This window comes from Aythya marila (genome assembly GCF_965140915.1).
Source record: "Aythya marila genome assembly, chromosome: 21".
NCBI lineage: Eukaryota > Metazoa > Chordata > Aves > Anseriformes > Anatidae > Aythya > Aythya marila.
The window spans coordinates 7,182,802-7,427,166 of NC_139062.1; the positions used below are offsets into that span (position 1 = coordinate 7,182,802).

The following is a 244,365-nucleotide window of genomic DNA, read 5'->3' on the forward strand; positions in this document are numbered from 1 at the left end:
GTGATGGATTTGCATCGCTTAGAGGCATGCTAGCTCCTGGCACGGTCCTGCGCATTCATGATTTCAATTTCCTCCCGTAACCGGCTTAGATTTCCAAAGCAAATCATTTGCAACTACAAAGCTGCTCCATTTTGACAATTTCAGAACATAAAAATCTATTGCAATCACTCGAAAACGTCTTCAAAGTAACTCTGCTGTCAGTCAATCACCCTTCCCTACCTGTACAAAGGCACTCGCAGAAAAATCTTTCCAACACACTGACAAGGTTTAAGCTGCTCTCCTTCCTCCCAAATCAAAAGATTGTTTTCAAAAATTTAACAGCTTCCAAACATGTCTGAGGCTTTTTGTCATCGGATCGTTCTGCTCCGTGACCACAAAGACTTGGAGAAAGATCCATTATGGCTTAGGAATGCCCCAAACCCCAGCTTTTCCCTCCTGATTGAGTGCAGCAGCATCCCTGCTCTCTGACAGGGGACAGCTGGTCCTCAGGCGCCGTGCATGCAGACAGACATTATGGAGCAGGCTTGGGGCTACAAACAGGCTGGAAATCCCTGCAAACCCATTCAGGACCAAACCTTCTGGCCTTTTTGCCCCCAGAACCCCCTCTTGGCTTTCTCCTGGCAATGCCTGCAAGCCCCCACCTCGCCGCTGACTCTGCATCCTCCTGAACACATCGATGCAGCCCAGCACACTTTCAGCACAATGACTCCGGCACCGCAATAAGACTTTAATGAATTTTTTAAGGGGTTATTTAGGCGTAAAAAGGGTTGTGAGTAGAGCCGGTAACAATCTATTGAATCTGTGTTTGTTTGTGTTTTTTTTTTTTTTTGTATGAAAAATTGTTTTAAGCTAAAATGTGCATGGAGTTGGGAACTCTCCACGCTTGTAATTCTTTACTTTAATGCGCTGTTTGACAGCTCTCGTGATTACGATGTTTTTAAGGCTTCAGCTCCCGGCATCTCATCATCCCGCCAGCATCTCAGGCTTTGGGAAGAGAGATGCAAGTTTCTCCCCCTTGTGATTGCAGAGAAAACCTTGGGAATTCAACCACAACGCACCCGAGCTGGAAGATAAACGGGGAGACCCTCTGCGTGCAGCTGTTCTTCCTTGTTATCTCCCAGCCCAGCTAATTCCCACCAAGCCGCCGCTAACCCACTTACCGCATGAAGCGGCGCATCCAAAGGGACCGTTTATTTCTCCCCCCCCCAAGCAAGCTGGGCAAAGAAGCCCTTCTCCACTCCCAGCTGGCACGGATCCTGCACCCAGAGGGTGCCCCCAGGCTGGCTCTGCTTTGGGAAGAGATCTTTAAGGAGCGTTTGTTACGGTTGCACATATTCACATTCAATGGGGAACCCAAAACCCAGGAGCAATACGGGGTCAGGTGGCTAAATGGGCAAAGAAGGCAAGTCTGTCCCACCAGCCATCCCTGAGATCCCCCCCGAGGCAACCAAAATAGCAGCAGGTAATGCAGGTGGGGAAGGGGAAGCAGCCTGGTCTCTCTCTCTCTACCTTCCCGAGCTCCCAGACCCCGATGTCCCCACCCAGACAGACAGACAGCCCAGCCACCAGCTCCAGCCCCGGTGCTAATATCACCGCCACAGCCACATTTACAGCCGCAGCAGGGAGAGAGCTCCTCGCCCAAATGCAGCCATCGGGAGGGAGCAGCACAAAAACTCAAAATGCAGAGGGCAAAAGGGAAAGAGAAGAGCTGAAGGAGGCTGGGAACACCCCATAAACAACACAGATCCCAAACTGCACCTAAATTAAGGGCAGAGCATCATTCTGCATTCATTCTGCATTCATGCCACATGCTTGCTTTTCCTTCAGTGCCAGGGAGATGGACCAGAATGGGCACACCCGTATTTTCCCAGACCCCATAGGAGAAAGCCATGGTGGAGGCTGCTCTCCCCACGCTGCAGCAGCACCAGCTCTGACAGCTGCAATTCCCATTCCCCCCGGCCCTGCGTGCAGACCTCCAGATAAAGGCACGCTCATATTTAAAAGACACTTTTGCCTTGTCTGCACTTTCCTGGCTGATAACAAAAGTGTATTTACACTGCTGGATTTTAATTTAATGAAATAATGCTTTATTTCCCTCTTTAAAAGCCTGGTTCTTGCATTTATTTCCTGCCATCACCCAGTTAGCACTTGAAGTGAGCAATTCAGTCCAGGAACTGAGGAGCATTGGTATAAAACACTTAAACTGCAAAAGGGGAGAAAGCAGGCAAGGCAGGGCACTGAAAATCCTAGGGTGCAAGTGCTTATAGAGATGTTTGCGGTCAAGGGTGAGATGAGAACAGCTGCCTATAAATTAACTCCACCCGTGCCTACGTACCTGTGCCCGTGCTGATCTAGCAGCACAGTACGTGGTGTATGGGAGAGATGAAGGGGAAGAGAAGAAGAGGAAAGCACAGAGGGGATCAATGGGCACAGGCAGTATAAATGGGGTGGAAAGGGCAGCTGGCCTCACAGTTCTGCTGTCCTGCTCCGTCAGTGCCAGGATGCGAAGCAGGAGAGGAAAAATAACTCGATAATGCAGATTTGCAAAGGGAGATACAAATGGTACTGAAGAAGGACAGTTATCTTCTCTGGAAAAATAGCTTTAGCTTTTTTCTCAAAGCATTACCCTTAAGCCAGACCATGTAGTTTGGGTAAGTTTGACACCTGCCTGCATTAAGTCCCCAGTACACCCAGTTCCCCAGCACCATGCTGTTTAGGAAAAAAAAAAAAAACAAAAAAAAAAAAACACCACTAATTGGGCACTTCATGTCATAATGGCTCCATCAGCTTACAGAGATCTCAGGACTCCCCCATTTGCTGCTCTTCCCTCCCCACTTGCAGAAGCCCTGCGACTTTCCTTCTGCACACCCACACCACTACGTTTCTTTCCTCATGAGCATTAGGGAAACAAATTAAGCTTGAAGCAATAGCTCCAAATGGCACGGCTGGTTCCTGGCTGTCTATTCCCCAGGGTGTTTTCCAGTCCAGGAGCAATAGCTTGCATTGCCAGCAGGCAGAGAAGAAGGAACCTAAATTTGCAGAAAATGCACCATTTTCCTCCCTCGCAGCCCAATATTCAAGCCTTTAAGTTACAAATCAGAGGCTGGTGAAGGGTGCACCAGTATCTGCATGCAAACACAAGGAGCCCTGATGCGTGGTGAGACAACGCCCTGCGCCTGCTGTACTTTACATGTTGGTTTGGTAAAAGCCCCAACAAGCAAATTATTGGTAAAAGAGACCTCTAGGCAAAGCAAATCCCCCTGTCGCAGAGCAGACCTGCTTCTTTGAGCGAGTTTTCAAAAGCAAGAGGCTTGCAGATGAAACACCCGCTGCAATCAATGAGCTGAGCTCCATCCCACCGGGCCCTGCTTAAGCACTGCTTAGCAAAGCCATCTCTTTGTTTCCCTGTCCTGACGTGAATTTCATAGAAAAAAAAAATAAAAAAAATCAGTTTTGCACCACGTTTTGCACCTTGCCTGGCAACTGGGTTATGAAAATGGGTCAAAAAGGGTGCTCTTCCGCTCCCCTCCCACCCCACCCCCAATTGCTGCAGGTTTTTTTGCACGCGTGGCAGCTCTGGGCTGGTGCAAGGCACCACAAGCAGGGCATTGAGAGCTGGTGCTCACCTGTTGGAGCCCTGAGAGCACAGCAAGGCTGCAGGATGAGGCCAAGGGGCACTGAGCACCACCGGACCCGATGCTTCCTTAAACATTCAGGTCAAGAGTGAAGGCCAAGTGGCATTCCCCACCTCACAGCCCAGTGCCCCAAGTACAGCGCCTGCCCATGAAACTGCTCAACGGGCCAGGCAGGAGGGTGAAGTAGAGCAGAGCCCCAAAAGCAGGATATTAGTACTATAGGGAAACCCAAAAAGCAGGTCTGGGGGTTCAGGGCTTGACTCTGGACCCAGGCTTCAATCACGGTGCAACAGCTCACGCTAGATGGGATGTGGGAACGACCCACAGCCACCACAGACCCTATTTCAAGCTTGTTCCCCTAAAATCCAATACACAAGACTCACATTCATGAGAAACATGCCCCCAGGTGACAGCCAGGCATATGGCACTGCCACAAAACCTAACAGGGAACGTGTCCTCCCACCCCACCTGGCCCTGGCCCCTACTGTGCCCCATCCACCAGGCACCACAGGCCTGGATTCAAGTGGCTCTGAAAAGCTGGGGAGCAGGGTGGGAGGTGCAGAGCAGCTCCAGCAGGCGGCCTGAACCCCCTAGGACTGACCGCTGCCAAGTCCCATAGGAAGAGAACAACCCCAGAGCTGTGGATGGTGGCTGGGGTCGCAAAATACAGAGTACAGTGACCAAAAATTGCCAGCAACAACCCCGTTTGCATCATTGCCAGGAACTGCAGGGGAAAAGCCCTCACCCTAGGACACGGAGCAGCCACGGGGATTGCTTTAGGGCTGTGAAGAACAGGGTCAACCCCACCCCAGGCTCAGGTTGTGAAGCCTGAAGTGCTGATTCGTACTGTCCTTTCCCTGCTTTTAATGCTTCAGTGCTAAAAACAACCCCACCAGCAGCAGCTGTAGGGACTGGAAGGCAGCAGGACGTACAGGCAATGCAAAAACCATCCCAGAGAGGTAAGGGTCAGAGCACACCCTCCTTCCTCGTGTTCACCTTCTCCAAAGGCCCTGCAGAGCACAGGCCCCTCTCTCAAATTCACCTGTGACAAAAAACTGTACAAAAAAAAATCCCACTCCCAAAATTCTCCAAAAGACCCCAGGCCTAAATAGTATTAATTTTTTTGAGGAACATACCAGGAATCCGTGTCCTTCGGAGGTTCCCATGGGTGAAGGCCTCAGCTTCCCCTCTCCAAAATGCAGCACGCCAGGACTTTGTCTCCTCTAGGGCACAGGGTAAAGCAGGTTGGGACTATGCTCTACCTCTTCTCTCTCCCAAAGCAGCACACACGATGAATTTGGGGGCAAAAAGCCCCAAAGAACCAGCAGCAAGAGCCTCTGCCACCTGCCCAGCCCCAGGGAGCCGCAGGTGATGGCCACAGCTGGGGGGCAGCAAGCTGCAGCCCCTACCCCAGGCTGCCCGTAGAACCAGGGGATGGTGCAAAAACAAGGAGGAAAAGACAAAAAAAAAAAAAAAAAAAAAAAAAAAAAAAAAAAAAAAAACACCAGGAGGAAAATAGGAAGACCAAGGGGAAGGTGCAAAGCTCAGCTGCTTCGCAGCAGGACCCGCGCCCTACTTTTTGCTGATGCCCCATGGAGGATTTCTGGCTCTTGCAGAGCTCAAACCCAGCACCTGAACCTGCCCCACATGGGGCTCAGCTCCTCCAGCGGGGTGCAGGGATCAGGGAGGTCATCATTCAGCAGCTCTTTTCCCCAATATTGCAGCTGCCAGGTCAAGGAGAGCACAGCACACAAATTCGGGGTGCCCAGCACAGCAAAGGGACAAACCCAGCATAAATGGGGATAAATCAAGGAACTGTGTAGAGAGACTAACAGGCAGCATGCTTCCCCCCGCCTCCCCCAGTCTCAGCACTATAAAGGGGAGCAGGAAATTTAAGGAATTTTCTTGAATAAAATAAAATAAAATAAAATAAAATAAAATAAAATAAAATAAAATAAAATAAAATAAAATAAAATAAAATAAAATAAAATAAAATAAAATAAAATAAAATAAATAAAATAAAATATATTTTTCTCCCTCTCTGCTGCATTGCAACCCCCCCACCCCCCCTTTGCAAAATAAAAAATACCATATTGCTATGTTTTGCTGAAATAAAGCCAACATTTGCCAAACAAGCACGCCCGGCACTTTATTAACAGAGATTTTTTTTTTTCATTTCCCCAGGCTGGCTCTGACTCGTGTCACCGCCTCAGTGACACCGACGTAAATAGGAGCACGATGCTCGCCTTGTTCAACAGAAGGAAACAAATAGGTCAGGCTGTAAAACAAGGGCAGCCTTGCTCTTGGGCATGAGGATGTGCTCCTGTTCCTGCTCAGGAGAGCGGCTTCATTTTTGGGCAGCTGTAATTCAGCAAGTGGAGCAGCAGAGAGGGGACAATGGCCAGATCCAGCAGCAATTTATGTATTTAGTCCTTGCTAATTGCAGCAGCGGCATTAGCATCACCACGGAGGTGCTTAAGTGCTTTGCTGGATCACTTTATGAGTTCAATGAGTGAAATTTTCAGCATTTATGTGCCTTTTGGGAAGGCACTTTTTTTTTTTTTTCTTTCCCCTTGTCTGCGTAATGGGAACATTACAGATGGGGCAAATCCAGGAGCAACTTCAAGCATGTCATTCACCAGGAAAGCCCTTGAAGTAAATACATTCAGGGCAGTGGGTAAGCCCAGCAGCACGAGCAGTTCTGAGCAAGGCACCAAATTAACCAAAAACAGGCTGGTTTGGGGGCTGCAACACCCCCAGGCTACTGAATATACCCCAACAAAAGTGCTTATTTCATCTGCAGCAGCATCCCATCCTATCGACAGTTGCACTGCTACATCTCAGGGGATTATAGTCTTAAAGAGAAAGAAATCTCATTTTTTTGCTGCTTGCAGCTTTTATTTTTCACTCCTGGACCCTGTTGCAAATTTATTCAGAAAAAGGAAAAAAAAAAAAAAAAAAAACAGCACACAGGAGCTGTTCCCAAAGAGAAACTTTAACTGAGGCCAGGAGCCTTGGGGTCATTTGAGGCTGCACAAAACAGCAGACATTGATGGTGGAGTGGGCTGGGAAGAGCTAGAGCATCACGTTATGGGATGGAAATTGCAAACCCCGGGGGCCCACAAAGGGTTAAGCAACCTCCGCTGCCCTACATGAGCCACGGAAGGGAGAAAAATAAAATAAAATAAAGCCATTACATCCCATCCACGCCCAGCCAGCCCATCGGGTAAATGGGGGAAAATTGCAAGAAGGCACGTAATGACAGCGAGTTATTTCCAAGCGATGATGGAGGATAACTGTCATTACGGCCAAGAGCGGGGAAGGTCAAATGGGTTTATCCCAGTGCATGCGTGTGCTGTGCAAGGAGGTACAGCAAAGGCAGATTTCCCCCTGAACAACCCAAGCAGGACATAAATTGGGGTTTTAATTGAGTTAGTGCGTGTAACAGGAAGCAAAGCCTCTGCAAGGGTGCAGGAGCCAGTGCAAAGCAGGGGCCAGGGGGTGCAATGTGGTCATGTTTCTGCACCGGGAAAATGTTTTTGTGGGGAGTTTTGAGCCTCCCCAAATACCCCCAGGGCATTCTGGTGAAGAGCAGTTGTCCAAAGCAAGGCTGGTCTGGGAAAATCCAAGCCCGTGTTACATGTGGGGTCAAACTGCCCAAATTAGGGGTGTTTGGGGATACAAATGTGTTCCCACGGTCTGCTGCTCTGCTCCTGTTTCTGCTCTCTTCACTTCAGCTCACGCCGTGCCTCCAGCAGCTCGGTTAAAATCATTTATTAAAAAAAAAATCCCCTTTCCCATGAAACTCAGCAGAGATACCTGCTTTTAATGTTTTCTTGGTGAAAGAGCTGAAAAAAAAGCACCCTTCTCCAAGTCCACACCAGCAGGACACTGGAATGACATGGGAATATGACTGGGATGAGCAGGGAAAGAGCTAAGACAAGAAATCTGGGAGCACCAAACCCATCCTAGCTCCTGCCAGTGACATGTTATTCAACTCCCATTAGGGACACTAATTTTTATGGTGGAGCAGACTCATCTCCCTGCTATAGGAATAATTTAATTAACTTGGAGAAATGTAATTAATTCTAATTGTTCGCGATAATTCATTGTTTAATATGATATTAATAATTATTAAAAAAATCCTAATGCCCAGTAACTGTCCTATAATGTGGTAATTAAACTCTCATATAAGAAGTGCTTAATTTAAAGCGTTTGGAAATTGTTTCTGGTCTCCAGAGCCCGAATCGGCGACCCAGGAAGAGGCGAGAGGGGAGGTGGAGCTGCAACCCCAAACCCAAAATCCATCTGCAGGCTTTCATTTGGGTGGAGATGCTGTTTTCCTTGGGTTTTGCCCTCCTGAAATCACCTGCAGAGGTCCATCTCTGCTCTCCATTTGTGGGGTGCACCCTGAGGATGCTGTATTGCCCTCCCCTTGCATCCCCACCCAGCGCCCTGTGCACCAGGTCTGGCTACCCCAAATATGTGGGGAAAAAGGAGGAAAAAAGGCAAAAAGATCCGGGTGCATTGTAGGGATGCAAAGCCTGCTTTGGGGTTTTCTCCTCTTGCAAAGCATCAGGGTGGAGGCATAACAAGCTCAGAGCATCACCACAGTGGGGACAGGTCTGGACCTGATGGATAAGCAGGAGGACAGAGTTTTCTGCAGCCACACTGAACGTTTTAGGGCAAAAGAATTCATTTATCTTGGCTGTGTCCTCTGTAACTGTCCTAAGTACTTAAATATACAATTTCCATCAAGGAATTACATGCTGCTGGCAGCATTTTAAAGAAGAGAAAGGACCCCCCACAGGACTGTTTGCTTTCCTTGAGTGGCATCATCTTCAGCGAAGGATCTGTCCTCTAATTGCACCATCTGTGCTTTGGGAGGATGTGATTCCATCCCTTGTTTTGCTAATTTTTTTTCCTCCCCTCTCCTCTCCTTCTCTTTTTTCCTTCCCTGGAGAAATTGCAGGGGAGTTTTATTGTTTTCTTCTTTTTTTCTCCCCCAACCCAAGCCTTCCCTGAACCTGGCACTGCAAGAGCACTGAAGCCTCCCACTGAAGGCTGAGCACCCTTTCTGTGTCTCACCCCTGTGGTCTGAGATCGAGGATGCTGCCAAGCACTCCATGCTCTGCTCAGTTTAGTACATGCCTGTGCACTGGTGCAACACAGTATGGATTATTTCCACATGCATTTTGCTAAATGCAAAAGCAATTGCCAGCCTGGGGTGCAAAAATCGCTTCCTGACCCCATCAGGGTGCAGCCCATGCTGGGGTAGGCGGGGAAGCCACCATCTCACCTAAGTACAGGACTTGAGCACTAAGGCCCTCTAGCCACAAGGCTCGGTGCTCCCAGTTTGGGGCAGTTTTGCAGGAAATGGGTAATGGAGCATGCTGGTGGCAAAGCAGCACCCAACTGGGTGCAGGATCCCATTGCACCATGCATGTCCCCAGGTGCATCCCCACACTGCACGCAGGATGGCACAGCAGGAAGACCTTGGCCATTAAACAGGCAAGAACACAATGGGGCCAAGCTGCAGTGCCAAAATCGGGTTAAAAGCGGCAGATTTGGGGAAGGGGGTTGCACCTGATTCTGGCTGGAAGCACATTTGCTTGCAGAGCACTCGTGCAGTCAGTCCCCTGATGAGTTACAGTCACACCATCAATGCCAGCACTATTAACTGCTGCTGCAGACTGTTCAAACAAGAGCAGAGATGCTAATGGGGATGAATTTTCAAGCCTGGAGCAAGATGTATCAGCCTTTCCCAGTGCTTAAATAAACAAGTGGGTGACCTGGCCCCAGCTGCTGACAGTAACAGCAAAAAGAGAAGCATTTCTTCCATGCAGTTCAATTCATTTTGTGCACCTCATAAAATCACCAGGGTTTCCTCTGTTTTGCTCTAAAGGCTGAACATTGCTTTGTAAAAGCTCCAGGTAGGAGTGAAAGTATCGCTCCACACACCATAAATCCCTGCTCCACTCCCCACCCAGGGAAAGCCTGGCCGCACAAGGCAGGAGCCGAGAAGAGGAAAAGCGAAGTCTTAAGGAGATGATAACCTGGTGATTTGAAGAGGGAGAAATCAGGAGGCTTTGCTGTACTCACCGCTCCCCAAACCAACAATTATGTCCTTGCTGGAAGTGACAAAAACCATCCCTCCATCTTCCTGTACCAGGTGGCAAAACTGCATTTCCAACACAGCCCTTGCACAGTGTAGGGGTAGGGTCCCCAAAGCCCCCTTTTTTTTTAACCATTAAGGCATTGATCTCCACCTATCCCTTGCAAAAAAAAAAAAAAACAGCTTTGTTGCTCTCTCGGGGGGCAAAGACACACGTCTCAAGTCGCAGTGCGAGCGCAAAGCCTTTGCTAAAAATACCTCGGCGGAGCCGAGCTCGCCACCGCCCGCTTTGATGAGGCAGGAGACAGCAGCTCCCTGCGCCATCGGGAGCCATCATTAGCAGCTTGCATCTGCCTGGCTGGCAGCAAACGGCTCCTTTTCCATGCGGACGTGTAAAAAAATAAAAAAAATAAAAAATAAAAAATAAAATAAAAACCGCTTCATTTGTTTTATTTGCCAGCCCAGCAGCTCTTGCAGCAGCCTGGGATTTGCTGCACAACACCTGTTTGCTCCCTTCCCACCTCCTTCACAGGTGGGTTTTTCAGTGCTTGGGTTAAAAATGATGTGCAGGAAAAGAGAGAGCTGCCCTGATGCTGGGGATGGAGCTAAAAGGGAGGGAAGGAACAGGAAACAAGGCCCTCGGGCCAAATGTGGTGGAGCAAAGCAGGAGCTGGGCAACTCCACAAGGTGCAGGAGGCTCCGGGATGCCAGCCAGGTCTCATTGCTGGGTGCATGGAGGGACAGCACCAGGTCCGATGGACTTGCTGGGGAACCCCCTGTGCCCGGACCTGCCTTTGGTGTTTCCCCAAGCAACCCACCATCCGCCACACACAGCACGAGCTGTTTGCCCTCCCCCGGGAGCATCTGGGCAGAGCAGATCCCTGCAGGTGGCTGTCTCTCCCACGAGCCAGCATCAGACACTTCACCTTGAAGGGGGTTTGCATCAATCTCAGCTCAGCCTTTGCAGGCTCTGAAGGCAGCAGTGGATGGGAAGGAGTGACTACGTGGTGTCTCGCACATCGCAGCACCCTCCCTTTCTGCCGTGTTTGCCCATAGCCCAACATCTTCTCCACGCACGTTTTTCACTCCAAATCACTCTCAACCCTATAAAACCCTACAGAGCCACAAGAGCTGGGACTCCAACAAGCCTCCAAATTAATTAACGGGGTTTGTTTTGCTTTGGGAACAGGAGGACGGAGTGGAGAGACCAGCTGTTGGCCAGGCACCAGGTTTCCAAAGGGGACGTGGAGCCTTAATTACTCCTTTCCCTTAACCTCGTTGCACCTTGAGGTATTTTAACATCACTTTTGCTGGCACTGGGGATTGATCGATTGTCCCTCCCTTGGCATGCAGACGGCCTGATTAATGTAAAACTAACCAGTCGCTCCCAACTCTGGGGAATTAATCACTTAAATGTGGGAATTACTCAATAAACCGTTCAAACACGCAATAAACCAAGCCATTAAAAATTAATCGCTTGACATCCCTGCCATGTAAACAGAGCTAATAAGATTCGGGCAGGGAGCGGAGAAGGGGAAAGCGTCCCGCCAGCGCCCTGGGAGCAGACAGGGTGGCTGTGGAAAAAGCAGCCACAGCTCAGCTCGTGCCTTTTCTCTTGGATGCCCTCCAGCTTTGCAAGCTCTACCTGCGAGGAACCGGCGCCATCTCACATCCGCAGGAGCTGTGTTTAATTAGCGAGGCACGGTCGGGGAGATGAGCCGTGCTGTGCTGGAGCAAGGGCTCATCTCCCATCCCATCTCCTCGCAGCAGCAGTCCCGCCAGCTTGCGATGCCTGCGTGCATTGCCCAGCTCTTGCTCTTTTGTCCCCCTGCCTTACACATGCCTGTTTTTTTTTTTCCCGTTTTTGTTTTGTTTTGTTTTGTTTTGTTGTTTTTTCCCCCCCAGGTAATGGCATTGAGAATGGCATTTTCTTCCAGCTACTTCTGCAGGCTCAACCTAGGCAAGGACTGGCAGCTCCACGCTGGTGAACCGGCTTCATCTCCCCCAGGAGAACGGAAAGGGGGTTTATTTTAAATCCCTTTCCTCCCATAATACATCTGACACTAATCAGGGTTCCAACCCCATGGGAATCAATGATTAATGATGTTAAATATAGCAGGAGATTGCGAGGGTAAAATTAGGCACCATGCATAAAACATCACAGCTCCTTGTTAGATAGTCAAATTAGACTAATGGTTTGATGTTCACATGGGCTCTGGCCCTGTAATTACGGACGGACTGGCTAACCTCCTCCCCAGCTGTATGCAGCTTTGATGCTGGCAACAAGAGGAGAAATGTCCCAGGCTCGAGCCCTGACGAGAAGCCAGCGATCACCACTGCCATCAGTGCCCTGAGGTGTGCAAGGACAGGGCGGAAAGCAGGGCTCCTCTGCACTGCAAGTACCAAGGTTCGGAGGGGACAAATGTGCTACGTGGCCCTGCAGCACAGTGAGGCATTTGGGAACAGCACCGCTATGGGTCGGCTTCTCCACCCCTCCAGCATCCCTCCGGCAGCATGGCAATTTACAAAATTGCCTCACGACTCCATCTACCAGCCGCACAGGTTTGCGCCACCGTCGCCCCCAAAGCACCAGCCCCAATTACCCCCTGAGCGCTAATTAGACTGCAGACAGAACTATTAAGGAGCACAAAGACAAAGAGAGAGGGGACAGGAAAGCAAAGCAGTCAAAATACATAACCAGTTCCTCCAAAAGCATCGCGGAGAGCACATATCTGGTTGTAATTAATCTCATTATCTGGGAAAGAAAGAGACGTGGAGTGGTTGCGTGCCTTGAAAGGGTTGTCAAAATTCGAGGGCGGGAGGGATAAGCCTTCGGGAGAGTTTCAGCTCGGGTAGCCACCAGCCTTAAAGCCAGTTTAAAGGCAGATCAGAGTGACAGGGAAATAAAGATGGGAGTAAACTGGCCCGGAGGAAGCAATTTAAATAACATTTGCTTAAGGAACGAGACAAAAATAGCCCGGGAAGGACGAAGCAGCTGCCCGTCATGAAGACACACTGCCCTGCCACGGCATGCCTGTGCCTCCTGCACGAGCAGCGAGCAGCCAGGCAGGGGCTGGAGCATCCCTGCACACCCTGCAGCCCCCAGGGCCTCATCCTGCCACCAGCCCTGCCCCTCCGTGCTTCCCCTTGCCCCACGGACCTGTTGCTTCATTTCAGCCCCAGATTTCCAGCATGAGAGGGAGGAGATCTCGAGGAGTTGCAGGTGGAGGATTTCTTCATTCCAGGCCATCCTGCAGAGCTGCAGTGCTTGGACTGCATCCACAGCACCCAGACAGCAAGGTATTTGGGAGCAGGATGGTGTTTCTTGGCAAGCCAGAAGGGATTCAGCTAGATCCATGCACCCTACAGCCCGGAGCTGGGCTTCCATACAGTGTCTACCCACCAAAAACAATGTTATGCCAAAAAAAAGCCCTCATAAACCATTAAACAGCCATAGGGTATCCATAGGGTAACAGGAGGTGCTGAATGCAGCTTCACTCTTGGACACTGGTGCTCTGCAAGACTTCAATTTTCCTTCCCAACAACACATTTTGTGGGGGGAAAGGGAGAAAAAAACGCTCTCAGAGGTGATGCCCCTCACCCATGCTGTGCAGCAGAATTGTTGCAAGGTGAAGGTGGGTGAATCCCAAATCCATGGGCACCCTGGCCCCAAAAAGGCTTTGGATGGGAGGAATGGCTTGCCCGGCATCATTGCCACACCAGGGACCATCAGGACAGCTTTTGGGGGGGCTCCCATTGCATGCACAGCCCACGTCCCCCACCTTGGGGTGAGAAAGCTCTCAGCAAGTTGCAGCTGTCTGTTCCATGCCATTGCAGAGATTGTCAATTGTTTGGAGAAGAACAGATTACAGCCTGTCAGGGAACCTGAAACCGAGCCAGGCAGGGAGTGTTGCTGTGTTAAGCCCCCGAAAACCAGTCAGCAGATTAAAAATAATAAAATGCTTTCCCTCCATTGGCTGCAGACATGGGGATACATTTACAGTTGGAAATGCCCCATGCCCCACGCAGGAAGCTATAGGGGAGCCAGGCTGAGGTATCGCCGTGCAGACACCACAGCCCCCAGCCCCACAGGCTGAGATTTTGGGGCTGTTCGCTATGCTTTGGGCCGGCTGGCAGCATGGGGCAGACCTCCCTCATTGAAATAACCCCCTAGTTTGGCAGCAGGGCTGGAGGGGGAAGGTTAGCCAGCACATCAAATCACTCCAACACAGCTGAGTCACTGTTTGGGGCCATTGAGCCTCCCCCCCACCAAGGTAACCAAACCAACCAAAATCCCTTTTTTTTTTTTTTTTTTTTTTGGATTCAGGAACAAAATTAATAGAAAGCAGGAGGAAATAGGAGGGGTGCAGCCCAGATCTGCTTTGCCCCCAAATCACAGCGATGCTGGCATGGGCAGCGCATCACCACCAGCCAGAGCAAAGGACCTGGCTGCTTATGAGCAAGGATTCCCCCACAGCAGGCTGGGGTCAGGATTTTACCTCTCAAGCTCCAGAATCCTTGCTGAGGAGGTGCCTGCACCCAGCTCAGACCCTGCACCCCCAGCTCCTCATCCCCGTCCCCCCCAGGGGAGTTTATTTTTCCCACCACTCTCAAGCATTCCCGCAGCTCTGGCCGGGGTGCAGAGGCTGCCTGCATCCAAACCTGGCCAGCACAGCCCTTGGCACGGAGCAGGGCTTGGGGGAATGCCTCACACCAGCTCCCCCAAAATAGCTGCATGCACATCTGTAAGCAGTTTATCAGGGATAAAAATCACAAAAGCATCGCCCTCAGCCCCCTGTTACCCCAGATTTCCATCCCTTGGGGGTGACCCAGCTTTGCTCGCGGCTGTGCGTCCCGGTGGGGTGCAGCTCTGCAAGGGTTTGGGGTCCAGAGCCAGCAGACCCCGCAAGCCCCCCTGAGCTTTGCTGCAGATGACAACAGCTTTGCCGAGGCGGGTTGGGAAGGATGCGGCCACTTGACAGATTCGGGTTTGTCAGAGGGGGGGTTTCAGGCTAACAACCTGAAAATTGTCGTTTTGACAAGGACTTCAAAAAGCTCCGGCACAAAGAGCGTTTAAGCCTTGTTTCCATGAGAGGCTGCTGCAAGAGCACTTTTTCCCTTGCCGCCCGCAATCCTATTAGGACGGCTCGCATCCAGCGTGCTGCCCTGAGCTGGCAGCGGGGATCTGACCACAAACCACATCCTGGTGTGCGTCTCTCTCCCCCTGCCATGCACCGCTGTCCCCATCCCATCCAGCTCACCCTCCCCAACCTCAAGCATCTCCCTCCTTACTCCCTGCAGCCCCCCAAGCTTCGCAGCCCTCCCGCCCAGCACTGCAGTGCAGAAGCAAACCCACTGCTGCACCCGTGGTCCTGAGCTGCCAGGAACGGCCACATCCAGCCCGAGGAGGAGCAGCAACCAACTGACTCTTATTAAGAGTCCAATAATGTCCAGGAGATTGCAGCTTTGATAAGCACTCTGCTGTGCGGCTGGGGTCAACTGCATTAGGAAAATGTAATTAGGCTAATAAATTCTTGACGGCTTTTCCCTCCTCTCCAGGGGTACGAGGAGCTCACCAAGCCTCATTAACTGGGGAAGCTGATGGAGCCGTGTTTGGGGGGTATGGCTGCAAGCTCAGCAAGCAGGGAGTAGACCCTGGACTCTTCAGACCAGTTCTCCAGCCTTACTGGTCCCAGTCACTGCCATCCACGAGCACAATGACCCATGTGGGGTTAATCCTGCGCAAGGTGCTCTAGGTGATCCTGCTCTGCTAGGGGGTTGGACTAGGTGATCTTCAGAGGTCCCTTCCAACCTCATCCATTCTGTGATTCTGTTAAAGCTACCGGGCACAGGCTGCAACCAGCAGTGCCCCATGCCCCCAGCCATCTCTCCCCCTCTTTTAGCAAGAGTGCCAGCAGCTTGGGCCACCCAAGCAATAGAGGGGGTCGCCTAGAGCCACCCCGAAGGCTCTGCTCCAGCTGGTACCTCCCTCCACGTCTCCCAGCCCCGTGATGCCAAACCACAGCAGCTACTTCTCAGCTCACCCAACTTCTCCTCTTGGCAACTTTTGCTGGCACAGCCCTCGCACCAGGAATAGCAATGCGTGCGGAGGTCCAGCTCCCACAAACAATGTCGCCTGATTAAGACATCTGCCTAATATCCTGCCCCAGGAAGGGGAAACTCCAGCTCCCATAGCAGTGTCTCACATCCAACACTCCCTTCCCTGCTCCCTGCATGCCCACCAGCCCTGCCAGCACCGTGGAGGGTGACCAAAAGGTGTTTGCATTGCAGATGCATCCTTCAAAAAAGCAGCCAGAAGCAGGACAGCCCTTGGACAGCATCCCTGTATCACTGCTGAAAAAGCACGAGCTGCATACAGTCACGCTTCAGCTATGGCACGATTCTCCACCCCCTGCCTGCAAAGGTAACAGAGCAACTGCTTCATAGAGACATCATGAATCAGCCTTTAATATAGTGCACGTTGCATTATTTTTAGCCAGGACACTATTGTATTATGCTAGAGCGCAGGAATCAGACCATGAAATTGGCTGGATGCAGACTAGTCTTGTTTGTCAGCGTGAACGGGCAAACAAGCAGCTGAGCAGTGCCAGGGTGAAATGTTGAAAGCATTTAAGTGCAATTTTATGGCACCCGATACCAGCAAGCGGGGCATTGGAAAGGACGCAGCGTGGCTATCACATAACGCGCTAGACAGTGGGTCCTGATAGCCCTGCTCAAGTCAGGGGCGAGGGTTGCCCCAAAATTAACCCGCCGACCCAACACCAGAGCCTGGCGTGGTGCCCACGGCCATCCTGCGCTAAACAGTGGCTACAGGCAAGGCTGCGGAGCTGAATGCAGGAGGTCAGCCCCTGTCTCAGCAAGCCAGCACGTTGTGAGCAAGCACCAGAGCGAGGAAACCTCATTCCAGGCTAACTCACGCCAGAAGGGCCCTCGGGGTGGATTTGCATCCCTTTGGGTTGCAGCCACTCCTGTCCGCGCCAGCACAATTACCGGTTGCTTGATGCCAACGGTGCTGTGGGGGGTACCCCAAGCCGTGCTGGGGCCAGCGGCAATGCTAAAACATGGGGAAATGTCCCCGGTGAGCCCCAGAGAGCATCCCGGAGGCTGCCAGCACCTCCCCTCTACGGCTTCCGAGGAAAGGAATTGGAACCCGAAACGTTGCTGGAGGGCGTGGAGCCAGGAGGAAAAACAAACCCATCCAAGAGAGCTGAAGAGGGCAATCACGGCTCTTCTTGCAGCCCAAATTGTTAGTTTAGCAAATCACCGTTGAACAGCCTGTGTTTTGACATTTCTCAAGTGTTTTGCTTCCTTTCCTCCCAAATCAAGGTGACGGTTTCCAAGACCAAGCCCTTGGCTTTGAGAAGCGGCTGGTCAGCGCAACGTGGGGCTCCCCAAAACGCCTGGATGGGGACGACCCCATCACCCCTGCACCTCCCTCCCTCCCTCAGAGCCCGGTACGGGGCTGCAAAACCAGAGTGGCCAGAGAGCCAGGGGGACAAACCCCCAGTGAACGTGGTGGGACCTCATTCCCCCCTCCCCTCCACACCCATCACCCTGTGTCACTGCAGGAGGACCGACCGAAATCAGGGCAGCTGCGGGGTGTTGGCAGCAGTACGGTGTCTCCACAAATTAACGTCGGGCAACAGGAGCGGAGCTGGCAGCCGGGCTCGTGCTGAGGATGCTCCTTCAATGCCGCGTTCACGGCAGAAGTCAACTGGAAGCAGAGGTCAGGTCTGTCCCGCTGCTTCGGGGTTAATCGCTTGGTTAAGGCTCGGGTACCGTGCTTGCTAGCATTGCATTTGGCAGAGGCAATTAGCCAGTATTTATATCACCCGCAGCGGAGCATGCCCTGAAAAAAAGTGGGGGAAAAAAAAAAAAAGAAAGCAGGATTTAGTGCCCGGAGCCCTGATCTTGTGGTGGATCTGCCAGTGCTTACGGAGCTTCACTTGGAAAGGCTGCAGCTGAGCTGATTGAGGCCGACTGAACCTGAACTCAGCCTCAGCTGCCTTCACAGGAGCTTATTTCCACTGCTTTGCTCCTCTCTGCCGCTGTATTTGATGTCTCGCACTCACCAGGTCCCTGGGGGCAGAGCTGAGAGGAGAAGCTTGCGAACTAACACAGATTTGGGGAGGTTTTTTATCATCGCTCCCAGGACCGACTGCTCTCTGTGCCTGAGCCACGTAGCAAGGCTTTGATAGCGAAAGCTGCAGCCCGGCGGGCCGCTAGCTTCCCTGCCTGCTCTGTAAGGCAAAGATGCCACAGGGGATAGTTTGCATCAGAAATTCGTCTGCGGCTCGTCGGGGGAAGCTGAGCCAAAGCATTTGCTGCCGGCGATGCCTGCGGCTGGCTTTGGTGGCTATCAGCACTAGGAGGGCACGCTCACCCTGTGCAAGCTGCTCTTCGCCTTGCTTTATCCCTAACGGCAGGCACAGATGCCAGCAAGGGCTGCAAAGGCGTGGAGGAAAGGTGGATGGTGTCCATCTGCAAAGCAACTTTTAGCAACACCCACCCAGCCTTTGGTCCAGCTAATGGTGACCCCATGCCCCTTGCAGCCCCAAATTGCCCCTTGCAGCCCCACCATCGCCCGATCCTCACAGCTTCACGTAGGCCCAGGCACACCCCAGTGATGCGTGTCCATGCACCCTCCTTCACCCACCAGAGGTAAATTATTGGAAAAAAAAATAAGATTGCCTTGGAAATGTCAGGGGCATGGTGATGGGAAGCAATGTCAAGAGCTGTTTGTGTGTCACAACCGTGCTAAAGCTCCGATAAATCCCGTGCAGGGGATGCTATGAGCAGGGCTGACAGCTCGCAGGGAGATGCGAGGCAGGTAGGCGGATGTTTTCTAAACTTTGCCAGTGGAAGACTCAAGGCTTGTTATCCCTTTTTGCTCTTCCCCATCACTCCTTGCTGGTGTTGCTGCCAGGTGGAGGCATGCTGCTCCATCTGGGGGTTAAAACCCCAAGCGTCCCCAGATCCCAGCTGGGACTGAGCCCAAAGCACCATTCTCAGCTCCAGCAAGAGCAATGAACATAGCTGAAGGAAACAAGGCATTTGGGGAAGGACCCTGCTCCTTTGGGAAAGCCAAGTCTGGCTTGAAGAAGAGGGTAAAACTGAGTTTCAAGGCAATCTGAGCACTTTGAGTGGGGTCTGAGGGCGATCTCAGCCGAGCTGCATGCTTAACTGGCAGCCCAAAACCATGCAGACCCAACTCTGAGGCTGCAATGTGGTTTTGCAAGCACCTGCACCCCCTGTGCACACAGCCTATGTCACCTCCACGTTGCAAAAACACCCCCCAAGCCAGGGTCCCCCCAAATAACCCACCCCTTAGCTGTTACCCTTGCCATATCCCCAGCTCCGGCTGCAACTCCCTGCCTCACTGCTGCAGCATCTTTGCCCTTCAGCAATTGCAAAGGTAAAAGAAGAGAGGTGTGGAGCTGGAAATCGCTTCCCTTCGCTGCTACAGCTCAAGCAATAAGAAGCACCCTCATCTCTGCAAGCACCCGTGGGGCATGCAGTGGGCGAGCTGCCACCCAGCTCCTTTGCTCTGGAGGCGAGGTGCAGAGGGGCTGCGATGGCTGGAGCTGCCCCAGGCCATGCAGCGGTCACCAAGCCCAGCCCTGCCTTCTACAAACCTGGGATGCTCCTGAGGATGCAGCTGGCCCCCGTCTCGTTAAGCATTCAACAGCATTTGGATTATTACCTGCTGTTCGGTTGGGTTTAATCTTTCAAAATTGCCAAGAAAATTCACTTGTAGGAATTAAGAGGGCACGAATATTGCCTGTTAGCTGCAGGAGGCAGCTCCATCCCGCTGCTCTCTATCGGTCCCCCCTGCCGCTTTGTTTAGCTGAAGCTTTTTGTGCAAACACGGCCATTTTTACAAGCGATGCTCCTGGGCTGACCCCCTGCAGCAGCGCAACCTGGGCACGGCTTGAATGCTGCAGCGCTTGCAATGCAGCCGGCCGCACGTGCTGGGGAAAACCAGCCAGAAATGCAGCTGCGGCTTGAAACATCCCGGCCCTGTTGTTGCAAGGCAGAAAGCCCCCCTGCAGTACAGCTGGTTGAAGCACGCAGGCATCCACCTGCAATGAGCTTTGCACGTTGGCACCCATCCCTCTGCGTGCAGGCGCTGCCTCCTCCCTTGACGAGGTTTGGGCTGCCCACCCCAAAGCCTCCAGCTACCCTTTTGGGGCATCCTGCTTTGCTGCCAGCTCGTTTGGAGCAAGCACCAGGTGGAAAAAACCCGTTGAAGCAGTAAGGCATAGCTCTGCATCCCATCTCTTTCCAGCAGCAGCCATTTCCCTGCTGATCCCAGCCGTGCCTGCCTTCAAAGAGCAGCAGAAGCAGAGTGGTTAACCCCCTGCTTTGCATGGCCAACCTTGCTAGCCTCAATCAGGGCAGATAAGCAAAAAGGCTGGGCGAAGGACACCAGCTCCTTGACTTCTCTGGAAGGGAAGCAGATTTAGGGGACAGAGCACAGCACACCAGCAGGTTTGCAAGTCTCCAAGCACAGCTGGGCTCCCAAAAATCTGGTGCGTGTGCTGCACCACCTGCAGTAAAACTGCATCCTGAGGGACCCTGAAAGTGCAGCAGCACCCAAGCACCAACCTCAAAACCTCCTCCAGCAATGAACTCAGCCAGGAGAGCCATTCCCTAGCACAAATTTTCCTGTGGGATGCTGCTCCCAGGGGGTTGGGCAGGCTAATAAGGAAGTCTGTAACCTTATTTAAAAGTCACTTTTGCTCATAATGGAAGGCACTTACCCCCTCGGATACATCATTCGCCTCGCATCAGTTTTATTGCTGGTAATAACTCCCAGAAAGTCCTCAACAGATGGAAATTTTATTTGGCTAATCATTGCCGTCTGAGTTACTGTGGGAAGGTGCTGGCAGAAGTTTGCAGGGGAAGGGGGGGGCAGAAATAGGGGTCAGGGATGGGGCTGTGACCATGGGGCCACCCCAAAGATTTGCAGGGCAGCCCCAGCCACCCCAGGCAGGCAAATCATTGATGCTGCATCTTTCCCAACCTGGCCTAGGAATTTTACATGACTGCAAGTTTTGCAGGAGGTTTTTATTTTGAAGGGGGCATTGTAAAGCCCCCAGTGTCCTCCTGCAGCTGACCCCATGTGTTTGCAACCATAGCACATACAGGACCATGACCATCTCCAGCCCTGATGCCCCAGGGGGTGAGTCAAAGCAGGATTGGGCCATGTGGAGGCCAGAGACAAGCAAATATTTGCTCTTCTTGCACCTGGCAATAGCTTGGCACCAGCTCCCCCTTAGCAGGGTTGTCACTAGCTGCCTGATCCCCTCCGCAGATAACAGAGCAGCAATTTCTTAACCTATTTTTAAAAGACTGAGGATGAGGAAGAAGAAAGAAAATGCAATTTTATCCTACCCAGGAGGGCCCTGGTTCTAACAATCAACAAAAAGCGATTTTTTTATTCCCTCCCCCCAGTTGAACAAGCCTCTCTGAGCCTTTTTCCTGCCTGCATATGACAACTGCCAGCCCGTTCATTTGTCAGGCACGCATTACAGCCATGGGATGTATATATGTTGATATTCATAAGAGGAAGGAGCGCTGCATAAACCTCTCTATCACGGCTGTACATGTGTAACCACTCTTCAGCTATCCTTTTATATATATATACATATAAACAGCTGATTCCCATGTAAACTGCTCCAAATCCCTGCTTTTTGTAGGGAGCATGCATGCCAGCATCCCTGCACCAGCAGTGTGATCTTGGGGCTGCTGCAAAGGGGTTCAAGGCCCGATGTGGAAGGATTTACCTTCACTTGGGTGAATTCTGGAGAAATTAAGCCCAAATAGGGCACATGCATAAATATATAATTAGATGTACCAGCTCCCAACTCAAACACTTCTTGTCCCGATGCAAAGTCCATGAGCGTGACAGAGGAAAGGGACTGCCCACGAAACCACCCTGAACCCAAGCTGAAATTAATTTATTGCTATAATTAAGATCTGCCCAATGCCAGCAGATCCCTTGAAATAAAGGGTTGGGGTTACATCCCCCAAAGCAAAAGCACAGGGGCAAATTGGAGCCTCTCCTACCCTGAGGGGAGACAGACTCACCTGCCTGCAGATCAAGCAGAACTAAACTCTAACTGCATTCAAGCAGCACTGCTGGAGCACAGGGCATGGCTGGGGGGACAGGTGCTGTGCTTGGTCCTCGTTGAAAGAAATAAGATGCTCTGAAATCCCCTTTCATCCTTTTCTTTCTTTTCCCCTTGCCCAGGGTGCCCCCTTGCTAGGGGATTTTGTCAGGGGAGACATCAATGCCAGCGCTGAGCCTGGGGGATTTAACTGCTTGCTGCAGCAAGGAAATCATTCACAGAGCAGGTCTGCTTTGTCAAGTATTTATTTCAGAGCAAAGCTTGCTTTCATCCTGCTCCGGCAGCCACTTGTTGCGTTTGATGGAATAATTTCCACACCAAAAGCCCTCCGGCCACCTCGCCTCCTCGCTGCCAGCAGCTCAGAACTTAATAACCACGCACCTTCAGAGAGACCCCAAATTCATCGTGGGGAAACGCCGTTCTCCTTCCCCGCTGCAGCAGCACAGGGACCTTTGCTCGCTCCATCTGCATGCACCGCGCGTGCCCACGCGTACACAGCGAGCCGGGTGCTGGAGCAGGCTCCCGGCGCGATGCCCCTGGGATGCACGATCTCCTTCCTTTGCAAAGGGCTTGTTGCTGTTGCCTTTCATCAGCAGGCATCTGGGTGGTGTGGAGGTGTGCAGGGACACCCAAGCACCTGGGGGATTTTGGAGGGGACCAGAAAGAGAAGGGGGTCCGGTTGCCTGCAGGTGTAAAGAAGCATCAGTGCAAAGCCATAGGGTGAAAGTGAGGGGGGTTGTAGCAAGCTTGCTCTGCTAGCAGTTCACGTATACGTGTGTATTTAAATGGAGAGGTGTATGAGCTGAATGCTCCTAAATATACAGGCTGGGGGGAGCGGGGAGCATCAGCCAGGGCTGCAGCACCCAGCCCTCACCACCCAGCCCCAGCTCACGCACCCTGCTCTTCTGCAGCAAGTTAATTGCTTTCCTCTTTTAATTGCTCCTTTCAAGGCAGGTTTCTCATCCCTTCCCAAGTCTCAGGCGAGCCTGTCTTCAGAGCAGTCCTGCCTTTGCAGCTCAAAGCAATTTCTCCTTTGCTCCTTCCCCCCTGGGGCTCCCACGCCGCTTGTTATTATTATTATAGATTTCTATATGTTTTTTTAAAGACTCTCCTCCAAAGCATGTCCCGGGGGCAGAGTCACCTCTGTGCTTTGCCAAGGAGGAAGACGGGGACCCTTTGATGTCCCCAGCCCTTGCCAATGCAAGTGCCCCCCCTACACACATTATCCCATCTTGCAGATGAAAGCCTCTTTCTTGAGGAAGGTCACCAAGGAGGGGGGAAAAACCTAGGAGGCTTCAAAACCACTTGATTAAAAGTGATGGAAATGAAATGGCTTCACTTGCATCTCACAGGGAAGAGGAAGGAAGCAAAACAAATTTTAGAGCAGCCCCATCTATTTGCAATCCTACAGCTGGACCACAGACCCCTCCTGGAAGCTGTAGCTCTCAGGGATTTATTACCCACCCCACCGTGGGGAAGAAAGTTTCTCTTCTAGTAGTCCTGTAGCACAGCCTTGATGGCCAGGGCAGTCACGCCAGCAGCAAAATATCCGTGTTTGCTGACCTGATGATGTTACTGCTTGCAATTGCATTATTTGCACGTGCACAGCTGGGACCTCTGGGCAGGAGCGGGTGTGGGGGTGGCACAGCCCCCTGCTGCTGCTCAGCTGCAGGGAAGTCCTAAATCAGCAGCAGTGATGGCACGGGACACGAGCGAGGACCTTCTGTGGGGCACAAACACCACTTGGCCTCACTTAAATGTCTTTAAATCTGCCCACACACACCAGCTAGGGCAAGAATCAAGTTTGACGTGACTGAAAGAGGAGGAAAGCTGATCCCACTGCAGCTGCGCCAGCTTTGCAGGCTTTGATAGAGACAGTGAAAAATAAATAAATAAATAAATAAATAAATAAATAAATAAATAAATAAACCCTTGACGCTGTTTTCTGCTGCTCTGTCATTTGTCTTGGAAAAAGAAGTTTGCATTTCCCTTAGACTCCAAGCCATGAGACCCCTTACACCATGAGGTTTATCAGGAAAATGAGAAAATTAGTGCCATTTGGGGGGGCAGGAAGCCTCTGTGCTGGTTAGCCAGTGCTGAGGGCTGCTCTGTCCCTTCCCAACCCGCCCCCACAGCGTGGGTTTGCAACACTGCTTCCTCTCCCCCCAAAATAAACCCTGGCCACAGATCATCTCCAAGACCTCCCCAGCCCTGTCAAGTTGCATTTACATTGCAAAAGTGCTCAACAACTGTTCCCAGGCTGAAACAAGGCCAAGGCTGCTATTTGCACAGCCCAGCATCCCAAAAAAAGCATCTGTTGGTGAGCAAAGCAACCCAATTCATCCCTTGCCCCAAATCCTGCAGCTCCAGCATCCTCCTAACCATGCAAGGCTCCTTCCCTATGTGCTTGCCCTAAAAGCGAGCCCTGAGGGAGAGCAAGGAGCTTCATTTAGGGGAGCTGGTCATTAATTTCTCATCCCGGCTCCCTAACGACTCGCTAATTGCAAGGGAAGCAGGGTGGTGGCTGAGGAGCCGCAGCTGGGAGGTGAGGAGCTGGCCGGCCCCTCCCTGCCCAGAGGATGCTGTAATTTGGGGAATGGCCACGAGCTGCCACCGGGGTCACCTGCTGCTGGTGACAGTGGGGCAGGGCTCATCCCTGTCTGCAGCAGGACACCCTTCCCAAGCCTTCAGCCACGGCCTCCCCCTCCACATCACATCTTTGGGAGATGTCCTGATGTCTCTAGGAGATGCCATGAGGCCATCCCCTGGGAGAGGCAGCAGGGACACCCTGGGGACAGACCAACAGGGAGCCCCTAGGAGATGCCACCAGGACACCCATGGGACACATGAGCATCCCCTAGGAGATACAACCCCAGCCCCTCCCGGACATTTTCTCTCTGGGGGGCCAAGGTACCCCCCCAAAGCTCTCCGCAGCCTCTTCCCAAAGCAGGAGCTCACCCCAAGGGCTGCAGCACATCCCCAGCCGGCAGCTGAGCCCCAGTCCCACCAGGGGTCTGGACCCCTGGCATATCCACGTCCCTCTGCCCAGCTCCAGCAGACAGAAAACGTGCCTGTGCGTAATTCATCCCCCGACCTTCAGCCAGGAGCTGTAACCAAGAGCGTGACTCCAACATCCCTCATGGGGAAAGCCGCGTGGTGCTGGCCACCATCCAGACCAAAGCAGGGGGAGCTTTTAAACCTCTCACGGGGCTTTGGCAGGGCAGCAGTTCGCAAAGCTGTCAGTCTTCATGTTTGTTGCAATGCAGACAGGGGCCAAAGTCCGTCGGTGGCCAGGGTCTGAGCAGGGCTTGGCACAAAGCAAAATGGATGGAGAAGGAGAAAGGTGGGAAGGAATAAATCCAGATGCCTATGGATGGAAAAAGAGCCAAGGATTTAGGTGGAGGCTTCCAAATCTGAAGGGATTAAAGCATCATGTGGGAAGGCTGATATTTTCCCATTCCTTTTTTTTTTTTGCCATGCTGTCACAGCAACCAAATTTTCTTGTTCTCCATAGGATGGCATCAGTGGGATCCCTGCCACCCCCATCCCCATCCACCCCTTGCAGCACCCCTGCACAATGACAGCAATCCACTGTGAGCTTGCATTAGAGAAGTAGCACAAAATCTCCCCTAAACCAGAGCCCTGGGGTTTTGTTTTGAAAAATATTCACCCTGGGGGCACAGCTGTTAAAGGTAACTTTCTGTTTAAGCATTTGCTGGGAGTTTGCAAACATCATCTGCAACAAGCGTGCGGGCTGCCCCAGCACATTAGCATCTGAGCAAGATAACGAGGCTGAAGGAAGCAATCATTAAAAGGGATGTGGAGAAGAAAAAGGGGAATAATTGTAAATAATAAAAAGCTTAGGAAGATGAGTCTCGGTGCGGGACACCCACCACCAACTCGGATTTATGAGAGCAGGCTCAAACCTTACAAAAGGCATCTTATGAAGGGTGTCTGCCTAGAAATATTTTGCATTAAATGCATTGAAGCACACTTTGTGGCTAAAAAGATTCCTGTGGTGCTGCAGGATCCCCAGATGGGTTAAGAGCATCTCCTCTGGTGCCCACCCACCGTCCCTACAACCTCTTGGGCTCCTGCAAGTGGTTTCTATAACATCCTGGTGCTACATGCAGAGTAATTCCCCAGCTGGCACTGCACACAGCACTGCAATATAAGTAAAGAGAGATTTAACCGTGGGGTTGCAATTGCCCAGCGTAGTGCAGGAGCTCCCTGTCGCCATCCATGCAATGCAGCAACACCCCTGGAGAATCAGCATGCTTTCCTGCGTGCTGACACCAAATGAACTGAAACTGGAAAGAAAAAAAAAGGAGGGGGAACACAGTAGGAAAAGAGCCACAACCTCCTTGGCACCCTTCTCCACCAGTGCCAAACTGGTTTCCATCAGCTCCACGGCTGGTCTGGGACTTGGCCAGCCCCATTCATGCTGTACTTTGATGCTGAGATGGGGGAAAAAAAATTAATTAGAAAAGACTTTGGGGAGGGGAGGGGGGGGGCAAAGCACATTTTATGGCTAATTAGAAGAATACTCAAAAATTGGTCCAGGGCAGATAATCTCTGCTCGCCAGCAGCACGAGCCATGCTGTCCCATTTCAAGGTTGAGTTGCCGGGAATATCAATCTGATAATTGTAGTGCTACAAATGAAAATCAAATTGAAGCCAGTTAGAGGATCACATTATAAATTGATTTAGTCCACGGACAACTTTCCACCTCCCTGGCCTTGAGTTTCTCTGGCACGGACAGAGAAACTCCATCCTACACCATTTCTGTGCAAAATAAAAGCAATTTGGGGGCTTCCTGTTGAACTTTGAGCATGAGAATTGTATCAACCCATTGGGGTGCTGTCACCAAAACTGGAGGGACAGCTGCAATGGAAGGAAAACATCTGCTCTCAAGCTGAATGGGGTTACAAGATCTCATATGGAAACACGCTGGTTCCTATGGGATTTATTCCTATGGGATTTATTTCCAGGCTGAAGTTTTGGCAGTTCCCAAACTGTCTTCCATGTAGAAACAGCTCCCTTACTCCATGGGAAATCCCCAAACCAGCTCCCAAAACATGGGATTTCAATACCCCAAATCCTCAATCCACAGTCAAAAAAAGGGTTATTTTAGCAAAACCCCATTTCAGCACAGCCAGCACCTGGTGAATGTTCACACCTCTGCTTTATTTCTGCATCTCCAAGTGCCCCAATATATACAGATTCCTTCTTTATACAGGTAATAATATACACCGTATTTATATATATTTATATATATTAACACGCATACACACAGATGCCTTCGGCCAGAGCCCAGCACAATCCCAGCGCCTCCAAAGCCTGCAGGGAGGTCGCCATTTCCCAAGTTTAAAAACTCCCCTCTCCCATTGCACAAAGCTGGTTTGGGGGACAAAAAAGAGTCCATTTTTAAGTTTTTCCTTTTTTTTTTTTCTGTTTCTCCTTAAAAAAAATAAACGGGGGTTCCATACCCGGGGTGCAACCACCCCCCGGCAGCTTTATGGGTGGTTTTGAGGTAGGTGCCGGGCGGGGGTCCCCAGGGGGCTATAGCATCAGCGGGACCTGCCAGATGAGCAGGGTGCTGTCAGCCTCGCCGCCCCGGCGCTGCGGCTCGGCGCTGAAGTTGCGGTACCCCCTGCCCCCCGAAATGATGGCGACAGAGGAGATCTCCTTGCGGGGAGCGTCACGGGCACAGGGCCGGCTCCGCACCCAGACGTCGGGGTCGTCGGCCATCTCGTAGATGGAGCCGTCCTCCTCCGTGTGCTCCGGGGTGCCGCTGGTCCCCACCGGAGCATCCCGCACGGACAGGAGCTGCCCGGGGAGGTGGGCAGTGGAGCGCAGGCGATATTGCAGCAAAATCCCTTTTTTCCTCATTTCCCGTGGCGGGGGGCCATCCAGCTCCGGGGTTTTCTCTTCCTCACCCTCCTCTTCCTCCTGGTTGCCCTTCAGCACGTCGGGGGCCAGGGTGCTAAGTGCCACTGCCAAAAACTCCACGGGGCCGCCGTGCCCGTTGAGAGACACCATGCCTTTTCCTGAAAAACAGAGGAATTTGGCTAAAGAAGAGCCCAAACGGCTGCATGCATCACCTTGCTGAGCGGGGGAGTTTTTGAGGGTGCTCACCAGTGATTTTAGGGATGCCCTCCAGCCGGGGCACGGGCAGCAGCACAATGATGCCCTGGTCGGTGCCAACCCACAGCAAGCCCTGGCAGATGAGCAGGCTGGTGACACGGACGTGTTTTTGTCCTGAAGAAAGGGGAAAAAAAAAAAAAAAAGGGGTGAGCAAGGGCTGAGCAACAGCAGCATCCCACTGCAAAGTGGACAACCCTCCCCCAGACACACACACCCCAGAGTTTTACATGGGGGACACACACCAGAGCCCCCCTCAGAACCGAGCACCACCCTTGTGTGAAGACCTCCGTGCAGGGAAAATGCTGAAAATACCAATAAATAAAAAACAGAAGGACGAGGAGCGAAAAGAAGCGAGGCTTCTAATGGCAAATGAATATTTTATTGCAGAGACTTAGCGCTGCGGCGTCAGACTCAGCAAAGCAATATATCTGCAGAGATGCAACTCCAGTTCTCTGCGAGAACTTTATTAATGACCTGTCTAGTTAAAAAGGATGAGGGAGCGCGAGTTCAAAAACGCATTAATACCGAACGCTCACTCGCCCAGGAAGAAAAGGAAGTGATAAATATTTTAACATGCCCTAAAAAAAAAAAAGAAAGAGTGACTTACACGAGTATTGCGTTTATAACTAATTACACAATTACGACGTTCTGTAGCTGGAACAAGGGGGAGGCAACCTTGCAAGCTCAGGGCTGAGCCTCGTCCTTTCCTCGGCACATCGGGGCAGCTGAGAGCCAAACGGGCAGACACAGAGGGGAGACTGTGCTGGAGGGTAAGTGGGGGGGAAAAGGGGAGCGTGGGGCTGCAGTGTGCATGCACGAGGGGGTACAGGGGTGCAGAGGTGCATGGCTGCACGCACAGGAGTGCAGATGGGTTCAAGGATGAGATGCAAGGATGCATACAGTGGTGCAAAGATGGGGTTCACGGAGGCACGCATGGGTGCAGGGATGGGGTGTGGATGCACACACAATAATGGGGTGGGTGCATGAGTGCAAACACTGGATGCATGGATGAAGGGAAGGGGTTCCATCTGCCCAACATTCAGCCTACTCAGACCTGTCCAAGCCCATTCCAAAGCTTTTGTAGCCTAAAAATTACTCTTGCAGCCTAAGAACACCCTCCTTCTGCAAAATGTTAGCATTTTGCTTGGGAGTTCTCAAGATATTCTTTCTGCCACCTGCTAAAAATGCCCTGGAGCTTCAGGGCGATGCCCCCAGCTCCATCTCTGCAGCTTATAAAGGGAGAGCCAAGCTCCAGGGCAAAGCTCCAAACTTTACACCACGAGCTAGATAAATCCCTTGCAGCACAATCCCTCTGCAAATCAACACGGCCGCGAGCAAAGCAAAACCATCTTAGGGGGTGGGCACCCCGGTTCTCCCATTAATCGGGATTGAGAGCCCACCTGGGAGGACGAAGGTGGTCCTGGTGGCGATGTTGATCTCCTGCAGGTGCTCCAGCGTCTCGGTGTGGAAGAGGCGGATGGAGGAGCCCAAGGAGAAAGCCATCCAGACGCCGCTGCCCGCCTTGATCATGTGCGTCACGCTGGCCTCTGCGTCCGGGTGGGCCTCGAAGGTTTGCTGCCAACAGACAGCAAAGATGAAAAAAATAGAGAAGGAATCTCAATAGAAGTCGTTTGCTCCCTGAATCGCTGCAGGACCGGGCTCTCTAGCAGCTGCTTTTAGGGCTGCTAACCCTCAGAGGTGGGAAAGGAGAGACCTGGAGGTGCCAGCCCTCCCCACCAGCTCTGATTTTTGCAGAGCACACCAAAAGCAGCGCCTCACCAGCCTCCTCTTGGTTCTTTAGGGAGGTAACACAGCCTTTCCCAACCCTCCAGGTTTTATTTCTTCTTTAAAAGGCTTATTTGCTGGAGTAGATGCACCAGCCAAGCTCGTGCCAAGGTGGGACAAGAACTTTTGCTTCCCTCCTGCCCCCAAAACCAGCAAGCAAAGGCTCAGCCCCTGCACAAGAGCTGTTTGGGGACCGTTGTTGTACAACAACTTCTAGACAAAGGGAAGAGAAAACAAAATATCCGCTGCTTTGGTATAAAAGCTGATTCTTCAAAGGTCAGAGGTGGAGAGCAACCTTCTCAGCTCTGCTGCATCTCCCGTCTCTGCTTTCAGATGGGAAAAAAACAGAGCTGAAAACCTCAACTTGACCTTTTCGCCGTGCTGCCCCATCCCTTCCTGCTCCCGATATGCTCCAACACATCTAAAATCCTCATCAACACCTTGTTTACCTATTTTGTCAGCTCTCCCTCCTGCAGCAAGCCCCTGCAAGGAGCCCCAGCTCACAAACCCCCGAATATCGCACTGCAAACGCTTCCAGCAGCACTGGATTTATGTACCCAGAAACATCTTTATGAAATGAACTCTCTGAAAATCCCCCAAGCAGCAGGCAAGGCATAAAAACCGGTATTAGCATTGAAGGCAGGTTGGGAACAGCTCGAGCCTGCAAACACGGGATGTTCCAGAGCAAAGCAGACTTTGGAGCATGACGATGCTGGTGAAAGGAGAGGTTTGGAGGTTAAAATCGAATCCTGCTGGGAGCAGGAGGAGAGCGGCTGTTTCGTGGCATGTACCGTGCACGCGTCCTCGGGCAGTGATTTGCTGTTTAATTGCAACCCCGAGGTCTTGCTGCAATGCAGCTCCTGCTTTCCACGTCGCAGCAACGAGCCCAAATCACACCGGGGCAGTGAGCACGATGCAGGCTGAAATCACCTCCACGCACACACTCCAACTTCACTTCTTATGGGTTTGAATTTCTGAATATTTTTTTTTTTTAAAGGAAAGGAGCAGCTATTGATCCCTCCCTGGAGAGCACCCGCGTAGTGCAATCTCCCCACAAGCTCGCACAGAACGGAGGCGGACAGAGATTATTAGGTTATCTCCCCCTCACTCCCAGCCAGTGTGGGATTTATTCCCCGGTGGTTTATCCCCAAGCTGCCAGCCCCATTCACACAGACCCCAGAGCCCGTTACGCAGCTCTCCAAACTCTATTTATGGGTTGGGGGTTTGCAGAGCTGCTGTTATAGAGGACGGGGAGGTGCAAGCTCCCGGTGGGAATCAAAGCTGATTTGGGCTGCCACCCCCTGCTTGCACACTAACATCAGCACTGAGCCCCCAGGGGTGGGACCCCCTCCCCAGCCCCTTGTAACGCCCTGTTTTGATGCCCCCCCTGCATTGCCAATTCACACTGCATCACCCAGGATGTGCCCCCTCCCTTTTTCCCCCTGCGCTCCCCCCACGCTTTTCTTCTGCGAGAATTCCCAGCCGGCTCCTGTCATAAATAAGATCGGAGACAGAAAACTAATACAGCCCTCCGATGCATTATTCATCCCTGGCACTGCTGGTGGGATGGATTTACGACAGCTAATACATGCAAACTAAGTTTGGACACTAAATGAGAAAATTAAAGGTGGGATAAAGTGTTTTTTTTATTTCCCCCCCCCCCCCTTTTTTTTTTTTAAGTGACTATTCAGCATTCCCTGCTTATGCAGCTGTGGGAGAGGTTTCAGCAACACTGCTGGTGCCTCGTGGAAGGAACAAGACTCCTGTGACCCACCGAGGGACCAAAAGGCATTGCAAGGCAGCAATAAAAACTGTTTGGGCATCGAACATACACCCCTGGTGCTAGACACGCACCCTTTTGTACCCAACCCACCAAGAGTTCCCAAAATCCACCCCCACATCCCCCCACCAAGGTGCTGGCAGTGCTCAGTGCCCCCCCCACCATACCTGAGTGCGGAGGTTGGAGGCGTTGAGGACGGTGACCTGGTTGGCACAGCTGGCCCAGACGGTCTCATCCAGTGTCAGGAGGGCTCGCACGGGGCCAGTGCCCACGGTCAGGCAGGTGGGACGCTCAGCCAGGTCCCACAGCCCCCCTAGGGCAGAGCAGAGAGGCCGGGAGAGGGTGAGAGGAAGCTTAGCCATAGGGGAAGCAAAAACAACTTAAAAAAAAAAAAAAAGCATCTTTTCATGCATCTAGTGGCTTAAATCCAATCAGGGCACGGGCACGCACAAGCAGGTGCCAGCACAAGGTATCCCTGCCACCCACAGATGTCACCTTTGGGTGCTGGGGTCACCTCTTGCCCCCCACGCAGCCCCAGGTGCCCCCAACACCTCGATGCCACCAGCAGGGAGATGGACAAGGGCCACATGAGCAGCACCCAAGGCCGGGGCACACAGCCACCCCTCCCCACCACGCTGTCTTCTTCCCCCCACACTTTGCAAGAAGAATTAAGGACAGAGCAGAGCAGAGGAACACCCATGGGCAGCCACCAACCCCAGTATCCACCCTGAGCCCTTCTGCAGCACCCCTGTGCCAATGGCTCAGCAGCTGCAAGCGTCTGGGTTTAACAGCCTGACAGTGCCACTGCTGCACAGCCACCTGCAGCGAATGCTCAGGAACGACAAGAGCACCCAATCCTTGCTGGAAAAGCCCAAATTAATCTTTTGTTTTATTTATTTATTTTTTTTTTTAGCTGTTAATGTGCTACTGCTCGTCTGGGTCGAAGCGGAGTGTCTGTGAAAGACATCCGAGCAGGGTTTCCATGAATTCACCACCTCCAGCAGGCTGGACGGCTGCAGTGGATAAATGCTCTCACTTTCAAGCAGGCATCCTACTTCCGTGGCAATTTCAAAAAACAACAAAACTTCACGATCTGAGAGATTAAAGAGCCCCAGGGTGCTCAGAGTTCTGCTCTCGTCAGCATCGCAACCGAGCCGTTGTTCAGCCCGAGCACATCTTGGTGCTCGCAGCTCCACGTAAAACCAAGCTATTTCAGGAAAGCTTTTTTTCTAACAAAGCCGTGCAGCAGGTGTGCCACCACGTGCGAATTTGCAAAAGGTAGGGATAAGATTTTAAAAAAACCCTGCTAGCAGCTTGCTGCCTTCCACATGCATTTGGGCAATCAAGGGGAAATTAAAGCCACGCCGTTAATTTGCCAGCCTGCTTGCTAGGGTTGTAAAGGGGGTGCACAGCACCCAAAAATGCAATACAAGCAGCTTTGGTGCTTCTCCCTGCAGGTTATCTGAGCAAACTGGAGCTTTTGCCCCGGACGGGGCCTGGGCAGCGTTTCTGAGGCTCTTTCCCACCCTCTAGCGACGAAGCAGAGAAAAAACAGCTGGGAAAAGCCTCCGAGGAGCAAGGCTCTGAGCAAGCTGCACCAGGGCTGCAACACCTGGCACAGCTGGAGCCAGCGACAATAAAACCCAAATCAATCCAATAAAGCAGAGGGCTCAGGCACATCATCCCCCTGAGGGGACTGGCTCTCTTTATAGCACCAAAAAGGTGATTTTTTTCCCAATACAAACAGCTCCAAGGGGTCCTTGTGCACCCAGGAAGGATCCAGCAGTCCCCAGGTGCTGCCACCCTCCAAGCAAACTCTTTCATGCTGCATCAGCCCTTTGCCACTGGGACCTTTCACTGCACATTTCCCTCAAACCAAACCCCACTGATCCTGGCAAAACAAAATAATGTCATCCCACCACCACCACACGCACCCCAGGGTTGCAAGGCAGGGGATGAAACAGCAAAGGAAAAACATAAAATGGTGCTTCTATCACTGTTTTAGCAGCCAGCCCACCTAAGGTGCCCCGCTCTCTGTTTTGGGGCCAAAACCATGCATGGGGGTGCCCTCACCGTTGTTCCTGGGGTACGCAGCCACGGTGCCATCCTGCAGCCCCGCAAACAGGTACTCAGAGCTGTGCTTCAGGCACAGGACAGGCTGCATGCCCGGGCTCTTGCAGGTCAGCAAGCACTGTGTCCCCGTGTCCACGCTGCCATACACTGCGATGCTAGTGGGAAAAGGGGAGATGCGAGAGCAGGATGAGGACCAGGGAGTAACAGTCCTCATTGCCTTAAAATTTCAGTGCAAAGCTCTTTGCAGCAATTGCACACGGAGGAGGGCTGCAAGAGCAGCGCATGCGCACAAGTGCACGCACCCCTGCCCGTGCCTTCCCTCCAGGGTGCTCACCTGCCGTCCTGCAGTCCCAAGCAAACAGTGGGGTGCAGGGCTGTAGGGGGCTGCTCGGTGCCTGCCCGGGTCTCCTCAGACCCCGTTGTGTCCCCTTCAGTCGCCTCGGGGATGTACTCCATGCACAGCACCGGCGAGGCCACTGGGAAGGACTTGACCGTCCGCGGCACCGAGCGATTGAGGGAGAAGATCTCCACCTGCCCCCCTGCGCCTTCCTGGCCACCCCCAACCTGCAGGGACCACAAAACCGTTTTTAGCTTTTCCTCTGATGGGTTCCTGAGGAAACCTGGTGTTTTTCACCCCATTTTGGGGCTCGTTTTGCTCACCCAGAGGTAGCCCTGCGGCAGCGAGGTGCTGATGGCAGAGAAGCCCAGTAGCGAGGACTGCACGGGGTTGTGCACCGCGGCGCCAAGCTGCAGGAGACACACACATTTATCCCAGCTCATGCACAGTACACAGCACATGCCCCAAAATCAGGGCCCAGCCCAAACCCAGCTGGCATTCCTTATTTTTCACCCCCCAACCAGGATGGATTGCACCCATTTCTGCCCTTGCAAGCAGCTCAGCCATCCCCTCCCAACCAGCCCCCCGTGGGATTTCAGGCTGTATCCTCCCTGCACATGGAGGTGAAGGGGAAGGAGCAAATTCAGGTGTTGGAGGGGAGGTTGGACATCACCTTTACCTGCAAATCGAGGGCCTTGGAGGAGAAGGCGGACATGTGGCAGGAGAGGATGGGGCACCAGAAAGGAGCTTTGCTCTTCTTGTCTTCGTCGGGACAGAGCCAGCCTGGCTGGTTCTCCTCCCCTGGGGGGGAGCAGAGTAGTTCGAGGATGGCCAGGACACCCCCAGCTCCCTCGCAAAATGAGCAAGCCTGGGTGCAGCAGGGGAAGCCACATCACCCACCCCAGCACCAGCTTTTGGGATGCATTAAACACCCCATGCCCAGCACAGCCTCACATTCCCAACCCCAAGCCACCACCATCTGCAGGGGGCTGGGGGCACACCCCAATTCCTTCTCCAAACTCTTGCACCTCACTGCAGTGCACAGCCAAGCAACTGCATTGAGCAGAGGCAAAAAAGCCCCCCCCCCCCAAACACTATATATGTAAGGGAGGAAAAAGAAACCACTAATGTGTTTCTTCACATTAGGCTTTAATGCGTTTTCATTTCTAACTTGCAGATACAGGATTATGCCCCAGGCATCCCAGATTAAAAACAACACAAACTGTTAAAAACAAGAGAATCAAAAATCATTTGAAATCGTATTTGAGTGCTTAGATCCCCCCTGGGCTGGAATGATTTTTTTTTCTTCCATTAAACTTTTTTTTTTCCTGCAGTGGCTCATGGAGTTAAAAAGGAATAGAGACACAGACGTGTCAGGACGAAGGGCTCCCCCCTTGTTTATTTGTGCCATTTCATGGAAAAACAGGGCAACGTCAGCACCAGCACAAGGCCAAGCTGAGATCCATCAACAAGCATCCCAGAGATGCCACCCCAGAGCGTCATAACACAAAGCATTTTGAGGGAGAAACACCATTCCCATCATTTCCCACTTCCAGCCAGCATGCAAACCAGCTGAAAACTTCTCCCACCACCTTGGTCCAACACTTTCCCTCCTACCAGTCCCCCACCAGGACTCAAACCCCTCTCTGCTCCCAGATTTTGCTTTCAGAAGCAAGAGCCACCCCAGCCATTTACTCACGCAGCCCAATCTTGGCCAAGTGCAGACGGTTCACCCAGGAGATCTTGCTCAGGGGGCTGGGAGTGATGAAGACCACCATGACACTGATGGGGCGGCCAGACCTGGGTGGGGGGGAGAAGAAATCAGTCAGTGGGTTGTCTTCAGCCTCCTCCCCTACCTGAGCATTTGGGAACCCACTTGTCCGGCTTGCCAGGCAGCAGGAGACGGAGGCGGCACTTGTTGGCAGAGTGGATCTCCTCTTCCTTCACCTTCATCATCCTCTGCAGAGCCAGGCACCAGTCCTGGGCCACCGTCATGTTCAGGTTCTGGGGGAAGTGAGAATTCAGGGAAGCACCTCCACGGAGCCTCGGTCCCCATATTTTAGCCACAGGGAGGCTGTGGAGCTCAGAACAGGGTGACGGGACCCATGGGGTTAGCAGAGTGTCCCGACAGCCCCCCTGCAGCTCCCCAAGACACAGCATGTGGGAGCTTGTGCCTAAATGTGAAGTTTTGCCCCCAGTTTGGCATTTAGGTACCTGGTAGGTGCCGTGCAACGTGCTGATGAGAAGGGTGATCTGCTCCACCACCGCCAGGTCCTTCTGCAGGTCCTGCAGCTCCTGGAACAGCCGTGGCGGCCCCAGGTAGACTTTATCTTGGTGGGGGGGAGGTGGAAAAGGAAGAAACAGGGGATCATGAGCAGCAGTCCCTGCTCCCCATCCCACCCAGGCTGTGCAGAGGCAGGGTTGGGTGCTCACTGTGCGAGGCCGGCCCGGTGGGCGCGTGCTTCTTGGCGCCGGCGTTGTGGATGACCACGTTGTCCTTGTCATAGGCACCGCTCTCCTGCCCCACCTCCACCACCTGCACCTGCGGGAGGGCCGTGCTCCACTTCACCACGTATTTGGGGCCCAGGGGCACCAGGCTGCTAATTTCCAGCTGGCCTCTGCCAAGGGAGGAGGCAAAAAGCAAGTAAATCGGCAGCTGGTGCTGCTCGTCCTGCAAACCCCACCGCTTCCCCTTGCAAAAAGCAGGTGCCAACCTCTGTTTGCAACCCCACAGCATGCACCAGGTCATGCTTGCACCCCCAAACGTGGGGCACGCAAACACAAACCACACTCAGCGCCTACCTTGGATTCACCGGCCTGGATTGGGGGGAAATGTTAATAAAAAAGCATCACTGGGAGCCCAGAGAGAGCTTCCTTCCCCCCTTTTGCAGCATCAACGTCTGAGCCACAAGGTCCCCAAACCCCCAGGAGCTCCCCACAGCATCACGGCACGGATGCTTTGCCCAAGGCTTTCGGGACAATTGGGACAAAGCAGCCCCAAACTTGGGCTCGCTCCTTTAAAACAAGAAGCAATTTTGGGGGTAAAAGCTAGCAGAACCCACTAAGCCCAAAACTGAGGTGGGGAAGGGGACAGGTGCTGGGGGGTGACCGCACCAGCACTCTGCAGAGTGATTTTGGGGCGCGGGGCGGCCGGCACGTACTTGAAGTTGATGTTGGCACAGACCAGCATGTCGTTGAGGAGGAAAACCTTGCGCTCCTTGGACTTGATGAGCTGCCCCCGGTCACCGTACACCGTCTCCGTCAGCGTCTCGCAGAGCAGGAGCTGCCGCTGCCCCGAGCTCAGCAGCTGCAGAGGGGATGGAGCGGGCAGGGGGCTCAGCCCTGGGGGTCCTGCCCGCATCCCGCCCCCCCCAGTTTTTGGGGGGCTTTGTGCTCGTGTGAGGGTTTTCCCTTCACAACTGGGACTTGCTCCTCTAAATCAGGAAGCAGTTTTGGCAGTCGCTGCTCCCAGCTCCTCAGAAACAGCCGTGCAAAGTGCTCCAACTCTGCACAGCGCAGCCCCTTTGCACCACAGATTTGCACCCTGCATTTCACACCACCGAGAGCAAAGAGCCCTAAAAGGATCAACGCAGCCCTTTTGCAGCCCCTTCTGAGTCCCTTTATCCTCTGTCCCCAAGTCCTAGCCACAGGGACAGGCTGTGGAGGCCACCACGTGCTTGCAGCACAGCCCAGGATGTGTTGCAATAGCTTCACGCATGGTTTTCCACCAGGGGTTGCAAAATCAAGCAGATGGATGGAGGGGAGGAGGCGACAGAAGAAAAAAGCGGCGTGCCCTGGCTCACCCCCCTCCAGCCTTCTCCTGGAGGGCTGGTGCCGTAGGGTGGGGGTGGAAGGGAATTTCCAAACGGCAGGCTTTTATTTTTGCTTTTGCTACGGGACAGTGTTTCAGGGAAGACGGGAGCTTGGCTTCTCCAAAACCCCCTCCCGGGAGCCCCAGCACCGCAGCACTTCTGCAAACACCAGCCAGAGGGGACGGATGGAAACCCAGCCCCAAAGCCGCCTGTCAGCAGGGGAGGAGGAGGAGCGGCGAGGCCGAAGGACAAACCTTGTTGAGGCTGCTACGGTCACTGATGCTCTTGCAGAGCTGCTGGATTTCAGCCACCTGGTCAGCCACACGCTTCTGCTCGTTGAGCTTCTCCGCCAGCGTCTCCAGCTCTGTGAGCGCCAGCTGAAGGGACAGGCGGTCCGCGTGGCCCTTGGGGGTGTTCTTCAGCATGTCCTGGGGGGAGAAAAACATCACCGGGGTGACACCAGCCCCATCGGGCTGTGAATGGGGATGCTATGGCTTGCATCACCAGCAAAATCAAGAGTTTGGAGGAAAAGCCTCCCAGCATCCCACCTTGGGAAGGGGGAAAAGTGCCCAAAGCCCCACAAGCAGACTGCCAGCCCCAAAAAGGAATCAAATGCCTGTTGTTAACCCCTTTCCTGCAGCAGCCAGGCTGCCAAAGTGGGGTGCAAAGCGGGTGCCCCATGGGCACAGGCTCCCCTCACCCATACCTGCAGGAGCAGGATGAACTGGGGGAACCTCTGGATGGGCTTCACCATCAGCCCGTAGAGCGTCACCCGGTCCGCGCTGGCCATCTGCCGCTTCTGTGCGGGGGGAAAAAAGCAATAAAAAGGGGAGTTTTCACCCCAAACGGTGACCAGCAGCCCCGTGTGCCCACACTCAGGACCCGCTGACCTTGAGGAAGTCGAGGAAGGCAGGTTTGGTGAGACAAGCCTTCTTGATGAGGGACATGGCAGTGGTGAAGTTGTTGACGTAGTCGCTGTACACGTCCAGCACCATCGACTTGGAGAACTTGGCACGGGGGGAAAGGGCAGGATAAGTGTCATCAGGCCCCCCAAAATCAGGCTGTGGGGGCTCATGTCGTTTTGGGGCAATATTGGGGTACCCTGTGGTGGGGCTGTGTCACTCGGTTCCTCCAGCCCCTGCCACTGCTGGGAAAGGGCTGGGGGAGGCTGGGCAGCAGCACCCGACCGCCCTCCTACCGAGGCCACGAAGAGGTCCCCGATCTTCTCCGCCGAGTCCCACTCGGCCACGCGGGAGGCGAGGGCGATCTGGAACATGGAGTGGCACTGCAGGATCTCCTTCAGGCGGAAAAACACCACCTGGCACTTCCTGGCGCTCAGCACCTTGGGCTCCATCTCCATCAGCGGGTTCCTGTAATCCTGCAAGCGACGGCAGCGGGTCAGCATCCCGCAGCCCTGCGCCCCCCACCCCCAAAACCAGGGTCCCCCACCTGCAGGATGCGCTTCAGGGAGTCCACGTAGCTGCGCTCGCTCTGCACGATGGAGCCCAGGATGTGTCGCCGCACCACCTGAAAGGCACGCAAATAACTGATGGGGGGCGAGAACCCCCATGCAGAAGTGCCCCCCCCCCCCACCCGCCCTGCTGCTGACACGGCGTCGCTGCTTTCTGCCGACTCAGCCCTTTGTTATTTTGGGTTGCTCAAAGGGGAAGGGGAAGCCAAGTGCTCACCCCGAACCCCAAAGACGCACCCACCTGCTGGGGGCTGAGCCCCGCGGGCATGGGGCCGAGCTCTGGTGGTGGGTGCTTCATGTCCGAGACGGTGACCTCCAAGAAGCCCGTGTCCTCCTCTTCTGAGTCCCCTGCGAGGAAAAGCAACCCACAAAAACACCAAAAAAATATATATTTTACTTTTTTGATGCTCCAGGGGCTCCGCTTGGGTTCGCAGCTGCAAGTGGAGCTGGAAGCCGGCATCGCCTGTCCCCAAGCCCCGCCGCTGTCACCGGACACCAGCATGAGTCAGGCCCTGCAAGCCAGAAAGGAGCCAGGGCCCCGGGGGGGGAGCACAAACCCTGCCCAAAAAGCGACCCGGCTTGAGGAACCCCCCCACGTCCTTGCTCCAAGAGGGGGAGCGAGCAGGGAGGAGCGGAAAAAAACAGCAGCTGAAAGCAGCATGGCAGAGAAAACGGGGGCACGTGAGCTCCCCAGAGCCCAAGCAGGCCTTACCCGAGGCCGAAGCAGTTGAGGAAGAGGAGGGCGAGCGGGCCATGGGGTCGTGGGGCAGGGACAGCTCCTTCCTCCACATGGCGCCGGCCTCATGCCCCGCTCCAGCCGCCCCGGCCCCGCCGCCCCGCTCCCATCCCCGCTGCGTATAAATAACCAGAGGGGAGGGTGCTGCAGGCCGGGTGACCTTTTTCCTTCCCTAATTTTGGCAGGGAGGATCCCAGCGCCTCGCTGCCGGCTCTGCGGGGGCTGCCCAAGCTCTCTTGCTGCTGCCCCCCTGCCAGGAAGACGGCGCTGCTCCGCGCCGTGGGGATGGGATGCTCGGAGCATCTTTTTCTCCAGGTTCCCACCCCAATTCACACACAGATCCACACGGGGCCATGCAGCGAGGCCAGGGCACACACGGCAGATCCCCGGGGGGGCCTGGCAGAGCCAGGGGGACCTCCTGGCAGGATCCTACCTCGCCCGCGATGCTCCAGGAAGCCCCTCGAGATGCTGGGGGCAGGCGGCAGCTTTTCCACCTCCGCCGCCCTCCTCCTACGCTCCCCATCCCCTATGGGGCAGCCAAAGGGTTATGGGCACTGAGCTGGGGCTGGGGTTTGCTCCAGGACCCCCCCCACCACCACACACACACACGATTGCATTTTCACCCCTTGTCTAGAAAACGGCGCTGCTCCCCTCATCCCAGGGCAGAGCAGGGAACAAGCAGCAGCCAAAACAAAGCAGAGACATGGAAACACCTTCAGGAAAGGATGAGCACACAGGGAAAGGATCTCCGCACTTCAGAGGGTTTGCCCCTCAAACCTGACCCTGGAGTTTTGTAGGATTGAGCAAGAAAAAAAAAAAAAAATAAAAATAAAAAAAAAAATCGCAAAGCACCCCAAAAATCAGTTCTGCCCAAATTCATCATTTCCTAAACTGTTCCAAAGCTCCTGGCACTGATCCTGTATGGAGAGCCTGCCCGCTCGCTGTCCCACTGGGAACACCCATGGGTGCTGGCCTGGTGTCCCCCCCTCCACCCCGCTCCCAGAGAGGTGGAGGAGGGACTTTGGGTGCTTTGGGAAGGGCGAGGAGGGAGCTGAACAGACTGAGCTGGGAATGCAACGGGGAAAATACATTTAAAAGCATAAAATGGAAAAAAAAAAAAAATAGAACAGAGAAGCTAGAAGCCATATGGAGTCAAGACGAAAAACATGGATTTTTATATGCTTTCCAAAAGGGCTTTTTTGGTTCTCAAAGGCAACAAAGGGGGCTCCCTGCTGGCAGCCTGCTCACCTGGTGCTTCTTTACGGTGCAGGAAGGTCACCTTCCTCATGACCGCGATCTTGGTCTTCTCCAGCCCGTCCTTGGTGCCGCTTTTGGCCGCTTTCATCAGCTGGGTCATCTGGGCAGGGGGCGAGAGGGGCCAGGGCGCTCGAGATCGCACAGCACTGCATCCCTCTGCCCCATCCCCTCAGGGACACTGCCCTCCCCCAGTCCTCTATCCACAGAAAACCAGCCCCGGTCAAACAGGGAGGATGAGGAAGAGGAGGGAAGGGAGGAAGCTGAGCACCAAAGGGGTCGGCTCCTGCACCTCTGTCCCCTCCATGGGGACGCGGTCGCATGCCATCAGCTTGCAAGCAGGCGCAGGCAAAGCGTGAGCATGCAGTGAAAGCAGAGAGGAGGGAGGGGAGAGGGGCACGAGCGCATCCAGCCCACTGCAGCGGGGTTTGGTGTGCACCCGTGCAAGAGGAAAAAGGGGCGTTTGCCCTTCACACCTGAAACTGCAACGTTTTTAGTGCAGGTTGCTAAAATCCCAGTGCAAACTGGCCGTAAACTACCAACCTGAGTGGTTTGGGGCAGGGAAAGGCTTTGCAATAAGATTCTACATCTGCAGGGAGCTCCACTCCCTTTAACCTCCTTCCCGACCCCGTATCGGGGAAAACCTTCTCAGATCCATCTAGGGTGCCCGAACCTCGCTTTGTCCAAATGCCCCTTAAAAAATAAAAATAAAAACCCAAAAAGCAGATGGTTTGGGCAGATCGGGGACGGGGAGCTGCTCTACGCAGGCACCAGTAACCGTCGCAGGGGATGCAGGTGAGATGGGGAAAGTGACAAGGAATGGAGATGTCCCCATGTCCCCATGCCCACGAGACACGCAGGAGGCAGCTCGCAGCGCAGCACTGTTTCTCTGCTGGTGGGCAAAAGGGGCTGGATCGAGCCCGGGTGCATTCACATCCCTACGGAAGGGCTTCTTCTCCCTCCCCCCAGGAAATTTAAGGGATGACAGGAAAGGACCGAGGAGGGACAGTACCTTCCAATCGTACTTCTGCTTCAGCTCCTGCATGTCTCTCCCCCCAACTCTTAAAGCCAGGATGTCTCTCTTAGTCCTGGCGTATCTCTCCTTTAGTCTATTCAGGTCTGGAGAAAGCTGAGCCCCAAGCAAACCAGGCGGGAGGAGAAGCCAGAGGATGCGAGAGAGGGCAGAGAAGAGAGATTCAGGTAAGCAGCCAAAACAAGAGGAGAAACCACCCCAAAGCAGCACGGCGCGGGGAAACGTGCTCCCAAAATCCAGCTTGGTCTGAGCGGGAAAGGGCAGCAAGCACAGGAAAGGCAGGGAGCGGCAGCCACATGCCGAGATGCAACAGATGGGGGGAAAAAAGGGAAGGAAAAGAGTAAATAGAGAAAAAAAAAAAAAAAAATCCAAGAGCAGCTCATGAGGCTGTGCTGGTTTCGTATTGCTTGAGAGCACGGGGCAGCCCCTGACCTTTAGGCGAGATATATCCAGGAAACCCATGAAAAAAAAAAAAGAAAAAGAAAAAGAAAAAAAAGAAGTGAGTTGCAAGCTAACAAGGCAGAGGGAATCGCCAGCGTTACCTTGGGCTGGAAGGACGCCCGCTGCTTGGCCGGCTCAGCCTCTGGCTTGCTCTCCTCGCCCGAGTCCTCGCTGTAGCTCTCGAACTCGCTGGAGCTCCAGCCCAAATCCTCGCCCGCCCGCGGCCCCTCGCCTCGCTGCACGTCCTCGTAGATCAGGCTGCGCTCTGCCCCTGGGACGTTTAGGTAAAATGTCGCTCTTTTCCCTCCCCAGGGATCCCAGAAGATCAGGGTTTTGCAAACCCAGCACCCTCCCCAGTCCTGGATGTTTTCCTGCTGTATTGCCCCTTGGCAGCCTCTTCTGGAGGGGCAGAATGGGGACGTTGCTCGTGATGCTCCCCTCCCGGTGCCTCAGTTTGCCTGGCTGTGAAATGGGTTCACGCCCCCCACAAAATGATGACCCCAGGAGGGAGGGCTGCCCCTACCGTCTTGGTCAGCATCAAGGTTTTCACAGGGGACGTCGTCGTAAATCACATCGTCCTCCACCGCCGGGAACTCGAAGCGCTCGCCTTGGGGGGGAAGCAAGAAAACAGACCCGTGTCAGGACCCCAAAAATCATGCCAGGACCACAAAAATCATTCCCTGTTCCCAAGGCCAGGCTGGGTTTTTCAGCTCAGGCTGTGCTTTTCCCCTCTCCCCACGTGTTTTAACCCACCTCGGTGGCTGCTTTTGCTCTTCCAAGTCTGGGTGCCGATGTCAGGGGGGGCCCCACCAGCCTCCCCATTGCTCACCCCCGCCGGCAGCCTGCAGGGAGGGCGAAAGAACCATCAGAGAGCACCCTGGGGTGCCAAAGCCCCCAGGGCTGGATGCATACAAACCCCAAACCCCATCACCCCCCAGCGTATGGGGCTCACACCCCTTTTGGGGGCACAGCAGCGAAATAAAACCCCTGCCTTGCCCGGGATGCAAACCCAGCTGCAGCCCACGGAGGAAGTTTCGCGCCGCCAGAAAAGCGGACGCGTTAAAAAGTCAAGGTCGATGCCTCCGGCTTTCCGGCAGCAGAAATGTGAGCTGCGAAATCAGGGGGTGGGATGCAAGCGCGGGGGCTCTGCGCACCTCCGGAGCAGCAGGATGAGCTCGTTCGTTAAATGCAACCCCAACGCAAATTAAAACAAAACCAAAAAAAAAAAAAAAAAAAAAGGTAAGAAGAGAAAAATTCAAAAAGCCGTGCTCGGCAGCAGTGCTGGTGGCTGCTCGTGCTCTTTTGCTCGCCTCCAGATGCTTGCAAAGCCCCAGCAGGGAGCTTGCAGCCTCAAAGCCACCGGTTGCTATTAATACTGACCCTACGGAGAGCATGGCTGCACGTGGGTCTGGCCCTGCAGGGGACTCTGCACATCTGCTGCTTTGCTGTCGCCCTCCAGGGCTTGGGGACCAAATTTTTAGGGTTACAGTGGCTTAAGTTAGTCCAGGCAACCCACACAGGCAGGATGCACAAGTCCCCAAAATGGCTTTTTTGAATCTTGGCTCTGCAAAGGCACGGGGAAGACTCACCAGGAAGGCTGGATGCGGGGTCCCCACCCCTGTGGGGGCTGCCCCTTTGCCCCTGCATTCTCTGGGGGGGGACACGTACAAACCCCCAGGGTCTGCTTGCTTCAGGCCCTGACCCCACGCATCCAGCCCTTTTTGCAAGCTGTGAGCAGTGGGAATAAAACATGGAAAACGAGGCACAGCACAAGACTGGGACATGCTAAAGAGAGGGTGATCCCCTCCAAAGTTGCATTTTCTCCCCAGACCACCCCAAAACCCCACTTACCCTTCCTGGGTCTCTAGCACCAGCCCCTCTGCAAAGGGAAAAAACAGAGAAATGGGGTCGGTGCCCGAGCTTGCAGCACGGCGCAGGCTCGGCCACCCAAAGGGGACACTTTGGGGACACGGGGGGGGGGGCTCACCAATGCTGGAGCTGGTGGCACGGTGCCTGCGGGGGGGTGCTTGAAGGACCGCACCCCTGCTCGGCTCGGCCTCGGCTGCCGAGTCTTCGTCGTCGTCCTCGTCGCTGTCCTCAAAGTCAAAGGCTTCGCCCAGGTCCTCCTCGCCGTGGGGCAGCGCGCCGGGGGCCTCTGGGGCGAGGCGGTCACCTGTGAGCAGGAACCCCATCGGCCGGTGTCACCCCAGCACGGATTTGCCCCAGAGAGCAGAGAGGGATGCGGGGTATGGCAGAGAGCATCGCCACCCAAAAACCCCTGCAGTAGCCCCTGGTGGTACTACGAGGCTCTGATGGGGAATTGGGTGATGTCCCCCCTTCCTGCACAGGGCTGGCTTTCCTCCCCCCAAAAAACCCAGCTCCGGCTGGTGACAGTACCTACTGCGGGGCATGGGGGCAGCTCAGACGAAGCCATGGCACAGGGGGTCCGGACGCTCTGCCTGGGCCCGTCCCCGAGCCTTTCCTGCGGGAAGGAAGCAGAGATGGGATCAGAGGGGGGGAGCAGCCCCACAGGTCCCCCCTGGACAGGGGGCAGCGTGGAGAGACCCCCAGGCACCCCACGGGGGGACGAATCCTGCTCTGGCTGCTGCAGAACCTTCTCACAAGGAAAGAAACACCAGTCCTGGGTGTAAACGCACGCTGCCACATCCACCCCGTGCCCAGCGACCTTGCAGGGCCAAATCCATCCCTGCCAGCTCCGAGCATCCAGCCGAAGGGGCTCAGCCGTGCTCAGAGGCTGGAAAGCACCAAGCGTCCTCCCTGCGATCGATGGCCCACCCGCTCCGGTAACGCGAGACGCCCAGCACGGCGCCCTGAAAGGTCACCAAGAGGAAGAGGAAGGACGGAGCAGAGACCCCTGAGCCCGAGGGGTGATGCACGGGAGAGAAATCGCAGCAGGGCAAGCCCAGGGAGCTGCAAAGAGCAAAACGGTCCCAAGCATCTGCCAGATGCCACCACCCCGCCCTGAAGAGCTGACCCCAACTCACCACGTGAAACCATTTCCCCCCCACCTGGACCCTCATCTCCCACAGGAGTGAGAATCAGGGGATGCACAGACCCTAAACAATCCCAAAAAAAGGATCTGTTTCTTCCCCCCATGCCCCAAAACCCTGAGAGCTGCAGCACAGGGGGGCCTGCAGCAAGCCCCCCAGCCCCAAGGACACACACACATGGGTGCACGTTCCTATAGGTGTTCCTATAGGTGTTCCTACAGCTCTCCTGCTCCTCTCCAGCCCCCCAAGGGAGGTGACAGCACAGCCATGGGGAGGAGAGGAGGAGGAGGGAGGAATGAGGAAGGTCAGAGCAGACCAACCTTCCCAAGGCTCCCCCGCCACAGGAAAAGGAAGGAAATATCAAGGGACTCTTTTTCCTCCTCTTCTGACCTCAACCATTGATTATTTGGTGTTTTAGCCTGGGAAACAGGCTAGGCTAACACCCACGCCACCAGAGTGAGAAAAACACTGCGAACTTGCCCAGGGTCTTGCACCCCGGTATTGATGTTCACTGCCCAAATTCCCATTTAACCTGCAGAACAAGCTCCAAGCCCCCTGCAGCCAGCAGCAGCAATTCCCCCACGCGGGCACAGCCTCCTCGCAGCCTCGGGGTTGCACAAGGACAGACGGCGTCTTGCAAAGGGCTTGGAAGAACAGCCCTGCGCTGCTGCAACCCCCCCAAAACACCGAGCTGACACACATCTGGCCTTTTCCCAGCACACACACAAAAAAAAAAATAAAAAATCCTCTTTTCCTCACTGACCTGAGCTCTCCAAGCAACCACCACAGTGCTGTAAATATCCTCTTCTACCCACTTTTGCAAGCAGCCCGATGCCTGCATAAACACGCTGGGGTGATTTATTTGGAGGGAGGACCCAGGGACACTTTCTCCTCCTTGAACTCTTTTTCTGGCCCTCGGAACAGAAAGCGCTTTGCAGCCAAGGCGTGTTTGCAGGCTGCTCTCATGTCACCTAATCTGCTTCCCATTAGCGTTTGCTAGCGGCTGCAGGAGCAGACGACTCTCCTGCCTCCCCCCCTTTTGCAAGCTCACCTTGTCCCGCGGGAAGCTCCAGGCTCGGCCCTATGGATGAGCTGCCAGCTGAGCCAGAAACCTGCCACAAACCAGCAGCCCGCTGGGGGACCCGACACAGAAGACACTTCCACAGCGATGCTCCCCCAAAACGCAAAGGATTAAAAACCACCTGAGCACAAGGGAAAGCCGAGAGGGGAGATGCTGATGCCCCAGGACCCTGGGTGCTTGCTGCCTCTGCCCGGCACGCCAGCGGCTTTTGGCTTTTAGGGAGGAGAACAGCAACACTCTGCACAGCCGAGGCAGCAGTCAAAGCCAGCTCGGCCCCGATTTTATCCCACTGGCGCTGCAGGATAAGGTCACTTACCATTTTGATAGTTGACATAAGCTCCTATCTGCCCGATTTGTCCCAGGGCTGGTTATTTTCCCATCTGCAAGCGTGCCTGCTGTGGGGGAGAGTTAACAGGCGAACGCCTGCTCTCCAACCCAGCCGGCCCCGAGCTTTAATTGAGCCTTGATAAAATGAAATTAAGGCATCGCTGTGCACAGCAAAAAATGAAAACGGGGGCAGGAACATCCTGCTGGCAAAATGCATCCACATGGGTAGGGCAGGAGGGGAAGGCTGCCCTGCCAGGGAACGCACCCTGGAGCAGGATGGGGATGCTGGCGAATCCTGAGACAACCCTTGGAAAGGCTGAGTTAAACGCCACACCGTCTCCCTCCCAACTGGGGAAAATAAACAGAGATGGATATAAATAAAGTCCCTGCAGCCAGAAAAGCAGGGCCACCTGCTAAAGCCAGCCCGAGCCGGCCGCAGCATCCTTCTCCCGGGGGGCTGGCACCTATTCTGCTCCATCACATTATTTTTAGCCCCCGCGGCGGAGCGACAGGGCCCAGCTGCCAGTGCAGCTGCCAGCCTGGGGACACGGCAGGCTCCCGGCCCCAGAGCCCCCCCCCCAGCCCCACTGCCCCCCTTCTCAAGGGCAGGGGGGGCAAAAAAGGGGGTTAAAGCCTCCCAGAGTGCTGCGTCCTGCAGTAAGTGCCAGCACGAGCGGCTCGGCGCATGGTTTTGCTTCAAGGTGAAGTGAAGCAGAAGCGGCAGTGAAAGTTAGGAAAAAAAAAAAAAAAAAAAACACAACAGCAAATTTCCACTTTTCCAGCCCAAAGTTGAGAAATGCACAAAAGCAGCTGGGATTCAACCAGGGAATCCCTCTGGCTCCTCTCCACAGCCCCACTGCATCAATCCCACCTTACAAACAGCCCCAGCGCAGCACTACCTGCAATGGCATCGACAAAAGGGTGGCCAGATCCAGACCCGGAGACCCCAAATGTGGCTCCTGAAAGCAGGCAGTGGAGCAGATATCCATCCGGGGAAGCAGGCGGTGCTCCAGCTCCGGCCCATAAATCACCCATAAATTAGGCACAGCAAGAAATAAGAATCCACTGCTGTTTCCTCCGCCTCGCTATTGCTTCCTCCCTGCGTCCCACTGCCACCTCGGGGCTGGCTTTTGTCACCCCAGCTCTCCTCTGGGTGGTTTTCCACCCCCAAAAACATGCGCAAGCCAGCAACTTGGGTTATTTGCATGGAGAGTTTCGCAGGGTTGATCTTTCACCCAATCCACTTGGAAAGCATTAATGATATAGTAGCAGGGGTGAAATAAGGGTTGCATGAAGTTTTTTTAAGCCCTAACTGGGTCCATGCAGTGCATTCCAGGGCTGCGTGCTGAATTTCCCAGCTTTCCAAGGAAAGAAATGCAGAGGTTTTAAGGCATTGGGTGGAAAGATGGGCCCCAAAAAAGAAAAGTTATCCTGCGTCTTCAGAAGTGCCCAAATCTGGGGTTTTGGGGCCAACAATCCAGCAGCACTTGGTGGAGGTGGCCAGAAGGGGAAGATGAGTAAACATTGGGAATGAAATGAGGAAGAAAGTGGAGTTTTCTCCCCCCAAAAGGGCTTCCAGCCCCAAAATTCAGCCAAATGACAATTCAAAATCCAAGGATATTTTGCCATTTGTTATCAGCTGGCCTCTGCCACAAGCCATCAGTTTATGGTGGAAAAGTTCCTCCTGAGCGAGGTGGTTCCATCTTTCGTTTTGGAACAGGGTTTTTTGGGCAAACATCCCTGCTGCTGTCCTCTTCCAGATAAAGCCCAAAGACCTGGCACTGAACTGCTGCTGCTTTCCTTTTAATTTTGCTTTTCAACATCACTGATGAACCGGAAAATCCGCTCCTCATCCAGCCTGCGCCATGAGAAGTGCAAATGGAAAACAAAAATCAGAAAAAATCAAAATTATGTCCCTTATAAAGCCATTTTGTGGCTTTTTGGCAGGCACATAGTTAGCCCATGCATCCTTCGGAGTCGGTTTGGCATTTTGGGGTCTGTCTATGTCTAATGCCGAGGCAAAGAAAGGCCATGGGAAAAAAAACAGCGCCTTGGGTCTGGCTGTGACCTGCAGCGGGAAGGCGCAGGCATTTCACAAAAGAGCCTGTTCTGCAAAGATTTCTTGCAAACAGCTTCAAAAAGCAGCAAGGCAGCCTTAGTTTGCACTGACCCTATGCCTATCTCAGCTCTATCGCTTCGCAAAGCAGCCCAGCTCATCACCATGGAACTGCCCTGGGAAGGGACTCGGAGAGCAGAATCAGAAATAACAAATGAGCAGATTTTTTTTTTCCCCGCTTCCCAGGAATGTTTCCAGCTTGAAAGCCACAACAGCTCTGAACTTTGCCTCCACGCAAAGTTTGAACCAAAACTTCTCACCACTGTCGCAAACAGCCTCCCTTCCCGCCATGGGCTGCTGCTGCTTCCCCTTATTTTGCCTGAAAAGTGCCCAAAATCAGTGTTGGAGGGTGACGTTGATGTACTTGAGATCACCCTCTCCAATTTTCTTAGTCTGTCCCCTGCAGACCTGTTATGCCAAGACCTATTCAAGCACACCATAAGATGCTTTTTCTGCACTGTGAGTGCATTTTTCTACTTTTTTTTTTTTGCCTGCTTCCCCTGATTTTTTGGGGAAAATCCTGCCCTTCACAACCAACCAGCCACTAAAACACACTTTATACGTAACAAAGACCAAATGGAGACAAAAAAAAAAAAAAAAAACAACACATTGCAGGGACTTCACCCCTTTGCAAACCTCACATCCCCACAGCACACACCCTTCTCTCCCAATGCAATCAGTGTCCAAACCCTTCCCAAAAAAAAAAATCACAAAAAGGAGGAAAGTGCGATTAGCACCAAGCACGACATGTCGTGTTTGCTATTCCCAGCAAGCCACGCACCAAAATCATCAAGGAATATTTTCTGTATGTGTCGGGGGTTAAGGAAAAGTCCTCCTTGCTGCTAAAAATGACACAAGCAGTTTCAAGGCTGCCAAGAAAAAAAAAAAATAAATAAATAAATACACAACAGTTTGGGGCATTTTCTTCCAAATCTGCTCACAGGGACACAGCAGAAAATAAAAATAAATAAATAAATAAACATGTTTGCGTGGGTGCAAATCCTGCAGTTGGATTACGCCACCAAAGCACAGCAACATCCAACTTTTCCCCCATGCAAGGGGTGCCCCGGGTCGGTGCTCAGCACCCCAAAGCTTCGTTTTTTCATGAGGAAACAGCAGGGGAATCACAGGAAGGTTTGCAACCTTTGCACAGTTTGCAAACGGAGCAGAAGTCAGGGAGGAAAATAAACTGGAATGGGTGCGGGAACAGCCTTGTACACCAGCAACAACACGCCGATGCTCACCACCCTCCTCCTCCTCCCATCCCCAGCCTGAATTCCGATATTTATAAGTAATAACAGCAATAACAGGCGCTTTTCTTTCATATCTATCTGCAAAGCCCTGACTGCCGGCCAGAGCAGGGAGGAAAACAGACCACCTCCTCCCCATGGAAGGGGCCATCTTGACCCTATAAACACAAACCCAGGCAAATATATCGGCGCCCACGTAGAGAGACGTGGGCTGCGGAGGTGGGAGGCGAGGAGGGAAGGGGAGAGGGTCGCTGCTGACCTGGGAAGGCCGCGTCTCCTCCGGCTTTGTGTCCGCATCAGCCGAGCAGGGCCCCGGCAGGGGCGGCGCGGGAGCAGCAGCCTGGTGGCGGTGGGACTAATCCTGCCCGCGCCCACCCACGCCATGCAGCGGGGTCCCCATCCCCGGGCTGGGGGCTCCCAGCAGGTCCCTGCCTCTCGGCCGGGGCCAAATCCTGGCCGCAGTGGGGCTCGCACCAGCTGGGAGCGGCAGCAGGCAGCAAGGGATGCCGGGATTTGGGCAGCATCCCCCCCCTGCTCTTTTCCCAGAGCAGCACTGATTTACACCCCCAGTGCTCCCAGTCCTAATAAATGCGTCCCCACACACTCACACACACTCATGCCCCCCAGCAGGATCTGGCCCCCTCCTTGCCTTTTGACCCCCTGCACGCAGGATCGCTTAACCCTCTCGCTGCTGACAGCACCGCTCGTGTAAAACAGAGCCTGGGTGGCAGAGGGGCATCTCAGGGGGGGCTTCCCAAATTTCTGAGTGTGAAGGGTTTTCTCCTGGAATTTTCTATCCCAGAGCCACAGGATGCAGGTGGCAACCCCGAAACACAGCCGCTGTCCTGCCAGGGAAGATGTGCCCTGTTCCTGCTTTGGGGGGATTTTCCCCACCAAAGCTGCAAATTTGCAGCCCCATCCCTGTTCCCGTTCCGAGGGCACCCACTCATGCCTGGCACCAATTTCAGCCCCAGCAGAGGGCTGGGAGGAGACAGCTGCTTCCCTCCCAGCCTCAAAGAAGCCATGGGCACCCCTCCTGGGTTTAGGAGGGTCAGCGATGCCTCCTGAAGGAGGGACCCCAAGCAAAACGCTACAAAGTCACTCTGCAAACCCAGCACCAAAACCCACTCACAGCAAAAATAAATAAGTAAATAATTAAAAAATATATAAAATCCCTCCCTCCCCATAAAGCACCACACAGGCAAAACCTAGCAAGTTAGAGAAGCGCAAAGACCACTCCATACATGCATGCCTTTAAACACAACATCCTCGCTACGAACTGCACCAGCCTCACCTGTCTCATCGGTGTTCAGGGCCACATTTTCCCCACTCTGCAGGAAGCTTCTCCCACTGTCACACCCCAGCTGCTGCCACCTCGCCCTGCTGCAGAACGCCCCTTTGCAAACAAACCCAGCAGCTGCAAGGCCAATCCCAGCCCCAACCGGATGAACAAGCCTGACAAAAAAAATAAATAAATAAAAAAGAAAATCCCCAGTGCCCTTGGGATGACTTGGGAGCTGCATCACAGCTGCCAAAAACACCTTTTTGTGCAGATAATGGCATCACTGTTTGCTGCCCGCCAGGTATTTGTGCCCACAGAGGTGCCAAATCCTGCTGGAAAGGCCCCACTGCAGGGGGGAACAAGGCCCCACGGGAGCATCAGTGCCCCCAGCAGCGCGGCAGAGAGGACTTTGTCCCCGGTGTCACGATGTCTGGATAAAAGCCAGAGCATCCAATCATGGGAACTGACTTTTTTCGGGCCTTCCCAGCCACAGAAGGTAAGGGTTGGTTGAAAACAGTGCTGCTACACGGGTCCAGAGCTCCATCTGCCACCTCCGAAACTTCACAGCAAGGACTCAAAGTCTTTCCGCCAAACCCAACATCTACCGCACCCCCAAAAAGAGCTCTGCAAAGACAGAACGGCTGAAGTGCCCCCCAAACACCCACCCTCTGCAGGCTGCTTGCGTTTCTTTACACCAGCCAAGCAAAAGTGCATGTACCTACCAAATGGGAGGCACGGTCAGCACCAAAGAGAGGGGTCCTGGCACAATTATAGGGGATGCTTCGCACCCAGAGTGGGCTCTGCACTGCACTGCCTGCATCCAAACAGCTGCAGAGGCTCCAGCCCTCCCAGCACGCTTGCTGAGGTGTGTCAGCACAGCAGCAATGCCAGGTTTATGGGCACAGCTCGGCCAAGGGCGTGATCCCGCACACGCCCCAGTTCCCAGGGAGGCAGCAGAAATGGGAGCAGTGGGAGGTTTGCTCACTGCAGTCCTCCCGAGCAGCCTCCCAGCGTGAAGCCCTGTGCCACGGCTGCATTTCGGCACAGGGTGGGAGCCCTGCATGTGCCACGGCCACGTTGACTCAGCCACAGATTCACCCACACAGGGCAGGGCAAAGGGCTGGGCCACCCTGGGGTGCTGGAGCCAAGCAGTCCCTCATATGGTGATTTCAACTCAAATAGGAGAGGGAAAAAAAAAAAAAAAAGAAAAAAGAAAAACCACATAAAGCAAAGCCTGAAGAAGGTGGGGAAAGCATAGGAAATCTCTGCTTTGCCAAAGAAAAGTCCAGTCTGGCACCTAGGCTGGGATTGGGGTAGGGAGGGTTCAACCCACAAAGGTTCAGGAGCACAGAAGGGCCACATCCACACTGCAGGGCTGGGGCACGCTCCAGCCAAAAGCAGGGGGCTTCATTTATCCACCTGGGTGAGCAAATCCTTCCTGCCAGAGGACATTTTGCAAGGATGCAACAGGGATGGACACCTTCATATAGCCAGGAAAGGACCTGGAGGAAAAGCAGGCAAGCAAGCTGCTTGCTGTGGTGGCCAGCACTTAAATAAGCAGCTTGCCCATCACTGGTCATTGACCCCAGCTGGTCTGACCCTGCAGCACCCCCTGCAAGGGACACAGATGCCTCGTTTGCAACGACAAATGGTAGCAGGAAGGTTTCATGCACGAGCAAAACTGTTCACGAGCAAAACTGTGCACGACCAAATTGTGCACAAGCAAAATTGTGCACACGCAAAACTGTGCTCAACCAAAACAGTGCACAACCAAAGCCATGCAGAACGAAAACCACACCAAAGCAAAAACTCAGTGCCCGGTGCAACCCCTTCCCAAGCAGATCCAGCACCTACCGTGCTCCTGCCCTGCCCGCGAAGCTTTATGGCGTGCGTAGCAGCACGACTCGAGCCAACCTGGCGCTGTGGGCGTGCACACAGCTCCGTGGGGCTGAGCACCGCGGGAACGGAGATGTTCTCAAGGAACTTTAAATATTTGGAGTTTAATTAGCCTTGTAAACACACCACGTGCTTGTAAGTAGCACAGGACAGAACTGGTGTTTGTGGAGGGAGGGGGTTTATTTAGAGTGCGCTTCACACAATCACTCCACATGAGTGTATATCGGTATTTATGGAGGTGAGCTGGGAGTGATGGAGCTGGTCGGGGGATGCCCTCTGCTGGCATCTTCCTGGGAAATTCTGGGGCACCTGCTGCAGGAAACCCCCGTGCATTTTCGCAAGGGAGGCACCGAAACCACGGTGCAGCATCGCCCTGGGTGAAGGCACTGCTCCTTGAGCCCACCTCCCACTGCCTCGCACAAGGGCACAAGGAAGCAGCTGAGCTGGGTTTGCTTGTCGGGTACAAGCTCGAAAGGAAATCCTGCACCCCCAAAATGCCGCTGCCATCCCGTACTTGTTAGCCAGGTAACCATCCTGCCCGTTTCATCATTGCAAATCCTGCTGCGATGCAAAGCTCTCCAGGATGAGATGAAGATGGGGCCTTCGGCTGTGTGCACCAACCAAACAGCTCCATGTTATTTGAAATTTAAATTACACCTATTGTGAATTATTATTTTGTGTGAACAGGGATTATAGCACTAAATGCGTTAATTTCTTTAGCTTCATCGTTTCTCCCTTCATCCCAGCTGTGAAAATCCCAGCAAAACGGGGCATTTGGCAGCAAAACGCTCCTCAAGCCCCAGCTGCCCCCAGCACCTCACCAGGGCCGGAGGCCAGAACAGAGCTGACCCCCCTCCCAGAAACTCAGCGAACACCAAATGCACCTCGTGCAGCTCCTCCAGCAGCACAGCAAAGGTGCAAGAGCAGCACGAAGAGGGCCTCGTGTTCACCGCAGCAGTGGTGAATCCCGCAGGCAGGGCATGCAAATCCCCCCTGCGCACCCGTTCCCACGCTGTGCCCAAATCCGCCCCCTCCCCGGGGCACTGCAGCGTGCTGGGGCTATTTTTGCAGCAAGCACTCCCCCGCCCACCCCCCTTCCACTTTTTGCAATTGCTGCAAGTCCGGGGATGCCCCAAATATCACCCGCTGGGGATGCAAAGCCTACGGCCAGATCCAGGAGGGGATGCCAAAGCCCATCCGAAGCCATGTGAGGTGAGCTGCTCCCCGGCCAAGACACTCTTGGGAAGTAACAGGCCTGACCTGTTTTTCCTTATCCCAGGAAAAACCAGTTTAACCCCCGGCCTGACGCAACCAACTGGTGCTGCCGCCCTTACCAAAAAGGGGAAAAACCCTCCCGAATTAACAATTCCTCAAGTAAACCCTATCCAAGCTCCCCCGGCAGGCAGCCAGCCCAGGCGGGTACAAAAAGCCCTAAAGATAAATGAAACTTCATTTTCGGCTTGAAACCTTCCCCTTTACCCAAGGCCTTTATAATCCAGCTGGAGTTTCGAGGGAAAAAAATAAGTTTTTAGGGACAAGCAGCCAGCGGCCCTCTAATCACATCAGGTAGGGATCGCATCCTGGAAAGCCCTCAGATAAACCAGGTCCCCCACGCTCCTGCAAATGCCGTTCTTAATTTTCATTTCTGATTCCTATTGGAATTAGAACAAAGCTGCCCCAAAATGGGCCGCGACACTGCCAGCCTCCCCATGCATGAGATTTTCAGGAAAAAAAAGCCGCCGCTGTTGCAGGCTGTCCAGATGCGAGCAGGTAAATAGGAGGGGAACTTGGCCCTGGCGCCCGGGATGCACGCCGAAACCCATCCCGGCAGCCAGGGCAGCATCACCACAAAGTTATTCCTCCTCAGCAAACGCCTTTTCCAAAGCCCGGCGTTGCAGCCGCTTTTTAATGATGATTTGACGGCGTTTTCCTGCTTCTGTTTCGCCTTTGATCTCCCAGATCACGTCTGGGACCGGCAGGCGCCGCTCCGAGATGCGGCGTGGCTGATTCAGTAAGCAACTTTATTTTCCCTTTTAACACCCCCAAAAAACGACTTCTCTTGAGTAACGCTAAGTTTTTGCTGCCGCTTTGGCCTTCTGAGGCAATTTTGCAAGTGCTGCAGATGGCAGGAAGCAGGAGTCGTTGCCCACCACCGGCCCCTGGGACCAAGTCCCAAAATTGCACGTGCATCACAGCCTGCACGGCACTGGGCCCGAGAGGCAAAAATGCAGCTGCTGAGGAGGGCTGGGGCAGCTGCGTGCATCTTCCCTCCTGCAAGAGCTTCGCAAAAAAAAAAAAAATAAATAAAAAATAAAAAAAAATAAAAAAAAATAAAATAAAATAAAATAAAATAAAATAAAATAAAATAAAATAAAATAAAATAAAATAAAATAAAATAAAAAAGGGAATCTTTCTGTTGGGAAAAGAGGGGAAAAATGCAATAAAGAGAATGAGTGCATTTTCCTTCCAGGAAAAAAAAAAATAAATCTCATTGCAAGGAAGGGAGTGAGTGCATCTTCCCTCTGCAAAAATACTTGCTTTGCAACAAGGGGAAGAAATGCATCTTTCCTCTGCAAAAAGTCTTTGCCATAAAAGGAACGAGTCTATCTTTTTCCATGGCAAGAAAACTCTTTGCAGTAAGCGGAGCGAGCACATCTGCACCTGCAAAAGAATTTCTTTACAACCCAGTGAACGTGTGCGTCTTTCCTTGGCAAAAATGCAATGAAATGCTTTGCAATAAGGGGGGAGGGCGTTTTGCAATAAGTGCTGTGCACCTTTCCTTAGGAAAAAATAAAAATAAAATAAAATAAAATAAAATAAAATAAAATAAAATAAAATAAAATAAAATAAAATAAAATAAAATAAAATAAAATAAAATAAAATAAAATAAAATAATCTTTGCAACAAGGGGAAAAGCGCGATGCCCTCCCGGAGTCTTCCTGTCCTAAAGATGGAGCTGTGCGTGCACAGCCGGACTTCGCAGCCTCTTCCTCTCCAAAGCGCTTTTTTTTTTTTGCTTTTTTTTTTTTTTTCCTGCCCGTACATGTGTTTCTGTTTTGTATTGTAGCATTTGTTCTGGCGGCTCATATTTACATTTTAAGTGCATCTGGTGGGTGGGCGCTAGGGGAGGAAAGGGAGAAGAAAAAAAAAAAAAAAAAAAAAAAAAAGAAACACAACCTCCTTTTTCTGCAACAGGAAACACCACCAAAAATATTGCAAAGGCCCCGAGTTGGTGCTTTCTTTATGCTGCGCCCTTCGCCCTAAAACAGGTTTGCAACCGTGCCGGGGGGGCGAGCGCGGGGGTTGGGGGGGTGGGGGGCACGAAGTTGGGGGGCCGCGGGAGGAGGAGGAGGGAAAGGGGGGGGCTAAAAGAAAAAAAAAAAAGAAAAAAAGAGAAGGAAGGAAGGCGGATCCACGTGGTTTAATGGGAGACAGACAGAGATCCCATTGTTCAAAATCAATAAAAAAAAAAAAAAAAAAAAAGCAGGGGCAGACGGAGGGGAAGAGACGGAGCCACCGGGGGGGTGAAGTGGGGGGGGGGGAGGCGGCCCGAACTGCTCGACCCGGGGCCCCCCGCTTGAATTTTTTTGCACCCCCCTATAAAATTCACCCTCCCCCCCCGACGATTTGGCCGCAAGCAAAAAAACAAAATAAAACACCCCCCCCCCCAAAAAAAAAAAAAAAAAAGTAGCAGCCAAGTGGCCGATAAGGGCTGCAGGCGGCGGCGGCACAAGCGGGGCCCCCCCGAAAGCAGGTGGGGGGGCTGGGGGGGGGTCCCGCTGCCCCCCCCCCCCCCCCCATCGGGCACTGCTCCGCTCCGCTTTCCTCGGGGGACTGGGGGGGGCTTTTTGTCTCGGAGCCCTTTTCATTTTTTATTTTTTTTTTTGGGGGGGGGGCGGCTTTTATTATTTTCTTTCTTTCCACCCGCAGCTTCGGTACCGTGCCCTGGGGGGGTGCGACCCCCCCCCCCCGTTACAAACGATCCTTTCGAATCGCTCCTTTGCAACCCCTGCTTTGTAACCTCCCCCCCCCCCCTTTTTCAACCCCATCGTCGCTAATCGCTCTTTTGCAACCCCCCCCTTTGCAAATCTCCCCTTTGTACCCCCCCCGTTCGCAACCTCCCTTTACAACCCCCTGCTTTACTTCGCCCCGTTTTTCACCCCCCCCAGCTGCACCCCCGTTTGCAAATCGCCCCTTTGCACCCCATTTCCAACCCCCCCCTTTTGCAAGCCGCCCCTTTGCGCCCCCCCATTCGCAAATCTCTCCTTCGCACCCCCCCTTTACCACCCCCCTTTGCAAGTCGCCCCTTTGCACCCCCCCATTTGCAAGTCGCTCCTTTCCTCCCCCTTTGCACCCCCCCTTCCCCAACCCCCCCTTTTTACAAATCCCCCCTTTGCGCCCCATTTGCAACCCCCCTTTTCCCAAATCCCACCCCCCCTTTTACCAACCCCCCCTTTTACCACCCCCCCTTTGCAAATCGCCCCTTTGCACCCCATTTGCAACCCCCTTTTTTGCAAATCGCCCCTTGGCACCCCCCCATTTCCCCCCCTCCTTTGCAAATCCCCCCTTTGCACCCACTTTGCACCCCCCCTTTGCACCCCGCTCCTTCGCACCCCCTTTTACCCCCCCCTCTTCGCACCCCTTTTCCTCCCCCTTTCCACCCCCCTTGACCCCCCCCATCCCCTTATGACCCCCCCCATCCCCTTATATCCCCCCCCATCCCCTTACACCCCCCCCATCCCCAACCCCATCCCCATTCCGGGGGGGGGGGGCTTCCCCCCGACGGCTCCGGGCCCCTCTCCCCCCTCTTTGTAACCGAGCGCTGGGAGCGGGGGGGGTGATAAGAGGAGGGGTGTGTGTGGGGGGGGGGGGCTGGGCCGGGCCGTGGGGGTGGTTGGTGGTGGTGGTGGTGGTGATGGGGGGGGGGGGGGCCGGGCCGGCGGTGCTCGACGGGTGACGGCGGCGCTCCCTCGGCAGGCGCCATGCCCCGCAGGAAGGCGGCGGGGCCGCCCTGGGAGCCGGGCCCCGGCAGGCGGCGACCCGGGGCGGCTGCGGCGGTGCCGTCGTCGGGAGGGAGGCGACGGCCGAGGCCCGAGCGAGGAGGAGGAGGAGGAGGAGGAGGAGGTGGTGGAGGAGGTGGTGGTGGTGGTGGAGGAGGAGGAGGAGGAGGAGGAGGCGGCAGCAGCGGAGGCAGCAGCGAGGAGGAGGCGCCCCGGGAACGGCGGCCGAGGGACGGGAGCCCCGTCGGGAGGAGGCCCGGCAGGCCCGGGGGGGCCGGCTCCGGAGGCAACGGCGGGGGCACGGGGCCCGCTGGGGCGGCGAGGGGCCAGGCCGTGGTCATCTGCGAGCCCGAGCACAGCAAGGAGCGCATCGTGAGCGGGGCACCCCCTTCGGCACCCCCCCCCCGTGTCCCCTAGAAACCCCCCCCGCACCCCCGCTTTGCACCCTCAATGCACACCCCCTTTGCACCCCCCTTAACACCCCCTTTTGCACCCCCTCTTTGCACCCTCAATGCAGCCCCCTCTTTGCACCCCCCCTTTGCAACCCTCTTAACACCCCCCCTTTGCACCCCCTCTTTGCACCCCCTTAACACTACCCCTTTGCACCCCCCCTTTGCACCCTCAGTGCACACCCCCTTTGTATCCCCCTTAACACCCCCTTAACACCCCCCTTTGCAAAGGGCACCCCCTCTTTGCACCCTCAATGCACCCCCCTCTTTGCACCCCCTTAACACCTCCCTTTGCACCCTCAATGCACCCCCCCTTTTGCATCCCCCCCTTTGTGCCCCCCCTAACTCACCCCCCACTCCGCACCCCCACTGCAGCTAATGCACCCTCTCGTTGTGCCCCCTAAAGGACCCCCCCCCCCTTTGCACCCCCATTCACCCCCCCTTTGCTCCCTGCACTGCATCCCCTTATGCACCCGATTTGCACCCCCTCATGCACCCGTTGCGCCCCCCCTTTGAACTCCCATCACCCCCCCAATACACCCTGTCTTTGCACCCCCTAATCCGCACCCTTTTTGGACACCCCCCCCCCGCTGCACCCCCTCATAGCACTCCTTACTGACCCCATACTGGGCTCCCCCCGTTGCACCCCAGTGGCACCCCTTCATTGTACCCCTCCCTGCCCCCATTACTGCTCCCCTCCGTGGCACCCCGTAATGCACCCCCTCGGTGAACACCCCCTTTTTGGCCCCCCTCCTGGCACCCCTCAGTGCCCCCCATTGCACACCCGCCTTGCAGCCCCTAATGCACCCCCCAGCTGCACCCCTTTACTGCACCCCCTCACTGCACACCCATTGCATCCCCAGTGCACCCCATTAATGGCCCCCACTGCGCCCCATTATGCCCCTTTAATGCATCCCTTCCTTGCACCCCTTTTAATGCCCCCCTAAGACCTTCACCCCCCCCATTGCACCCCAATAACGCAGCATTTCACTGCACTCCCCTGGAGCACCCCTCATTGCATGCCCCCACCTCACCCCCTCTAGGAAATACCCCCAAACTGTACCCCTTAAATGCACCCCCCCAATCCCATCCCCTTTATTGCACCTCCAAATCGCCCCTTACCTGCATCCCCAAATCACTGCCCGAGATTGCACCCCTTAAATGTGTTTTGCACCCCTAAAGTCACCCCCCCTTTATTGTACCCCTCGACTTCTGCTTGCAGCTTGCCCCCCCCTTATCAAAATCACTTCATTGCCTCCCCAAAAGCTGCATCCTATTTGCATCCCCTAAATTGCCCCCCAACTCCCCCCCTCAGATCGCACCCCTAATGTGTGCCAGCACCGGGGGGTGCAGGTTCCCCTTTTTTTTTCCAGCACCAGGAGCCCCCCCCCCCCCCTCCTTTGTCCTAATTCATGCCAAAGGGAAGTCCAAAAATAGCTTTTGGGTTGTTTTGTCAGAGTTGACCCATTTGGGGAATTTTTAACCCAGTGCAGCGCTGAGCAATCCCATGTGCAGCGTGGGGGTGCGTGCACGTGCGGTGCCCCCCCCGTATTTCTGCACCCCCTTCCAGCCTGCCCCCCCGCTTTGCATTTCAGGCACGCTGCTCCGCTCCCTTTTTTCCCCTTTTCCGCCTCATTTTGGGGGTTCCCCGGGCGGGCACGCGCAGCCGAGCACGCGCTTGGAGGCTCCCGCGTGGCCGCCCCGGGCAGACGGCTCCACGCATGCGCCCCAGGCAGCCCCCCATTATTTTGAGGGGGGGTTTTCATAGGACTCCCCCCCCCTCTCAGCTGCAAAGCCGGCGGTGCTTTTACACCCCGCATCCACCCGTCTGCCCGTCCCCACGCCCTGTGCCTTTCCTGCTGTTTATAGCTCCCTCTAACTTCGCTTGCTGCAAAAAGCAGAAATTGCAGAAATTGGTGCGAGACCGGACCTGGGTGGCTTTAGACGAGTGGTTTTCAGCCACGCTGGTTTTCTTGTTCCTATATTTTCCTTCCCACCCCGTGCATGGGGAGGCAAGCTGGCAGCAGCTTTTTTTTTAATTAATTTATTTTTTTTAAATAATCCACTTTTTTTGCACTGAACCCGGCAGATTAACCCTTTGCCCCCCGCCCCGTGCAGACAGCTCATGCTGCACGTGCTCTCCTCTTCGCAGCTTTGCCTCGTGTCACAGCATCCTTTTAGGTAGGGAAAAACCATAATTACTAATTAACCAGCACTGGGCATTGTGCAAATCCCCGCTCCTTCCTGCAAAGAGCAAAACCCCACGTTTCAGACCCATTTGCCACTGTGCAAAGAGGGGGAGCCAAAAAAGGGGAGCGTTTTGCTTCTGTTCCCTTCTGGGGCTGCAGCGCTGTGCAGTGTACGGCGGGGGCTTTAACGTCAAATTGCAAAAAATCTCCCTCATCCCCCTACCACTTAGCTCAGAAATGCAGTTTTGATTGCAATCTTGGATGCAAAATGAGGACTGAAGGGGAGAGCACGTGCAAGCTGGGGTGTTCTGTAGCCCTATCCTACCCCGCATGCAAAAAATCCCCACGAGATTGAGGTGGCCGCGGGAAGGCTGATGAATTCTCCCTGCCCATTGCAGAAACTCGAGGGCTCCAAGTGCCGAGGGCAGCTCCTGATCTTCGGAGCCACCAACTGGGACCTGATCGGCCGCAAAGAAGTGCCTAAGCAGCAAGGTGAGCGACGGGCACGGCTGCGGCCCCCGCGTGTGCGGCACCGAAGCTGGCGCAGAGCAGCCCCAAAGCAGTGTTTAGTGCCGTGCGTCCTCATCTCTTGCCTTTTTCCCACCAGTTGCATATCGGAACCTGGGCCAGAATCTGTGGGGGCCACACAGGTATGGGTGTCTCTCAGGGATTCAGGTGCGGAGCGTGGTTTCGGGACCGTGCGCGGCTCACAGCCTCCTCATCACCGCCGAGGGCAAGCTCTGGAGCTGGGGTGAGCGAAGCCCCCGAAAAAAATGATGCAAAACCTGGCGGTGCCACGCTGGGGGGCTTCGTCCTCCCGGTGTGCAGCCCCCAAACCACTCGTTCTTGTCAGGTCGCAATGAGAAGGGGCAGCTGGGCCACGGGGACACCAAGCGTGTGGAAGCCCCCAAGCTCATCGAGGTGCTGGGCAACGAGGCCATCGTGCTGGCAGCGTGTGGCCGGAACCACACGCTGGCTCTCACAGGTAAGGGAGAAGTTCCTGCTTCCTGCAAAATGCCCTAAAACGGCCGCATTTTCCCCTAATTTTATTTTTTTTTCCCTCTTCGTGGCTTGCAGAGAATGGCTCCGTGTTCGCCTTTGGGGAGAATAAAATGGGGCAGCTGGGGCTTGGCAACCAAACGGATGCTGTTCCAAGCCCTACACAGGTAAATCCACTCCTCTCCATGCCTTCCCCTTTTTTTGAGGGATGAAAAACACCATATTTTTGGTTTTTAATTGAAAAAGCCCTTAGCATAGCCCAAACCCCTGTAGGGTGCAAGGACATTCCCCTTGAAGGTGCAGCTGGCTTTGAAATTGGGTGGACAAAGCACAACATGGAAAAAAAATATTTTTCAAAACTTTGATACAAATGTTGAAGGATTTGGGGGTTTCCCCGTTACCACCAGCCCAAACCTCTTCCCTGGGGGTTGTCTGGTTCCCTTTTTGAGGTGAAAACCTGGGACTTTAGGTCTGGATCTTCCGGGAGGTGAAAAATGGTGGCCAAAGAAAAGAAGCTGGGGTAGGGGTGAGCTCCCAGAGATGTTTCCTACCGCAGGAAATTCATATTTTTGCCTTTTTCTTGACTTTCTATCCCCTTTCTTCTTCTGCAGATCATGTACAATGGGCAGCCCATCACCAAAATGGCCTGCGGGGCCGAATTCAGCATGATCATGGACTGCAAAGGAAACCTCTACTCCTTTGGGTGCCCTGAGTATGGGCAGCTGGGTACGGTAACATTTTGGGGACTGTTTTTAAAGGTTCGAGCTACTGTGCGAGGGGGTGGGGGGGTTCCCTGCCTCTGTTTTCCCATCCATGAAATGCAGAAATGCAGCTGGTGCAGCAGCAAAGTGTGACCTGCACCGTGCTGCTCCCCTGTAACGCCAGCAGAAGTGAATCCCAAAGTGGGGTGCAAACCTAAAAATGTAGAGTTTGCAAGCGGAGAGGGGATTGGCTTTGTAACACGGTGCTCCCGCACAGGGCACAACTCCGATGGGAAGTTCATCGCCCGCGCGCAGCGGATCGAGTACGACTGCGAGCTGGTGCCGCGCCGCGTGGCCATCTTCATCGAGAAGACCAAAGATGGGCAGATCCTGCCCGTCCCCAACGTGGTGGTGCGGGACGTGGCGTGCGGGGCCAACCACACGGTGAGGAGTCAGAAATAGGGTTTTTCCTTTGGGTTTTTGCACCGAGGGCTTTGCTTTTCATCACCGCATCCTTTTTCTGCAAATCTGTGTTCCTAAGCTGTGGCTTAAGCCCGTCCCTTTGGCTTTGTTGGTGCTGGGGAGGAGCAGGAAGGTGTGGACAAAGGTTGGGGTGCCAATCGAAGATTCAGGCCTCTGTACCCACACATCCCCACAGCAAACCCAGCTGTGCCCTGCAGTTGCCCACCCTCACTATTTGCAGCATGCGTTTAGGGATAACAAGTTTGTGGTCTGCTTTTAGGGATAAAAAGTTTGCGGCGTGCATTTACAGACAGAGATTTGCAGGGTGCATTTACAGGTAAATTTTTGCAGCCTGCGTTTAAGGAAAAGTTCTTTCACCATGCACTTAAGAGTAACGGTTTGCAGCATGCACTTAAGGGTAAGTATTTGCGGTGTTCATTTATGGATACAGATTTGCAGAGTGCATTTAGGAGGAAGTGCAGTGCACATTTAAAGATAAATAGTTACAGCAGGCATTTAAGGACAAAGATTTGCAGGGTGCATTTAAGGATAAGTACTTGCAGCATGCATTTATGGGTAGAGGTCTGTGTCTTATTTAAGGACAGATTCACAGGGTGGGTTAGGAGGAAATACTTGGGGCGTGCATTTGAGGACAGATTTGCAGTGCGCATTCAAGGACGGAGAATTTACAGTGTGCACTCAGGAACAAGTAGTTGCAGCGTGAGTAGGCTCACACTCTTGCAGGGTGTATTTAGGGATAGAGAACTGCAGCGTGTGTTTAAGGATGATGCTTGCAGCAGGGGTAGCAGTGCATGCTGCAGTGCAGTCGCTGCGGCTGCTGCAGCTCTTCCTGCACCGAGCTGCCCGGCTCACCATGGGTGTCCCTCCATCCCCAGCTCGTCCTGGACTCGCAGAAGCGTGTTTTCTCCTGGGGCTTTGGTGGCTACGGGCGGCTGGGCCACGCGGAGCAGAAGGACGAGATGGTGCCACGGCTGGTCAAGCTCTTCGATTTCCCAGGCCGTGGGGCAGCGCAGATCTACGCCGGCTACACCTGCTCCTTCGCCGTCAGCGAAACGGGTGGGTGGCACGCCCCGAGCCCCTAATTTTGGTCTATCCAAGCAAATCCGCCGTTATTTACATCGCTGTGGGGATGCTCGAGGCGGGAGGCACGGATCTGACCGTGTGTTTTTGGGGCTTGCAGGCGGCTTGTTTTTCTGGGGTGCCACCAACACCTCCCGCGAGTCCACCATGTACCCCAAAGCCGTGCAGGATCTGTGCGGCTGGAAGATCCGCAGCCTGGCCTGTGGGTGAGTGATGGACTCCCCAAATTTTTTCCCTGGTGTTTGGCGTGCTGGGAGGGGGGGGGGGTGTTGCTGGGGCTGGGGGTCACTGCCTTGCACTTCACTTGTAGGAAGAGCAGCATCATCGTGGCGGCAGATGAGAGCACCATCAGCTGGGGGCCATCTCCCACCTTCGGAGAGCTGGTAAGGACTGACCAGCACCCAGCCATCCAGCACCCAGATTTACCCATCCCCACCCCCCAAATCATTTGGTGCAGGGGCTCTGGGTGTTGTGCGTCCCCCCCACAGCCGATTATTTAGGGGGCGTGCTTGCGTTTTGCAGGGCTATGGGGATCACAAGCCCAAGTCATCGACAGCTGCCCAAGAGGTGAAGACCTTGGATGGGATCTACACGGAGCAGGTGAGCAGGGACCCGAATATGTGCACCCTTGGGTGCTTCCAACCCCTGGGAGGGTGTCACCCTTGAGATGCTGTCACCTTTGGGGTGCCAAACCATGGGATAGTGCCACCCTTGGGTTGTTCCCACCCGTGTAATGCTCCCAGCTGCTGCCACCCATGCCATGCTGCCACCCACGGGCTGTGCCTACCCACTGGGTGCTGCCCCCCACTGGGTGCTCCCACCCATGGGACGCTCCTCAAGCATGGCCCCGGATAACGAAAAGGGGTCCCGAGTCAGCAGGAGATGATTTTGCCTCAGTTTCCCCTTCTGCCCCCAGGTGGCCATGGGCTATGCCCACTCGCTGGTGATCGCCCGTGACGAGAGCGACGCCGAGAAGGAGAAGCTGCGCAAGCTGCCCGAGTACAACCCCCGCACCCTCTGAGGGGCCGGGGGGCAGCCGAGCCGCCCGCCCCGGTTTTCCAAGCGATCCGCGGTTTTAACTACCTGTTCTCCTACGATTTCCAAAGCGTTGGGTTTTTCCCTCACCACCACGGCCAAGACCTTCCCCCGTGGCTGTTTGAGTTCCCATCCCGACCCTAGCAGGACCTTTTGGCACATCCAGGCTTTTTCGTTGTTGTTTTATCGGTTTGGTTTTGTAGTTTGTTTGTTTTGGTTTGTTTTGTTTTTCTCTTTTTTTTCTGCTGTTTCGCACAGAAAGGAAGGTGCCGGGTTCGCCTGAACAGGTGTCCAATTTTTTTTTACTATTATTTTTCATTTTCCTAGCCACAAATTTCCCTACAAGCACCCAGTTGCGGGCTCAGAGCAAAAATCAAGCAAAACACTGCAAAATGCCTTTTTGCCCCACAATATTGCATTTTTTTGGCATTTCTCCCAAGCAGCCTCCACCTTGGGTGCTGTAATTCTGAGGTTCTGATCCCCAGCATCCCTTTATCCCAGGAGGATTTAGGGACAAGCCTGTTGTCCCCTCACTCTTGGGGGACAAAGCGGGTCCTCTCCCCAGCCCTGCATCATTTGGGGGTTGGATGCCCCCAAGCCGCCTGCCCCCCGCTTTTGCGCCCCCCAAGCCCCCCCGCTGCCCATCCCAGGGCGATCTCAGGTATGAAGAGCGGGCCCTGAAGCGTCGTGCAAGCTTTTTCCTTTTTTTTTTTTTTTTGTTAATTATTGTTATTTTTATTATTATTATTATTTCCACTGCCTGGTATCTGCCAAAAGCCCCTCCTCAGGCAACGCTGTGCACTGTGCTGGAGAAACGAGGTGCCTTTATACGCAGAGCCCGGCTCTGCCTCCACAAAACCCAAGGGTGGTTTTTTTTTATTATTTTATTTTATTTTTTAGTTTTTAGGGTTTATTTTGATTTTTTTAAATTCCTTTCCACTCTCCCTGGCAGTTTGCTGCTGGTGCGCCACGTGGCCCTGCGGGGAATTTTGCAGTACTTTATGGAAAAAAAAAAAAAAAAAAAAAAAAAGAATTAAAAGGGGGTTCTTTATGTTTGCTTTGGGGTTTATTTTGGGGTTTGTTTCAGTGTGTTAGAGTCAAAACTTCCAGGACAGGGAGAGAGCAGGGTGGAGAAGTTGGATATTCTGTTTTCTTGAGCAATACTAGCATTTGCTGCAAGCACCCAGCCCTTCCAGAAATGGGTGGTGAGGAGGTGGGAGCATGCAGCACCCCACAACGGGGCTTTTCTAGCCTTATCCCCCAATTTTTTTCTACTTGCGATGAATATTTCAAGCTCATCACCATCAGCTGCCTACCCCAAATGGGCATGAGGGGATGCTGCAGACCCTATCATGATAGGGGTGGAAAAAACAGCAAAAACCTACTTTCACCCCCCAAAAGCAATTTGGGCTTGTCCTGCTTTTACACAAAATATTTGAGGCTCGGATCGATGCTCCTGGTAACGTTCTCCCCCATGTGCCGCTGCGTCCTGGCAGCGGGTGAGCGAAGGAGGAGGCTGGAAGAATAAAATAATAATAAACCACGAGGCTCTCTGAGCAACGTTCCTTTTAGGTGAGACGACAGGTTCCTGGTTTAGTGCTGTAATTGTCTTCTTCATGTTTTTTTTTTTATATTTCTTGGAGTAAATGTTTAAATAAACAACGTCATTGTGTACACCCCTTGGCTCCGCTCCTCGGCCCCGATGCACACCCCAGTCCCAAATGTTTGGCTGGGAGCAGTCCCCTGCCCTGGCATCTCCCCTCCTTTCTGCCTGCCCCCTTTTTCTTTGGCTTTTTAACCAGAAGGGACGGCGATGCTCAATGCAACACGGGCCCTGCCCCAGTATCGCCAAAAGCAAATCTGCAGCCGTTAGAGGGCACCATCCTGCTGCTGACACGGTGCTCAGTCCCAGAATAGCTCTCCACTATCTCCCTGGGATTTTGCAAGCAAAAAGCAGTGTGTGCATATGTGTGCATGCGTGTGGGTTTGTGCATGCGTGCATTTGGTTTTGTGCATGCATTTCTTTGTGTGCATCTTGACATCAGGAGGGGGTTCTTCACAGAGAGGGTGGTTGCACACTGGAACAGGCTCCCCAGGGAAGTGGTCACTGCACCGAGCCTGTCTGAATTTAAGAAGAGATTGGACTGTGCACTTAGGCACATGGTCTGAACTTTTGGGTAGACCTGTGCGGTGTCAAGAGTTGGACTTGATGATCCTTAAGGGTCCCTTCCAACTCAGGATATTCTATTCTATGATTTGTCCACGTATGTGTTTTTGTCTGTACTCTTGTCCACGCACTCGTTTTTGTGCATGCATCTGAGGATTTTTTCCCATGCATGTATATGTGTGCTTACATGGGTGCTTGTGTGCATGTATTTTGTCTACATGCACATGTGTTAGGCATTCATATTTTTGGTGCATTCATGCATATTTTATGAGCCTGCAAGTGCAGTTTTGTGCATGCATGTATGGGGACTTTTTTTGCACACATGCACACACCTTTTCCAACACGCACCACTGCAGCAGGACTGCATAATCCCACCAAACTCTCTTTCCCGCACCCTTTAGATAGGTCTTCAATTCCTGTGCCGGGAGAGCAATGCCAATGTCCCACCACCTGCTGTCAGCCCACAGCATCGTGCCAAGAGCACCACAGAGTCCAAAAAAAATAAATAAAAAAAAAATCACCCCATTTACAGCAAAACTTCAAGCCTGAGCACCCAGGAAGAGGCAGGAAGCTGGGAGCAAGCTGCAGCCCTGGTTTATTTCCAACAGGGAGCTGGGGGGGGGCCACCGCTGCTGAAGGCACTTGCAGGAATGGGGAGAAGGATTTGGGGGAAAAAAGGAGGAAAGCCAGGGTGGCTCAGAGCACCATGCGCCACCACTTGAAGGCGAAGGGCTTGCGGCGGACGTTGGTGCCGCAGTGGACCTCTCCGGCGAGGACGTGGTAGGAGTAGTAGTCGTTGATGAAGGTGCAGGAGAGCCCCAGGGGCTCGAGCAGCGCCCGCACGCGCTCCTCCAGGCAGCACTGCCCGGCCACCAGTGGCCCAAAGGGCTTGGGGATGCCCAGGTGCCTGCCCAGCACCAGCATGTTCACCTGCGGATGGATGGACGTCAATGTGCAACCCTAAATTCACAGCGAGCCCTCTCCCCCATCCTCCCCAAACCATCCCTGCAGCTTTGTGTTACCATGTCAGGGAAAAACGCGTTGGCGCAGGCTTGCTCATTGCCTTGGAAGAGCTGGGGGATGTCGATGATGTCCTGCTCGGCCAGCCCCAGCTCCCGCTTCAGGATGTCCCGGTTCCAGCTGATGCAGTTCTGCCAGGGAGGGAGGGTGGAGAGGGGGTCGGGGGGGGACCTGGGGGGCTCGGGGGGCAGGGAGTGAGAGCGAGGGGTGATGGGGAGAGAGGGAGGGGCGGGGGAGTGGGGGAACAGGGTTGGGATGGGGATGGAGACACAGGGAGATTGGGAGAGGAACAGATGGACAGACAGAAGGATGGGGAGGTGGGGAGATGGACAGAGGGACAGGGAGGTGGGTGGGGAAAAGAGGGGCAGTGGGGCAACCAGGGAGGGGTGCAGAGCATCTCCCCGCTCCCCTTCCTCACCTGCACGTAGCTGTTGAATTTCCGGAGCACTTCGTTAGCCAGGATCTCGTTGATGGTTGGCTTGGGCACCGCCTGCAGTCCTGCAGCACAGAGGGGGAGCAGTCCGTCACCCCATGCTGGGAGGACACACGGCAGGGGGGGCTGGCGGGGTCCCCCAGCTTCCCTACCCTGAAACATCGCTGCCTCCCCAAAACCTTGCTCCTGCTTCTCCTTGAAGAGTTGGTAGCAGGCGCTGGGGCTGGCCAGGAGCAGCCGAAAACCCTGGGGATGGAGAGGGGTGATTTGGGGGCAGCAGTGTGATGGCCGCACCCTACAAAATGCACCCCGAGCAAGGGCTGCCCACCTTCCGATCAGGGGCGGGGACGAAGCTGAGGAACTCGTCGACGTGCCCGACGTGGAGCCAGTCGGAGTAGAGCTCCACGGGTGCTTGCACCCGCTGCGCCAAGAGGAAATCCCGCACGGCCCTGGCCATCCGCCGGCCGCCGAACCTGGGGGGTGACAGCCCCAGGGTGAGGGGCGCCTCTCGGCGGCGTACCCCAAAAAAACCTGGCCCCTCACCTGGGGAAGCTGCTGCCGATCAGGATGCGGCCCAGCGGGTACTCCTTGCCCCCCACCGTCACCGGCGGGCTGACCTCCAGGTTGCCGAAGGAGTCGAGGCTGGAGGCGTCCTTCTGCACGTCCCGAGCCACGTAGCCAAAATCAGGGCCCTTGGAGGGGGGAAAAAGCAAGGATGGCTTTAAAAGCCCTTCTCAGGGATGCCAAAACCCCAAAGCACAGCACCTCTTTACCAAATGTGCCTGCTGACTCAGCTAATCGTCTTCCCATAAATGCAAAAAAAAAGAGATGTATCCATTATAGAGGCACAGATTCATCAAGGTTGGCAAAGACCTTCCAGATCATCACATCCAACCATCAGCCTGACCTACTGAGTCCCACCACTAAACCATGGTGATTTATCATCATCATCATCTTGCAGACTGCCTCAGTGCAGTGCAATGCCTCACTAATGCCAGGAAGGTAGGTGGACGCAGAACACGTCCCGTGCGTACCAGGATGCTCTTGACGGGGAAATCCTTCAGCCCTCGGTCACGGGGTGAGTCGAAGACCACAGGGAACGTCTTATGGGGGGCTTGCACATAGCCAAATTCAACCTCATCCTGTGGAGGCAGCAGAGAAGAGGGGGGAGCCCCATGGAGCTGCAGGGCTGCACCCCAGGGGGGTCTCAGCCCCCTCGCGCACCCACCTGGATCCAGCGGTCGTTGCGGTTCTCCAGCAGTGGGCAGATGGTCACGGGGCACTTGGCTTCCTCAGCCAGGGCACTGACGGCCGCCACAAAGTCCTCGTTGTCCTCCACACTGGGAAGTGAAGCAGCACAGAGCTGAGGATGCGGTGGAGCCGGGCAGGATGCGGCCACCGCGTGCTGCCACCCACCTGCACACAAAGACCTCCAGCGGCGCCAGGGTGTTGGGCGTCATGATCCAAGGAGCCACGCGGAAAACCACCGTGTCCGTGAAGATCGGTATCTCCAGCAAGCCCTGCAAGGACGAGGGGACACAAGGATGGGCCATCGCTCCCCTCTTTGTGTGTAAAACCCATCCCGATTTATGGTGTTACCTTCTCGGGGCTCTCCAGCAGCGTGACGTGGAAGGACACCAGCCCTGAAAAGCTGGCGTCGGGGAAGGAGAGCCCCTCCACGAAGAAGATGCTCTCCTCCTGGTGCCGGCTGGGCTTCACGGCGTAGGCGAGCTTCTCACCCCCCAGCACGTGCTTGTACTCCTCCAGTGAGACGCTGTCTGCAGACACAAGCAACATCCTTGAGAGCCCACCCTCGACCTGCAGGGTTTCACCTCTGCTTCTTCACTTAAAGCCTTGCGACGGGGGCAGCTCACCCCACGGCCACTGCACCAGGCATCGGGCATGCACGTGGAGCCTCGTGGCGAGCACACCACCAGCCAGCACCCTCACCAAATCCAACCCCCTGGCATGCGACTGAGAGGTGTCTGCTCTCATTTTACCCCCACCCCATTAACAGGGGGGTCTACGTGGCCCCCCACCCTGGTGCCGGCACTCACTGCCACCGTAGAAAACGCCGACTTTGTCAGCCTCGCCGAAATCCACGTGGAGGACAAGGCGGTGGCCGGTGAAGATGGTGCGGGGACCACGCGTGCGCAGCACCATCTGCGACATGTCCTTCAGGTCTAGGGTGACAGCGAGGACAAGTTGGGGAGGAAAGTCACGGAAAGCAAGGAGAAGCAGAAAAAGGGAGGCGGGCGTGCAGCCGTACCCTCGTAGGAGCGCACGGCGGTGTCGCTGTTATCCATCACCCCGCTCTTGGGGTCGTCGCGGTCACAGTTCACCAGCAGGATGGCGCCGTGCCCATCAGGACCCCACGTCCATGTGGCCTGGGGACAGCAAAGCGGGGCTGAGGACACCATCAGGGACAGCAATGGGGTCGGGGGCTGCAGTCCCCACGTTACCTTGTCCACCAGCGTCCTGCCCACCGACCCGCTGCGGCTGGTGTCAGCGTCCAGTGAGATGTCTGCGGGGACAGGGATGCTCATCGGGGCGGGCGCCGCAGTGACACCACGTTTTAGGGACAAAGCAGCCCAACTTACCCACGCAGGTGAGGTACAGCATGGCTCTGCCCACCGGCACCCCGCTGGCCTCCCCAAAATAGGAAATCCTGACCTGCAACACAGCTGGCAAGCTCAGCGCCATCCAGAGAGGGGCCCAGATCCTCCCGGATGGCCGGCACCAACCTTTTCATCACCAACGTCTTTGCTGAGCGCCTCCATGGTCACCAGCACCTCGGTGCTGGGGGCCAGGGGCCAGCGGCCGACACTGGAGGGCAGCTTCACGCTCTGCGTCTCGTGCACCACATAGACCTTCACGCCCGGCGTCCCCTGCACGTGGAAGGCGACGGCATCTTTGGGCGCCGACCTGCGGGGGAGCGCAGCAGTGAGAGCCACAGGGGTGCTTTGGGCATTGCTGCATGCTACAGGGATAGGTGTGCAGGCGTAACAAGTCCTGCAAGGTGCGACTGCAACAAGCCCTGCAGAATGCAAAGAATCTGGCAATGTGCAGCAAATCCCGCAGTGTTTGGTTGCAACGAATCCTGCAAAATGCAGCAAGTCCTACAACATAGAATCAAAGCCGGCAGTGCCCAGCTGTGACAAATCCTGCCATATTCAATTGCAACAAGTGCTGCAAACTGCAACGAGTCCTGCAATATTCAACTGTGACGAACGCTGCCATAGCCGAATGCAACAAAACCTGCAAGGTGCAACAGCAACAACTCCTGCAGCGTTCAGTTGTGTCAAATCCCGCCGTATGCAATTGCAACAAATCCTGCCAAATGCCACCAGTGCTGTAATATTCTTTTACATTCAACTGCAACAAAAACTCGGAGCATTTTTATTATTAATATTTTTGCATGGGGTCTCCCAAACATTTGCATTTTGCCCCGCAGCAGCAAATACGTCCCCGTCAGAGTGAAGCAGAGTCATGACAGTTGCAAGAACCAAGACGGGGCCGGGGGGAAGTGCCGGCGGCCAGGCAGGCTGCAGCATGCATCACTCGTGCCAGTGCAGAGGACATGGCCAGGGCAGGATCCATTCACAGGGACCTGCTGAAGTGCTGTGAGGAGTGGGGAGAACCCCCCCTTCCTGCTGCTGCTGGTGCCCATGGGTCAACAGCCGTGTTTTGGGCAGCGTGGAGATACACAAAGCAATAGAAAAAGCAGAACCGAACCAAGTTGGAAAACAAAAAAAAAAGCAAAACTTGCTGCTGGAAAGAACTTGAAACTGGGCTGGGGCCAGCAAAGCTGGTAAAAGACACGGATGGCTGGAGGTAACGCCCCGGTGAGCAGTGCCTCCAGAGTTTAACTCTCTGGACTCCCCTGAACAGGGGAATTGTTCTGCTTCACCCCGATCGTTGGGCGCAGGAGCCCCTGCCATGGGATGCTCAAGCGAGGAAGAGAAGTGCAGCTGGATGCATCACCCGGAGCTCCCTGGGGGTTTTTGCACCCAAAAGCTCTTTCTCCTTGGTGTTTGCAAACTCCTCTTGTGCAGCCCAAGCACTGTGCAGCCACCACGGGCACTGGTGGGTGCAATCCCATCCTACAGCGAGCACCGGTGGGCACGATCCCCTTCCTTCAGAGGCTGAGAGCCCCTGGGGAGCCCACCCGGCGCAGCCCACCCACCACTATTTTTACCCTCTCCTCACCTAATCCAGCCTTTAGTTCCTCCAGGAGGAGGGGAAAAAATAAGCCAAAAGCAGGTTTTTGGACACCCTGGCCACTTACCCCAGGACGTCGAGGGAGAGCTCGGTGCCCAGCACGCAGACGGTGCTGGTGGGGCGCTGGGTGCAGAGGTGGACACGGCGCTGCTGGGCCATGCCGGCGGCACCGGGCACCCTTGGGTGCTGTGACGGGCGGCACGAGGGGATTATAAAGCCTGGCCGCGGGGAGGGGATTAACCAAAGCCTGGCCTGATCCCACCTCTGGGCTGTCAGCTGGGTGCGCACTGCTGAGCTTTCTGGCGACAAAGCATGAATCAGCAGCAGGGGAACGCGCCCCGAGAACGCCCCCAGCCTCTGCTTTCTCCCAAACGGTGCTTTTTTTTCCCCAACATAACAAAGAAATGCTGCCACCCTGGAGAACACCACGCCATAAAATATTCAGTGTGACACCAGAGCCGAGCTGGTGGTGTGCCAGCACAGGGCTCAGAGGGGTTTTATTTCCCGGTGCCGCCGCGACACGCTCCTCCCAGGGCTCCTCGCACAGACAACAATGAAAGGTTTTATTTTCCCGGCTGGGAAAAATCAACAAAACTGCTTTAATGTTTCTGGTTTTTGGGTGCAACCTCGGCGCTTCGCCCATCCATTGCACGGGATGGCAGCCGGGACGTCACCTGCATCAGGGACAGCAAAACCCGCTGCAGTTTGGCCCGTCTTTGTTTTAATTAAAATCCTCTTTGGGGCGTAGGAGAGGCCTTTGTTGATGCACCTGTCCCCCTCCAACTCACAGCATTGTGGGGGTCACGCGCTGCTGAAATTCAATATTTCTCCTCCGTGCTGGGGCTGGGGAAGTTGGGAAACTCAGCCAAGCCACATCCATGGGGAAAATCGGGTTGGAGGGACAAGAAATCACCTTTTTTCCAAAACCAGGGCCCTGAAACAGGACATGTGACCCTTTTGGTGCTTTGCACCATGTATCACAGCCTGAAAATTGCCCCATAAAAGTGTTTTTAGCCCCACAATAGCTGACAGGTCAGCACTGCTATGTGCCGGAGCCTCTCGGGGCCGGGTTTGGTTCCTGCTGCCACTTCCTGCTGGCCCAGACCACGGGCGCAAACACGACACGGGGCAGCGCCACGGCTGATTGCAAAGAAAACACGGAGAGGAACAGAGGAGGGAGCAGCTGCAAAAGGGGACAGGATCAGGTGCATGGAAGAGTTGGTGCACCAGCAGGAGGATGTTTAAGGAGCTGTTGCAATGGGTAAACGTAAAGGGGAAACAGAAATGCGCTCATGAGCATCTGGGAAATGCTTTGCACAAACATCGGGCTTCACTTGTGTGCTGCACGGGGTAAGAGGTGTCCCAACAAATGGGAGGGGATTTTGGGGTTGATCTGGGGACTCTGGGGGGTGATTCACTGTGAAGCTGGGACAAGGGACAGTAGGATAGGTGAGATGGGGTCCCAGACCCCAAGGCAGCATGATGTTTGCTGCCTCGCATGCAGCACGCTCACAAAGACCCTTCTGATAACAAAAACAGCTTCCCAGCTTTTTCAACCAAGCTGAGACAGGACGGGCCGCGAGGAAATGCTGCACCTCGGTGCTCATATTGGCAAAACACTTTATTTTGAGATGCTCCAAATCCACCCTCATCCACCATCGGGACGGACCGGAGCCCCTGCCCGGGCACTTCAGGGCACCACGTGCCACCACTTGGCGGCGAGGGGCTTGCGGCGGACGTTGGTGCCGCAGTGGACGTCACCGGAGAGGACATGGTAGGAGAAGTAGTCGTCGATGAAGGTGCAGGAGAGCCCCAGGGGCTCGAGCAGCGCCCGCACGCGCTCCTCCAGGCAGCACTGCCCGGCCACCAGTGGCCCAAAGGGCTTGGGGATGCCCAGGTGCCTGCCCAGCACCAGCATGTTCACCTGCGGATGGACCAAAAAAGCAGGGGTTTTTTTTCACCCAAAAGGTGAAAAAGGAGGGTGTGGAAAGGAGGAGGTGGTGGGGAGGGAGGAGAAGGGGCACTGGGGGGGTATCACCATGTCTGGGAAGTAGGCGTCCGCGCGGGAGCCGTTCAGGATGAAGAGCTGGGGGATGTCGATGATGTCCTGCTCGCTCAGCCCCAGCTCCTGCTTCAGGAGGTCGCGGTTCCAGTCGATGCAGCGCTGCAGAGAGCAGGGACCCTGACTTGCTTCCCCAAACCCCACACACCCTGTGGGGTTTGTGAGGACCCTATTGCGGCCCATGCCCCATGTTCTCCATTGCATCCTTTTTGAGAGACCTCCTGAACCCCCCCCAACCCAGGCATCCTCCTGCCTTGAGTTTCACACCTCCCACTGGGACAAAAGCCGAGGCCCAGCCAGCACCCAAGGGTGCTCAGCCCCTTTGCAGCTGCTCCCCTTGCGTGCATCAACCACCCGGCAGCCACATGCGAGCAGAGGGGCGCTCCCCAAATCCACCCCTGGCTACTAAACCCCCACGCACCTGCACGTGCCTGTTGTCGTTCCTCAGCCCCTCATCTGCCAGGATGTCATCGATGCTCCTCCGCTCGGTGCCCGACATCCCTGCACAGGGACGGCAGCGCCGCGGTGAGGGACGCCGCCGGCACCCGCTGCCGCCGGGACGCCCTCGCCCGCCGCCTTACCCACGAGCTGTGTGGCTTCGCCATGGCCCTGCCTCTGCTTCTCCTGGAAGAGCTTGTAGCAGGCGGTGGGGCTGGCCAACAGGAGCCGGAAACCCTGTGGGGATGAGCCCAGAAGATTGGTGTTTTTGTTTTGTTTTTTCATGAAAAGAGGAGATTTTCATGTTCTGGCCCATTCGTGCCCAAACCCAGCCCCAGGGGTTGCACAGGGCACCCATCGTTTTCCAGGAAGCCAACCCAAAAGGAAGGAGATTCATGCACAGGGCTGGCCTTGCCTTTTGCTCAGAAGCCAAGTTGTTTTGTTGTGTTTTGTTTTTGTTTTTTTCTCTGCTGATTTGCCAAAATAAAGGGCTTTCTGAATCAGCAGCAGATGCCACATGTGACACTGGGGATGCAGGGACACTACCTTCCTGTCGTATGCGGGGACAAAGGTGAGGAACTCGTCCACGTGGCCCACACTCAGCCACTCCGAGTAGATCTCCACTGGTGCTTGCACCTTCTGGGCGTAAAGGAAATCCCTGACCACCTTCGACATCCGCCGGCCGGAGGCCCTGGGGGCAGAGAGAGGAGGAGGAGGAGGAGACAGAGGAGATCTTGGTAAGATCTGTCCCCAAAATGCCCAACACAGAGGAGAGAAGTCACACCAGCACATCCCATTTTGATGGGAAATGCCAGCATTTCTGCCCACTTGTAGCCCTTTCAGGGGGGAAGAGGTGGGAAATCGAGCAGATCTGATGGCCAAAGCGAATCATCGAATCCCAAACTCCCGCTAATCTGCTAACACAACGCATGGGGTGTACAGACGTATACATACAGATGTACCTTTACAAAGATAAATGCATATAACTGTACTGCTACATAGATATATGCATATAGGTGTATACACATACACGTTTGCATATAAATGTAATAAATATAAATATAAATATACGCACACCTATCCGTGTATATCTATATGTGCATTACATTCCTCCATTCTGCTTCGGCACATTCCCCCCTGAAATGGGCACAAGGCTTAATTCACCCCATCCTTGCGAGCCTTAAATCCCTCCCTACATTTTCTTAGACAGCCAGCAGCAGGCTGAGAAAACATTAATTAAAACCTCTTGTAATAAGGGATAATTATGGCCCCAGCGAGGCTGGGAAAATCCCATTTTCCCGTCCGGGTAAGCGAGGCACTGAGTGCTGCAGCAGCACAGCTTGCTCCGTTTGCTGTCCTGGCTCAAATCCTGTCCGGGCTCAGCCCTGTTGTTGTTTATCTGGATGAAGAGCCGCCTTTGTGCGGGCTTTGCAGGGTGCTGTTGTTCCCTGCCCACAGCTGCTGCCGAGGGCAGAGCAAAAACAATTTCCAGTTATTCAAGGTTTTACCCTTTTCTGAACTCCTTTGCTTTTCCTTTCAAGAAAAATAGGCATGGTGCTTAGGGTGCTGTAGGATCAGAGTGAAAGCACCAACATTTTGGGAGGGGGAAATAATCATAGCAGTGCACGAAGGATTTTGCACAGGGAGAAGGAACAGCAACGCGGTTTGCATGTGAAATTTGCGCTTTCGTGGGAGTTAGCCTGGAATTTTCCACTTGCTGCAGCCACTCCCCACAGTTTTTGACGCTTTCCTGTCTCACCAGGGCAGGGGGCTGCCGATCAGGATGCGGCCCAGGGGGTACTCCTTGCCCCGCACCGTCACCGGTGGGCTCACATCCAGGTTGCCGAAGGAGTCAAGGCTGGAGGCCTCATGTCCAGGGGGCTCGCGGGTCACATAGCCAAAATCGGGGCCCTGGGAAAAGAGGGGAGCAGTGATGGGAGCTGCTGCCGGCCCCAAGAGAGGATTTTTGGGGAGAAAGGAGTTAGCAATGCCCTGCCGCACCAGGATCTTTTTAAAAGCAAAGTCCTTCAAGCCTCTGTTCCTGGGTGAGTCGAAGACCACGGGGAAGGTCTTGTGTGGTGCTTCCACGTAGCCGAACTCCAGCTCATCCTGTTGGGGAAAGAGAGGAGAAGGAGGAGGAGGAGGAAGGCTCCTGGGGGTGATAGCCATCTGGGCGAAGCATGAGGTGAGGGTGGAGCAGGAAACGGGGAGATCCTGGCACAACTCGGCTGTTGCCCAAACCCCAGAGCTCCCTGGTTGTGCCGGGGGGACCGCGGGTGACGCCCTGCCCGCCACCACAGCGCCGGGGACAGGTCCCCTCCACGTGAGCAATTCACAGCCACGAGGACCAGCAGAGCAGGGCTGGGGCTTGCTGGGGGAACATGTGGCCATCCACCTGCGTACCCGGCGTCCCGCTGGCGAGGCACCACATGGTCACCCTTGCAACACCCTGTGGGTTCCCTCTTGCAAGGGGTCCCTCCTGCAATGCCCCGTGGAGTCCCCCTTGCAATGCCCCACAAGGTTTGTCTTGCAGTGGGGTCCCTCTTGTAATGGGGTCCCTCTTGCAATGTCCCCAGGGCCCAGGCAACACTCTTGTTGCCACCACCAGCAGCTTTTCCCCATCTTTTAGCTCATGGTTGTCCAGTTCATCTCTTAGCATCCATGTGCTTCCCCCGAGCAACGCAACTCATCCCTCCCGGGGTGTCAGCAGTGGGGACAACACCCTGCGTGCCCCGTGAGCCCGTAAGAAGCACCAGAAGAGACGCGTATTACAAGCATCGAGGGATGACCTGGATCCAGCGGTCACTCCGGCTTTCGACCTCTGAGCAGATGGTCAGCTTGCAGTTGGCTTTCCTCAACAGGGCCTGGAGCTGCTCCAGAAAGACATCGTTGGAGTTTATGCCCCTCTTGACGCTGGAGGGAGAGGAAGGAGCAAAGGCTGTAAGGAGGGAGCACAGAAGACCTCTCATCCCAACCATGCAGCGCATTTCTCATCCCTAGTGCACTGGGCAATAGCTGTGCACGAGGTTAGCTCTTGGAGAACGTCCTTCAACCTTCTCCTTGGGGATGCAAGGAGCGCGGCGGTGCCAGAGGGGTACCAACAGCAACATTAGGCTCCAGTACGGCATGCGTAAAACAAGGAAGGGTCAAAAGTTTCTCCTTGGAGAGTCCCCAAGCCTGGGGAGCGATGGGGTGACATCCCTCCTACCTGCAGACAAAAACCTCCAGAGGCTGTTGGGTGTTGGGCGTCATTATCCAGGGTGCCATGCGGAAAACCACTGTATCCGTGAAAATCGGGGTGCCCGGTGAATACTGCAAGAGGCAAAATGCTGGAGAGCAGCAGTCGAAAACCCCTGTAGGTGTTTTGCATGGGACAGGGACAGGGCAGGCCCCACGTACCTTATGGGGGACCTCCAGTAAGCTGACGCTGAAGGAAACCAACCCGGAGAAGCCCGCATCAGGGAAAGCCAACCCTTCCACGTAGAAGGTGTTTTCTCCACTGCCGACACGGTCTAGCACATAGGAGAGCTTACCCGGCCCCAGCACGGGTTTGTACTGGGGGTGTGAGTCACTCCCTGCAGAAACACCGAAATAGCCAGCCCGGCACGGGGCGGCCACCCCATCCAGAGGGCTGGAAAGAGGCACCAGCGAGGAGGTGGCTGATGCCAGCGTGGTTTGCAGAGGAGCGGGTGTGCCTGCTCTTCTCTGGGGAACACACTTGATCTGCTTGTACAAAGAGGACTCTATGCCCTCAGGTCAAACCCTTTCAAGGTGCGTGTCTCAAGTTAAGCATCTAATGATATACTTGGCTCCTCTGACCTGATTTTCAGCAGGGAACTGCTGGGATCCACCAACCGGGGTGTTCAAAGGCAAAGTGTGCAGCCCGACGAGATGGGCTGCTTTGGCGCCTGGGACTCTGCCTGCACCGCAGAGGTGCCAGCAGCCACTGGGGGGTTATCTGCCTGTGAAGCTCTCAAAACTTCAGCAATCTCACTCAACAGAGCTTTTTTTTTCTTTTTTTAATTATTTTTTCCCTGCACAATTTTTAAGCTCCCCATATAGCCTCATCTTCTAAAACTGCAGAGGAACTTCGGGGATAAACAAGTGTTTCTAGCAAGTGCTAGCATGCAGCCCTTATCCAGAGCGAGCAATAAAATAAAGGGTTTGCCCACCCCAGGGTCACGATGGGCTGGCCTGGATATCTAGGAAGGGAGGAGGAAATACTCACGTATGGCATGGAAAACACGCACTTTGTCTGCGTCCGACTCGGGGACGTGCAGGACCAGCTGGTACTCAGCAAAGATATTGCTGGGACCCTGAGTCCGCAGCAGCATCACAGACATGTCCTGGAGGTCTACGGGGGGAAGGCAACAAGGAGAGGGGATGTGGGGAGGTTTCCAGCCTCCAGCACTGCCTGTGGGCTTTGCTAATTATTCTCCACGCAGTCTCTGGTTGTGCATGGATTTATAGGGCAAACCTGATGGGATGACGCTTATAGATTTTATAGAGATGTCCAGGAAAATAAAATGGGGAAGGAGATGTGGAAAAGAGCCAATTTCTGTTGCAATGGGGAAACAGGTAATGCTGTTGCTATCTCTAATTGCTCTGCTTACACTAGATATTATTTTTGCCACCCATTTCGCCATCGCCAGACACGTGAATGGCGCCTTAGACAGGAGAGAGAAGGATGGAGGTGCTGCAAGAGGCAAAGCTCCCTGGTGTGACCTTACAGGTCCCCTGGTGCTGCGGATGACGCCCTACCTGCACTGGTCCATATGTCCTACCTGCATTGGTCCGTATGTCCACCTGGCCACTGTCTGTCCCCACCGCGCTGGGGCTGTCCCTGTCGCAGTTGACCAGCAGCACAGCACCTTGCCCATCCGGACCCCATGTCCACTTGGCCTGGAGGAGAAGCACCCAACGGGGATGGGAGCAGAGCCAGCAAGATTTCTCCCTCCCAGCCTCCTCCCAGTAGTGGGTGGACTGGGAAAACCCTACAGCCACATCCATGCTCGGAGGAGATCCCACAAAGTGCACTCAGGGCTAGTGAGGAGAGGGCAGCAATGTTTTCAAGCCACTAAATTTCCTAACCTCAGCTTCCAGCCAGGTCAGCAAGGACTATTTCAAACAGATCTTATCTTCTAACAAGCCAGAGTATATCTGCCAGCCCTCATTTGAAAGAGAATATCCCATTTCTAGAAACGCATCTCATCTTGATGTACAATTTGTGCTGCTGATCTGGCTGCAGACAATTACCCGGGCGTAAGTGCTTGGGCATATGCAGATTTCTTGCCAAGGGGGTAAATCTCTTGCTGCTTGCAAAACTTGCAGATGAGTCATTTAGTGGCACGTTTCAAATCAAAAAAAAAAAAAAAAAAAAAAAGTGTTTTCTTCTGTACTATCCCTGGGGCTGGACTGGAGAGGAAGGAGATTTTGGCACAGAATAAAAAAAAATAAAGTGTTTTCCTCCTCAATTAGAAGGCTGAGAACTTGCCACATTATTTTCCCTGTTTCAGACACCACCCAAATCCCTCTCCCTCCTGGAGATTTGCAGGGAAGAGGCTGCAAAGAGAAGCTCCCCGCATTTACCCACCACACTTCGCCCAAAGCCACGCAGCGTTTCTCATTACCTTGTCCTTCCCTTTGCTCCTCACTCTGCCATTACGGCTCACATCCACATCCAGGGATATGTCTGAAACATCAGAGTGAGAAGGAAGCCGTCAGCATGGGAACAAGCTCTCGGGGACATTTTGGGCTCATCCCCGGTGCTAGCATTGAGTCACCCAAAGCCAACCCCACCTTCATGTCCCAGCGTGGCTCCAGACCCAACGCTGCCAACAAAACACCAATAGAAGAGCAACCCAACAGCTTTTTTAAGGCTTTCCCCACTTGGTCTCCACCCGTCTTCTCCCGTCACGGATCCCCCAGCAGGGACATACCCACTGCACGGCATTTTTTTGTGGTTTCACCAATTGCATGTTGACCATAGCACTTTTTCATGAAGCCTAAACATGACAAAGGCACGAAAGTGCCTTCACCATGGGTGAGTGGACACTATATAATTGCTAGGGGTGATGTGAAGTTTGAGAAGGACTTCCCTTAGAGAGCTCTTCTGGGCCCAAACTGGAGGTCTGCCAGAGATCTCATCTATATCCTACATAAATCTGTGCAAAGCCTATCTTAAGACACATATCCACTGAGTTGGAGAGAAGGAGATATATACAGCACGTGTAAAATGTGGGCGCTGGAGCAGACATTGGCCTTCTCCTTGATGCAGAGAGGCGCACATGGAGAAGCTGGGCCTGTAATTTTGGAAATGAAGTCCTAAATCTAAGCAAGCAAAGAGCTTTTGTAAGGTCAAAGCTCTGTGGACAGCGGTGGCCCTGGATGGCTCCAGTGGAGTCCATGGGACGTGGGAAACCATCAGCCTGTTCAGGGGCAATTTTGGCAGGCAAGCGCATGACTTGAGGACACAGGTCTGAGTATCATGTGAGTGCTTCAGAAAATCCCAAATTTAGGGTAATTAATCCATCCAAGTGGAAGACTGCATCCAGACTAGTTGTCTAGACTCCCTTTGTAGTCAGCAGAGGAAAATAGGCATTTCAAGGGAATGATTCATCTCATCCTAAACTCTTGAAATAGGTCAGACAACTACACTTTGGTGCCTATTCCTCTCCACCAGCTGCACTGGAGGTCGAGGAGGGGCTCGGCAGTGAAGGGTGGGTGACATGGTCATCTTTGGATTCTCCTCCATCAGCAAAATCGTCTCAGCGGTCAGAGGAGGCTGCTTATTGCGTGCGTTGGGTGGGGACAGTGCCCAGCCTGCGTCTTTTTTGCACCATATAAGGCAGCACAATAACATTTTAATTGTTTCCCTCCTGCTTGTCAGCATAAGCCGTGAACACCCAAACCATCACTGCACATTGCAGATGGGCAGTCTGCATCCCCCAGTTACCTCCCATCCCTTGAACCCAACTAGATTGCGGCGTCAGGATGGGCTGGCCGCGTTCGGACAAGTGTTGCCATAATACGCACCTACGCAGGTGAGATACAACCAAGCCACCGAAAGCTCATTCTCTTCCTGTCCGTAGTATGAAATCTTAACCTGCGAAGACATCACCACGTCATGACCCATGTCCTGTCATGCTGAGTAGGTCTTTCCACTCATTGGGTTGACCCGGCAATGCCATACAACAAGGTGTTGGAAGGTTCATCAAAGCTCTGCTCCTTTAATCATAGCTCAACCAAACAATTTCTGCATGCTTCAACGCAAAAACTGGTATAGAAAAAGCCAAGGCAAGACTATTTTTTTTTTTTGTTCAGGCATGGAGTTTCTGACACTGGCTTTTGCAATCACTGTTATCTCTTTTTTAGGGCACAAAATGTCATCTCCTTCTCCTTCTTAGTTTCACTTTTCGTACACAATGATTACACGGTTCTGTTTAGGTTTCTGAGCTTATTCTAAGGAAACATGGCTGATGTTAGCACTGCTTGGAAGTGCTCGAATCTGCCTTGCTTTCCTGTAAATTTTGACTCAATTTTTCATAAAAAAGGAACTAACCTTATTGTCGTTGACGGTCTTGCTCGTGACATCGATGGTCACTACAACCTCTATATCAGGATCCAGTGGCCATCTGGAGTTAAACATGGGTTTTGTCATGGGGTTGTGGATGATGTGGACCGTAACTGCAGAGGTGGCATGGACATCAAATGACGTGGCACCTTTGGGGGTAGATCTGAAACAGAGCATGAGTTGTCTTTCCTGTTATCCTCAGTGGACCCAAATAGTTAAACTTGGTTTCCTGGAATTAAAATCCAGCCTTAGCTGGGTTTCAGGGACTAAGAAACCATCTCCAGGTGATGAAATGTGTCGTCTGATTTTTACGAGTATTATCTCTGTGGCGTTGTTGAGCAAGCAGGGCTCCCACTGGAGCTCTGGCACGTCCGTCCGTGGTTAAGCCCAGATTGCACATCTCTGAAGCTGGGGCACCCAACCTCCTTCATTGACGGGGAGAAAAACCCCAAAACGTCAGCATCCCAGCACAACACCCAGACCAAGAGCGGGACCACATTGGGCTGTCACCCATCGGGGAGCTGGTTCTTTGCTGTTGCATACCCTGACCTGAGAGATGCCCAAAGTGGAGCAGAACCCCAAGCCGAGCGTGGAGAGCCTGCACCCCACCTGTATGACATCCCTCGCCTTTGAAGTGCTGCCTACCTGCTCATTACAGCCCCGGCACCTCCGTCCGGGGTGCGCGAGTGCTCCAACCTGTCTGCCATCGGGAGCCAGCCTCCCCAGCCGCACGTGGAAAGGGACACGGTAGTAAATTTTAGCAGGGAGAAAAAAAGCACAGAAGGGATTTATTCCCGGCGTTGCTCTTGGCATGGCAGCCCCAGTTCCTGCAGTAGCTTGTATGGGGAGATTAAAGTATCATCTCGTTTGTCACCCCACGCATTTACCAGGGTGCAACACTGCAAGACTACCCGCAGTCTACCTGCACGCTGTTGCATGCTATGACATCTCAAATTTGGGTCTATTCACCCTGATTTCACAGCCCTTGCTCCTCTGCGTCACCCCACGGAGACACAAGCTTCTGCGAGATCCCCACCAAGCTTGGTTTTCTGAACAAAACCAAACCAAGCCATGGTCAAAGCTTGAAACATCCATGACTGAATTTCCCCCAGCATGGAGAGGGCTGTCGCTCCCACCAGTGCCCTGCGGGCATGAAGGGACTCCTATTTTTTTTAGCCCTGATGTTGAAAAAGCATCTGCCATATGTCTTTTTGGACCAAAGCTCAGATTTGCTACCAAGGAGCCAAATCAGCCCGTGTTGGGTCTTGGGCCCCATGCTTAAATGCTTGCTGTGACTTCAGATTGAGAAAAACAATGCAAATAACAGGGTTTTTGTATTCCCACCTGGCTGAAGGTAACAATGAAATGCTTTTGAGGGCAGCTGAGGCTGGGTCCAAGCCCCATCGGGGGGACGTCAGCACCTCCTGGCCCGGCTCCAATGCACAACCCAAATAATTGCACCGACTGGCTCAGCCTGTAGCCGCTATCATTATAAACGTGATTTATTAAATAATGACAATGTCACAGGAGAGTAAATACAGCCTCATATCTGGCCAATAAAGCAACCCCTATGTTTAACGTCAGAAAAATCTCTTCTTGTTACGTCGCCTGTGCAAACCCGCTCGTGGATTTTTTCTGCCTGAGCCACACATTTGTTCTTTAACCCAGTTTAGCTCCGGACAAGTTGCTCATCTTGAATTGCTGTTGCCTAATGCTCTCGCAGCCAGAAATAGATCCCACTTAGCCGGGGTGTGCATGGGCTTTGCCTGCACATCGTCATTGCTCGGCTACGCTTCGACGCCTTGCTTTTGCTGGGGCCGACATCCCTCCTTCGGGCGCACCTCCCCATGGGAGGCATCGCCTGAAGCAGACCTGGGGGCACACGTCCCCCGTGCACCAAGCTTGGATGAAAACTCCACGCGTGCTGAGATCTTCCCCCTTAACACCCATCGCTTCCAAGCAGAGAGTAAAACCACCCAACACCTTTAGGCTCCCCCTAAAATCCTTCATCCCTAGGGATGCTCGCCGGTGCCCTGACCCCCCCCTAGCCTTACCGGTGGGTGTCAAGGAAGACCTCGGTGCCCAGCACGCAGACGCCGTAGCTGGCGCGGCTGGTGGACATCTTCACGACCTGGCGTTGGGGCATGGTGTGCCGTGGACGGCGGCCGCATGTGAAGGAAGCTGCTGCCTGGCTGCCCGGCTTTGTAGGTGAACCAGCATGACTGGATTAAAAGGCAGGGGAATTTAACTCCTCCTTCCTCCCTTCCCTCGATGACGGGGTGGACCAGGGACCCTGCCGTCTCCACCTCCACCACCCGCGAAGCTGCCGCCCCGCTCGCGAGATGCGGGCGATAAGGCAGCCCCCAGGGCCAGGCAGCAATTGCGGGGCCAGGGAGGGGGCACAGGGGCAGGACGGGGTGGGGATGCACAGCCCTGCCCTGGATGCTCAGCAGCCAGCCCTTTCGGGGCTCCTTCTCCCCTTTTTCCCTCACCTCCCTTACAGCTCCATATAAGGACTCCAAAGCTTTATGCATTAAACATTTCTACCCCTCCTGTTATGCAGGATGGTAGTTTAGGCTTATTATAATACACGGTATCATTAAAATGAAGCATTTTCTTTAAAACAACCCAAATTTTCCACGCAGGCTCTCTACAGGTGACTCACGGCCTCGGCTACCCCATTAGGGCAATGCCTGCACAAGGCACTCACCGCTGCAGCAGCAAAAGGAAATGTTTGCTCAGGCTGGTCCTTCCCTTCATAACAACTCCTGATGAACGCGACGGACAGAAATGGGTGCAGGGAAAACTGGTTATTTGGCAAGCAGGGATGGGAAGAAAAAAGAAAGCAAAACAAGGCAAGAGGCTTTCCGTGGAAATTAGGGATTCTCAGGTGTTTTGTTTGGATGCGGCATTTGGGGAATTGTTTTTTTTTTTTAATGCGCGTGAAGCTCCCACGGGAAATGCCCCGGTCGCTGGAAGAAATGGCTTTCAGGAGATAGTCATCTCTCTCCAGGCGATCCCAGGAGACTTCGCTAGACGGCAAAGAGGAAAACTGGGTGAGATGGATCTTGCTGCTCCTCTGGGAAGGAGCTTCGGGGCCAACCCGGGATGGAGGCGGCAGCAGCCCTGCATGTCCCACGGATGGAGACAAAAAGGGAGATGGGGAAACTCCATCACCGCTGACCCGACACGCTGACAACCCCGCTGTGGTTCATCCCGAATCTCGTTGCAACAGGGGCAGGGCGATACAGGGATGGCACGGTCCTCATTGCAGCAGGACCCCTTGCAAGCCAAAAGAGCTGGAACAGGCTCAGCAGAGCAAGGAGGACTGGTCCCCACCATTGCACCGAGCTGCACGTCCTCTGCTGGGGGAGAGGCAAGCTGGGAGCCACCACCTGCACGCACCTTCCCCTGTGAGATCAAACCAACACCACGGCAGCTGCTTTAAACGTCTCCGAGCAAGTCTACATTAAAGGGCTCCAACCTTAATTGCAGCAGCAAAGCAGCACCGTGTCTCGTACGCGAGCACAGCTTTAATAAGATCATGAGAGTTTGCTGGGGCGGGCAGGATGCTCAAGAGAGGGGAACACTAGAGGTGTTTCCAGCCTCTCCAAGACCTTGGCTTGGGATTTTAAGCAAAATTCCATGTCCTGAAACCCATCAGGAGCCAAACTCATGATGTTAATAGATTTGTGAATCGTGTTGGCTCTTGAGACATCCTAGAGGAGGGTTTTAGGGGCTCACATGCCCCTAAAACTCATAAAGCTGCTGCCAAGCAGAATCACTGCGAGCTCCTTGCATCCCCCATGGAAGAATTTGCCTGTAAGTCTACCAAAGAAGATCATTATGTAAGGCTGCAAGTTGGATTTCCCACTTGCGGCCGCTGGTCGCGCTGGTTTAGACTGGGCACGGTGCTGAGCTTGCCTCCTGCTGTGATTTTGGCACCGCATCCTGCTCAGCTGGTTTGAGCCCTGTGCTGGACAGGGAACACACCTACATCCCCACGGGGTCATGCTGTTATGGTCTGTAATCTGGAAGCAGGCGGAGGATGGTGGTTTCTGGCTCCCAGCGAGCACCAGGGCTTCGGCACAGGGCTCCCGAGCGTGCCCTCCTCCCCACGCCGCGGCCACGCTTCTCCCCCCAAACCCGCCCCAGATCGCATCCATCAAGGAAGAAGCCACGAAGCTGAAACTTCATGCTTGTGTTGGGTTTGGTGCGGTGTTTTTATTTTTCCACAGACAGACTCGGGTTTAGTCACAGCGCATTTTTGACCAGGCACAGCAATGCTCGCTCCAGCCCCAAGCACCCCATCTTTGCTGGGTGGCAGCTACATTCACCTCTTCTTCCTCCTCCACCTGCTATTAGCGCTGACATGCCCATGCATAAGAAGAATTTCAGTTTTAAGCCATCTGGCCCATTCAGAGCTGAGTGTTTCTCCCTAATAACACCTTGTCCCGAGAGGTTGTCATTAAGGCTCCCTGTGCACAGTGGCTCAGAGAGGGGTGGGCAAATTCAGACCCCTCTGAGGGCACACGAACCCCCTGCACCTCTCCGTCAGATCGAATTGCACATTGGCGAGCTTGTTTTTGGGTGGCCTTGCTTCATTCCCCTCTCCCCCCGATGGGTCCTTTCAGGCCGTTTCCAGCCATGATGGGGCAAGACCCGACCCCCAGAACACCACAACAGCCCCGACCCCACGGGGCTTCCCTTCTCACCCATCCTGCACCGCCACTCTGTCAAGGAAAGTTTGATAATCTCCCTAAGCCGGTAATTACACCTTATTTATTACTCTGCATGCGTAATTGCAGGCAGGAACTTTTAAGAGCCTTGTCAGCCTAATTACTTGCAACAGGGGAAGGCATCGAACCAGTTATCAAGTCCCGCTCCTGTTTGCATGAGGGTTTTTTGCTTCCTTCTGGTGCGGAGCCGTAATGCCGCACGGTGGAAGCATCCTGTGAGGTTGTGCTCATGAGGCTGCTGAGGCTCTGCATCCCCTGTCCCGGCTGGTGAAGGGCAGGAGAATGGTTTGGACCAGAAAAAATGGTTTGAAAGCTGGTAAAACCCAGCAGTACTCGATGATGCTGGCTCTGCAAACACCTTCGCCTGGGTGAGAAAGCAGCAAAAAGCCCCCGCCGCCCTTTCTTCTCCCCCAAAAGTGCCTGCCGCCTCGTAAAACATGGAGGCTTCATCCCTGGCAATCCCAAAGCAGAGCACCCCATAAAACTGCTTCTGCCCCCAGGCTGGAGCCGTGCACGCGCCCTGGGCTCACCCTGCCCACGCTCTCCCCCAGTTTTGCATTAAACGCACTGCCCTATAAATCCACGCCCGCGTGTCCCCCCCGGGGAGAGCAACGCGGCCGTGGGTCGGCGCGGCTTCGCCCGAGCTCCTTCATCCTCCTCACTGGGTTGGTTTTGCCTCCTCGAAGCTGGCTGCTTCTTCCAAAATAAAGGCAGCGACATGCCCCAGCAGCAGCGACAGCAGCGCCTCGTGCCTCCGCTCGGCCGGGCACCTGTTTGCACCTCCTCACTGCAAAAGGTCAGCTCGAAAGGACGCCACGGGGGGATATTTCATGCTTCCCTCCTACTCCTTGCAGTCATACACGTGCCTGCAGGAAGGGACTGCAAAGCACCCAGCCAGGGCGAAGCGCACATGAGAACCCTCACGGAGCAGCTCCTGGGGTTGTTCACGAGCTTCGGCTTGGCTATCTGCTCCCGTCCCCCCAAATTAGGGCAGGCACAGATCCATCAGCGGCGGGGAGGATTACGCAGAGCAGTTCCTAATCTGATTTTTAAAAACCAGAGAACTCCTTTGACCAGATTAACTATAGCTGCGAAACCACGAGCCTCCAGACATGAGCGTGTGCGTGTGCTTGTATTTGCACACACGTCTCGTGATGGTTCACCGGGGCCGATCTCCCGCCTGATAGCACAGAGCAAAGCCTGCGTTGGGAATAGCGCTTCTGCCTCATGCAAAATCCCATCCTCGTGCTATGGACCGAGGTTTGTTTGGCAACTGGCTGAGTGAGTTTGAGCTTCCAGTGCCTCTTGTGCAATGGGGACAGGCAGGTCCTCGCGCTTGTCCCCACACAGGATGCGGGACTCCGTGAGTCTTCCAAAGGCTGCAGTAAGGTTGCAAAGACCACGGCAGGCTTGCAATGAAGCTGCACAGCTTGCAAAGAACCCTAAAGCCTTCCAAAGACCCATGGAGACTTCCAAAGACTCTGCATGGTTTCCAAAGATCCCAAGAAAACTGCAAAAAACCCCTAAGGTTTTCAAGGACCCCCCAGAGACTTGCAAAGACCCCCAGAATATTTTGAGGATCCCCAAAGCCTTGCAAAGAACCCAGAAAACTTGCAAAGACTCCGCATATTTTCCAAAGACTCCACACAGCTCGTAAAGACCACAGGAGGCTTTGAAAGATCCCACACGGCTTGCAAAGACCCCCAAAGTCTTGAAAAGACTGTGGGAACGTTGAAAAGACCCCAGAAGGCTTTCAAAGAATCCCAAAGCCTTGCAAAGACACTGCCCTGTTTTCAAAGACACCAGCAGGATTGCAAAGACCCCCAAAGCCTAGTAAAGACCCTCCTTGAGTTCCAAAGACTCCAGAAAGCTTGGAAAGACCCCAGCCTCCTTCCAACTGATCCCTCAAAGACAAGAACCAGTGTGGCAGCATCCAAATCCCACTGGGAAATCAGCCCCTGCCTGCAACCCAGCCACCCTCCTCTCTTTTTGCCCCAGTCCAGGATTTTCCCCGCTTTGATGTTGCTGCAAGGTCCCACGGTGGTGTACCAAGCCCAAGCCAGAGCCACCCAAGAAAAACCACGAGCAGCAAGGAATACTCCTGCTGACTTGAAAAACCTCAATCGATGGCGTGACCTTGGGAACCTTCTGCAAGATGGGAGGTGGTTGGGGTTGTTTTCTTCATAAGGATTTAAGCAGCATTTCTTTTCCTTGCTGACAAATGAAATACTAAATCCCCAAGTAAAGGAATTGGGAAGTGAAAATGGTATTAGAAAAGCTGCTTTGCTTGTTTTCTTCTGAAACAGGGATTTTACACCTGTGTCTCCAGCACAGGGTCCCAGGAGAGCACGAGGAGCCGAGGCCATCCCATCCCACTTGTTGCCTGCAGGGAAGGGATGCTCTGGGGGAAAAAAAAAGGAAGTCTCACATGGCGCAAAGCTGGCGAATGGAGCCTGCTTGTGCAAATACCGTGTGGCCTTGGTTTCTTTTTCCCAATTATTTCTCTTTCTGGTTCCTCTTTCACTGGTTTTTCTTACTGTTGGTGGTTTGAATAGACTGGAGTCGAACGGATGAGGGTAAAACCACGACGCTTTTCAGAAGAGGGAGCCTCTTCCAGCTGCTGGCAGCTCAGCTCAGGTTGAGACACCCAAACCAGGGGTCCCTCAATGCACCCCCCCGGGCTGGCTATGCACAGCAGCAGTGCTGCTCTGACCATGATAGCACAGCCTGACAGCAAAGTGTTTATAACTTCTTATACTCTTGGGAGAGAACATCTACAGCCTTTAATAAAATCTCCCTCTTGCCACAAACCTCATTTTTGCATGTGCAAAATGCCTCCTAACTGCCCTTTTTTCTGCCTTTTTTTGTGTGTATGTTCCCAATCTGCTCAGCAATACAAAGTCTTCACTCCTGTTTGCTCAGGTCACAGGGAAAAAAAAAAAAAAAAAAAAAAGGGATCCGCTTCAGATGGGAAACTGGATTTGAGCTCATTTCCTCTGCCCTGGTCACGGAGAGAGGAGAAAGCTCAAAAGAAAAGCCCAAAAGGGATACAAACAGGGAAGATCAAACTGAACATTTCTGCTCCTCGCTCTTTAATTGCTTGCAGCAGGTTATTCCAAAATCTGGGGCAGAAGTTTGGTTTCCAACATGAATATTCAGCTCGGCGCTAATAAATAATGCAAACGCCCGCGTGGGCAGCGCTGGCTCCCGGTGCGCCTTGCCGTGGCGCCAAGTGGGGCGCCGGCTGTGCACAACCACCACGGCTTTCCCCATGCTGGCGTGCGCGGAGGCAAAGGGAAGCGAGCTGAAAGCAAGCAGGGAAGCAAAGAGCATCCTGCTCTAGCCCGAGGGTTGGGAAATTCAATTTGTTCCTCTCCAGGCAGGCAGAGGTTTTCCCTAGAGAGCAGAAAAGGGGCACAGGAGGAGGAGAGGGTTGCAAACACCAGGGGAATCCAAAAGCACAGCAAAAAACACCTCCGAGGTTCTCTTGCATCCTCCTCCCCACCGAGCTGCTCATCACAGTCTGGGGAGATGCTGGAGGGAGTGGGGACGGGGACAGCTGGGGGAGCTGCATGCATGGGGCTGGCACAGGGTGGGCACCGGGCCAGCTGCCCTCCCTCTCCATCCCTTCCCTCCCTCCCGAGATCATTTTCCTGGGGCTTTGGAGGGTCCAATCCAACCGCCCCCTCCCTCCGAACCGGGGTGGGGGCACACAGTCATCATCACAGACTTTGCGAGCTCTGAAGGTGGGCTGATTTGCTGCGGGGCTGGCTGAGGAAGAGGAAGACGAGGGGAGGAAGAAGCTCCTGCAGCAGGCAGCGGGGTGTGCGCCTCCAGGCAGCGAGATGCTGGGGGAGCGCACGCTGCGGCTGCAGCACGGGAGCCGCATCCAGGCGCTGTGCGTGCTGGGCACCCACCTTGCCGTCGATGTCCACGGGTGAGTGGGATGTGAAACCCTACCTGCTCCTCAACCTATTTCTCCCCACGCACGTTTCCCGTCCCCGTTTTTCCTTCTGCTCCCCCAAAAAGCCCCAGCTCTAGGATTTGATGCAATTCATCGGCACAAATCCTCCCCGGGCTTTGCAAATCTGCACAAGTCCCGGGCAAGTTTGAAGCATCAGTTGCTGCATGACATACGTACCCCAGGTCTGTAAACGGGATGAGTCTGGTCCACCTGCGGTCAACAGATGCAGTGCTATTTCAGAAAATTGCTGGAGAACAGAGGGATGAGCAGGGATGGGGCATTTTGAGCAGGAGCCATGGGGACAGACAGCAAAGGAGGTGATGCGGCTGGGAGAGGGGAGGAAAGCAAGATCTGGTGATGATCTGTGTCCTCAGAAAGCCTGCAAGCCCCACAGTACCTCTAAAACAAGCCTAACGCTACCCTTCGAGATAATTGAAAGTAAAAAAAAAAAAGGTTATGTGCTCTTTTCATGGTTCGTGCCAGTGCTCACCCAGCTGCTTTTGCAAATCTTGCCCTCTATACTCCAGCCAAACAGTTCATCTGGCTTCTCTCCGGGTCAAATCTCTTCCCAGTGGGATTCCCGAAGCCCAGAAACCAAACCAGTTTTGCATGCATAATTAAACAGAATTGAGCAATTTAAGAAATGCCCAGGCAGCATCAGGCAGACTCTCAGATTTCCTCTTCCCCCGATGCTCAGCAGTGCTGCCCTCACTCAGAAACCCAATAAATGGTGCTGTAATGGTGATCCAGCATGGGCGCTCGGGTGTCAGTGCTCAAAGGGAGCCTGGATTTTGGGTGCTGTAAGCAACCCAAAAATAATAACCCTGGATAGATGGGGAAATTAGGGACAGGAGAGGCAAAGGGGATGCACAGAGCAGCTCAGAAAAAAGCACTTTGGACTGGGAGCGATGCTTTGGGATTGAATGATTGAATGGTTGGGATTGAATGAAATAAAAAATGAGAGTTTCCCATGGTAAAATCCTCCAGCTCAGCTGGAATGCTGCTACACTGAGCTGGGAAATGCTGGGTTTGCCTCAGTTGGCAAATAACGCAGATTTCTCAGCTGAAGTGCAAACCAAGTTTGGTTCCAGTGGCGCTGAATGCTTTGGCTGTAATTAGAGTTAACGGCAATCTGCACTGATTGCTACTAAATACACTCATTTTTCTACAAGAGCATGTTCTGTCCTAAAAAGAGAAAAAGAAAAAAGAGAAGAAAAAAAAAAAAAAAAGGCACCTCAAACATTCCCAGGCCGTGAGGAAAGGTAGAAAAGAGGCAGCGGTGAGCACGGAGACGCCAGCCTATGTTTTGGGTGGAGAGCCGAATCGTAATGGGAATTGGTGGTTTTTGGGTGCCGGATGTTCAGACCTTGGAAAATAGAGCGCGTTGCTTGCAGGGCGGCCCCAGCCGGGGCAGTCGCCTTTGGGGTGAAGCACACGGAGGGGGTGAGCGTGGAGGTGTTGGCACGGGGCCGAGCCGAGGTGGGGCCAGCACCCAGCGGGACGCGGTGGCCGCTGGACGAGGGGACGGTCCTGAGGTTCAGCATGAGCCGGGCCAGCACCGAGGTCAACGATAACAAGGTAAAAATCGGGGTGCTGGGCACCGTGCCAGGCCCCCTCCTGGCTGGGGATGGAGGGCATCCTTCCCCAAGCAGACAAATTTGGGTATTTCCAGGTAATCGTCAGCTTTTACGCAGAGGGAGGGCAGCCCATCGATCAAGCTGGGGTTTTCCTCACCGGCATCGGTGAGTAGGGAGGCTCCCGTGATGCAGCATCCCTCTGAGCAGGGGACAGCTTTGCCAGGTCGGGGGGGACACGTGCGCACACCCAACCCACCCTATCCCGGGCTGACAGTGGGGTTTGCCCTCCAGGACTCTCCCTGGATGTGGATGCGGATCGGGATGGCGTGGTGGAAAAGAACAACCCCAATAAGGTAACCCTGCCCCTTCCCTGCATGGGTAGTCCTTGGGCTTGCAGGAGGCCAGCTCATCCCAGCTGCTGCGTCCCCATCGCCGCGCTGAGCCCCAGCGTGGCGTTTCAGGCCAGCTGGACATGGGGACCCGAGGGACACGGGGCCATCCTGCTGGTCAGCTGCGACAGGGAGATCCCCTTGAGTCCTGCGCCAGACTGCGATGACGAAAGGGTGTTCAGCAAAGAAGGTAATGCAGTCCCAAGCCCAGCTCCGCTTCAAAAAATACGCAAAAACGCTGTTATTCCCCCCTCTTTAATCTTTTCAGGCATGAAGGCTTGCTTGGGAATTGGCTGCTCTCTGCTCTGACTCAGCTGAGCTGCTGAGTAAGCTCCCCATGCGGGATCACGCTCCCGTCCTCGTATTTTGTTTTAATTATCGCCCCAAGGTCAAGCAGGGGCACAAAGCACAGCCAAAAAAACAGCGGAGGTGCCGCTGACGGCAGGGCTTGGCCGAGGGATGCTTGGGGCCAGGCGCACGGCCGGCAGCCAGGAATACCCGCCTGTTCCTGGAAAACCAAACCACGCCAAGCCAGTGCCCATCGGCTTTTTGAGGCCAGGGACCGGCTGTGCCAGGGGAAAAAAAAAAAAAAAAAAAAAGTTTCAAAGCACAAGCCACAAGCCTTGCTAGCAGGACCGCAGGCTGTTTTTCCAGCATGCATGCCAAGGCTGGTTACAGGGAAAGGGCACGCTGCTTGGCGCAGGGCAGGAGAGCACAGGCTGGCGGAGCTTGCACCCAGGTTTGTTCTCGCTCGCACCCCAGATTTGCTGGATATGACTCGGATGGTGTTGAGGACTGAAGGGCCACAGCACCTGCCACGGGGGTATGAAATCGTGCTCTACGTTCCCGTCTCTGATGCCGACAAAGTTGGGGTCTTTCACGTGCAGAGTAAGTTCTTCTCCATCGCTGCCTCCTCCGCCCCTTCTCCCACTTCATGAGGCTTTTGTCATCTCAAGCTCTTGTCTTCCCATCCCGACCTCATCCTCTCCATGCTCCTCAAACTGTGCTTCTGAAGCACATTGTGCCCTCACCATCCCTTCCCCAAATTTTTCCAGCCTTAAGTCTTTTATCAGATGGTAAACTCGAGATGCGCAAGCAGAGGCGCAGCGTGGTGAAGCCATTTACCCAAGGTCATCCAGCAAAGCAGCAGCAAAAAATAAAAACAAACACAGGTGTCCTGACACCCTGATGCTTCCTGCACCAGGCAACATGCTCTAAGACACGTTTTCCCTTCCTTGTTCCCAGCTGTGGACACGGTGGTTTATTCCCTGGGACTCATCCAGCCCAGAAACGTGCCATTAAGCACATTTAAACATGGGATTAAATCCATCAGCAGAGGGATTTGTGGCATTGCTACCCCATGGGAGGTCTGGGGGGCTTCCAGGGCAGAAACCTCATGGAAACGTCTTTGCAATGCTGGCTCCAGCCCAGAAAAGGCTCTCAGACGTTTTGCCCACCCGTCTTGTGCACAAATGCAACATTGCAAGCACCTGAGCTGCGTTAGGGTCATTCTGCCAGATGAAGTTTCCTCCGCCAGCAGAGGAGAAGCTTTGGCACAGGGGGTGCTGGAAACACCTCGTGCACAAGCAGAACGGGTTAGAAACCACCACAGCTTTTCGGAAATCACCCACCTTCTCCTTTCGGTCTCTGCAGACCCTTTCTTCGGGCAGCGCTATGTCCACGTGCTGGGTCGGAGGAAGCTGTGCCACACCGTGCAGCACGCTGGCGGGGCCGCCGAGCTCAACTTCTTCGTGGAGGGGCTGCGCTTTCCCGACGACTCCTTCCCCGGGCTGGTCTCCATCCACGTCAGCCTCCTGGAGACCCTGGCTGAGGTCGGGGGCTCTGGGGAAGGGGGCAGAGGGAAGGCTGCAACAGCCCCAGGTTACAGGGATGGGGAATAGACCATTAGCTTACCCCAAAAATGATTTCAGGGTAGGGTATTGGGGGCGATAGGGGTAAATGGGGAGTGGGAGAGCCCTGATTTCTGCTCGCCTCCCCCAGGGCATCCCCCACACGCCGATTTTCACCGACACGGTGGTGTTCAGGGTGGCACCGTGGATCGTGACCCCCAACACGCTGGCACCGGTGAACGTCTTCGTCTGCAGGTAAGGGCCGAGGGACAAGACCTCCACGGCCAAATTGGCACTGGCCCCATGGGGTCACCGAGCCGGGGGGCAGATGGACAGAGTGCCAGGGCCAGCCACCCGTCCTCCAGCACCTCTCCATCCCTTCCCTCCCACCACCCGCTCTCCCAGCATGAAGGACAACTACCTCTTCATCAAGGAGGTGAAGAACCTCGTCAACAAGGCCGGCTGTGACCTGAAGGTTTGCTTCGGCTACATCAACCGCGGGGACCGCTGGATGCAGGTAGGTGGGCACCGGGCTGGGGGGCACAGCCTGCCCTCCCTGATGGGTTTTTCTCCCTGCTTTAGGATGAGATTGAGTTCGGCTACACCCAGGCACCCCAGAAAAGTTTCCCAGTGGTGCTGGACTCCCCGCAGGTCAGAGGGATGGAGCGAGCCCCCATCAAGGAGCTGCTGGTAAGAGCAGGGCAGTCACTGGCGTTGCCCTAGGAGCAGGGTTTGTGCTTGAACTCTTACCCCAAATGCATTATAACGAATTGGCTGAAAGACAGGAGTACAGCACTGCTTCGTCCCTCTGCATGGAGAAACCACCCCGACACCAACAGCCTCACCCCTGAGCATGGATCAGGGACAGGTCCGTGCCCCGCTGCCAGGGAAGCCCCCACCCTGGAGGCAAGGGGGAGCTCGGACCCCGGGAGCAGCAGGCTCCGGGCACGGGGTGCATTCCTTCACCCCAAATAGCTGAGCAGCCACAGAACCATTCAGGCTGGAAAAGACCTTCAGGACCATCACGTCCAGCCACCGACCTGTCCTAGCGAGCCCCACCACGAAACCACATCCCAGCTCTTAAGTTTTCCAATTGCGAAACGAGGAGTCTCAGCGGGCTGGTTTCTCCGTTCCTCCTCTGCACATGTAGCTATGCCTCAGCGCTCGAGCAGAAGAGGAAAGAAAGGTGTGAGAGGAGTCGATTTACTTGCTCGAAAGACTGCAAGACACAGGCGGCTGCCAAAATCCTCCCCACAGGGCTTGGCTGCCAAGGCGAAGGGCAGGGCACGCGAAGCAAGCTGCTGGGAGAGCAGTGACCCCGACCAGGGCATTTCAGGAGAGTCCCGCAAAGACAAGTGTGGAAAAAATGACGTTTTGAATGATCCCTTTGAGATCTGACCGTGCAGGAAGGGCAGGACAGCCCTGGGGAGCCACCAAACCCTGCCCCGTACGCCCAGCCCTGCTCTGCTCCCCAGCAGTATTTTGGCAGCTCACTTATTTTTTTATTTTTTTTTTTTTTTTTTGCTGCATGCCAGTTTGGGGAAGGTTCCTCACTTTAAAAAAGCATTGAAACACACCATTCCTCATGCCAACAGTGCATGCAGTCCCGGATTTATCGGGCAGGACGGGAGTGCTGTGCTGATCCACTCCTTTGTGAATAAGCTGAGCTCCTACCAGCCCTCCTTAGGAATTGCTTTGCTTCGTATTCAGAGGAGCAGTTTCGGCCTCTGGAGCTGCTAACATGCTATACACCAATTTCTGCTTTCAAGCCTCCCCTAATCCCCAGCCCTATCTTTCCAGTCTCATTTTCCAGCTAGGACCACGCAGCCAAAGGCAGCGCAGGTCCTCCTCCCGCCCAGCCAAGCCCTAAGCCCCCGGGACCCTGCACCAGGGAAAAAGGAAACCACAGGGAATTAGCCCCTCAAAACCCATCTGGAACTGATAGGGCTCGGATGCTGCCCACAAACCCGGGATGAACCAGTGCTCAGACAGCTGAGCCTCCGCTGGCCCTGCTGTTTATTAAATTGAAATGGGTAGGGGCAGGTGCTTCGTGCTCAATCCCTGCTGCAGCTCCCGGCTTCTCCGAACACCCTTGATTTTTTTAATTTGATTTTTCTAAGCGCCTCCTAGATCGCTTTTTCCCACTTTTTTCACGCTTTTGGGTCTTCTCGCTTGTTTTTCCCAAACCGTACATTTTTGCCTGTAACCGCGTCCCACCTCCCTGCTGCGTTTCTGTCCCCCTGGGGCAACACCGAGGGCTTTGCACCCGCGTGCAGCCGAGGCAGGAGGATCAGTGCAGGTTGGGTGCGGACAGGGCAGCACGTCGAGGACAAATCCACTCACTGCAAACACCGCCGTGCCCGCCCGAGTGAATTGGGAGACAGCCTGCAGGAAACCTGTCTCAATTGAAGCACCCCCGTGGTTTACCCCCGAGGAAACCCGACACTAATAAGTGATTGAGGTTTAATGAAAAACAACAGGTATCGGATTGTGGCTGAGGGGCTGCGCAGGAACTGAGCTCCAAACCCACAGCGACTTGAAACAGAGAGCGAGGACAAGCAGGATTTGTGTCCCTGGTGCCTTTTTCACCTTGTTTTTAGCATTACAATCTCTCGCTCGGCACATCCCAGACATGGCACCAAGGGTTAATCTCCCAACACCTCAAATCCCAGATATATTCAGTCCTGAAAATCAGGCTTAGATGGGATTTAAGCGAAGCCCAGCCCTTCAGGTGGTTCTTATGCCTGGGGAGGATTTACCCTCGAGGGCCACAGCTCATCCTGCTCCACTCCAGCCATCCAGAAACTCTGCTTCGGGGCTGCCCCAGAAACTAATTAGCTTAACGTGGACACTTAAAAAGCAGCTGCGAGATAGCAGAGATCACTCCTGGACTCCATACTCCAACTCTGCTTCTGGCACTCGCCATTTATTGCTGAGCCCAGATGCCCCGGAGACTTTCATCTTCCTGCTTTGCCTTTAGGGCTGCCTCTTCCTCTTCCCCCATCCTTGCTATTTTTACCCACCAGAGCAGGTCCAGGCCCAGCGGGAGGAATAAGGGCACGGATGGACTCACGGCAACGCTCACGGCAGTTTCTCTTTTTGCAGGGCCCTGATTTCGGCTACGTGAGCAGAGAGCCTCTCTTTGAGGCCATCTCCAGCCTCGACTCCTTTGGCAACCTGGAGGTCAGCCCTCCTGTCACCGTGGCGGGGAAGGAGTTCCCCCTGGGGAGGATCCTCATCGGCAGCAGCTTCCCCACGTAAGAGACGGGAAAAGCACACACTGGGGATGCAAAGGAACCACGGGTGCCCCTAAATACCACCAAAACTCACATTAAGCACCTTCATTTGCCAAATTTTGTCCTTTCTATGGAGGGGGTGCACCCAACCCCATTGCTCCATTCCTGCCTTCACATTTCCTCCCTCCCTCCTTTCCTCCACCCTGGCTGCAATCTATGTGCATGCACATGAGGACAGATAAATATTTACTCCTCTTACACCCCTCTCGGGGGTTGTTTTGCCCCCAGACCCGCAGGGAGGAGGATGACCAGAGTAGTGCGGGATTTCCTCTTCGCCCAGCAAGTGCAGGCTCCCGTGGAGCTCTACTCTGACTGGCTGGCCATGGGCCACGTCAACGAGTTTGTCACTTTTGTGCCCAGCCCCGATACAAAGGTACCCTGAAACCTTCTGCTGCTCTGTGGTTTCTCTTCGGGGAAGCTAATCCCTTTGGGTCAGCTCTAGGGAAAATCCCAAAGCTCATTTCCTTGACAGCCCCAGCTGGTGCTTGCTTGGCTTCTCTCCCATGCCCCTAGAAGAAGTGCTCTGAATGCAGGAAGGGATTTTCTTAGCTGTTGTCAACCCCAAGAGATCAGGGAAAAGGTGCCTGCAAAGGGAGACTCATATGAGCTGCCCAGGGCTCGCTGCTGCTCAGCATCTCTCCGATGGGCTGGAAACAGGGGGAAAAAAGATGTAGGAAAGAGCTAGCCTCTGAGAAACAGACTGTTCCCTCTGGGGAAAACCCTTGGCAGGATGGTTCAGAAAAGGAGTCATTATGCACACACACACACCAGGAACCCTCCTTTTGCCTTCATCTAGGTTGTGCTAAGCCCCTGTAGAAGAGATCACCAAGACCAGAGCAAGCTGGGACACCCATAGGGCTCAGACTATGCATTCATGATTCCCCCAGTGGCACGGGAACATGCCACTTTTTGCTGCTCGAAAAAGCAGAAAATGCTGCTTTTTCTGCCTGCTCGTGAGGCATCAGAGCACTTGCTCCATCCTCCCTGGCTTTCCCCTGCCTTGTGACACCCGCCTGGAGACAAAAAAAAATCCACACAGAGGTTGAAATACCAACACAGCCAGCAGCAGCACTCCCCCTGCCCTCCCCAGGGCTCATGCACCCCACCAGGGGGGTGGGCAGGATTGGACCCCACTGCATCCAGGCTGCAGTTGCCCCCCTGCCCCATCCCTCCCGCCTGGGGCAGCCCCAGCAGCATTTGACCCCTTGGGTTAGGTATTTCCCTTCAACACCAGTAGTAAATCACCCTCCTTCAGGTGTATTTTATTAGCACTGCATTAAATACCTCTATGTTTAAGAATATAACCTCAACTTGTTCGCAAAAGGCCAGAAACAAGCCAAGGGCAGCTTCCCCAGGGAGGGGTATGAATGCAATGGTTTTGGATAAGCCCCTTTCAGTGACTGTTCTCCCTCCCACCTGTCCCAGAGATTTCGGATGCTGATGGCCAGCCCCACGGCGTGCTACAAGCTCTTTCGGGAGAAGCAGAAGGAGGGCCAGGGCGAAGCCACCATGTTCAAAGGCAAGGGGGCAGCAGGCAACCCAGGGGGAATTGTGCAAATCCCACTGGGGTGGGTGGAAGCGTGCTGATCCCTGTCCCTAAAATAAAGGCTGAGCTTTGATGTAGGGTGAGGCAGCCTGAGGGCGGCAGCACCCGACATGCCTGGAGTGACATGCGGGTGTTGGGGGCACAGGGAAGGGGACATTTTCCCAAACCGTTGCCCTTCAAGGCTGGCAAGAGGGACTGGCATGCTTGTCCTTGGGCAGGATGCCTGCCCACCCTCGAGCCCTATTTTGGGAAAGTGAGTGGGATGTGAGGGATAAAGCCCTCTGCCCAGAGGAGATGCTGGTGGGGTGGGATGGAGCATCTCTGTAAATACCAGCTCCAGTGGAGAGTGACACAACTGGGGGTCTCACGTCACCCCAAAGACATTTCAGTCACTCTGGACTGGTAGCCAGTTTGGGCAGCCTCTGACTGAGGTTTTGTTTGGGATAATACTCATCTGTCTTCAATGAAGTCGGGAAAGGACACCCATGCCACCACAGGGCCCTCTGGGACTATGCTATCTGCCTAGGAGCCGAACCTCCCAAAACAAGAGGTGGCTTCTGTGGAGGAAATACCTCTGATCTTATGGAGCTGGGAATTGCGACAGCATAGAAACTGTTATCCTATTAGCTCTATCATCAGGAGGATGGATGATACAAACTTTCCAATGCTCTCCAGGTCAGGTGAAGATACTGTGAAAAAGGCAAAGCTTTCCCTCTTGCTTGGTTTCCCAGTAAGCTAAGAAATGGGATTCCCAGCAGCCTCAACCTCAAGCCAAAACCTTAATCCAAGCTCGGCAAATTGGGATTTTGGGGAACTTTTCCATATCTGTGCCACATCTTAAGCCAGGCTCCTGCAGGCATCCATTTCACCCATCGGGGTTTGCATTTGTAGGATATTCGGGGACGGACACAAAACGAGTGACAATTAACAAGGTCCTTTCCAACAACATTATGGTGCAGCAGAATCAGTACGTTCAGGTAACAGCTGATATTTCTGATGATAACCAATATTTCTTGTGATAACAGCCCCAGGGTGGCATGAACTTTCAAAGGAGGTATTGCATTTTGGCATGTTCTCCTCCTGCATGAGAGTGTCCACAGGGCCACTTGGGGGAACCTTGTTTGCCTGCCTGTCCCCCCAGTCCCTTCTTCTCCTCTCCTTCTAGCGCTGCATTGACTGGAACAGGGACATCCTCAAGAAGGAGCTGGGTTTGACAGAGGAGGACATCATCGACCTGCCAGCGCTCTTCAAGCTTGACAAGCAAGGCAAGGCCATGCCGTACTTCCCCAACATGGTGAGAGGTGTCCCTGCTCCTCGCGTTCTCTCCAGTCAGTGGCTGTGTGTTTTGAGCTGTGGAGAGGAAAAATAGCTAAGCCCATGACCATGATCCTCCCGTCCTTAAGGATGTCCAAAAAAGCATAGTGCTTTCCTGCCCAGAAAGGGAAAATACCTCCATACAGGCTCTGCAGGTTGACTACCGTTAGCTGTAACCTTGTGTCTCTGATGCATGTTGCTCATGGTTGGGTTAACCTGAACAGCTTTGAGGTGAAAACCTTTCAAAGTGGTGAAATGGCAAGGTTTAAATATATAAAAAAATAAGGGAAACAGTGCTGGATCTCCTGAAGGGAGGCTACAGAAAGTAACAGCCGTAACTCAATTTTGGGAGGATCACCAACTGCTTTCCTTTGGCTTCTCAGCTGGGGATGCTGCTGGGTACCCCTAAAGCGCCCCGTGTCACCCCACAGGTCCCCATGATCATCCTGGCCAAGGACCTGGGCATCCCCAAGCCCTTCGGCCCAGTGCTGGGTGGTGAATGCTGCCTGGAGCACCATGTCCGCAGCCTCCTGGAGCCACTGGGGCTGCGGTGCCACTTCCTCGAGGACGTCGCCTCGTACCACGGGAAGCTCGGGGAGGTGCGCTGCGGCACCAACGTCCAGCGCCGGCCCTTTGCCTTCTGCTGGTGGCACGCCACACCATAGCCGCGCCGCCACCTCCCTGGCCCGTGGCCGCCTTTTTTGGCGTGTGTTGTTTGCACTTCAGTTAACTAATAAATTTGCTGTGGGAAACGAGGTGGAGCGTGACAAAACGGCGGGGATAAGGGCGAGAGAAGCAGAGGAGGGCGCTCAGGGGGACGCTGGGGCGGGGGCGCCATCTTGGCACCCACCATTTTGCCTGGCCCAGTGCTGAGGCTTTGGAAAAAAAAAAAAGAAAGAAAAAAAAAAGAATAAGGGTGGGATTCAGCACGAGGAGGGCCGTCCTGCTCTGCCAATCCCCAAAAAGGGGGAGGGACGGGCAGCGCTATCCCCCTGTGCCACAGCGCAATGCCACACTCAACATGGCGCCTCGCCGCGCCCGCCGCCACACCCAAGATGGCGGCCAGCACGACCCCTCCCGCCTCCCTTCTCCTCTTTGTCGGCCTGGGCGGCTCCTTCCGCTTCCGGGCTGGGGGGCGGAAGTGCGCAGCGCCAAGATGGCGGCGGCCGTGGTGGGAGTCTCCTTGAGGCGCGGCGTCCCCGCGCGGCTCCTGCGGGCCGGGCCCAGGCCGGTGAGGGCCCGGAGCCGCCCCGGGGCTGCGGGGAGACGGGCGGCGGGGCCTGGAAGCGGGGGGGGGGCCGAGGGAGGTGGGGAGGGAGCGGGAGGGCGTTGATGGGGGCCGGGGGGAGCTGGAGGGCAGGCGGGGGGCGGAGGGGTCTGGGGGGCGTGTGGAGGGGGCAGGGAGGGTCTGGGGGGGGAAGAAAGGGGCGAGGAGGGGTCTGAGGGGGTAGGAGGAGGGCAGAGGGGTCTGGGGGGCAGGAGGGTGCGCGGGGGGGTTGGAGGGGGGCTGGAAGGGTCTGGGGGGCAGCAGGAGTGGGGCAGAGGGGTCTGGGGGAAAGCTGGGGGGCTGGAGGGGGGTGCAGGTGCAGCAAAGGATGGGAACGGGGCTCGGGGCAGGTAGGAGCAGGGGGAGGGGATCTGGGTGGTGGGGAGGGGCTGGGATAAAGAGGGCTGGCAGGGGGGCTGGGGCGGGTTCTGAGGGGGAGGCGGGGGCTGAGGGATGCAGGGGGTCCAGGAGGGGATAGTAAAGGGCTGGGCACGGGGATAGGAGCACTAAAGACACAGCCTGTGGGGTGAGCTGGGGCAGGGGGCCTGCAGGGGAGAGGGGCTCCCAGGGGAGCACTGGGAGAAGGGGGCCCTCAGTCCAGGGCAGGGTAGGGCCACGGCTCTCAGGGCAGCTGTGGGGCTGGCACAGCTTTCAGTGTTGTCCTTGAGTTTTGGGACTGTGCCCCCTGGTTCTTGTGAGAGGAGAGAGCCCCAGGACAGAGGAGTGCCAAGGTGCGCCGCCCTGGCAGATCCTTGGAAGGGTTTTCTGCACGCGTGCCCGAATGCAAAGCCAGCGATGGATCCTGCAGCTCTGGCCCCGAAGCGCACAGCCTGGAGACGTTTTGTTGCCGGCTAAAAGCCGCCCAGAGGGACCTAAGGGCCCTTCTGCTGCTGTTCACATGCAGATCTGTCGGGGAGCACAGACAGCTGCTGCAGCAGCGCCACGCATCAAGAAGTTTTCCATCTACAGATGGGATCCCGATAAGCCTGGGGACAAGCCCCGCATGCAGACGTACGAGGTGGATTTGAATAAGTGAGTGCACCTGATTAGGGAGAGGGCTGCTCAGCTTCCCCGGCAGGGAGGTGCACCGGGGCCGCGTGTGCACGCGCGTTATCTGACAGGCGATAACGCAGGGTGCTGGAGAGGGTTCCGAGTTGACAGCTGAAGGTGTCAGAAGTCTCATTAGGCCTCAGGGATCGTTAAAACCACGTTAGAGCAGTCAGGGAGGCAGCGCCTCAGCCGTGTTACGCAGCACATCAACATGGGAGAGGCCCGGTGTTATTTCTTGATAAATCTTGCTGTGAGCAGGTGGGATTGCTGCCACTCCCTCACCCCGTGGTGACAGCTGTGACAAATACAAGTGTCCCCTGAATGCCAGCGTCTCAGCAGCTGTCAGCAATACAATGGTCACTTCATTTTGTGACTCTGTGAGGTTTCACCTGGGTCCCTGATTGATGTTGAAGACCTCAGTGAATTCGTGGCTGTAATGAGCTATATTTATACGGCAAATTTGGGGGCATGTTCCAAAAGGAAGCAGTTTTAAGCACGGCTCATAGTCCCAGACCTTGGAGATAAGGTGGAAGTTTTATTGTCTCACTTATTGCTTCTAGTCAGCTGCTCGTATTGAGCTTCCAGCTTGCACACTGGGGTAGCTACACCAAGGAAGCTCGCGTTTCTCCGTGATCCCGCAGGAGGGTACGGGCTGCCCTGTGGTGTAGAAACCTTGGCAGGGGCACACATGCCTTGACTTCCTTCAGCTGCTGCCGTGCTCCTGCCGGAGGAATTCACCTCGGGCCCTTCCTGAAGCGTTCAGATTCAGAGCCACGCAGCGCTGCTGAAGCACCACGTGACAGCGAAATCGAACTTTGCTGCTTTGACTTGCACCAGTTAATAATTTCTGGGTGTTGCCTGCCGTCTATAACATTACTGAAGTTTTGTTTGCTTTTGCGTGCAGCATTGCCTCCTGTGACTAATGAGGACAGGCAGACTTGTCAAAACCTGACTTAAGAGGCGAGAAGGGGTAGAGCTGCACGTTGTTTCCAGTTGTGCTGTCTGAACCCTCTCCAGCTGAGCCAAATCTTCTGGGCATCAGCGAAATAAATGGCTCCTGTCCCACTCTGACCCTGGGGTGAGCCGCTGTGCCGAGGCGGGTGGGTTGTGCTGCTGATCAAGCGATCTCTATCTTGTTGCCTGGGATTGGCAAAACAAAGTGTGTATTTAATTGTATCCGAGATGAAAGTCCTTTTAGGTGGCTCTGAGTTGGTGCTAGAGATAAAGCAGTGAGGCTGGGGGAAATTATACAGCTTCACTGAGTTTGTTTTCTGCTATAGATGTGGGCCCATGGTACTCGATGCTCTGATCAAGATTAAAAACGAGTTGGACTCCACTCTGACCTTCCGCAGGTCATGCAGGGAAGGTAAGGAAGATGTTTAAGACTGCTAAACTGACTGTTTTGTCCAAATAAAAGCTAATGCTGACGGTGTGTGTGTGACTGGTGGAAAACTTCAGGGCAGACCGCAGCGTACCACTCTTCTCTTCCAGATGTTGTCCATGAAATCCCTCAGTGAATCAAGCAGGGAAGGTAGAGCTCGTGTTCGCAGGGTGTAATCACACAACGCCGAGCTGCAAGCAGTGTGCTCAGACAGCCCCAGTCATTCCTGTTTCTGTCCTAATCTTGTTCATCTTGCTGCCCTCCAGTGACAGACTGCGTAGGGAAGTTTAGCAAGAGAGGTTACAACAGCAGAACTGGGGGGGAAAAACGTGGCAAACGGGAGTGAAATGTAAGGGGCTGCTTCGCGTGGTGCTGCTGAGGAAATAAGCAGGGGTGGAACTGGAGGAGTGTGAATGACTTCTAGGAATAGCTTCAGGAATCTTTTTTGGCCCTTTGACTAAGCTGAACGATTGAGGAAAAGGCCATCTGGTGGTTTTCCACAGCAGAGTTCCTGGCTGGTTCTCAGGCAGGTACAAATCAGTGTATTTGTTTAACTGCACTCAAACTCACCAGTCCGGGTGACGTTCTACCCTGGGGAGAAAAAATCCTAATTCATGGGTAAGGTCGGTATGCTGAGCTTAAGATGATTGTGGAAACGCAGGAAGGGAGGATGCCTTTATGGAACGACTTTTGATTTAATGGGGTGGGTTTGCAAGTACTGGAAACTTAGGTCTAATTCTCTGATGCCTACAGATATCTTGACACAGATCTAAGTGAAAAGCATCCCTCAGTGCAGCCGTTTCCTGTAGAATCTGCATAGCAGGCAGAGGAATTTTATCCAGTGTGGTTGTTCTCAGTGTCTGATGTTTAGATAGCAGACACGGTTCCTGAGCAGCTGGACATAATTGCACTGAATAGTTTTCTTTGAGAATCTGAAGACAGATTTTTCAAGCTGGGCTGGTTTGGTCTTCTCTTTTTCTGCCATACAGGGGAAAAAAAAAATCTGATCACGTGTTTGTGTTGCTTGCTCATGGGCCCATGTCTGCAGTCTCCAGTTGTCTTGGTTCTGTCTCAGGGTGACTGAGAAATGCTCGTAACCGTTTCTCTCATGGTGGGAACAGCCTTGTTCGATTGCCAGTCTTTGCCTGGCAGTGAGGGCAAGGTTGCCAGTGCCCCAGGTGCCACGGAGGACTGGCTCGCTCAGCGCGAGGAGCGGTGGCGTTTCCCTGACTCACGTCAATTGATGCGTGTCAAATCCTCTGAAATTAGTTACGCCCTTCAGCACTTGTTGTCTTTCGATTGCAATGTCTTAGGCATCGGTCTGATTTGGATGCCAGAGCTAGCTCCTGACCTGAGCAGGATCTGTGGCAGTTCTGCAATGTTTTTTCTTGTGAACCTTGCCCTTTCCTGGGCTACATCTGTTCCTTGTATTACCGGGCGATCACGAGCAGTGTCACTTAATCCATTTGTTGAGCTATTTATATGCTGTTTGTTGTGTGAGTGTCCTCTCACCTTTAGGAGTTAATGAAAGCAGTGTATGGCACGACTACAGCCTGCTACAGAAAGAATCTTCTGCCTTGGGAACTTATTTTTGTGCTCCTGACCTTTAGGGATGCTTTTGACCATAACTGTGGGGCTGGTGGGGGACACATCTGCCTCCTGTGTTACAGTCCCAGCGTTAGCTGCCCCGCGTCAGGCCCCCGTTTGGAACTTGGGAGCAAAGCTGAATGTTTTCCCCACCCCAAGTAGCACGTACAGCTAATGCGTGATGTGAAGTGGTGAACTGTCTGAACCACTTGTTTTGCTGTGGAAGGAAGCTCAACACTGAGAATGTGTTTAGGCATTAATGAAAGCGACTCCAGCATTTGTTCTGTGTTTGAATAGCAACGTGTTTGGCTCAGTGGCAACTTCTGGCGTTTTCCTTGTCACGTAGAGAGTTCCTTAACGACAACAGAATGGAAGACAAGCCAGGGGCAGGTTTGGGGCCAAGAGGATCTTTCTCAATCGGGATAAAAGAGTAAATAAACATCTAATGCTTTGTTCTTTTCTCCCACTCAGGCATCTGTGGCTCTTGTGCTATGAACATCGCTGGCGGAAACACCCTGGCCTGCACCAAAAGGATTGACCCTGATCTGGGCAAGATCACTAAAATCTACCCCCTCCCCCACATGTATGTGGTGAAGGATCTTGTTCCGGTGAGTATCTGCCCTCTTCAGCTTGTGACCAAGAGTGACACCATCCCAGGCGGCGTGGGGTTTGGGTTGGATTAGGAGGGATAATGTTGGGAGATGGCAGCAAGATCACATCCCACAACTCACGTCTTAACTCCTGCTGATGCTCTCTGGCTTGGGTGGGTCTGCTTACCAGTGGTGACTAAATCTTGCCTCGTTAGGAGGAATGCGGCAGGTTGAGGTACAAAACACCTTCTGTTTGAATGATAGCAGAAGTTTGGTCTCTCAGACATCAGTCCCACTTAATAAATGTGATCTTTTTGCCTTTTGGCTTCTAGGACTTGAGTAACTTCTACGCACAGTATAAATCCATTGAGCCTTACCTGAAGAAGAAGGATGAGTCGAAACAGGGCAAGGAGCAGTACCTGCAGTCCATAGAAGACCGTCAGAAACTGGTTACCCTTCTTGTCTACCATTGAAATCCCTTCCAGATAAGAGCAGGGTTAAATGTAGTACAGTAGTTTCTAGTTCCTTTAATGACAAAGCTGTCTGGTACAAAGCCTGATGTGGGTGGAATGTGGTCCCTGAAATGCAGTGTCATGGCATGTCTGCATTGCTAGGGGTAACATTTGCTAATGAAATGCAGAACACAGTTGTGCTGAGGACTCTGACCTCATTTCCACTGTCTGTGCCGTGAAACTTGTGTGTTTGTAAAAACATTGTGATGGGTAGAGACTTGTAATATTCCAGCAGAGATCAGACGCTGCAGCTGATGCCAGGATGTAGGCTGTCAAGCTCAGCACTGTCTGCGTTACCTAGCTGCAGCATGCTAAGCAGTGCTGTCTTGTCATTACTTGCTGGGTTTTACAGCCCTGAAACTAATGGCAAAAGCTAAACCTGCTCAGATGTAGAGACATGCATGATATTGGTGAGAGTCTTTGGATGTCTGTCCTGAGCGCTGCGTTATTTTCAGGGGTTTTCTGGGAACTCGGTGTTCTTGGTTCAAAGCTTCTGCACAAAGCTGAGGGGGCTCTAAGGAACCATCTGAAGAGGTGGGAGGGGATAGTATTTTAAAAAGAGCTTATAGTGCAGGTAAGTTATTGTCTGGATTACCTTGGCTGCTGCAGGAAGTATTGTTAAATCAGCGATTTCTCTTCTGTCTCTGGCCTGTCTTGATGGATCCTTCGCTCGGCAATTTGAAGCTCGGCCTGTCAGTGCTCTGCTGTGATCATTGCTGCAGCGCTGCCACTGAGGAGGCTCAGAGTGGGCAGGCAGTGTAGATTTTGGCAAGCGGTAAAAGGGGTGAATATAAGCAACAGAGAGGAAGGCTGATTGAAGGGGATTTAATGGAAACACATGAGCTGCAGCCTAATTCTCTGCAGTGATGTTTTAAAATTTCCCATTCTGTGTGTTTGCTGTGAAGTTAGCATCCGATGAATAGACTTGTCATGTGCCCAGAACATCAGTAGCACCATGCAACTACTGCTGTGAAGTCTTAACAACCACAGGATTTTAGTTTCAAATAGCTTCTATCCAAGGGCAGCACTTAGTTTTTCTGCACTGCTTCCTAATGTTATCTGATGGCATATGTAAGGACTAAAGGGATTCTCCCACGCTTTTTATAAAGCAGCATCTTTGAAGTCACCTTCTCATTGAAGGAGAAATAAGCAAACCTACGAGTAGCTGCAAGAGCTGTCTGTGAATCTTTCTGACCACTAGTAAAGTTGATGTTTCTCATCATTTAACTTCCTCTTGCTTTGGGAATAGCTTGTGTGCTCAAGAAGCTGTTGGACACAAAGGCAACCAAAAAACTCTCACGTTGTTCTTCAAATCATCAACAGTTTGTGATGTTACAATTAAAAATGAGACAAATTTAGAGCAAAAGGTAACTGTGACTTAACTAGTTTGGGCAAGTCCCTAAGTATACTGGAGCAGTCCTTACAATGCAGTAGATTTGCTACAAATTCCCAGGAGCTTCTGGCATTGTGTGTTTTTTTTAAACTAAACTTAGTGAGACTTGTCCTAAAAAACAACTTTCAGATACATAGTTTAAGCCAGATTGGACTCTTCTAGGTTGGGGAATTGGTTGAGATAAGATTTGGGAGACTTTTCTGCCCCGTGGTACCTCCATGTACATCTACCTTTCATTTCGTCAGTACCCAAAATAAAAAGGCCTTCAGCCCTGTAGAAAGCACACGATGGCCAAAGGCTCACTCCATTCCCCTTCTGTAAGTGATTGGGGATCCCCTCAACATACATGCTAAGTGATGAGCTCGTCACTTCTCCCCTGGGCTCCTGGGTGGATTTTGCTTGTGTAACATGGCCTGGAATTGCTAATTGGTTGTGTGTGTGTTCTGTTCTTTGCCACTCATTGGGACAGGCTGGAAGCAAGGCAAATCGGTCGATTTCCACTTCTTTCCTCAGTTTTTACTTTTTTCTCTGATTATCACAAAAAAATACATATTGTAGGGGCCAAGGGGGAGGATTGTGTGCCTTTTGTTTCAAAGGACCCGTGTGTAGGTTTTGCTTTCTGCCAGCAGCAGTTCTTCAGCGTAAGGCTTTCAGAGTCACAGGATAGCATTGGGCCGCTAGAGAGGAAAGTGGTGAAGGAAGCACGTGCTTGTGTAAATCCCCTCTTTAAAAACAAAAAAAGGCTTCATCATGTTTTTTCTGGAGTGGTTTGACTGTGGTCTTTCATCTGTGTGCAGGACGGACTCTACGAGTGCATCCTGTGTGCCTGCTGCAGCACCAGCTGTCCCAGTTACTGGTGGAACGGGGACAAGTACTTGGGTCCTGCGGTACTGATGCAGGTAAGGACAGAGCCCACACGTCCTGTGGGACTGCTGAGGGACTCCTCAGCTAAAAGCCCTACAAATATCTGCAAGCACAAGTGGGACAGCATGACGTAGTCCACATCTTGGACCAAAATTCCTGGGTTAGGTGTGGCTTTTAAAATATCACACTGATTACTTCACCTTGAAGAATCATTTGGTGTGTCAAACGACACTGACTTTCAGGCCTATCGCTGGATGATTGACTCCAGGGATGACTACACAGAGGAACGCCTGGCACAACTTCAAGACCCGTTTTCTCTCTACCGTTGTCACACTATCATGAATTGCACAAGAACTTGCCCAAAGGTATGTGTTCTTCTAGCATATGTCCATTCGGGGATTGCTGGCTTATTTCCAAGCACCCTGTTTCAAACTGGTAGGAAAATGCCCCCTTTTTGTTTTCCTTGAGCTCTCCTTGGCTTGTGTGTTTCTTTCACCTTTTGAAACAGTGAGTTCTCAGCCGTTGTGCTTGTGACAGTGACTGTACAAGAGGATGTGGCAAAGTTTTTGTTGGACTTCACAGGAACATCTCTGTTTCCAAGATTGTAAGATTGTGACCGTAACGTGATTATGCAAGGGACGCTGCCAGGAATGGTATAGGGAAGATTGTCCTCTGTGGAGTCTGATCAGTGCTGTTAGCCTTGTGAGGAATATGCTTAACCCCAACACGGTGCTAGCTTACACTTCAACAGCAGCAGCACTTCCCTGATGTATTGTGCAACTTGCGTAACACAGAAGATTATGGCAAGTTTTCAGCGCCTTTGGGGGATGTGTTTTATGCTGACATCCTGCTGTAAGGGCTTTTCCCAGAAAGTCTGTTCTGTCTAGTATTTCAGTTGAGAACTGAGCAGCCTTTCCCAAATCAGAGTGTGCTTCTTCCTCATCTTGCAATGACTTTGGGCCTGTGGTTAGGCAGACAATCAAGTTTCATTTTCCTGCTAGCCATGTTATATTCTAGTCAGATGTTGCTTGCACCTAGTGGTAAAGCAAAATTCTTCTCAAGCTGTGAAGTAATATGAAGACAAATGCTTGAGTGGATCACGGATGTGGAAAAATAAGGTGCTTGAGATCTGGACTGATGAGTGTTTGTCAGGAGCACTGCCTGCTGCTTCTGTGTATTTAACATGATTCACTGACTACCGATAATCCCCCTTTTGTCTAGGGTGGCTTATTGTGATCTGGTGTCAGACGTAGTTCAGATAAAGGTGAAGGTTCAATCTGAAGATCTGGCTGTACCTAGTGTAGGGAAATAGCACAGTGGGGCTTGGTCTGTCAATTAAGAGATACGTCTATGGTTAATAACACGTTTCCCCTCACAAGCTGTAATCCTGGCTGTTGTCTTGATCAGCTCCGTACGACTGCGTGGTGAGCTATGCACCAGGGTAATTTCCTGTTCATGCTTTGTCTCGTAGTGCTGCTGCTGTCCCTGCAATGATATGGCAGGGTAGTTGTGATCCCCCGCTCTCATTTTGAGATTAGGCATGCTTGGTTTGCTAGCACTGCCGCAGGATTAGGGGCCTCTGTGACATGTTTCACAGAAAAACTTTTTTTTGGAAGACATGGTTGCCTTTTGCACAAGGAACATTTTCATCTTGTGACTTGGTATTCTTGCCCACTTCCCCTAGTGTCCTCAAATACAGTGTTTTTTTTTTTTTGTTTCAGGTTAGGAAAAAAAAACAAACGCACTTCTTGTGCTATCACTGTCAAGCAGTTTCCTGCCACCAGAAGTCATCTCATAATAAATACCCTTAGAAGTCCTGAATTCAGTCCTGCTTGAACTTCAGAGTTCCTATCACTCAGCCACTTACTCTTCTCTCTGATCCTTGCAGTGCTGACTAAAACCAGTCCTCTGTAGTCAAAAGAGCATTTTTCTTCAAGCGCTTCTGGCTCAGCCTCCAGGTGGAGGAGGTGTGCTCCAAGCTGTGCCCGCTCCCAGCTGGAGCAGTGCCAGTCTGACCCCGGGCTGGATGCTCTTCCCTTGTGCATCGAGGCTGGATTGCAGCAAACCTGCATCAGCACGCCTTATCCCAGGGGGCTCTGCGTGCTGCAGTGCCCAGCCTGCCCTCAGTATCCTGTACGCTGCCAGCACTTGAAGTGCAATGCTGGGCTGGGCTCCAGCTTTAAAAAATGGTTGCTGAGCACTCCTCTGTCAGCTGTTTTTATGAGTAGCAGTGTAGCTGAGAGTTTATGGTGACTTGGGTTGAAGCAAGGTGAGGGAGGATACTCTAACTTGCTGATTTCTAAACTCACCAGAACTTTCTCTTTTTAGGGTTTGAACCCTGGCAAAGCAATTGCTGAGATCAAGAAGATGATGGCAACTTACAAAGAGAAGGCAGCCGCTGCGTAATGCTGTTTCCTAACTGGAAGTGTAACACGGACATGCTTTACCTGAAAGTAATTTATACCTGGTTGAGCAAGAGAAGTCTCCAGTGGGAATTTTTGATGTTTTTTCCATAGGCTTGCATGTACAATAAATACTGTAAAGAAAAAATACGAGTTGCTGCTTTACTAACAATGCTGAACCAGTGCCTCTGCCTCTTGGACAAGTGGGTAAGCCTGTAGTTGAGAGTCCCAGACCTTTCTGGTTTGCAGTTCTGAGTGTATCAGAGGATGGGGTCACCTCAGGTTCTGCTGTGGGATGGAATTTAGAAAGTGGCCCCACAGCAGAGATGAACGGAGACATTTCTGTAATGGGCTTCATCCAATATGAAGTGTTGAACTTCAGAGGGAACACAGTGTTCAGGGAGGCCCATAAGCAGTGAGTGTTGTGGTGATGAGCAAGGAGAAAACAATGGCAGTGGCTGGGAAAGAGGGGAGGTGTTGGAAGAATCTCACTGTTCTGAAGTGTACTGGGGCTCCTTGATATGAAGCAAAGCAAGGCCCTGGTGCTCAGAGCGTGCAAATATGTGGCAAAATACTGGTGGCAGTGGCAACTGCCACTGGGAAGGTCTTTGTGTCCTTCCTGAGGTTCCTTACAGCACTGCTGTTGCAGGGGGGAATCCCAGTGAAGTCAGTGGAAATGAGCTGTCTTGACATGGCCCTGCTGAGAAGCTTATTTTTTTCTAAGTCCTAAAATAGCTAAGATTTATCAGAGCATGAAATGGTGTTGATGCTTTCTCCTTCCTCTGCTTTAGCACAAGTGGTTTTAAGCTCCAGATTTCTCAAGCTTGAGATACCCAGGGTAGGGTGTTACTTCATGCAGCCTTTTGCAGTCTTAGTGCTGTGCATGTTAGGGGGAAAAAGAATTTTTGAGTTGGATTTACCCTGATGTGGAGAGCCCAGTCCAGAGCCCTAGCTTTGATGAAAAGCCCGGCCGTTGACTTTCAGAGAAATGTTCTCTAAATACCAACTGTGGGTAGTCCTGACATCCTGATAAGAATGATAGAGACTGGGAGGGGTGGTGAGATGGGAAGGGCTTTCTGTTTCACTGCTTAACAGATCTTTGCCTAGATGAGTAAAGTTCTCTAGAAGTGTCATGATGGTGCACTGCTGCTGAGGTGTGGTCTGGTGACAGCTAGTGAGCAGCAACAGGTACTGGGGTGGTGTAAAAATGCTGCTCTGTACAGCTCTGGAAAGGCCTACCCACAAAATGATTTTCTTTTCCTTATGTTTCTGCCTGCAGTACATGTAAAAAAGCCCTGTGGGTTTCTTAAGAAGCCAGGCTGATCTTTCAATACTCACTTGCACAATTACAGAACTTTTCTCTTGGAGCTACACATCAGTGTTCCTGAGATCTGATGTGACACAAAGTCCCATAGGTCACACTTTTAACACCTACTAGTTATGTCTGACAGGCTGCCTTTCCTTGTCCCTGTTTCCCCTCCCTTCTGCGCCTTGGGTGAGCTGTGGTTAAGGTTGGGTAAGAACCGGTGCTGTACGCAAGTCCCTGCTGCAGGGCTGTGTTGTTATCACTTCCACGACACAGATGTTTGTCTGCTTTGCATCTCGGTGCTTCAAAATGTCAACTTGAAGCCAGGGCATTGCCTGGAACAACTTGAATAAAAAAAAAAAAAAAAAAGCTTTGCAACCAGCTTCCACTGGGAGGCCAAAGGGCTCCTCTCCCAGTGTGTCCTTCTCTTCAGTTACATGGGTTTGGAATACAAATAAACCGGGTTTTGCTTTGTTTTGGTTAGAAGTTACACAGTTTTGCAGTGGGTGGGGACCTAAGAGCCCAGACTTCAGCCGATGCAGCCTGCTGGGGGGGCAGATGTAGGGCTGCTTCCCCCACCTGAGGAAATTTTGGGGTTACTGGCTTCAGCACCCCCATCCCTGGAGCCTTCCCTGAGGGATGCTTGCTGCAGGGGGGGTGCGAGCAATTCGGGAGGGGGGGATGCAGAGCCTGGTGTGGGTGAGGGGACACAAAGCCTTTTGGGGACACAGCCTGGTGCGTTTCCTCACAAACCCCAAGGGCGCAGAGCCCTTTCGGGGACAGACCCCAGGCATTATGCTGTGGGGTCACACCGCTCCCCCAACCCCTCCTGGAGCCACGCCGGGCTCTCGAACCCCTTTGGGGGACAGCCCCGGGGCCATCTCCTCGCTGAGGGAGAGGACTACAACTCCCGGCAGCCCCCGCGCGCCGCCGCCATTGCGCCGCCACCGCCTCCCGGTGTGCGTGGGGCCGCGGCCCCAGGGCGGCCGCCTCAGCCGGGGCCCGCCATGAGCTCAGGTCAGCGGGGGGGGGGCTGTGAGGTGGGGCCGCGTCGCGCGTGGGGGCCGCGGCGCCCCGAGTGGGGCCCGGGGTTGTGCCGGACACTGGGACACAGGGACGGGAACAGCTTCAGGGATGCTGAGCGTGGAGCCAGGGAGCAGGAGGGGAGGCAGAAACCCCCACATGTGGGCTCAGCCCCGGCTCCGTGTCGGGGGCAGGTGCCGGGTCCCACGGGGGCAGCCCCTTGGCTTGTGCCCGTCTCGTCCTGCAGCCTTCAGGGTCAAACCTCGGCTTTTTTTTAATTTATTTTTTTTTTACCCAATCTGGGAGGGGAGAAGCGGCTGCCAGGAGATGCGCTGCTCCTGGCTCAGCTCCCTGAGAGGAGAGCCCAGGGGCAGGTGGGCGCTGGGGAAGGCAGGAGCCCTTCACCCACCCGATATTTGGGGAAATGCAGCGGGTTGGTGCGGATATATTGATTTTATTCCCCTGGCTGGGCTTGCCCGAGTGGGTGCTCCTCCACCAGAGCCCCTGGGTGCCTGCTCTAGGCTCGGCAGGCAGCCGTGGCTCTGGGCCAGCATGAAGCACGGGGCCGTGAGGAGAGATCCCCCCAGTCCCCAATGGGGGAAAACACCAGCGCTGTGCAGACAGGCTTCCTGGAAGGGTTTTATCACCACCGGCATCGTCAGCACGTGGCCAAGCGAACTATGCCCGTGCCGCCGCCGCCTTCCCACTCCTGCGCAATCCCTCGTTGCAAGGTGCGAGCCCAGCCGGGGGGAAATAAACCACCAAAATCCACCTGGGGTGGATTTGGGGCTGCTGCGGGGGCTCCTCGCCTACTAGGATTTATTTTTCCACCCATCTCGAGCGCTTGCAGGTGGATGAGAGCGATTTGTCCAGGATTACCCGCAACGGCAGAGCGTGAACCCCGTCTTCCATGCACTGACCCTGTAGCTCTTGCTGCTGAGCCCGTCTCACCCTGTTGTTTCTGCCAGCCTTGGGGCTTTTTTCTGTCTGTGCTCCCGCAGCTGATGATGCCACATCTGGGTCGGACCCGACCGCCTGGAAATACACGTTTGGCTCCGGATGCGCGGCAGGCAGGGTGTCGTGTTTCCCTCCGGTAGCCTGCACAGGGAGTTTATGTTGGAAAAAGTGCCGGAGAGAGACTTGATGAGATCTCATCAGCGTTTAACCCCTTGCTGGGTCTGGCTTTGGAGCCGTTAAATATTGCTGCGTGTGACCCACACGCTGACACATTCGGTTTTCCAACCCTCATCCCTCCTTCCTGGCTTTCACCTCATCCTGATTTTTTCTGTTTCCCCATCTCCAAGGGCCTGGATGGACCTTGCCAGCCCCCTCGCACCAACCAGTGGGTGCCAGACCTTGTAGGCTGGACCTTCCTCATCTTGTGTGCAACTTCCAGCCCGCTTGTGGGGATGGAGGGAAGGAGGAGGATGCTCAGGAACCCCTGCGTGGAGCAGGGAGCATCTGGTGGGGACCGTGAGAGCAGAGGGAGATCTCTAAGTCCCCTTGGGGTTTGCTTTGAGAAATGTGCCCACAAAAAGGCTGCGGCTGCAAAGGGAGCTTGCAGAGGTCTCTGGGACCGGCATGCATCTGGTGTCAGTGTGCGTGTTGCTGCTGGGCAGAATTGCTTTCTCTCAGGGTGAAATTTCGGGGCAGGACCAGCACTGGCATGTGCAAAATGTCCCCAGCTGGGGTTGCTTTTCAGGGGGGTGCTCAGAGCCACGAGACGTGTAGGCTCGAGGTGTCCAGCTCTGGTCTGGTGCAGGACTTGCGCTGGCTCTCAGGGTGCCCTGAGCACATTTCTCCCCTGTTTTCCCCCAATCCTCAGCAGCAGGAATTGTGTGGCTTCTCGGAAAGGTGCCAGGTGGCACCTTAGAGCAGCGCTTTGGGGTCGGCAGGGGTATTTTGCTCCCGTTCCCTTTGCACCCTCAGCCCCTCACAGTGGTGCTCAGGTGCTCCCGCTGCTCCCTCCTCACCTGGCTGAGTTTACGACCGCTCCAGAGGGAGAAGCAAGCACTTCCAGCCTTCACCACGGGGGCAAAACACTGCTGCGGGGGCAGGAGGAGGAGGGATGCGGCTGCCCCCGCGCTGTGTTTGCAGACGAGGTGTGGCCGCTGTGATGCAAACTGGTCGCGCAGCTTCGCCGCGCTCTGCCCTCCCTTCTCCCCGTGCCGGATGCGTCCCGGATACATCCAGCAGCAGGCCAGGTGACGAGGGGCATCCCGACCCCGTCCCAGCCCTGCAGCCAGCGGGGTGAGGCTGGGTGAGTCAGGCGAGAGCCTCGCTCGCTCGCTCACGGTCTTTGGGAAGCAGCCAGGATGGGCGCAGGAGGTGAGAAAACCCACGGGGATGGGGACGGGGTCGTGCAAGCGTTGGGCTGCGACCAGCTGTGGCAGCGCTCGTGCACTCCTGCCAAAGGTCTGTGGTTTGCAGGGAAGGGTGAGGAAAAGTGAAGCGTTGCCGCAGAGAGCAGGGAGGCGAGGTGGGAAGGCAGCGGTGCTGCGGGGAGCAAACGGGTCGCCTGCGCGGCATTTCAGCCATCTCCCCTCCTGCAGCCTGCCGGGGAACAGTCCGACTTTTCCGCTCCTCACAGGATGCACAGCCCTTCCTGTGAGGGCTTTTATTTGAGCTGAACCCTCCCTTGGGTTTCTTGTCCCCAGCAGACGAGCTTTTGGGGCCGGACAGAGCCCTGCGCAGGGCTGCCGGCCGCGCCAGCAATCCGGATGGGGTGGCTTTTCCAGAAGCTCCTCGCAACACCCGCGTGCAGCGAACAAATCCTTAACGGTGCCCTCCTGGAAACCTGCGGCCAGCCAGGAAACCGTCCGCTTGCTGCAGGGCTGCGTTTGTGCCACGTGGTACTTCCCCCGCTGCTGCTCGAAGAGACCGCGGCCGCTGCGCCCCGCGGGGCGACGCCTGCCTCTGCAAACAGCGCGGCCGCGGCGTGTGGCTGGGGCATCAACCCGGCCCCGCTGCCCTGGCACGCCGCCCGTTTCGGTCCAGGGTGGATTTTGAGGCTGTTTTAGGGCTGTGAGGGCGTCGCACGGCGGGTTGCTGAAGCTGCGGATGAAGTGACAGAAAGCGGCTTTTGTGGCCGTTTCCCAGCGCCCGGCCCACGTCCGGCAGGCGGGAGGAAACGCGGGGAGCAAATAAGCGTGAAAAGCGGCTCGGGAAGGCTTGCTGAGTGCTTGACCTGGCTCTGCACCAGCTCTGCTCCCTTCCCCCTGGCTCTAAGCCGCTGTTTGTGCCAGCTTTTCTCCCCGGGCTCCCTTGGCATCGCCCGCGTGACGGTCATGTGCGGCGGGAGCTGGCACCGGGGTGGCCGGGGACCTCTGGGGTGTCCCCTGCCCACACGGCAGCTGCGACCCTGAGCAGCTCCGGGTTCCTCCCCTCCCTCCATCCAGCGGGGATCTGGAGGCAGGTGAGGCTGCAGGTCCTGGTGCTGGCACTCCCAAGGATGTCTCATAGCGGTTCAGCACGAGGACCTGCCTCTCTGCCTCCTTTTGAGCCACTGCCACTCATCTGGTGAGGCTCTCGATGCCCGTCGGTAATGTTTTTTCCTCCTCTTTTACTTTTCAGACAGCAGCAGGCTGCTGGGCAGCCCACGGCCGGGCTACGGGACGCTGCAGCAAGACGCCAACAAATCCTGCATGGTACGTCCAAGCGCTTCGGTGCGGGGAGGGAGGTGAGCTGGGGACGGGCTGGCAGGAAACCATTTATTATCAGCAAAAGACGGCTGGTTGCAAGCAGTTGAACGAGAGAGCTGTTTCCTGTGGTGTTTTCCTTGCCGTGACGCTGCCCTCGGTGCCCCAGAGCAGCTTGTCTGGTGCCGCGTCACGCCAGGAGGCTTTGATCGATTTAAGATTGATAACATTATTGGGGTTGATTGGTAAATAAGCCAGCAGCCTGTTGTGGGGCAGATATCGCAGCGGGGCCTGGCTGCGATGGGGGCACGTGAAGGGGCCGTGGACGAGCTGTGAGCCAGCCCGCGTGGCACCGTGTCCTTCCAGGAGGTCACCGGCTACCAGACCAAGCCGTGGCGGGTGGCCCTGTGCCACGCGTGCTCCGTGCTGACGGCGGGGCTGCTGCTGCTGCTCTTCCACTGGAAACCCAGCCTGGAGGTGCGGGTGAAGTGCGAGCCCTGCGCCCTGGGCCAGGCAGACTGGGTCATCATCAGGGTAAGTCCTCATGGGGCCAGGGCACGGGCGCAGGGAGCCGGCGGCTGCCGATTGCCCCCGCTCGGACCCTGCCGCCAGCCCCGGGTGTGTTGCAGGATCGCTTCGGGCAGTGCTTCACCACGCGTGTGCGGACGGAGGTGCTGGGCGAAGGCAGGTGAGAGCAGGGCTGATCCCTCACAGCCCCTTTAACCTGAATTTACCCTTCCTGAGACAGCTGGGTGTGCTCCTGAGCAGCTTTTCCAAGCTCCTGGCCTGTCCCCTGTGTTATGTTACGTGAGGGAAGCACTTCAGATCCGTAGCCCTGACTACAAAGGGTTGTGCTTGCAGCAGATGGGGAGGGATTGATGCTTATTTTCCCAACCCCAGCAGCCTGGAGCATCACCCAGGAGCCAGGCCGGAGGACCGGAGAACCAGCATTGCCATCGGCGTGGCGGACGAGGAGGAGAGCCGGGACACCATCCGGCTCCATCAGAAGGAAGAGGTAGCACCAGCGACCCCACCTCCACCCCGTAAATCCTCTCCCTGGGCATGGGCTGCCCTCCTGTGCCATTAACACACTTCCTTTCTCCATCCTGCTCTGCTCAGAAGAACGTCTTGCGCTACTACCTCTTCGAGGGCTTGCGTTACGTCTGGATCGAAAGGTGGCAGGCGTACTGCAAAGTCAGGTATTTCTCTTGCCCTCCCCGCCCCGTAGCAGCAACACTCCCCGCATCCCTGCTCTGCTCCTCTTGGCCCCTGAGCCCCCCCCTGCATGGTCCTAGCCCATCCTAGCCCATGTACGTCCGCACTGGAACTTTTCTCTGTGTTGCAAAGCCTTTGGGCACCGTCCATGGGGCAGCGAGCAGGGCTGTCACAGTGGGGAGAGGAGCCCGAGCAAAGCTCTTTGGCAGCTGCCCCGAGCAGCTCACTCGGGCACTGGATGAGCGCTGCACTGCTCACAGATCTCCAGACTATGCCCCTTTTGTTCCTGTTCCCAGCCTTGGCACCCACAAGCCATGGCCGAGCCCAAGGAACAAGATGCTCTCTCTTTCCTAAAGGGTTTTTTGTCGCTGAGGACCTGGACGTGCTGTTTGTTCCGCCGGGCCAGGCTCCTGCTGATTTTTGAATCCATTTCTTCTTGTTTCTCTTACCCCCCCGGGCTTGCCAGCGTCCTGGATGAAGGCTGGACCTGTGCAGATCTCCACCTCTCCCAGGCAGGGCTCGACCAGCAAGACCACAACACCAGGTAGGGATTCAGCAGCTTCCTGGGACACCCGGTTGAGATTTTTCAAGGGTCAAGCAAATCCTGAAGCGTGGGATTTTTCTCACAGCCAGCCCTCAAAACCAAGGACAGCCTTGAGGGCTCAGTTACAAGTGGTAATAGACCACTGCATCATCATTTAAATACCTCAAATCTTTACCATGCTTGAAATGAAATGGAGTTAAAATAGCAGCTTTTACCACCGTTAACCAAATTCCCTGGATATGAGACCACAGAATTAATCTGGGCCATTCCCAGGTGATACACAGAGGTCACGGGGCTACTGTGCCACCCACTTGCTCCCCTGGCCTGTGGAGGGATGGAGAGAGGAAGAAAAAGGGTTTTAATAGCAGCGAGGTGGTTTAGTGGTACCGAGGTGTGCTGGACTGCCCTTGTTTGACTCCTGCATTGCACGGGGTGAGGCACATCAGGTTGGCACTGCAGCTCTTCCCCTGTTTGCTCCCCGTCTGCTCTTTTTGCCCTCTGCAGGAGGAAGATCTACGGACCAAACCTCATCGAGGTGCCAGTCAAGTCCTACGCGAGGCTCTTGGTGGAGGAGGTGCGCACCCATGGCCAGAGCTGTGCTTCCAGAGAGCGACGTGTCCCCGGCTGTGAGAGCCCTGCGAGCGCTCCCAGAGCCTGGCCCTGCTGGCAGGGAGGAGAGGACTTTAGGAGAGGCAGCTTGGGCAGAGATCGCAGCAGGCAGAGGAGGGACCCATCCTGCCCCTTAGCTCAGACAGGAGCATCCCCAGGTAGTTGCAGAGCATCCTCAGAGTCCTGAGCATAAGCAAAGCTGGGGAGGATGGGGGGCTTGGGAGAATTCAGCCAGTCCGTGCCCAGCCCCAGGGAAGGGCCAGCTTCTCCTTCGCATCAGCAGTGGGTTCCCGAGGAGCCCAGGGGTCTCACAGCGGTCTGGAGGAAGCTCTCCTCCCCAAAACCTGCTCTCTCTCCAGGTACTCAACCCCTTCTACATCTTCCAAGTGTTCAGCATCGTGCTGTGGGTCTGCGACGCCTACTACTACTACGCTGCCTGCATCTTCCTCATCTCCACCATCTCCCTGGGGCTGTCCCTCTACGAGACGAGGAAGGTCGGTGGTGGGCAGCGGTTGGGAAAAACAGAGAGAAAAGCTTAGCAACCCCCTTCCCACCCTGGGACGTGGGTTATGTGGGGTGTTAGTGGAATAACCCGTGCTCTGAAGCTGCTTGGCATCTCTGCCGGCGCTGAATGCAGCTGGCTGAGCACAACCCGTGCCCCAGCAGCGGGGCAGCTTTCCTCATCCCTTGCACGTGGTTCACAGCCGGGTGCACTCAAGACCCGATTGTCTTACGGGCACTTTCCTGTGCTCGTTGAGCTTTCCGTTCCCTCGAGGGGCTGCTGATGGCTCCCTCCCTTGCAGCAAAGCACCACGCTGCAGAACATGGCCAAGATGTCAGTCGGCGTCCGAGTCCGCCGCCCTGACGGAGGTGAGCGCGGGGCCCGCGAGCAGCCGGGGGGCGGTGGGCGCCCTGTGGTGGGCAGGCAGGTGCGGGGGTGATGCCTGACACGCCGGGCTTTTATTCCAGAGGAGGCAGTGGTGAGCTCCGCGGACCTGGTGCCAGGCGATTGCATCAGCCTCCCCTCGGATGGGATGCTGGTCCCCTGCGACGCCGCGCTGCTGACGGGCGAGTGCATGGTCAACGAGAGCATGCTGACAGGTGAGAGCACTGGGACCCGGAGGGACACCTCACGTCTCAGCAGCCCCTTTTCCCATCCTCGTGTTCACCTGTTCCTGTGCACAAAGGCTGCCGGAGAGGCTGGCTGGATCCTAACACCCTGGGGTTATAAAGCTCCCTCTGCGACGTTCCTCACCGCCGCGGGTTTCTCCTGCAGGGGAGAGCGTGCCAGTGATGAAAACGCCTCTCCCGGCCTGCGGCGAGGCCTCCAGCGCTGTCTACTCTCCCGAGGAGCACCGGCGGCACACGCTGTTCTGCGGGACGCAGGTCATCCAAGCCAAGTCCTACGTGGGCAAGGAGGTGCTGGCCGTGGTCACCCGCACAGGTAGCGGCACACGGGGGACAAGCCATCTCCTTCAGGGCAGTGGCTTTGGGCGTGCGGACCTTCTGCCCCTCTCCCGCAGGGTTCTGCACGGCCAAAGGGGATCTCATCACCTCCATCCTCTACCCCAAGCCCGTCAGCTTCAAGTTCTACAAGGACTCTGTGAAGTTTGTGCTGTTCCTCGCCGTCCTGGGTAGGGAGGCATTGCCAAATTCCTCTCGAGGGGTTGAACCCAGGCTCCCTGCTTGGCTTTGTAACGGAGCCCGTTCTTTCTCCCGCACAGCTTTTATCGGCACGCTGTACAGCATCCTCATCTTGGTTAAAAACCAGGTAGGGCTGCAGGAGCTGCTCAATTCCCGCACGCACGTGTCTGATGGACCCAGCGCCGATGCGTGGGCTGCAAGGTGCCCACCCCGCTTACACACCCCTTGTGCACCAGGTTCCTGTGGGACAAATCATCATCCGTGCCCTCGACCTCGTCACCGTCATCGTGCCGCCGGCTCTCCCGGCCGCTATGACCGTGGGCACCATCTACGCCCAGAACAGGCTGAAGAAACAGGGCATCTTCTGCATCAGCCCTCCCCGCATCAACCTGTGCGGCAAGATCCGCCTGGTTTGCTTCGACAAGGTGAGTTTGGGGCAGCGCCGCGCCGCGGTTTCCAGCTCGGAGGCTGGTCCAGACCCATTGCTCCGTCCCCACAGACCGGGACGCTCACGGAGGAAGGGCTGGATGTCTGGGGAGTGGTCCCGCTGGAGAACCACCGCTTCATGCCTATCGCCTACGAGCCGCGCCACCTGCCCGCCGGCCCCCTGCTCTATGCCCTGGCCGCCTGCCACACCGTGTCGCTGCTGCGGGCGCAGCCCATCGGGGACCCCGTGGACCTCAAGATGATGGAGTCCACCGGCTGGGTAAGAAAAGCAGTGGGGCATCTGTCCGCAGGGAGATGGAGGGCTGCTCTGCCGGGAGAGGAGAAAGGGGGTGTTAAAACCATCTGCGGGGCAGAGCTGGGGTTTGCAAGGCTTTGCCGTGATTTCAGCGCCTGGAGATGATGGAGGAGGATGACGGCGAGCTGCCCAGCTTCCAGCAGTTTGGGACGAAGGTCCTGGCCGTGATGAAGCCTCCACCCGAGGCAGAACAGCCGCCAGGCAGGGTGAGCCCAGAGGAGGCTGCGCTGTGCTTCGCAGCCCCAGAGCGGTTGCACCTCCCATGGCAGGAGCTCGTGCCCAGCCCTGACTCTCCCTTTTCCCCCCAGAAGCACCAGTCACCCGTGGGGATCCTCCGGCGCTTCCCCTTCTCCTCCTCCCTGCAGAGGACAAGCGTCCTGGCAAAGCTGCCTGGTGAGGATGCAGCCCAAGCCTATGTCAAGGGGGCACCGGAGATGGTGGCCAGCCTGTGCAGGAAGGAAACAGGTACGTGCCTGAGCCACGGCTCCCCGCGCTTGGCCTCCACATCCCAGCTTGATTTGGGAGCCGTTGTGACCTTGCTCCTCCCTTGTGGTTGGCAGTGCCCGCAGATTTCTCCCAGATGCTGCGGCTCTACACCACGGACGGTTTCCGCGTCCTGGCTCTGGCTTACAAACCTCTGAGCACGGTGACGACCTTCGAGGAGGCCCTGCAGCTGACGAGGTTGGCGTGAATAATGTTTCTCTCCATTTAGATCCCATTCACTTTGTTTTCAGGCATGTGTTTGCCAGAGGTCCAATTTAGGGCACAGGCTCGTGAGCTGTTTCCATTAGTGCTGGCTGCCGCTTCCAGCTCTGACTGTAACATGCTGCCAGGGAGCAAGGGAAAGGTCCAGGGCGAGAGAGGCCAAGTGGCAGTGTCAAACCCAAATCCTCCTTCCTGCTACAGGCAGCTCTGGTGCTTGCAAAATACCCATAAACACCAATAATGTGGTGGTGGGCTGGGGCCTTGCAGCAGCAACTCCTGCAAATCTCAGTAGTGGGATCGCCTGCTCTCCTGGAGTGTTTCAGGGGATGTTTTGTGCTCTGCTGCCCTGCAAGCTGCCCCATCCTGGCAGCCTGCAAGCAATTAAACCCTACCCCATGCTGGAGTAATTGCTGGCTGCCTCCCGGATGGATTGGCCGGTTTACACGTGTCGATCCACTCCTGTTGGTGAAGCCAAACAGCTCGCTGTATCCCCACAGGGACTCTGCAGAGAGCAGCCTGACCTTCCTTGGGTTCCTCGTCATGAAAAACGTCCTCAAGCCAGAGTCGGAGCCCGTGATCCGCCTCCTGAGGAACGCCAACATCCGCCCCGTCATGGTGACAGGTGACAATGCTGGGGGAACAGGGACACTGGGCTTGGGGGTGAGATTGGGCACAGAGGGGCCGTAATCTGCAAGGGATGAAGGGTTTCTCCACCAGAAATCAGCGGCCTGAATGTGGCAGGAAGCACAGCGAGGGCTCCCGGGACCTTTTTTATGTGCATCCCCGATACTTGTTTGCATTGTGTCCCTTTTGGCCACCCTTGTTGATGGATCTGCAGCTGTAGAGAGGTGGGGATGTGCAGGCTCCTCTTTCACCAGCGCAGCATCAACCCTCAGACCTGGTGTTTGCTTAAGCAGCAAAACTGCTCGCTGTCAGACCCCTGACAGCACAAATGCGGATGTCCCACGAGCATCCCGATTTGCACAGCTAGCAGGGCGCTGCAGCAAGGCGAGCAGCACCTGCCGGGCTTCGAGGACCGTTGTTGGCTTGCAAACACCACTCTTGATAGCTCCACGCCGCTGCCCCTGCCTGCAGGAGACAACATGCTGACAGCCGTGAACGTCGCCAGGAGCTGCCGCATGGTGGAGCCCAAGGAGCAGGTCCTCTTCGTGAGCGCCTGCCCGCCCAGCCACGACAAACCTGCGGCCCTGAAATTCATCCCTGCTGAGCTCTCACAGGGCGAGGAGCAGCCCGCGGAGGTGAGCCTGGAGGCAAGGTCTCGGGGGGCTGTGCCCAGCCCAGAGCACCGGGCTTCTTTCCAGTGCTGCTGTCTTCAGAGGTGAACGGGAGTGCGATGCTGCCTTATTAAATACCTGCTTTAGGAGAAGGTTACCTGCTCCTTTCTCTGGGAGCATGTCCCAGAAACGGTGGCTCAGAGCTGCTCCAAACGCCCTCGCTGCATGCAGCCTGCACGGTGCTCCTCAGACAGTGCTCACACAATGCTTGTGGGGCTGGGCAGTCGGCACGGCAATCACCAAAACAAGCTTTTTATCCAAAATCAAGGCAACGAGCTGCTTTCCCTGCCGCTCAGTGTGCACTGAGGGAGCGTTTTTCCTTGGCAGGGTCTGTACCAGCAGGATGGGTGCCTCCCGCAGCCCTGCCACCTGGCGCTGAACGGCAAGTCCTTCGCCGTGGTTCGCGAGCACTTCCCTGAGCTGCTGCCCAAGGTTTGCCCGTCCCCATCCCACCTGCAGGGAGCCACGGGCTGGGTGCTGCCCCCTGGGATGTGGCACCAGCACTGAGCTGTCCCCTCCTTGCAGATCCTCGTCCGAGCAACTGTTTTTGCCCGCATGTCGCCCGACCAGAAGACTCAGCTGGTGTGCAGCCTGCAGGAGCTCAAGTAAGACCCCCAGGCCCGAGATGTAGGGGGGATAAAAGGGGGCAAGTGGACACGAGGAATTTCTTGTGTGCCGGAGGCTTTCCCAGCTCGATTGTGCATCCCAGCCCCTCCCAAACACAGGGACTATCCCAAATACCTGGGTGCAAGCTTGAGGACACCAAAGCCCCCAGCTCTCCCCGTGTCCTGGTGTCACTAACCGACCCCTTCTCTCTGCAGCTACTGCGTGGGGATGTGCGGGGATGGGGCCAACGACTGCGGGGCGCTGAAGGCGGCTGATGTGGGCATCTCGCTCTCGGAGGCAGAGGCATCCGTGGCATCGCCGTTCACCTCCCGCCTTGCCAACATCGAGTGTGTGCCCACGGTCATCCGGTGAGCAGCCAGCAGCTTCGTGGTGGGGATAAAACCAGGCGGAGGGGTCTCAGTGCCTCTGTCCCCTCTCTGGAGTGTGGCTTGCAGCACAGTGGGTCTGTTTCTCTCTGCAGGGAGGGCAGATGCTCTCTGGTCACCTCCTTCGGGGTGTTTAAGTACATGGCCCTGTACAGCCTGGTGCAGTTCGTGTCTGTGCTGCTGCTCTACACGGTGAGTCCGTCTGTCTGGGCAGGAGGTGGGCATGGGGGGATGTGGGAAGACAGCTCTGGGCAGCCAGCAGGACGCACCGCACGGTGCTCGGGGCTGCCTTTGGGTGCTTCCCACTCACCGTGTCACAGCTGGATTTTAACCCGCCTGGCTGAGAGCCGCTGGTTTCTCCCTCCCAGATTAACACCAACCTGAGCGACTTCCAGTTCCTCTTCTTCGACCTGATCATCACCACCACCGTGGCGGTGCTGATGGGTCGCACGGGGCCCGCCAAGGAGCTGGGAGCGGAGCGTCCCCAAGGGGCGCTGATCAGCGTCCTCGTGCTGGGCAGCCTGCTCCTCCAGACGGCTCTGCTCATCACCGTGCAAGTCCTCAGCTACTTCATCACCGTCTCGCAGAGCTGGTACGGGACCCGGCTGCCCACCTCTGTGTGGGTTTAGCAATGGGGACAGCGTTGACTTTGGCCAACCCCAAGGAAGCATCAGGCCACCTGGCTGCTGTGTGCTGATGGAGCAGGGGGTGGCACAGCATCCGGACTCTCTTTTCACCTGTCCTTTCAAGCCCCCCTCTGATCCCGTTTTCTCCCCTGCCTGCCTTAGGTACGTGCCACTGAACAGCACGGTGACGGCTCCCCAGAACCTGCCCAACTATGAGAACACGGTCATCTTCTGCGTCACCGGCTTCCAGTACCTCATCCTGGCAGTCGCCATGTCCAAGGGGTACCCGTTTCGGGAGCCGCTCTACACCAATGGTGAGGATGAGGCTGGCTGCGTGGGCAAGGGGAGAAATCAAGCCTTCAGCCTCTTCCACAGCCCTCCCCCTTCTCGCCCTCAGTGCTCTTCCTGGTGGTCCTCGTCATCCTCTTTGGCCTCATGATATGGCTGACCCTGTATCCGCTGGGCTTCCCCAAAACCCTGCTGAAGCTGCAGGGCATCGACGACTTGAATTTCAAGCTGCTGCTGCTGGGAATCGCCACACTCAACTTCTTCGCCGCCTTCGTGCTGGAGGTGGGCACGAGGGCATTGGGGCTCACGGGGGTTTTGCAAAGCCCATCCCATCCCACGTGCCTGTCTGAGCAACCCCTTCAAATCCTCTCCTTCCCCTCTCTTTGCTGCAGACCGCCCTGGACCACGGCTTGCTCAGCTGCTTGCGCAAGCTGCGCAGGAAGAAAGCGTCCAAAAAACTTTTCAAGAGGCTGGAGAAGGAGCTGAGCCAGCAGCAGCCATCTTGGCCACCCCTTAACGAACCGCTCTTCGCTACTCCCAGGCTGTCCATCGCCGTCAGATAGCAGGCACCGAGCCTCCCTCCTCCCTGCTCTGTGGGCAGGTGCTGCCCGCCAGTGCTCGGCTGCCACCGTGTATTTATTTGGCCTGGTAGCAAGGCCAGCCACAAGCATCCGTGCCTGGCTCCAGCGTGACCCGGAGGCGTCCGTCCCAGGCAAGGGATGCAGCAGGCGGCTGAAGATGGGCAGCACGGCTCCTCTTCCTCACAAGGAGACCCTCGGCATCTCAGCTGTGAAGCCACACGCTGCAGAAAGGTTGTGGCCGGTCTTGCAGCCACGTCCAACTGAGCCCTGGCTGAGATGGGGCGGTGGGAGATGCTGGAGGAGCACAGCGGGGAGTTTTGCACAGGGATGCTGCCTCCCTTCTCCCCCCGAGCCCCACGCCCTCCTGGCTGGTCAAAGCCACGAAGTCAGGGGTCCCCTCTCCTGCTGGCGGTGGTGGCACCCACGCTGGCCTCAGGGCTCTGCTCACTGTGAAGAACCCGCTTCCTCCTCCCCCTGGGCTGCCCTGGATGTGTAGGAACTGTTTACAAACCGCCCCAGCTTTGCGAAGGATGCGTCTTGAGCCAGCCATCAGCCGCTGTGTCCCACTGGGGGGCTCGGAGTGTTTCACACAGAGCCGAAGCAGGTTTTGCCCTTCGGTTCACCAGAGCAGCTGGAAGGGCAGCATCCCCTGCCCCGAGCTGCAGGAGGTTTCAGCATGGGATCCCACAAAGTCCCTCCGAGCCCTCTTCACATGAACACAGTGGCGATGCTTCTGCAGAGCGCTCCCGCCGTCGGCTCTGTCAGGCAGGAGCTTTGTAGCATTAAAAACCCCGAATATCTATTTTTTAACTCCATTCCAGTGCATAGAGGTGTAAGTGCAGTTGGGAGAATGGCGTGCCACTTCTGGTTTTCATATGGTGCTGTTGTGAGTGTGTCTAATAAATTAACACTATTTTCTTGACCACTTTGCCTAGGCTGGCTGGTGTGAGTGGGCTGCTGGGACGGGGTGGTGGTGTGGAGAGCATCGAGCGGAGCAGATGAGAGGGATTTGGGGTCACTTGGTTGTCCACCAGGGCAGGAAGATGCTGTGGGCACTTTGTCCCTCATGCCTGAAAGCAGAGAGCCCGGGGACAGCACCGCTGGGATTTTGGAACAGGCAGCAACCCAAACCAAGCAGTGGCGCAGCAGCTGTGAATAACCCCCAGCCTGTTTCCAGCTGGAATTTCCTAGAAAAAAGAAAAAAAAAAAAAAAAGAGAGAGAGAAAAAGAAAAACATAATTGCTGGAAAAAAGCAGATGTCCTTGCCAAGACGGCTCTCCGTGCAAAAGCGCTCATCGGGCAGCGTGTCTTCCTGCAGCGGAGGCGCGTGGAAGTCGAGAGGAGCCGGCAGATGGAGGTGCCGCGTCTGGAGAGGGAATCGCCGAGCTCTGCAGGTGGGGAGAGGGAAGGGGCAGCTCGGTGCCGCCAGTGCCGAGGGGTGGGGGTCTCTGGGTTGCCCCTCAGCCCGGCTCCAGGCAGGGAAAGCTGTGAAGTCTGAGCCCCCGCAAGCACTAGCGGTGCCTCTCTGCCCTCCCGGAGCTAGGGATTAGATCAGGAAATGAGGCACAAGCAGAGGTAAGAGGTTTCCTGAAATCCTAGCCAGGGTTTGAGCTATTAAACCAGGCTTCCTGAGCAAAAGAAAAAAAAAAAAAAAAAAAAAGAAGAAGACCAAAAAAAAAGAAAAAAAAAGAAAGAAACCCACAGAGATTTTGCCTGGGCAGGGCTCTGGCAGCATGCACTGGATGCAGGAGTCGAAAGCACGAGCATCACCCATCACCCTGCCTGCCACCCGCACCAAGGCGCCCAGCCCAAGCCGAAGCTGTTGGGGGCAGCGGCAGCTCCCAAATTCCCACTGATTTGGCCCCAGCAAGCCCAGGGCAGGATCAGTGCCAGCAGTTTCAGTCCCTGTGCTGTCTGGCCTGGAGCAGGTGCCCAGCCACGCTGCTTTTTGCCTCCCCCCGCTCCTCGTTTGGTTCTGCGGGGTGTTCCCAGGTTAGCAGCCCCCGGGCATAAAGTGCATGGAGTCACTGGGAGAGTTTAACACGGGGCAGAGCTGGGGCCCAGGCCTTGGGGGAGGCAGTGGCAGCAGCTGCGAGATGTGGTGGGAGCCATGGATTTATCCATCCTGCAGAGCCCTGTGTTAGGACTGGATAAAAGGCCTGATGTGAGATAGGAGCACCCTAAGCCCCTCACCCACCCTCACCCCTCCTCCTTTTTCTCTTTCTCATCTGAAACCTTGGATTTTCTCATTGTTTTTAGAGCGGTCGGCCCCCCTCCTTCCTGCAAAACACAGCGAAGGAATCATCCGTAGGCATTTGGGGTGCCACAGCTGCCGTGGGGCTCCCCTTCCTCCCCACCCAAAACTGCCTGCTTCCCCGGGGGGGAATCCTGTTTGTCCCGGGGGGCCGTGCTGCTCTGCGCTCTGCCTCCACCCAAGCCCTCAGGCATGAATTTGCTCGGCAGCTGGTTTGGAACACACCTCAAACTTGCAGGGTTTTAGCCCAAAGCACCGGGATCGATGTTGCAGCGGGGCGAGCACCATGGCAGGGTTACAGGGGGACTGGGGGAGGACTGGGGGGGCTTTGGGCTTTCCATCACCCCCACTGCAAGCCGAGCAGCCCCCATCCTCGTGGGGTCTCGCACTGCCCTGTGCCCCCACTGGCTGCCGGAAACCCGCCGGCTCGGGGGAAAGGGGCCCCATGGCCAGCAGCAAACGCTGCAGCCAGCGCCCATGGCCCGGGTGGGAAAAGGGGAGGGGGGGCAGTATTTCCACCCACCCCCCTTCTCCAGGATAAACCTATAAATCTGCTGTGCCTTTGCAGCTGCAGCATCCACGTGCAATGGGTGCTGTGGCACCCACGTCCCCCCCTTCTGCCTCCCATCCCCAGGGACAAAGCGGGGGGCTCACCCCCTCCATTAAAAGCCTGCCCCCCCTCACCTCTTTTTTTTTTTTTTTTTTTTTTTTTTTACAACCAGGGGCAAGCGCAGCAAAACCCCAAATCAGGGGGCAGCACCCCAATTTCTTGGGGTTGCCCCAATTTTTCAAGGAGCAGCTGCTGCAGACCAGCACCCACACCACGGACCCCCTCCCACGGCCCAAAACTGCACAAAGTCCTCCTCCCGCCTCTCTCCTGCAATTAGGTCAAAATCCAGCCGGATTTAAAAAAAAAAAATAAAAAATACCAAAGTTTCGCACAGCCCATTGCATCAATGTGTGCTCATTGATTTATTTTTTTTTTGTTGTTATTCTTATTCTTAATCTCTCCCGGCAGGCAGCATCTGTCTGGGCGAGGAGGAGGAAGGGGCCGGATCAGGTGTCGCATTAGGACCCAGTGGAGCCCCCATGTTGGAGGTAGGAGCTTTTTCTCTCATTTCGGAGTTTTTGAGCCCAGAGAGAAGAGACCAAGGCGTTGGGCAAGGGCGAAGGCAGCTCATAGCATCCGAAGCGGTAAGGCGTGAGCGGAGTCCCCGGCACTGGGGGCAATGTCCCCTGGCCCCGCGCATCCTCTGCGTCCGCGCGTTGGTGGCCCCAATTTCGGGCTGAACCATGTTTTTGGGGGCCAAAGTCCGTTTTGGGGGCTAAAGCCTTGTTTCGAGGCCAAAGCCCGCTTGGGGGTCCAAGGCCTGTTTTGGGGAGCGGAGGCTGGGGGTCCACTGCTGGCTTTGCCAGCTTGCTTTGAAAACTTCCTGACTTCATCCTTGGGGCAAGGCGAGCGCCCCAAAGCCGCTCCCAGCCCTTTGAGCTCCTGGGAAGAAAACTCCCACGGATTTTGGGGTTCTGGAGAGGCAGCGACAGTTTGGGGGACCCCAACTTCGGAAACTTCGCAGCCTGACAGCTGCTGTGGCCCATTTGTAACCGCTTCAATCAGTCTAAAAATACCCCAACGTCTGAAGGAAACTAGATTATTTTACTTTTTTTTTTTTTTTTTTTTTTCCTCCCCCCCCCCTCCTGGAACCAGCGCGTACAGACGGGATTTTGAACACTTCAGTCATGTTTTATTTTATTTATATCCAGGGGGGACAGGCGAGGAGGGGGACCCTGCTGGAATTGCGCTGTGTGAAAACGGGGAGGCGTGCAGGGGGGAGAGCGCAGCAAAGTTTTTTTTGTTTTTTTTTTTTTTTTTAACCTTTGGTCAGGGGCCAGAAAATTTGAATCCTTTCATATTCCCTTTGTTCTCGCACTCTCTGGCAACTGGAGAGCTTTAAAAAAAAAAAAAAAAAAGGAAAAAGAAAAAAAAAAAGCTGGGGGAGGGGAAAAAAGGCTGGGGAAGGTGGGGTTTAGCAGAATGAAAGGCAGAGGCTGTGGTGTTCTTTCTGCGGGACTGATTGTTCCCAGATGTGCATTGCAAAAACATCTGGCTCAGGGCAGCCGCCGGACCCCCGCTCTCTGCCTGCGCCGAGGGGACACAGAGGTCCCCCCCGCCGGGGCACCTCCGGGGGCTGATGTTTGGAGAAGCCCTGGGTGGGCGAGGGGCAGGAGGGGGGCGGCTGTGCCCCCAGCCCCGTGCCTTTTTGTGGACACGTTTTGGAAAGTCTCGGTGTCGGGTGGGCGAAGACATCAAGGCCGCCGTCAGCTTCGCTCCACACATCTCCCAAAATGGGAGCCGGGGTCTGGAGGCGGTGGTGGTGGCACCGTGTCCCCAGCGAGGATGCAGCAGCTGGCCCCATTTCCCAGCTGAGCCCCACAAGCTGGGGATGTTCTCAGCAGGGCCTAGGGGAGCAGAAGATCCCCGGTTTTGGGGGAAATTCAGAAATTGGGTGCTCCAAGAGATGGGGCCGTGTGGGAGGACGGCTGTGGTGCCTCCAGAGGTGGGCCCCGGGCCTTGCCTGAGCTGTCCCAGGCAGGTCAGGGTGGTTTGGGGACCAAACCCAGACCTTGCCCACCCAGTCTGGATAAGGCCTCACAGAAGCCCAGGGCTCATCCCCACGCGATCCCTTTCAGCCCATGTTTTGCCTGGGTTAATCCCGGCTCCGGCACTCTGTGGGACGCGAGATGGGGCAGGGCTGCGGGTGGCAGGGCCCCGGGGACACCCCAGGGGACCAGGCTTCATTTGGGGCCCATTCGGCCAAGCGTGGTTCTCCAAGCTCAGCTCAGGCAGGGCCCGGCTCCATGGATCTCCCAGAGCCCGGTCAGGTCTGGAAGGCAACGACTGCAGTACCTACAAGCCTGGGGATGGGGGAGGACAGGAACCATAGGGGCTGCAACCCTGCTGGTGGTGCAGGGCACAACTGCTGGATGATGCAGTGCTTGGGTGAGCCCAGGGATGAGGTCCTAGGAGGTGCTGAGCTCTGCTGATGGCGCAGGATGTGGTCCCTGGATGGTGCAGCAGGTCTAGGACACGGGCCCCAGAAGGTGCAGGCTCTGCTGGTCCCACGGACCCAACCTTCTCCAGCGGGGACCACAGGGAGACAGGCAGCGTGGGTGCATGTGTGGGACCATCCTGCCACGGACGGGCTAGTTCAGCCCAAATTTTGCAGCCAGAACAAGACACGGTGACTTGGGCTCCCCTCCACCCCTGCCTCAGTTTCCCATCCCCATCAGCAGAGCTGGAAGGGGTCCCCATCCCGCACCAGGGAAGACGGCATGCTTCGTCCTGGACAGACAGACACATTTGGTTGCATTTCCAAGGAGGGCAGCCATGAAAGTTTTTTGGCAGGCTTTTTCTTTTTCTTTTTCTGTTTCTGTTTCTTTTTTTTTCTTTTTTTTTTTTTTTTTCCCAGTTTTCCCTCTCAAGCTGGCGTGGGGAATCGCTGCTTGGAAAGCACTCAGCCCTTGGAGAGCAAGGCAGACGCGGGGCAGCCGCCGCCAGCTCCTCCCCATACCTCCCACCCACCTTTTGCTCGAAAGCAGGGTTTTTTTTTTATTTTCCCTGTGATTTTAGGCAATCCATGCTCTCCCTGCAGCGAGGGCCCTTTGCAAAGAGCCAGGCTGGAAGCTGGGCTCCCTGCAAACAGCTGGGTTTTAATGGGAAGTGGGGAAAAAGCCTGAGGGTGAGGAGCAGGGAGAGAAATGGAGTCTTTCATCATCCTTTTTAGTTCTCTTTATTTTTGCCCCCCAAGACCAAAGCCCCAGTGCAGCCCTGCACTGGAGCAAAGCGAGCATCACTTCCACAGTGCCACCCGCAGAGGGGAGCACCACAAAAACTGGGGAGTGTTTGAAGAGCAGCAGCACTTCGTGCCCGAATCCTCCCTCCCCGTCCCCGTGCACGATGTTTGACGGCTGCACTGGTTGTACCAAGGGTTCAAAACCCTGCGGCGCCTTCCTGGGCTCCGTCTGCAATCCCGGGGGGGCTGAGCTCGTGTTTCCCCAGCCCCACTCATGGCTCTGTTAGCTGGGGGGGTCCAGATGACGGGTCGCATGGGATGGGAGGTCGCCAGCTCCAAGCCCAGGCTCCCCGGGAGGTCTCGCCATCCTGCCCGCGGATATTCCATGTGCTTGTTCCTCACAATTCCCATGGGAGCAGGGCTCTCGCACGCACTCGGGGCGGATAGCCCAGCCTGTGCATTGGCTTCCCACCATTGGGAAATTTCTTTTTTTTTTTTTTTCCTTTTCTTCTTTTTTCCCTTTGCTTTTATTTTTCGAGCAGCCAGCCCTCACCCCTGGGTACAGCCGCAGCCCTCAGGGATGCTGACACCCGTGTCACAAGCTGCATTGCTGCTCAGCGCCCTGCTCCTGCAAGGCTTTTTGGGGGTATGGGGGGGTATTGAAGGGGTGCATGAGGGTCGAGGGGGGCTGATGCAGGACATGGGGGGCCCGGGGTTGTTGCTAACCCCACACCTTTCCCCCTGCCCAATCCAGACTGCACCGCACTCCTGCATCTACCTCCCGGCCCCGTCACCATGAGAGCGCTGTGCCTCGTCCTGCTGGGCCTGCCAGGTGAGTGCTGAGCCCCAAAACCACCCCAAAACTGTGCCGGGTGTCTCCAAACCCCAGAGACTGCCTCTGGCTAGGGTGGGGGTTGTAAAGGGATCCGGCACCATGCAGGGAGCAAAGCTGCCAGGGGGTGGGGGGGCATGCATTGGGAATTCCCCCCCCCAGCACTGTGACCAGGGAGGGGGCCAGGAGGTGGCTCCCAGCCCGATTCTATTTGCAACCCCTGGGGCTGGCAAAGGCCCTGCTGAAAATTAGGAGCGAGTCAGCGAAGCCGGCAGCCCGGAGCCAGGAAAACTTCAGGCGAAAGCAGCTCAGCACAAAGTCTGAAAACAGCTGGAAAACATTACCAGGCGAGGCCGAGGGATGAGGGGGACAGCGGCGGGTGGGGGGGGACCCGGGTGATGCCAGCCCCCCCAGGGCTGCAAGACACTGGGTGAGGAAGCTGGGTGAGGCACCGTGGTCCCCAGAGGTGGCAGGGGTGCTGGGACCCGGCGGTGAGCACTCCTCTCTTGGCGGAGGAGGAGGAGGAGGAGGAGGAGGATGGCCATCGGACCATCACCTGCTGGGAAATACAGCAGAGGGTATGGCGTTTGGTGGGAATCCAGATGGAAATCGAAAAGGAGCCGTTGTCCACCCAGTGGATGCTCCATGGGATCCTGGTCCTTTCTGGAGCAAAGGGAGAGCTGCTCGGGATTAAAACTGGAAAAAGAAAAAAAAAAAAAAAAAAGGAAGAAAATAGGGAGCAGCCCCCTTTTGCTCCCACATAATGGTTTGGGGGAAGGTGTGGGGCTCATGGCTATGGGGCAAATGCTTGGTTTCCCCCAAAAGTAGGATGGGGAAGAGGGGTTTAGAGCTGTGTTGGCCACTCCACTGATGTCTGTGCCCCCCTGTGTGCTCCCAGCAGCGCTCCTGGTCCAGGGCCAGTACAGCAGGTTTGAAGGCATCACCTACCCTGAGCCGGTGCAATATTCCCAGTACGACCAGCAGGCAGGTGAGAGCACCTGTGACTGGGGGAGCCTTCGCCTCTCTCCTCCTCCTCCTTCCAGCTTTGCTTTCCCTGTACCATGCTCCAATGCTTCTTTCTGCATCAATCTCAATGCTCTCTGCTCCATCCCTGCCCCTAACATTTCCCATTTCTCCCTCTCCTTGATCCCGTGTGCAAGTGCCTCCCCATTTCTCCATTCCCCTCCTCGATGTCAGCACTTCAAGGTGCCAATTATCTCCTAAGGCCTTCATTAAGGCTTTACAAACCCTGTGTGGCTGATGGACGTGACTCCGCGGGACATTTTCCAACCGGTTGCAAAACTTTGGGGAGCTCCTTGCAACACCTTGCCCACGTGCAGTGCCTCACCCTGATGCGCTGTTTCTCCCTGTGCCATAAAATAAAATAAAAAATACTCATCCTGCTTTTCTCCCTTGTTTCCTTAGAGATTCAGGATTACTACGACTACCACGGTGAGTGCTTTGCCACGGGATGCCAGGTAGGTTTGGGGGTGAGGGTGCGCACCCTCACGGCTCTGTCCCTGCAGATGTGACCCCCCGCACCCCTGAGGAGCAGTTTCGGTACCAGTCCCAGCAGCAGTCCCAGCAGGAGATCGTGCCAGCTCCGACCCCAGGTGGGTGTGATACCATGGCCACATCCCCACCACGGTGCTGCTCCTGAGCCGAGCAGCACCCCAGGCACCAGCCTGAGGATGCTTCATCCCTAAAGCCTGGGCAGGGGGCAGCGGGATGCTCTCCTTCCCTCTTTAACCTTGTTCCCCCCCCAAATTCTGCTCTCCTTCCCCAGCTGCTGCCCCCGAGACTGAGCCCACGGAGCCAGGACCCCTGGGTGAGTGCTCGTCTCACTCCTCTCCTTGCTCAGGGCGTGATGCTGCTGCTGGTCCCATTGAAAAAAAAAAATGGGGCAAATTGAGTCATTTTCCCCATATAAGAATTCTGTCAAGCAGCTGGGCTGGCAGAGTGCCGGGGACAAGCTGAGCATCCCTTATCCCCAGGGGGGTTTTGTCCTCCTTTTGAGTAGGGATGGGGAAGAACGCGCTGCTGAGGCCATGCCAGCAGCTCAGGGATTTTCCCTGGATCTGAATCTGGCTGCAATCTGAGGTGAAACACCCCAAAATGATGCCGGCTCTCCTTGCAGACTGCCGGGAGGAGCAGTACCCCTGCACCAGGCTCTACTCTGTCCACAAGCCCTGCAAGCAGTGCCTGAACGAGATCTGCTTCTACAGGCGAGTGCAGGGGGCTGTCACCCCACCCCAGCCTCCCCTGGGGGAGTCCCGCTGCTTTTTTTTGGTGCTAAACCCTCTGCTTTCTGCCCCCCGCAGCCTCCGCCGGGTCTACGTGATCAACAAGGAGATCTGCGTCCGCACCGTGTGTGCCCACGAAGAGCTGCTGCGGGGTAAGGGACAGGAGGGGACGCGTCCCCCACACACTTTTCGAATGCCCCCCCCGGGTGGCTGCGCCTCGATGGCGAGGAGGATGCTGATATTTCGGGTAGCTCCGTGCATCGCTCCGCCACCAGTACAGACCAGTTTGGGGGCGGGGGGGAGGCAGCATCACGGTGTCCCCCCCACTAAGTGCTCACTGATTTTCGCCTCCCCGCAGCCGACCTGTGCCGTGACAAGTTCTCCAAGTGCGGGGTGATGGCCACCAGCGGGCTCTGCCAGACCGTGGTCGCGTCCTGCGCCCGCAGCTGCGGCGGGTGCTGAAGCCGCCCCCCCCCTCGCCGGGACCCTCCGAGCCCCTTCCCCTGCCCGCCGGGCTCCGGCTCCTCACCGTGGTGCTAAAGAAACAAACCGTGCATGAAAGAGCATAACAAAAAAAAAAAAGTCCTTTTTTTTTTTTTTTTTTTTTTTTTTGGTGCACATAAGAATAAAGGGGGGGTGATTATTTTTATTACTTTTGTTATTATATTGTACGGGGGGGGCGGCGCCAGCCCCCGCCGCCCCATTTTTCTGCGTAGAGTATCCAAGAGAAAAAGCGTAAGGGTCACTGCGGCTCCCGTCTCTTTTTTTTTTTTGTGTCCCTGATCTTTTGGGATCATCGGGGATGGGATGGGGACAGGGACGCCAGCACCTGCTCCCTCCATGAGCTTCCCCATCCTCTTCCTCCCCCCCAGCCCCCATCCCGAAATCAGTCCTCAAGCCCTGCACAGGGGAGGCAGCGCTGGTATTAGCTGGGCTGTGAGGTTTGGGGGTATTTTAGGCTGTTTGGGGCAGTTCTCAGGTTCTGCTGGAGGAAATACAGCAGCACTTGGGGCTGGGCTGGAGCGGTTTGGGGTGCTCCTATAGCAAATGGCATGGCAGCGGGGTTCCAGGCAGCTCCCGGGTCTCTTGTAGGAAATGGGGTGGGGTTGGGTGCTGCGTGCTGGGACAGCCTCCAGTTCCCTTATAGGAAATAGCACGTGTTCATCCCTTACACCACAGTGTTACAGTGGAGTTTAGGGCAATTTTAGGGCAATCTGCTAGAAAAGGCTGGGGTTACTTTCTGGTTCGCTTATAGGGAGCAGCTTGAACTTTAAGGGTGCTGTATAGGGGCTTGCTCCAGTTCTCCTATAGAAAAACAGCGGGGTGCAGCTCTCATAGTGTGCAGTGCCCGTACAACCTGTAGCTCTTACAGTGTTGTGTCAGCCTTACACAGCATGTATGGCTCATGGAGCCCTCACGTGGGGTGTGGGGCTCTTACACAGCGTGTAGGGCTCATCCAGCCCCCATACAGGTTGTGGGGCTCCAACACGGCGTGCAGCGCTGTAGCAGGTCCGGATCCAGCCCGTAACCCCCGTGCCATCTGGTACTGCATAGCACGCAGCTATCCTACAGCGTGCGGCTCATGTTATAGTGTAGTTCTCACCTAGGTTGCAGCCTGTATGGAGTTTGTCCTTCCATCCTGGGTCCTTTCCTTGCCCTGTGCAGCTCCTGCAGTGTGTGTGCGCCCCGTTGTGCGCGGCTCACGCAGCGCATCCCTTACGGCACAGCTCTGCTCCCCTCGCGTGGAGCTTTTTGTGCAGCTCTCGTGTAGCTGGCGTGCAGCTCTGCAGGGTTCAGGGGGGTGTCTGGGGGGTTTCCCTGGGGCTCTGGTACAGCCGGGGTTTAATCTGGGGCAATTTGTGTGCAGGAAGCAGGTCAATGAAAACCAGCATCGTGTTCCCCGTTAGGGTGCGTGCCACCCTGCTCCCTCTGAGCCAGGCAGCCAGCCCCTGCTTCACTTCCACCATTTTGTAAGTGCCCGCATGGGCAGGAGCCCCAGGTTTTATCCCCGATACAATTCCCAATGCTCCAAACAAGGAGCAGGAAGGCAGCAGCGCCCCAAAATAGGGTGCTGAGACTCTCCCCTTTAGCCCTTGTGCAAAGCGCTGCAACTCACCCCCAAGGAGGTATAAATAATAATAATAATTTGTTATGCATCCTGAACCTCCACCAAAAGGCTGCCATTCCAAAATAATTCACCACAGGCTGCCCGTTTGGGTTTCTGCACATTTAATAGAGGGTTAGAGGGGATGGACAAGGGTTGGGGCCGTGCTCATGCCTGCTGCTGGCTCAAGCTCCAAATTCAGACCCCAATAGCACCAATAAAAAAAAAGTCTCCAAAAATAGTGGTAGAAAAAAAATAACAATCCCCGTCCTGCATGACTTGTGCAAAAAAACTGGCACAAACTAGTTTTTGTTAAAAAAAGAGGAGTGTGTTAGGAAAAGTTAGGAGCCGTTGAGCATCCCACCACGGGGTCAGCACTGGAAGCTGATCGCTCGGGTACCACGGCGCTCCTGCTGCTCCCGTTGTGTGCACGTGGCACCCAGGACTACAAAAAGTCCTATTTCCAATCCCTGGTTAAAAAATCTGCAGTAGAAAAAACAGGGAAAACCCTACCTGTATCAAAAATACGCTAGTGTTGTCTCAGTGGTAACACGATGCTTTTTTTTTTTTTTTTGTAGAAGAGTGGGATTTGGGAACGTCGAGAAAAAAAAAATCCACAGGTGTTTGCTGAGCTCAGCCCCTCACCCGTGAGCTGAGTTGCGCCGGTCTCTGCTCACCCCGACGGCCCTAAATGCTGCTGGGGTGGCGGCGGGGCTCCTGTGCCGCCTGCTCCTGCCGCAGTGCGACCTGCACAGGGGGGTGAGTTTGGGGGTGCCTGGGTGGGCTGCAGGGGGGGGACACAGCCCCGGCACCCCCCTCACCTGCTGCTCCAGGGGGTGGTGGCCACGGTCACGGGCATCCAGCGCCCGCTGCTGCTGCTGCTGCTGCGCCGCCCCGGGGCTCTGCTCCAGCACCGACACTCGTGCCTGGGTGAGTTGCAGGGGGGTCACCCCAAATCCAGGCGCTGGGTGGCCCTAAGGTGGGGAGGAGCCCGAAAGAGCCCGGCAGCACCCCACAGTGAGCACCAGCATCTCCCCGAGCTGAAGCAAGCCCCAAAAGCAGCCCAGCACCATCCCCCTGCAAAACGAGGGTGCACCAAGCAGGCAAGCAGCACCCCAGGGTGCCACTGCCTGCCCCCAAAGCGAAGCTGAAGGCTTTGCACGAGGCCACGTCCCCTGCCCAGGGGCACCCACCCGCAGCACCTGGATGTGTTTCTGCGCCTCCGCCAGCTCCTGCTCGGCCGTGCCCAGCGAGCGGTGCAGGCGGCCCTTCTGCACCGCCAGCCGCAGCGACTCCTCCTGCGTCTTCAGCTTCTCCCGCGCCAGCTGCGTGCACAAGGAGCGGGCACAACGCGTTGCTTTGTCACACGCCTCGCTCCGGTGCACTAAACGCACGCGTGCAGGCGCACACACCCGCTGCGCAGCCGTGCCCCCGTTGCACAAAGCGCATTTTGCGCTCGGGAAATGATTTTGTGCTATTAGGACATTTTTTATAGCCATGCCCAATCTGCTTCTGGGCGAACCAATCCTGGATACCCAGCCATTGAGGGGGCACGTTTGTGTCCCCAGAGGTGCACGGGTGTGGGGGCCACCCTGAGAGCACCCAAGGGTGCCAAGAGGGGCGGTGGGCGCTCACCTTCTCCAGGGTCTTCTTCAGGGCGCTGTTGTCCTTCTCGAGGCGCAGGGAGGAGCGCTCAGCCTCGCGCCGCTCGGCCTCCAGCTGGCTCAGGGAGCTCTGCAGGCTGCCCACGCGCTCCTGCAGCCCCCGCTTCTCCGCCCGCAGCCCCCGCAGCGCCGCCGCCTCCTTCTCCTCCTGCTGCAACAGCATCTGCAACGGGGGGGCAGGATCGGACACCCCGCAGCTCCCCGGGGGGAGAGAAGGGGCTGCGTGGGGCAATAGGGGGCTGTAAGGTGGGGTAAAAGGGTTCAGGGAGCTGCAGGGGGGGTGTAAAGGGATGCACGGGGGAAAAAGGGGCTGCAGGGGGTGGGGCAATGGGGTCTGCACTGGGGGGAAAGGGTGCTTCAAAGGAGGGAATGGATAAAAGGGTGTTGGGGGCTGCATGGAGAGGCAATAGGGTGCTGCATGGGGGCAAAGTGTGCTGCAGGGAGGCAGAAGGGTGTAGGGACAGGAAGGGTTGCAAGGGTGTGCTACGGGCTGCACAGAGAGGAAGGGTGCCATAAGGCGGGGGGGAAATGGGGCAGGCAAAAGGGTGCAGGGTGCTGTCAAAGGGGCAAAGAGGGCTGGAAAGAGGTAAAAGAAGCTGCATGGGGGCAATAGGGTACTGTGCAGGGGCAGTAGGTTGCTGTATGGGGCGGGCAGAAGGGCACAGAGCGCACCCCGGGGGTAAGGCCAGCAGTCTGGGCGCTCCCACCTCCTGCAGCCGCCGGACCTGCGCCTCCAGCTCCTCCTTGCGCAGCTCCAGCGCCGCCCGCTCTCCCCGCAGCACCCGCAGCTGCTCCCGCAGCGCGCTCTTCTCCTCCCGTGCCTCCGAAAGCGCCCGCCGGGCTGCATCCAGCATCTCCTGCCGCGGGGACACACATGGTGACACGGAGCCCAGGGGGTCCCCGCGCACCCCGGGGTGCCCGTGCCCACCTGCAGCATCCGCCGGTCGAGCTCGCCAGCGGTCAGGGCGCTTTGGAGCTGCTGCAGGCGCTGCGGGGCCGAGCTGCTGTCGGTCAGCGGCGAGCCCTGGGCACGGTCCTTCGAGCTGCTCTCGGCCTCGGCCACCAGCACCGTGCTCAGACGCTCCACCGAGAGCTGCAAGGTGCTGGCGCGCTGCTCGCTCTCCCTGAGCTGCACCCAGAGGGGTGAGAAACCAATAAAAACCGACGCAGCTCAGTGCAGGAGGCAATTAATGGGCACAGGGATTGCAAGCCGGCCGTACCTGCCTCTGGAGCAGCTCAGCGCGGTCCTGCAGCACCCGTGCCTCTGCCTGCTGCTCGCCCAGGGCCAGCCGTGCCCGCTGCAGCTCGTCCTCCAGCGCCTGCCGCTGCTGCTCCAGCCGGGCTCCACGGCTCTCCGCAGCCTCCAGCCCCTCCTTGAGCCGCCGCTTGTCCTCCTCCAGCTTGGCCTCGCTGGCTTTCACCATGCTCATCTTCTCCTGGAAGGGACGGAGCAGTGTGTGTGCAAGCTTGCAAGCATTTTGTACACAAACCTGCGAGCAGTGAGCATGCAAGCCTGCATGCAAGTGCAAGCAGCATTCATGCCGTTTGTGTGCACGCTTGCAAGAGTCTTGAGTGCACTTTGTGTGCACGCTTGCAAGCAGCATGTGTGCAGTCTGTGTGCGAGCTTGAAAGCAGTGTGCATGCAGTTTGCAAGCAGCTTATGTCCATCTTACATGCAATTTGCATGCAAACTTGCAAGCAGTTTGCATACAGCTTGCATACAAGCTTGTGTGTGAGCTTCCAAGCAGCTTGCAGGCAGCTCACACTCAGTTTGTTTGCCAGCACCTTGCATGGAAGCTGGTGCGCAAGCTGGCAAGCAGCGTGCCTGAAGGTTGTGTGCATCTTGCATGCCAGGCTGCGTGCAGCTGGGGGGGGTGGGAGAGGTGGGGGTTTTGACCCAGGTGCCCACCTGGGCGGAGCGGCGCTCGCCCTCGGCGGCGTGCAAGCTGCGCTCCAGCGCCGACACCTTCTCAAGCAGGGCCCGGCGCTCGCGCTCGCCCCGCCGCAGCGTCTCCTCCTGCAGCAGCAGAGCGGCCTGCGCGCTGCCCAGCTTGCCGTCGGCGCCCCGCCGCCCTGCCGCAGCCACACCGAGGGTTGCAAACCTCAGCTGGGGCTTGTGGGGCGCGCACGGGGATCTGTTGGGGCTTGTGGGGTGCACACGAGTGGGGTCAGACAGGTTTACCGGGGTTTGTGCGGGATGCGTGGGGGTTTCACCGGTTCTACCGGGGTGCATGGGGGGGGTTCCAATTTTACTGGGCTTTACGGGGACTCTATACTTTATTTTGTTATGTTTTTTTAGTAGTTCTGCTAGTATTTTGAGATGTGTATGGGAAAACCCACAAAGCATGCAGCATTTGAGTGCAGCATCACCACCCCCACCCCATTTTCCCCCAAAGCACCCACTGGCCACGATGCTCCGCCGCGTGCCCAAATCCCAAGCAGCCACGCGTCGCAGGGAGATGAAACCTGCTTGCAGCACCCAAAACCGAGTAATCTGGGGGAATCCACCCCAAAACCACCCCCATCACCTTCCTCACTCTCAGCCACCAGCTTCTGCAGCTGCAGTGCCCGGGCACCGGCACCGTCCCGCTCTGCCTCCGCCTCTGCCAGCCGCTGTCCCAGGCTGCAGACCTGCACCCGCAGCTCCTCCTGGGGTGAGAAAACAGGGCGAGAAAGGAGCTTTTTGGGGACATGCAGGGCAGGGGCAGGAGGAAGGCCGTACCCGCTCCCGCTGGACATCCTGCAGCTCACGCAGGAAATCCCGCAGCGCTGCCCGCACCACCTCGGGCTCGGTGGCCGCATCGGGGTCCGGGGACGAGCCAGGGGTCCCCGTCCCCTCCGTGGCACCGCCTGGAAGGAGAGGGACGGGGTGGCACGGGGGGCGACACGCCACCAGATGGGGCCTTACAGCAAGGTTTAGGGTGCAAGGGCAGCCCCGGGGTGCTCTCACCCTTGCCCGGGGAAGCAGCACGGGCCCGGCCGATGCCCATGGTGCGGCGCAGGGCGGACTGGAGGCTGCCCAGGCGCGTCTCGGCAGCCCGGCGCTGCTCCTCGCCGCGGGCCAGCTCAGCCTCCAGCCCCTGCGCCCGGCCCTCGGCCGCGCTCAGGCGCAGGCTCAGCTCAGCCGCTTCGCTCCGCGCCGCCTCCATCTTCAGCTGCAGGTTGCGGGCATCGGCCAGCAGCTTCTTCTCGTGGCCGCGGGCCTCCTCCAGGCTGCGGGACAGATCCTTCTCTCGCTGCTGGAACTCGCCCTCCGCCTCCGACAGCCTCTGCTGCAGGTGCTGGAGCTGGGGGAAGGAGGCGAGGGGGAGAGCTGGGGTGCAGGGCAGGGAGAGACGGGGTGCTGGGGGCATGGGGAGGGAACGGGGAATGCCCAGGGTGCAGGGGACAGAGCAAAAGGGTGATGGAGATGCAAGGGATGGAGCGATGGGGCATGGGAGACGCCCAGGGATGCAGGTGGCAGGTGATGCGGGGTGACTGGGATGCAGGGGATGGGGCAAGGAGGGGTGGGGACCCCCAGGGACAGAGCAGCAGGGCAATGGGGACATCAGGGACTGAGAGGGGATGACGGGGACACGCACGGCACCAAGCGACGGAGCAGCAGGGGCACCCACGGGGACACAGGGTGGGCGTGGGTGTGATGGGGACACTTGGGGACCCTGCGGGGCCGAGCAGCCCCCACCTCCTTCCTGGTGGCCTCCATGCCAGCCTCGCTCTCCACCACCTTCCTCCTGAGGCCGAAGGCTTCCCGGCGGCTCTCCTCCTCCCGCTGCTCCTCCAGGGCCACGCGCGCCTGCAGCTCCTCCAGCTCCCTGCTCTTCTTGCTGTTCTCACTGTCCAGTGCCTTCACCTGCCCAAGGAAACGACACGGGGCTGGGGGAGGCGGCTCCAGACAGACAGACACAGACACAGACACACGGACACACAGACACCCACCCACACCCAGCACTGGCCCAGCCGGGGCGGGGGTCCCCCCGCCGCCCCCTCCTCACCTGCCGGCGCAGCTCCTGCAGCTCGCGGCGCGCCTCGAGGCGGTCGTGCTCCAGCTGCCGCAGGGCCCCCCGCAGCCTCTCCGTCTCCCTGGCCGCCGCCGCCTGCCCGCCCGCCAGCAGCGCCAGCCGCTGCTCCTTCTCCTCGCTGGCCCGCTTCAGGCTGCCAAAAAGGGGGAGAGGGGCTGGCGGAGGAGGGGGGCTGGTGTCCGTCCTCCCCGTCCCCCCGCCAAGGCATCGCCTCGGCCACAAATGTTCGTGCTGACCCGCCAAGGCGCTGCTCCATCCCGCACATTTCCCCGTTTGAGCCGCCCCCTGTCCCAGGCATCCTGCCCTGGGGGGTCCTCCCATCCTCATCATCACTCCGACCCCAAGTGTCACCCTCCAAAGCGTCTCACCACCCCAAGCACCTCCCAAATGGGGAATTCTCCTGTCCCAAGAACCCTCCCCAGCCTGAGCATTGCCCTCCAAGGCACTGCACCATCTCCACCATCTCCCAGCTCAGCCACCCCCTTGTCCCAGGCATCCTGCTCAGCTTAACCCCCCCACCCCGAGCACCCCCCCAGTCCCGAGCATCACCTCCGATGCCTTGCACCACCCCTTGCACTCCCCAAACCGAGCATCCCCCGACCCCAAGCATCACCCTGCAGGACACCTCCCTCTCCCGCGCCTCTCCCAACCCCAGCATCCCACTCCGGGGGGACCCCCAGCATCGCCCCCATGACCCCGAGCACCCCTCACACCTGATGCGCTCGCCCTCGGTGCGCCGCAGGGCCGCCCGCAGCTCCTCGTTGGAGCGCCTCAGGGCCTCCTTCTCCCTGGCCTCGTCGCCCAGCGCCCTGCGCGCCTCCTGCGCCTGCCTGCGCTGCGCCTCGCGGCCCTCGCGGCTCTCCTGTGCCGCCCGCTGCGCCTCCAGCAGCGCCTGCTGCCCCGCTGCCCGCGCCTCCACCACCAGCTGCAGCTGCGCCCGCACCTCCTCCGCCTGCAGCCGGGGGTTGAAGGGGTGGAGGAGGCTTTTTGGGGGCAGGATGGAAGGGGTGGGAGCAGGGGCAGAGGGGTCTCACCTCCCGCAGGGCGCCGTCGCGCTGCTTGGCCACCGCCATCACCTGCTCGCGGAGAGCCTTGGCCTCTCGCTCGTGGGCCTCCGCCGCGGCCTCCGCCTGTGCCCGCAGGGTGTGCAGCTCCGCAGCCAAGCTCTGAGGGAGGGGGCACAAATATCTGAGCCCCCCCCCCCCGAGCCCCCCTGCCCCGGCTGGGCACCGGGGAGCTTGCAATGGGGAGGGGGCAGCTGGAAACTGGGGGGCTCGAGATGGGACTGGGGTGGGTGGCTGGGGGGGGGTTGTAATCGAGAAGGGTCTCGGGGGGGTTGCAAGGATGGGGAGATGGGGGGAGGATTGCAAATCATGGGGGCTTGGGGAGCTCACAGCAGGGCAGGAGGTGAGGGCTGGGCAATGGGGGGACGCCCAGCCGTGGGGCATTGCAACGAGGGGGACACCCGAGCACAGGGTTTGCAGTAGGGGAGCCTGTGCCATGCCCGGGGGGGTCCCAGCCCCCCCTCACCCACCTGCTGCTGCTCGTGGCGCCCGCTGGCCTCGTGCCGCTGCCGCTCCAGCTCAGCTGTGGCCTCGGCCAGGCTCTGCTGCAGCCCCGCCAGCGTCCCCGCCAGCGCCGCCTTCTCCTCCTCCTGCAGCGCCAGCGCCTGCACGGGGACACGCTCAGACAGGGCTGGGGGACACCGGGGACACGGTTTGGGGAGAGGCACCGACACCCACCTGCTGCTTCTCGCTCTCGGCACGCAGCAGCCCCTCATCACACTGCGTCCGCGCCGCCGCCAGCTCGGCCGCCAGCTCCTCCTGCTCCCGCACCAACCGGCCCCGCTCCGCATCCAGCTCCCGCTGCGCCCCAAAAGCGGCACCGGTCCCCCAAAATCAGCACCGAGCCAAAATCGGCATCAGCCCGAAATTTGGCAAACTCCCGCTCCTCCCCCCAAAACGGCATCGCCTCGGAAATATTGCTCCAAATTCTGTATCGCTCTCCAAAATCAGCACCGCTCTCCAAATTCAGTATTGCCCTACCCCAAATCAGCATCTCCCCGGAGCCCACCGGTGCCCACCTTCTCGCCCCGAAGCCGCTCGAGCTCGTCCTCGCGTGCCACCTGTGTCCCACGCAGGGTCACCGCCTCCTGCTCCGCCGCCGCCAGCCGCTGCCGCACAGCGCCCAGCTCCTCTGCCGGGGCCAAAATTGGGAGGGTGGGTGGTGGGAACGAGGGCTCCAAACCCACAGAACTGATCTAAGTGGTGCAACTGAGGATGCCGCCCCAAAACTGGGCAGAAAAGTTATGTGATTGATGATCCCGCCCCAAAACTGAGCCAATAAATGACGTGACCAAGGATGTTGGTCCCCAAAATCGAGCTAAGTGAAATGCCCAAGGATGCTACCCCAAAACCGAGATGGTACAGGATGCAACCAAGGCTGCCGCCCCAAAACCAAGCCGGGAAGCGCCGTGACCAAGGCTGGATGCGACGGCACGATGCATCCCCACTCCCCACTCACCCTGCAGCCCCTCCTTGGCCACGCGCAGGGCCCGGCCCTCGGCCTCCAGCTGCTGGCCGCGCGCGCGGAGCTGGCCGAGCTCCTCCTGCGCCTCGAAGAGGCCGGTCTCCAGCGCCGCCTTCTCCGCCCTGCCACCCCGGGACGACACACGCTGCCGAAACGCGGCCGGGCGGTGGGCAGCGGGCAGCGGGTCGGGGCAGGGGGCACCCACCTGAGGCCATCTGCCTCCTGGCCGCGGGCGCGGGCGTCGCGCTGTGCGGCGGCGAGCTGCACGGCCACGCTGGCCGCCTCCTTGGCCAGCCCCTCGCGCTCCTGCGTGGCGCGCTCCAGCGCCGTGCTCAGCCGCTCCTGCTCGCCCCGCGCCTGCGCCAGCGCCTCGCCCGCCGCGCTCTGCTCCTCCAGTGCCTGCGGCCGCAGCACCACGGGCACCCCTCGCCTCCGCCCATGGCCACCGCGCGCCCTCCCAGTCCCCCTTGCTCCCCAGGAGCCTTCCCCCGTCCTCCGAGTTACCCGCTGCGCCCGCCCCGTTGCCCCATGCACCCTCCTGGCTGAGCTGAGCATCCTCCCAGTTGCCTCCAGCATCCAACCGCTCCCTCCCAGTTACCCCCTGCATCCCCCCAGTTCCCCCAGCACTCTTACAATTGCCCCACGCACCTTCCCCGTTCCTCCCAATTACCCCGTGCACCCTCCCAGCTCCCCCAGCACCCTCCCAATTGCCCTGAGCACCCTCCCCACCCATCCCAGTGACCCCCTGCATCCTCTCCATCACTCCCAATTGCCCTTTGCACTCTCCCAGTTTCCTCCCATGCTCTCCCAGTTCCCCCCAGCACCCTCCCAGTTGCTTTCTGCATCCTCCCCACCTCCCCAAATTGCCCCCCACACACTCTCCATCCCTCCCAATTGCACCCTGCACCCTCCCAGTTCCCCCAGCACCCTCCCAATTGCCCCCTGTACCTCCCTACCTCCCCCGATTGCACCCTCCCCACCCCTCCCAATTACCCCCAGCTCCCTCCCCACCTCCCCCAATTGCCCCCAGCACCTCCCCAACCCCTCCCAGCCCCGCACCTGCCCCAGCCGCTCCCGCAGCTGCTGCTGCTGCCCGCGCAGTGCCCGCAGCTCTGCCCGCAGCCCCTCGCAGCCCCTCTCCGCCGCCCTGCGCGCCCGCTCCAGGCCCAGCCTCTCGGCCTCCACGTCCCTCCGGCCTCGCTCCAGCTGCCCCAGCCGTGCCCGCAGCCCCTCCAGCGCCCGCGTCGCCTCCCCGGCCGCCTCCCGCTCTTCCTCCAGCCCCGCCAGGGTCCGGCTCAGCTCTCGTTTATCCCGGGCCAGGCTGGCCGACAGCTCGCTGCCCCGTGCCAGGGCTTCCCGCAGCTGGGCTGCCTCCGCCCGCGCCTCCTGCAGCTCTGCCTCCAGCTCCGCGCTGCTGCCCTGCGCCTGTCGGGGCCAAGAACAGGGGTGGCCCCAAGGAGGATGCACAGCAGGGTTTGGGGATGGGGGTGTCCCCTGGGAGCATGCTGGGGGGCTGGGGATGTGGCCCAAGGGACAGCACCCACGGGGTTTGTGGATTCACAGAAGGGTTTGGGGACCTGGACGTCCCCAGGGAGGACACGCAAGGATCTGGGGATGTGCATAGCACCAGGGAGGATGCACGTGAGGTTTGGGGATGCATAGAGGGGCTGGGGGTAAGTGCATGGTCCTGGGGGGCATGCAGAGGGGCTGGGGGTCCCCAGGGAGGGTGCACATGAGGTTTTGGGGACGTAGGTGGCCCCAGGAGCATGTAGGGGGGATGGGGACGCAGATGTCCCAAGGATGCAGGGGGATGTGGGGCTGTGGCTAACCCCACAGGGCATGCAGGGGGATCGAGGGTGCAGATGGTCCCCAGGGAGGATGCGCATGGCGTTTGGGGACCTGGATGTCCCAAGGGAGGACGCAGGGGAGCTCGGGGTCACGGCTGCCCCCAGGGACACACATGTGCCATTTGGGGATGCGGCTGTCTCTGGGGGCGATGCACACAGGGTCTGGGGACACAGACATCCCCGGGGAGGACGCAGGGGCTCTGCCACCCACCTGTGCCAGCGCCTCGTCCAGCGCCGCCCGCTCGCCCCGCGCCACCTCGGCCTCCAGCTGCGCCCGGCTCAGCGCCTCCCGTGCCTGCAGCAGCTCCTGCTGCACCGCCGCCCGCTGCCCCTCCAGCTGCTCCAGCTGCTGCTGGCTGCGGGCACCCATGGGGGGGGCACAAATTGGGGGGGGGCACCCACTGGGAGGGGGGACCCATGGTGGGAGAGCACCCACAGGGGGGTACCCTGACAAGGGGGGAGAACACATGGGGAGCACCCAACAGGGGTGCAGCACCCACTGGGGGGCACCCACTGGGGGCAGAGCACCAACTGGGGGGGGGGCAGCACCCATTGGGTGGGGAGGACCCACGGGGGTATCACCCACGGGGGGGGGGCAGCACCCACGGGAGGGGTGAGGCACTATTCTGCAGCCCCACGGGGGGTGTTTCAGCACCCTTTGATGGGGGCAGCAGCCCCTTTTTGGGGAGGGGGGCAGAGCAGGGGCAGGAGCGTTGCTTTGCTGCACCCACCCAGGGAGGGGGAGCAGTCGGAGCTCCCACCAACGGGGGGGTCGCAGCACCGGGGGGGTCCCCACCTGTGCTCCAGCTGCTGCCGCGCAGCCTCGGCGGCACGGGCGGCCTCGTCCCGCTGCTCCTCCAGCCCCCGGCCCCGGCGCTGCAGCTCGGCCTCGCTGCGCTGCAGGACCCCCGCCCGCGCCTGCTCCGCCACCAGCGCCTGCTCCACGCGGCCCCGCTCGCTGCCGGACAGACGGACACGCCGTGGGGACAGGCAGGTGGAGGGCGTGCAGGGACAGAGGCCACAGAGGGACGGACGGACAGACAGAGAGCTGGGCAGACGGACGGACAGGCAGGGGGTACCTGCGCAGGAGCTCGATGTCGGCGCGCAGGCGGGCGGCCTCGCGCAGGGCCTCGTCCTGCGCCCGCCGGCAGCCCCCAGCCTCGGCGCTGAGCTGCTCCAGCCGCTGCTCCAGGGCCGCCCGCCGGCTCTCGCTGTCCCCCAGCTCCCGCCGCAGGCTCCCCGACGCCTCCCGGGCCTCCTGGGGGAGCAACGGGGTCAGCGGTTGTCCTCCGTCCTCCCACCCTTCTGTCCCTTCTCCTCCATCCTTCCTCCGTGCATCCAGCCACCCGCCCTCCCACCCACCTGACCCCGTGTCCATCCATCTTTCTGTCCTCCCATCTGTCTGTCCATCCATCCATTCTCCTCCATCCATCCTCCAGGCATCCATCCAGCCCTCGTCCATCCATCCAGACCCCTATCCACTGCCCCCCATCCATCCATCCATCCATCCATCCGTCCGTCCGTCCGTCCGTCCGTCCGTCCTCATGTCCCTCCATCCGTCCATCCCCAATTCTCCTCCACCCATCCTCCGCGCATCCACCCACCCATCCGTCTTCCCCCACATCCACCTTCCTCCTCCTCCTCCTCCTCCTCGCTCACCTGCAGCTGGAAGTGCCGGCGCCGCAGGGCTCCGTGCACAGCCCCCAGCGTGGCTGCAGCTGCAGCAGGCGAGAGGCTGCGGCAGGGGAGCCTCGGAGGCTCCGTCGGGGACCCGGGGTCATCGGCCAGCACCGCCTGCGAGGGACGGGGACAGCGCTCTGCTGTGGCTCCACCACAGGAGGGGAAACTGAGGCACGGAGAGGGTGGCAGCAGTGGGGGTGAAGGGGAGGGGCTGGGGGCACCTGGGTGACGTCCTGCAGCGTCTGGTGGAGCAGCTCCACCTCCGCGCGCAGCGCCTGCACCTCTTCTGCTGATGGCTCCTGAGCACGCGAGGCCTCCTGCGAAACACCGCGGTGCGGCGTCACGCACAGCTGGTGTGCAACGTGCACCACGCCCTGGGCGTGCAAAGTGCCCAGCGTGCATCGTGCCTTGCACCCCCAGCACACATCACACCTCACACCCCGGTGTTGCACACTGGGTCCTGGCTAGGTGCAGCACCCCGCACCCCCATGCACATCATCATTTCCTACACGTCCTGCCCCAGTGTGCACGGGGTGCTGGTGTGCACTGTGTGCAGCACAAAGCTTCCACCGTGCCCCGGTGCGCCACCCATCCCCAGCGTGTGCTGGGGGTCACATGTGAGCACGCACTGCACCCCAGCACGCACCGCAGCCGGGCGCACAACCCTTCCCCGCGCACCATAAACGCCTCCCCCCGCACTCACCATCTTCTGCAGCTGCAGCGTCAGCGCCGCCACCGCCCGCTCCTTGTCCCCACCTTCCTCCCGCAGCCGCTCCAGGGCCGCCGTCAGCTCCGCCAGCCTGGCCGAGGCGATGCCCAGCACCCGTCGGTGGGCGCTCAGCTCCTCCCGGGCAGCCCCACACCCGGCGCCCCCCCCCGCGGGACCCCCACCTGTCCCCGAGCGCGGTTTTCTCCAGCTCGGCGTCGCGCGCCCTGGCCGCCAGCTGCTCCTCCAGCTGCGCCAGCTGCTGCGCCTGCTGCTCCCGCGCGGCGCCCGCCCGGCCCTCGGCCAGCCGCAGGTGGGCTCCCAGCTGCACGCAGGCGGTGTGGGCGGCACGGCCGGCACGGGACACCTCCTGGCTCAGCTCCGCCAGGTCCCTGCGCCAGGGGGTGGATGGGGATGAGAGGGGTGCCCCACCACGATGTCCCCGTCTCGCCTCCGTATCCCCAGCTCCTGCAGCCCCCGGACCTCTCGGTGGCGGCTCGCAGCTGGCCGAAGTGCCGGCGGAAAGCCACCGCCTGCCGCCAGAGGGTCAGCAGGCGGCCGTGCTCGTTGCTGAAGTAGGTGTTGAAGGACTGCGCGGGGATGGAGAGGTGGCGGGGTCAGATCGGGGCAGGAGAAAAGCACCAGGGTGTCCTCTGTGCTGCACCCCTCTGCCCCACAGCCCCCGTCCCTCTGAAGGCAGCCGGGCGGCACCCCCACATCCCTCAGCCCCTCGGCCCCCTCCCTGCGCCGTGCCCTGAAGCCCCCAGACCCGCTCCCAGCACCGTGCCCCGCTCCGTGCAGCCTCCCCCTGCTTTGCATCCCGCACCCCACAGCCCCTCTGCATGTGGCATCGCTCCTGCCCCGCATCCCCTCCCCGTGCCACACGCCCTGCAGCCCCAAATTCTTCTCCACGCAGCATCACTCACGGTCCCACAGCCCTCCCCACGCTGCACCTCTCTGCCCCACATCACTCTCAGCCCCCAGCCCTCCCCGTGCAGCCCCCCTCTGCTTTGCATCCCTCTGTGCCGCATTCCCCAGGCCCCCAAATTCTCCCCCCGCAGCCCCACGGCCCCGACCTCCTCCTCGCGCCTCCACTCGGCCTCGCGCTGCTCCAGCTCGTCCCGTGCCCGCGTCCAGTCGGCCGTCAGCTTGCGGATGTCCTCGCTCAGCGCCGCGTTGGCCACGTTGGCTTGCTCCAGCTGCTCCCGCAGCATCGAGTTCACCTGCACCAGGCTGCTGCTCCTGGGGGGGCGCAGGGCCAGGGGGTGATCCCGGGGGGGTCCCGCAGCACCCGGCACCCCGGGGACCCCCTCCTGCACCTCTGCTGCTCCTCCTCCAGCCGGATCAGCGCGTTCTCCAGCTCGTTGCTGCTCTCCTCCTCCAGCTGCGAGCTGCTGATGTCCAGCTGGCTCTGCGGGGACATCAGCCCCTTTGAGGTGCTGGCGGGCAAAGGGGGGGACACCGGGACACCCGGGGCAGGACCCCCCCATTCTGCTGCTCACCGTCAGCCTCTCCTGCTCCAGCTCCGTCGCCTTCTCCAGCAGCTGCTGCTCCACCTCGCCGCATTTCTTCTTGTACTGCAGCACCTGGGTGGAGGGGACGGCGAAGGGGACAACCACCCTTGGTGCGCGTCCCCCCACCTCAAAACGCCCCCGTTCCCCCGGCGGGGACCCACCTTGGCCTGCAGCTTCTGCACCAGCTGGGCCTGCCGCTGCTGGCCCTCCTGGTACGCCTGCAGCTTGCGCTTGTAGGCAGCCTGCTCCTCGTCCAGCAGCCGCCGCAGCTCGATGTTGTGCTGCGCCAGGCTCCGGCTCTCCGCCGCGTCCCGCTCGCCCGCTTCCAGCCGCAGGGACTGCTCCAGCTGCCGCGGGGTGCAGCACCCCCAGCGCCGCTCGTTTGGGGACGTTAAAACACAAAGCACCACCCCCGGCCCCCCTCTGTGTGCCAGCACCCCGACCCGGCAAATTCGGCCTTGCTTTGGGGTTGTCCTGCAGCTGCAAACCCCGCACGGACAAAGCGAGCAGAGACACACACCCCCCACACACCCCACACCCCACACACCATTTTGCAGCAAGAATTTGCCTTTGAGAAATAGCCCAGCCTCAAGGACTTGGGGCCCAGCAGCTTGGCACCAGTTTTGCTGGTGAGTAAAGCATCTTTCAGCACTCTGGCCACAAGGGGAGGGAGGCAGCAATTTTCCCTTTGGGTATTTTGGGGCTGTTTGCTTGGGATTTTAATAACCAGGCATGCAGGGAGGGGTTTGCACCCCAGAAGGCCAGGCAGCCCCCCAGCTTGGGCTGCCCCGGCCGAGCTCAGCGTGCACCGGCCAAGTTTTGCATCTCCCCAGGCAACGGCTGCCCGGCCAAAAGCCTCGTTCTGCCCCTGTCACCACGGTGCAGAAAAGAAGGCAGCGGGGCGAACACCACGGGGGTGGCACGGGGATGCTTTGTGCGTCCCACAGGACAAGCCCCAGCACGCCGGGCGCCGACATCTCCATCACCGGCACGTTGTGGGCACCCCGGCACCGCCCGGCGCCAGCAGCACCTCCCGGAGATGCGTTTTGGGGCCAAAACGGGTGGATCTGTAGGGCCGGGCGGGCAGCCGACCTACCCGCTCGCTGATGGCGTTGTACTTGATGGCCAGCTCATCGCGCTCGGCGCGGCTCTGAGCCAGCAGGTCCTCGAGGCGCGACAGCTCCTGCTGCAGGATGCGGTTCTCCTCCTGGAGGGACAGCAGCGAGGACATGGCCCCGGGGACGGCCGCTGCGGGAGGGGACAGGGCTCAGGGGACGGATCCGGCCGCAGGAGGGGTCCCTGCGCCTGGCCACCACGAGCTGCTTTGTTCCCTCACCCTCTTCTCCCCCCAGCTGCAAATTCTTCCCCCCCCCCAGGCTGGGTCCCCCAGCGCAGCTCAGCCTCGCTTTTTGCAACCACAGAACCCGAACCCTGCAACTGCAAAAACCGCGGGGGCTTTTGGGCAGTGGCAGATTTGCAGCGGGTTTCGCCGTTGCAGTTTTGTGATGGCAGATTTGCAGCAGTTTTGGGCCATTGTATTTCCTGCCATGGCAGCCTTCACGACCGCAGGTTTTGCAACTGCAGATTTTTGCAAAACCCGCTGCAAATCTGCCGATTGCAGCACCAAAACTGCTCGGCGGCTGCTCCCGCGAGAGGCGCAGCGAGTTCCCACCTCGATCGCAGCCTCCGACTTCGGCGTGCTCATGGGCTCCCCCCCTTTCCTCTGCTCTCAGCAGCCCCGTGCCCCCATCCCAGCCTGGTTTTTGGGGCTTTGCTTCCGCTCTGCAAGCGGAAAGCGGATGCATGGCCAGGATTAGCCCGAAATCCTCGCCTTCCCCTCCCAGGCTGGGGCCCTCCTCTTCCTGGCCGTGTCCGCATGCCTCGGGGGTCCTAACGCCTCCGCCGAGCGCTGCTGCAGCCTTTGCTGAGAAACCACGGGATATTTGCAAAGCCAAAGTTTTGCAAATCAAAACAAGCAAGCGAGGCTTTTTGCTTGCAGAGCAGGAAGGGAGGAGGCAAAAAAAAAAAAAAACAAACAATACCAAACAGCAGCGCCAAGCACCCCCCATGCCCCGAAGTGGTGGAAACGCGCTTACTTTGCTCTGCCATCCCCCGATGCGCCCCCTGTGCAGCTCCCCAAGCTTGGGATCTCCTGGTAGCCTTGGGGAGAGGAGCCCTTTCGTTAAGCCCTAATGAAGCCCGGCCTCGTTAAGCTCATTAAAGCCCAGGAGTTTGCTCTGGCAGGAAAAAGCTCCGGGTCGAGTGTGCCAGGTTGCTGCGGGAAGCCTTTTGCTCGGCACTGCCATCTCACCTCCTCGGGGACAGAGCCCCCAACGCAGCTCCCCCACCGTGACTGCCCCCGGGGAGCTGCTGTCACCCTGGGGGAACCACAGGGAGCCACTTTCTGCCCCCTGGCGAGCAAAGTGCCCGCAGGGTGTGTGCCCAGCAAGGAAACGCTCCGGTCAGTCCATCAGAGCTCAAAATCCCCTGCGGCACCACCCCTGCTGGGGGCTGCAGGACTGTGGCTGGAGGCGTCCCCGCTCTGAAACCATCACTCCAGCCTCGGGTCCCACAGGGGTTCACCCTCCTGGCATTTCCCAGCCTCTGTTTGCCCCCCCTCGAGGAGGGAAAGTGCCCTTTCACCTCCCCGCCGCCCCTTCGAGCCATGGATTAACGGCAAAGGAGAGAGCACGCCAGGGCAAGCAGATGGGACTGAGGATTTACACGTCCTGCTGCTGCAGACAGCTTTCATCTCAGGTCCTGATTCTTAAAACATCCGTGCAGGAGCTGCCCCGAGGCTCCCCGATGGGCTCCGGGGACACACGAGGCCTCATCTCCCTGCTTCTCCCCTTACCTGCTTTGCCCGCAGTCCCTCACGCCCTGCAAAGCCACTGCTAAGCAACACCCGTCTGTTGTGCCTCGCTGGCGAGTGCCCCGCGCCGTTTCCTCGACACCAGGAAGGAGGGGACAGCACAAAACCATTCCCAAGCATCTCCTCCCCACCTCGGGAAGCCTCACGGCCGCTCCGACCCGCACGGGCAGCTCCCTGGGTGTAAAAACGTCACATTTGGCATCCAGATGATTTTATTGTTCGCTTTGAAGTGTCACATCTCTCACCTGGTCCCGCGTGCTGCCAGGCAAAGTTAAGCTCTGAAATGCAAATGCTTACCCTCCAGTTGAAAAAGGAAATAATAAAAAGTCTGAAACACTGAAAAAATAGAACTTCGTGCTGTGGAAGGCCTTCACCTTAATATAAATAGGTAAGAAAATATTTATTTTTTAAAGAGGAATCTCAAGCCCAGCTCTGTTAAAGAAACCAAGTCTGTCCTTCATTGCATATATTTGATTAATAAAATGCCTGCAAAAAGTAAAAATATATCTTCAAAATAGAGGGGAAAACCCTGATTGGAGCAAGAAAGAATTTCAGCACTGCGCTCGCCTTTCTCTGCAGGCAGCAGCCCTGCTCCCCCCTCCCACAGCAGGGACGCTCACCAGGGAAGTGCTCAGAAACCATCAGGTGATGCTCAGCACCCCGCAGGACGCCCAGAGCAGGACACTTGGCACAATGCAAAGGCACCTCCAGGAGCAGGAGATAAAGCAGGACTCTGCACGCAGGAAGCCTCCAGGAGGATGTGCCCTGCTGCTTGGCGGAGAGGAAAGATTTCACAAATACACGAGGAGAAAGCGGGGAAGTCTCTGAGGGGGCTGTGACGGAGGCAGCCCTATGCTGCACACCACAACCCGCCTCTATTGCATAGGCTTCTAGTAAAAAATTGCCCAAATCGGCCAGCAAAGGCACTGCAAACAAAGGGGAGCCCTCCAGCAGAGCTCTGAGCACTCTCCCGCCCTCAGGCCGTTAAGGAGATGCAGGGCCATGAAGCTGCTGGCATCCTGCAGCCGTGTTAGTGCAGTAAGAGGGGAAGGAAGGCACAGAAAAGATCACTGAAGCCTCACAGGTTTGCTGCGAGCCAGGCAGAAAATAAAGGGCCCCCACGTTTGAGGGCGCTGGCACGGAGTGTTTTAAGGCACGTGCTCGTTTGCTCTCCAGCTCCTACTTCTGCATTTTAACCCCAGCGCCGGGCTTGGGGGGTCTCACTTCTTGCCTGGGGAAGACTAGGGGAGTACAATGCCACCAGAAACGAGGTGCGGGGTGTCCTGAAGCAGCATGCTAGCTCTGAGGGGAAGGGAGCACCTCCCTCCCCTGCTTTGGTCCCGTGGAATCCGCGTGATCCTCCCCCAGCACCCGCACGGGGCACAGCGGACGAGGGGGCTGGCTCAGAACTGCACCCAGCCGGCATTCGCCTGTGTCTGGTTAGACGCTGACCTGGAGGGAGAAGGAGAGGGAAGAAAAGCTGTCAGATACCTCACGGGGCTGCAGCCTGCTGCTTGAAGGGCCAGGCACGCAGCACAGTGAGGAACGGGTCCTCTGGTGCCACCCCGTAACTGCTCAGCACCCCACAGCCCCCCCCAGCACAGCGCAGCACGCCCCCAGCCTGTGATCATCCAAACCCTGCAGGGGTGGAGCAGTGCCCCCGCCCCGTTACGTTATTCCAGCAGCAGTAAAACCAGCAGGATTTGGCCCGGCCAGGCATGTCCTAGTGCTGCAGGTACGGCCCCACACAACCCACAAACCCCACACGACTCACCCTGAAGCTTTGGTGAAGTCGCCCCAGGCGTCGGTGGCAGGGGCAGTGGGAGCAGCAGCGGGCTGCGGCCAGGACAGGAGGGAGTCTGCCAGCAGCCAGGGAGGTCAGAGGGGCAGAAAGAAGGGAGAAAAAGAAAAAGCTGTTGTTGCTGACCCTTGTTTCTCAGCTCGAGGCAGCACCTTCACCTTCCCAGCACCAACGAGCACGCAGCTCTGTGCTGCGCACAGATGGTCAAAGACCAGGCAGGAGGGGTCAGGGTTCGTGCAGTGGGGTTCAGACCCCACCGGCTTTTCAGCTTTCAAACTGTGCGAGGCCTCTGCAAAGCGTCTGCTTCCCAAAACTCTCAAAGAGCAGCTGTGAGCAGCTAGGGGACGTCAGAGAGCTGGATGCTGCCTTGGCTCTGGCCTGGCAGGCTGAACAGCTTTGTGATCACTTCTCGCTGTGCCTCAGCTGCCCCATCAAACAGGGCACTGACACCACCTCCTCCTGCAGGAGGAGCTCTACAGCAGCATCAAGGCGTGCTATTAAAGTCTTTCCAAACAGACCTCGATGGATGAAACTCAACTCGAAGAGCTTTGCAACCATTTCCAGGTGACACAGACCTGTGATGGGCGTGCCTGGAAGCTGGACAGGCGCAGAGAGCGAGGACGATGGCTGCTCTCCAGAAGGAAAAGCTGCAGAGGAAGACTTTCCTCCAGGAGGTGGCGGGAGCAAGCTCAGGCCCCCAGGACCTGCGGGACGTGGCCTGGTGTTCCCCGTTGCTCCTTCCTTTTTCTTCATATTCTGAAAGGGGACACGAGAGGGGAACTTAGGTGGTACCATATTTAAATCCAGAACTAGAGGGTGATTCCTCTTCTCCCTCCCAGCCAAGGCTTACAAGCAAGGGGGAAAAGACTGCTGTGCTTCTTTGTCCCACTGCTAGTGCAGCAACTGGGGTGAAACCAAGGATGTTTTTTTTTGAATCTGTGAATCCCCACAGATGGTTCTGTGCCTGGGAGCTGTAACACACCCCTCTGTGCACCGCTGCGCACAGCGTGCCACCGCCAGCTCTGAGCAGGCTTCCTCCCACCAGGGGATTTCAGCACCAAGTTGCTGCTTCCTCTTGTGCCGCCCAACCACAGCAGCAGGGAGAAGCAGGCTGTGAGGGCTGAGCATGGCAGCAGACAGCTCGGCTCAAGCCTGCAGCCCCAAGAAGTAATATTTCACACCTGACAAGAAACGGGGCTAGCAAGAGAGAGCAAGGGAATGTCCTTCACGCTTCCTCTTCCCGTTATGCTAGGAAGAAAGGAAGGGGTTTGGTGATGTTTCTCCTCCACGTTTCTAGGACGATCATCAAAACCACTGGGTGTTATTTTTGTATGTTGTACTTCATATTTATCTGTCTTTGGAACATGCTTGGATCCAATCAAACTGCCCAAAGAGAGCTGAGGGCTGGTGAGGCAAACCAGCAGAGCCACGCAGGACTGCAGACACCCATCTGAAGCAACAGGCTCCCTAAAACACCTCAGCTACAGGCCAGAAAGGTGAGATTCCCCCTGAGGAGCGTGCGAAGGACAATGTTTGGAGCAGATTTAACCAGCAAAAGCCCTCACCGCAATGTTCAGTTTGATGGTCTGCCCCTCCTTGAAGCTCAGGTCCAGTTTGGGTCCCTGGTCAGGGTTCTCAGCCTGCTTGGCCAGCTCGCTCTGCTGCTTCACCCACCTGCAGGAAGGAAAGAAAACAGAAAAGGACGGGTCAACAACCTGCCTGCTGCTCTGCCAGGCAAACCCTGCCCAAATCCTGCCAGACAAATCTTCCCCTGCTCTGAGGGACTGGCAGCAGCTCTTTTTAACAGCTCTTTTTAACTCTTTTTGGGGTGTGATCAGCAGCACGCCACAAGGCAGCACGGAGGCAGCGATTGCCACCCGTCAGTGCAGCCCACACGGTGTGTCAGCACGCTCCAGCCACACAGCGAGCGAGCTGAGCTGCGTCCCAGTCCCTCGAGTGGCTGCGTACTGGTGAAATGAAGGGAAAGAAAGGAATGGGGGAATTTACCCAGTCTTGGTCTGGGGAACTATTTGGGAGTCCACTAATACAGACTGGGGAATATCAGAGACAGAAAGCAGCCTGCATAAAGGCTGAGCAGAGAGAGAAGTTTCCACCTGTAAACCTCTTGGTGCCGTGCTTCCTTGCTCGAGTGAATCTGAAGCAAACAGCTTCCTTGCCCCCAGCACTTCTGGTGAACACCTGCAGCCACCACGTGAAACCACCGAGAGGACAAAGGGAAAGGCCCAAACTCACTTGAAATGGTCCTGCAGAGCTACGTTGAAGTCAAAAGCGTCCCCTCGGTCGACAAATCCAACTCCAATAAAAGCACGGCGGCCTGGGGAACAAGAGCAAAGGCTGGAATCACAAAACATGGCAGGAGCCAGGAGCCAGCCCGCTTCACACCCCCCACAACCATCATCTCCTCCAGCAGGAGCTAAGAAGGGAACCGTGATGCCAGCAGGACAGGAGCCAGATGTCTTCCTTCCTTCTCCACAGAAAGGGAACTGCCACCAGCTTCCCAGGAGGGGAAGCAATTTTATGCTGTCAGCAGGGCTTGTAACATAAGGCAGGAAGAAAATTGTGACTGTGCTTCCAGATAGCCAAGCTGCATTTACATCATTACTTCAGCAAGCTGGCCCTAGTAAATCCAGCTTTAAAATCAACGTGAACGAGTCAAGGCCGAGGCTGGGGTCACAGCGACAACTGCGCATGCAGGTGCATCCTCGCACTGACTGATTAAACTGGGTTTTGTTAAGAAGGACAGCGCAAGGAGGACTGAGGTGATGTGTCCCTGTACGCAGCCCTCAGAGGAACCCTTCACGTGGAGGAAGGGCTCTGAACGCGTTCAGGGACGACTCCCCCCTGTCCGGTAGTGCTCCCGCAGCCCCGCACCGTTCTCGTCCTCGATGCGGATGACGAAATATCGGCTGGAGTCCGTCACGCTCTCCACCGCGATGCCGGGGAACTGCTCCACGGGCGCCTGGGCGAACAGCTCTCCTGCAAGCAGAGAAGGGCCAGGGTCGAGGCGCGGCACCGGCCCCTCAGCACCACCCACCCGCGGGGAGGACACGGGTGGGCACCACCCCACTCCTGAGGAAAAAACGAGGGATTTTGGAGCCCGGGGAGCCGCGAGCTCGACCCCTCAGCCCCCCCACCCCCAGCTCGGAGCCCCCCCTGACCCGAGGCCCTGTCCTCCAGGCGGATGAATGCGGTGCTGCCGCGGGCGGTGAGGCGCAGGCGGCCGCTCCATGCCGGGCGCTCCAGCTGCCACTCGGCGGCCCTGAGGAGACAGGAGGAGGCTGAGGAGGCGGCGAGGTCCCACAGCGGGGCCGGGGAGGGGACCCGGGGCCCCCCCGCACCTGTAGCCGCGGTTGGAGGCCCGCGGGGGCAGGCGGTAGACGTGCACGGCCGGCTTCACGCACAGCACCGCCTCGTAGGGCTCCTCCGACGCCGCCATCGCGGCGGGAGGGCGCGGGGCTGCCTCGGGGAACCGCCCCGGGACCGCCACCGGCAGCGGCACCTGGCGGGGGGAGGCCGCGGGCACCGGCGAACAGCAGTGAAAGGAAGGTGTTAAGGAAAAATAAAAGGAAAGGAAAAATAAAAGGAAAGGAAAAATAAAAGGAAAGGAAAAATAAAAGGAAAGGAAAAATAAAAGGAAAGGAAAAATAAAAGGAAAGGAAAAATAAAAGGAAAGGAAAAATAAAAGGAAAGGAAAAATAAAAGGAAAGGAAAAATAAAAGGAAAGGAAAAATAAAAGGAAAGGATTGAAGACATAATAAAAAAATTAAAGAAATTAATAAAAATGAAATTAAAAAAAAATAAAAAGCGTTGTGCCCCCGTGTCTTCTCCCCAGCAGGCAGCCCAGCAGCCCCTGCCTCCAAACAGGGGACCCCAGCCCAAAACCCACCCCTGGCAGCAGGCTGTGGGCACCCCCAAGCCCCGCTGTGCCCCCAGGGGGCCACCTGCATGGGCGCTGCCCCCCTTGGGTGCTGCCCCCCCGGGGACAGGGGCTCCAGGAGCCTCCTCCTGGGGTCGGCCACGCTGTGACCCAAGCCACCCCCCTGGGGAGCCCGAAGGCTCCAAACGGGACAGAACATGGCACGAGGGAAGGTGGCGAAGTCACGAGGCCGAAGCGCACCGTGAAAAGTTTAAACACATTTATTTAAAATACAATTTATAAAATGTTTATCTGCATACTTAGGCGCACTCTGACGGGGCGGCACCGGCTGCGTCCCAGGTGCCGCGGCGGGAGAAGCGCTCGGTGCCCCCGAGAGCGACGCGTCTTCGGGGCGAGCCCCGGGCAAGGCCGCGGTGCTGCTGCCGGGATCACCACCTCGCCCTGCCCGCAGGTCGGAGGCGTCCCGGCCGTGCCACGGGCACGGAGCAGCCACCGAGGCCACCGGCAAGCGGCTTAACGCGCAGTCGGTGCTGGAGAACAAGGTCGCGTGTGCAACGAGAAGGGGTTGTAGGCACCTGACGTACAGGAGAAGACGTCTAAGGTTGGCGGGGCAGCTGAAGCTACGCCGGGAGCTGGGCTCTGTGGCTTTCCGCCAGCCGCTGGCCCTCTGGAATCAAAGCTATTTGAGCAGTAGTTAAGGAAAGGCGCGGTGACTACGGTTATTGCTAATGTCCTTCTGCCCTCCCGCTCCCCACCGCCTTCCCTCTGCAGAGCCGCTCTTCCAGGGACTCTTCCTTGCCACCAGCCTGCAGGGAGGAGGAAATTTAAAAACAAAAAACAGAAAGACCCAAAAAACGCTGCCGGCCAAGCAGCTGTGGATGCCTCCAGCCTGAGAGGGAGCTTGGTAAACAGCAAGACTACAGCCTCCGACGCCGTGGAGATCTGGGGCCAGGCTCCTGGGGGGACAGCCTCCTGCCCTTCCCCACCTCGCCATCCTCCTCCACCAGCCGCTCGGGCTCGCCCGCTCGGGGGACCCACGGGGAGGGCAGCAGAGTCCTCAGCCGATTAACATTCTAGCAGATTCCGTCTGTTTGTATACAGGTAGTTTTATTTTACCGGTATGTTTAAGCCGTATTTCCGTACGGGAGCCTCCCATACAGCACGGCGTGGCAGGCATTTCGTGCGGTCGCTCCTGTATGGGCAGAAGGCGCTCCGTGTGCTCGTTTCCAAACCTACCGAGCACAAAGCAGCCGGCAGCACCCGTACAGAGCAGTGCTCGATGGCCAGAAATCGTTTCCCAGGTACTGAGCACGCAGCAAGCCGCCGGCCCGCAGCCTTCCAGCTGAAGGAGCTGTCGGGGTCCCAGCGACAGGCAGAAGTGGCCCCGAGCCTGGAGCCGCTCGCACGCGGGCGGCCGCTGTCAGCATCCATCCCAACAAGAGCTGTAGTGTTCATCTGATCCCCGGAGACAGCGACGTGGAGATAGGTCAGCTTGGCTAGTGTGCAGAGCCGGACAGCACAACAGGACGGACAGCGCCGGGCACGAGGCAGCACCCAGGGTCAGCAGTGTCCTGTGACACATGGCTGTCGGTGCCGCGCGGCTCTCCTCCACCACTGCCGTCCGGGGAAGTTTTCAGCCCGCGAGCTGCCCGCGGCCCCGTCCTCTCTGCAGGAGCTGGAGCAGTAGGAGCCATCCGTTCCCTGAAGCCAGCTGTCACCGCCCGCAGCGCACAATGTCAGGAGGGTTCCAGACTTCACCGAACACGTTTTGCTCCCGATGTCTCTGATTTCTGGAAGGAAATGCGCCAGGTACAGCTCGTACCGTAACAGATCAGAGCCTTCGGGTCCATCATAAGCCACTTGGGTTCGAACCTTTGGAGCAGCAGCCGTCTCGCTCCCTGCCGTGACCCTAGCCGCCGGGTGAGCGTGGGCTGGACTGAGCGGGGCTCCTCGCGTGGGTTTACCTCGTGGAGCAGAGCAGAGCTGCACAGCACTCGCTATTCCCCTCCTAGCCTGCACGTCCAGATGCAGCAGAGCCCTAGTTCCTCACCACCCCACTCCGCTGCAAGCAGTAACCATGCAGCAGGCATTGCCAAGGGATCCATCTACGTTCCCTTCTCCCCAAACACAAAAAGATGTACTTTAAGTTTTTCCTCAAGCCAGCAGAAAACACTAGCCAAGCTTAACAGGTGCAATACGTAAACCAGGTCATCGGACTGCGCTGGCTCCCAGGCCAAGGCGACCAGAAAGGCTGGGTAGCCGGGAGTCTGCTTCCATTTGCTTGGCAGCAGTAGAAATACAGAACAAGAAGCTAAGCTTGCCAAACCCTAGCCATTAAAGTTGCAGAAATTCAGTGAAACTCCTTTTCAAACACTTAACTACCTCTCTCAATTAAAACAAACTAAACAGTTAAAACCCTTCCCATGCACTCCCTCAAAAGTCGATCTGATATACAAACAAAACAAAAAAAGAAGAGATCCTTTGAAACCAAACTTGCTCTTAAAGTGATAAAGACAACATGCGCATCTGGGGAGGCTTCCCATTTTTTTCCTTAAATCCCAGGTTACGAGTACAACAAACATTATTGCTGGCGCTAGCTTCAGCCAAAGTGGCACACACGGCTCTCTGCACCCGTCCGAGTCCTTTACACCCCCCCTCCCCTTTCCATTTGCAGTGACTGGGGACAGCCCTTGGCGGTTTGCCGATCACAGTGGGTGGAGCGGGGAGGTCACAGTGCGTGGGGTTGGAGGTCACAGTGGGCAGAGCAAAGGGGATCACAGTGCAAGTAAACCGGGGAGTTCCCTTTGCTCAAGTCCATTTGTCCGCCACGGCAGTGCGACCCGCGGCAGCTGACCCTGCTTCCTGCAGCATCCTCTCGTGCCCACGTTTATCTGCGCTGTTTGAAGCCTTGTGAACCGTCAGGACCCAGCGGCTGCCTGATCACATTATTGGGCTGTCTGGTGTCTTCCGGCTGGGAGATCCTCGTCGGCCTGCAAGGAGAAAGGACATCAGAGACGGACACAACATGCAGCGTCTGTGTAATGCAACATGCACGCCTCCAACAGACGCTCCTGCACCTGCTTTGGTGGAAAGCCACTGCCATGGGACAACCATCACAGGCCTGCTGCACTGTTCCCTGGGATGGGGAACACAACCAGAAGTGAACTAGCACTTCATTTCTGTCCTAAAATCTTGGAAGTCTTACTCTCCAAGACCCACACCACAACCACAAGGGACAGCACGGTGCCTCCAAGCCACCTGCGTTCATTTAGGAGCGCTTACACCCCAGTCTCCCACCTGCAGGTGAAAGCACCTCAAGTCAAAACCTCAGAGATGAGGCTTTGTCATGCCAAAATAGTTCTGGCTGCCTGCACTCCTCTCTGCATCCCCAGAGTGCTCTTTCAAGGGCACAAGGTAACCTTTATTGCCTAACCAGGCAGAAGCAATCCCTTTAGCTGCTGCATATTTGAGTTTCACGCTGCCACGCTTATTAACAAGACACTCCTTCCTCCTCGCCTCTCACACTTTATGCTGGAAGGTGCACGTCCCCCCCTCCTGCCAGGAAGGGGTTTGCAAGGAGCCAGCACAGAGACGCCACCACGATGCCAAGGCCACTCTCACCTATCTAGAATGGGTTTCTCCTGCTCTTCCTCGGGGCTCGCGCTGCCCAGTATTCGTTTCCTGGCTTCGGCGTACTCTGCCTCCCTTTGTGCCAAGGACTTCACGGGGAACGCGGGCCTGGTGGCCGAGTTGGGGTTGCTGAGCACGCCGTTCGTCGCCGGCCGCTTCAAGATCCGGATCTGTGGGGGAGGACCCGAAGGAAGGCTGTCGTCCTGAATCACGATCGGCACTTTAGGAGGAGATTTTGATTTTCTACTGTTTAAAAAAAAAAAAAAAAAAAAAAAAAAAACAACAAAACACAATGCACATTTGCTCAGTACTTGTTTTCTACTGCGAGCATGACTTTAGCTCTGTGTGTGAATTCCTCACAGTCAGATGTCATTCCCATGACTAAGCAGCCTGCAATAATTAAAGACCTTGTTATATTTGTGACCCTAAACTACAGGGTCAGGCAGGTTTGTAGGAGATTAGCTCAGTAAGGGATGGAAAACATCAGCTTTTGCTGTGCTCTACATCTTAAATTTGACCAAAGGCAAGGAAATCAGACACAGACCAAAGATAATTTCACTTTTGAACAGGTGGAGAGAATCTGAAGCTTGCTGCAGGCACCTGCATTAAGAACCGAATTCAGATTCAAACACCTGGACAGCCAATCGAGTCTCCTCTGATGCAGGAAGCGGATGCTGTGCAAGGCACCTTACACAAAGTTGTTCAAAGAAAAGCTTTTACATATCTTCAGGGATGCTGGTGCAAGCACCTCGATTCCACTCCTTGCCCGGCCTATTCGAGCTCCTCTCACCAGGATACCTGGTGATGCCTCCTGCTTCCAAACCCTGCCATTTCACTCCTTGGAGCCTGCCCCAGCCCCAGCCTCAGCATTTGAATTCCCACAGTCCCCTTCCTGCGTGGGAGTCCCAGAGGAGTCACACCATGACCATAAGCAGCCGACTAAAAGTCAGATGGGGAAAAGAACCAACAAAACAAGAGACTTGTCACAAGTGACCGGAAACATTTGTGCTAGGACACAGTAACACACACCCCCACCTGAACCTAAAGTAAGCAGGAAAAGAAAGTCTTACTGATGCAAGACCCCGCAAGCCACTTTAGGGCTAGGAGTTGGGATCACCTGACTCACCCATCTCTTCCTCTGAGTGTCTTTTTCTTAAACTGCTTCCCCACAGCTGTAGCTACATCATCTGGAAGACCCATTTCTGAAATAAAATCACTCTCAAGAACTTCTCTGCTCCTCTGCTACGGATCGGAGGAGCCACCTAGTGGCATGATCATAGAGCCGCCCTAGTGCTTATCTCCGACCTGATTCCCGATCAGTTCACAGTGGCTCCGTTTCCTCTCCCCAGGTTTTCAGCCATCCAGTAGCCCATCGGGAAAATAAGGCTTTCCCAAACTGCGCAGCATCATTACCTTTCCTTCTGTGTGATCTTCAGCTTCTTTTCCAACCGTCTGTCTATTTCCTACAAAGGAAGAAGGAAAAAAAAACACATGAAGGCTCATCTCTGAGGTCAGAGGTTGAGTCTGTCCACAACCACCCTGAGTTTCCCTCTGGCCCATAGCAACGTCCTGCTACAAAGGGCAGGCAGAGCACATCTCGAGCAGAGGCACTATGGACGTTCACCAGGTCCTTTGGCACACCTACAGCCGGTGGAAGATGCCGTGTGGCACGGTGACAGGGCAGCTTCGAGGCACTCATCTCCCCCGGAGAGCAGCTCTCATTTTAGGGACTTGAGCTGGCAAGAAGGCCCCGTTACAGGCAGCAAGGAGCAGCACCAGAGGCGCATTCAGCAAGGTGCTCCCGGGCACAGCAGGCACTGGCACCAAACCTCCCTGGCAGAACCCTGGTGAAGCAGCAGCAGGAGGCGGCTGGGGACCCGCAGCAGACCACACGCCTGATCTCAGCGGCGCAGCTCGGCCCCGGAGCCTGCAGGTCTGCATTCCTGCTGCCTGCTGCAACAGCCCTCCCTCACAGCAAGTCCCTGGGTGCACGTCAGGCAGGGCAGGGACTCGCCGAGCCTCGTTAGCCAACTCTGCTTTTTCCTCCTCAGCTTCTTGGCTTTGCAACATAGCTGCCGAGTCAGTCAACACGCGGAAAGACGCGGTAATTACCGAGCGCCAATAATGTGGCTTTAAGCATGTCAACCTCTGTCGAAGGCTTGCACCTATCTTACCAAAGGTGTTTACGTTATGCAATCGGAGCAATTACACAGAGAAACCCTGCTGAAGAGAAAAACAACGCCGGCTTTCAGCTCCTCCAGTCTCTTTTGGTAACCTTCCGCAGCGAGCTGCGCCTCACCGGTATCTTTAGGTTCCCCTGCTGAGCCTCCCAAACAGCAGCGAGGTTCTGTCAATTATCAATGAAGGGAAAAAAAAGTACCTGGGAGTGTCCCAGCTTCACTAGCCAGTAACTGGCAATGCTGCAGGAAATTTCGAGCTCCTGGCAGGCCACAGTCGCTCTGCTTTTCAGGTCAGTTTAACTACAGCACAGCTGCCAGCGGAGCCTTCCCCAGCAGGCACAGCCCGGGTCCGAGCCACGCTGCCCCGCGCCCTCACCGTGGCATCTGTTTGCACAGCAGCTCCCCGACGCCCCAGCAGGCAGGGAATAAGTGCAAGTCCCAACCAAATGCCAAATTACGGGGCTTTCTCCCGGCCACGCAGCCCACAGTAGCCTCCCTCTACCTAGAAGAGGCAGTTTGGAGCCACTCCAAAAAGATACAGCTGGGTGGGAGGTCAAATTTTCCACCCAGCTCCATACAGCAAGGCCACGTCGCTCCCTAGGGATGAAACCAGCCAGGGGTTTAACAAAGCACCAAGCCACAGGCCAAATCTCCACTGAAGCCTCCCGCTGAGGGCAAACACACCTGCAACTTCCTTCCTCTCTGAGAGGACACATTTCAGAGAAAAATCCCATCCCTGTGCTGCTCTGGAGCACGGAGCCTCCTGCCCACACGGCCAGGAAAGGCAGCAGGGAAATGGAAATCCCGGCCAAGGATGGAAGCGCTTCGGGGCGGCTGGCAACAACCAGGGACAGCCCAGTTAAGGCAAGGGGTGAGCTCACCCGTCTGCCCTGCACCACGAGGTTACAGCCTGCTATAGAGGAGTCTAAAACACGTCTTCAAGCTCAAGTAGATGCCTGCGCCTCCCCAGGGCTGCCTGGAAGGAAGCTTCCCCAAATAGCCCCTGTGAAACACCTCGCCGTGCCGGGGAGAGGGCCGACAGGGAGCACCCCAGGAGCACCTTCAGTCCTGTCTCACAGTGGGCATCTCCCCCCGGGAGGATCTCCACCAGCGCGTGGGGCCTCGGGCACAGCTCCTGACCAGGGAGCACGGTGCTGAGCCCCATGAGCCCCGAGGGGTCTGCTCTCCCCCCTTCCCCTCCTGGCAGGGGAGCAGTGGCTTTGACACAAGCCACGTCCACATTTCTATGTTCCTGCAGGCTTTGCAGGGCAGTCCGGGGGCTAACATCGTGTTCTTTACCTCAGCCTGCCAGGTCCTGTAATTGCAAAGCGTCACTTCAACCTCGTCATCTGACAAACGCCCTGATTAACGCGACTGCCCGTGACCGAGCGCTGCTGGACAGCTCTCCACACCCCTCCTACGCCCGGGACCTCCTCCACCTCCATCCTCCGCTGCCAGAACCTGCAGCTTCCCCTGCCAGAAAGAAACAGCTCTTTTATTTGCTCAGCACACACAAGCATATTCCAAGGAATCCTTCAAACCCTGCCATCGTTATACCCCAGCAGAGCCCTTCACAGTCCCACAGCTCCACTCTTTCCCCCCAGGCACTCTGTATTGAGGTTTCCTTTACACACAGGGCTCCCGGCAGAACACCACTGAGCCACCACTCCCACCAAATACACACCCCAAATTTCTCTCCCACCCCAAAGAACTGTTAGCCCTACACGGCCCTAATAATCCTGGCACTGCCGGGAGAACTCTGCCTTCCTCCAGAAGGCTTCAGTGGAGTCTCCAATGTTGTGTTTAAATCAATGGCCAGCAGAAAAACAAAGTAGCACCCTGCTTACCCCTTGATTCATTAGAAATTTGGTTTGGGGGATTATTTTTTTTAAACGCAGAGATTGACTGTGTTTTCTCAGCAAGAGCCACACCCCTGCCAACTTGCTACAGCTATATTTTGAATTACAGGTGTGAAGGAGTTCACGTTTGAAGAGCCTTGTCAATTCAAGTGGATCAACTTCACACAGCTCATGATGGGCTCACACAGCTACGGGTCTGAGGAGCACCAACACCTTGACACAGCTTATGGTTAAAAAAATCCCTGCTGGTGCTGTGTGCAGATCTGTTTGTCTGCTGATGCCGATGCCATGCCGTTCCCACCGCTGTCTCCTGTGTCACCCTGCCACCGGGCTGCGGGTAACAAGATAAAATTAGGAGCTGACTTACAGAGCCAGTGCCAGAAGCACTCCAACAACCGGGAGGCACGAGCGCAGAGGAGAGGCGAGCAGGCTTGGCATCTGAGGCCACGGAGCTGCACAGGTCACACTGCACAACCCCCAGTTATTAATCTGCTGATGGCGTGAGCCTGGTGAGGAGGCTCTCCCAGCCTTCATTTCCCAAATGAGCAGGTTTATATCCAGACACCACGCGCCCTTTACGCCCCCATTCTCCACAAAAACACCCTCCCCGAAGATTAGTGGAGAATCTCAGCAGCCTATTTTTAGTGCTATTATGTCTGGATGCTAAAAGGGACCCAGCACGCAGCGCGAAGAAGACGCTGTTCTTTGACATTTAAGCTGCATTTGTGGATGAGGACGTCATGGAAGCCGAGCTCCAGCCCCGTCGCAGCCGCCCCGACAAAAACAGCAACACGGACGGGATGCTGGGGGTCGGGATCCAGACGGGGTCAGGCACCCCCCGGCCAACCTGGCTCCCCCAGCCCGTGGGGAGGCACAAGCAGAGCCCCCCGTTAGCCCCCTGCTGCCCAAAACACTCCTGACCCTCCACACAGCTCCCAGCACAGGCTCTCCAAAGAGACTCAAAAGCAGCAGCTCCGAGCTCTGCGAATGCAGAAGGAATGGCAAGGTAACTGCCAGCATCCTCCTCCCCCCAGGTTTTCTGAGCAGCTCTGACAATGTTTTAAGGAAGGCAAAGCCTTGGGCTCCCCACAGGGCTCTCACACCAGGTGTTTCCCCCCCTCTAACTCTGTACTTCAGTTACCAGGCAGAAATCAGGAGGGAATGCCCCAAACCTTCACAGGAACACTGCTAAAAGAAGCTGTGATCTCAGACCCGATGACATTTCAGATACACGGCTCCAGGCAAACATCAGCCACGCTCTGCTGCACGTTACTTCTGAGCAACTCTGCCCTGCCCACCCGAACCACCAAACCGGAGATCAGACCCTGAAAGGGGGAACCGGGTCTGGGGCTGCTCCCCCCACACCAACACCGACCTCATGCACTCCCTACGCACACCAGCGGGTACCCTGGCACTTCATGAAGACCCAGGGACAAGCTCCAAGGCCTGCCAACGCTCTCTTTATAAAAAACCAGGGTTTAACATCGGAGGTTACCAACGCCGCTGACGGGTACCCAGCAGCTGCAGCTGACTCACTGCTTCACAAGGTATGCCGAAAATACCACCAAGCCAGAGCAGAAGTGGATAATCCTAAGATAGCTCCGAACGGACTCCTCATTAGCTACCTCTTTCTTTCCTCCGAAGATAAATTAATCTATTAATTACTGGAACATTCCGATTCCTGAGGCTATTGGGAATCGGCCTGCTCCGTTAATTAATTCTCCAGTCACTCTGCTTACATTAAGCCCTGGCAGCAGACCGTGGCCCAGGCAATGCCAGGAGAGCCGCAGATGCTTTCAGCTGCGCCGGCGTTTCCATCTCCCCCTGGCAGATAACGCTCCTCAGCAGCTACGAACCAGACACCGGGGTATTTTTAGGAGCAGACCTGGCAAGGCTCCCCTCTTCTGCCAGGCACCACACGGTATTCCCGGTGCGAACACGTGATGGAGGGAGGGGGGAAGCATTTCACAGGGCTGCAGCTTCTCCCTCCACAGCTCCTGGCCACACAGACACCTTGCAGGCCCCCTCCCCAGACCCAGACGTGGAATTTATTGAAGTCAATCTTGAAAAAACAGAGGCCAAAAGCTAGCAGAAGCCTTCCTCAGCTCTCCCAGCTGCAGGCTTGTCCTCCCGCTACACGCAACAGCATTTTAACACCAGCTCATCACACCGCACCTCCTCATCCAGGTCACCCGAGCCTCCTGCACCCACAAACGGGGTCAGGCAGCAAGGCCAGGAGCTCGCCAAGGTCACGGTGCTGCAAGTGGCAGCGAGCAGAGGCTGCTCCCTGGTGACTCAGGCAGCCCACGTCCCACGGCAGACACTCACCTCGTGGCATTTGGTGCCTGCTCCTTCCCCGCCTACCGGCATCACCTCTCATCAGGCTGCCTCCGCCTGGGCAAGGCAGAGCCAGCAGAAACAAGTTTTTGTTTCCTAGTGTAGCGATTTCAGGGCCAATTACAAACATGTAAAGCAAATATTTAGTAAATATTTTACAAATATCACCGTAGTCCAGTGTCAGAAGCCATCCTCCTGGTGCTTCTCCCCACAGCAGGAGTCGGCAGTCAGCCTCAGGGCTTTCCTCCAGGGCACAGTCCTGGAAGGGTGCTGAAACCCCGCTGACTTCTCCCCGATCACACAAGAAGCTCACAAACTTCACAGACCGGAGGTCACAGCTTCGTGCTCTGAAATGTTTCCCTCCTGACTTGTGTACTTTGATCGCATTTAGCAACTTGAAGCAACAGCAGCCAAAACCCAGATTCAGCCCTTTCCAACCCCCCGATTCACCTCGCTGAAGACTGAAATCCAGAGCAGGAAGCCCAGCTTCTGCCAGCTGTTTGTGCATCAGCCTGATCAGAGGCAGTAGCAACGGGCTTTTCTGCAAGCCTCAGGTCCTCCAGCAGCGCAGCAGCACGAGCAGATGACAATCCCCACGCACACAAGGGACAAAGCCCACATCCTCCCCGAGCAGCGGGCACAGGGTTTGCAGGAGCACGGTGCAGGATCCCAGCTCTGGCCCACAGCGGGGTGCTGGCAGGCTGCAGGTGGGAGCCAGCTGCTCTGCACGGGGCCCGACAGCAGGCTGGGCACAGAAAATCACACAAAATGACTTCTTTTGAAGTTACTAAGTTACTAAGACAACACCGACAGGCTCTGACTCTAGCTAGCTGTGCTTTTGTGACAGGAACCGGCGACAAACGCAGCCGAGGAGCACCGAGGTGGGGCCGTGCAGTACCTCTGGGATCCCCGGCCACTGGGGCACAGCTTCCCACCTGAAGCTTAATTATTAGTTTAACCTGGTAAACAGGCTGAGGTGCAACAAATACACCTCCCATTTGTGATTTCCCTCTTCCCTGAAGCCAGGTAAGCCACACAAAAGAGAAGTGAGCCATGCATTAAGGCACATTAGTGCTTACTAACCCAGACCGGGTCTTTGAAGCCTCACACTTCGCTCCTGACCCTGCCACGAGTCTCCTGGACAGCTCACTCGTTACTCACACACCAGTTTTCTGTCTGTAACTCACTGACAAGCAAAATCTCTCCGTCTCCCAGACATTTCAAACACCTGTAAACCCAGCAGTTACCTAGCACAGAGCCCTTTTAGCCAGATCTACCAGCCCCACGGAGCTCTGCTGCCACAGCCTGGGATGAAGAACCCCACGTTCGCCCTGCTGTGCCTGCACAGCTCCTGGGTGGGCAAAGCCGCTGGAGCTGGGGGCAGCTCCTTAGCGTGCGGTCACTCGGGGGGGGCACACGCCAGACAAGAAGCTCCGTCTTTATGGCAAACACCGGGCAATTCTGCTGATACAAAAATGGAAGACAAAGAAGCCACGTTAAAGAACAAGATCACGGATTGTTTTTACAGCTGCTTGCCTGACCACGTCCGAAGGAGGAGGTGTGCCAGGCTCCCTGGGCTTTCCCCATTCAGAGGGCGCCCGTCTGCCAATTAAGATCATCGTGCTGCTTGTTTTGAAAGGCAAATCCACAAAAGCTACATGAGGTGACATAATGACTGGGGAGACCACAGCGTGCACAGCAGCCCCAGCCTGCCTCTTGCTGAGCCACCTTCCTCAGCACCTAGAGGTGCTGCCAGCAGCCCAGCACCAAAAACCACAAACGCACACGGGGAAGGATGAGTGCTGAAGATCTCAGCAGCCTTTCTGTTCCACACAGAGCCCTCTTGGTGGCTTACTGCCAAATGATGTACCCAGAAGGAGGCAGCTTGTCTCAGAAGCCCACCATGGATCCCTTTCACTACCTTTCTCCCGCTTACATGTGTGCTGAAGGGTCTGAGAACTGACTACCCAGATCTCAACTGCATACATATAGCGTTAGGACAAGGGGATGTGTCAGAGCTGCTCCTTGACACGCCAGCTTTCATCTTCAGTGTTTTCTTGCACCTTCCTCTGCATTGTGCCTCTGAGTTGGGATCCACCTCAGATCTACGTCAAGTAAGACATGGGTGAAAAAAAGCAATGGAAGCTCCTTAAAACAACAAGAAAGATACCGTGATTACAGGATCAGGCCAGCTCTTGCACACAATTTTTCCTCACCCTTTCAACAGAAGATTCACCTCGTTGAGGCTGTCCAAGCCTCCCTGCCTGCTAACTGCAGCAGGTTTTCCACAAAGAAAGGCAGCTGTGCCTCCTAACGAGCACCATCAGTCACGCTGTCTGCCCTACAGCCGAGCCTCTTCCTGTGCTCCCTTCCCCTTTCTCTTCCCTGGGTCTCTCTGCTGAATCTCTGGTCCCTCTGACTGCTGCAGCAGCTCGGCGAGCCCACAGAGCCCGTGCTGCACGAGCACCCACCTGCTCGAAGCAAAGCGCCAGGCGGGACGGGGCTGAGCCCCGCGCGGGTCCATGGGGCCGCCTGTTAACTTCCTGCGGCCACAAGCAGCAGCAGAGGGTCCCCTTCCTGCCAGCCGCAGCTCCGAAGCGTGACCTTTCTAAAATACCCCGGCTGCCAGCAGGCAGCATCCATCTCCCCTCTTGCATAATAATAACTCCAGCCGGGGGCAGCTCGGCTTTCACAGACACCCAGCCCCCGGACAACTGCAGCAGGCGTGGCGGCGGCTCCCCCAGGAGCCTGGCGAGCGCCGTGAAGGGACCCTGAGGAGGATGAACCGCGGGGGGGTCCCCCTGAGGGCCGAGAGCCCGCACAGAGCGCGGCCGGGGAGCGGCTCCGGGCCGGGAGCGGCCCCCAGGGCCCCCCCCGGCTCCCTGTGGGGGCGGCCGCGCGGGGCCGGGGGCCGCTCCCGTGCCCTCCGCCGCTCCCCGCCGGTCCCCCCAGCCCCGCCGCCGCCCCCCGGTTGTTCCCGAGCCTCCCCCGCGCTCTCACCCCGCTGTCGGCCGCCTCCTCCCAGCTCTCGGCCACCTCCTCGTCCTCCATTTTAGCGCCCCCCCCTCACCGCCGCCACAGCGAGCAGGGCGCATGCGCGCGCCGCCTCCCTCCCTCCTCCTCCTCCTCCCCACACGCAGGCGGCAGCGCGCATGCGCAACGCCCGCGCGCGCTGCTGCTGCTGGGGAGAGGGGAGGGGGGAGCGGCGCGTGCGCGGTGGGAGGGGGCGGGAGGCCACGTGCGGGGAGGGAGGGGAGGGAGCGCCCCCTGGCGGGCGGGAGGAGCGGGATGGGGATGGGATTGGGATTGGGATTGGGGTTGGGATGGGAATGGGGATGGGATTGGGGTTGGGGTTGGGATTGGGATTGGGATTGGGGTTGGGATGGGAATGGGGATGGGATTGGGGTTGGGGTTGGGGTTGGGATTGGGATGGGGTGGGGATGGGATTGGGATTGGGATTGGGATTGGGATGGGAATGGGGATGGGGATGGGATTGGGATCCGGATTCGGATCCGGATCCGGATTCAGATTGGGATGGGGATGGGATGGGGATTGCGATCGGGACTGGGGTGGGGATGGGAATGGGGATTAGATCAGGATTGGGATGGTGATGGGGATGGAGATAAAGATTGGAATGGGATGGGATGGGAAGGGGATTGGGATGGGGATGGGATGAGGATGGGGATTGGGATTGGGATTGGGATTGGGATTGGGATTGGCATGGGATGGGGATTGGGATTGGGATTGGGATTGGCATGGGGTGGGGTTGGGATGGGGATGGGGATGGGGATCTGTTTTGGGATTGTGAAGGGATGGTCTTGGGATGGGGATGGGTTGGGTATTGGGATCGGGATCGGGATCGGGATTGGGATTGGGACCTGTGTGGTGCCAGGAGTTGGGCTCCAGATGATCAGATGATCCTTGTGGGTCCCTTCCAACTCGGGATATTCTGTGATTCTGTGGAATGGGATTGGGATGAGGATGGGAATGGGGACTGGTATTGGGATGGGGACTGGGATCAGGAATGGGATGGGATGGGGACTGGAATTTGTTTTGAGATTGTGAAGGAATGGGCTTGGAATGGGGATGGGTTGGGTATTGGGATGGGGATGGGATGGGGTTGGGAGGGGGATGGGGATTGGGATTAGGATTGGCATGGATGGGATGGGAATTGGGATTGGGATCAAAATGGGGATTGGGATCTGGTTTGGGATTGTGAAGGGATGGGGATGGGTTGGGGATTGGGATTGGAATCGAAATGGAGAAGGGATGGGGATCGGGATTGGAATTGGGACTGGGATTAGGATGGGGATTGGGATGGGGTTGGGATGGGGATTGGGATCTGTTTTGGGATTGTGAAGGGGATCTGTCTTGGTCTTGGGATGGGGGTGGGGATGAGGACGGGTTGGGTATTGGGATCAGGCTTGGAATTGTGATGGGATGGGGTTGGGATGGGGATGGGGTTGGGATGGGATTGGTATTGGGATAGGGTTGGGATGGGGACTGGTATTGGGATCAGAATTGGGATTGGGATGGGATGGGATGGGATGGGATGGGATGGGATGGGATGGGATGGGATGGGACGGGACGGGGATTGGGATGGGGATGGGTTGGGGATTGGGATCAGGATGGGATGGGATGGGACAGGGGCACCCACCGCTAAACGGCTGTCACTGACTCAGCACATATATCGCCCCCACAGCTGCGCCCCCCGATCAAACACCAAGCCGGTGTTTAGCAGATCTGTCCCACAAAGCCAGGAGGGAAGGAGGGGGCTGCGGGAGGCACAGCATGGGGTGATCCCCCAGCACTCGCCCTACACCCAAAGGACCACAAGGCCATGAGTCCTGCCGGCAGCTCTGTGGGGGAGCCAGCCTGCCTGCAGGAGCCTTAATCATTAAGAGTTAATCTGCATGGACAGAAACCCACCTGAGGGCCTGTGGCATCTTCCAGTCGTACTTATTCATATCGCTTTACATCCACGTCCTGGGTGCTTGCTACTCTTAGACGTGGCAGGTGGGGTAACTTCAGCTCAAACCCTTTGGGGTTTCCCAAAAGTAGAACTGGCTGGTTGAGCTCCTTGCTCCTGTAGCCGGGCTGTTCGGCACACCGAGGTACTGCTCTGGGCCTGGGATGACACAAAGGGGGCTGGGGACGGGCCTGCTGAGGGCAGATCCACCTGCTGCAGAGGTGAACGCCGCCTCCAGCACCCTAAAAAACAAACGTTCAGACAGGGAGTTACGGAAACTTTCCTTTCTACCCCAAATCTGGAACTCTTCCCCTGAACTCCAGGCAGAAGGACACCCCTTTCTCGAGCAGCATTTTGCCAGCAGATGGCGAGCGGCTTCTTAAAAAACTCCAGCTAAAAGCAGAGAAATACTCACGAAACCCTTGCGGTGAGCCCTGCCTCCTGCCAGCAGCCCTGCGAGCCCCTCGCTGGCCTTCCCCTGCCCTGGTTTAGCCCAAGAGGCAGCAAGGGCGTCCTCCGGGCGGTGTTTTGGGTCATGGGATGCTGTGCACCCACACACGAGCTGTGGTGGGGTTTGTGGGGTGTTCGGCGCCGCAGCAGCGCTCGTCACTGGGTGGGGACAGGATGGGGACAGGCCCAGGGTCCACGCAGGCGACAAGGAGGCTGTGTGAGGACGGGAGGAAAGGGTGCAACCTCGGGCTGTTCCTACCCATCCTCTGGCTTTTTCCAGAAGGAAACAGGAACTGTGCTCTCGAGCAGCCGGTGCCCAGCATTGTTGGCTCAGCGCTGGCTTGCAGGCAGCACGTTCGCAGCTCCAGCAGTGTTGCTCTCGAACATGCCCCCGTCCTGCTGGCTTTGCCCTCATGGTAAGAAATGCCACCTCTTCAGCCCCCTGCCTGTTTGCAGCCCCCAAAGTGCTCATTATCCCCGACCCAGTGACGAGCAGCACTATCCTAAACAACTGAAGTACCATTTCCAAGAGCGATTGAGGCACTTCAGGCACTGCTGCCTCTCAGTTAAAAGCCTGAGCTCATTTTCTCTTAAAAACATCATGCAGCACTTCAACCCCAAGCGAGGATTGCAGCACTTTGCCCCTTGCCACGTTCGGCTCGAGCAGCCAAAGGGTTTGCAGAGCTGCTCTCGAGCCCTGCCTGGGCTCAGCCTCACAAAACCTGGGCTGTGTGGGAGCACCGAGGCCACGGAGCGGCCATCCTCGAGCCACCCCCATGGGAACCGAGAGCAGCCCCGAACCAAGGCCTTGCGCAGGCACTAAGGGACTTTTGGCAATGTCATCCCACACCCGTGCTGCCTGGGTTTCTGGTCTGTGCCTACACGTATCCTGCTCGGCAGGGGGCTGGGCTGGGCCATCTTCAGAGGTGCCCCTCCAGCCTCAGCCACCCCGTGGTGCTGTGGGGCTGTGGTGCTGTGGGGCTGTAGAGCTGTGGGGCCATGGGACTGTGGGGCTGTAGAGTTGTAGAGCTGTAGGACTGTGGGGCTGTAGGGCTGTGGAGCTGTGGGACAGTGGTGCTGTAGGGCTGTGGAGCTGTGGTGCTGTGGGGCTGTAAAGCTGTGGGGCCGTGGGACTGTGGGGCTGTAGAGTTGTAGAGCTGTGGGACTGTGGTGCTGTAGGGCTGTGGTGCTGTGGAACTGTGGGGCTATAAGACTGTGGGGCTGTGGTGTTGTGGGGCCGTGGGGCTGTAGAGCTGTGGGGCCATGGGACTGTGGAACTGTGGAGCTGTAGGGCTGTGAGGCTGTGATGCTGTAGGGCTGTAGAGTTGTAGAGCTCTGTAAGGCTGTGGGGCTGTGGAGTTGCAGTGTTGTGGAGCTGTGGGGCCGTGGTGCTGTAGGGCTGTGGGGCTGTGGAGCTGTAGAGTTGTAGAGCTGTGAGGCTGTAGGGCTGTGGGGCCATGGGACTGTGGGGCTGTAGAGTTGTAAAGCTGTGGGATTGTGGTGCTGTAGGGCTGTGGTGTTGTGGGGCCATAGAGCTGTGGGGCCATGGGACTGTGGAGCTGTAGGGCTGTGAGGCTGTGGGGCTGTAGGGCTGTGGAGTTGTAGAGCTCTGTAAGGCTGTGGGGCTGTGGAGTTGCAGTGTTGTGGAGCTGTGGGGCCGTGGGGCTGTAAGGCTGTGGGGTTGTGGAGCTGTAGAGTTGTAGAGCTGTGGGACTGTGGTGCTATAGGGCTGCGGTGCTGTAGGGCTGTGGAGCTGTGGTGCTGTGGGGCTGTAGAGCTGTAGGGCTGTGGGACTGTGGTGCTGTAGGGCTGTGGCGCTGTGGAACTGTGGGGCTGTAAGGCTGTGGGGCTGTGGTGTTGTGGGGCCATGGGACTGTGGAACTGTGGAGCTGTAGGGCTGTGAGGCTGTGGGGCTGTAGGGCTGTGGAGTTGTAGAGCTCTGTAAGGCTGTGGAGTTGTAGTGTGGTGGAGCTGTGGGGCCATGGGGCTGTAAGGTTGTGGGGCTGTGGAGTTGTAGAGCTGTGGGACTGTGGTGCTATAGGGCTTTGGTGCTGTAGGGCTGCGGGACTGTGGGGCTGTAGGGCTGTGGAGTTGTAGTGTTGTGGAACTGTGGGACTGTGGTACTATAGGGCTGTGGTGTCAGGGTGCTGTGGTGCCATGATGCTGTGGGACTGTGGTGCCATGGAGCCGTGTCCCCCCGATGCCTGCAGCCCTCTGCAGCCCCTCACGGCAGACAAACGCTCCGGGCACCGCACAGCCCCGTGCCGGTGCAGCGGGCGGCGGCCGGGCCGCGGCTCCCTGCGGGGTACAGGAAGGCGGTCAGGGAGCCGCCCCACACCGCGACCTCCCCAACATGGCGGCGCCCCCGCGCCACGCCGAGCCCTGCGCGCCTACAACTGCAGCGGCGCGGCGACCTCCCCATCATGGCGCTCCCTACGTCCCCCTCCCGCCCCTTTTCCCCTCCCCAATCACATGACGCGGTGCTGGGGGGCGGCGCACGCGCAGTGCGCGCTCGGCCGCGGCCGGAGCGGCGGCGGCGGCGGCGGCGGCGGCCGCGGCGGGGAGGGAAAATGGCGGCGGCGGCGGCGGGAGCCGTCACCGGGGCGACGCGGCCGGCACGGCCCCGGCTGCCCTGAGGCCGCAGGTGAGGCCCGGCCCCGGCGTCCCGGGGCCACAGGGAGCGAGATCGGGGCCGGGAGGGACGGAGGGGAGCGGGGAGGTTGTGGGGGGGCAGCGCGGGGCCTGCCCGGTGCTGGGGGCGCCCCCAAACCCCTCAGGCCTGAGGCGCTGCCCCCCCCCCCCCCCCCGGTGTCACGGCACCGCCCCGGGTTGGAGCTCGGCTGAAGGGCGGCGGGGGGCTGGGGGTGTTCCCCGTGCCCTCAGCCACCATCCCGCCTTCCTTTTCCTCACGCCCGGGGCCCTGCAGCGGTGCTGCCCCTCAGGCCGTGCCCCTGGGGGATCCCTGTCAGGCTGCCCTGCTGCAGCTCCTTTCTCCCTGCCCGAATAAATGGCATCAGAGGGAGCCCGCCCCGCTGTGGCTGTGGTGGTGACACCGCGCAGGGGGAATCTGGGGCAGTTGTGCTCGCAAAGCACGCCCAGCGAGCTGGGGATGGAAGAGGAAGGAGCGGCACCTGCCCTCCTGCAGAGCCGGTGCTTAGACCTTGCCCACAGTCACAGCAAGGAGGCTGCTGTTGGTTTTTTTCCCTCCTCCTCATCTTCTTGATGTTTTTGTGCCTCGTAAAGACCTCATTGCAGCAGGGCCTGAGCACACAGCTGGGTGCCACTGGGCAGTCAGAATACAGTCTTCTCTGCCACAGAGAAGAGGAGCCAGGCAGGGCTGGCCATCCCTGAGCTTGGGAGACTTCATAAAGGTGTCCATCAAGTGTGAGGATGGAAACCGCGTTAATTATTGAAGCTCTCCTGGGTCAGAGTCTAACAGGGCAGGTCCCCACCTGGCCACGCTCTCCTTGTCCTGGCACAGGGCTGAGAGCGAGACCTGGGCACGGGCAGGACGGGCACCGAGGTCTGCCGAGGCTGGGCGGTGGTGCAGGAGGAGCTGCAGGTGCTGCTGTGGGGTCGGTGCCGTGCCTTTGTCACCGCTTTGGTGTCTGCGTGCACACTTCTAGCAGGAGCAGAATCACAGCTGCTGGTGGCTTCACCCAGCGAAGGTGTCTGCGCCTGTTTTCCTTCCGGTGCTACCTGGTGGTTTGTCTGCCGCCCGGCTCCACCCAAGCAGCATTTTTTCCATGGTGGCAGGTGCAATTGTCTGCAAAGCCCTCGGGTGCGAAAGGCACAGCGCAGCAGCTTGGTGCTTGTGCTGCTTCGCAGAGCTGTGCTGGTTTATTCTCCCTGGCTCGTAGTGGCTGCACGAGTCACTTGTAAACAGAGTGTGTCCAGCCTGCAGGATGGAGCTTTCTCTCTGGCTGTTGGGGAGGCCCAAAGATGAGCCTCACCTGCATGCCTGTGGTTAGCTGCTGGTGCTGAAGGTGGGTTGTCTTTTACCCTGGGACTTTAAGGAGCAGTGGGGATGTGCTTGACCGTTTCCATGGTCCCAGAAAATGCAGCCAGTGTCACCGCCATGCTCAGCGCCAGGAGCGGCACCGAGGCTGCTCCTGGAGCAGGAGGGCACGATTTGGGCAGAGATGGGGATGCTCTGTACCCAGACCTTCCCAGAAGGCGATTGATTTTTAAATGTATGTTCTCGGGGCTTCGGAGAGCCGCGGGCTGTAGCGCAGCCTGCTCTGCTCCTGCCAACTGAAGCCATTTCCACAGGATGTGACTGAGCGCGGCTCGAACAGGGCTCCCACTTTCTGTGTAAACAGAGCTGCGCGTCTGAGGGAAGTTATTTTCCCTGTGCATTTAGCCATGGCATGGTTTATTGTACAGCACTGCTCCAGGCTTTGCCCTCACCGATTTTTAAGACTGAGCGTGGGTAAGCCGAAAGCCCTCGGTGTGGGGAAAGCTGCGGGGGCACGCAGGGGGTGTTGGGGCCAGGAGCCAGCGCTGGGCACTGCGCCTTGGTCCAAATCCCAAGGAAAGGCTTTGGTGGCTCTGATAATGGGCTGATAAGTGGGTGTTGCTCCAGAGAAGAGCCCCTGTCGGGGTGGTTTCGGACACGCGGGTGCCCTGCACGGCTGGTGGCATCCCTGCAAGATCCACCGAGGTACCTGCGGCTCGGCCGGGCTGCGCTGCTGTTAGCAGCTTCCCGAGGTAGAGCAGGAATCCAAATCAAAATCCCTTTTGAACCTGCTTATGTCGTAGCTTAAAGAAGAGCGGGGTGACACATCTGTGTCGAAAACTGCGGCTGGAAACTTTGGTATTGTGCAAGATGCAGAAAAGGCGGCTCTTGCCTCCGGGAGCTTGCTATTTTGGGAGCTGCACATGTGCTCCGGGAGCCTGGGTTAGTTCACACCGAACTGCGTTCACTTCCCATTTCTGTGGCGGTTTTTAAAATATTTCTCTGCTTGCTAAACACCTAGAAAACATCTGTGAATGACAGTGAAAACGTTCATCTTGCCCCTACTTAATGCAGTCCGTGCGACGGTGATTTGTGCCTCTGACGAGCCCAGTCTCTTTGTGTGTTTCAGACCCAGTTCGAAGTGCCTGTCTTATTTAGGTCTGGGCCAGGTTCACGATAGTTTGGGATGTCGAGGGTTTGAGGTAGGTTGTTTGAGCTGCTGGATTTGTTTGGGGCTTGTTGCTTTGGTACCGAGGCTGCTCTCCCTCCACCCCGACCTCACCCCAGCTCAGGGCTGTGAGGAGCGTGCGAGGGCTCCCAACGTGCGGTCGCTCACAGCGAGCTCCGGGGCTGGGCTCTGGACCCATGTGGAAGGAACAACTCTGCAAAACGCCTGCAGAGAAGCTGTGTCCTCCTTGCCCTGCTGTTGTACCGGTCTCGTCCCAGTGGTTCTGTGGCATCACCGTGGGTCTTTGATGCCTGCAGACCGCGGGGCACCAAATCCCTGCGCCGGCACACGGCCGTGCCCGCTGAGCCCCCCCAAAGGGCAGAGCCGAGCAGCGGCGGCTCCGTCTGTGCCATTGTTGTCACGGCCATTCTGTGGCCGAGCAGAAGGAGCTAAAATTATTTCGTTCCGTTCCTCGTGTGTCCGTCGGGCAGCCACCTTTAATCTGTCCCGCTCAATGCGCTCCCTTCCTGCGTTTGTGTTCGGGCTGCCTGTTTGTTCCCCGCCGCAGCTGCTGGGAGCAGCCCTCACCCCTCTGCCCGCCGGGTGTGCTGCGGGCTTGGTGCAACATCCCCAAATCCAGGGTCACTGCTGCCGTGACGTGGGTTAGATTTCTTTCTTTCCTCATTTTTCGTAGTGTTTAATCCCCTCAGCAAGCGTTTGCCAAGAGGTTTGTCTCACGGGACGGACAGGTAACCCCTGCTGGGTGCTGCAGCTCTACCTGGCAGCGGCTTCGCTTCGTGGTGCGCTGCCCGTTTGGTTTCTCAAAATAAATTCCTACCAGAAAGGGCAGTGGGTTCTCAAAGAAGCGTGGAAACAGCAGCAAATGCTCCCTGACCTTGCTGGCTGGATCTTCTGGAGGTCTGTGGGGAAACCGGCCCTCGGGGAGCCTGCTGCCGGCATCGCGGGGCTGCGCCTTCCTGCAGGTGGCTCGGTTGCTCGCCGCGTGCATTCAGCATTGCTGCTGGGCTGCTCGCTGCCCTGAGCTGGGCTTATATGTGCCCTGGGGCCCTGCCCCCAGCTCTTGGTGCTTTACGGCCCTGCTGGAAGCTGCAGTGGTGAGGGGATGTGGGGCACACCCTCCTGCCCCATGGCAGCCCGGGCTGATGGGGCTGCAGTTGCCACCCTGCTGTCTGCTCCCCGTGCTTGCGTTTGTCCTTCCCTCGCCATTGACTTCTCCTCCCGCAGCACATGAAGGATCCGTCTGGCTTTAAACACCTCCGCTGTGTGCTGTGAGCCCGCCTGCTCCCTACAAGAGGTGGTTTTATGGGGGAGGCTTGGCCCCTGCCCGCCGCTGACGGATTGCGGTGACGGTGAGCGACGGAGGCGCTGCCCGGTGCCAGCTCGCAGGCTCAGGACGGTTCCACGGGCCCTGGAGCTGCCCTGCCTTCGGTCCCCTTCTGCCGTCACCTCTCGGCAGGGTGCTGGCCGTGCCCTTCGCTGGCACCAGCACCTCGTGCTCAGGGCCCCGTCAGCACCGGGCCTTTCTCCGCCCGCGATGCTGCAATGGGGGCTCGGAGTTTGGTGTTGGCAGAGCGCGGCGTGCTGGCTGCCCTCCTGGTTAGCATCCTAACCCAGCAGTCATGAACGCAGCCACATTCTGGGTTTGTGCACAAGAGCCCTTCTTATGAGCCTCAAGACAAGCCCTTGAGCTGTGTGCTGGCTTCTCTGACATCTCGCTGTTCCCATCACCTGCTTCGATCAGCGCACCTTTGTGTCCCAGCTGGCTGTCACAAACGAGCAGCTCTTGGTGCCCACAGCACGGCTCCTTCAGCACGGGTCAGGGCCGGCAACCCCAGCAGGTTTTGGGTCTCGTCTCTGTGTCAAGTCCTTTTCTCCAGCTCTGAGAGGAACCAGGTGCTCCCTGTGGTGTCGTGGTCACTGTTTCACAGGCAGCGCACAGCCAGGGCTGGGTAAGGATGGAGCAGAGAGCTCGCTGGGTGCCTGACTCGGTGGTCGGCAGCTTTCACCACAGGCTTTGCGTGAGGAACCGAATGAGATTGTTTGCAGCGGGTGAAGGAACGTGCTGAGGTTCAGCAGGCAGGCACCACGGGAGCATCTCCTGAAGGCATCTGTGCCCGGTACCCTGTGTGCTGACAAAACCACGGCATCAGCGAGCTCCCGTGCAGCCAGCAGCGTGTCTGAGAGCTGTGGGCATCAATGGAAATCAAACCTTGGCTGCTGAGCCTACACTAGCACATGGCTTTTTCCAGCACATCCTTTTTTTGGCCTGAGAGGCAGTACCTCCGAGTTCGTCCCCGGCTTGGATGAGCCGTGTCAGGGCTGCTCATCACTTCGTTTCTCAGCCAGGTGTGGTTTTATTTTAGAAAAAGAACAAAATCCTGACCGCGGGGAGCAAGCAGCTGATGGAGGCTGTCAGGAGATCGGGAACGGAGTCACCCGGCACCGTTGGGTGGCTGCGCTCAGCTCGTAGCTGCGTGAGCAGTCCCTTCTCCCAGGTGCTTTGTACGTGGCATGGTGTTACCTGAGCAGGATTTCTTGGACACAAGCAGGCTTTGGGGTGTGTGGGAGTGTAAATCCAGAAGCAGTGCTCCCAGGTTGTGTTTTCAGGCTGACTTCTCATACATTCAAAGCTTGACTGGTTTTTAGGTGCCTTTTCCTGATGGCTGTCAATTTGCCTGAAATCTGTACAGGCTCTGTCTGATTCCCGTGGCCTTGGTAGGGCTGCGAGATGCCAGTGGAAGGGAAGGAGTGCTGTGTCATTTGTACGGGCTGTCCCCCAAATGATTAATTTAAGGACAGGGCAGAAGCTCGCAGGCAGTACTTGTAAACCGTCTTATGGCAGGAGGAGGTGGCCGTTCCCAGTAGCTGCTGGTCGGTGTCATCGAGCAGGCGGCTTCGCTGATGAATCCCTGCGAGCAGCTTTGGGTCGGTGCTGAAAGTCGTGTCCGGGCTGGGGACATTGATCGGGGCAGCCGTGGTTTTGCCCTCGGGCAGCGTGTGCTCCAGCACGCCTCCCTCTAAAATCTGCTGGGTTGTCAAGTCTCAGAGCCTTTTATTTGCTCGCTTTGAGATCGTTTTTCTTTTCTGGCTCGCGTCCGGATTTACCTTCATTTCGGATTTCATTGTGTGTTTGTTTTTTTGTGCTAGAAAAATTTCAGGTGAGGATAAATTTAACGAAGGGCTCGCAGGGATCCAGCAGAGGGAGTGCGTGGGCACAAAACGCCGCCGCTTCCCGAGCCCCCGGCATGTGGGGTGGTGTGGGGCGGGTGCATGGGTGCAGGAGCAGACGCAGCCCGCCCGCCTGATGGCTGCAGCAGCTTCCCAAACCGGCCAGCTCTGGGGTCAGCTTCCTGGGGCGGCCCCGTCTGTGTGCAGAGCCCCTGCTGGCGCCCAGGCCTGCAGCCATCTGGCTGGGGTGGCGTTGGATGTGGGGGAGTGGATGGAAACCACGTCTGTAGGTGGCTGGGTCACCTCTGTCACTTCCGGGTGGACGTGGTTGGGTTTGGGGGCTGTCGGCTGGCAGCCCGCGGGTGAGCTCGAGCAGTACCTGGCAGGTACATGACAGCTGCTGTGCTCTCGGTGCTTCTCACGCCAGCTCTGTGCCCTCATGGAGGTCTCAGCGGGTTTTGCACACCCGGAGCTGTTTCCAGGGCACTCACGCCCCCAGGAGAAAGCCGTCAGATCCCCCTCGTTGTGGATGCGCCTGGTTTTTAGGACGCGGTTCCCAACATCACTTACTTAGCGGCTTTCTGCAGTGGCAGCTGGTCTCGGTGCTCACACTGCCCGGTCTGGTTCGTGGTTTGTTAATATTTTATGAAGCTCTTAGGCCAGTTCTGATGCTTCTGGCTTCCTCCTGTTTGTTCCTTCAGCAAATCCCAAGGACCATTTTCCTACATACCCTCGCAGGGCGGTGCTGTCAAACCCTGCAGCTTCCTTTTGTTCTCGGGAGCCGTGGGCTAAGTGAGAAGCGTGCGACACACGGGCTGCCCGGGCTAAAACCCAGAGCAAACCCCATCTTTGTCATTGTCAGTGCTTCAGTTCTGTAGGAAAACCTGGCCTCGCGGGTGAGGCGTGCAGCAGGAGGTTGGAAACCTGCGGGTGGGATTTAGGAACCCTTTATCTTCAGGGTTGGAGCTAAGTCCCATATGGAGGAAAAGACAATTTCCTGTTGAAAAGCAGCTCGGGGGAAAGGCTGTGCTTCAAAGAACCTGTAAGTGCCTGCTCTGGGGGGTGGCAGGAAGGCTGGGTGCAGGTGTCCCCGCGGCCTCACTCCTTCATCCTTCCACTGCAGCCATTTCAGGGCCGGTGCCCACACAGCAGCACAGGCAGGATATTGCTCATCGTTTTGTTTCCCTGAGGCTTTTTTTTGACTAAAATTTGTTTGGTTTTTGTTTATTTTTTTCCCTTGCTGAACGTGTCTGGCAAATGCTTTTCATGTGAGCTGGCTCTGACTGCTGCGAGTGTCCGAGGGCCTGAAGCGCCGCGCTATTAAGGTGCGTTTAGCTGGGTTTCCCAGGAAACGTGCTTCTGCTCACCGTATCCCTGCCCCAAATCACAAGCAAGTAACTGTGCTGATACCGTTTATCAGCTGAAGCAGTGCTGGAAAAGTTTCCACTCCTTCTTAGTCTTCCTTGCTTGCGTGCACACCCTTCGCTTCGCTCCCTGTGCTGCTGCCCTGGGAGTGCCGTGTGCTCGGTCTGACTGCCTTGGGGCTGGTGACCGAGGGCAGCAAAAGGCAAGCTGGTGGGGAAGCTGCCACGGCTGCTCCAGAACCCTCGGAGCCTTTTTTGACCTGGGTAGGCGAAGAAGCCCAGGTGGTTTTGCTGCCCTGCCGTGCCGCGGGGCTGCTGCCAGGCAGGAGAAGCAGTTGCAAAGTATGAGGAAGAGTCTGGAGCAGGTTGGAGGCAGTTGCTGTCTCCCACCCCTAAATTAACTCTGTAACTGCGGATTGCCAAGAGCAATTAAACGTTCCGCAGTCCCCTTCTCCTTCCAGCCGGAGCAGCCACCAGCAGGGCTGGGTCCTTTAACACACCTTCATTTTTTTCCCAGGTGAGAGCACAGCTTCCACGGTTCTGTTTGGACAGCGAGCTTTTTGTGGCATGTGAAAATGAGCATTCCCGTATGAGTAATGCGCTGTGACTCAGTACTATTGCACGGCTGCTTGTTTTCATTCAAGAACTTTCCCTTAGAGGGTTTCTTTCCTAAAATCTGTTGACTTCATAAGACAGAAAAAAAAAAAAAAAGAAAGTCAAAAACTCTGCGGGTTCGGGCGCTTCTTCGACAGCTGAGCCAGTTCTGCAGGGAAGAGGAGGTAGCTCGGGATGGGAACCACCGATGCCACCCACGCCTGTGAGCTGGGGTCCTTGGGACCCGGAAAGGTGCCTGCAGGTAGGGAAACCTTCCTGTGCCGAGGGGTTTGCGCGAGCAGGGTCCTTACACTGCAACCAGCCTCCGAGAGGTGCTTGAGCCTGGCAGGTTTTTGGTCTGCATTTAATGCTCCTCATCTGTTTGTTCCTCTGCAGTGGCTAATTACTTCAGCAGAATAAATAGCAGGTTCTTAAATATATTCAGGAGGGGAGGGAAGGAATATTGAAGGGCTCAGAGAGGAGGAAAAGAGTTATAAAATGTTTTGCCAACTGGCAGAGCAGCAGCTTTTAGGATCAGCCAGGCAGACGCGATCGGCGCTGGCAGAGCTCTGTTCCCATTGTCCTTCAGTGTTCCTGTAGGTGGTATTTTAGGCTGTCGCGATTCTCCGTTGGTGAGGCTTTAGGCTAACTGTCAAACACTAAAACATTGCTGCTGCTGGGATCTAGAGGCTGTTCCCCTGGCCTGGGGGCTGTGAGGTACGAAACAGATGATGCTTTCGGGGCGCTCGTGTTAGCCCTCGCAGTGATCGGTCCGAGCAGGACGGGGCTGCAGGATCTGTCCTGGCAAGTCGATCACATTGCACACGCTTCTTGATGAAGCCCCAGCTGTGTAAACCCCTTCCCTGCAGCTCTCCAAGTGCTGGTGTTGCTCGGGTAGGAATTGTAGCTGGATACCAGCTGCAGCTCAGCGCAAACATCGCGCTCGGTCCGAACACCAAGTGCAGGACGGGATGCGAGCCGCGAGGGGAGCACAGAGAGCTCCACACTGCTCTTCAGCTAGCTGCTAGAAACGCTGCCCTGGGATTTCCTCCTGCTGACTGATGGCTGTAGGAGCTGGCTCCTGCCTGCCTGGGGTGTTACAGCCCTTTTTGTTTGGGATGCTGGGAAGGGCTGGAGCACAGGGCTTCTGCCCTCAGTGTGCAAAGCAGACCTCGCCCTTCAGGGGTCGTTATTCCCAGCCCCCTGATCCCCTGCCACGTGAGCAAGACCCACGGCCGTGGCACATCATGCTTGAAGGGTTTTGGAGCCAGCTGCCTTTTGGGAGCCGAGCTTATTGATGATCTTTTCCTTGAGAAAAATAACACGGTGTGGGTGTGAAAGCTTGGAGGGCAGTTATGTGTTGTGCAGGCACTTGAGGAATGAGGATCTAGCAGAGCAGATGCGTTTGTGTATTCATAATACTATAAAGTGGTCTGGTAGAGCAAGCTGTAATTAAATCCTGGATGGTCTGTGGTCATTTTTATTTCTTTTGGGGGAACGCAGAGGAATTTCCTCGCTCTCCTGAGCACAGGCTGCCATACAGCTGCCCTGCCAGCTCCCTATTCAGCCCGCTTCCTGCGATTTTCCAGCGAGAGCTTCAGGACTGCATGTGTGTGTTTAATGAGCGTTACGAGTAAGATGTCTGGGAGAGATGTGCACAGCAGGAAGCTGTCTTGGGAAGCAAACTTAGGGACTGATTTTAATCTGTGCGGTATCATGCACCCTGCCTGCGGGAGCGAGGTGCTGCTTTCAGTTGGCTCAGCCCCATACGACCATTGGCATCGATGCACGTTTGTTATCCCGGGAGGGATAAAAGCCATCTCTGCAGGAGGCTTCTGGAAGAGGGTTTCGATCCAGGTCTGTTTCCTTACCGTCTCCCTTAAGGAAGCCTTCCACAGCCAGGCACCACCGTTAGACCTTGTCCTCCCTGAGGGCAGAGGACCAGGCAGAGCTCAGCGCGGCTTCTCCAGCCCCAGAGCTGCACGCGAGCGCCTGCAGGACCCGAGAGAGCCCCAGGAGCTGTTCCTGCTGCCCCTGCCTTTCCAAAAGTGGCCTCGGAGGTGCTGTCCTGCACCAGCTCCTTGCACGTGATGGCACCCTTAGCTTGTGTCTTCTCCCAGGTCACGTAGATGGGTCCGTGCGCTGTGATTAACCGGTGTGCTGTAGCTCCTGAGCCTGCTCCCGAGGATCGAAATTGGGATGTAATAATTGTGCTCTTCATAGCTGGGAAAAGTCCTCGTTAGGAGGGCGTTCGTTCTTGCGCTGCTCAGCTGTCGTCCTCCAGCAGGTTCTGGACGTTATGTGAGTGGTAAATAAAAGCTGTTGGGAAGCACACAGACGTGACCTTTACATCCCAGCCGTAACAGCAGGTTTGTGCCAACCTGTCGAGCCGAGGCTTATGCTCAGCGCTGTCACCTCCAGGTGTCCCATTGCACCGGCCCCGGGTGCGCTTCACTCGGCTTTCCTAGCACGCCGCACACTTCTGGGGTGTGAAACACCTCCGTGCCACCTCTCCCGATGTGCTGCTCCATTCCCCCAAGCTGTGAGGCCGGTGCTGACCTTGTTTCCCCCGAGCTCCCCGGCTTGGGCACGACCCGAGCGGCCGGGGCTGCGGGCTGGGGAGCCTCCGGCTTCCTGCAGCACTGCCCGAGGTGGAAGGAGGCACATATGCTTCCTGACTGGAGATGTTTTTGCTTGGAAAAGATCCAACCCGCTGCTTTTTAATTATTTTTTTTAGTGTGATTCTTTTTTTTTTTTTTAGTTTTCAATTTCTTAATCTTTGGGAGTTTGTGCATTATCTGCTGTGTAACGCAGCCTGCTGACGCAGCAGCACTTATGTCAGCGCGTTTTGGTTTCAGGCTTTCTTTGTCATAACATTGACTCCAGGAAGGATTTCTGACACTGGAGAATTTGCAGAGCATCTGGTAGCGTGATAACTGGAAGTTTAATTTTGACTTGGTTTCTGCTGAAGATTGACAGCCCCCAGGATTTTCTGAAGCTGCTTCATCAGGGAAGCTGACAGGAGCGGCGGTGACGCTGCCTCGCGGGATTTCTCTGCCTGAGAATCGGTTGTCACGGCCAGCTCTGTGCTCGGCGCCTCCGGGCTGCTGCCACACGGCTCTGCTGCCGGAGCTGTGGCCTGGGTTTACCTGGGGAAGGGGCAGGCTGGGGAGGGGACAGGTTGGGGGGGGACAGTTTGCATCACTGGAAGTCCTCTACAGCAGCTGAGGTGTCAGGAGGCAGCCAGGTAACTCAACCTCCTCCTGCCTGTACCTGCCGTGGCACTAAGAGCTGGGTAAAGGCGAGGTGGCACAGCTCACAGCCAGCCTCCTGCACGTTGTCTGAGCTGAATTTGGGCAATTTTGCCTCATTTCCCCTCGTGAGGAGCCGGTCTGCTCTCTGGGTTCTCTGTAGGTGGAATGTGTCCCGTAGCCTGGGGGCCACGGGCTGCAATGGGACGGGGATTTGGGACCTTTTGGTCCTGCACTGGTGGGTGCTGGCGCTGGCTGCTGGCAGACAGGGGCTGGGCTCTGCTTTGCAGCGGCCGCCATGGGTTTGCTGACAGCCCGTGAGCCATGCCCGTAGCCAGGCTGGACGTGGCTGCTCGTTAAGGTGGATTTACTTCGGGATGGATTTCTGTCATCGGTGCCGAATGCTCCAGTCATCCAGAGCACGCGAGGCAATGATATCCCAGCCTGTCATCGGCAGTAAATCCTGTGTTGTTTTTTTCCTCACCTACCCCAAGCAGCCACTTGTAAGTCCTATAAAACAAAGAGGCAAACGAGGGGCGCTAAACGAGAGCGGGACGGGGCCGTTCCCCCTCTTCCCGCAGCAGCGTGTGCTCCCTGGGAGCCCCAGCACCACACGGAGCAGACTCGCTGCCCAAACTGGTTCCTCAGGGGAGGAGCGGCTGCGAGCTGTCCCTCCTGTCCCGCCTGGCTCCCCGGGGATCCCGGTCCTGCCCCCAGCCCCGTGCCAGGGCCCGGCACCTCCTCACCCCACAGCTCGGCGCTGCCAAACCACGGGCAGCTGCGGGGACACTGCCACCACTGCGTCCTGCCGGGGCCTGCAGCACGGTGGTGGCAGGGGGAGGTCGTGGGGAGCGGGACTGTCGCAGGCTCTCATTCCTGTGGTGGGTTTTCTTTCTTCCTTTTTGCTCTCCCCGGTGCTGTCCGCAGGCTGAGAGCGGTGAGAGATGAAGAAGTGGCCTGGGAAAACGCTCTGCGGCCAGAGAGCAGCGTGACGTGTTTGCTTTCCCAGCAGAGGCGAGCCTTGCCCCGCCGATGGTGGTGGTGGTGGTTAGTGTTTGTTTGGGGGAGGAAAGGTGCCGAACCTTCTGTCTGCACGCACCGGCAGCTTGGTCTCGAGCTCATTCCTAAACTGCGCGCCGCCCGCTTCAAAGCCCTGCAAAAACCACGGCCCTGACCCGGAGCTCGCTGGTGCAGGGCTCCGTGCAGACCTCTCGTGTAACGTGCGCGGCTTGCAGCTGCCTTCCTGGTGCTGGTGGGTTTCGCTCTTACCTCGGTGTTGTCTCTCTCCCCAAGCTGTGAAGTGGAATGCCATGGCCAGCTCCTCAGACAGTGAAGATGACAGTTTCATGGCCGTGGATCCCGAAGAAGCTGTGGTCGAAGGGACGATGGAGCAAGATGACGAGCCCCACGCTGAGCTGGAGGTGGAGGAGACCAGGCATAACAGATCGATGTTGGAGCTCCCCGAAGAGGTTTTGGAATATATCCTGTCCTTCCTCTCACCGTACCAGGAGCACAAAACTGCTGCCCTTGTCTGCAAACAGTGGTATCGACTAATCAAAGGTACAGATGGCTGTAGTGAGAATGCGTTTTTTTTAATTGTGGGGATGTGGCTTCATGTTCCAGCTGCTCTTTGCTTTGCTTTAGCCTTGTCTTTAGTTTCTCCCTTTTAACTCAGAAATCTGACTTCTGCAAAATGCCTGAAAAGCAGCTGAAGCCTCGCCTTGCTGCTGTGTTGCCGGTAACTCCAGTGCTGCAGAACGGAGCCCCTCAGCCGAGGCAGCTTCCTGCCGTTAGGCTGGGTGTTCTCTTTTGAAATAGGAACGAGCAAAACCCCCACGACCGGGCTGCTCGCTTAGTACTGCTTCTGAACGCTGCCCGTACGCTGCTAACGAGTGGCGCTCCTGACCTTGCGTTCAGGCTTCCTCTCCAACACGCACAGCAGTGCCCCGCTCCCGGCATCCCATGTCTAATGGGGCTGTAATTGTGCTTTGTTTGCATCTTGCTCAATAATTACATTCCCAAAGCCTGTGCTTTTGGTTGGGAACAAAACCGTGCCCGGTTCTTACAGCTCTGCCGAAGATAAGTGGCAAAGCGTAAACTGCATCTACATTAGTAGAGATCTGCATATGCAGATTTCCTGAAAGAGTAGCCCTGAGATACAGATACTTCGCTTTGCCTCTGCGCAGCATTAATTCTGAAGCCTTATGGGGATATTTTAATGCTAGATATATGTGATACGACAGAGCTCTGCTTGTAGCCTTGCGCAAACCCTGCCTGCCTCTTGGCTTCCAGTGCTCCTGCAGACAGCGGCGACTTCTGGTACATCAGGCTGTTGGACACATGAGGTCTGTTTGCAGGCTTCATAAAAACAGGCGCTGGGAGAGACAGCCCCGGTTAAATCTGTAGGAAATGAGGCAGGCTGCTGCGCTTGGGTGACTTGTTTCTTCTGGGAAACGCAGAGCAGGTGTCAGGTGAGAAGGGCCGCGCTTTCTGCCCTTGGCGCTGCGTAGGGCTGGGCAGGTGTGTGGGGTGATGTCTCACTTGTGGACTTCCTTGCACATGTGAGGCATTGCTGAGATTCCAGGGATTCTCTGCCTTGCCCGGAGTTTAACAGGCTGGAGGTTGAACCAAAATGCAGCTCCTTCAGAAGTAAGCATTGCACAATTACTATTTGGCATAATAACGCAGTGCTCCGGTCCTGCCGGCCCAGCGGTCTGCACCTCTGCTGAAAGGTTTTCAAGTGCCCATGGCCTTGAGTTGCTGCTTTCTCACACGTGCTTGTTCCTGAAGCAGCCTTAAGAGATGCAAAGGATGCAGCTGGAGTGAGCAAGCAGCCGGTGATTCACCCCAACAGAGACTGTGGGAAACGTCCTGGAGTGTAGGGGAGGGAAGAGCAGCCCAAGGCGCCCCGTGACATCGGCGTGAGTCTGGGCGGCGAGAGGTGCTGGGCAGCCACATCATCTTTGTGGTGGTTACAGTGCAAAGGGAGCGTAATCACCAACGTGTGCTCTGCGGAGCAGAGGTTACTCAAGGTAAATGCTTGATTTCTTTGCTACCGGTCAATTTTTCCTGTTTGTCAGGATACATCTGCTCCCAAATCCTATAGTTCAGGTTACGTTTCCCGTGTGTCTCTTGGGGACCAGCTGCTTGAAGACCCAGGGTTTCATTTTTTAAAGCTTCCTGCTGTGTATCCCTGAGTGTGATTTCTTGCCGGGGGTGTTCCTGGCACAGGGCTTACGGTCAGCAAACTCTCGGGGAAAAATCCCAGCAGGTTCTGGCACCTTGAGTGCAATTGCTGCCATAGCCCGGGCTGCCAGTGAGGATGGATCCAGCCCCTTCGGTGTCAGGGCATGGCGAGGCTTACACGCTGGTGTTGGAAGTTCTGTTAGCACCCAAGTGCTAGAGGTAAACGGTGTTCAGCTAACCCAGGATCTGCTCTGCACGCTTTCTCAAAACTGATGTTTTGCTGCAGAAGCGTGACGGGCTGCATCCTCTCCCCACGGCTCTGTGCTTTGAGGCAGCAGGGCTTGTGGGCGCAAGGCGGAGCAGGTGCTGGGGCCACAGAGCATCTGCTGAGCTGCTGCAGTCACAAGGCTTCACCAGCCCCTTTTCTTCCCACGGCAAGCAGGCTCTGGCCCTTCTCTGCACAAGCAGACACACGCGCTCCGTGCACAGGATTAACCGTGGCTCTGCTGCTGGCCTGCACCACAGGGGCTGGAGCCACCTCCCGTAGGACAGGTCAATGCCCTGGCAGGCTAAGAAGGAATATTTTCACCTGACACGTGCTGCCTTGTGTCACTGGCTTCCCCTCTCATAGTTACTGTAGATTACTGTCCAGTAGCTGCAGGCATTCTCTTAAAAGTTCATTATTATGTGCTGTTTGTCCTCAGTGCTCCGTTAAGGCCTGTGTGCTCCTCTGGCAGAAAGGCGTGCTTACATGCAGCATTAATTGGGGTGTGATTAGCCTTGTGTTGCAGCAGAGTGGGCCAAAACCCCCCCTCTGCGAAGACATGTCCCTAATACATGGGATTTGTGCTTAAATACATGTTTATAGTGACCTGAAGAGTGCTGTGTGTAGTTCCATGCTGAAACAGTCGTGCTGGCACCTTGGCTTCCCACTGCCTGGCTGCGGCCAGGTGCTGGGCTGTTGGGATGCCAGGTTCGGCCTCTTCTCTCTAGAGAGCTTCCTTGGCAGCAGGTGATGTTTCTGCTGTGCTGACTGCGGGCTCCCTGCCTCCAGCTGAGCCTGCGCTGGTTGTTGCTGCTCGTGGCAGAGCACCTCGGTCCAGGAGAGTTGTGTGTTAGCAGCTGCCTCCTGGCAGCGGGGCAGAACCGCAGCCTCACACACACCTATCCCAAAGGCTTGGCTTTACCAAGCACAGCTGACAAATAGCAAAGGTGTGGTGAATATGTGGAGTGAATGCTGATTTCTGCGTTTGCAGAGTCCGTGTTCTTTATTCTTTTGACTCCCCTGAATATCCACCAGCGTATTTATAGCCCAAATACAGGGGTTGTTCTGTAATTGCTATCGTGCTGCTACTCACCGCACACCACCAAGTGATAATTTGTCATTTGCTTTGGCTTCTCCAAGCTCGCTGCTTCCTACAAAGGCTGTCAGGCAGCATATACACACGCTGCTTTATATAGGTGTGTTATGTGCTGGCTTTGGATGCACTTGTGCAACTGTGCAGACACTGTCTGTTCTTAACATGCCTCAAATTCTGCTGACGTCTCGTCTTTTCTCTAGGTGTGGCCCATCAGTGTTATCACGGCTTTATCAAAGCGGTGCAAGAAGGAAATATTCAGTGGGAGAGTCGCACTTACCCCTACCCAGGAACCCCCATCACTCAACGCTTCTCGCACAGTAAGTAGCTGCCCAGAAGGGCTCCGCTTGCCCCTCGTCAGCTCGGAGTTACCGTGGGAAGCTGTAAGGAGGTGTTTGCATTGTGTCATTCGGGGCGGAGTGGTGGCGCACGTGCCTGTTGCTGCAGCAGAGCCTTATCTGCCCGGTGTAACGCGGCAGCTCTGCCAACACAAGCACTTTACACAAGAATAGGGATTCAGTAGCTGTTTGTTGTCCTGGGCTAGAAAGAGGAAATGTTAATGGAGTTAGGAAAAAAAATCCCACCCTGTTTTTTGCAAATCTTACATGCAGACTTTACACAGCTCCCCTTCAAGTCTGAGCCCTGTCCCCTTCAAGAGAAACCTCCAGTCCAGTGGCTGTTGTAGCCGGTGAGTTTGCCGACCCGCTGCACGTAGGGACGTACGCTGGCCGTTTTACGCAGCACATCGTCTCTTACGCCTGTGAGCAACAGCCTGGAGGAGGCTGAGCGTGGTGTGCTTCAAAACAAAACACAAAGGGCTGCAGATGAGAGGGACTGAGGCAAGCACGCTTGTCGTGGGTGTGATTTGCTGATAGAAGTCAGCAGTTCAGTTGACAACGTTGCCTAATTTATGGCTGAATTTTTGCCCTGCTTCCAAGTTTCTGGAACAGAGAACGGGTTCCCGTTGAGGGAAAGCTACTTAAATAAAACTTATTTGTGGTGCAGTGGCTGTGCCAGGCACCATGTTGAAATATGACAAAAATTCAGTCCTTGTGGCTTTGTCGCTGGGTCAGACCTCTTTGGGAGACGGCTCTTCCGGGGAGCGAACTTTGTGTTCACAAAGGTAAATAAACATGATGTAAGCGGTGTGATTCCAAGAGCAAGCAGTCATAAAATTTTCATATTCCCGAGTAATAATTTATGGAACAACCAACGCACAGAATGTGCAGCCCAAAAAAAGCCTAGGGGATGTTCTGGTGGCAGCATTCTGCTCAAGGATTTCAGTGTCCTCCTCAAACTTCAAAAAGGCACCATGTTTCATCACCCGTTTTGAAGTAGCGATGTTAACAAAGTGCTTCCCGATGACGTGCAGATTCACGGGGGTTTTCCCTCAGTTAGCTGGTGGTGGCGTCCGTCCTAACCGGCCTGTTTCTGAGGGGGTATCTCACCCGCACCGTTTCCACCCCAGTGCCTTGGAACAGCTTCCTCGTGCCTGGCGAGCTGTAAGGCTAGCAAAGAATCACCCAAAGAAGGCCCAAATATTATGCCAAGGACTCGCTGCATGTGCTTTTGTTTTTTCTGCTGCCCAACAGGGGCTTCCTCTTGCCACTTGCTGCAGCCTGAGTTGTTTCACCAATGCCACAGCTCTCAGAGCCTCTGATCTCCATCAGCCTCAGTGACACCGTCCTGGCTCCGCTCAGCCCTTGGTCACTACAGAAGCGTTATTAATGCACTTGGTGTGCAGAAAGCTAATCTGGATTAACTTGTTTGCTGGTTTAAAACGAATTATTTTTGAACAGTTCTCCAGATCTGCGGTATCTGCTTTCCCTACAGCAAAGCCGCGCGTGTTTGTGGGTGGATTCCAATATCAGAGCCTGGAGGAAGGTCTGATCAAAGCCGGGCTGGGCTGATATTCCTTTCTGAGCGAGAGGCTAGAACTGAGGCAACAAATCATTAATCACAATGCAAAGAGGATCTGAAAAACCTGTGATCTCAAGTACTAATATGCAGCGAGGCGAGCTAAGAAGGGGAGGTCTGGGAAGGGGGAGTGAGGGAGGGTTCGCAAACCATTTTTTAGGGGTGAGTCGCCAGGTTTCATGGGAAGACGTCATCTGCCGGGTATGAGTGCTTTGAAGTCAACGGGCAGCGGTAGCATCGAAGGATTGGCCAGGGCTGTCTCTTTTTTTTTCCAAGATTTATTAGAAATATCTCAGAAGTGCTAATTTGGAGCCAATATTTAACATGACAAGTGAGAATTTTAAATAGTTAGAGGTCATCGTCTGCTATAAATTCTGAACAACGTAATTGAAAAAGTGTTCGATAAGGAATAACTAATGGGGTTACCGTTGTTTTATGGGGAGGAAGCATTTGTCAAGGCCTTTGATCATACCACGAGTGTGGCTGATAACAGACTTTATGGATGGGCTGTAGCTTTTCTAAAGGATTTAACCAGAGCTGCACAACACTATGCAATTATCGGCAATGCTGTTCTTTGGGATTTAAACACAGGCTTAGTGGAAGATGTGCTTCGTGCATAGGTCTCTGAGATGAAGACCAGCGAGGTGTCTGAAGGTGGAAGGTTTGCAGTAGTCATCTAATTGTTGTCTGTAGCCCTAATGTATAAGCCTACAGAGATCATACCAGAGCAGTGACTCATGCAGTTAAATGACTGGCTGCCCTCGGAAAGTGATGTCAAAAGGTGGAGGAATGCAGAAAAGGAAAGGCAGCAAAGGAATGTCGACCGTTGAGCCAGAAATATTGATCCTTTGATGGAGGAGGTGGCTGTGCAGTGACTAATTGTAACTGAAATGTTTCTGCACGGTCTGGGGCGCATGGTACCAAGGTGATGACTAATTAAAGCAAATTTACCCTGAAAGACGAGGGGAAAAACTGGAAAGATGTTTGTTTTACAGGACAGGCCACTTCCCAACCAGAGCAAGGGGACCGAGCAGCTTCTGTTATCTCCCAGCTTTGCTAAATATATCGCTGCCTTCTGACTGTACCGAGGCCCTGGTCTGACTGCAGCGGGGAAATTGTAGAGAAGAGGGGGTAGGTGCAGGATTTCTACACACACACACACACACACCCCACGCAGAGGTGGAAGGCAGTTGCAGAGCTGAACTTCCCGAGGTCCGGAGCATTCTCATCGTGCCGCAACTTGCGGCGCAGTCGGCGTAAACACGGGTGCCAGCCAGCGGGCCCGGGCCCTTTCATCCTCAGCCCTGCCTCCCGGCGCTGCGCTCGCGCTGCCTCCCGTGCCAAGCGGGCTGGGCACAGCCAGCTTCTCCCTGCGCAGCCCAGCGTGCCTGGAAGGATGCTGGCAGCTCGGCAGGGCGCTCCTGGGAGCACCGCTGAACGCAAGTACAGGGGCTGTAAGGCTGGGGTCGCGTTTGAAGGAGGCAGGGAGCTCTTCTGCACCATCTCATGGCACTGCATCTCCTGCCCTGAGCTAAGGAAGCACGGGAGCTCCTTCGGGCTGGCGCCATCAGTAGCTGGTGGGGCCGTGTTGTGGGGCAGTCTCGGAGCCAAGATGGCCTGACAACAGTTAGCAGCAAAGCTGGGGTGCTATTTTCAGCTGGGAGCCATGTAGCAATGGGAGTTCAACAGCCAGCTGACTTCTCCCCCCTCTCTCTGATGGGGAATCTGACCTCTGAACTTGACTCCCATATGTATAGGTTACTTTATTTGATGTAGTTGACGTTTAAAAAGTCAATGCCCTCTAATTATCACAAAGGGCATGTGTTTTGCATTCAGCTTTCCCTTCCCAGTTATAGTCCATTGATCTTTATTTTGGTTGTCTCACACTCTGGGTGAAAAAGCTCTGATGCTTTGTTCGTGGCTGTTGTGCAGCACAGAGGGAAAACAGGAATGTGTTCAAAATAAGCTGCCTTTGCAGTCTGTTTGCGTATCGGTGTCTTCAAACATCAGAAATATTTATTCTTTTAATTTCCAGTTACAAAAGCACGCCATCTCTGCAATACTGAAACTCTGGGACGCGCTGAATTTTACTGGAATTTAAGTCCTTTAAAAAGAAATAAAAATCCATCCCAGGGTTTCAGCTTCTCCTTGCTTTCCACCCAACAAAGAGCTGAAAGCACCACGGATGCACATCTTCCTCCCAGGGTTTGTTCTGCACCCTGAAAGGCTGGTATCAAACCGGAGTTTTCAGTTGTGCTTGCGTTAATTACTTTTTCTCAAACTGATCTGCCTGCCTTGGCTTCAGAAGCTTTGAATGGCTTGCTAAGAAGAAGCAGGAAGGCAAAGTTTAAATTATTTTGGTCTAGGATTAAAATACACGCCGTGCGGACGTCATGGTGCCTGTCTGGCTGGCCGGTTTTTTAAATCCAAATAGAGGAGAGGAATGTTGCCACCTCCCCTCGAAATAATAAATGAGCTGCGCTCTGTGTGAAAGCAGGAGTCGCCAAGGCTTTGGCGTGGGGAGGAGGTGAGGGGCTCTCGACCTGTCACGATGAGGTAGCGATCGGATTTCTAAGACAACAGTAAGCTTTCAAGAAACATTGAGCAGAACCCCTCCAGAAGCACGTGTTGCTTTGCACCAGTTGCACCAATTGCACGTGCTTCGGGGGCGGCACTGCCTGGTACCCTCACCTTGCTGAGCCGTAGCAGCCTGCGAGGGCTCGTACCGTGCACAAATGGTGCCGGGGCTAGGCTTGGGGAGTGGGTGAAGCTACAGAAATGCTTTTGCTCATTACTCCTGGTCCCGCTCCTTATTCCTTCCTTGTTATTCCCGGTTCTGCTCCCGGGAGACGTGCTGGGGGGTCGTGCAAACCTCCTCCGCCCGTGTCGGTGCCAAGGCAGGCCAGCTTGCATCCCAGTCCAGGTACCTCCTGCAGCCCGCGCAGTTCCTGCGCCACTATTTACATTGCTCAACGTATCCCCCACCCGAAAGGCAGCTCCGCAGGTATTTCGCGTGGCGTAGGTGTGTATTATACAGCTGGGCGAGATGTGGTTTGAGATGAAGCCTTCAGCTGCAGGTAAGGACCCCGTGTGGATGCACACGTGGGGTTGCTGGGTGGTCCCGCGCTGCCCTCGCACATCCCCCGGCCCCGCTCTGTGGCCAGCTCTGTGCCCCAGCTTTCCCAGCAAGAGCCAAGGGCGTGAGGGTGGCCGGCTCCTCGGCTCTTTTCCTCTCCCTGCCCAAGGGAGGCCGTCAGCCCCTTGGTTCCCTCCAGCCCAGGTGCTCTCGTAGCGGTTCCGTGGCGGTACGAGCTCCCCCGGAGCAGTGCTGTGTCCTGTCAGCTCAGCTAACCCAAATCTATTTTAATTTTATGGCTCGTGGAGCTGGTGAACAGCCACGTACAGCAAGTGTTGTGGAGACAGAGCAGGAACAGCACAGCTCGCACCCTGCCCTGCCCGCACCTCAGCTTTGGTTTCAGCACGGAGTAATGCTGGCTGCTGGAGCTGCTGCGCTCCTGTGCTGAGCTTACAGACACAGCGAGCTTGAATTTCTCTTTTACATTTCTTTTTTTTTTTCAAATTCCCTTCCTAGCTAGAGCCCTGCCCTCCCCATGCTGCTGATTTTGCAGCCTGCCTTGTGCTGGTTAGTTACGGAGTCGCGTGGTCCTGTGCGCAGACACCCGCCCTGGAGGGGCTTCTGCGTGCCCCCGTGTGCTTCTCCACATCGTACCCGGGGTCGTACACTGCCCTGCACCAGGGGCTGCCTGCCTCAACTTTGCCTTTTCCTTTTGCTCTTTGCTGCTGTGCGATATATTACGCTTGTCATGGTGAGGGCGATGGTTCCTGCTCCCTCCAAGCCCCAGGTGATTCCCTCATCTGAACACATCCAAGCAGGTGGGTGCCCAGGTCGGAGCACGCTGCTTCCCTGGCATAGCAGGGCTTGTGCTGTGGGACCACAGGAAGGATTTAGTGTTTTTGGGACTATCTGTGTTGAGTTTGTGGTGACTGGGGGCTGTTAAATATGCCCCTGGAGATGCTGTGACCAGCAGAGCAGCTCCCTGCAAGGTAGGTCAGGCTTCAGCAGCAAACTTGTCCTTCCTGCCAAAGCCGTGTGCTTTCCTTTCCAGAGCTCTGCAGGAAGAAAGGGAAGACTCTTTGAGAAAACCCAAGAATTGAGATTTTCAGGCTATGTCAGGTCAAGGGAGGATTGAATTGCTAAAAGCAGAACGCGGCCGAGGCATTGTACCTGCTGCTATGGCTCCTCTTTTCAGGTCAGAGGATTGGCAGGTGACAATGCCTGTGCCAAAATTGCCCGTGGAAATTTAATCCTTGCAGACTTAGAGTCAGTGTGCGTGTGTCCATCAGAGCCACCACCAAAGGACGAGCTCCTTCTCCCTGCGCCACTGTCAGGCCCCGTGTGCTGTGCCCTGGTCCCTGGGCCCTGGTGGGGGAGCCCCAAATTGCTGTGAGCATCCCACGGTGCGGGGCTCAGCCCTGACAGGGGGGTGCTGTGTGAAGTCAGCGGGGCTGGGGCTGGTTGTGAGAGGAGGGAGACCAGGAACCGGGGAGCGCCACTCGTATCCTCAGCGCCTGTTGTGTTAATCACAGTGGTTTGACTTCCTGAACGCATCTGCATCGTGCTGCAGTGCTCACACGCATCCTCCGAGGCAGAGGAGCTGCACCATCCCCGTCTGCTCCGTGTGTGTGTGTAATTCAGTGCATGTCAGAGGTGCCTGGGTGCCACGGGACACAAGCTGGCTCAGCACACTGAATTTTTTCGCTGCTGAGTTCGGCTTTGGGCCAAAAGCTCTCTCTTCCCTGGGTATCTCAGAGGGGTTGTCAAGTGTTGTGTTTCCTCCCCGTTCCCCTTCTTGCTGCCTGATCCTGGCCCCTGAGAAGCAAAGGGGATGCTCGTGTGAGATGCCTGTGTTTCAGTGGCACTGGGTTGTGATGAGATAAGGAGAAATGCTGTCAGCTTTGGAAAAAAGAACAAGCCACCAGGCGTAGGTGTACAGGACTGTCACTTAGGAAAATTTGGCAGCCCTGTAAGCAGTGTGAACTAGCTTAGAAAAGGTAAGCGTGCTGAAAGCGCTAATCATAGCTAATCTAATTAACTGTAAGCTTCTAAGGCAGCTTTCTTTGCACTTTCAGGAGCAGGTCTGCTTGAGGGGATAATCGTCTTAGAAGGTTCTTGCTGGAGGTTTGCACTGGTCAGGGATACTCCTGAGCTGGCCCGTGGTTTTGGGGTTGCTGTAGCCTCTTTGCTTTTCTCCTGCCTGAATCCCCGGACTGGGGGGAGGAAATCTTCTTCACCCAACCCATAAAGACAGGAGAAGGACGAACTAATGGTGGGTTTCTTTTCCCTAGGTGCGTGTTACTATGACGCCAACCAGTCAATGTACGTGTTCGGGGGCTGCACGCAGAGCAGCTGCAACGCTGCCTTCAACGACCTCTGGAGACTCGACCTCAACAGCAAGGAGTGGATCCGGCCCCTGGCATCAGGTGAGGGGCAGCGCCCGGCCGCCTTCCCTAGCCCTTCTCCCGCTGCCCTGCTGCTAAAACCCTCGTCAGATCTCACCTGTAGGACTGCGTGGTCCCAGTCTGTGTTTTCCCACATGTTTTATCATTGAATGGTTTTCAGGTCACATCCTTTTTTGCCAGCCTGTGTGTCCTCTTGCCCGCAGCAGTGCGCTGTGAGGCAGGCTGAGTTGTTTCTGGTTTTCCTCTTTGTCTGGAGAAGGTGTTCAGTGCTGGTTCGTGCCACGTGGGATGAGTGCCACTTAACTGCAGTCACGAGAGGCTGTGCCAGTAAGTGGTGGTGTCCCAAAGCTGAGATTTTTTGAGTGTCTTCGGTAGTTGCCACTTAGGTATTTTGAGGAGTGGATGAGACATGCCCGTGCTGGCTACCCACAGCAACCAGGAAAGCGTGGGAAAACAGGTACGTTCCTGCAGTCCTGCTCTGAGCGGAGCAGGAAAATGCCACAAATGATTTCCCACACTGGCTTTGAACTCCAAATGTCACACACGAGATGTGTGTTTTTCATATATTGCTGAATTTGACTAACATAACTTTGACAAAAGCAGAATTGGGGGAAGCTCGGGGGGGAGGGGGCAGTATAAAACTAGCCATTTTGGCAAAAGCTTTACATTTAACGAAGAGAGGGAAGAACAAAAGGAAAAGGAGCTCAGCACCCATCAGGCGTTCCTTGCTGAGTTATCTGCTTGGGTGCAGACTCCCTCTGCCCCTGCTTCACGCGCTGTAAGTATTGTGCCTCCAGTATTGAAGATTACTTAATCGTTGTTTCAAGATGTGTTTTCCTGTCTAACATTTTTTTTTGTTACGAAGTTCTGTGAAATCAAGATGTCCTGCGTGCTGGTGTTACTTGAGAACTGGTCAGATGTAACTCGAAGTGTTAATGCGCGGCTTGGTGCTTGGTGTTGGTGGGCTATACGTCTACACAGGCTTTAAACATTTCAGTTTGATCTTTGAGTCTGCCCGTCCAGTGCATTACGTCTGCAGGTGAGAACTCAGCAGGCTCGGACTTAAAATGGAGGAAGAAAATAAAGCCCAGTGAATGCTTGTGGAAACTGGCTCTTGCTCTTCCTCCTTCCGTGCCGTAGCGCTCGCCTGCTCGTCTCCCTCTGCTCAGGGTGGAGGAGAGGCCATGGGTAGCATAAACAGGATACTGGGCTGTGCAGACCTCTGGTGTGACCCGGGACGACTATTCTTGCAGCCCAGCGAGTTCTTCCGTCGGATTGAATGTGGGGCATGACTCGCAGTTAGCGCTTGCACCGCGTTAATGAACCCAGCCGCCGGCACCCAGCTCCGCGTCTCAGTCACTCTGTTGGTATTTCACAAAGTAGAATTCCCACTGCCTTACTAACAAATAGCGCCGTTAAAAGAACAAGTCCTGTGGGAATATGTGTCAGAGTTAAGTCCCATGGGAAGATCCCCCGAGGAAATATTTCTGCATGCTGTCATGAGCGCATGGAGCAAGATCAGATCGCAACTGAAACTTCAGGCAGTCTCACCGAACAGAGAGCGCTCTTGTTCGTCGGTCTTCAGAGAAGATGAGTCACCCGCGCTTGTGCCGGTGGTGGTTTCTTGCACATAGCTCCTTTTTGGTGCCCTAACCAGGGTGTTGGCACCCGCTGCCTGGGAAAGAATAGTGGCTGGAGGGGGCAAAAGCAGAGAGCTTTGAAACTTGGAGTCAGATGTAAATAACGCAGGAGGGATCTTAAAAGGAGAGCTGACGTTGATTGATTAACGCCTGCTCCAGCACGGGGTGTGTGCGAGCTAATTGCTCCTGGAGGTTGAGGAGGAATTCCCACCCCTCTGCTCTATGCTCCGTGGGGTTTGTCCGTCCCCGGGGTGTGACAGTGGCTTCTCCACCAGGCCACTTCTGGCTCGGAGAGGTGTCATCGTGCACGGTGACCCGTGCCCTTAACCAGGGGGTCCTGGAGCAGGAGCGTGGCACTGGGGCTGCGCTAAAGGCCTTGCACCCTGCCCAGGGCCGTGGCTGCAGTGAGCTGGAGCAGCTTCATCCCTGCCCCTCATGGGGCTTTGCCAGGAGAAAGTTTTTTTTGTTGTTGTTGTTGTTCTCCATACCTGCTGTTTTCATTTGGGTTTTCTTACTTGCGGGCATCAGATGAAATGACATCAGAGCTGGGTAATTCATCCCCACCGTGAGCTGCTGCACTGAACCTAGGAGTAAATATTTAGCCTTCAAAGAAATAATTGGCCCATGTTTCTTTAGTCTCGGAGACGGAGGAGGTAGGTAATTGCTTCAAAAAACCCTAATTTTTGAGGTTTCAAAGTGCTTTTTGCTTAGATCTAAAACAATGGCATTGACTTTTTACTTATTAGACCGGAGCAGAACAAGGGAGTTAATGCCCAGCTTTTATGTAGCGCTTCTTGCTGGTGGGGTGTGAGGCTTCCCAAAGGCGGGTGGGCAGCAGCATCTCTATTTTAGGAACGTGAGCAGGAATGCCTCTAAACTCCTCTCCCTCAAGCTCTCCTGGCCACTCGGAGTTACTCTGCACCTCCTGCACTCCCACACGCAAATCCTGCTGGAGCAGGAGGGAGCGTAGGGAGGGATTATGGATAGCCCTTGTGTGTGGGAGCCCTGTGGGGGAGTTACCGATGGAGACAGGCACGCAAGGGTGTGCAGAGGCAGCTCAGCCCTCGTGTGGTGTGCGTGGATGTGGGGCGAGGCCGGCCGCAGCCCGAGGGCTGTGTGTGTGCTGTGTGTGCTGTGTGTGCCTCTCCAGGCCAAGAAACGTGCAGCAGGGGCTGCCTGGCCACGGAGGAGAGGTCCTCGTGTGCTCTCAGCGCCTGCTGCTGGGATGTAAAATTCGTCATTCCCAGCTGCAGAGGAGTTGAAGCGTGCACAGGAGCTCACAGCGTTTCCTACGCAGGGCAGCAGCACCGGCTCGTGCTGACGTGTGAGTGCACAACTGCAGCCACAGCGTCCTCCTTGGGCCGGGGACCCCCCAGGCAGGTGCTTTTCTCCATGAGTGCTTTCCTCCAGCATCAGGGATGCTTTCTTTGCCTTCATTTGCATCGTTAATCCAGGCTCTTCTTTGATTTTTGGCCCCTCTATTTGCAGAGGCGAACCTGATCGAGGGCTGGAGGTGGCTTAAGCTGGAGTTTGTTTATCCAGCTGGAGGCAAGGGTTAGTCTCAACTCCTCTGCAGCTCAAGCCACAGCACGCTGCTCTTGCAGCAAGGACCCAGGCAGGATGACGTTGGTATCGATAGTCCTCTGGTGCTCCCTGAAAACAATTTCTCGTGCAGCTGAAATGGCTGTGGAAGGAACCAAAAATTGCTTAAAAATGGAGACTTCACAGCCCTGGCACAATGGGGCAGTGCAGGAGATGTGAGGCCTTTGTCACAGGGCTGCTGGCACGTGGAGGTGGCCAACCCAGGGCTCAGCCCCACACTGGCGGCAGGGAAGACTTTCCCTGTTCCCTGCAGGTCTGTGAAATGCTCTTCCTTGGGATCCCTTCTGCCTCTGTGCTGTGAGATCCGTGTGGCAGCTCCTGGGAGAGGCTGCCCCAGCCATCAGCACTGACCCAGGCCCTTCAACGTCATCGTCCCCTCGGTGTTTGGTGTTCATGTCATCCTTGGGCTGCTGCGGGTAATTTATAGGCAGGATGGAGAGCGTACCCCCAGGCAGCTGTCTTTCTGGCTTGCCCATGCTGTTTCAAACTCCTGAAGCATCCGTGTGTTTCTGCAGCCTTTCTCCTTCCTGTGTTTGTTGGGTTCTGTTCCTCAGGAGCCCTGCACTTGGCCTCTGTGTGCCAGAGCCATGCGCTGAGCTGGGAAGCACCTTTGGACCTTTTGCAAATCGGAGAGAAAAATGCCAATAGCTTTGCCTGTGCTCCCAGAGGCTAACTGGGCAGAGGTAGAAAGCTTTTTTTTATTATTATTATTTTTAATCAGGGTCTTGTACTGTGCTTATAAAATAAGGAATGACAACACACAGAGCAGGTCTTTGCAGGGAGAGGAGCGCTAGCCAAAATCATGAAGACCCATCCTCCCTGCTGGGTCTCCCTTACCACCCTGGGCCGAGCACCGTCCCCTCCTTCACTGCCATTGTCCCTCCAGCCACAGGAGAAGGCGAGAGCCCCAGGAGTCACAGTGCCACCCTCCAGCAATGTGTTTTCCCACTGCTCTGCTGTCGCAGCAGCCCCGCAGCCCCGCGGCTCGGCTCTTCCTGTTTGCTGCGCGCAGCCTTGCCATGCAGCAGCCCGGCCGCCCTTCCTGCAGGAGGGCAGAGCTTCCCAGCGCTCGTTTCCTGGTGCTTTTGTCTCCGTGCAACGAGGCCGCCTTAGCTTTGGCTGGGGAGATGGGAGCACTTCTCATCTCTCCCAAGATTTCAGATTAAAACAGGCTGGAAGGCGATGCTCGGTGGTGGATGCTCTGATCCTCTCCGTTCATTTTAGGACATTGGCAGTGCCAGGGCGCAGCGGCCGGTCCGTCCTCCCTGCCTCTTACTGCTCCAGCCCGAGCGAGCAGGCAGCTTCAGCACCAAGTCTGTACTGAAAGCATTTGGGGTAGCCTTCATGTGACACAGCAAGCGTGCAAAAACCTCTCCCACCTCTGTTGCTCCAGCCCTGCTGTATCCCCAGGCCCCGCTCCGTACCGCTTCAGCACTGCCGGCTTCTGGCCCGTGTTTCGAGGCAGAGTTTGGAGCTCGGGTTTCCCCTCGTGAGCCGAGGGAAAGGTGCCTTTGATGGTGTTGTGTCAACAGAAGGAGCAGACGAAAGGAGGTAGGAGAGACTGCTGTCACCTGTCCAAGGAGGCTGTATCAGATGTGGTCCCGGTGCGGTGGGAGGCTCTCTTGGCTGCAGCATGAGAGCCCCAGGAGCCCGCCCGCTGCGTTCAGCGCAAACAGAGCGCCTTGCCCTTGCCGAGGCTGTCCAAAAACCTTGCCCCGAGCAGAAAGCCCTGTTTTTGTAATCTCCTTTTGGAAAAACAGCGGCAAGTTTTCAAAACAGTCGGTGAAGTTTCATAACCCCGGTGCTGATACGGGGCGAGCTTCCTTTTTCGGGGCCTCCAGGGGGCTTCATGGAGCTGAGCCCCCAGGGCTGCGGGGTGGTCTGAGGGAGCAGTGGCATTTCTGAAGAACAACCAATTGTTTGAACAATGGGAACGGTCTCACGTCTGGATGGGTTTAGAAGCCGCTGTGTCTGAGGATCTCCTGAGATCGTGCGGATCGTTCAGTCGCTGTCCTTGACTGCGCTCCATCTTTTTTTCTGTAGCGGTCCCTGCTGAGGCTTGTTACTGAAATACTCTGCTCTGACCCTGTACTGCGATGTTCCCGTTCCCATTGCAGAGCGACTTTCCGTGGATCAACGCAGTGAACAATCTAAGGCATGTCCTTGCTTTGGAAAAAAGAAAAAAAAAAAGGGAAAAAAAAAAAAAGAGGGCAACATCCTGACCTGCCCAGTGCAGCAGTCTCTAAAGCAGTGCCTCCCAGTCTGTGCACTGCTGCTGGTCCCGAGACACCAGCAGGTAGCCTGCAAGGTGCTCCTGAGCAAAACAAACACCTTCCCCTGTGTGCAAGGAAGGAAACGAGGAGAGGCAATTTTGAAAATAAACTTTCAAAATTTAGCCCAATTTGTTTCCATTTACAGCCAGATACCCTTAAGGGGAAGGCTGCGAAATGATCTCTGTGTACGTGTGCGTTTCTAAGCTTAGTGCAGCGCTGAGCAGCCCCTTTTAATTGAAGGCACCCCTAACTTTTTAATAAAAACTTGGGATCACCTTGAGCTCTCTAAAGCCATGTCATAGCTCCGGGCCTCCTGGGAATCAGAAGAAGTGAAAATCTGATACCTGGCACAGAACGGTGTCGCTAATTATGACTGCAGCTTCAGGTGTCTAATACTTCAAAGTAGAGCAGGTTAATGAAACCCGTGGAAATTCCTCGCCATATGTGCAGTGTCTTTCTGGATGAAAATGGCAGGGGATGGACCTGAATAAAGAGCGCTGTTGTAGCGCTGAACCCAGCCTGGAAAAGAGGAGGACGCTTCCTCCAGGTGACTTTTCCTGATCTGGTTTGTTTCTTCCTTATTCCCCTTTGGGTGTAGTAGTTATAGGTCCTGTTCCTGCCTTTGCAGACTAAAACTTTCCACGTTATCCCAAGCCTCTGTCCTTCCTGACTTTGCCACAGCCGAATGCTGTGTGAGCCCTCCAGCCTGGAAAGCCTTGACCCCTGCGGAAATTCTGCTTTAATTCTGGTGGCTCTGCAGTGCTGCCAACTGTGGGATCAGAGCGTGCTCATCTCATAGCTAATTACTGCCCTTCTGAAACGGAGCCACGAGCTTCTCAGCTTTGTACCCGTGTTGATGCCTGTGTCTGTAAGGTGCAGCCACTGGCGCTGCTGCCACTTGCAGCACTCATCACGTTCGTGCCATCCTTCAGGACAGGCGCTGTCACAGCACAGGTTGCTTGGAATTGCTTTTTCCAATTAAATGTATGGAGCTTGTTCCCTCTTCGGGCTCACAGATTTACCAGCAAGGGGGAGCGCTGGCGCTTGTCTGTCAGGCTGGGAGTGCCGAGGAGCACCGGGGCAGGCAGCCTTGTGAGAATGCTCCACTGCAGCCTGGAAATAGGAGGCAAAGAGCATCTTCTGAAGAGAAACCTGGCTGACAGTACACAGAAATGCTTCAAAGAGCAGCACGCTGTAGTTATGCAGCCATCTGCTGCTCCCAGGGGCTTTGGGAGTGAAAACTGCACTTGGGCAACATCTACACCAATTTCTGTTGCAAAATGCATCCTTGCAGGGAGCGCGCAGGCAGACGGGTTTGCTGCGTTTGAGAACAGCAAACTGCGCCCTTCTCTGCAAAGGAAGCAACGTCCTTGCACGTGGAGTTTAACTTCATTGCTGCCCCTCCAGAGAGCAAGCCCAGAGCTTGTTTGGCCAGCTCCGAGCTGCAGCTTCATCAAGCTCAGGTATTTCTTGGTGCCTCTTGGTCCCTGGGTTGGTCTGTGCGAGGCAGACAGGATGCTAATTTGTTTCTGTCTTCACTTGGGCGGTTTTGAAAAATGTCTCTAATGAAACTTGTGTTATTAAATATGAAATGTTTCAAGGCCAAGAGAAAAACTGGCAGGTGAAGGGCTTTTTTTTTTTTATTTTTTTTTCCCAAAGCTGTGACGAATCCATCTGCTGCCGCCTTATTGGGAAAGTATTGCGTGTGCGTGGAGGGCTGGTTCCAGGACGTTAATCCATCACTGCTCAGGTTCAATAGGATCGCTCTGCGCTGCCGATTAGGTGCTTAATCTGCGCGGGTTTTGGTTTACGACACACACCTGTCCTCACTTTGATTTGCCAGGCCCCGTCCTCCATTCCTGCGGCCTCTTCTGCTGTGTTCAGCATCTGAAAGTGGATTTTTGATCCATTTCCCCCTGAAAAAATCTGCAGGGATCTGTCCTGCACATGCATTCACCGAACCAGGCAGGAAGAGCCCGAAGTCTGCTGCCTCCTTCCCTGGATTTTCAAGGGCTCTTGGATGTGTTCTGCCTGTGTGCCTGCTTTGAGACAGCAGTCGTTAAATGAAAGCTTCAGAGGCAAAGCCTTGGGTTCTGTAGCTGGTCGGCAGAATGGGAAATGGCTGTGGTCTGCCTGTACCAGGGTTAAGAAAGGAAAATACCTGTGCCTCCACACAGCTGCAGCACAGACAGGGGAGCAGCTGGAAACCTGCTCACGCATCGTGTTTCAGAACAGAGCTTTAACCTGCAGCTCTAAAATGTGCGCCTGTCTGCGAGCAGCTGTGCTTCTTGTCCCCACCTCCCTCGCGGGGAAGGGGATGGGATTTCATTCGGTGCTGGTGCTGCTCCGTGTCCAGCAGCGGCTCACTGGGCGCCCTGCTCCCTCCGTCCCCGCTGGTGCCTGGCTGCGGGCGGCCCCCGACCCACCTGCACCTCTGGGATCCCATCAGTGTGCACAGGCTGGGTGCCCACAGCGCTTCCGTGCACTGCAGTTACGGGAACAACACCGTAATTGCCACAGAGTTCATGAAATCACCCCATAACCTCGTTCCTACATCCTCCTTATGGCTTGAGGATGGGGGGCAGAGCCTGTTAGGAAGGTACAATCAGGATCCCGTCCTCGCCTTGTTCTCAGGGCCACTGCTGCCGTTGCTTCTCCATCATTGTTGCGTGCAGGGGTGCAGGAATGCGGTGCCAGAGGCAGGTGGCAGGCGCAGTGTAGGAGCTGGGAACGGGCCCAGGGCTCGGGGCTGGCTCTTGTTGCCCATGCAGGCGCTGCCTCTGCCTGAGGGGGTGCTGAGCTTGCTCATGGCAGATCCTGCCCCGGTGTCAGACCCTCACCACGCAGCGTAAAGCTGGCTTTGTGTCAGCAGGCCAGAACGCCGGGCAATATCTGCCTTCTGATTCCTGCTCTCAGTGCACTGCATCCATCCTGCTGTCCTGGGAGTTCAGCACGTTGCTGTCTGTGTGCACAGCTCGGGAAAGCAGTCCCTGCTGTGGGAAGCATGCTCCTCACTGTGACAGCTAGCCTGCATCCGTCAGCGCGTCTCCTGCGGTGTCAGCTCTGCGGGGACAGCTGCTTTGCCCTCCTGTCCTGTGTCTGACAGCTGGGCCTGACGTGGTAGGAATAAATGGTGGGCTGGAGCTTGGGGGCTTTCACAGGGGGAAAACGGGATGGAGGAGCACGGCACAGAAGTGGTTCAAAGGGAGATGGGTGTTGTAAGCAGGTCTGGTTCTCCTCTCGCCTTAGGACTGGCCCAGGGACTTGAGGTTCTCCTGCAGGCCCTGAACTGCCAGGGAAGTGCCAGCTGCGTGCTGGTGCAGAAGCGGAGGCAGGCAGAGGAGCTCCCAAGCATCTGCTCACCCCCGTCGAGCACAGGGCTAGGCTTCAGTCCATCACATGCCAGGTCTTTCATGGAGATCTCAGACGTGGAGGGCCTGGGGCTCCCTGCAGGCTGCAGCCAAGGCAGTCCTGGCAGCACCTGGGTGTGCCGCAGCAGGGAGCCCTCCAGGAGATGGTTTTCCTTGTCCGTCCCTGCTGTGCTCCACGGCTCGCTGGCTGCCTCCCCTTCTTGCTCGTGTCCGGGATAAGATACCCGGCAGGCCAGGAGCTGCCGCTCTGTGCCCAGTGCTGTGCTCAAGCGTGCTGGAATTGAGTTTCCCAGGAGTGTTTGCCCGAATTGGAGCTGGCAATGCTGTCACAGTAACAGCAGCAAGCCTGTGTGCAGAACAGAGCGATAGACATGATAAGAAATTATTATTTTTTAACACTGTCTCCTGGGTAAATGCTGACGAGAGGGAGAGCAGTTTAAAAATCAGGGCTTAAAACCCACCTGGACAGCATTTGTCTCTCTAGAAGCATTTTGCAGGGAGGAGCCCTTTTGTTTTGGTCCTTGGCTGATCTGCACGCCCCTGGCTAACCGAAATGTGGATGCAGACGAGAAAGGAGCCCCCAGACCCCTCCAACACACCTCCCATGGGGCAGCGAGGCCAATCCCAATGCCCTGGGAGCCGCGCGGTGCCGCGAGGACAGCCGAACCTGCAGGTCTGCTCGTTCCCTCCCTCGGTCCTTCCTTGTATTCAGTTTCTTATCTTTTATCTCTGGGAGCACTCGCTCATTTTTTTCCCCAGAAGCACGGGCCAGAAAACAGACCCCTCCGAGGGCATTGTCGGCGCGGGTCTGGCGTAAAGGCTTGACAAATAGTTTGTTGCTTTAACCCCGTCGGATTTAGACTCTGAGAGAGGAGGTCCCCGGGCGCAGATCCCTCCAGACATTAGCGGAGGAATTTTTCCCACTACTTCCTTCATCAGCCTCCAGGGCCTGTGCAGGGCATTTTTAGCCTCTCTGGTCCCCGTTTTCCCCGAGCAGCGCACAGAGGGAGCCCCGCGCAGGGACGGGGGCTATCGAGGGGTGCGTGCTGCTTTTCAGCGCCGCAGGTTACACGCTCTCATTTTACGTGTGACTCGGGGCCATCTGAAAATATTGCTGACGAGCCTGTTGTGCCAAACTGGGGAAAACTATTTGTGGCCCTGTTGGTAAATAAGATGACCACGATCTGCAAAAATAGGTTCCCGATGTCAGGAGGCCTTATATAGACGGATCCATAGCCCGGCCGTGTTAATGGTGCTGGGCACCCGGTAGTTCCCAACAAGTTTGGGAGCTTCTGAGTGCCTCGTATGTCTGAGATTTGGGTGAAATTTTGAGCACATCCTCTTGAAATTTTGCAGATAAATCTCCATTTAGAAATACTCATTCCACCACTTGTGAAAGCAAGTGCTTGGAGAGTGCTTTGCTTTTTAATGGCCTCGAAAGCACAGGCCTGTCATTTTTCAAACTGGTGTTTCCATAAGCAGAAGTTAAGGCTGATTTTGGAAGAGTTTTTTTTGCTACACAGGTATTCGGGGTGTTAACACACTGGGTAAAAGCTGTGACAGCCTCTGTGCAGGGGACTTCTTCCTGATTCTTGATTTCACAGAACTGCAGAGAATTTAATTTCTGCGGGACGTTTGCTCACCCGAATGTGGTTGACTTGAGCCAAGGTATTTGCAAGCTGGCGGGAGGCTGTGAGAGCAGCCAAGGCATTTGTGAAATCTCATTTTCTTCTCTCATCTGGAAAGAAGGTTTAAAAATGCCAGCAGGTGCAGCGGCCGCGTGTAGCAGTGCTCAGCGCGGTGCTGCCTCTGATAGAATCAAAGCATTGCACAGGCAGAAAGCTGAGAGCCTGAACCTGCTCCTTCTGAAGGTTGGTGCCGAAATTGGGGGCGCTGCCCTTGCAAGTGGTGCAGGTAACAGGCACAGCTCCGTTTGGGGCTTTTATTTCAAAACCCTGCTACCTGGATGGATTTATGACAAGGGAAATAAATCCTGTCGGCTGGGAAGGAGCTCGGAGGAGACTTGGGGAAGGTCCTGCTTGCGAGGCTTCGGGCAGGCTGTGCTGACACCTATCGGCAAGAGCTCCTCGCAGGGCGTGCTGCTGTGCCTGTGCCTTGATGGCCCCATCCATGAGGTCACATAGGTAATACTCAAGATTGAACACGCAGTAGTGACTTCCTGGTGTGTACAGGCGCTGGTACGAGGTGCTTTCAGACAGATCTCAAAATGCTCACGCCTCATAACCCGATTCTACATCTTTCACAAAAATGCGTGCTTTAAAAAATCTCTTCTTAAATCCGGTGGGCACGTGGAATGACAAAGCACTAGATCATGCTTGTCTGCAGTCCAAGGATTAATATTTATTCCTTGCATGAAATATTTAGCAAGTTTGGCATTAAGCGCTGGAATTACTGGAACAAGGGAGAAAAGTGCGCTCCTCGTGTGAACAAAGCACGGTGCAGACACTGATGGCTTTTGGAGATCAGCCTGAAAACAAAAACCGGGGAGACAGCGAGCACGGGAGGAGCAGGTGAAAAGGCAGATGCAAAGAGCTGCACTGAGCGCTGAGTGTGGTGTCTGGGGACCTGCAGTAGGCACCCCTGGCCTGTGCAGGTGCCTTCTCTCCCTACCCACTGCGGTCACGCTCGGGTGCGGCACACAGGAGAAGAGGCAAGTCAGGATCCCAGGGCCAGGTTTTCAGTAAATACTTGAATTTTCTTTGCAGCCACAGTTCTGAAGTGAGCATAGCCCGGCTCCTCCTGATGCTGAGCTGTTTGTGCTTGTTTTGGGGAGGCTTCTCTGACTGCGCACACAGGATGCTCCTTAAAGGAGAGGGATGGTTGAGGTTTTTTAGCCTCTTGGTAGCTGTAACCTCACCAAATTGCACAGCAGCCATTTCCTGAAACACCAGTAATTTTGTGTGGGGCTGGAAGGGGTTCTCAGACCTCTGAAATTGCCCTGCCATGTCCCTCCTGTTGTGGCAATGAAACGGGAGCTAACTGGGAGCGTGACTTGAGTGAAAAGTGTGGAGCTCAGCACACGCTCCTCTGCAAACCCACACATACTTCAGTCCCTTCCCTACAATTACTGTTATTACCACATCGTAGTCTGATACAGCAATTTCCATTCCTCCGTTTGCCTCCTTGAGGGAAGACGAGTAGCAGGAGCTGATCAGCCCTTTCTCCCTCTGACGGCTGAGCTCTTTAATTAGCATCAGAGCAGTTTTGTGTAGGACGTCGGACTGTTACTCAAATCACTTGAAAGTCTGCAGGGTGCAGTATCACTGAGGCGGGGGAAAAACACGTAATAAAACAGAGAAAGGTGGATGGCTCGTTGTCATTCTGATCCCACCCACCTGGAGGGAAAGGGAGCTTGCAACAGCGCTACCATTTACGGCACGGCCAGCTTTGCATTTCCCAAAACCCGGTGAGGTTGCAAAGAGGATGGGGGTGACCTCACCGTGAGCAGCACTCGGCACCTGGGAGTGACGCTGCCGGTGACAGCGCCGTGAGAAATGTTCCCAGCCAGGATAGGCACCAACAAAAACCCCTCCTGCACCGCTGTGTGCTGGGCAGGGTGCAGAAATTGCAGCAGAAATTGCACGGTGCAGAAATTGCATCCTTGTTTTCAGCTATTAAGAGATAAGGGGCAAAGCCCCGGGGTGTTCTGGCACCCTTATCTTGTTGCCGTTTGCCCAACACTGCCGTTGCTGTGTAAGGACGTTTCTGACTAATGCTAGCAAAGGGTGACTCAGTAATCCTGTTGCACAGGGTTCACAGGGCACTGCCTCTCCTTTTAAACAGCGTTGTGGACACTAAAGTTGGGCTGCGTGAGAATTTCCGGGGCAAAAAGATGACTGTGACATTGCAAAAGCCTGGAGGTGACTGATGGGGCTTTCTGACTTCTGCCTGCCCGGGAAAGGCTGCGGGACGCTGGATCTTCAATTCAACGCCCCGAGCCTTTGCTGGTGTCGGGTGGAAATTCAACACTGAGAGCTCAGCCGAGTCTTTGCTGTGTGACAGCTGCCCTAAGCGTCAACGGCGAGTCAGTTCTGTACCGTAAATTTTATATTCTTGCAGAAAACCTCCGCTCGTTCTGCAGAGGTGCACGGATTTCTCCCCCCCACGCGAACTGAGCAGGCAGCAGACACGGGTGCCTGCAGAGGCTTTGATTGAGGCAGGCTGTGCCTGTTGGGAAGGCGACTCAGATCCTGTTCAATTTTTCTTGAACTCTACAAAGCTCTGCGAAGCTGAAGTCCTCTCTGTGGCACAGATCTCTGTTCTCATTTAATGCTTCCTGGCAAAAGAAAGGAATTTTTTTGAACCCAGATTGTAGGGAACACTAAGTCACATGTGGCTTTGGTAAGGGAAAATGATACTTTCCTGGCTCTTAAAAGCTTTAAGGTTTAGCAGCCCCAGTCAAAGCTGGTCTTGAAAACGTCCCTAATCCCGGTGCCTTGTTTTAAATGGGACAAAAACAGGTGAAAGTCAGATGCTGGATGCGGGGCAGCTGAGCGCTGCGTTACAGCGAGTCCTGAGTGCTGTGGTTCGACTTCTGGAGAGAGCCAGTGTGAGGTGTGCCACCGAGGTGCCCGCTTTTCTCGTCGGGGGGCTCCGTTGGCATCTCCCAGTCGTGGTGCTGAGGCTGGGATTGCCTGGGGTGCTGCTCCTCTGCCCGTAGGCTCCTCGTTGTCTCGCTCAGCACACCGCTGGGGAAAAGCTTTCGGGCAGATCTGCAGACTACTACGGAAAAATCCGGGCTGGACCGTGAAGCCAAGGGATTTTTTCCTTCTCTGGTTTCCCTTCCCATAGAGGGAGAAAGATTTGGGGATTTCATGCTGTCAGACAAGTTTCAGGATACGCTGAGCAAGGCAAAACGCGACCTTCCCGGCGGCAGGACGAAGCCGCTCCGCACGAGCGTGGTCGGGGTTGTGCCTGGGCCGTGGTAGATAACGCGCCGGGGCGGATGAGGTTTCCAGATTGGGGCTCACCATTTGGTTCCTTTAAGTCTGCTGGCCTGAAAGCCGGGCCAGGGAACCCAGGCTGAGCATCGGGGCAGCTGCTGCCCGCCGGGAGGCTGCAACCCCAAAAAGCTGTCGGGGAGAGCAGGAGCTGCCCAGGTGGTGTGAGCACAGTGAGTGTGAGCCCCCTGCCCTCGTTCCTGCCAGGAGCCTGGCAGCCGGGTGGCCTCTCCTTCTCCCCTTCTAACAAGCAATTTGCTTTTGACCGATTCTTTGCAGTTCTCTGTAAGCACAGCACAAACTCCTCGGAGCAAAAGCCCGCGCAGCGTTTCGTTCTGCTGAAACACCGTGACTTTGCAGAGCTGCAAAAAGCTCGGGAAACGCCAGGTTGCTGGCAGAGGTCGCCTTCCGTATCTGGCTGCTGGAGCCCAGCATCTCTCTGGCTCTTTCCCTGGGAGTAATACATTCCACTGATAACGTCCCTGCGAGATTAAGTGCATCCGTGTAATGGGATGTAATTTGTTGAACAAATGCAGCTTGCTGGCGAGGCGAGGCCAGCTTCCAGAGAAGGGTTTTTCCCCGTTCTGTGGCTGTGGCCGTGCTGCCCGTGGTGCTGCTGCAGCTGCGAGCCCCCGAGCCTGCCCTGGGCCTGCTCCCTGCTCCCCGGCTTTCTGCGCGGGCCGTGGGCGGCTTCTGAACCTGGGGCTTGGCTTCCTTCGCGGTGAGTGCCCTGGCTGCTGTACGAGCCTGCTTTAATTTCTCAGCTCGCCCTTTGAAATTGGAAACTCGGCTCTGGGCCTGTGTTTGTTTATCCCGTCACTGCTTGGAAAGTGAATCAGCTCGGGATGACTGCGATCGGCTCGCTGGAGCCCATGGAGCAGAGCATCCTCTTGCTGGAGCCAGGGCTGCTTGAGAAATCCATCGGGCCCGGCAGCAACGGCCCCCAGCCATCGCTAGGAGCACTTCTCCCATCACTCCAGAAAGCTGAGCCTGCCCAAAGAAAATTCCCACAAAATTTCTCTCCCTCATAGCACCCGAGAGCTCCTTCCATGTCTTCCCCTCACCCCGGAGACGGTGCGAACGCCTGGCTGCACTCCATCCCCTCTCCTGCAGTATTTCCCCATCTGATGCTGCTCTGAACCAATTCTTTCATCTCTGCGATCCCGTCCCAGCAGGCACCCAGCAGCTTTTCCCTGCGTTTTTATTTTTGTCTTTTAAGCTCCGCTTGATGTTTGTTATGTGCCCTGTTTCTGGAGTTGCTCGGGGCTGTGCCTGACTTCGGCTGGTCTGGAAATTCGTGTTAGCGTGCCCCTGGAGTGAGGTTTTTCTTTTGTGGCTGCTGATCTCTGCGCGTGCTGCTCCAGTGGCATTAGAGGGCTGAATAAATGGGCTTTAAAAAATGCTTATAAGGACATATCATAAATAGGTGGCGTTCAGAGCTCGTGTCAGAAGCGATCAGAGGCTGGCGTTTCTCTTCCACACGTCCACGGAAGCCAGAGATCTTTTTTGTTTGTTTGTTTTTGAAAAGTATGTATCTGCTTTGTGAGCCAGGAAAATCCATCAGCTGGAAAAAAATAGCTCGACTGGCTTTTAACTCCTCATCTCCACGGAATAAACAGCGTCAGCTGTAGAGAGATGTTCCCCTCTGTGTTCAGAAGCAGTTAATTGCGCTGCACCCTCTGCGTGCTTGGGTTTTTATCCCCAAGGAAAGATAATCTGATAGAGGGCTCGGTGGTGTTACCGGGGTGCGGAGCTTGGAAACACGTTCCGTGCTCGGCGAGGAAGGGCCCTCTGCGCCCACCAAGGAAAGGAGGCTGTCGGAGCGCAATTAGCAATTGCTAAAAAATTGCGTCGGGTGCAATTAGCAAACGATGCCCTTCTGCAGGCGCTGCTGTACTTCGGTCCGCGGCAAGGCACAGAGGCCGTTTCATTTGCAAGTGTAATAGCAGAGCGCTCCGAGCAGGTCGTGACAGCCCCGAGAGGAGGAAGCCCTCCTGTCGGATCCTTGCGGGCAGCCTTTGAGCCGCCGCCCGGCCGGCCTCTGAAGCTCGGACTTTGAGCTGCGGGGCCCCGGGAAGCGGAGCCGTGTCCCTTTGATGTTGCTGGTGCCGTACCTGGCTCCGCGCTCCGCATACTTGAGACCTGAAGTCACAAAGGCTGCGGCGCCTCTGCCGCCACCACCACCTCCTCCCCCTCCTCCTCCTCCTCTTTTTCTTCCTCCCCCTCCTCCTCCTCGCCGCCTTTCCCGGTGCTGCTGCACCCCTCGAGGTGCTCCTGCCCTTCCTGGGCTTGGTGGGAAGGTGGCAGCGAGCTGGAACGGAGCTGTGCTCAGACACCAACTTCTACCAAAGCTGCTTTTGTACCATTTTAAACCCCAAACTACAAGCCTCGGCTTTGAGCAGCGTCCGCTGTTGCTACAAAGCCCAGCGGGGTTTACTTGGAGACCTCTGACAGCTGCTGGGGCAGTCGGGTTTGCAGTCCGTGCCCGTGCGTGGTCATGTTGCAAACATTTTTATCCTGCCATGGCTTTTGTGCCCTGCCTTAGCAATAAGGAAGCGGTGTTAATGCTCCAATATTCCCTCTCCAGGCTGCAGCCACCCTCGTGCACGTTTCTGGCCGAGTGCAGATCAATGCAGTTGAGCCGCCTTTATAGGACAGGCACTGAGCACAGCAACCTCGCAGAGAGCCACCTCGTGCTGCGACATTTCCCCCATTTCAGCACACTCCACCCACGGAGCAGAGTTCACGGCTGGCCCCAGGACATCGCTCCCGAGCCGGGCGGACGCCGCCCCGCAGTGCCCGACCCTTTGAAGCCCCGAGCACGCCGCGGCCGCCTGCTCACCGCACGGGAAGAGGCTCCGAGAGGCCAGCTCTTCCTCTGGCTTGTGAAATTCAGATTTTTTCCTGCCTAGCAGAACGAAACTCTGCCTTCGTTTACACCCGCGCAGCGTCCGATAATAGGCAAAGCTTCCTGAAAAACCGGGGCTGGCCTCTGCCTTGGGCTGTTTACATGGCTGTTGTTGGCTCCTTTGGGAACCGTCTCGGTGTCTGGGGCAGGGGCTGGCCTTCAGGTTGCAGCAGGAGGCAGGGGGCATTTCCCACTGCCCGGCAGCCCTGACCTTCCTGAGCAGGGTGCCGGGCTGTCCCTCCAACCCCAGCCCAACCTGCACGGGAACAATTCTAGCCAAGCCGTCTGTTTAACACCAACTCCTGTCCCAGTTTAAAACCAGCACTTTTTGCATCTCACTGGTGTCCCTGCTGCAGACAGACACGTGCAGCGACCTGCTGCGTGCCCCGTGCTGTCTTGTGATGTCCTGGGCGGATAAGCAGAGTGGTGGGTAAGGGAACACGCAGACAGCCGGCTTGTTCTCTACAAGTCAGGTAGAAACTTTGCTGGCAATCGGCTTGCCATGCCAAGCCTGGGAGAGCGACTTTCAGGCTCTGCCAAGGAAATACTTGGGTTGGAAACCTGCTGGTGTGGATTAACGAATTGTACACAGCCTGGAAAACTGGAAGTCTGGAATTTGACTGGGAACAAAAAGTAACCAAACATGACCCTCTCGTGGCCCCTCAGACTTTAAGGAGATGTTGGGTACAGTCCTGGCCATGCCGTGTACCTGTCCTAGCTAAACAATTGTTTCCTGAACAGCTTTATTCCCCTCTTCCCCCGTAGCTGCAGCACCTGAGAGCAGCACCAAAACCTGCTTTGTCCCTAGAGAAAGGTGGCAGCAAAGCCCCTCAGCCTCTTTGTGCTTGGCTGGGGGTTGCTTTTTGGCTTGGCTCTTACCACCCACCACCTGGAACCCATCACAATCGAATTGCTTTTCTCAGCTGCAACACCTTAAAATAGCTGCTCTGGTTTCTTTTAAAAATAGGCTTGGTGCTGCATGTCATTACCTGCTAAAAATGCTTCTCCTGGTCCTATTAGGACATCAGAGAAGAGCAGTCGCTTTGTTATCTCAGCCTTTTGGAGAGGGTGCCGGTGCTCCTACAGCCACGTGTGCAGCCTTGCCCTTGGGTTGCCCCTGGTCCCGCACGGCCCTGCTTTGGGTGACACATTCGGGGTCAGCTGAAAATGTGTGGGCAGAAGGTGAGATCAGTGCCTTGCTGCATACTGGGAAAACCCTCGGGATCTGTGTTCTGAGCACAGAGCATCGCAGCAGCGAGAGGCCGCGTCTTGCTTTTGCACGTAGCAGTCCTGCTCGGGAGGTGCCTGGCTTGAGCAAAGCCTTCAAGCCTCCAGCCGGCTGGGTGAAAGTCCCTCGGTGATTTTTTGGAGGAGCGCTGCCTTGTGTGAACTCGGGGAGGGGCTGTCAGCTCCCGCAGCAAAGCGCTCGGGGTTTGATTGTGCCGCTTTGAGAAAACGGGATTGGGTTCCTGCCGCCGCCTCTGAGCTCCCCAGCGATCCGCCACGAGCAACACCGGATGTGTTAGAATTAGTATTCATTCTCACTCCGTCCTTGGGGAGAAGTTAGTAGGTATTTGGAGGTAATTATTGCTTTTATTCAGTGCTAAAGCAATAATTTAAAGGGATATGTTAGAAAGCTAGTAATTTCCTGCCAGTGACTGACAGATGTTTTGCCATACATGAAATGTGCTTTCAGGCTCCTACTAATTACAGTGACACAAATTGGCAGTAGTTTTCTTCCCAGGCTCCCAGCTCTAATTTTGCCTTCTTTGCTGCTTTTTTTTTTTTTTTTTCAAAGGTGGAGCCTCCGCGTCACCTCGCTTTGGTAAAATTCCTGTAGGGTTTGATGCCTGTGTTGGAGCCTGGTTTCCTAACCGTCCCCCTTCCTGTCCCTGCCCAGGTTCGTACCCCTCTCCCAAGGCTGGCGCCACGCTGGTGGTCTACAAGGACCTGCTCGTGCTGTTCGGCGGGTGGACGCGACCGAGCCCCTACCCTCTGCACCAGCCAGAGAGGTTCTTCGACGAAATCCACACGTACTCGCCCTCCAAAAACTGGTAAGAGAACCTCTGGATTCGAAGCACGGGCTTTGATCCCTGGAACAAGTGTCTGCAGTGCCCGAGCGCTGCCCGAGGTGTCTCCGCAGGCCCGCCGGGACTGGCTGGCAGGGACAGGGGGTGCCAAGGTGTGGCTGATCCCGGCGTGTCTGCGAGGCTGCCTTTCAAACAAAGAGCAGGCAAGGCATCGCTGCTCTGGCCCAGAGACTCGCACGCACTGCTGTCTGACACCTCCTGGGTGGTGCTCGCTTCCGTGTTGCTGTTTTACCAAAAGGCTGCCAGCACCACCCCAGTGCTCTTTGGAACATCTTCGGGGCGGGCAGAAATCTGGGTGCGAATATTCCCAGCGCGTAACTCATCTGGCTGCGAGCTCGAGGTCGTCCTGGGGAAAGTAAGGGAGAAAGCCTTAGCTCCTGGAGGTTTCACTTTTTGGTGGTGGTGATCCGAAATTCAGGGGAAAGGCGTTGAAGCAGGGGTCTGTGCTGCTGCAGAAAGCTTTCTGCCTCTGCAGCTCCAGCAGCGAGCGAGGAGGTGGCAGGAATTTTCCCTTTAAACAGCATCCAGCTGATTTTAGACCACACTTTCTCACTGATGCTTGTGTGAGAAAGGAGCAAATGCTGTATCAAAGCAGCGAAGGTTCTTGCTCCTCTTTCATTGAGAACTTTTAATCATCAAAAGTGTCAATTACCCGATGCACTTTGGGCAGTGTCGTTAGAACACTGTAATTAAACTGCGTTGGAAATAATTCAGGGCAAACTTAATTGAAAGGGGCGATATTTCCAACTTGGCCTTGTGACTTTGTCATGTTTTAAAAATGTTGAGCACATTAGTATTTCTAATTAGTTTCGTTATTATTTGGATCTTTGTCGGTTTTCCCTGAGGTTTTCCTCTGTAATGCTTTCTCGAGGACTCTGCTGGCCCGTGGGATTTTTCATTTTGCCATTCATCCAGGACCATCCTTTCTGCCCCGGTGCTGAATGTCTTTTCTCCCTGTTCCCCCAGGTGGAACTGCATCGTGACCACCCACGGCCCCCCTCCCATGGCAGGACACTCCTCCTGTGTCATCGAAGACAAAATGATCGTCTTCGGAGGCTCGCTGGGATCTCGGCAAATGTAAGTGTGGAGAGAAGGCGTCTGAGGAGTTCTCCTGCGAGCAAGGGGTGTGTTGTGGTGGTCGTGGGGTAGCAGTTCAGAAAGAAACCTCCGAGGGGCTGGGCTGTGAGACCCTTTTCAGCAGGACCCCTCTGCAGCAGTCGGCACCAGCAGCTCGGTGCTGCCCGGGCCGCAGATAAGCGTGCCGCCAGGGCTGTCCGCGCAGCGCAGCGTGACTCAGCGCCGCTCAGAGCAGTGCCCTGAACTGGGGCAGCCGAGAGGAGGTGAGGCGTGTGGGAAGGTCACATGCGGGTGCAGATCCGTGTGTTGATCGGAGGAGTCTGAGATCATCCCGGCTGCTCACCCTGCCTGCCCTCGCGCACTGCTGGGCTGGTGCTCGCTGCCGGCCCGCTGCGGGGTCTGCCTGCTGGCTTGCTGCACCTTTCACTGCCCAGGGCAAATTCCCTCGAGGCACCAGCCTGCAGAAAAACGATTCTGTGATAAAACCTCCACCCTGAATCAGCATTTTGAAGCCCCTGAGGGCCTGGTTGTGCCGTCAGGAACCAGGCACGCTGCAGCCGGGTGCTTGTTTGGGACTTGAGCTCAGCAGCTGTACCTGTGGCTCAGTGTTTCTTCTCTGGTTTCTTCCCCACAGGAGCAACGACGTCTGGGTGCTGGATCTCGAGCAGTGGGCTTGGTCCAAGCCAAACATTTCTGGGCCCAGCCCTCACCCGCGAGGTGGCCAGTCTCAGGTGATGCTCTCCTTCACTGACTCAGCTCCACGGCAGCATGCACTGCCAAAGATAAACCAGAGAGAAACCAGGCACAGCTGAATTTCCAGCTTCCAGGCAGCTCTCTGTGGGTCGTCTGAAAACTAGTGCCCAATTTCTGAGTTACCTTTGCAGTCTTTTGCCCGCCAGGCCCTTGTTTTCTCTAGCCAGCTGTTCTGTGAGATTGCACTTTTAATCTCCCCAGCGCTCCGGTAGATACTGCGCTGTGTCTTGCACATGACTCAGAACCGTAATGAGCATTTCTAGAAAACAAATTGCTGTTTTACCCATCAGAGGAGAAACAGCTATCAAGCCCCGTGGCGTTTAGGATCAATTAGGTGTTATCACATGTTGGTTTTGCTTGGGGCCCCTTTAATTGCTCCGGTCTCCTGATCCTTGGTTCAGGTGACTATAGATTGCACCCGCTGAGTGCATGGCTCCGGTGGTGCCTGTTTTAGTGCCTGCCTGGGGCAGGGAGCTTGTGGGAGTCACCGGGCTCAACACAGGCGTCTGTTGCAGCTGGCAGGAGGACACTCAGGGGTGCCTAGTGCCTGACTGGCCTCAGCTGGATGGAAGCACCCCAAAGAGATCACGTCGTGCATGGGAGTGGCTTTCCCTCCATCCAAAGAAAGGGAGGGGGGGGACTGGTTGCCCACCGTGAGCATCTAACACGCGTTGCTGTAAGCCTGCAGCCTCCCAGGTGGTCCTTTCACCCTTTTTGGGAAGAGGAGCATTGCATCCTCTGATGTTTGCTCAGCCTCAGGGACGGTAACTGCTCTCCTCTGTAAAAGGGACCGGCTTATGAGCCGTTTGGGACAAGGCAGCGGGGCGAACTCTGCATCCCGCTTTGCCCTGGGCCCAGCAAAACCGGCTTTCCATCCTGGCTCCACTCCTCATCCCCAGGCAGACAAAATTCAGCAGCGTCTGTGCTGCTGAGAAGCCGTAACCCGGCTCTGCACTCAGAGGCCTTGCTGAGAGCACAAGGGATGGCTTCGCGTCCTTCCTGCTCTGAAACGCTCTTCTTTGCCCCCACAGATTGTAATCGATGATGAAACCATTTTAATCCTTGGTGGCTGTGGTGGTCCCAACGCAGTAAGTATCCTGCGGGGAGCAGGGGCACAAGCCACAGGCATCCTGCTGTACCTGTGAGCCCTGGGTGCTGGCTTGGGCAGCGGGGGGCTCTGCGCGTGACCTGGGGGGCATTTTTTTGTCCTGCAAACTAGAGCTCACGGTGTAGACGTCCCAAAGAAGTTGTTACTTCTGCTGGAGCTGCCTTTCGTTAACAAAAACCACCCCGGGAGCAATCTGAGCAGCTCATTGAGGTTAACTGGAGGAATTGTCCCTGGTTTTGTGCTGGGACAGCAGGCGTGGATGGAGGGACTTGTCCATGGCCACAGTAGGGTGCAGGCACCCCTGGGTGCTCAGATCCCAGTCAGCTCACTGTCCCTCTGTCTGCAGCAGCGAGGCAGCAGCACAGCTCTGTTTCTGCCCCTGATGGGATGACCCTGGCAGCAAGCTGCTCTCCTGCATCTGTCACACTTCTCTTCACAGCTGTTCAAAGACGCCTGGCTGCTGCACATGCACGCGAACCCCTGGACGTGGCAGCCGCTCAAGGTGGAGAACGAAGACCACGGAGCCCCGGAGCTGTGGTGCCATCCTGCCTGCCGGGTGAGTGGCTTGGGACGGAGGCAGCGGGGTCTCTGGTCCGTCTTACCCCCTGCAGGCCTTTGCCCAGGATGCCCCAAACCCCTGCCTTTTTGCCCCAGTTCCTTCCCCAGAGCTCGAAGGGCCGCCCTGCAGCTGTAACGCGTCCCCTCCTCTCCCCTCCTCCAGGTGGGACAGTGCGTCGTGGTCTTCAGCCAGGCTCCCAGCGGGAGAGCCCCGCTCAGCCCCAGCTTGAACTCTCGCCCCTCTCCCATCAGCGCCACGCCGCCCGCCCTGGTGCCCGAAACGCGGGAGTACCGCTCCCAGTCTCCCGTCAGGAACACGGACGAGGCTCCCTGCGTCAACGGCCGCTGGGGCACCCTGCGGCCCAGAGCGCAGCGGCAGACGCCCTCGGGATCGCGGGAGGGCAGCCTCTCCCCGGCCAGAGGCGACAGCTCGCCCGTGCTCAACGGGGGCAGCTTATCGCCCGGAGCCGCTGCGGCCGGCGGCGCCTCCTTGGACAGCCCCGTGCAGGTGGTGTCGCCCGGCACGCCCGGAGCCGCTGAAGGCTGCGAGCTGAAAGTCGGGCTCGCCCTGGCGCCGAGGCGGGGGTCGCTGCCGGAGCAGAGAGACCTGCGCTTGGGGTCCCTCGACCTGAGCTGGGAGCAGAAACCGGCTCCCGTCGTCTGCCAGACGGACGGTGCGGACAGCAGGACGCTCGGCGCCGGCGCCAGGAACCCCCCCGAGCAGACCAACGGCATCCACACGCCGCCCCACGTCACCGGCTCCCTGCCGGGGGCTGTCTCGCCCGGCGCGCTCCGCAGGAGCTTGGAGGCCGTCAAAGCCCTGTCCTCCAAGGGCGCCTCGGCTTCTGCCGCCCTCAGCCCTCCCCTCGTGGCCTCGCCGGGGTCCCCGGGCAGCCAGGGCGCGGGTGCCGAGGCGCGGCCGGGCTCTGCCCAAGGCGAGGGCCATTCCCTGCCGCCCATCGCCCGCCGCCTGGGCCACCACCCTCCGCAGTCCCTCAACGTGGGGAAGCCGTTGTACCAGAGCATGAACTGCAAGCCCATGCAGATGTACGTGCTGGACATTAAAGATACCAAGGAGAAGGGACGAGTCAAATGGAAAGTGTTCAATAGCAGCTCCGTGGTGGGGCCGCCTGAGACCAGCCTGCACACGGTGGTGCAGGGCCGAGGGGAGCTGATCATATTCGGCGGCCTCATGGACAAGAAACAGAACGTGAAGTACTATCCCAAAACAAATGCCTTGTACTTTGTGCGAGCAAAGAGATAATGTGGCCCGAGCTGTGCACCACCACCACCTCCCCTCCCTCCCCGGGGCTCTCCCTCTCCCTTCTAAGTCTGTCGCGCAGGCACTCAAACTGTGAATTAGGGCACAACAAACCAATAAAGTCCAAGCAAACCTCCAGTGCTGCCCGCCCGTTCCCAGTAAGACCCCAGTTAAGCGAATCGTGTTTACAAGCAGGGAGGGAGCTCCCTGCCCATAGGATCCACGTTGCTGTGCTCACGCAGGAGCTCTCTGCTGTGACCTAGGCCAAGGATTTAGGGTGAGCAGGCGGGAAGCCTGCCATCCCGTAGCCTCTTGAGTTTTTTTTGTGTTTTGTTTTGTTTTGTTTTTTCCTCTTCCAGGGGTTTAAGAGGCCTCGTATCTCTGAAACTCTTTGTGGAACACGAGTAGCAGCGGTTTCAGTAAGAACCAGCTCAATACCTGCAGACAGGAGGCTGTTAGCTCGTGTGCACTGATTGCTCCCATGCTTCGAGTATGGCTCTGTAAGGAACATAACAGCAATACCTGAACAGGAACCTTCCAGCACTGCAAGTTGTGACCTTTGCTCCAAACAAACACGATGCCTTTTTTGCCTCTCACCCCTTTGGCCTGACAGTCTCATTCCTGTCCTCCATGCAGGACCATAAGAAGGAAGAAAGGACAGTTTTGCGTTGAAATGCCAAAAAAAAAAAGTTGAGAATCGGCTGGGCAGGACTCGCTTTCGCAGCCCTCTCCTCCTTGCCTGGCAGCCTCGGTGCTGGATCTGTGGCGCTGTGTGATCCCGGCCGGCGCAGTGGGTACGTGTTTGGGAACGCTCGCAGCAGGGGCACGGCGCTGGCCACGAGGTTGCTGCTGTCCCCCCGTGCGCCTCGGCGGAGATGGAGCCTCCCTGCTCTGCCCCGGCTCTGTGCCGCGCTCTGAGGACGTGCTGAAACCGGGTCCGAATCTCAGAAATTTTTGGGGTGGGGGTGGTTCCTGCGAGATCCCGACCCGATTTCACCGTCTGACATCTCCGACTGCTGTGTGGGGGGTTCAGCATCGTTCTGGATCCCACAGCAGAAAATGGTTTACTCCCAAAATCACGTTGCGCCACCAAAACAGAGATTGGGCTGCCTGTTCCCCTTTAGGCTCGGGGATTCCATGTCCGTGAACGGCCCAAACACGTACACAGCTTTTCTGCGCCCGCTGAAGCAGCACCTCATAGCCTGGGAACGCTTTTTTTCCAGCCAAAACGATGAATATTGGTAAACTGGAGCATGTGAGCGGCAGGGTGGGCCGGCATTAGCCTTGATAGCAGTAACAAAATCATCTTTGCATGTGCCTCCTTCCGCAAAGATTAAAACAAAGAAAAATCCAAATGGATTGAACCTGTGTGTCCGTCTGGGACAAACTTCCTTCCTTCCTTCCTTCCTTTCCAGCTTGAGATGTGGGGGGTGGAAATGGGCAGATTCTGCTCAGTTTTGGTCAACAGCGCGTGCCCAGCTCCGGCCCAGGGCTGGCAACCGCCGGCATCTCTCACCCAGCGCCTGAAATAGCTGAAAAGTAGGAAACTCGCCCCAAACCGCCGCCCGGCCCGCTGGCAGTGCCATGACGTGGTCCCCGTCCTTCTCCGTCCCCACCGAGCTTTGCTGGCTTTGGCTCGTCGGAGCCGCGTCCCCGGGAGGGCTCAGGGCTGGATGTTTTCTACCAAAATCCCCCCGCCCCGATAAAAGGGGATTTATCCGTGAGCCACTTGGGGCTGGGGCAGGGCCCGGGGCAGGACGGTGCCCTGGGTGCTCCGTTTGTAGACAGACCCCTGCTGAAATCCCCGCGCCTCGGGAGCGCCCACCGCGGTGTCCGGCGCGTTCCCCCCCGCCTGCATGTCCTGGCATCGCCCCGGAGCGAAACCCAGCAGGAATTTGGGGCCGCCGGCTGCGAGCTCAGGGTGTCCCCATGAGGGGCTATCAGTCCTCATGCCGCCTGCGCCCTGCGTCCTCCACCAGCCCCAAATCCCCCTCAACCGGCCCCAAAACCGCCCTCCCCTCCCTGCGCGTCGCAGGAAGGCATGTTCTTGCGATAAATTCCTCGGAAATGATAAATTCCTCAGAAACGGCCCCGTTTTCCCCGGCGGCGCTGGTGCTGTGAGGTCCCCCCGCCACTCAGGTCCCCCCGGCGCTGGAGGCTCGGCCGCGCGTAGGAACGCGAAGTGATTTCAGTGATATTTAAATCTGTGTACATTTATTTTTTTTTTTATGTTTTTCCCCCTTCCTGGATGAATTTTTAGCAGTTTAACAAATAAAAACTGAAGAAACGGACGGGCTGCCGCCTGTGCTTGGGGTGTGCGGGTGGCCGCGCCGCGGAGGGATGCTCCTGCTGTGTGCCCTGACAGTTTGGGGTGAAAAGGGCAGCTTTTGGGGCTCCTGGTTGGCAGCAAGGCAGGGCTGGGGGCACACCGCTCCCATGGGGGGGGTGCTTCACCCATTTCCTGCAGCTTTGGGGTGTCCCGCAGGCTGTGGGGTGGGGACCCGAAAGCCAACAAACCTAAGGGCTGTGTCCCTATAACCCATAGCTCTGGGGTTCCTATAGCCTATAGGGCAGTGCCCCTATAACCCGTAGCTCTGGGCATCCTATATGCCATAGGGCTTTGTCCCTATATCCCATAGCTCTGTGCTTCCTATAGCCTATAGGGCTGTGCCCCTATAACCCATAGCTCTGGGGTTCTTATATCCTATAAGGCTGTGCCCTCATAACCCATAGTTCTGGGGTTCCTATGTCCCACAGGGCAGTGTCCCTATAACCCATAGCTCTGTGCTTCCTATATCCCATAGGGCTGGGCCCCTATAACCCATAGCTCTGGGGTTCCTATAGCCTATAGGGCAGTGCCCCTATAACCGATAGCTCCCGGCATCCTATATCCCACAGGGCTTTGTCCCTATAACCCCTAGCCCTGGGGTTCCCATACCCCCAGGCAGTGCCCCCATTACCCCACCCCCCTCGCCCCGCCCCTCCCCCATCCCTGGGTTCCCCCCCCTCCCCCCCAAATCCCCGCGCCCCCCGCGCACGCGCGGCTGCCGATAGGGGCGTGGCCTATCCGTGACCCCTCCCCCTGAGTGACGTCACCGCGAGTCTACAGCGGCCGCAGGTGAGGGCGGGGACCCCGCGCCTTAAAGGGGCCGCGGCGGGGCCGGGGGGTGCTCGGGGACAGAGGGGGGGGGGGCAACGGGGGGAGGGGGGGGGCACAGGGACCTGGGGGGGGCACGAGGGATACGGGGGGGGGGGGGCAGGGCCCATGGGGGAGGGAACAGAGCCGGGGGGGGGCGTGGACCCCATGGGGGGGCGGAAAAGGATCCCACGAGGGGGGGGTGGGGGGTAGGGACTGGAGGGGGGGGCACACGGGGAGGGGGGGGCAACACGGCTCGGCCCCCCCTGTGCCCCCCAGCCCCCTGCCCGCCATGGTGGAGCCGGGCTGGCTGCTGAGCCCCGCGGGCCGCCCCTACCTGGCCTCGGTGCTGCACAAGAACCAGCGCAGGGTGTTCGGTGAGCCCCCCCCCAAACCCCACAACACCCCCCCGGGACCCCCCCACCCCGTGCTGACCCCCCCATGGTGCCCCCCCCCCAGGCCTGCTGGAGCACCCCACGCTGCCGCCCGCGCTGGCCGTGCCCACGGCGCGCTACAAGATCTTCGTCACCGGCAAGAGCGGCGTGGGCAAGACCGCGCTGGTGGCCGCCCTGGCCGGGACCCCCGCGCCCACCGCCCACCGCGAGACCTTGGGTACCGGCGGGGTCAGGGGGTCACACAGGGGGGGCTCTCGGGGCTCCCCCAGTGCCCCTGGGGACTTACACCGGCCTCGCCCCGCAGGCATCGAGGCCAGCAGCGTGTTCTGGCCGGCCAAGCCACGCAGTGCCGAGCGCGCGGTCATGTTCCAGCTGCAGCTCTGGGACTGCGGCGAGAGCGCCCTGAGGAAGTTCGAGCACATCCTGCCCGTGAGCGCACAACGGGGGCACGGGGGGGGCGCGGGATGAGACCCCGCGGGGGCGCAGACACCGCTGCGTGGTGTCTCCGTGATGTCTCCGTGATGTCTCCGTGGTGTCCCGTGTCCCCCCCAGGCCTGCAAGGAGGAGGCGGACGCCGTCCTCTTCCTCTTCTCCTTCACCGACCGCGCGTCCTTCGAGGAGCTGCCGGCACGGCTGGCGCGGGTGGTGGCCCCCGGCGAGGACCTGCTGCGGGTGGTGGTGGGCACCAAGTATCCTTTGGGGTGGAGGCGGGGGGGAGATCGGGTGCTTTGTCACACCCGTGGGATTTTTGGGGTTTTGCCGGTTTCGGGTCATCGACCTTGACCCCGCGCCCAGGTTCGACCTGGCCGCCCACGCCGACGTGACGGAGGACGACCTGGCGGCCTTCGAGGGCACCTGGGGGCTGCCGGTGCTGCGGGCGGGGGGCAGCGGGGTGGGCCGGGGGGGGCTGGCAAGGGTGGCCCCCCTGCTGGACGCCCTGGTGGGGTGGCTCTGGGAACGCGACCAGGTCGCTGCCGGCGTCGCCCCCGAGGGGCAGGAGCCCCCCCCCACCTGAACCCCGCTGTGCTGGGGGGGGGGAGCCCCTCACGGCGGTGTTTGCCCCCCCCCAGCATTAAATGGCGATGCTTTTCCAACCCGCAGGGTCCCCTGGTGTTGTTTTGGGGGGAAGGGGAGGGGTCCCTGGGTTTTGGGGTCTCTGGGGTGGGGGGTTGGGGGGTTCTGGGGAGCTCCAGCAGGGTGGTCGCTGGTGTGGTGGGTGCTGTCCCCGGGGGGGTGAGGGGTGGGGATGGGGGTGGTGGGATTTGGGGTGCCCCGGGATGCCGAGGGGGTGGGGTTCTGGGGGATGCTGCAGATGGGGGGTGGGGTGCTGGGGGTTGGGGTGCTGGATTTTGGGGTGTTGGGGGGCTGCAGGACCACGGGGCTGGGGGTGCTGGGGATTCGGGGTGCTGGGGGTTGCGGGGGGGGCACAGCCCCCCTGCAGGGCAGGACCCCCCTAGCATCCCCCCCAGCACCCCACATTTCCCCACCGCTCCCTATGGCCGGGCCGCTTCCCAGCACCCCAAATCCGGGGGGGGGCAAACCCTGGCACAGTTCCAGGACCCCAAAGTGGGGGGGCTGTGGGACCCCCCCGCCACTTCACCTCCCTGCCAGCCCCCCCCCCCACCAAGCCCTACAGAAATCCGCCCTTATTTTACCCCAGAACTGCCCATTCCCGGCCCGGCCTCGCCCCAGTGGGTGCAGGAAAGGGGGCGCAGCGCCCCCGACCCCCCCCCACCCCCCCGCCCGTCCGGCTCCGGACCCCCCCCGCCGCCACTGCTGGGGGCGGGGCCAGCCGCGAGGCCACGCCCCCGTGCCGCCATTGGCTGCCGCCCCCCTCTCTTCCCACGCCGCTTCATGAATGAAAGGGGGGGAGGGGGCCCGGGGGGGCGCTTTAACCCCTTGGGTGCCGGGGCCCGAGCTGGAATGGGGGGGGGGGGGCGCAGCTCCCGGAGCCAAACGTGGGGACCACGGGGCTGGGGCCCGGGCAGCAATTTGGGGGGAAGGACTGGGGAGGGGGGTGGACAGGAGGGGCCGGATGCGCCCTCAAAGCGGGGACCCCCCCCTTGCACCCCAACACATGACCCACGCCAAACGAGGCGCAAAACCATTGATCCGGAACCAAAGCTGTGGGGGGAACTGGGAGGAACTGGGAGAGACTGGGAGGGCCAACCGGGGTGCTGGGAGCTCCCCCCCCCAGATCGAGTACCCCCCCCCCTTTCCCTGCCGGGCCGCGCTGGAGGGGCGCTGTCCCTTTAAGAGGACAGCCTCGCGCGTTCCCGCGGGCGGGGCCGGGTGACGTCAGCGGGGCATGAATGAACAGGAGCGGGGCGCTCCCGCGGGGCTGGCGCGGAGCTGGGGCGCCCCGGGCACCCCCCGACCCCCGCCATGGCCGCGGCTCCCCCGGCAGCCTTCATCCCGCTCCTCCTCGCCATCCTCCTCCTCGCCCCCGCCGCCCCCAAGGAAGGTGAGCGCGGCCCCGAGTTTATTTTTTTATTTTATTTTATTTTATTTTATTTTTTGGGGGGGGTCTTGGGGCTGGGGGGGGGCTGCGGAGAGGCTCCGCACCCTCCCGCACCGCACCCCTGGGTGCTCGCAGGGTGCTGGGGGTCGGGGATCGGGGACATCGCGGCTTTTGGGGGAAGTTCGGCAACTTTTGAGTTCGGCGCAGGGAGGTGGGGGGGGTGTTGGGAGGCTGAGGGGGGAGAAAATGATCAAAAAAGGGGGGGTTGGTGGGGTTTTTGTTGGGGGGTGAGCCCTAGGGGAGCACCCGCGGGCTGGGAGGGACCTGGGGGAGAAGGTGGGGAGCGCTTCTTTTTAGGGGGAAAAAAGGCCGAACAGGGCAAAACGGTGCCGCGGCCCCACCGGGGGGCTTGGGGCCGCTCCTTGCCCCCCCCCTCACCCCCCCAAAAAAAAAAAAAAAAAAAAAAAAAAAAAGCGAAGCTGGAGCTGGTGGGCGAAAAGTGGGGACCCCTTCCCCCCCCCCCCCCTTGCGAACCCCTTAAATAAGGGGGCGGAGGGGAGGCAGAAGTTGGCCAAAAATTGAAAAATCCAACCCCCAAAATCCTCAAATTCAAACAAACAAACAAAAAAAAGCAACCAAAAAAATTAAAGGAAGGTTCCCCGGGCAGGATCCGGCCGCGGAGCTGGAGAACAATGTCAGGAAAACCCGAAAAGTGCTGGGAAAAACAAGCTGCGCCCTGGCCCCCACCTTGCTCCCCCCCTCCTGCCGAGCTCCCCGGGGTGGTTTGGGATCAGTTCGGGGGGTTTTGGGCAAATCGGGGTGGGGGGAAGCAAAGGCTGGGTTTCTTTTCCTGGGGGAGCCGCAAACTCCCAGAGAGTGAAGAGCGAAAGAATCCGGCCCCAACCGCAGCGAATGCAAATAACCGGGAGGTTGTGGGTGTCTGGGGAAGGGAAATCGACGGGAAAAGGGGAAAATGGGCAAAAAAGCCTCAAACCCCCCCAGCTGGGGCCGCGGAGGGGATTCGGGGAGTCCCCAGGCAGGTTCCTGGGGGCTCGGAGGGATAAGATTTGGGGCAAAACCAGGTAAAAGACAGCAAAGTTTTGAGGTGGTTGGGAGCCGGGGGAGATTGGTTGCGAAGTGTTGGGGTTGGGGGGCAGGAAGGGGGTCGAGACCCCCTCCCCGTTCCCCCCCCTCAATGAAATTTTGGCCACGGAGGGGAGGCTGGGGCCGGATCCTGCGCCGCGGTTGGGGTCAGTGCCTGTGGGTTGGGGGGTTCAGGGCACGGAGTGGGGGCGAGGGGGGAATGGGAATGGGGACGGGGCTGCACATGGGGGTTGCGGTGATGATGATGATGGTGATGAAGGTGGCCGTGGCCATGCAGGTGCCTGGGGGCCGCAGTGACAGCGGCGGTGCAGGGCTGGGACGGGGCGGCCGCGGGCACTGGCAGCGGGCGCACCCCGGCTGCGCCCCTTGACTCAGCCGCAGGTCCCTGCCCTGAGTCACTGCTGGGGGGAGGGGGCGCAGGGGGGGACCCCACAAACTCCCCCCCTGCTGCGTTTCCGCTTTCTGGGGGGAATTCCAGCCGCAGGAAAGCCGGGAGGTGCCCGGCATCCTTCCTGGCTGGCGGCGGGGGGGGGACAGGGCTGGAGGTGTCACGAGTTTCCCATTCTCAGCACCTGCCCCATAAAGCTGGGGTGAGGGGTGGGGGGGCACCGGGGGACACATCCCCAAAGCCCCCCGCCTCCCCCAGGGCCGTGTCAGGCACGAAGCCGGGCGCATTCCTTGGGGCTGATTCATGGCGCTTCCGCCCCGGCCGTGGCCTCCTCTTCCTCCCCCGGCCCCGGTGCTGGATCCGGCCACCGCCCTCAGCGTGCCGGGGCTCGCCGCTTCCCCCAGCCCCACGTCCTGCCCGACACCGGGGGACACGGGGGGGGTGGCGTGGTGGGGGTCCCATGGATAGCTGGGGCGCCCCAAGCTCACCCAGGGTCCCAGGGGCTTTAGGGGGCATCCGTGGGTCAAGGGGCATCTGGGTGGCTTGGTGGCATCTGTGGGTCCTGGAGGCTTCCTTGGGGTATGTGCACAGGTCTTGGTGGGCTTCTGTGGGTCCTGGGAGCATCTGTGGGTCTCTGGAGCACCCCCAGGTCCCTGAGACATCCATGGGTCCCGGACACATGTGGGTTTGTTGGTGGCACCCGTGTATCCCAGGGGTATATCCACGTGGGTTCTGGGGACACCTGTGGGTGCCAGGGGCTTCTGGGTGTGCTGGTGGCATCTGCAGGTTCTGGTGACATCTGTGGGCCCTGGGGGGCATCTGGGTTTGGTAGGGGCGTCTGTGGGTCCTGGTGGGCACCCATGGGTCCAAGGGACATCTGTGGAACCAGAGGACTTCCATGGGGCCCAAGGATATATGGTATGGGTCTGGGGACACCCATGGATCCAAGAGGGTCCATCTGGTTCCTGGGGGGCATCCGTGAGTCCCGGGTCTGCATTTCTCAGGGGCATCTGAGAGCAGTGGTGGCCTCTGTGGGTTGCTGGGGCCATCTGTGTGTCCTGGTGGCATCTCCCTGGCGTCCTGCTCACCCCACTAACATCTCTCTCCTCTCCCCACAGTCGTCCTGCTGGACTTCGCCAAGGCCCAGGGGGAGCTGGGTTGGCTCACCCAGCCCTATGGAAAAGGGGTGAGCACCCGGCGAGCTGCTCCCTGGGGGGCGACGCTGCAGATAGGAACGGGGGCAGCCTTGGGGACGGGGACCTCCACTGGGATGCGAGCGAGTGGGCATCCATGGGGACGGGGAGCATCCATGGGGACCAGGGGGGCTATCTGTGGGGACAGGGATGGAGATGGGACTGTCCATGGGGATGGGGAGCATCCGCAGGGACAGATCAGCCATGGGGATGGGGATGGAGGCATCCGTGGGGATGAGGACAAGGGCATACCTGAGGACCGGGGGCACTGTACCCCCTGCCTCAGTTTCCCCCCGAGGGGCCGTGGTGGTGGCAGCACCAAGAACCCCGTTTCTCTCTGCGGCGCAGTGGGACCTGCTGCAGAACATGATGAACGACTCGCAGATCTACATGTACCTGGTGTGCAACGTGCTGGAGGGCGAGCAGGAGAACTGGCTGCGCACCAACTGGATCTACCGCAGCGAGGCCCAGCGCGTCTTCATCGAGCTCAAGTTCACCGTCCGCGACTGCAACAGCTTCCCCAGCGGCGGCGGCTCCTGCAAGGAGACCTTCAACCTCTACTACGCCGAGTCCGACGTCGACTACGGCACCAACTTCCAGAAGCGGCAGTTCAAGAAGATCGACACCATCGCCCCGGACGAGATCACGGTGCAGGACGACTTCACCAACCGCAACGTCAAGCTCAACGTGGAGGTGCGCTCGGTGGGACCGCTGCGGAGGAAAGGCTTCTACCTGGCTTTCCAGGACCTGGGCGCCTGCGTGGCTCTGCTCTCGGTCCGCATCTACTACAAGACGTGCCCGGCCGTGCTGCGGGGCATGGCACACTTCCCCGAGACGGTGGCGGGCGCCGACTCGCAGACCCTGGCGGAGGTGCGGGGCTCCTGCGTGGAGGACGCGGTGGCCGACGAGGCGCCGACGCTGCACTGCAACGCGGACGGGGAGTGGCTGGTGCCCATCGGGCAGTGCCAGTGCCGGGCCGGCTACGAGGCCGTGGGTGACCAGTGCCAAGGTGAGGAGCTGGGGGCATCTGTGGTAGTGGTGGGGACGCTGGGGATGGAAGGGTGGCGTGGGGCTGGGGGTGCCCCGTCTTGGTGCATGACCTGCGAGCCATCCCTCCCTCCTGGGGGCACCTTTGGGTGTCTTCATCTCTCTTGGGGTACACTTGGGGCACCCTGGGGCATCCCCAACACCCCTGGGGGCACCCTTGGAGCATCCTCAAGGCCCTTGGAGCATCACTGGTGCACTGAGCGCGTCAGGTGGAGAGGGGTGGGCTGGGGGGGGCATTCCCCCAAGTGGAAGCACGGGTTGATATTGGGGGTCCACCCCCCCCCACGGTGGATAACAATAAGGCAAAACACCCCAAAACTCCCAAATTGACATGCTCTGAGGGTGACGCGTGCCCAGGAGCTGGTGAGGATGCTTGGGTTGGGGACAGGGACCCGGCCACTGACCTTCCTGTTGTGTGTGTGTGTTTGCCCCCCCCAGCTTGTCCCCCCGGCACCTTCAAGGCCGAGGTGTCCCTGAGCGGCTGCCAGCCCTGCCCTGCACACACGCTGCCCGCCCCGGCCGCCGCCGCCGCCTGCCCCTGCGAGGACGGGCACTTCCGCGCCCCCTCCGACCCCGCCGCCGCACCATGCACCCGTGAGTGGCATTTTGGGGACACGGGGTTGGATCATGAGGTGCGGGGGGCACCTCCATGCCCTGAGCCCTCCCTAACACCGCCTTGCTCCGTGTCCCCAGGTCCTCCTTCGCCCCCGAGCAGTGTCACGGCCGTGGGGCTGGGGGCTGCCGTGCAGCTGCGCTGGTCGCCCCCCGCCGACACGGGCGGCCGGCAGGACGTCACCTACAGCGTCACCTGCGAGCAGTGCTGGCCCGAGAGCGGCGAGTGCCGGCCCTGCGACGGGGGCATCCGCTACTCGCAGCCCCCCCGGGGGCTGGTGGGGACGGGGGTGACGGTCACCGACCTGGAGCCCCACGTCAACTACACCTTCACCGTCGAAGCCCGCAACGGCGTCTCGGCCTTCAGCACCCACCGCAGCGTGGCCGCCGCCAGCATCAGCGTCAACCAGACCGGTAAGGAGGGCCCCCGGGGTCCCCACTGCCACCGCCATGGAGGTGCCACCACCTCTCTGACACTCCTGTCCCCACGGCAGAGCCACCGCGGGTGACATCAGTGAGCCTGGACGGGCGGACGGCCACCAGCCTGGTCCTCTCCTGGACGGTGCCGCTGCGGCAGCAGAGCCGGGTCTGGAAGTACGAAGTCACCTACAGCAAGAAGGTGCCACCAGCGCTGTCCCAGCCTCGTCCCACCTCGTGTCCTTCCCCAAAACCCCTCGCCCTCACCGTGTCCCCATTTCCCCAGGTGGATGAGAACAGCTACTCGGTGCTGCGCTGCGAGGGCGCCTCCGTCACCATCCCCAAGCTGTCCCCCGCCACCGCCTACGTGGTGAGGGTCCAGGCGCTCACCCAGGACGGCCACGGCGCCTTCAGCCCCGAGCACGAGTTTGAGACGCTGCCCGAGGGTGAGGAATGTTTTGGGTTTTTTTTGTTTGTTTGTTTTTTTGGGGGGGGGTTGTCGGTGGTTTGTTAGTTTTGGGGGGTGCTATGGGGTGCACATGGCTCCAACTGTCCCTGCAGGAGCCGAGTCCATGGCATCTGCTGCAGTCATCAGCGGCTCCGTCACCGGCGTCCTCTTTGTTGTCCTCCTCCTGGCTGCTCTCATCTACGTCCTCCGGAGGTAGGGAGAGATTTTTTAAAAAAAAAAAAAATATATATCCCATTTTTTTTCCACCGCTGAGGTGAGTTTTGGGACAAAACACTGCTTTTCTGCAGGAGGAGGAGCTCGCGGTCACGCCAGTCCCCCGAGGACGTCTACTTCTCCAAGTCCGGTGAGCACCGGGGTGGTGGGCTCGGGGCGGGGGCTCGGTGGTGGCACAGGTGGGACGGTGGGGACAGGTTGGGGGTGACACGGCTCCTGCCCACCCCCAGCAGACCAGCTGAAGCCACTCAAGACCTACGTGGACCCGCACACCTATGAAGACCCCAACCAAGCCATGCTCAAGTTCACCACCGAGATCCCCCCGTCCTCCATCACCCGCCAGAAGGTCATCGGCGCCGGTAGGTCCCCACGGGGCTCTGTCCCCGAGCCAGGGAGGGGAGGAAGGGGTCAGGTTTTGAACCTCCCCCTTCCTCTGGGCAGGCGAATTCGGGGAGGTCTACAAGGGCACCCTGAAACGTGGCAAGAAGGAGGTGCCGGTGGCCATCAAGACCCTGAAGGTGGGCTACACGGAGAAGCAGCGGGTGGACTTCCTGAGCGAAGCCAGCATCATGGGCCAGTTCTGCCACCACAACATCATCCGCCTCGAGGGGGTCGTCTCCAAGTGTGAGTCCCTCCCCCCTCCAAATAAATCCCACCATTTCCCTGCAAAAAAAGCTTGCTAGACCTGCCAAAAAGCGCTGATCTCACATGCACCCCCACGTGCTTGGAGTCATGGGGTTTTGAGGTTTTCTGACCAGTTTTTGGCTCTTTTTCCACAGACAAACCCTTCATGATCATCACAGAGTACATGGAAAACGGCGCGCTGGACAAATTCCTGCGGGTAGGCGATGCGTGCGGGAATCCCATCGCCCCGGGGTGGGATTAGCAGGGCTTCAGCCCCAAAATCCACCACGGGAAACGGGTCCCAGCCCCAGCCACAGCTCTGTAGGGGCAAGAGGAGGATTTGGGGATGGTTTCTCCTCTTTCAGGACAAAGACGGGGAGTTCTGCGTGATCCAGCTGGTGGGCATGCTGCGGGGCATCGCGGCCGGCATGAAGTACCTGGCCAACATGAACTACGTGCACCGGGACCTGGCCGCGCGCAACATCCTGGTCAACAGCAACCTGGTCTGCAAGGTGTCTGACTTCGGGCTCTCCAGGGTGCTGGAGGATGACCCTGAAGCCACCTACACCACCAGCGTGAGTGCCAGCGAGGGATTTTGGGGGGGCTGAATGGCCGTCTGTTTATTTTTGGAGCTGTTTTGCATTCTTGCCTTCCCTTCTGCATCTTGGTGTCACTGCATTTTAGCGTCCTTTTCTTCCCATCACAATTTTTGCATTGTTTCTTGCTTTTTGACATCCTCACTTTTTTTTTTTTTTTTCCTCTCCTTGTTCCTCCTCGCATCTTGGCACCTGGGCAATTTTGGTGGTGGCTGCACAGGGGGGGAAGATCCCGATCCGCTGGACGGCGCCCGAGGCCATCTCCTACCGCAAGTTCACCTCCGCCAGCGACGTCTGGAGCTACGGCATCGTCATGTGGGAGGTGATGTCCTACGGCGAGCGCCCGTACTGGGAGCTCTCCAACCACGAGGTAAGCACAGATATCCCTCCGGCCCCTGTTCTTGGTGGCGACCTTGCTTTTTTGGAGCGTGCCCCTCGAGCCGTGCGCCCTTGCAGGTGATGAAGGCCATCAACGAGGGCTTCCGCCTGCCCGCGCCGCTGGACTGCCCCTCCGCCGTCTACCAGCTGATGATGCAGTGCTGGCAGCAGGAGCGCAGCCGGCGCCCCAAGTTTGCCGACGTTGTCAGCATCCTCGACAAGCTCATCCGCGCCCCCGAGTCACTCAAGACACTGGCAGACTTCGACCCGCGGTGAGCTGCAGGGAGGGGAAGGGAAGGGAGAAAAATAGGGACGGGAGGGCGTTTTGCAGGTGGTGCAGGCTTGCATGAGCTTTTGCATCCCCACGTTTCTGCCTCTTTGCTCTTTTGTGTTCTCGCAGGCTTCTTTTGCATCTTTGCAATGTTCTTGCAGCGTTGCACTCTTTGTGCTGTTCTGCATCCGCACCTTGCTTTTTGCAGGTTTGCGTCCTTGCACGCTTCTTCTGCACATTTGCATTTTTATGCTGTTTTTTTGTAGCTTTGCACTCTTGCATACTCTTTTGCATCTGTGCTTTGTTTTTTTTTTTTTTGCAGGTTTGCATTCTTGCATGCTTCTTTTGCATCTTTGTGTTGTTTTTGTAGTGTTACACTCCTGCATGCTCTTTTGCATCTTTGCATTTGCGCCTTGCTTATTGCAATTTTGTGTTCTTGCATGCTTCTGAGTCTGCATTTTTTGCACTGGTTTTGTATTCTTGAACACTACTTTGCATCTGTGCAGTTTAAGAGTTGTTTTTTTGCAGTTCTGCATTCTTGCACTGCTTTTGCAGCTTTGCATTTTTGCCTTTTTGGCATCTTTGCACTTTTAAATTGGATTTTGCATCTTTGCATTCTTGCATTGCTTTTTGAATCTTTGCATTTTTCTGCCTTTTCTTTGCATCCTTGCCTTTTGTGTTGATTTTTGTAGTTTTCTGTTCCTGCATTCTTTTTTTTTTTTTTTTTTTGCATCTTTTCACTCTTGCATTGCTTTTATATTCACCTTTTGCATTTTTTTTGCAGCCTTGCCTCCTGTATATCTGCATTTTTAGCTTCCTTTTTTTTTTGTTGTTTTTTTTTGTTTTTTACATTTGCAATTTTTGCATTGTTTCTTGCCTTTTAACATTCTTGCCTTATTATTTTGCATTTCTACTTTTTCTATTACTCTCCACATCCTCGCATTTGTGTTCTTTTTCACATCTTGGTACCTGGGGAACTTTGTATTGCATTTCGCTTTTCTTTTATATATAAATTTTCCCATTATTTGCATTATACTTCTGCATTGTAGCACTACCTCTTTTTTTATAGTTGGGCTTTTGCCTTACCGTTGGCATCTTTGCGCTGTCACTTCTAAATTTTGCATCTCAGCATCTTTACCTTTTGCCGTTGTGTTCGCATGCGTGGGTTGTTTTTTGTGTTTTTGTTTTTTGTTTGTGTTTTCTGCTTACCATTTTTGCATTGCTTTCTGTAACTTTGCACCTCTCCACTGTTTTTTGCATTACTTTTTTTCCACATCCTTCCATTTCTCTGCATGACTTCTTTCCAATCTGTGCCCTCCTGCATTGTTTTTGCATCCTTCCGTTCCCGCATCCTTTTTTTTTTTTTTTTTTTCCAGCCTTTTTCATTTTTTTATATACTTTTCCTTATCTTTGCACGACTTTTCATCCTTGCATTTCTGCACCGTGGGTTTGCCCCCTGCCCTTCCCTGCACGTCACACCATCTCCTCGGCCCCGTCCCCGCAGGGTCTCCATCCGCCTGCCCAGCACCAGCGGCTCCGAGGGCGTCCCGTTCCGCTCGGTGCCCGAGTGGCTCGAGTCCATCAAGATGCACCAGTACGCCGAGCACTTCATGGCCGCGGGCTACAGCACCATCGAGAAGGTGCTGCAGATGACCAGCGAGTGAGTCCTGGGGCCCCAAAAATGGGGGATGCTCGGGGCTGGATTTGGCCCTGTGGGATGCTCGGGGCTGGCTCTGTTCTGGGGTCAGGCAGGGGGGATGCTCGGGGCTGGATCTGCCCCCAGGGGATGCTCAGGGGTGGATCTGCCCCCGGAGGATGCTCGGGGCTGGATCTGATCCTGGGTAAAGTCTGGGTCTGGCTCTGCCCCCGGGGGATGCTCAGGGCTGGATCCAGCCTGGGGCTGTTTAGGGCAGGATCCACCCCCCCCACAATCCCCACCACGCTCAGGATCGGACCACCCCCAAGCACCCTTCCTGGCCAGACCTTTTTGGGGCTGTTTTCACCCCAGAACCCCTTCCTCGGTCCATAACACCCCCCTTCCCTCCCCGCAGCGACATCAAGAAGATCGGCGTGCGCCTGCCCGGCCACCAGAAGCGCATCGCCTACAGCCTGCTGGGGCTGCAGGAGCAGCTCTGCACCACGGGCATCCCCATCTGACCCCCACGGACCCCAGCGTGCAAAATGAAGACCCCCAGCCTACCCCCCTCCCCCCACCGCTTTATTTATTATTTTTATTATTTTTAAGGTTTTTATTATTGTTAATAATAATATTATTATTATTTCCCATGGTGGGGGATCTTGCCACTTGGGCATCGCCATCCCCGGGACAAAACGGGTGCGAAACCCCACAAAAATTAAATTTCAAGCCTGCACTTGGTTGGGGGGGGGGCGGCCTTATTATGGGGGAGTTTCCTCTTTTTTTCTGCATTTCAAGGAAAAAAAAAAAATAGGGCTGAGCCAGGTGCTCCTGGATGTTTTGTGGATGGCTTGGCCCTAAACTCTCCATTTTTGCTTTTTTTTTTTTTTTTTTTTTTCACCTATTTATTCCTCTCCCGACGCTGGGTTGGGTTTTTTTCCACCTTAACGCTGATGAGCAGTGTTACCTCTTGTATTTTTTTTGTTTTTTAACGTAATTTATTATATTTTTGTATATTTATTGAGAAAAATCAAAGAGGTTTCAGATTTGGGGAAGATAATAGGGGAGAGAAGAAAAAGGGGGGCAGGTTTGGGGTTTTTTTCCCCCCCCTTTTTAATGGATTTTATGGGATTTTCATGAAACTGAGTTTGATTTGAATAAAACTTTTGTGCTCTTTTTCTACAACTGTGTCATGGGGCAGCTGCCAGCAGCGATTTGGGTTTGGGATGCAGAGCTGGGGCGGGGGGAAGCTTTTTTATTTTTGTTTTTTAAGGCGGTTTTAAGATTTTTAAGTATTTTGCAAGCGTTTGCATGCACTTCCCAGCTGGGGCCTCCTTTCTCCCAAACCCTTGAGGAATTTGGGATTTTTATTTTGCTAAGCACGAGCGGGGCCGGCTGCCCGGTGCCTGCAAATAACCGGGTAGGGAAAAAAAGCCGGAAAAAGCAATTTTATTTTTTTTTCCCCAAAACCACAAGGGGAAGGGGGGGGGGTGGGGGGACGAGGACGTGTGGTTGCGGGATGGTTGCAAAAGCATCGGTCGGGTGCTTTTTTTTTTTTTTTTTACCCCTTTTTACTTTCTGCTTGGCGCTGTGCCCTGCAGCGAGCCGCCCCGCCCGGCGGGTGCCCGGGTGCCGCCGTGCCTCGGTTTCCCCTCCCTGCACGAAGTTTCGGTGAAACTCCCCATCCCCGCGGGGGTGACGCATGGGGAGCTGGGCGGGGGCTTCCCCGGGGGTGCTGCGGGTCCCCACCCCACTGAGCCCCCCCTCAGGCGCTGGGCTCCATCTCCCCACGGTGTCCTCGCCCCCCTGCGCCCCTCCTGTGGGTGATACGGGTGCTGGGGGCCCCCTGCCCCATGGAGCATCCTTCCCCGTGCTGGGGGTGCTGTGTGCCCAGCACCCTGCGGTCCCCTCACCCCCCCGAGACCCATCCCCGGGGGCTGGGGGCACGGGGACCCCCTGAGCACCACCCTTGGGTGCTGTGGTTCCCTCTACGTGGTCTCCTTGCCCCCCCCGCAAGCACCACCCATGGGTGCTGAGGGTGTCGGGGTCCCCCTGCCCTGCTCAGCACCTTTCCCCAGGGCTCTGGGTGCTGTGTTCCCGTCACCCTGTGCTGTGATCCCATCACCCTAGGGTGCCCTCAGCCTGCTCAGCACCCTCCATGGGTGCCACGGTCCCATCACCCTAGGGTGCCCTCACCCTGCTGAGCACCACCCATGGGTGCACCATATGGGTGCTGCGGCCCCCATACCCGCTCAGCACCTTTCCCAAGCGCTGTGGGTGCTGCGGTGCCGTCACCCCTGGGTGTCCTCAACCCCCCGAGCACCCTCCTCGGGTGCTGCCTCTCCCCCACCCCACCCAGCACCTCCGGCCCCCGCACCCCCTCGGGGCTGCCAGCACCCAGCTCCCGCCCCGCTTTTTGGGTGTTCCCCTGGCGCTGACCCCATTTCACCTCTCCTCCGGCTGGGTCCAGGCTTGCCCAGGATTAATTGTGCCGCCTTCGTTAGCGTCTTGCTGCGCCTTCCCCTCCCCGAAACGCTGCGCCCCGCTTTGGGGAGCCCACGGCACCGCCTGCACTGGGGCAAAGGGCTTGGGGGGGGGGGGCTCGGGGGAGCCCCCAGGGCCCAGGACAGCAGCTGGGGGTTGCACAACACCCGCCACGTTT

The 244,365-nt window shown here is 56.4% G+C and overlaps 14 protein-coding genes across 19 annotated transcripts; 8 read left to right on the forward strand and 6 right to left on the reverse strand.

The window, feature by feature from the left end:
* Nucleotides 1-27,077: 27,077 nt before the first annotated feature.
* Nucleotides 27,078-51,907, reverse strand: ARHGEF10L (Rho guanine nucleotide exchange factor 10 like). Its single transcript, XM_082776959.1, has 27 exons — nt 51,854-51,907; nt 45,172-45,256; nt 44,762-44,947; nt 44,626-44,653; nt 43,528-43,616; nt 43,298-43,381; nt 42,876-43,045; nt 41,295-41,403; nt 39,552-39,658; nt 39,289-39,366; nt 39,038-39,217; nt 38,730-38,846; nt 38,546-38,638; nt 38,094-38,267; nt 37,189-37,334; nt 36,461-36,645; nt 36,242-36,357; nt 35,904-36,031; nt 35,727-35,827; nt 34,707-34,828; nt 34,351-34,437; nt 34,025-34,254; nt 33,691-33,845; nt 31,785-31,930; nt 29,453-29,627; nt 28,044-28,166; nt 27,078-27,955 (listed from the first exon to the last, which is right to left on the reverse strand). Exons 1-27 carry the CDS (start codon nt 51,860-51,862, stop codon nt 27,468-27,470), a joined length of 3,711 nt encoding a protein of 1,236 aa, XP_082633085.1. The 5' UTR covers nt 51,863-51,907; the 3' UTR covers nt 27,078-27,467.
* A 6,812-nt stretch (nt 51,908-58,719) lies between these two features.
* Nucleotides 58,720-67,347, forward strand: RCC2 (regulator of chromosome condensation 2; the record flags this gene model as incomplete). Its single annotated transcript, XM_082776858.1, has 12 exons — nt 58,720-59,109; nt 61,774-61,867; nt 61,983-62,126; nt 62,229-62,360; nt 62,453-62,541; nt 62,986-63,100; nt 63,353-63,519; nt 64,434-64,614; nt 64,739-64,844; nt 64,949-65,021; nt 65,161-65,238; nt 65,555-67,347. The coding sequence occupies 12 exons, from the start codon at nt 58,720-58,722 to the stop codon at nt 65,657-65,659; spliced, it is 1,674 nt and encodes a 557-aa protein (XP_082632984.1). The 3' UTR covers nt 65,660-67,347.
* Nucleotides 67,348-68,417: 1,070 nt separating this feature from the next.
* LOC309886411 (protein-arginine deiminase type-3-like) lies at nt 68,418-73,708 on the reverse strand. Its single transcript, XM_082777259.1, has 16 exons — nt 73,582-73,708; nt 72,038-72,218; nt 71,894-71,966; nt 71,756-71,817; nt 71,563-71,680; nt 71,351-71,476; nt 70,893-71,071; nt 70,710-70,813; nt 70,522-70,633; nt 70,328-70,435; nt 69,837-69,985; nt 69,622-69,766; nt 69,446-69,539; nt 69,279-69,358; nt 68,863-68,991; nt 68,418-68,770 (listed from the first exon to the last, which is right to left on the reverse strand). Exons 1-16 carry the CDS (start codon nt 73,671-73,673, stop codon nt 68,537-68,539), a joined length of 1,986 nt encoding a protein of 661 aa, XP_082633385.1. The 5' UTR covers nt 73,674-73,708; the 3' UTR covers nt 68,418-68,536.
* A 1,496-nt stretch (nt 73,709-75,204) lies between these two features.
* On the reverse strand, nt 75,205-85,733 carry LOC309886139 (protein-arginine deiminase type-1-like; the record flags this gene model as incomplete). The annotated part of the gene is made up of 16 exons (XM_082776716.1): nt 75,205-75,438; nt 75,553-75,678; nt 75,998-76,077; nt 76,158-76,251; nt 76,561-76,705; nt 77,774-77,925; nt 78,016-78,123; nt 78,804-78,927; nt 79,223-79,326; nt 79,414-79,589; nt 80,243-80,368; nt 80,799-80,916; nt 81,645-81,706; nt 83,050-83,119; nt 83,576-83,750; nt 85,642-85,733. The coding sequence occupies 16 exons, from the start codon at nt 85,731-85,733 to the stop codon at nt 75,205-75,207; spliced, it is 1,986 nt and encodes a 661-aa protein (XP_082632842.1).
* A 6,438-nt stretch (nt 85,734-92,171) lies between these two features.
* LOC309886148 (protein-arginine deiminase type-2-like) lies at nt 92,172-102,927 on the forward strand (the record flags this gene model as incomplete). Its single annotated transcript, XM_082776731.1, has 16 exons — nt 92,172-92,263; nt 93,685-93,868; nt 93,963-94,032; nt 94,159-94,220; nt 94,329-94,446; nt 95,019-95,144; nt 95,910-96,088; nt 96,258-96,361; nt 96,512-96,623; nt 96,689-96,796; nt 99,212-99,363; nt 99,631-99,775; nt 100,828-100,921; nt 101,840-101,925; nt 102,114-102,242; nt 102,694-102,927. The coding sequence occupies 16 exons, from the start codon at nt 92,172-92,174 to the stop codon at nt 102,925-102,927; spliced, it is 1,995 nt and encodes a 664-aa protein (XP_082632857.1).
* Nucleotides 102,928-103,400: 473 nt separating this feature from the next.
* Nucleotides 103,401-113,478, forward strand: SDHB (succinate dehydrogenase complex iron sulfur subunit B). Its single transcript, XM_082777126.1, has 8 exons — nt 103,401-103,493; nt 104,434-104,561; nt 105,860-105,945; nt 108,019-108,155; nt 108,470-108,586; nt 110,840-110,941; nt 111,149-111,271; nt 113,235-113,478. The coding sequence occupies exons 1-8, from the start codon at nt 103,419-103,421 to the stop codon at nt 113,310-113,312; spliced, it is 846 nt and encodes a 281-aa protein (XP_082633252.1). The 5' UTR covers nt 103,401-103,418; the 3' UTR covers nt 113,313-113,478.
* Nucleotides 113,479-115,568: 2,090 nt separating this feature from the next.
* ATP13A2 (ATPase cation transporting 13A2) lies at nt 115,569-129,392 on the forward strand. Its single transcript, XM_082777000.1, has 29 exons — nt 115,569-115,631; nt 119,211-119,284; nt 119,642-119,809; nt 119,905-119,963; nt 120,179-120,290; nt 120,395-120,474; nt 120,957-121,034; nt 121,539-121,608; nt 122,003-122,137; nt 122,447-122,513; nt 122,613-122,744; nt 122,920-123,087; nt 123,167-123,277; nt 123,368-123,414; nt 123,524-123,712; nt 123,787-123,993; nt 124,122-124,235; nt 124,338-124,494; nt 124,590-124,710; nt 125,232-125,356; nt 125,830-125,993; nt 126,357-126,461; nt 126,555-126,634; nt 126,851-127,003; nt 127,117-127,213; nt 127,390-127,613; nt 127,810-127,961; nt 128,045-128,217; nt 128,328-129,392. Exons 1-29 carry the CDS (start codon nt 115,622-115,624, stop codon nt 128,496-128,498), a joined length of 3,543 nt encoding a protein of 1,180 aa, XP_082633126.1. The 5' UTR covers nt 115,569-115,621; the 3' UTR covers nt 128,499-129,392.
* Nucleotides 129,393-131,826: 2,434 nt separating this feature from the next.
* On the forward strand, nt 131,827-138,170 carry MFAP2 (microfibril associated protein 2). Of its 3 annotated transcripts, none has more exons than XM_082777179.1 (9): nt 131,827-131,868; nt 135,316-135,393; nt 136,295-136,381; nt 136,819-136,845; nt 136,920-137,006; nt 137,180-137,221; nt 137,531-137,618; nt 137,715-137,788; nt 137,995-138,170. In XM_082777179.1, the coding sequence occupies exons 2-9, from the start codon at nt 135,357-135,359 to the stop codon at nt 138,096-138,098; spliced, it is 546 nt and encodes a 181-aa protein (XP_082633305.1). In that variant the 5' UTR covers nt 131,827-131,868; nt 135,316-135,356; the 3' UTR covers nt 138,099-138,170. The 3 variants fall into 3 exon arrangements, with proteins under 3 accessions (XP_082633305.1, XP_082633306.1, XP_082633304.1); XM_082777180.1 differs by lacking the exon at nt 131,827-131,868 and adding an exon at nt 131,925-131,964; XM_082777178.1 differs by lacking the exon at nt 131,827-131,868 and having other exon boundaries at nt 135,323-135,393; nt 136,292-136,381.
* Nucleotides 138,171-139,913: 1,743 nt separating this feature from the next.
* Nucleotides 139,914-155,455, reverse strand: CROCC (ciliary rootlet coiled-coil, rootletin). Its single transcript, XM_082777194.1, has 35 exons — nt 155,372-155,455; nt 154,796-154,947; nt 153,861-154,046; nt 153,688-153,771; nt 153,505-153,596; nt 153,262-153,427; nt 152,669-152,775; nt 152,371-152,577; nt 152,183-152,279; nt 151,701-151,796; nt 151,459-151,593; nt 150,879-151,057; nt 150,596-150,757; nt 150,011-150,155; nt 149,012-149,377; nt 148,158-148,351; nt 147,947-148,074; nt 147,507-147,619; nt 147,166-147,288; nt 146,958-147,092; nt 146,458-146,589; nt 146,137-146,375; nt 145,397-145,556; nt 145,087-145,254; nt 144,355-144,691; nt 144,127-144,254; nt 143,933-144,053; nt 143,314-143,477; nt 142,625-142,840; nt 142,333-142,533; nt 142,112-142,261; nt 141,376-141,567; nt 140,934-141,065; nt 140,562-140,666; nt 139,914-140,487 (listed from the first exon to the last, which is right to left on the reverse strand). Exons 2-35 carry the CDS (start codon nt 154,928-154,930, stop codon nt 140,428-140,430), a joined length of 5,355 nt encoding a protein of 1,784 aa, XP_082633320.1. The 5' UTR covers nt 154,931-154,947; nt 155,372-155,455; the 3' UTR covers nt 139,914-140,427.
* Nucleotides 155,456-156,765: 1,310 nt separating this feature from the next.
* NECAP2 (NECAP endocytosis associated 2) lies at nt 156,766-161,844 on the reverse strand. The gene is made up of 8 exons (XM_082777225.1): nt 161,732-161,844; nt 161,552-161,652; nt 161,265-161,369; nt 160,626-160,707; nt 159,938-160,046; nt 158,948-159,128; nt 158,346-158,430; nt 156,766-158,023 (listed from the first exon to the last, which is right to left on the reverse strand). The coding sequence occupies exons 1-8, from the start codon at nt 161,827-161,829 to the stop codon at nt 157,975-157,977; spliced, it is 810 nt and encodes a 269-aa protein (XP_082633351.1). The 5' UTR covers nt 161,830-161,844; the 3' UTR covers nt 156,766-157,974.
* A 668-nt stretch (nt 161,845-162,512) lies between these two features.
* On the reverse strand, nt 162,513-175,360 carry SZRD1 (SUZ RNA binding domain containing 1). Of its 2 annotated transcripts, none has more exons than XM_082777050.1 (4): nt 175,277-175,360; nt 167,314-167,363; nt 165,892-166,146; nt 162,513-165,260 (listed from the first exon to the last, which is right to left on the reverse strand). In XM_082777050.1, exons 1-4 carry the CDS (start codon nt 175,325-175,327, stop codon nt 165,158-165,160), a joined length of 459 nt encoding a protein of 152 aa, XP_082633176.1. In that variant the 5' UTR covers nt 175,328-175,360; the 3' UTR covers nt 162,513-165,157. The 2 variants fall into 2 exon arrangements, with proteins under 2 accessions (XP_082633176.1, XP_082633177.1); XM_082777051.1 differs by having other exon boundaries at nt 165,892-166,143; nt 175,277-175,341.
* A 4,854-nt stretch (nt 175,361-180,214) lies between these two features.
* FBXO42 (F-box protein 42) lies at nt 180,215-229,074 on the forward strand. The gene is made up of 10 exons (XM_082776927.1): nt 180,215-180,339; nt 192,513-192,779; nt 195,967-196,083; nt 203,048-203,182; nt 221,817-221,970; nt 222,973-223,083; nt 223,718-223,814; nt 224,868-224,924; nt 225,384-225,500; nt 225,666-229,074. Exons 2-10 carry the CDS (start codon nt 192,530-192,532, stop codon nt 226,764-226,766), a joined length of 2,139 nt encoding a protein of 712 aa, XP_082633053.1. The 5' UTR covers nt 180,215-180,339; nt 192,513-192,529; the 3' UTR covers nt 226,767-229,074.
* A 1,071-nt stretch (nt 229,075-230,145) lies between these two features.
* CPLANE2 (ciliogenesis and planar polarity effector complex subunit 2) lies at nt 230,146-231,310 on the forward strand. The gene is made up of 5 exons (XM_082777237.1): nt 230,146-230,276; nt 230,359-230,511; nt 230,599-230,723; nt 230,847-230,983; nt 231,090-231,310. The coding sequence occupies exons 1-5, from the start codon at nt 230,192-230,194 to the stop codon at nt 231,307-231,309; spliced, it is 720 nt and encodes a 239-aa protein (XP_082633363.1). The 5' UTR covers nt 230,146-230,191; the 3' UTR covers nt 231,310.
* A 1,325-nt stretch (nt 231,311-232,635) lies between these two features.
* EPHA2 (EPH receptor A2) lies at nt 232,636-242,888 on the forward strand. Of its 3 annotated transcripts, none has more exons than XM_082776774.1 (17): nt 232,636-232,758; nt 235,366-235,433; nt 235,789-236,449; nt 236,926-237,081; nt 237,181-237,513; nt 237,594-237,718; nt 237,803-237,962; nt 238,078-238,177; nt 238,273-238,328; nt 238,429-238,557; nt 238,640-238,822; nt 238,978-239,039; nt 239,188-239,397; nt 239,639-239,788; nt 239,875-240,068; nt 241,572-241,727; nt 242,119-242,888. In XM_082776774.1, exons 1-17 carry the CDS (start codon nt 232,680-232,682, stop codon nt 242,222-242,224), a joined length of 2,928 nt encoding a protein of 975 aa, XP_082632900.1. In that variant the 5' UTR covers nt 232,636-232,679; the 3' UTR covers nt 242,225-242,888. The 3 variants fall into 3 exon arrangements, with proteins under 3 accessions (XP_082632900.1, XP_082632901.1, XP_082632902.1); XM_082776775.1 differs by having other exon boundaries at nt 238,432-238,557; XM_082776776.1 differs by lacking the exon at nt 235,366-235,433 and having other exon boundaries at nt 232,675-232,758.
* Nucleotides 242,889-244,365: the final 1,477 nt, after the last annotated feature.

Bases quoted from the DNA above. Each gene is read 5' to 3' on its own strand.
- NECAP2 (XM_082777225.1), bottom strand. From the start codon at position 161,829: ATGGCGGCGTCGGAGGAGCCCTACGAGGCGGTGCTGTGCGTGAAGCCG. The intron at 161,370-161,551 runs GTCAGGGGGGGC...CTCTGCTTGCAG, and splicing joins CCTGGAGGACAGGGCCTCGG to GAGAGCTGTTCGCCCAGGCG. The intron at 158,431-158,947 runs GTCTGTGTCACC...GGCTGCTGGCAG, and splicing joins TCCAGGCACGCCCATCACAG to ACTCCCTCCTGTCCTGGCCG.
- ARHGEF10L (XM_082776959.1), bottom strand. The intron at 43,617-44,625 runs GTAAGTGGGGTT...CCCTCCCTGCAG, and splicing joins GTGCTAGAGACCCAGGAAGG to GCTGCCGGCGGGGGTGAGCA. The intron at 34,255-34,350 runs GTGAGCAAAACG...TGGTCCCTGCAG, and splicing joins TGCCGCAGGGCTACCTCTGG to GTTGGGGGTGGCCAGGAAGG.
- FBXO42 (XM_082776927.1), top strand. From the start codon at position 192,530: ATGGCCAGCTCCTCAGACAGTGAAGATGACAGTTTCATGGCCGTGGAT. The intron at 224,925-225,383 runs GTAAGTATCCTG...TTCTCTTCACAG, and splicing joins GCTGTGGTGGTCCCAACGCA to CTGTTCAAAGACGCCTGGCT. The intron at 225,501-225,665 runs GTGAGTGGCTTG...CCCCTCCTCCAG, and splicing joins GGTGCCATCCTGCCTGCCGG to GTGGGACAGTGCGTCGTGGT.
- MFAP2 (XM_082777178.1), top strand. From the start codon at position 135,357: ATGAGAGCGCTGTGCCTCGTCCTGCTGGGCCTGCCAG. The intron at 137,007-137,179 runs GTGGGTGTGATA...CTCCTTCCCCAG, and splicing joins CGTGCCAGCTCCGACCCCAG to CTGCTGCCCCCGAGACTGAG. The intron at 137,789-137,994 runs GTAAGGGACAGG...GCCTCCCCGCAG, and splicing joins CCACGAAGAGCTGCTGCGGG to CCGACCTGTGCCGTGACAAG.
- SZRD1 (XM_082777050.1), bottom strand. From the start codon at position 175,327: ATGGAGGACGAGGAGGTGGCCGAGAGCTGGGAGGAGGCGGCCGACAGC. The intron at 166,147-167,313 runs GTAATGATGCTG...TTTTTTAAACAG, and splicing joins AAGATCACACAGAAGGAAAG to TAGAAAATCAAAATCTCCTC. The intron at 165,261-165,891 runs GTGAGAGTGGCC...TTCTCCTTGCAG, and splicing joins GAGAAACCCATTCTAGATAG to GCCGACGAGGATCTCCCAGC.
- CPLANE2 (XM_082777237.1), top strand. From the start codon at position 230,192: ATGGTGGAGCCGGGCTGGCTGCTGAGCCCCGCGGGCCGCCCCTACCTG. The intron at 230,277-230,358 runs GTGAGCCCCCCC...CCCCCCCCCCAG, and splicing joins GAACCAGCGCAGGGTGTTCG to GCCTGCTGGAGCACCCCACG. The intron at 230,724-230,846 runs GTGAGCGCACAA...TGTCCCCCCCAG, and splicing joins AGTTCGAGCACATCCTGCCC to GCCTGCAAGGAGGAGGCGGA.
- CROCC (XM_082777194.1), bottom strand. From the start codon at position 154,930: ATGTCCTCGCTGCTGTCCCTCCAGGAGGAGAACCGCATCCTGCAGCAG. The intron at 141,066-141,375 runs GTGAGCGCCCAC...TTGTGCACGCAG, and splicing joins TGAAGAAGACCCTGGAGAAG to CTGGCGCGGGAGAAGCTGAA. The intron at 140,667-140,933 runs GTGGGTGCCCCT...CAACTCACCCAG, and splicing joins AACACATCCAGGTGCTGCGG to GCACGAGTGTCGGTGCTGGA.
- LOC309886411 (XM_082777259.1), bottom strand. From the start codon at position 73,673: ATGGCCCAGCAGCGCCGTGTCCACCTCTGCACCCAGCGCCCCACCAGC. The intron at 70,436-70,521 runs GTGGGTGCGCGA...CTGCCTCCACAG, and splicing joins GCAACGACCGCTGGATCCAG to GATGAGGTTGAATTTGGCTA. The intron at 69,986-70,327 runs GTACGCACGGGA...CCCCCCTCCAAG, and splicing joins TCCCCGTCAAGAGCATCCTG to GGCCCTGATTTTGGCTACGT.
- EPHA2 (XM_082776774.1), top strand. From the start codon at position 232,680: ATGGCCGCGGCTCCCCCGGCAGCCTTCATCCCGCTCCTCCTCGCCATC. The intron at 232,759-235,365 runs GTGAGCGCGGCC...CTCTCCCCACAG, and splicing joins CCCCGCCGCCCCCAAGGAAG to TCGTCCTGCTGGACTTCGCC. The intron at 236,450-236,925 runs GTGAGGAGCTGG...TGCCCCCCCCAG, and splicing joins CGTGGGTGACCAGTGCCAAG to CTTGTCCCCCCGGCACCTTC.
- SDHB (XM_082777126.1), top strand. From the start codon at position 103,419: ATGGCGGCGGCCGTGGTGGGAGTCTCCTTGAGGCGCGGCGTCCCCGCG. The intron at 105,946-108,018 runs GTAAGGAAGATG...TCTCCCACTCAG, and splicing joins CCGCAGGTCATGCAGGGAAG to GCATCTGTGGCTCTTGTGCT. The intron at 108,587-110,839 runs GTTACCCTTCTT...ATCTGTGTGCAG, and splicing joins TAGAAGACCGTCAGAAACTG to GACGGACTCTACGAGTGCAT.
- ATP13A2 (XM_082777000.1), top strand. The intron at 119,810-119,904 runs GTAAGTCCTCAT...GGTGTGTTGCAG, and splicing joins CAGACTGGGTCATCATCAGG to GATCGCTTCGGGCAGTGCTT. The intron at 120,291-120,394 runs GTAGCACCAGCG...TGCTCTGCTCAG, and splicing joins GGCTCCATCAGAAGGAAGAG to AAGAACGTCTTGCGCTACTA.